Source organism: Oncorhynchus kisutch, linkage group LG11, assembly GCF_002021735.2.
Source record: "Oncorhynchus kisutch isolate 150728-3 linkage group LG11, Okis_V2, whole genome shotgun sequence".
NCBI classification, from domain to species: Eukaryota; Metazoa; Chordata; class Actinopteri; order Salmoniformes; family Salmonidae; genus Oncorhynchus; species Oncorhynchus kisutch.
In genome coordinates this window covers 66047754-66336111 of record NC_034184.2, presented here as the reverse complement: position 1 = coordinate 66336111, position 288358 = coordinate 66047754, and the positions used below count along the sequence as shown (strand labels likewise).

The window sequence follows — 288358 nt, the reverse complement described above, 5'->3', positions numbered from 1 at the left end:
GACAGGTGTGTGTCTTTCCAAATCATGTCCAATCAATTGAATTTACCACAGGTCGACTCCAATCAAGTTGTGGAATCATCTCAAGGTTGATTAATGGAAACAGGATGTGCCTGAACTCAGTTTAGAGTCTCATAGCAAAGGGTATGAATATTTATGTAAATAAGGTATTTCTGTTTTTTATTTGTAATAAATGTGCAAACATGACTAAAAACCTGTTTTTTCTTTGTCATTGTGGGGTAGTTTGTGTAGATTGATTAGGATTTGTTTAAATTAATCCATTTTAGAATAAGGTAACAAAATGTGGAAAAAGTCAAGAGGTCTGAATACTTTCCGAATGCACTTCTACTCCACCGGTAAATGTAACAGCCTACACCATGGGGAATGGTTATTTACAGGTGTGCCGTTAACATTGAGGTCCAGGGTATGGCAGAACGACCCACACTACTTCTACCTCATCGGCCTTTAACAGCAGCGATGGACTCAACTTCATTTGAGGGATGGACCTGTAAAGATGTGATTACATTTTATTTGTAGCTCACAGACTCACACCGATCACAGAGATGGCTATGTCATCTCTCCCAAACCCAGCAGAGAAAGTGGATTTAATTTCAAAGGCTCAGAAATGTATGACGGGGAAAATGTCTGCTTTTGGAGATCTTGTTGATGGGCTAGCCTTAAAGGTCGTAAAGGTGGCAAAGCACCTTGTCAGGAATTGACAATGAAACCATTACCAGAGGGTGGATGAGGTGATACATTGCAAAAAACATTGTCTGTGTGTGAAACAGTCACAAATGGAGGAACTGTCACATACTTTCGCAGAAATCAATCGGTTCAGGCCCTTAAATAACTTTTTCGGACCTTTTAGTTTCTGAAATAACCTGACTTTAAATAGCTTTTCAACTTAAACCAAATTCATTTGAACATCATGTGATGTTTGTGGTTATGGTCAACACAAATGACTTTCCCGTGCTTTCCATGACTGCAGAGTAGGCCCATCATCAATAATGCAATTGTTTAGCCTTAAATAGACTCTTATTCAACCAACCTTTTATTTATATATTTGAGCAACATCAGGGGCAGCCCCATTCATCTCTGTCACCAGCAGATAGGCAGGGGAGGCATCTGGTGTTAGCTGCAGACGGGTTCTGGGTTGGAGGATGCCACTTTCCATACGAGAGGCTGTTCCTCATCTGTCTGGAGATCACTGGGCCATGCCTAAAGGCTCCATCTCAGTCAAGCTCCACTTCTGTACGGATGACATTTCAATTATACACTGCTCTCCTGGCCACTTGACAACCAGATAGCAACCTTCGGCCCCATACTCCCATTCCGCATGGACACCATCCATGACTAAGTGGTGTAGTTGGCCACTACAGTACATTGGAAGGACCGGCTCTTCCAAATGTGATATAAACTCATGAAAAGAGTTCTCTCCGACCTCTTGTATTTTTGGGCTAGTGCCTCAGCCACCGATCCTCAATAAATCAAAGTATTTTTTCTTATGCTTCCCAGTGTCCTCTGTTATTTAGACTATGAGCTTAGACCGCTGTCAAGCCTGTTTTAACCCTGTGGCTTGTCAGAATGATGAAATATCTATATCAGTATTATGCCGCCAAACCTTTGATCAGCGGATTTGGGATTATCAAGGATTACAATGTGGAGTAAAACGTTGATGGCTTGAACTGTTGAAATGTTACGGCTGACAAAACAGATAATGCTCCGGAGCACTATATTTCCCAGATTCCATCGTATTAGTTTGTGCGTGCCTGTGTGCGCACGCGTGTGTGTGAAGGTTCATGTCAGTGCTGTGAGTGATGTCTGTAATAAGGAAGGTGATTCGATTAACAGGGTCCTGATTGAAAGCCCTTGATGTATTTCAGTTTCGCATCTAAGAAATATTGCTCCAGAGAAAACTCACTTAGCAAATCATTCTAATTGGGTAGCAACCCTTTGAAGAAACAGATGATATCTCTTTATTTCACTTATTGCTCATAAAGACTTCTCGCTGGGCTTATAAATACACACAGAGATCAAAGTAACCAGTGGAAGAGTGCACAGGAACATATGGTGTGAGCTCCTCGCTTTTAATGGCGCAGATTAAGGAAATGTGTGAATCCCGACATGTGTGCCCTCTGGGATCGCTGCATGAAAGCAAGTCATTTTATTTATTGAATGTCTTAAACAGTCATAATACTCAGTGGGTGAATGCTAATTGCTGAGGACAATAGTAGATACAGGCTCGCTAAGTATGTTTAATTGCACTATCTGGACCCTATTGAATGCATGTTTCCAGTTGGCATATGTTGGAGCAAACGTCTCAGGAGAGGGACGATCAGCTGGTCAGCATGTGTTGTGGCATGTGGCTCAGCTGTGGAATTGCCATAAGGATACGAGAAGAAATGTAAATGCATATGTTTTTTTCCTCCCCACCAGTGTAAGGGTAATCTGAATCTAAAATCTGAAATAACATTAGCAGACGGTAATACCAATTGAGCCTGCAAAATGCCTTCTCCCCCATCATCCATGCTTTAGGGGATGAGGAAGGTAGGTTTGTCAATGTGCTTTAGGAAGCAAATCAAACACATTACAAAAAACAACATAAAAACGCGGTGTCTTTTGGAGGGTATGAGACATCTGCCTGAAATGGTTCACAGGCTTGCCTGTCATCTTTAGGCGGTGCAGGCGGGGCAAGCTGGCCCCACTCTTCTCCCCCAGACAGTTCTGGTGTGGTGGTGCTCTGTTTCCACCCGCATTTCCTTGCCACCGTGGATTATACTGTAGCTCTCTCACAGCCATCATGATCTTACACAAACAACATTTGTCAGCTCATTTATCAGTGTTCCCTGGTTGTCCACTCTCGTTGCAGTGACTATTCCTGGATCCTTGCCTCAAGGCGAAAATGTATGTCACCTCTGATACTGAAAATAACCCACGACTCCCCTTTGATATTTACGCATATCTGCAAATGTCACTGGTGATCATTGTCGCTTCACTGCATCACATCTGGCATCTTTCTCTGCATAATTTGCATCAAACTACGGAATATGTTTATACTCCAATTATGATGGTGTTTGTACCTTTGGATAAAAAAGTAAGTGTGTACATTAAAGTAAATGTGTACATTAAAGATGGAATCCGCATTAGGGGAAACTGTTATCACTTTTGTTTTGTGGACGAAATAGAGGAGAAGTATGTTGAGCAGTGTTGTAAAAATAAAACTAGCATTACATATTCTGCTGTTGTATCGCGCTTGCAATTGAAAAAATGTTTTAATACATTTTTTTAACGCTTATTTTACCAATACACAATGGTGTCCAAGGGGGATAAAAAAATAAGTTTGTTGTTCATTGTTTGCAGTGACTTCTTTGTTGTTGTAATATTCCCAAACAGCATGGAAGTTTCATCATGAAGGACTCCAGCTTTAAAAGTATTGCAATAACCATGTAATACCAGTAATAGACCATAAGGAAACAATTTGACCGCAGTGGCATTTTCACTGGAAATGTGATGGAAGTCATTTTGGAAAGCTCATTTTTTTCTCCGCTTTCTAATTTGAGGTGTTTACTTCAAAAGAGGCAATAAAAAAAGGAAATTGGTTCAAGCAGTCATGGATCTCAGATGTATAAACTCAGACACATTCAGCTTTATTATTTTCCTAATTCACTGGATCTCTGCTCGATAACCATTTTTGGCTGGGTATACGGAAACATCAAATCAAAATCAATTAAAAAAAACACATTTTATTGGTCACGTACACATATTTCACACAGCAAAATGTTTGTGTTTCTAGCTCCAACAATGCAGTAATACCTAACAATACACACAAATTCAAAAATCTAAAAGAAAGGAATTAAGAAATATCAGAATGAGCAATGTCAAAGTCCGGAATATAAATATATACACTGAGTATACAAATCAAAATGCTATTTTCATGACATAGACTGACCAGGTGAATCCAGGTGAATGCTATGATCCGTTTTTGATTTCACTTGTTAAATCCAATTCAATCAGTGAGGAGGAAGGGGAGGAAACAGTTTAAACAAGGATTTAAGCCTTTAGACAAGCATTTTAGACAATTGAGACATGGATTGTGTATGTGTGCCATTCAGAGGGTAAATTGTAAAGATTTAAGTGCTTTTGAGCTGGGTAAGGTAGTAGGTGCCAGGCGCACCGGTTTGTGTGAAGAACTGCAGTGCTGCTGGTGTTTCCTGTGTGTATCCAGAATGGTCTACTATCCAAAGTACATCCAGCCAACTTGACGCAACTATAGGAAGCATTAGAGTCAACATGGGCCAGCATTCCTGTGGAATGCTTTTGACACCTTGTAGAGTCCATGCCTCGACGAATTGAGTCTGTTCTACAACTCAATGTCAGAAAGGTGTTCCTAATGTTTGGTGAACTCAGTGTATGTATATGATGGTGTGTAAAGACAATATGGACAGTACATGAATAGGAAAATGGTTGTACAGCAGTGACTAAGATCAGGGCAGGGAACTGGGCGAAGACCGGCTAGTGGTGACTGTTAAACTGTCTGATGGCCTGGAGATAGAAGCTTTTTTTCTGTCTCTTGGTCCCAGCTTTGATGCACCTGTACTGTCTCCGCCTTCTTGATGGTAGCGGGGTGAACAGGCTTTTGCTCGGGTGGCTGAAGTGACATGAGGACAGTAATGGCAGAAATGGAACAGTGCAGCATACTCTTATTTAGAAGAATGAATTATCGCCTTGCACGGTCCCATTATTGATTTGTCACTTTGTTCTCTGAGTTTCTGAGTTCATATCTCCCTAGTTCAGTTCTATGTGGTTGGGCCCGGGGTGTCATGAACACACGCCCTGTTGTGAGGATTTCTCAGATTTCAGGTTAGCGGCAATTGCCAGAATGCCAAGGGATTAATGTAGGGAAGGAGAGGGGAACACAAGGTGCATTCCAATTACTGCCCGATGCCATTGGCAAGAATATACTTATCGTTCTAAGCTCCTCGCCATATTAAAGAGGCACAAATGGAGTGAGCCTCTCTGATCCATTTCAATCATGGTGCTGGTCCAAATTCTCAAACCATTCATTCATAAAACACGAAATATCAGGACACTCGTTCAATCTCATGGAGATTAGGCTGAAGTGGCTATGGAAGTGAACTGGAAAATGACAATGGTTTTTTAATGTGTGCAAAACGCATGCTAAACTTCCTCAATTGACCCATAACGCCATTTATTACAGGCCTGGAGCCAGTAATGAGTAGTGCTATATATTAATGGTGTCACTCATCTCTTCATCCTCAGAATGTAGGGGTGCAGTTTATTAAAGAGCCAGTTCATGCTGTTTCTTGTAAAGGATTAACATGTAATGGACTAAATTCCCGCATTAGCTAAATGTGCCTTACATGCTGACCAGACCACACGCAAGTTGATTTTGTCCACCCACACCAAACGCTACCAGGACATGCAGGATGAAATCAAAACAGACTCTGAAACAATTACAGTTGAAGTCAGAAGTTTACATACACCTTAGCCAAATACATTTAAACTCAGATGTTCACAATTCCTGACATTTAATCAGAGTAAAAATTCCCTGTCTTCGGTCAGTTAGGATCACCACTTTATTTTAAGAATGTGACATGTCAGAATAATAGTAGAGAGAATGATTTATTTCAGCTCTTATTTATTTCATCACATTCCCAGTGGCTCAGAAGTTTACATACAAGTCCATTAGTATTTGGTAGCATTGCCTTAAAATTGTTTAACTTGGGTCAAATGTTTTGGGTAGCCTTCCTCCTGACAGAGCTTGTGTAACTCAGTCAGGTTTGTAGGCCTCCTTGCTCGCACATGCTTTTTCAGTTCTGCCCACATATTTTCTACAGGATTGAGGTCAGGGCTTTGTGATGGCCACTCCAATACCTTGACTTTTGTCACGCCCTGACCGTAGAGATCCTTTTATTCTCTATGTTTGTTTGGTCAGGGTGTGACTCGGGTGGGAAAGTCTATGCTTTCTGGTTCTTTGTTTTTGGCCGGGTATGATTCTCAATCAGGGACAGCTGTCTATCGTTGTCTCTGATTGGGAATCATACTTAGGCAGCATTTTTCCCACCTCTGTTTTGTGGGTGGTTATTTTCTGTTTAGTGTCTGCACCTGACAAAACTGTTTTGTTTTTTCACTTTGTTATTTTGGTTCGAGTGTTTTTATGTAATAAAGTATCATGAACACTTACCACACTGCGTTTTGGTCCATGCCTTCCGACGTAACAACTTTGTTGTCCTTAAGCCATTTTGCCACAACTTTGGAAGTATGCTTGGGGTCATTGTCCAAATGGGAAGACCCAATTGCGACCAAGCTTTAACTTCCTGACTGATGTCTAGAGATGTTGCTTCAATATATCCACATAATCTTCCTGCCTCATGATGCCATCTATTTTGTGAAGTGCATCAGTCCCTCCTGCAGCAAAGCACCCCTACAACATGATGCTGCCACGCCCGTGCTTCACGGTTGGGATGGTGTTCTTCGGCTTGCAAGCCTCCCCATTTTAATCCTCCAAACACAACGATGGTCATTATGGCCAAACAGTTCTATTTATGTTTCACCAGACCAGAGGACATTTCTCTAAAAAGTGCGATCTTTGTCGCCATGTGCAGTTGCAAACCGTAGTCTGGCTTTTTTATGGAGGTTTTGGAGCAGTGGCTTCTTCCTTTCTGAGCGGCCTTTCAGGTTATGTCCATATAGGACTCGTTTTACTGTGGATATAGATACTTTTGTACCCGTTCAGTTTACTTTTCTATCTGTGGATTAATTGTCGGAGTAGAGGACCTTGTGCATTTCAGGTAAAATAACAACCCAATGTTTATATCCCAGGACAAATTAGCTAGCAACAGCAAGCTAGCTAGCTAAATTGCCATAAATGTTTAATGCTTTTCGACCTGTCCGCAAAATAATATAATTGGTTCAGAGTTTGTTTTGATATTTCAACAAACATCCTGTTTGCCCCTGGTGTGTGGGGACAAAATCAACATGCGTGCGATGGCATGATTATGATTTTGATTTCAAAATCGAAATCAAATCAAATATATTCCTCACATGCCTAAATACAACAGGTGAAGACTTTACTGTGAAATGCTTACTTATGAGCCCTTTCCAACAATGCAGGGTTAAAAAGTAATTACAATTTGCCTATACAAAAGGAAATAGTAACACAATAAAATAACCAGTGTTGTACTACCACATGTTCAGTGTCTCGGTCTTGTCTCGGTGTCGAATACATTTGTACTCAGTCTTAGCCGCCCCCGAAAGTGAGTACCTCGTAATTTCTGAGACTAGCTGAAACCAGCGAAGTAAAAAACTCTGCATCCATTCAGTAAGGGCATAAACCGCTTCGCCAGGCCAAATATATACACTCCTTTGTTGAAACGTGAATACCTGAACAGTCTCAAAAGATAACTAGCTAGACTGTGGGAAAAATACTGCTCACTATTGCGAAGTGACCTGTTGTCCTTTGAGAAGGCAAAAGTTTCTATACATTTTTTGTAAAATTGGTCCCACCCATTACAAGTCAAAATGTGATTGGTTGATTCCACTGTCTCTCCAAAATGTTACCCTAACACAGCTGAATGGGAGATGCCTTCTTTCTAGCTTCTGATGGCCTAGCCAATGGCTGAATTTAGTAGCTAGATTTATCTTAATGTGAAGGGTTACGAGGTAATAGAGGTAATATGCACACTCATCTACTGTCAAATCTACAATTCCAGTGTTTTAATTGTTATATTGTATTTACTTCACCACCAGGGCCTATTTATTGCCTTTACCTCCCTTATCTCACCTCATTTGCTCACATTGTATATAGACTTATTTTTCTACTGTATTATTGACTGAGTGATTGTTTTACTCCATGTGTAACTCTGTGTTGTTTTATGTGTCGAACTGCTTTGCTTTATCTTGGCCAGGTCACAATTGTAAATGAGAACTTGTTCTCAACTTGCCTACCTGGTTAAAGAAACGTGAAATAAAAAAATATATGTACATGTACAGTACCAGTCAAAAGTTTGGACACACCTACTCATTCAAGGGTTTTTCTATATTTTTACTATTCTCTACATTGTAGAATAATAGTGAAAACATCAAAACTATGAAATAATACATATGGAATCATGTAGTAACAAAAAAAGGGTTTCAAAGTAGCCACCCTTTGCCTTGATGACAATTTTGTCGCTTTTACTATTATTCTACAATGTAGAAAATAGTAATCATAAAGAAAAACCATTGAATGAGAAGGTGTGTCCACACTTTTGACTGCTACTGTATATGGTTAAACTTGACGAGGCAATCAGGATAGACAAAGAGAGTAGCAGGAGCATATGTGAAGAGTGTGAAAGAGTGTGAAAGTGTGTTTGTGTGTGTACGTGTGCATATGTGTGTGTGTGTGTGTGTTTTGTGTGTGCGAACGTATATGGTTTGTTTGCGTGTGTGTGTGTTGGAGTGTCAGTGTAGTATGTGTGAGTGTGTGGATACACTTTTAGAAAATAACCTAAAAGGGTTCTTCGGCTGTCCCCATAGGAGAACCCTTTGAAGTACCTTTTTTGGTTCCATGTTAAACCCTTTCCACAGAGGGTTTCTACATGGAACCCAAAAGAGTTCTACCTAGAACCATAAAGAGATCTACCTGGAACAAAAAAGGGTTCTGCTATGGGGACAGTCAAAGAACACTTTTGGAACACTTCTTTCTAAGCGTAGAGTTCTGTGAGTGTCTATAGAGCCAGTGCAAAAAAAGGGAGTCAATGCTAATAGTCCTGGTAGCCATTTGATGAACTGTTCAGCCGTCTAATGGCTTGGGGGTAGAAGCTGTTCAGGAGCCTTTCATTACTGATCTTGGGCATATGGTTGCCTAGGGGATTATTTGATAAAGAAAAGTAAAAATATTTTTTGCATTATCTCAAGTCAGGACTCAGCCCTAAAAGCCCAACTTAAGTTACATTGACAATCCCTTACCATGCTATGTTGTTGTCTTAGGTCTCTCTTTATGTAGTGTTGTCTCTCTTGTCTGGATGTGTGTTTTGTCCTATATTTATAAACATATATATAATTATAAATCCCAGCCCCTGTTCCCTTAGGAGGCCGTCATTGTAAGAATTTGTTCTTAACTGACTTGCCTAGTTAAATAAAGGTTAAATAAGATACAAAAAATGTAAATGTAAATTATGTGAATGGGGTAAAAGGCATCCCTTCTTACAATGTGTATGATTCTCTCTCTCTCTCTGTCTCTCTCTCTCTCTCTCTCTCTCTCTCTCTCTCTCTCTCTCTCTCTCTCTCTCTCTCTCTCTCTCTCTCTCTCTCTCTCTCTCTCTCTCTCTCTCTCTCTCTCTCTCTCTCTCTCTCTTCAAATATTGGAAAACTGTATACACAGCCTTAATGCTTGTTTATGTGTTCAGTACAACATACGGTTAGATGTGATCTAGAGTTTCAGCAAGAGACTTTAATTATTACAAATGTGCCACTGTTAAGATTAATCACAAGAATACAGCATTCATACATAACACATTAAATGACACTATAAATAGGCCATTTATATTCAAAATGGAATGTGCCACCAATAATCTGAAGTGTTGCAATATAGATTGCCTTAATATTTAGTCTGCAGCAATTTATTTTATGAAGCAAGTCTGCAGCAACAGTCTGGCTGTACAGGAGAAAAAGTGATTAAAGTTGGCACATCAATATATAAATGTAGGAACATACTTAATCACAAACTTGAATAATGGGAGAGGCACTCTTACCTGTCTGTAAGTGAGAAATGTGTATTTCATGCTGGCTAATAGGTACTGCCAAGACAGTGTTGATTACTGAGAGCTCAGTACGAGAAGTAGCTATAAGTAACCCTGATTTAGCTGTGGCTATAAGATGCTATAGTCCCAGCCAATATTAAATAGAACAAAATTCAGAAAAAGCAAAACGGCAGAGTCATATCTTCAGTGTAAAACTAATAATGACTCAATAATTCATGCTTTCGGGCAATGCTATAAAGTCCAGAAGTTGTGGGCGGAGCTAGAAAGTTGCCTGTCAGAAGTATTACAATGTAAATGTACTTTTAATCTGTTTGTCCGCATATTTCAAAACAAAAATAACGCATGGTTGCCTTAGTTACCCCATTGGCTCACTGCAAAAACTTTACCTTAGGGCTTCCCTCATGCCCCTTTTCATGACGGCGCTAACATTAGCCACGAGAGTGAGTTCTAGCTACCTAACAACCAGAAAATCAAGCGAGCCAAGACCAACAACACAAACAAACAGACTGTACTGGCTAAACAAGTTAAATGTTTTACCTGGGATTAAATGTTTTCCACAGATAGCTACGTGTAGCCTACATGGACACTGGGTCCCCCCCAAATTACCATTCTTCCACACCGAACAGCCTGAAGCCACAGGGCTCTTCTCATAGGCCCCATTTCTCTATGTGGGAGCATTGCAAACCATAAATCAGGATATTTGACTAGGTTACATGAACATTGAACAACACAGCAGCTTTTCAGATTTTTAAAAAATATTTCTAAATAACACAATCAACAACTAAGAATGTTTGTTTTCTCCAATTTGTGGGCGTGGTCCATGATAATTCCTTCTTACGACACGAATACTGACTCAGAGTATAAGAGCAGCATTTTGCATCATATGTGGCTATATCTACAGTTGAAGTTGGAAGTTTACATACACTTAGGTTGGAGTCAATAAAACTTGTTTTATTGACAAATTTATTGTTAACAAAACATAGTTTTGGCAAGTCGGTTAGAACATCTACTTTGTGCATGACACAAGTCATTTTTCCAACAATTTTTTACAGACAGATTATTTCACATCTAATTAACTTTATCACAATTCCAGTGGGTCAGAAGTTTACATACACTAATTTGACTGTGCCTTCAAACAGCTTGGAAAATTCCAGAAAATGATGTCATGGCTTTAGAAGCTTCTGATAGGCTAATTGAAATAATTTCAGTCAAATGGACGTGTACATGTGGATGTATTTCAAGGCCTACCTTCAAACTCAGTGCCTCTTTGCTTGACATCATGGGAAAATCTAAAGAAATCAGCCAATACCTCAGAAAATAAATTGTAGACCTCCACAAGTCTGGTTCATCCTTGGGAGCAATGTCCAAACGCCTGAAGGTACCACGTTCATCTGTATAAACACCATGGGACCACACAGCCATCATACCGCTCAGGAAGGTGACACGTTCTGTCTCCTAGAGATTAACGTACTTTGGTGCGAAAAGTGTAAATCAATCCCAGAACAACAGCAAAGGACCTTGTGAAGATGCTGGAGGAAACAGGTACATAAGTATCTATATCCACTGTAAAACGGGTCCTATATCGACATAACCTGAAAAGCCGCTCAGCAAGGAAGAAGGCACTGCTCCAAAACCGCCATAAAAAAGTCAGACTACGGTTTGCAACTGCACATGGAGACAAAGATCGTACTTTTTGGAGAAATGTCCTCTGGTCTGATGAAACAAAAATAGAACTGTTTGGCCATAATTATCATCATTATGTTTGAAGGAAAAGGGGGAGGCTTGCAGGCTGAAGATCACCACCCCAACCATGAAGCACGGGGGTGGCAGCATCATGTTGTGAGGGTGCTTTGCTCCAGTAGGGACTGGAGCACTTCATAAAATAGTTGGCATCATGAGGCAGGAAAATTATGTGGATATATTGAAGCAACATCTCAAGACATCAGTCAGGAAGTTAAAGCTTGGTCACAAATGGGGTCTTCCAAATGGACAACGACCCAAAGCATACTTCCAAATCTGTGGCAAAATGGCTTAAGGACAACAAAGACGAGGTGGTGGAGTGGCCATCACAAAGCCCTGACCTCAATCCTATAGAAAATTTGTGGGCAGAAGTGAAAAAGGGTGTGCGAGCAAGGAGGCCTACAAACCTGACTCAGTTACACCAGCTCTGTCAGGAGGAATGGACCAAAATTCATTCAACTTATTGTAGGAAGCTTGTGGAAGGCTCCCAGAAATGTTTGACCCAAGTTAAACAATTTAAAGGCAATGCTACAAAATACGAATTGAGTGTATGTAAACTTCTGACCCACTGAGAATGTGATGAAAGAAATAAAAGCTGAAATAAATAATTCTCTCTACTATTATTCTGACATTTCACATTCTTAAAATAAAGTGGTGATCCTAACTGACCTAAGACAGGTAATTGTTACTAGGAGTAAATATCAGGAACTGTGAAAAACTGAGTTTAAATATGTTTGGCTAAGGTGTATGTAAACCTCCGACTTCAACTGTATGTACTGTACCTGAGTGGCTCCCTTGGAATGGTGATGTTTGATGATGCTGTGGTAGCCCAGACTACGATAGCATAAATACTGTTCAGTGTTCCACCACCATGCACAATGTAATTTAAGGTCCACACTTGATCGTTAGATAATAAGCCCACCTTCAATGGGTGCTGAATATGTAATTGACGGGTCTGTTATTTTTTTAAATATAATATAAAATTAAATAAAAATAAATCTACCTCCGTTGGTTTGATTCTGGAAGGGTTGGGGTCGATGAGCCACTGATAACTGATGCACTTGAGGTTTTAGTTCATCTTTTGTTTTGAATCAATGACCTTTAAAAAATGTGGATTTACTTTGAAGTAATGAAGTCAATGTATGATCAATTATTTGTCAAATCAGGTGCCTTTTTGTCTACTTTGCCATACAGAAAAGTCTGAGCATGTGTTATTTGCCCATATGACACAGTAAAGTAGGTTAAGTGGTTGAGGTCAGTAATATTAGTTAGTTAGATGTCTCTAAAGGTATCACATAAGACAGGTTTAACAATCAGTGATTCTGTAAATATATATTTTTTCTCTCAAACCAGAGTTATTCAACCTGCGGCTCACCGTGGCGACATCAGAAAACCCCTTGGTTGATGGGAATGGTGGCACAACATGTGTTCCAAACTTAAGACATTAATATGGCTGAATGGTTCGTTAAACAAGGAAAAGAGTGCTTTTCCATATTGTTACCTCAACCATGTTGCCTCATTTGGTCTGCATTTTCAAATGCCTTTGAGTGGAAGGACGTTCATCCCATGAACTGCAGTTTTTTTGCTTTATTCATTCTCACTCTCACTATGCAATGTCTGGAGAAAGTCTGTAGGGCCCAGGCCTTTCAAATGGAATCTCATTCGGAGGTCCACAGCCACCTGGGGATGGAGGGTTTTTGAAGGGAAAGGAATTATGACTTTAAATATGTGTGTTGCGTGCCACTGAGGAAAAATCTGTAAACATGATTCACCCAGTAGAAGCCTCACATTGCTTAAATTGTCTCGCTCCAGCATTTTCCAAGAGTGGTGCGCACAAGACCATTCCCAAATTGAATTGATTCATCACTCCATAATGCAATTAAAGCTGCAATATGTAACTGCTTGGGCGTCCTGACCAAATTCACATAGAAATGTGAGTTATATATCTGTCATTCTCATTGAAAGCAAGTCTAAGAAATGGTAGAGATGTTCTATGTGCACTATTTCTATGCTTCCCATTCTTACGTTTGTTTTTGCATCTTTTACTATCAGTTTTGTACAATGGCTTCAAACAACTGAAAATACAATATTTGTGGTTATGGAAAAGATATTACACAGGGTTTAGATGGTACAATGATTCTCTACACCAGGGTTTCCCAAACACAGTCCTTGAGTTGGTCATGTTGGTTGGTCTGGTCAATGGTATCCTCAAAATGTATCAAGTAGGAATCAGATGGCTATAAAATGGAATGAAAGCCCATTAAATGCATTATTAAAGTTACACTATTGCAAGAGTTAAATTGTACTTTTTTTGAGAGAGACAGCAAGTTCATTTAAAAAATCCCCTCCCCTCTGCGAAGAAGTTTTCCTTGAAAATATGAAAAAAATATTCATGAAAACAAATCACCTCAAGATCAATTATTGAGTTTAGATGAATATAAATGAAATTAACACATCATGTTCAAAACAAAAAGCAACTAAATGTTCTGTAAAACAGTTGACAGAGTCGTTAAAGGTGGTGTGTGACACACATGTCTATGTGTAGTAACAATTAGCATCAATCAATATTAAATCTCCATGTTCTCCACAGACCGGTCATAAAAGCAATTGCAACTTCAAACTGGTTTCTCAACCACTAGAGAATCTGCAAAGAAAATGTGTTGAAATGCTTTTAGACCCAATCAGGAAGTAGAGACTTAACAGCATCTTTAAACATGGATGAAATGGAATGTGACTAAGTGACTGTTCTGTCTCTGGAGACCGTGCTGTCGTATGTAACAAAGTTCAATTAAAACCTGACCAAATCACATTAAAAGATGAAAAACTATGCTCCCTGTTTTTTTGTTTTTTGGGGGGATAGATCAGCTTTAATATTTCAGAAAGATTGTGGTTTCCATCAATGTAATTGACTGCATCATTTCCAATCCCCCATATATTATTTTGTAAGTATATACAGTACCAGTCAAAAGTTTGGACACACCTACTCATTCAAGGGTTTTTCTTTATTTGTACTATTTTCTACATTGTAGAATAATAGTGAAGACATCAAAACTATGAAATGATCAGGTTTCAGGTAAGACCCAAGTGCAGACTGTGTTGAAGTAACAATGTTTATTGCAACAACAGGGGCAGGCAAACAACAGGTCAAGGCAGGGGTCAGGGGCAGGCAGAGTGGTCAAGCAGGCAGGCTCAGAGTCAGGACAGGCAAAGGTCAAAACCAGGAGGACAAGAAAAAGAGAGACTGGGGGAAACCAGTAGCTGAGCAAACGCTGGTTGACTTGAACAAACAAGACAAACTGGCACAGACAGTCAGAAAAGTCTCTTGACATTCTCTCAACCAGCTTCATGAGGAATGCTTTTCCAACAATCTTGAATGAGTTTCCACATATGCTGAGCACTTGTTTACTGCTTTTACTTCACTCTGTGGTACAACTCATCCCAAACCATCTCAATTGGGTTGAGGTCGGGTGATTGTGGAGGCCAGGTCATCTGCACTCCATCACTCTCATTCTTGGTCAAATAGCCCTTACACAGCCTGGAGGTATGTTTTGGGTCATTGTCCTGTTGAAAGAAAATGATGGAATGGCGTATCGCTGCAGAACAAATCACAGACGGTGTCACCAGCAAAGCACCAGCACACCTCCTCCTCCATGCTTCACAGTGGGAACCACACGTGCAGAGTTCATCCGTTCACCAACTCAAAATTTGGACTCATCAGACCAAAGGACAAATTTCCACCGGTCTAATGTCCATTGTTTGTGTTTCTTGGCCAAACAAGTCTCTTCTAATTATTGGTGTCCTTTAGTAATTGTTTCTTTGCATAAATTCGACCATGAAGGCCTTATTCACACAATTTCTTCTGAACAGTTGATGTTGAGATGTGTCGGACACTTGAACTCTGTGAAGCATTTATTTGGGCTAGGATCTGAGGTGCAGTTAACTCTAATGAACTTATCCTCTGCAGAAGAGGTAACTCTGGGTCTTCTTTTCCTGTGGCGGTCCTCATTAGAGCCAGTTTCATCATAGCGCTTGATGGTTTTTGTGATTGCACTTGAAGAAACTTTCAAAGTTCTTGTAATGTTCCAGATTGACAGACCTTCATGTCTTAAAGCAGGGGTGGGGACATCCGGCCTCCGGGCCATATATGGCCTATGAGACCGTTTGTTCAGGCCCACGAGCCAATTCATAAATACATTTAAAAAATAATACAAAATACACTCTAGACTTCGTTTCTCCACAAAAATAAAATGTATTAATTGAAGATGCCTCGTTTGGATGGGGAAAATGTTATGCAAGCAAGTTTTGTGGTGAGCGAGCTTATCGAAAAGAAACTGAAGCCTAATTTGGAAGTAGAATTTGTAAAAGAGACAAAGTTCAATTGTTTGAAAGTGTCAGTTTGTCTCAAAGAATCGTCACGGAGCAGATAACTGGCATGGCACGAGATATAAAAAAAAACATTGAAGGACTCCACAAGAAACGTCGGGTTTTTCTCTTTGGCATGCGATGAAACGACTGACAACAAATACGTCCCAATTCGCCATTTTTGTGCGTGGGATTACCACTGAGTTTGACAGGGAGGAATTGCTGTCTTTGGAAGCTGTGGCAAATCCAAATAGAAAGGGGTATCACAGTGCATTTTCCTACTCTGGAAGGACAAGAGCCTGAGATTAGGTCTGAATATGCCGGGAAAACATGGAAAGCTCGAGAAGACATTTTTTGAGCAGTTTAAGTTTGTGAAAAGTAAACAACTGGAGTAGAACATATTTGCAACCCCGTTTAACGTCGAACCAGCGGATGTGCCGGATGGCCTACAACAGGAAGTCATTGAGCTGCAAAGCAATAGTGAGCTCAAGCCAGGTACAACAACCTCCCTCTCTTTGAGTTCTACAAAATGTACGTTAGCACTGAGCATTTTCCTGTTCTGAGGAGACGTGCACTTATATTTGCGTCTGTGTTCGGGACGACCTCCTGCTGTGAGCAGTTCTTTTCCAAACTGACTCTTGCAAACACTCGATTCTGCTCAAAACTGACTGACACAAACCAGGAAAACCAGCTCCGAGTAGCGTCATCTTCACTGCCAGCTGAATTCAAACGCCTCGTCAAAGATAAGCAGTTTCAGCCATCGTATTAGAGGTGAGTTTGAACAAGCAATCATAATAACAACATTATTTACAATACTAATATTTATTTAAATAGGACTAGCACTTTTCTAAATACTCAAGGACACAAACATGATAAAAATCATATTTAAACTATAAAACCAATGTCAGTGATTAAAGTCACATTAAAACATGAATAAAGCAGAAAATAGCAAATTTGTGTAATATGGCTCCCGAATTAGTATATAAATATCCAAATGGCCCTTGATTGGAAAAAGGTTCCCCACCCCTGTCTTAAAGTAGTGATGGACTGTTGTTTCTCCTTGCTTATTTGAGCTGTTCTCGCCATAATATGGACTTGGTATTTTACTAAATAGGGCTATCTTCTGGATACCATCCCTACCTTGTCACAACACAACTGATTGGCTCAAATTTTAGAAAGAAAGAAACTTCCACAAATGAACTTTTAACAAGCTACACCTGTTAATTGAAATGCATTCCAAGTGACTACCTCATGAAGCTGATTGAGAGAATGCAAAGAGTATGCCAAGCTGTCATCAAAGCAAAGGGTGACTTTGAAGAATCTCAAATATAAAATATATTTTGATTTGTTTAACACTATTTTGGGTACACAACTCAGCAAAAAAATAAATGTTCCTTTTTCAGGACCCTGTCTTTCAAAGAAAATTCGTAAAAATTCAAATATTTTCACAGATCTTCATTGTAAAGGGTTTAATCACTGTTTCCCATGCTTGTTCAATGAACCATAAACAATTAATGAACATGCACTTGTGGAGCGGTCATTTAGAGCTTTCAGACGGTAGGCAATTAAGGTCACAGTTATGAACATTTTGGACACTAAAGAGGCCTTTCTACTGACTCTGAAAAACACCAAAAGAAAGATGCCCAGGGTCCCTGCTCATCTGTGTGAACGTGCCTTAGGCATGCTGCAAGGAGGCATGAGGACTGTAGATGTGGCCAGGGCAATAAATTGTAATGTCCGTACTGTGAGACGCCTAAGATAGCGCTACAGGGAGACAGGACGGACAGCTGATCATCCTCACAGTGGCAGACCACGTGTAACAACACCTGCACAAGATTGGTACATCCGAACATCACACCTGTAGGAAATGTACAGGATGGCAACAACAACTGCCCGAGGTACACCAGGAATGCACAATCCCTCCATCAGTGCTCAGACTGTCCGCAATAGGCTGAGAGAGGCTGGACTGAGGACTTGTAGGCCTGTTGTAAGGCAGGTCCTCACCAGACATCACCAGCAACAGCTTCGCCTATGGGCACAAACCCACAGTTGCTGGACAGGACAGGACTGGCAAAAAGTGCTCTTCACTGACGAGTCGCGGTTTTGTCTCACCAGGGGTGATGGTTGGATTCGCATTTAGCGTCGAAGGAATGAGCGTTACACCGAGGCCTGTACTCTGGAGCGGGATCGATTTGGAGGTGAAGGGTCCGTCATGGTCTGGGTCGTGTGTCACAGCGTCATCGGCCTGAGCTTGTTGTCATTGCAGGCAATCTCAACTCTGTGCGTTACAGGGAAGACATCCTCCTCCCTCATGTGGTACCCTTCCTGCAGGCTCATCCTGACATGACCCTCCAGCATGACAATGCCACCAGCCATACTGCTCATTCAGTGCGTGATTTCCTGCAAGACAGGAATGTCAGTGTTCTGCCATGGCCAGCGAAGAGCCTGGATCTCAATCCCATTTGCACGTCTAGGAACTGTTGGATCGGAGGGTGAGGGCTATCGCCATTCCCCCCAGAAATGTCCAAGAACTTGCAGGCGCCTTGGTGGAAGAGTGGGGTAACATCTCACAGCAAGAACTGGCAAATCTGTTGCAGTCCATGAGGAGGAGATGCACTGAAGTACTTAATGCAGCTGGTGGCCACACCAGATACTGACTGTTACTTTTGATTTTGACACCCCCTTTGTTCAGGGACACATTATTCCATTTCTGTTAGTCACATGTCTGTGGATCTTCAGTTCAGTTCATGTCTCAGTTGTTGAATCTTGTTATGTGCATACAAATATTTACATATGTTAAGTTTGCTGAAAATAAACGCAGTTGACAGTGAGAGGACGTTTTCTTTTTGCTGAGTTTACATGATTCCACATGTTATTTCATAGTTTTGATATCTTCATTATAATTCTGCAATGTAGAAAAGAGTACAAATAAAGAAAAACCCTTGAATGAGTAGGTGTGTCCAAACTTTTGACACCTGCTGTATATATTATTTTAAATATATTTTCCTTTATTATTTTCCCCTAACCATACCATCCCTCCCCTAATTGTAGTAACCCCCCCCCCCCCCAGTGTTGTTTCCTAAAAGTTCTGAACCTTTATACATTTTACGGACACAGTATATTTTACTCGTTATTTTTAGTCCCACCCTTCAGCTCCACTGAACTCAGCTATGCTCTCTTTAGCAATTCACCTTCTATCAGATTCAAAATTCAAAACACAACTTGGGAGTGCGATCTAAAGCACACCCACTGCTTGTGCCAATCAAATATGAATAATTTAGTAGTTTGTAAACCCATGCTAAGCACCACATACACTCTAATCTGACCTATTGCACAACCACATATGCCGTTTTTGTATAGCATTGTGTGTGAAAACAAAGGGAGAGCATTTACATTTTATGTGGCCACCTCACAAGGGTTGAAATTGTTTCGGCATAACCTAAAACTAGACATGTTTGCTGTGTGTTAGTAAGCTTGTCAGTATAATTCTTGAACAAAATGTTGGGTTATTTCTCAAGACAGGACAGAAACAATCAAGTAAGACATGAAACATACAATATACTAATGTAGGCCTGTATGGGACAAGTGAAGGAGTTGCCTTGGCCAAGGGCTTCTATCAAAAGAGATAATCATCATCTCCCATTTAAAATTCTATAAAATCCACAGCTTCACATTGAGAGCTGATTTTGGTATGAAAAACTAGCCAGGCCAACGTGATTTCCTTTTACCGTGCAAATAAAAGGGACGTTGAGCCGAAGCTAAGAAATTAATCCAAGGACTCAGCTTTCCATACTGTCAGTGATTAGATAAAATGCTAGAAATATAATCAACATCCAGGGTTTAATCATAAAAAGTTAAAAATCTGAAATTGAATCAGTCAAATGTCGTATTTGCTGTGAAACAACAAGCAAGTAAATGTAAACATAGGAAAGTCCTATCAATTACCTCAGACCATCCCATGTAGCCTATCAATAAACAGCAACCCAGCCAGCCTATGGCTAGCAGAGGGGTGGGACAAAACTCATAACTCACAGACATCTTCACATATGGACTTGGCCATATGCACAACACTCATAGGAATAGTTATCACACTCAGAAATCTAACACAACCGATTACCACACAAGATTAAAATGGTTAATTGTTAGAAACATATGTTTGAGAGTATGTTGTGGCAGCCTACCCAGAATTACAGTTAGTCCGAGCATCTGAGCTCCAGGCAACTGCATTTTGAGTTGAAAACATTGGGTTAGAGTCTGCACCATTTCTCAAGTCAGGATATTTATCAAAGGTTTGCAGGATAATTTATTCTATAATTACCCACTCACACCATGCATTGAGAGGATGTCTATACATTGTAGTTGCTCAAGTTTAAACCTGTCCTATGCAACCAAGACAACCGCAGGATAATAAACTCCCACGTTTCCCCCAAAACACTGCAGCCTGTCCAATGATCGCACTGTCTGTTAAAATTTGCCATTCATGTTAAAAAACAAGGAACACTTCAGGAGTTTTAATGAATAGGAAAATTGGCGGAGCCCTGTAGCTTGGCTTGTCTGGTTTCAAAGAGAGGCATGGATGCGGCCACAACCAGGTAGGATACAAATAGGAGTCCTATTCAAGTCCAAATAATTTGCTCTGTGTCTAGTTTCAGGACTAGAAGAAAGGTGAATTCCCAACTCCAAGGTCACAACACTTTGTTAGATGACCCATTCTGTGAGGTAGTACATTGACTGGAATGGTAAGAGTCTACACCTTAGCTGAAGTCCCAACAAGTTTTCACTATATGTCCTGTTTGTTTACAGTGAGTACATTGTTAAGTTTGCTGTTTAGGGATAACATACAGTACTTTGATGCAACGGAACATGCCTGGTTAGGATATCATGTCCTATAATCAATATTAGTGACCATATTACAATTCCTTGGAAGGTGTTATCTGCAGGACCCCCCCAAATCTAACGCTTTACTCAGGTGGGAGCTCTGTGGGCAATTTCACTTGGAATTGACAGCAAAAGTACTTACTATGCATTTTGCATTTCAAGACTATATGCATTGTACCGGGTCTTCACCTGTTTCTACCATGATGTGAATGGAGATTTCACTGGGAATGGTCCAATATCATTTAAGTAGGAGGTAGCCGCACTGCTTGTTAACCTGCGCGAAATGACCGACTGTGCCTGCATTGTTTGTCAATGTGCTAATGACTGAAACATGAGCTGCTACTTCCCTAAATGGACTTGCTGGTCTAAGAGGAGTCTGACAGCGGCTAGGAGCGTCACGATCATCATAATAACTGGACCAAAGCTCAGCATGATCTGGGTTCCACATCTTTATTGCTATGTGAACCTCAAAACAAAACAAAACAAAACAATAAATGAACAAACCGAAACGTGAAGCTACAATAGTGCTCACAGGCAACTATACATAGTCAAGATCCCACAAAGCACAATGGGGAAATGGCTGCCTAAATATGATCCCCAATCAGAGACAACGATAAACAGCTGCCTCTGATTGGGAACCATACCAGGCCAACATAAATCCTTAATCACCTAGATAACACACCCTAGTCACTGTCACACCCCAACCAACATAGAGAATTAACAGCTCTCTATGGTCAGGGCGTGACAAGGAGTTTGAATATGCGGGCGGCAAAGTGTGCTTTTGAAGTGCTGCTGCGCCCTTCACAGTCATCTGTAAAGCCAACACCACTATCGGTGTCTGAAACATCAACAGTGCCTGAATGGTCGGCCTCAAAGCAGAGCTGTGGGTCTGGCATCTTGTCAAAATGCATATACAGTATTTCCCTTCAAATCCCTGTTTTGATGTTTGCTGAGCAAATGCACACTAACCTCTAGCATTCGGTTCTTCTCTGCCTTCTTTTCTATGCCAGTTGTTTGCCAGTGTTCAATGATTTCATCGCTTGTCAAATTTTTCAGACTATTCTTATCTTTCTTGATAAGCTTTTGAGCCAACTAATGAATACAAGATTTACTTAATTCAAAAAGGTCAATAGCCTGCACATTATCCATTGCGAAGGCTACGTATTTGTTATACAGTATGTCAGGGAATCTAATGGAATAAATATTCAAAACTTCCTACGGATAGGCTGGGGGGTTGACAGGCTACACATGATGGTCTGAGGTAATTGATAGGGCTTTCTTATGTTTACATTTATTTGCTTGTTGTTTCACAGCACCTATGACATGTCTGACTGATTCAATTTCAGATTTAAACTTTTTATGATTCAACCCTGGATGTTAATTATTTTTCTATAATTTTAGCTAATCACTGACAGTATGGAAACTGAAGGAAATGACAACCCTCTACATAAACTCACCCTAACCGGACCTTCAAAGTAATCAAAAGTACTCCAGTCACCATTTACCCTACTACCAAAGTTATCAATATAATCCACAAGTTCCTAATGATATATCGCTAGGGGCCACCATTTACTGTAGTGGGCAGTAATATTTGATATGTGTATATACAGTATATTATATATACATCACATGCAAGTCATAATAAGTCTAAGCAACTAGCCTACTACAATGTTTATATGACTCCATGAAGATAATGAAAATATAGAAGCAAGCATTAGGCAATGAGTTGATGTTGACTAGCAAGAATTGGTCTGATAATTGTCTATGTCAAAGGCAGTTATTTATTTGATGTTGTACAATGAATGGATTCACATACAGGGCATAGAGCTTAAGTTACAAGCATTAACAAGCATTACCAAGCATACTTCTAGGCATATAGACCCTAAGGTTAACGTAGAAGACAAAGCATGAACAAAGAGATGCCTATTAGGCCAGGGTCCTAGAAGCCTAGGAAATTTGAATTGATCATACAACCTTCCTACATGGACTGGATACAGGATAAGAGAGAGAACAAAGGCATTTAATTAAGCAATAAGGCCCGCGGAGGTGTGATATATGGCCAATATACCACGGCTAAGGGCTGTTCTTACGCACAACGCAATGCAGAGTGCCTGCATACAGCCCTTAGCCAGTGATATATTAGCCATATGTCACAAACCCTCGAGGTGCCTTATTGCTATTATAAACTGGTTACCAACATAATTAGAGCATTAAAAATAATTGTTTTGTCATACCTGTGGTACAGAATACAGTCTGATATACCACGGCTGTCAGCCAATCAGCATTCAGGGCTCGAACCACCCAGTTTATAATTACATTTATAATCAAATCAAATCAAATGTATTTATATAGCCCTTCTTACATCAGCTGATATCTCAAAGTGCTGTACAGAAACCCAGCCTAAAACCCCAAACAGCAACCAATGCAGGTGTAGAAGCACGGTGGCTAGGAAAAACTCCCTAGAAAGGCCAAAACCTAGGAAGAAACCTAGAGAGGAACCAGGCTATGAGGGGTGGCCAGTCGTCTTCTGGCTGTTCCAGGTGGAGATTATAACAGAACATGGCCAAGATGTTCAAATGTTCATAAATGACCAGCATAGTCAAATAATAATAATCACAGTAGTTGTCGAGGGTGCAGCAAGTCAGCACTTCAGGAGTAAATGTCAGTTGGCTTTTCATAGCCGATCATTCAGAGAGAATTAGAGAGAGCATACTTAAATTCACACAGGACACCAGATAAGACAGGAGAAGCACTCCAGATATAACAGACTGACCCTAGCCCCCCCAACACATAAACTACTGCAGCATAAATACTGGAGGCTGAGACAGGAGGGGTCAGGAGACGATGATACCCCCGGACAGGGCCAAACAGGCAGGATATAACCCCACCCACTTTGCCAAAGCACAGCCCCACACCACTAGAGGGATATCTTCAACCACCAACTACCATCCTGAGACAAGGCCGAGTATAGCCCACAAAAATAACATCTGAAGGTTTCCTTACAACCAAAAACCAACCACCATTGACCAATCAAACAATGCCAAGTTTACAGTAACCTAAACACTCACAGGCCCAAACCCCCGAAGGGTGTCACGGCATTTAAAGGCTTGCGTAGGGGCTGAGACCAATGTTAATAAGACATAATAGAGTAATTCCGAGTTCACACTGTACAGATACAAGTAACCACAGAGATCATACATCCATATAGATATCATCACAATTTTCCTCAGTGAACAATGGCACGCCTGCTCTCGCTCTCCCTCTCTGGCGCTTGAGCGCGCCAGACTGCCTATCATTACACACGCCTGTCCCCTTCGTTATGCGCACCTGCACCTCATTGGACCCACCTGAACTCTATCATTATTTGATTGCCTCCCCTATATCTGTCTGTTTCCTCTGTTTGTTCCCTGTGTATGCATTGGTGTCGTTATTTTGTCCCCTGTCCAGAAGTTGTTCCTGTACTGTTTCATGTCCTTTATTTATTAAATGTTCTCCCTGTACCTGCTTCCTGTCTCCAGCATCGCTCCTCACAAACAAATAGATCGATACCAAACATGGATACTATAGTATTAATCCATCACTCATTCAATAGTCAGCCCTATGGATACTGTAACAGAGAGATGCATTTTGGCCTCTCAGAGGGGGAAGGAATAAATAGTCCTTGGGAATTGTCCTTTGGGCTTTCCTTGTGTTCCTGGACCATTTGCCATGCAACTCCAGGTGTCAGAGAGCTCATAAATTAGTGCCGAGGCAACTATTAGAATTTTAGCAACCAGGAAATGGAGGAGTGATTTCTGCATAGTTAACTTTAAGACGCGCAGTCACCGGCATTTTTAGACAGAGGTAAATATACAGGATGGAGTTACTGTTGGTCCATTTACACAAATCATTTTATAATACTTGTCTAATCCATTACCTTGTCAGTTATGTACATTTTGTAGAACATATTTCAGTGGAATCAAAAACATGCCTGCCACAGACATTTAATATTGATCAACTACATAATTTTTGCTCACAGTGTGCCAATTCTATACAAATGATAAATGTGCACTGGTATAAAACTCAATCATGTATAGTGTACTGTACCTACAATACTTCTCACTCTGTTTGCAGTCGAAAAATGGCTTATTCCTGAGACTTAATCTGAACTATGCAATCATGCAAAGAAGAAGTAATTGGCATTCAACGTGCAAGTTCAGAGAACCTTCTGTTTTCAGAATGATTAGCATAATTATTGCATTGTGGAAATCAAAGACTCTGCGGTCTTTAAAAGTTTAAAGGAACACCGTCCCATGAGTGATTCTCATGAAGAGGAGACTAAGAAACCTTTGTAATGAGCTGATGATAATTAGTGGAATTGTGTTGAATCAGGTAACGAAGGAGGAAAAGCAAATGATAGCTCCAGGCTTTAACGAAAGTCAAGGTGTGCCACACAGAGGTAATAGGATTAGTGAGATATCATCAGTGTTTGGGAAGCTACTATGAAAATATAGTTTACAAAGCTACCAATTAAGTCACACTGGAATAGGCTACACTAAAGCTACCCTTAAGAAAAATAAATAGTTTACTTAACTAAAGTTTATTTGAAAAAGTAGTTCACTACATCGAAATTACTGATCATATCTAAATCTGACATGTCACAGATTACAAATTGCAAGAACAGATCACTCTGGAGTCAGATGTTAACAGAAGCAGATGTTAAAACTCCTTTGGCTGGGGGCAGTATTGAGGAGTAGCTTGGATGAATAAGGTGCCTAGAGTAAACTGCCTGCTACTCAGTCCCAGTTGCTAATATATGCATATTATTAGTATATTTGGATAGAAAACGCTCTGAATTTTCTAACACTGTTTGAATGATGTCTGTGAGTATAACAGAACTCATATGGCAGGCAAAAACCTGAGAAAAAATCCAACCAGGAAGTGGGAAATCTGAGGTTGGTCGTTTATCAACTCATTCCCTATTGAAGATGCAGTGGAATATTGGTCATGTTGCACTTCCTAAGGCTTCCACTAGATGTCAACAGTCTTTAGAACCTTGTTTGATGCTTCTACTGTGAAGTGGGGGCGAATGAGAGGGGAATGAGTCAGAGGTCTGCCAGAGAGCCACAAGCTGGCCACGCTTGTTCACATGAGAGCGAGCTTTGTTCCATTGCATTTCTACAGACAACGGAATTCTCCGGTTGGAACATTATTGAAGATTTATGTTAAAAACTTCCTAAAGATTGATTCTATACTTCGTTTGACATGTTTCTATGGACTGTAACTGAACTTTTTGACTTTTCATCTGCTCCTAGTGAACGCGCTTCGTGAGTTTGGATAATTGATGTGGCTCTCAGCAAAATCACTGGATGTTTTTGGAACTACTGAACATAACGTGCCAATGTATACTGAGATTTTTTTTATAGAAATTTGAACTTTATCGAACAAAACATACATGTATTGTGTAACATGAAGTCCTATGAGTGTCATCTGATGAAGATCATCAAAGGTTAGTGATTCATTTTATCTCAATTTCTGATTTTTGTGACTCCTCTCTTTGGCTGGAAAAATGGCTGTGTTTTTCTGTGACTTGGCTCTGACCTAACATAATCATTTGTGTTGCTTTCGCCATAAAATCTATTTGAACTGTCGTGGGATTAACAAGAAGTGTATCTTTACAATGGTGTGAAATACTTGTATGTTTGAGGAATTTTAATTATGGGATTTCTGTTGTTTTGAATATGGCGCCCTGCACTTTCACTGGCTGTTGTCATATCGATCCCGTTAGCGGGAGCTAACAGAATTCGGAATTTAGTCTATTAAACACAAATCAATGTTTTAAGGGAGCGTTAGGCAGGTCTGATGCCGAAAAAGAAAGGAAATTCTTGCCTGCTTCACCTATATTTTATTTTGGAGGGGAAAGTAGTGTGTAGGTCTAGCTACACCCCTACACCACACAGAAAAGTAATTAACACTAGTTGAATTTAGTTACATAATTTTTTTTACAATTGCTAACAAGCATTTACATATACTTAAGATACTTTTCCTAAACTCTTAACACCTACATCACACAATTAGCCAAATAGTACATTTTATGCTAAGAACCACATTTTGTTCATTAAATACCAACACTGCATTTCAAAATGTAAAATAACTTTCTCTATCAAAACACGGCAAACACGACTCAATATCTAATCATTCTGTCAAAACACGGCAAACACGACTCAATATCTAATCATTCTGTCAAAACACGGCAAACACGACTCAATATCTAATCATTCTGTCAAAACACGGCAAACACGACTCAATATCTAATCATTCTGTCAAAACACGGCAAACACGACTCAATATCTAATCATTCTATCAAAACACGGCAAACACGACTCAATATCTAATCATTCTGTCAAAACACTAGCACATGTTTTCTATCCACGAGGAGCATATAGTCAATCATAGCACAACAACTTTCAAAATACTAACAGTTGATGGCATTACCAAAACTGTATTACGTTTCATGTTTCAGTTATAGCTGTAGACAATAGACAACATGAAATCCATAGTTTTTATAATTCAGTTTTCTTTTACTGTAAACCACTCTACATTTTTGGGGGGTTGAGTGTCGAATGTGTGCATTTTTGGCAACATACTATCTAAAAGTGAATGAGTCATCTTTACTTTAAAGAATGTACAGTAGAAAAAAATAGTAAGAGGCAGAATTGCTGCAGTAAAAGCTTTATTAGTAACATTAAATTGCTGCCAGTGATCAACAAAAAACCAAACATACATGGCCTTTTTTACCTAATGTCTAACAATAAAACACAATTACAGTACAAAAGACACAGAAGGGAAAAAACAGTAAAATGCCCAGTCCTGTTCTAATCTATACCATCTTCAGCATTTGACCACATGTTCTCGTCCACATCACATCTTATGTCGTCTCTCGCTATGCACCTTGGATAGAAACGCTTGGCCTGCCTTATCCACCCCTGGCAGTCTTCAGCTGAGATGTCTCTGCACCTTGGATAGAAACGCTTGGCCTGCCTTATCCACCCCTGGCAGTCTTCAGCTGAGATGTCTCTGCACCTTGGATAGAAACGCTTGGCCTGCCTTATCCACCCCTGGCAGTCTTCAGCTGAGATGTCTCTGCAGCCGGCATCCATGGCATCCAGGAGGGAGCTCAGTGTTGTAGGGACCAATCTGGCATTTCTGCAGGACCAAACCAGCACTCCAGATTGCAGCACACATTGTGATATTTGCTCCTCTCTGACCCGGCACATCTACAGTGGCCTTTTTCCAGATGACGTTTCTTCCCCGCCGATGTGTTTTTGCCAGGTTAAACCCTGCCTCGTCTACTTAAATGATTTCATGTGGGGTCTGATTAGCCTCCAACTCCATGACTCTCTGAAAGAAATCAAACATAGTATGTGTAAATGATTTTCAGTATGTCCTACTGTATGTACTTTAACCAATGTTTACATGTAGAGGAGCATAGTGTAAAATTCACTATAGAACAAGACATATTGGATAGACACCATACCTGGACGTATTGGTGCCGAAGTTCCTTGACCTGCTCACTGTTCCTTTCAAAAGGAACTGTGTACAACTGTTTCATTCAAACTCTGTGTTTGGTCAGAGCATTGGTAGTCAGGCTGATGCTTTCCACATTGTGAAATACCAGGTTGTCCTCTACAATTCTGCTCTGAATTTCTCTGTGTTATTGCATTGTCAGCAATGACCAATCCTACAATGGCATGCTCTAGGTCTTCACTTAGGAGCTTTCCTCTTCCCCCAGAGGGAGGAAGACGTTGCGTCCTTTAGAGGAACAAAAATACAACATATGTATTTGCATTGGGACTGGTGGCCTTCAGTTACAGTGGGACATAGCAACAGTAATGATAGAAGAAGCCCTTGTGAAATGCATTGCTTACATGTTGGTTTGTTGAAAATTCTGGATAATGGAAGCCACGATTGACTGTCTGAGATTAGGCTGGACTCTTTCACCAGCCTCTCTCAGTGATAGACCATGGTTTATCACATGGTCTATGATGGTGGCTCTTATGTCATCAGTGACAACAGCTCTTACTCTCCTTTGAACACCAACACGCATTCTTACTCCTCTCCCCCTACCTCTCCTTCTCCCTTGTCCTGGTCCAACTACTCTGCCTGGTCCAGCTACTCCTCTCCCAGTTGTCCAACTACTCCTCTCCCTGGTCCAACTACTCCTCTGCCTGGTCCAGCTACTCCTCTGCCTGGTCCAACTACTCCTCTGCCTGGTCCAACTACTCCTCTGCCTGGTCCAACTACTCCTCTCCCTGGCCCAAATACTCCTCTCCCTGGCCCAACTACTCCTCTCCCTGGTCCAACTACTCCTCTTCCTGGTCCAGCTACTCCTCTCCCTGGTCCAACTACTCCTCTCCCTGGTCCAGCTACTCCTCTCCCTAGTCCAGCTACTCCTCTCCCTGGTCCAACTACTCCTCTTCCCTGGTCCAGCTACGCCTCTGCCTGGTCCAGCTACGCCTCTCCCTGGTCCAACTACTCCTCTCCCAGGTCCAACTACTTCTCTCCCTTGTCCAGCTACTCCTCTCCCTGGTCCAACTATTCCTCTCCGTTGTCCAAACATCATTTTTCTCTCTCTACTCCTCTGTGTTGTTCTGTGTCCACATTGAACAAAATAAATCCAACGAGTCTCCTTTTTACTGTGTATGTCCATGTAATTGAAAGAACTTCAACACCTGGCTATGTCTCCGATTGAGATTGGAACCAGCTGTGGTTGGTCTATTTTACACAACTTACAGTAAATCAGCTATTTCTCAATGTTTCAATGATCCGTTTATTCAAAAATGCTTATCAGCTGTTTCAATATAGCTTTTGAGCTGCTGTTGTTGCAGAAGTAGGGGCTTAATACTATATTTAAGGTTTGGAACATTAGGTCTACATTTCTGGCATGCTGTGTACAAGTATTTGTAAATAAGATAAGAACGATCCATCATTTTGGCATTGGGTAAGCTTGTATGTAAAGAAAATGTGAGCATTTTAGAAACATGTTAATTGACTGCATATTCTGTGAAAACAGCATGAATTGTGTTAATGGTATGGTCCACAACAGATGGATTGGGTAATTATATTAGATAACCATGTGGTCATCACGTGTTGTGTGTAAACACCTTTGATCTGATTACGTTGGTATGGAAGACGTTGATGTAGGTTTTGCTGCACTGTGTGTGTGTGTGTGTGTGTGTGTGTGTGTGTGTGTGTGTGTGTGTGTGTATGTGTGTGTGTGTGTGTGTGTGTGTGTGTGTGTGTGTGTGTGTGTGTGTGTGTGTGTGTGTGTGTGTGTGTGTGTGTGTGTGTGTGTGTGTGTGTGTGTGTGTGTGTGTGTGTGTGCGCCCGTGCGTGTGTGTGTGTGCGTGTGTGTGTCTGTATGTATTTTTTAAATGTTGTGTTTATTATTAATTCAACCATTTAAAATAACAAGCACACATAAAACTTGAAAGCCATACATGCATATGAGTACAATCATGGAGGATAGATAACACAAAATAAAGTCTGGGACTTATTTGCATTGTGGTCATCTTGAAACAAGATGGCTAGGCAAGATCGAACACAGTTGAACACAGTATGACAGCGAGATGATAAAACATAAAAACAAAGAAGAAGAACATCTATCTCATCATTGCAGTTACATGTACAGTACATCGTAGGGTACCATCATATGGGCACAGAAGATATCAAACAGTTGTTTACTTTATTTTTTAAATCTGCACAGAGATGACGTTGTTTTTGTGGGCAGGGGCAATTCCAATCTGAGGCTCCAGTACCTTTCCCACCTTTCCCAGCATTACTCCTGAACCTGTATAAGCACACATTAACACCTGATCTGGTGATGTGATTGTGTGCTTCCCTAACATGGGGAAAGTATTCAGTTAAATATCTGCACGCAGAACCATAACTACTCCTGTAAACCAAACCCAGTCACACCCTTGCTACAACAGGCAGCCATTTGAGTTCCTGAAAGCAGCTCCTGCCTATGTGAGTATGTGGACTCACCTTCAATACTACCCTGATCAGCTTATTCTGGGCTATCTGGAGCTTCCCTTCATAAACTTAGATAAGCCCCCAAACCAGGAAGTACTAGCGTAGTCATAATGGCATTGAATGAGGGCAGTGGCTAGCACTCGTATGGAGTCCTTATCAAGCAGGTTGGACATTCTAGACAAAAACGTAGTCCTGGCATTAACCTTCCCTAGCACTTTAGTGGCAAAGCTCCACCTCCAAATCTTACATCAAGATGCATCCCAGGAAGCTAACAGAGGTTTTAGTAGTTAGCACCTCATAGCCTAACTCGACTCTGATTTCAGAGTACCTATACCAATTTTGGTCTGGACCCAAAAAGAATTGCCTCAGTTCTACCTAAATGCAGAGATAGCTTATTATCTCCAAGCCATTTGCTAATGTTAGTAAGCTCTGTGCTTAGAATGCTCTCCAACATAGTTTTACTTTTGTGAGACACCAGAAGATTAGAATCATCTGCATAAAGGAAAAGATGGCAAGAACAAGCATCTTTCATATTGTTATATACAGTAAAAACAGTAGAGGCCCAAGCATGCTACCCTGCGGAACTCATTTGTTTTGCCTGAGACAGTGAACCATTAACCTCTACTACTTGCTCCCAACTTGACAAATAGGACTTTACCCAGCCTAGAGGGATACTGCATAACCCCAGAGCCTCCAGTTTGGAGATTAGGAGACAGTTGTTAAACCTCTTATGGCTGCGATCCCTGTACAGGGATCAACATCAGGGGAAATTTCAGAGTGACAACTAAAAATACAACGTCGTAACATTAAACATTCTTGAAAATGCAAGTGTCTTACATCCTTCAAAAGAATAGAATCTTGGTAATCAAACTACGTTTTCCGATTTAAAATGGCTATTACAGAGAACAAATACCATGCTTTTGGTTGAGAAGAGCAAACAACAACAGAAACATTTTCCGGCATGACAGTTTTTACACATTCACATCTGAAGGTAAAATTATGACTTACATTCTGATATCTTGCTCTTATTTCTCTTCCTGAGGGACCCAGTGATCAAATGAAGTGCTGTTTTCTTTGATAAAATCAATTTTTATAGCCTAAATCGAAACATTTTGTAAACCATTTGTGCCGTGAATTCCATCTCTATCAATTTTTTACGGAGCATTCGACGTAATTACACACCGTAAACAATCGTTTATCTAGTCATGGTTGGTTTCAGTGCATTCCTCTGGATGTTTGCAACACAGCCAAACGTCATTGTTTTTTTGCGGGGAGTATTGACAGAAGTGAACTGATTTGAAGACAACGAGCAATTACTTCCTTGCGCACCAATAATTTTAGCGAAGCTTCATTGATTGACTGTATTTCTGCCCAATGACCACTGACCTTCTTGAAATCTAGCTGGGTAGATAGCCAATGAGCTGAGGTAAAAGCCAGTATGTAATGGTTTTGGGTTGGACCACCATTCCTTGTTTGTAAATGCACACGTAAGGAACTCCATTCTCGCCTTGACTATCAGAGGAGTTGCTGTGAGGCTTGTTACAGGCAGCAGTATTTCGGAAAGTTGTATTTTCAACGATTTCATTGAAGATATCATGGCGAATAAATCAGGAAAAGCGAAGTCAAAGTCTAAAGTGAAAGTGAAAAAGTGAAAGTGAGATTTTTTTGAATCTTTGAGTGTTATGATTCAAACAGGAACTGAGGAGCTGTTTCTGCAAGGACAGGACGTACTTCTGGACGGGTAAGTGCTAATGCCGTTTTATGAAATATAAATACATTTTTTTTGGGGGGGGGGGGAATTAATATATATATTTTGCAATTTGCAATGAAATGTGTGGTTTGTGTGTGTGTGTGTGTGTGTGTTGGTTTGTTTGGGTGTGTATATATATATATATATATATTTTTTTTTTTTCCCCCATGTCAGATTATATTTTCCATTTTTTTTATTCAAATGGAATGGAGTAGAACAGCAAACACACACATGGCCACTGCGCCTGCTACTCCTCTCCATTTCCATATGAAATAGCAATTGGGTGCTGTTCAGGGGAGGGCAGGCCCACAACAATGGCCGGAGGTGAATGGAACAGCACTTCACCTTAGTGACTGTTCCCTCTGCTCTATACAATACATATGTTTATTTTACGTCATGATAAAAGGCTCATACAATGCAAATATTTTTTAAATGTTTTCTTTCACAGTGATAGCGACTCCGACTGGGAGCCCCCGGTGCCAAGCTGCCTGCTCTACCTCTGCCCCCAGTGGTGTTCATATGCCACAGTTCATTACTGCAGGCATGACTGTGCCTCAGGACCAAAAGGGCACAGCATGGAGGTGTCGTTGTGTTCTGTGTCGCATGAACTGCACCACTTGTTCAGTTTGCCTCTGCTTTACATCAGAAAGAGACTGCTATGGGACATGGCACAGGCAGCAAAATATTGTGTAGAGGACTTCCAAAGGGTGTACTGTTTTTTTTAAATATTTATTTTCTAATATTTAAAAAAAATAATGTGTGTGTATGTGTGTGTGTGTTAGAATTGCTTTTTGATATGTTGTATATAGTTATTTGCACTGTTGTATATAGTTATAGGTCATTTCACCAATTCGGCCACTTGGGTACATTTGGGCAACTTGTGTGGGACACCTGGGTGACTTCATGCTAAATGTAATGTAGCTCACCCATTCCTGAAGTTATCAGTCTGAAATGTTGCACACCTACAGTTGCCCTCTTGTGTTATCCATTAAAATTATCTCCAGCATCCTATCAGACTGTGTGGCTATTCTAGTACATGTGAAATATGATGCTACAACAATAAAACAACTTTCTCTTTTCTTCCACCAGATCTACTGTGTTATATTCTCCTACATTCAATTAACATTTCCACAAACTTCAGAATGTTTCCATTCAAAATTTGAATTTAATGATACCAAGAATATGCATATCCTTGCCTCTGGGGCTGAGCTACAGGCAGTTAGATTAGGGTATGTCTTCAGGCGGAAATTGAGAACAAGGGATGCAGCCATTAGAGGTTAACTGTATCAAAGGCCTTCCGTAGGACAAGCAGCACCATTCCACAGAGATTTCCCTCATCAATCTCTTTCCAGATGAAGTCAGTCAAGTAAAGTAGGCATGAATCAGTGGAGTATGTTTTTCTAAAACCCGACTAAAAAGCATACATTAGACTTTGTTTGATGACATATTCGTAAAATTTGCTCGTTTACAATTCTCTCCAGTATCTTTGATCTTATATTGAGGATAGATACAGGCCTATAACTCCCAGGGTCAGACTTTATCCCCTTCTTATACAGAGGTATAACTTTAACTTGTTTCATGTCCCTGGGAAGGATGCCTTGTTCAAGAATGAGATTAATGATATGCATAATATAAGGGGCAATTTGCTCAGCAGAATCTCTAAGAAACCTTGCAGGAATATTATCCAGGCTTGTGGCTTTGGAGCATTTAAGCTCTGCTCGCATAATGACTATTTTGGCTGTTGCTACCTTTGCAAAAGAAAAGAGTTTGGCTGAACCTCTAACTCGGCATAATACTTATTGACTTGGTCATTTCCATACAAACCAGAACTGGTGATTTGCTTGCTAACCAGATTGCTGACAACATAAGTAAATAAATATTTGAATTCATTGGCAACCTCTGTTTTGTCAGATGTGACGCATTTCAGGAATCTAGGTGTATGTCGCAGGTTTTTTGCAGTAGTTTTTGGCAGAAATACCTTATGGAACAGGTGAACTTTCATGTGCCTTAATAACGAATACAATTGTTAAATTACGAGCCTAGTTCGTTTAGCCATGGAAAAAGGGAGGAACCTTCACACTAGCCATGATTGTCTGAGATAACATATGGGCTTGACATGCCGGGAGATGAGTTTGGATTGGTCTGCAATGGAGCACGCTTCTGTCTATAACGTGAGCTGTTCAGTATGTGTTGATAATCCTTTCTACCGCACCATTTTTGAAAGATATAACATTAGCCGTCGAGAAGTACAAAAGTTTAGCTTCTTTTCTCAACAACACGAGTGATGGGCTACTTTCTGTGCATGCCACAGTCAGTGTGAACCAGAGTAACTTGACACAAAGCTGGGCAAACATGATGTACTGTAGCTACATACAAAAAAAGAAGTTAAATGGTTCCAGTCTGCCATGAGGCATTCAATCCATGTATATGGGTAAGAGTCTAGCTACATTTTTCAGCTATAAGTTTCTAATTTAGTCAGAAAGTCATTTTTATTGCAAGTTAAAGCATACTGTTAGTTAGCTGGCAAAGCGTTATCTTGCTGGCTCGCTAGCTATCATTACGTGTATGATCTGTGTAATAATATTATTCAAATCAGCAGGCCATTTGCATTGCTAGTTATAGCCTAATGTTAGCTAGTTAACATTGAACCTAGTTTGTTAGTTTTAGCTACCTGCAGATTCATACTACAGCTATGACAACATTTGTATTGGCAGTAGAATGAGTTGGGGTTATGTCATTGTTTAGCTAGCTACCAAGCTAGATACATGTATAAACAAAAGAGATGTCTAAACAAAGGATTATTACATGACCCATCAAATTAGCAGCTATGTCTGGGGGGGATTATGCCCATCGATTGTATTTCATGAATATGTGTACATGTCTAGACAATAGTGACCAATGCACTTAGCTAGATGTGGGTGAGGGGTGTTGATAGCATTTCCTTCACATGACCCGGCGTCATCTATTTATAAAATATTTTTATCTGGACACATTCTGTTTTTGATATTGCTACTATGCAAGTATGCAAGTACTATCACTGTACCGTTTACACTTTCTGTATCCTGTGCATGTGCATGTAACAAATAAACGTAGATATTATGTGTTCACCACATTTGAATCCTTAAAAAGATGGGTGGGACTAAGGCTTTAAGAGGGTGTGAACGATGCTGAATATAGGTGTAGACAAAGAAGAGCTCTCCAGTAGGTGTACCAAAAATATTCAAGGGCCATTTTCTCAAAAGTGCGGTTACAAGTTTATCAACTTTCAAAGCAGAATTACTTTCCCATTGTTCCTCAACTGCAGTTTGTGATATACCATTTTCTAGCTCTATGATATACCATTTTCTAGCTCTTTACTTTTATCCAATGTAAAAACCACAATTTCAAATGTTGCTACATAAGACCTAATCGAGGAGGTCGGTCACATATACCAAGTCCAATACTGTTAAGTTTGTTTTTGGTAGAACTATTACAGCCAAGTTTCTAAATTATGCTTTTATCAGCAAAATAACCCCTCTTAGCTTCATCCATCCTGCTCTATGTTTAATTTCTGTAACGTTTATATAGGACAAAATCAGGCTTAAATACTTAAATACACTTAAATATATCTTTAAAAACCATCCTTGTGCAAAATGTTATAAAGTTATCACTGATTCCATAGACTATTACTCCACTCTGCAATATTTTGGATTTATCAGACACCAATATTAAGTGAATCGTACTTTGAACTGTTTCACATACCCTGGTGGGATGTTTTATATTTTGGGTCAGAGCAAGTGATCTACAGTAGTGCACAAATACATTGTGGATTAGGCTATCCTTTTTGAAAAAAAAAAACAGTATTGAAATCCCCATCCAAAATGATTTTCTTCACCAGGGAATCATTACAGTTCTACAACACAATTTTGAGACCTTCATAGAACGCATTCTGATTGGGCAGCCTGTAACACACCCCTAACAAAATTGGCTTTGTTTTGGGAAGGTAGAGCTGTCCAGCGGACAATCTCCAGATAATTTGTTAAATCTGATCTGACGTTATAAGCAAAGTCCGATCTTACAAAGGCACATATCCCCTAACGTTCCTACTCCGATCCTTCCTAACAACATAGTAATTGTCTATCTCAATTTCTGAGTCACAAACCGATGAATCCGACTATGTCTCTGTAAAACACAAGACACCCACCGCTGATTTGCGAACCAACAGGCGTAATTTATCAATCCTCGGTTGTAGGCTTTGGACGTTTACGTGCACGAAATGTAAACCTTTTTCCCAAAGACCTCACTAAATTCCCGATCCACATGTAACTCGCCTACCGCTGCATTACCATCCTCCCGCTGCATTACCATCCTCCCGATGCATTACCATCCTCTCGCTGCATTACCATCCTCCCGCTGCATTACCATCCTCTCGCTGCATTACCACCCTCCCGCTGCATTACCATCCTCTCGCTGCATTACCATCCTCCCGCTGCATTACCATCATCCCGCTGCATTACCATCCTCTCGCTGCATTACCGCACTCCCGCTGCATTACCATCCTCCCGCTGCATTACCATCCTCCCGCTGCATTACCATCCTCCCGCTGCATTACCGTCCTCCCGCTGCATTACCGTCCTCCCGCTGCATTACCATCCTCTCGCTGCATTACCATCCTCCCGCTGCATTACCATCCTCCCTCTGCATTACCATCCTCCCGCTGCACCGCCTCTGGTGGCCTTTCTGCCGACCATGGAGCAACCCTCCCCAGGTCTTGCTCCGTCACCCTCACCACCGTGTCCCCAGTCTCTCGCCTCAGGTGGCTTCCGCACCACTGTGGACTCACCCTCCTCTGGTGAGCTCTACATCCTAGGTAAGTCCTCTGGTCCCACTCCACCTCCAATGTTCTCACACCCCGTAGGTACAGCACACCGACAGCAAAGGTATGTTTCATTCACCCCATGGCCAAAGGTCGGATCGCTGCAGCATTTTATATGAATCTACTGTGCGCATTCCAAACATACCAGAGTTTTGCGGTTACTCTTAACCCAACATTTGCAGGAGGCGCATGGGTGCATAGGCCGTTTGTTGGTGTTCGTGATAATCTGAGGTCCAGGGCATTGATAAGAGAAGGCATAGAGTTATTATAAGATCTCCACCATTCATTTGAGTTTTCAGACTGGCCTTTGATGATCATTTTGGTTTGTGCCAAGGTGTAAGGAAAGTTTGGTACTTAACATTCATTCCAAATCCGAAGTGATGGATGCCACCAAAACTTTTGGCCCCTACTGAGAAGTTGCTGAGAATTTATCGTTCTTTCCTCTAGACTGCAGATGCAATTATTTCCAGTGATGTTTAAAACAAGCATATAAAATAATAAGTGCTGCCACCATGCTGAACTTGCGGGTCGCCGTCTTGTGTGTGTGTGTGGCCCAGGTGTGAGGGGTTTGTTGTGATCCTGGGTTTATTGTATTTGGCTATATGAGAGAAAAAAGACCTGGTGCCTTTGATCAAGTAGAGTCCTTGGTCAATTGTGGGACAAAGATGTGCTATGCCCTTGATCAGTGGTAGCGTATTAGGCTATTTGATGAGCCAAAGGTCTATTGTGCCTTTTGAACAAGTTTGTAGGGTAGAGAGGAAGGGGATTCGTTGAGCATGTTGAAACAGTTTTGGTGCTGAGGGTCTGGTTTTGGTTGGGGGGTGTACTCCTTTGGTTGTGGGTTTTAGTTATTTGAATCTGTTTCACCAGTTTAAGGTCAAAAAAGGGGGTGATTTATAAGGGGAGGAGGTGGGACACACACACACACAATTATATTCACTGATGCTGCAGACATCAGTTTTCTAGAATTAACCATTACATTTTACATCCTAGATATTAGTGATGGGTACAAATGTAGCTATTTCAATGTGATATTGATGTGAGCAAGGCATATCGTGATATCGAATTTCTCTGAGCTCTACACAGCGTTGGTAATTCAAACACATACAATTGTATTTATTGAATTCCCCATTCAATACTGTTCTTTCAAACACTAGCACTCGATCAAAACAGAAAGCTACGTATAGAAGAATGTTACGATCAATATAATTACTTCTCAATGTGTACATTTAAAAGGTGGGCTCCAATATCGCTATTTCAATACAGTGTTGATATCAACAAGGCATATTGTGATATCGGTATCCTTGCTGTTAACCTACACTATATATTACATGACTGTTCCTGTAAGCACAAATCTCTTTCACAGGCAGTTGTCTGGACATCACAGAGCCTTGGAATCAACAAGCAGTTGTCTGGACATCACAGAGCCTTGGAATCAACAAGCAGTTGTCTGGACATCACAGAGCCTTGGAATCAACAAGCAGTTGTCTGGACATCACAGAGCCTTGGAATCAACAAGCAGTTGTCTGGACATCACAGAGCCTTGGAAGTAACCTTCTTTTCTCTCACTTTGGTGCAATTGTCACAGGTACAGTATGTGGTACATTTTCACAACTCTAAAGCCCAAAAGTCTAAACAGATCTAAATGGTTCATGTTTCAAAACCTAATTGACTGAGTACAGAAAACACATTCACAAAGTCATTAGTTCACTGCACCAAATCAATCTTTCAAATCACTCTTTCAATTTGGATATCTGATTTTCAAAATCAGATATCTCTGTAATTCTCTGTAATTGCAAACAGAGGTTTCTGTACCAAATATTAAGATCTGCTTTTCTGATGTATCAAATACTTAGGTCATGCAATAAAATGCAAATTAATTACTTAAAAATCATACATTGTGATTTTCTGGATTTTTGTTTTAGATTCTGTCTCTCACAGTTGAAGTGTACCTATGATAAAAATTACAGACCTCTACATGCTTTGTAAGTAGGAAAACCTGCAAAATCGGCAGTGTATCAAATACTTGTTCTCCCCACTGTAGATGGATGTGTCTGTAAATACTACATAGGACAATGTGGGAAAAAGTCACTATGTGCTACCATGTGTAATTATAGTTTAAAATGGACTGCTGAAATACATGGGTTATACTGTATATAACAAGAGATTCCACTCATTATCTGAATGTCAATGATACACTTTTTCCTGTTTCTGCAGTGAGAGTGTATCAGTTGATACGTCCCAGTAAAAAAAGGTGATCTTATACCATGTTGGATAACACTTTACTTGACACCCAGTCATAACATGTTATCACACGGTCATAACCATGTCATAATATGCCATAACATCTGACATAACTTGTCATAACCTTCCATAATATGGTCATAACACTGTCATGACACATATATTCAGACCTCTTGTGTTATTTCGATATTTTGTTATTTTATAGCTGGTTATGATACCTACATATGATTGTCAAAACCCACCACGCTAATTATTTTATGGCTGGTTATGATGTTTACATAACCCCAAAAAACTACCACACAAGGCAAAACATTCCATTACACCATAGCCTACTTGTTAACAGTATTTTATGTTATATAACATTTTCAGAAATGTACCATATTAAATTATCATTGTAACTGTGCACACATTGATGTCAGACATGTATCTACCCCAATGCTCTGTTGCTGATGACTGGGATGAATGCATGAGCAGATTTCAGGAGCAGGACAAGACGTAATAGGTGTATCTGGCTTACATGATTCTGATGGTTATAATGCTTCTTGACGGTGTCATAATACAATTTATCTTAGTCCAAGTAAAGTGACACAGGATGGTCATAAGGCTTCATGACAGTGTCATGAAGTGTATTTTCTAGAAGTTCTTTAAAATAAGATGGGGAAAAAAACATGACTGTATATAATTCAACACAACAACAACAAAGGATATAAGAAGCAAACTTTCAAACGGAAGAGAACTTCTTGGCAGGGAAAAAACACATTTGAAAAATGTGGGTTTTGACACCATGGCACCATCATAGGATGCCACCACAAGTCAGTTTGTCAAATTTCTGCCCTGCTAGAGCTTCCCCCGGTCAACTGTAAGTGCTGTTATTGTGAAGGAGAAACATCTAAGAGCAACAATGGCTCAGCCGTGAAGTGGTAGGCCACACAAGCTGACAGAATGGGATAGCCGAGTACTGAAGGGCGTAACGCATAAAAAAACGTCTGTCCTCGGTTGCAACACTCACTACTGAGTTCCAAACTGCCTCTGGAAGCAACATCAGCACAAGAACTGCTTGTCGGGGGCTTCATGAAATGAAGCAGTCTAAGATCACCATGCACAATGCCAAGCGTCGGCTGGAGTGGTGTAAAGCGCGTCACCATTGGAGTGTAATGAATCACGCTTCACCATCTGGCAGTCCGATGGACGTATCTGTGTTTGGTGGATGCCAGGAGAACGCTACCTGCCCCAGTGCATAGTTCTAACTGTAAAGTTTGGTGGGGGAGTAATAATGGTCTGCGGCTGTTTTTCATGGTTTGGGCTAGGCCCCTTAGTTCCAGTCATACAATGACATTCTAGACAATTCTGTGCTTCCAACTTTGTGGCAACAGTTTGGGTAAGACCTTTTCCTGTTTCAGCATGACACTGCCCACTTCCACAAAGCTGGGTCCATACATAAGTGTGGAAGAACTGACCTGCACAGAGCCCTGACCTCAACCCCATCATACACCTTTGTAATGAATTGGAACTCTGACTGCGAGCCAGGCCTAATCGCCCAACATCAGTGCCCGACCTCATTAATGCTCTTGTGGCTGAATGGAAGCAAGTCTCCACAGCAATATTCCAACATCTAGTGGAAAGCCTTACCAGAAGAGTGGAGACTGGTATTTCAACAAAGGGGGGACCACCTCCATATAAATGCCCATGATTTGGAATGAGATTTTCGACGAGCAGGTGTCCACATACTTTTGGTCATATAGTGTATCTCTAGCTTAAACTGAGGGATTTTGATGGGGATTTTTGTTATGTAATTTAGATTGATGCACTGGTGAGTCAATAGACTCTAGGGGGTTGACACATGCACTGCCTCCTCTCCAATCCAAGCAGCGCTTCAATTTAGCCTAAATATTTAGAATTTAACTTTTTAAGTGTATTACTTTTTATATGTGGCATTAACACAATAAGTCACAATGTTTTAATATGATTAGGCTACTTCAAAAGTATTCTGTAGGCATGCACACGTTCATCCAAAATATAATTCCAACATCTTCAAAATGTCTTGACATTAAATCGGTCTCCATCCAACTTTTTATGAATGTAAAGTGGCCTACATGTCTGATGAAAGTCACCACATCATGGGAAAGCATGCAGTTTATTAGGCTACAGACAAGTTGTGATGAACGTTACAGAGTGGCCAAAGCGCAGAGTGATGAGGTTGATGCTCTTTTCAATAAATATTGAGGGTCTTATTCTGGTGACATGCAGTGGTGTAAAGTACTTAGTTAAGTAACAATACTTCAAAGTACTACTTAAGTCGTTTCTATGGGTGTCTGTACTTTACTATTTATAGTTTTGACAACTTTCACTTTTACTTCACTACATTCCTCAAGAAAATAATGTACTTTTTACTCCGTACATTTTTCCCTGACACGCAAATGTACTCATTGAATGCTTAGCAGGACAGGAAAATTCATGCACTTATCAAGAGAACACGTGGCCATCTCTACTGCCTCTGTTCTGGCGGACTCACTAAACACACATGCTTCATCTGTAAATTATGTCTGAGTGTCGGAGTGTGCTACTGGCTATCTGTAAATTGTGAAATATAAGACATTTTAAATAATTTAAACTTTTTCCTTTTCTTTTCATACTTTATATATATTATATATACATTTTATATTTTAGCAATTACATTTACTTTTGATACTTAAGTACACTACTGGTCAAAACTTTAGAACACCTACTCATTCAAGGGTTTTTCTTTACTTTTATTATTTTCTACATTGTAGAATAGTATTGAAAACATCAAAACTATGAAATAACACATATGGAATCAAAGTGTTAAACAAATCAAAATATATTTTATATTTGATGTTCTTCAAATAGCCACCCTTTGCCTTGATGACAGCTTTGCACACTCTTGGCATTCTCTCAACCAGGTAGTCACCTGAAATGCATTTCAATTAACAGGTGTGCCTTCTTAAAAGTTCATTTGTGGAATTGAGCCAATCAGTGACAAGGTAGGGGGGGTGTACAGAAGATGGCCCCATTTGGTGAAAGACCAAGTCCATATTATGGCAAGAACAGCTCAAATAAGCAAAGAGAAACGACAGTCCATCATTACTTTAAGATATGAAGGTCAGTCAATAAGGAACATTTCAAGAACTTTTAAAGTTTCTTCAAGTGCAGTCGCAAAAACCATCAAGCGCTATGATGAAACTGTCTCTTATGAGGACAGCCACAGGAATGGAAGACCCAGAGTTACCTCAACAGCAGAGAATAAGTTTATTAGAGTTACCAGCCAGTTCAATTAAGAGACACATCTCAACATCAACTGTTCAGAAGAGACTGTGTGAATCAGGCCTTCATGGTCGAATTGCTGCAAAGAAACCAATACTAATGGACACCAATAAGAAGAAGAGACCAGCTTGGGCCGAGAAACATGAACAATGGACATTAGACCGGTATAAATTTGTCCTTTGGTCTGGAGTCCAAATTAGAGAGTTTTGGTTCCAACCGCTGTGTATTTGTGAGATGCGGAGTAGGTGAATGGATGATCTCTGTATGTGTATTTCCCACTGTAAAGCATGGAGGAGGAGGTGTTATGGTGTGGGGGTGTGGGGGTGCTTTGCTGTTGACACTGTCTGTGATTTACTAAGAATTCAAGGCACACTTAACCAGCATGGCTACCACAGCATTCTGCTGGTTTGGGCTTAGTGAGACTATCATTTGTTTTTCAACAGGACAATGACCCAACACCCCTTCATGCTGTTTAAGGGCTATTTTACCAAGAAGGAGCGTGATGGAGTGCTGTATCTGTCACGCCCTGACCATAGAGAGCCTTTGTTTTCCTATGGTATAGTAGGTCAGGGCGTGACTGGGGGGTTTTCTAGTTATTATTTTCTATGTGGGGTTCTAGTTTAGTTTTTCTATGTTGGTGTTTGGTGTGATTCCCAATTAGAGACAGCTGGCTATCGTTGTCTCTAATTGGGGATCATATTTAAGTATCATTTTTTTCCAACTGTGTTTTATTATTGTTTTGAGTTAGTGCACGTAGCACTTCTGTAGTCACGGTTTGTTGTTAGTTTATTGTTTAGCTAATTTTCACTTTCTAATAAATTATGTGGAACTCAACATCCACCGCCTTGGTCCAATAATTATTCCAGCGAATGTGACAGTATCAGATTTTTTAAATATATATTTTTATTTTTTTAACCTTTATTTAACTAGGCAAGTCAGTTAAGAACAAATTCTTATTTTCAATGACGGCCTAGGAACAGTTAACTGCCTGTTCAGGGGCAGAACGACAGATTTGTAGAACCTTGTCAGCTCTGGGATTTGAACTTGCAACCTTTCGATTACTAGTCCAACACTCTAACCACTAGGCTACCCTGCCACCTGGCCTCCACAGTCCCCCGACCTCAATCAACTTGAGATGGTTTGGGATGAGTCAGACCGCATAGTGAAGGAAAAGCAGCCAACATGTGCACAGCATATGTGGGAACTCCTTCAAGAGTGTTGGAAAGGATTCCAGGTGAAGCTGGTTGAGAAAATGCCAAGAGTGTGCAAAGCTGTCATCAAGGTAAAGGGTGGCTACTTGAAGAATCTCAAATATAAAACCCTTGAATGAGCAGGTGTTCTAAAACTTGACATTGCTCGTCCTAATATTTATATATTTCTTCATTCCATTATTTTACTTTTAGGTATGTGTGTATTGTTGTGAATTGTTAGATAGTACTGCACTGTTGGAGCTAGGAACACAAGCATTTCGCTACACCCGCACTGACATCTGCTAAATATGTGTATGTGACCAATAACATTTTATTTTATTTGTTGGAAAACTAATTGCCATTGTATCAGAACTGTATTGACTGTTTTAATAAAAGTAGTCATAAGCTTGGTGCACATTTTGGCAAAAATGTAAAATAATTTAAACAAAAATTCCAAGTGTCCCACTGTAGTCCACATGCCTGCAGCTCTGTGCACTGACAGTATCACATGCAAAACTAGTAGCACGTTTGATTATAATGACCTTTGAGTATGTGTTTGTGGGTGATACATCAAGTGCATGTAGCCAAATATCTCCGTAATTTCACAAGATATCAAAAACTGTTTGGGGAAACTCCAATCATAGATAGATGTCAAAGGTTGGAACTCCCCTTAACTGTCTCTTAATCTGGGGTTGGTGTGGTAAAGTTAAGATTTTATATGAATTATATGAATATGCATGACTTGAGACTGCATTTGTTTACTGTGTTCTATTGGTTCTAGATGCACGGTTGAGAGTGCTTGCAGAGGGTGAGAGAGACATTTGGAGAGGAGTTAATGTGGACCTGAGAGCAATGAGGAGGATGGCCTGCCAAACGATAAACCAGTGTGGTTAGTCAAGCCCCTCAACTTCCGGATTGAAGTGCTCACTGCCCTTAGTCAAAAACTACAGAGCCGCTTGGAGAGAGATCAGAGCTACTTGGTGAGCCACACCACACGGATCAAATCTGCTGAGTTTTCATCAAGGCAACCTATATCCCACGGACCCCTCAACACTATAGCACCCGCAATGGAGGCTCACGCTGGGCCAAGCTGGATGACAACTGTCAGTACTGTACTTTATTCTTTTGTTGATCTTCAAATTTTTAATAGGCTTGTTCATATTCCTCCATAAGAGGTATACCCCCCACTCCCCTTTAACCCATGTTAGCAGGTAAGCACCAAATTCAAAATTCAAACATTTATGAAAGTGTTTTCAAAAGAATTGAGCTGAGTACTGGCAGGAGTCATCCTGCTTGGCCCAGGGCTAGACTCCATAGGGGTTACTTTAGTTTCAGGCCCTGTTTAGCCTAAATTAAGATGCTATTATATGCTTTCTCCTGATATACAGAAATGAATTGTCATCCTTCAATAAGTGTACTTGTGTGTTTTATTCAAGGAACTAAGAGTTGTTTTAGTAACCGATCGCTGCAGCTGTACATAGTCCATCGGTAAATAGCCCATCCAATTTACCTACCTCATCCCCATATTGTTTTTATTTATTTACTTTTCTGCTCTTTAGCACACCAGTATCTCTACCTGCACATGACCATCTGATCATTTATCACTCCAGTGTTAATCTGCTAAATTGTAATTATTCACTCCTCTGGCCTATTTATTACCTCCTCATGCCTTTTGCACACAATGCATATAGACAATTTTTTTCTACTGTGTTATTGACTTGTTTATTGTTTACTCCATGTGTAACTCTGTGTTGTCTGTTCACACCGCTGTGCTTTATCTTGGCCAGGTCGCAGTTGTAAATGAGAACTTGTTCTCAACTAGCCTACCTGGTTAAATAAAGGTGAAATAAATAAAATGGCGATGCTGTGAGGTGCTGGAAAAAAAACTTGATAGTGTTTGCTTGAATTGTATTTCTGAAAATCTGTAGGAACCCTGATCTATGATACTATTAATAATAAAAAATAATTTAATGAATATATTCCTAATTCACTGTATTTCATTCATTAATTTAATAATTAATTTTGTTTTTAATATACCAGTGACAACCACTAAGGCAAGCTAGCAATAACTAGCATTAGCATTCAGTAGGGCAAATAATTATGCACAACCTTGACAAAGTGCAATTTACTGACATTTATGGGCGAGATGTGGGCAAATGTGTTTTGTCCTGTATTTTTGATTTTTTTTTATCCCAGCCCCCGTCCCCGCAGGAGGCCTTTTGCCTTTTGGTAGGCCGTCATTGTAAATAAGAATTTGTTCTTAACTGACTTTCCTAGTTAAATAAAAATACATTGAAAACATGGATGGAGATGTATTGCAACCGATGTCAAAGTTTCATGATGTGTCCTGGTAAGTGGGTGGACGTTTACTGAACCGTTTTCGGACATATACATGTCCGTGCATGCCCGCACACAAAAGTGATCCGTTATCAAAGATTTATGGTATGTGTGCAGGGCCGAATATTACTGTACATGAGTGAGCAAATTTACAGAAACAGTAGGTTTTACGACTTGTGAACTGGAGTGTTTGACGTGGAGTGTTGTACCTTTTTATGCAGTGAATACTTGTTTTCAAATGCTATCCAAGATGATTAAAAGCATATTAATCTAGTACAAAGCTGTTTATAATCGCTCACTACCAATTCACTTTCACAAAATACACGGGCAAAAACTACATCATGATCACTTTCTTAATTGGTTAATCTTAGGGTGTTTTGTCACCAAAGCCCCATATACTACCCACCACTGCGACCTCTACCCTCTCGTTGGCTGGCCCTCGCTTCATACTCGTCACCAAACCCACTGGCTCCAGGTCATCGACAAATATCTGCTAGGTAAATCCCCACCTTATCTCAGCTCACTAGTCACCATAGCAGCACCCACCCATAGCACGCGCTCCAGCAGGGATATCTCACTGGTCACCCCCAAAGCCAATTATTAATTTGGCCGCCTTTCCTTCCAGTTCTCTGCTGCCAATGACTGGAATGAACTGCAAAAATCACTGAAGCTGGAGACTCATATCTCCCTCACTAGCTTTAAGCACCAGCTGTCAGAGCAGCTCACAGATCACTGCACCTGTACATAGCTCATCTGTAAATAGCTCATCCAACTACCTCATCCCCATACTGTATTTTCTATATATCTTTCTCCTTTGCACCCCAGTATCACTACTTGCACATTCATCTTCTGCACATGTACCATTCCAGTGTTTAATTGCTATATTGTAATTACTTCGCCACCATGGCCTATTTATTGCCTTACCTCTGTAAGGGAGTGCATAACTGGTGGCAGGGAAGTCAGGCGCAGGAGAGCAAAACTGGGTAATCAACGGAGCAGGTTTATTCATAAAACCACCGGAAACCAGAACAAACAAATGGGTACAAAACCCGTTGCGCACCAGAGAAAACGTGCATATGCACTTACAATCAACAATTACGCACAAAGACATGGGGGGAACAGAGGGTTAAATACACAACAAGTAATGAGGGAAATGAGACCAGGTGTGTGGGAAGACAAGACAAAACAAAAGGAAAATGAAAAGATGATCGATGATGGCTAGAAGACCAGCGACACCGCCCGCCTGACAACCTCCCCTATCCTACCTCATTTGCACATGCTGTATATATACTTTTTCTACTGTATTATTGACTGTATGTTTGTTTATTCCATGTGTAACTCTGTGAAGTTGTATGTGTCGAACTGCTTTGCTTTATCTTGGCCAGGTCACAGTTGGAAATGAGAACTTGTTCTCAACTAGCCTACCTGGTTAAATAAAGATGAAATAAAAAATTAAGATATGGATTTTGTTTGTAGCATGTGTTACAGTTTCATTCACAGGTTGAATGTCAATACCAAGTAATATAATTGTGTTGTATAACGTTACAATGTGCAGCTACATTAAACACCACATAGTTTGACAGTAATCAGTTCCTAATCTACTTCTTTATTTAAACATTCTAACTTACCCCCAGTGTCTTAGTACTAGGGTTTCCATACAACATCTTGGGAATACTTTTTACTCACCCTTGGATTTGGAGTTTATTTTTACAGTGATGTTAAAATGTAGAATTTGGCTATTTTGGAAGTTGGCTACTTTTGTTTTGAGATTAAATATGTCATACATAGCTCCTTTACCATTTAGAAATTAATGCACTTTGGGTATCTAGATCCACCATTTGAAAGTATTTGAACAAATTCATATCAAGTCCCATATTCCTAGCAAGCAATGTCTACACTGAGTGTACCAAACATTAGGAACACACCATAGAGAAGGTGATACTCGCAACTGGTGACTTGCAGGAGCTGTGGCCCAGCATGAGGATTTAATACATTGTTCGGATGGATAGCCAAATATTTGCATCTCACAGGAGAGAGTCGCACCTTATCTGTTGCAATCTCGGGGGTGAGACGTTCCCACAGAAGTCCTGGGGTCACTGACAGCAGTCGAGATGTGAAAACTGATGAAACTTGAATGGACTAAATTAGTGTTACTGTGAATTAAATTGTCATGTTTGGATTGTCTCAAGAGTTCATGAATATTGTAATTGTTATGGATTTACTGTTATAGGGAAACTGTTATTCTGTTCATCAGACAGCAGATAGTTCAAAGAGGAGCGACACGGTGCGCTCCTATCATTTAAATTGAGTTGATTAGATTAGAATCTGGGTGTGTTTTCCTGCCTATTGTTTTATCTGGCAAAGTGAACAGAAATGTTAATTCAGGTTGGGTGTGAGTTTCTGCTTGAATTTGGTTAATTTAAAAGGGCAGTGTATTCATTCATACTCGTTAGCAAGCTCCTGTGTATATCACAAAGATCGTTTTTCTCTTAGAGATTGTTCTGAACTGAAGACACGTGTAACCACCTCAACTCTTTGAGTTACAGTCATTAACTCTGTGTTATAATGTAATGTATCATGTATTTCATGTGCACTGTAATTGTTTGAGTGTTCATTCTTTCATGACTAATAAATCCTCTTAGTTGAGTTGAGTAAATGCATTTCTCGTATTACAGGGTAATGATTTGATTTACTATATGTTCATAATTTAGTATGTCTGTTGGTAAATATAATTAGCACTATACATAGTATATGCTTGGGTTCCAACTTGACATCCCTTTTCTACTTGCCTCAATAAATTATTGGTGGAACGTTTGTCACCAGGATTAGTCATTTGTTTCTAGCCTCTTAATAATTGCATAACAGATCAAGATAGACACATGTTCATTATAGTCATACTGAGAGGTGATGCAAGGCTCACTACCTTGACTAGATCCTCCAGAGACGTTCAGGGCCTGTTGCATTTATTCACATAATAATGAAGTCAGATTGTTGAATGTAGTTTCTTTTTTTATTCAATATAATTTTCATTCAACTACTGTACATATATAACCTAGGAATTTCAGAACAGCCTCAATTCTTTGGGGAATGTAATGTTGAAAAAATGTTGAAAGTGTTCCACAGGGATGCTGGCCCATGTTTACTCCAATGCTTCCCACAGTTGTCAAGTTGGCTGGATGTCCTTTGGGTGGTGGACCATTATTGATACACATGGGAAACTGCTAGGTGTTACAGTTCTGGACACAAACCAGAGCTCCTGGCAACTGCTATCATACCCAGTTCAAAGGCACTGACTCTGCTGATAGAAACTTTTACGTCCAACAATGAAAATAAAAAACATTTACAACTTATTTTAAACTTATTTTAAACTTGGGGGGCCAAATAAAACCACACACGGGCTAAATTCGGCCCGCGGGCCACCAGTTGGGGAACCCTGATATAGAGTATTAATTAATATAACTAAAACCCACAACCAAAGGTGTACACACCCCAAACAAAACCAGACCCTCAGCACCAAAAATGTTTCAACGTGCTCAACCAACCCCCTTCCTCTTCATCCCACAAATTTCACCAAATAGCCAAATAACTACCACTGATCAAGGGCATAGCACATATTTGTCGCACAATTGACCAAGGACTCAACTTGATTAAAAGCACCAAGCGTCTTTTGTCTCTCATATAGCCAAATACATTAAACCCAGGATCACTACAAACCCCTCACACGTGGGCCACACACACACACACACACACGCACACACACACACACACACACACACACACACACACACACACACACACACACATATATATATATACACACACACACACACACACACACACACACATATACACACACACACACACACTCGCCATGCAGCAAAACCTACATCAAAGCCCTCCATATCAAAGTAAGCAGATCAAAGGTGTTTACACACCACACGTGCCACGAGGTAATCAAATTTAACTAACTAATTTCATTACCTCCTCATCAAAATTATCTTTACTGTGTGATTCAGGCCACTGACATTCATCAATCACACTTGTTTTGTTGAGACACGTATAGTCTCTGCATGTGAAGAGGTTAAATCAATGTTCAGGAGTGTAGCCCTCTCACGACGACCAAACAGGGATTATCTGATAACACGGCGGTCTGAGTTGCTAAGAATGCATTACGGCTACTTGGGTAAACAATAGCTTCAAAAACCCAATTATTAACCAGAGCAAATATATTGCATCAGTTACCAAGGCCTAATGTCCCTGCTTTAGTACTGATGAGCCCACACTTTGAAAAATATTATCCCCAGCACACAGAGCATACAAAAAGGAGACACTGTTTGACAAACACTCCAAGTCCCAGTGTAATTCACATGGGGCGACTTCTTTGATGTTAATGCGGCTTGCATGTAAGCCTCCACGCAGAGAGGAAACAGAGCTGGGCATGTACTTTGGCACATCAATCACTTATTTCAACTGAAAACATTTTGGACGTTTTTCATAAGAATTTGGCACCCTGTGGTGGTATTCTGGTGAGTAGTAAAACATGATTATTTACATTGACAATACGCCCTGATTGACAATCATTCAGGGCGTATAATAACCTTTTACTCTGGTACCATGATGTTTCCTAATGGCAGAGATTGATAAAGCAACACTATATATACAAAAGTATGTGGACACCCCTTCAAATTAGTGGATTCGGCTATTTCAGCCACACCCGTTGCTCACAGGTGTATAAAATCGAGCACACAGCTATGCGATTACCATAGACAAACATTGGCAGTAGAATGGCCTTACTGAAGAGCTCAGTGACTTTCAACGTGGCACCGTCATAGGATGCCACCTTTCCAACAAGTCAGTTCATCAAATGTCTGCCCTTCTAGAGCTGCCCCGGTCAACTGTAAGTGTTGTTATTGTGAAGTCTAAACATCTAGGAGCAACAACGGCTCAGCCGTGAAGTGGTAGGAAACACAAGCTTACAGAACGATCTGAAGTGCGCCACGTGTAAAAAATAGTCTGTCCTCGATTGCAAACTGCCTAACATCATAAGAACTGCCTAACATCATAAGAACTGTTCGTCGGGAGCATCATGAAATAGGTTTCCATGGCCGAGCAGCCGCACAGAAGCCTAAGATCAGCATGCGCAATGCCAAGCGTCGGCTGGAGTGGTGTAAAGCTTGCCTCCATTGGACTCTGGAGCAGTGGAAACACGTTCTCTGGAGTGATGAATCACGCTTCACCATCTGGCAGCCCAACAGATGAATCTGGTTTTGGCGGATGACAGGATGTGCCAATTGTAAAGTTTGGTGGATGAGGAAGAATGGTCTGGGGCTGTTCTTCATGGTTCGGGCTTGGCCCCTTAGTTCCAGTGAATGGAAATCTTAACACTACAATGCTTCCAACTTTGTGACAACAGTTTGGGGACAGCCCTTTCTTATTTCAGCATGACAATGCCCCTGTGCACAAAGGGACTTCCATACAGAAATGTGTGGAAGAAATGTTTATTTATTATATTAAATAGGCAAGCCAGTTAAGAACAAATTATTATTTACAATGACGGGTTAACTGCCTTATTCAGGGGCAGAATGACAGATTCGATCTAGCACCCTTTCAGTTACTGGCCCAACGCTCTAACCACAAGGCTACCTGTCACCCCGAACTTAACTGGCCTACACAGAGCCCTGACCTCAATCCCATCAAACACCTTTGGGATGAATTGGAATTCCAACTGCGAGCCAGGCCTAATCGCCAAACATTAGTGCCCGACCTCACTAATTCTCTTGTGGCTGAATGGAAGCAAGGGATTCGATCTAGCAACCTTTCAGTTACTGACCCAACGCTCTAACCACTAGGCTACCTGTCGCCCCGAACTTAACTGGCCTACACAGAGCCCTGACCTCAACCCCATCAAACACCTTTGGGATGAATTGGAATGCCAACTGCGAGCCAGGCCTAATCGCCAAACATTAGTGCCTGACCTCACTAATTCTCTTGTGGCTGAATGGAAGCAAGTCCCTGCAGCAATGTTCCAGAATCTAGTGGAAAGCCTTCCCAGAAGAGTGGAGGCTGTTATACCAGCAAAGGGGGGGACCAACTCCATATTCATGTTCATGATTTTGGAATTAAATATTTGACGAGCAGGTGTCCATATACTTTTGGTCATGTAGTGTAGCAACGTTGATAGAGGTCATTGCTCATGGAGATTTACCTTGGTCCAATTACACCTCCTATAGCTAAACACTTGGAGCTGTCTTGGTATTGACACACAACTACAACCATTATTAACCAAACAGTTCATAAAGACTCACGTTGATAACTGATAATGAGAAACTGGAGTGTGTCAGTCCTGCCCAATATAGCTCATGTGCTTCTCTCAGTTTCTTTTTCTTTGAAATACAATGGACCAACAACCTAGAGTTCACTTTAATTAGATTAAACATGTGTTCCCTAAGAGAACAATACATATCCCAGCATTTGCATGACAATGCCCTCTAATTGTGTTTGGCTTAAGTCTTTTTTAATAGCCAAAGCGATGCTGCCTGTTTATATTCATAATGAATCAGGCTCGGAGTCCTCTCTTGGAAAACATTGTATCAAATTGCCCACTCTCACTGTTATTCAGGAGTGTCATTAACCCTCATGACTTTTATTGTGTCTTCTCTTTCCCTTAGGAATCAAATCCTAACACATTTGGATGAGGCATTACTGGGACTCTTTGTTTGGCCTAGATTGAAAGGAGTGCTGGCTGATTAAGTGGATGTGGCTCCCGCTGAGGTAAATGGGATTGTATAACTGGCAAGAGCTCCTCTGTAAGGTTGCTTACTTTGGCACGGCGTTATTGGACTTTAATAAGGATCCAGTCAGTCTGCTGGAAAGTAGTGAGGTCCTAGAATAACCTCCTGGCTGTGATGGTGATAGCCTGAACAATCTGCCTGACATTGGCAGCCTGAAAACAGCAGCTCGGGGCATGTTAAGGCCAAGTAAAGCCTCCACTGATTGCTTCTACTGGCGGCTACGCCCTGTCCTTCAAATACTCCTACCGGTTGATTTTGGTAACATGTAGTGTTCATCATCAAACCACCATAACTCAGGGCTAGGGCAGACTGACCTATCAAAAACGTAGTGTTTTGGAAGAAAAAAAGCATTATGTTAAGAACAAGATGGTCTCAGAAAAGGAAATAACATGTAGGGTATATGCTTCTGTGTCGTCGAAACAGAACATAATTTGTGCCTTTGTGAATTTGTCAACTGTAGAGCCTGACAGCTATCCCTTAAAGAGCCATGTTGTAGTGGTTTGGGGCATTGCCTGTTACTTCTGAGAATCCAACGCTTCCAAACGTCCTCCTATGATGGAGTTGGCTGGGAATTGTGAATGCATGTGCAAGTAGATTGGCAGGTAGCCTAGCGGTTAAGAGCGCTGGGCCAGTAACCGAAAGGTCACTGGTCAATGTGACCTTGAGCAAGGCACTTAACCCTAATTGCTCCTGTAAGTCGCTCTGGATAAGCACGTCTGCAAAATGTAAAATGTAACGTAAATGTACTTCTGATATGTCACATGTCCTTTTCAACCCAAACTACATTCTACAGCCCCACATTTACCATTAGGGTGCAGGACAGAATGATGGATTGTGCTGATCACTGACCTTTAGGAAAGGAGAGTCTTCAATCATTGCCATACTGTCATATTCTTATCTGAAGCCAGCCAAATAGAGATATGGTTGGTGACAACCACTTGCAAATGACAAGAATATGAAGCTCTCAAATATGTTTTTGCAAGCAAGTCAGACTTATGTTCAGAGATTAGCTCTCAAATAATGGTTTTAACCTACTTATACTGCTGGTACTACTACTACTACTACTACTACTACTACTGCTACTGCTACTGCTACTGCTACTGCTACTGCTACTGCTACTGCTACTGCTACTACTACCATTTGTCCCTGTCTGCAAACTTGATAATAGTGCTCTGTAATTAGACATTCTGAAAGTACAGCATATGCGTGTTGCACAAACATGTTGCATAATAGTGTGTGCAAGATAAATAGTTCATGAAGAATGTTATGCACATGCCTATGTTACAGCTACAGTGGATTCCCTCTACCAGGCCTAATTTGTTTATGTTGGTCTCTCCCTGAAGCTGTGAGCTTAGCTGGGGCAGGTCAGTGTGCACAAGTTGGTAGTAAATCGCTCAACACTGGCACACTAACCCTCACTGTCATCCAGTATTACGGTTCTGAACACGGCAGCCAGGCAAAGTTACAAGGCAGTGAAGTCAGCTCAGACATTGCACTGGCGATTAAGGTCAACGCTGTCCAACACACACACATCGCCCATGAAGATCTGCCATAGCCAGTTACTATGGGCTGTCTCATAGGCTCTGGCTTAATCGTGTAGAGCTGGGAGACCAAATTAATTATGAACCATTGTGGAGGCAGATGCCTGACATGGTGGATATCGCATCTTTGGAAATGCGTAAATACAGAGATTTACATTCTGCTCAGGGTAAATGGCTAACATGACCCTTCCTACATTTGACAGTCAAATGCGAGCTCAAGGTCGCTTATTTATGCTGTTTATGCTAACCCGTTTGCTATCCCTTTAGCTTTACTAGCTATCTATGCGGCATAGTCATCTTTTCCTTTTCCAACCGTTTGCTTAATCCTTACTGGCATTTGAATAGAGAATGTGTCAGGAAAAGGAAATCCATACACAAAGTGGACAGAGTACACATTTTAAATCCAGGTGTAGACAGACGCATTGTGTTCGGAACTCCATGAGAGGAACTCAATGATCTGAATACAAGAGCTGCATCAGCTGTCAGTTCTAGACACGCTAAAGGAATACAACGTGCTCAACTCTAAATCCTGTTGTGTAAACAAATAAAAAGGGTGCTTGGAATCAAAAATATAAAACATTGAAAAAGCTAGACACGGTCTATGAGACCAAATAAGCAATTCTGAACAGCAGATGTGAAAACGTTGGTGACATGATAAAGTGTCTTGGACTGTTATTGCATAAGGCACATTTTTTTTGAAGGGTCATCCTGCACCTGCAAAGTAGATCAAAAATTAAAATAAATGAGAAATTGTTGTAAAACTCATATTCCAGATTATCTGTAAATACAGTTGCTGTCTAACCAGTGATGATATTTGTCTCAGTTAAGTTAGCCTCTTTTCTGTTTAGTTTCTGGTATAAGAACCGTGGATGAGGTGAGGTTCTAAAGCCACATGTGTCAGAAGAAAAGCTTCACTCAGGATTCAATTGCGGATTTACCCTAATCTTCTTCCCTTGATATAGTGTGTCTGGGTCTTCACCTCAACTGTACTGCAGAAGGTATTGTTGCATTCAGGGGCAGCTCAATAGCTTTGTCAAGCTTTGGAGTGGAACAGGGGGAGGAGACATTCATTTTGATGCCATTCTGTTTTTTTTTTATCCGGTGACTCATTTGCGGTAATCACTTTGAATGTGCAGGAGTTGTGGTTGCAATGAATAAATCATTGCCCATATTTCTCACATGACTGACATTGAACTGGCATTGTTTTCCCACCGCGGTTAACATATTTGACAGGGCGGCAGATAATTAGAGTGACTACCTGTCGTTTCTCACCTCCTCTGGTGGAGAGATGAGCGATTAATCTTCACACAACCAAATTCTAAATTAGCCTCTAACTGAAACGATGACAAAACTGTCAGGATAGTCATCCGGAGGCCTCTAAATACCTTGACTGTGCAGGTGTCCTACTGAGTTAGAAGTAGAACCATCCTTTGGGTTTAAAACACATTATTGGCACAACCCGCTGGCCACAGATGCCAATTCAACGTCTATTCCACGTTGGTTCAATGTAATTTCATTGAAATGATGTGGAAGGAATGTTGATTCAACCAGTGTGCACCCAGTGGGAATGAGTTAATACAGGATGCCGGCACAGGTATGCTTTAAGATGACACATGTGGGGATGATATTGTTAATTAAAACACATTATTGATTCAAACTTTTTATTGGCACAAGATTACAGGAAGACAGAGAATAGTGAAATTTAAAACAATGTACCACATCTAGGAACAAATTGCTGTTGCTGCCTCTCTTATAGAGGGCATGCAGTGGGTAGCCAAGGCCACAGGGTACAAATGACTTTGATCGACAGGACTTTGCAGCATCATTTGACTCTGGGAGAAAAAAACCACCACTGCCCACATGCAGAGATGTGCAACACCTGTCGAAATGCTTTAAAAGTGTTCCTAATGTCAGTGCTCCAAACCACACAGCAAAAGACAAAAGATGTTCTGTCAAAAGGAGAGAGTGACGGCCTTATTGGGAGGTTCCCTTCCACTGTAGCTTCTGTGGGAGTCCTTGATTCTGTTCGTCTCAAAGCCCGTGACAATTAAATCATGAAAGTAGCAGATGAACACCATGCAGCAGTGCTGGGGTTTTTCATGCATAATTCTTTTGTCTTAACAATTTTCAAACCGTTTCTCAACAAATTGACTCGCTTTAAACTAAAAAAGAATCCCGCCGACATCGCTCGATAATTTTTATGTTTTTACATTTATCCAATCTCATAAGGCGTTTCAAGCCACTTGTCAAAAAAATCTTCTTTGTTTTTCGCTTTCAGAAGTTAAACATCCACGGCTGCCCCTGAAGACAGTGACAGCTGGAAAGTGTGCGACGAATGACTTAATGATGCATTTGAGCTTTCATTGTGGCAAAATATGATGAATTTTAAATGACTTTTGTTACATTTACAGTCACGCAACCAGACGTGTTTCATCGAAACGTGCTGAGAAGCTTCCGCAGGCTCTGTGGAGGGTGAACGGCTATGCTTTATTTGAAACGTAATGTCACACGCAGTGCACGCCAAGGCTGAGTTCATGGGGTAATTAGAAAAGCTGAGAGAACCTTAGGCAGTGGAAACATCACTCCAGAAAAGTCACCTTGGGACCTACATCTGTTAAACCATATGTTATTGTGCAAGTTGTTTTCATTGAGACAATATGCGGAGCACTGGTGCATTTTTCTGCACAGCTCTGTTTTATGAACTCTCTATAAATGCCAGGAACAAAGAATTTGGTCAGAGTAATGATTAACATCAATGTCGGAAGTTCCAGTGAGCTCGAGCACATTGGAGGCCAGCTACTTATGACTGTACTGCAAGGTTGTTCACAAAGGGCTGTTGAATAAATACAGTGACAGGCCAGGGATGTGAAAAGAACATGCCACGCACTCAAAGAAAACCTCAATGGGTTTTATTCTCGACATGATTCAAAAGATACGTTTACTGTGAAAATGCCTGGAGATAATTACAGATCCCTTGTCATTTCTACATTCATGGGTATCAATATTCTATGTGTTCTGTTCATTTTAAAGAGACACTCAAGGGGCCGACTGTACCAGATGTTCCTGAGATTCCTTCTTGGTCACTTTGTCAACACTCTCACTTTTTGTTCCAAAAACAACTTCATCTGTGTTATTGCATCCAGGTTGACATTTATTGTCATGAATCTTGTTCTGGGGGCTGCAGTAAGAGATTTCCCCTTAGATAGGCCAGCTGCAAAGTCAAAATTGTCTATATTGTAAAGATTCATGGAAACAAACATTAGCTTTTTGGTCATAATTTAAGGTTGGAGTTAGGAGTTAGGGCTAGCAGTGTGGTTAAGGTTAGGGTTAGGTTTAAAATCAGATTTTGTGATTTTGTGGCTCAAACAATAACTTTATGTATTGTAGTTAACTGGAGTTGTTTGTATATCAAATTTGGATGCATGCATTTGAAATGGTATCAACCAATCCTCCACAGAGAGGAAATAGAAATTATAATTGGACAATATTGCGTGTATCAGAGTGTGTGTGTGCAACTGTCTGTGTGTGTGTGCAACTACACATGCGTGCATGTGCACATTTGCATGCATGTGTGTGTGTGGAGGAGTTTTTTTTTACTGCTGTGTTATGTTGTGTGTAAAGAAACCGAGCCAAGCCTATAATTTAGTTCATACTATGTTTGAGGCTCATTAACTGGATTAGTGGAGTGGACGCATGATGACCTCTTGATATAGACCAAAAGATTCATGTTACTACCAACCCCTCTTGCCAGAATTAATATAATTTGCTAATGTTTTCCTTTCAGAATAATATATTACCCACTCTCTCTTGCTTGTATATGACCAGATGAAATTAATAGAATCGGGGAGGCAAGAGCACAGTGCAATGAATACCCACAAACACGTTTTATTGGTCTGCATGAGAGTGGGAAACCTTTACAGGAGACCCATTGAGATCCTACTGCTTGTATTAGATCACAAAGTGATTTAGAATGTTTAGCATAACGAAAATGTAGCATGTATGCTATTGTCAGCCAGTCATATACAATACCAGACATCAGTTTGCACACACCTACTCATTCAAGGGTTCTTCTTAATTATTTACTATTTTCTACATTGTAGAATAAAAGTGAAGACATCAAAACTAAAACTATGAAATACAACATATGGAATCATGTAGTAACAAAGAAAGTGTTAAACAAATCAAAATATATTTTAGATTTTAGATTCTTTAAAGTAGCCACACTTTGTCTTGATGACAGCTTTGCAAACGCTTGGCAATCTCTCAACCAGCTTCATGAGGTAGTCACCTGGAATGAATTTCAATTATCAGGTGTGTCTTGTTAAAAGTTCATTTGTGTAATTATTGAATTATGAATTCTTTCCTAGTTTTGATGTCCTCACTATTATTATACAATGTAGAAAAGAGTTACAAATAAATAAAAACCCTTGAATGAGTAACTCTTGACTGGTACTGTATGTAATTTAGCAGACGCTTTTATCCAAAGTGTCACGTTCGTCATAGGAATTATCAGACCAAGGTGCAGCGTGATATGGTTTCCACATGTTTATTAACTGAAAATGCACAAAAACAATAAAGAATGAACGAAACGTGAAGACAATGGAGTGCTCACAGGCAACTACACATAAACAAGATCCCACAAACACAGGTGGGAAAAATAACTACTTAAATATGATCCTCAATTAGAGACAACGATTACCAGCTGCCTCTTATTGGGAATCATACAAAACACCAACATAGAAAAAGAAACTAGAACACAACATAGACATAGATATACTAGATCACCCCCTAGTCACGCCCTGACCTACTACACCATAAAGAAACAATGGCTCTCTATGGTCAGGGAGTGACACAAAGTGACTTATGTCATCCGTGCATACATTTTACGTATGGGTGACAGCAGCAGAAATCGAACCGACGTCCCTTGGTGTTGCAGTAAAGATGAGCAAACAGGTAGATATACTAAGAGGGAGCTTGCATTACTAATGGATGTACGTCAACACCTGGACTCTTGTCTCTCCACACCCTTAACACAAATTTACTCGTTAGTTGTTGTTTCATATGATAGGGTCTCAACAGTTAGCCTTGCTGAAATATAGCTTTTCCCTCCCTCTTGAAAGACTTAGTGTCATCTTAGTGGCAAGAGCGCACGTCTTATGTTTTGCTGTGTTTAAGGAGCTACCTGTGAATATTTGTAACTTCTACTTTTACTTCTAAAATTGTTCTCTTGAATTACTTGGGGGATTGATGGGGATTTTTAGTCCATTTTTATTTAAAACACAAAAATATTGACTGTTCTGACAAGGCTAACCTCTTGGATCAAGTTAGGTGAAGCACTAGCGTCTAGAGCGTTGGGCCAGTAACTGGAATACCTGAGCCAACAAGGTGAAAAATCAGTCAATGTGCACTTAACCCTAATTTGTAGCACAATACAACTATGGTTGACCCTGTAAAACAACACATTTCACTGCATCTGTCTGGTGTATGTGATTAAAAAAACTAGGAACTACACTAAGACAAGACACACGCACTAAACGGATTGGCTACTGGAATATGTACAGAGTGGGAATGTAAGTATACTGTTCCTGCTGTGTCATTCTTTTTCCTAATCTACTGTAGGTTTTCCATTGATTCACTGTACAACAAACAACCATCTATTCACAGTGGTACTCAGAGTGCTCCACCCTTGATGCATACATCCATAGGCCTACAAGATAATAAATAATGCATGAAGTTTCTGTTCTCTTGTGAAAAACAGAACCAAAGTAACCGAGGCGATTCATTGTACTCTGGTTCGGCACATTACATTACTTTTACATTAATGGGGTGGCAGGTAGCCTAGTGGTTAAGAGGTCACTGGTTCGAATCCCCCAAGCCGACTAGGTGAAGAATCTGCCGTTGTGCCCTTGAGCAAGGCACTTAACTCTGATTGCTCCTGTAAGCCGCTCTGGATAAGAGTGTCTGCTAAATGACTAAAATGTCAATGTAAATGTATGTGAGGCTTCCGGTTCCTATACAGCTGCTATATCTGATTAGTAAAGTAGACGTTGAGAGATGTGTCAGAGCATTATATATAAATAGATCAATTTCTCTCAATAAATAAAGAGATGCATTAAAACATCCCTAAGAGCAAGCACTCAGAACTCCATGTGGGGGTTGTTTGTCTCTACATTACCTACCTGGGGAAAGAACATTTGCTTGATGTATTATAGAATACTGCTAGCTCGCCATGTGCTGTGAGTTTCACCCGGTCAGATAAGGAAAGAATTCTCTAAAGTCCCTATCGCTAAGGGTACAGTATCAGTACATTATCAGGTACTGTACATTTGGGTAGGAGGGAGATACTGAGTTAGATAAGTCGTCACCCTACTCAGTAAGCTACTGTACATGAGCTTTGCCTTTACTTTGCTATATTTTCTACCAATTCTTCTGGTGCCAAGGGATTCTCCTGATGGGCTGTGGCATGCCAGACCAGCTGTCCTCTCATCTCTCTTGATTTATGGCAACTACCTGTGACAGAAAAGCAAAGGCACCTTGCAACCCCTTATGAATTTGCAAAAGTGCACTAGAACAGCAATCTAATTGATCCACGAGACTCTGGAAAAGCCAAGCATGAAACCCTGAATCTCAAACAGGTTTTCAATCAAGACAGAAGCTTAGCTTGGGATATAAGCGCATAACTAAACGTTTTATTGACAATGATGCATCATTTACCCCCAAAAAGTTTAGAGTTACAGGCACGCATTTAAAATTGGGATTAGGCCCTTGGTAAGTCACAACTACTTATTAAGACACTAAAATGATGATGGACAAAAAGACAGCCTACCTGTACTAGCCATAGGAAATTGTGCCAGCTGCTGCAAATCAAGTTATGTTTACACACATAAAAAGAGAGATATGGCACTCCCCGGAGCTTGTTTGAGGGGCAGATTTACTGCAGCCCAGGTCAATAAACCAAAATCTTACTGGATATAATATTCAGGATTTACCAAGATAAATCCTGAGTCATTCAAACACAAAACAGTCTAGCTACACGCTACAGGCTTATGTGGAGTTAAAATTGAGATGACAGTTTACATCCAGAAGCAACGATATGTCGTCGTACTGTGCCAGGCTATGTTTAGAGCCTCTGTAATCAGCATCCTCTGGTCTCGGCAGGTCAGCAATAACACCAGTGGCACCTTAGTGCCTCCGCCGAGCAGCTTCTCAATCAGTCCCTGACACAAACATGGAGCCCTTCTCCAAATGGATCCTTCTGTACGTGCAGCTAGCTGGAATGAGCCACTCCCCTCCTCTTCCCTAACCATGTATTGGTGAATGGTGCGTCTTGCCATTGAGTTCCGTCATTAAAAAAATTAAATGTAAACAACTGAAATTCCAAACATGTTTCCTTCCAATCTGGGTATACAGTATTTCAAAGAGTTTCTGTAGGTGTGAATTACAAATTTTTTAAATGACTGACGAATATCAACTCTTGTGTGCCAGGCTTGTGTGTCTGAGTGAGAGAGCAAGGAAAGGAGAGATAGTGTTAGTGTGTCTGTGTGCAAAAGTGTTGATTAATTTATTTCTCCTGAAACAATCTAAATGCAAATTGGACCTCTCTATCTATATGTTCCAGCCTATAATGAGGCTAGAATTTAAATGACCTGGTTGCATTTGATTCATTCTGAGAACAAAGTTAAAAATAGAAGGAGAAAGACTTCAGCATAAACAAACTGAAATTATTGAGACTTCAGCATAAACAAACTGAAATTATTGCTATGAAGGAACACAGTACTCTTAGGACTGCCACAGATGGCTCTGAATACTACATTCTGAACCAATACCAATCTGGTTAGAGTAGGGCCTAGCATTTCTGATTAGCTCTCAGATGGATGGTACACTGCTATCCTCATGCTGTAGAGTTTCCCAACTTCAGTCCTCAACAACCCCAACAGTACACGTTTGTATTATATCCCTGGACAGGCACACCTGATTCAATTAGTCAACTAATCATCAAGCCCTAAATGAGTTGAATGAGGTAAGTTTGTCCCGGGCTACAACAGAAATGAATGCTGTTTGAGGTACCGGAGGACTGGAGTTGGGAAACACTGCTGTGGAACAATAGTGAAACGAATTGTGTGGAGTATTTGTTGCAGTCTGTCAGGAGGCATTCAAAAACTGCTCAGAGCCTTCTCACCTGCAGGAATGACTTCTCTCAGAAAGGCTTGACTGCACAGGTTTGTTGGTTGAGTGGATGCCTCGGCTGCACCTGGGGAGAGCACACCCCCGACCTGTCTCTCGGCTACAAATAAAAGTAAATGTCAAACAAATTGTTAATATGCACAGACAGATACACTGAGACTAACTACACTGATAGGATGACATTTCCTCATTTTAAATTGGGTGCAGGGGGAAAAAATAAATCTTGCAAGCTGTACAGAGCGATTTAATGTTTTCCATTTTTGTTATAGAGTACCTCTGACACATAGAGGTGTGCTTTGAATGCAAATGTGCGCTGGTTATATAACCAGTGACACATCTATTTCTTAATCTTTTAGAGTGTAAGTCAGCTTCACATGCAGACATTAAGTTACCAAACGATACTGTGTTTATAATGCTGCCTTCTAACCTTGAAACTTACTGCTGGGTGGATTCTATCTATTTGCTTTTTCCCTTCTCTCCCTCTGCGAATACAAATTCTGTAAGCCGCCAGATCATTTCCATTCGCCAGACAAGCATTGTATCCAATACCTTGAACGGAGTCTAGAATAAAGAAGTCTCAAGCAATAACAATCAATTCAGTTGTGGCGCCAAGCCATAACTCCTGGCCCCTGTGTTATTGCTGCAAAGATACAATACCTCTCCACACACGGAACCACAGGCCATTTCCAATGAGAGATAATAGCACATTGTGCTCCCATTATCAGATATATTAAACAGAACCTGATGCCATATCAGAGCTAAAATGTAATCACTGCTGTGGGATGTGGCACTGCATATCTCTAGATTGGAGAGTCCTTGGCCCGAGCTATGTTTCCCCATTAGGTTGATAGTGTTCTTCGGGGAACAAGACTTACTTAAAGCTGCTTTCAGTGCAGTAAAAACACTATCAAACACAGTGAAATGCTTAATTTGCAAGTTCTACCCAAAAGTGCAGTAATCAATATCAAAATACTATAACTAATTATTTTTTTAAATATATATATATATAAACTCAGCAACAAAAAAAAACATCCTCTCACTGTCAACTGCGTTTATTTTCAGCAAACTTAATGAACTATGAGTAAATTAATTATGAGCAAATATTTGTATGAACATAACAAGATGAGACAGATGAGGCATGAACTGAACAAGTTCCACAGACATGTGACTAACAGAATAATGTGTCCCTGAACAAAGGGGGGTCAAAATCAAAAGTAACAGTCAGTATCTGGTATGGCCACCAGCTGCATTAAGTACTGCAGTGCATCTCCTCCTCATGGACTGCACCAGATTTGCCAGTTCTTGCTGTGAGATGTTACCCCACTCTTCCACAAAGGCACCTGCAAGTTCCCGGACATTCCTGGGGGGAATGGCCCTAGCCCTCACCCTCCAATCCAACAGGTCCCAGAGGTGCTCAATGGGATTGAAATCCGGGCTCTTCGCTGGCCATGGCAGAACACTGACATTCCTGTCTTGTAGGAAATCACACACAGAACGAACAGTATGACTGGTGGCATTGTCATGCTGGAGGGTTATGTCAGGATGAGCCTGCAGGAAGGGTACCATATGAGGGAGGAGGATGTCTTCCCTGTAACACACAGTGTTGAGATTGCCTGCAATGACAACAAGCTCAGTCCGATGATGCTGTGACACACCGCCCCAGACCATGACGGACGCTCCACCTCCAAATCGATCCCGCTCCAGAGTACAGGCCTCGGTGTAACGCTCATTCTTTTGACTATAAGCGTGAATCCGACCATCACCCCTGGTGTGACAAAACCGCTACGTGTCAGTGAAGCTCACTTTTTGCCAGTCCTGTCTGGTCCAGCGATAGTGGGTTTGTGCCCATAGGCAACGCTGTTGCCGGTGATGTCTAGTGAGGATGTGATGTACCGATCCTGTGCAGGTGTTTTTACACGTGGTCTGCCTCTGCGAGTATGATCAGCTGTCTGTCTTGTCTCCCTGTAGCGCTATCTTAGGTGTCTCACAGTACAGGCATTGCAATTTATTGCCCTGGCCACATCTGCAGTCCTCATGCCTCCTTGCAGCATGCCTAAGGCATGGTCATGCAGATGAGCAGGGACCCTGGGCATCTTTCTTTTGGTGTTTTTCAGAGTCAGAAGAAAATCCTCTTTAGTGTCCGAAGTTTTCATAACTGTGACCTTAATTGCCTACCGTCTGTAAGCTGTTAGTGTCTTAACGACCGTTCCACAGTTGCATGTTCATTAATTGTTTGTGGTTCATTGAACAAGCATGGGAAACAGTGTTTAAATCCTTTACAATGAAGATCTGTGAAGTCATTTGGATTTTTACGAACTATCTTTGAAAGACAGGGTCCTGAAAAAGGAACATTTATTTTTTTTGGTGTGAAAAATAAAACTGAAAATAAACGCAGTTGACAGTGAGAGGACATTTCTTTTTACTGAGTTTATATACAGTTGAAGTCGGAGGTTTACATAAACTTGGTTGGAGTCCACTCCACAAAATGCTTGTTAACAAACTATAGTTTGGCAAGTCGGTTAGGACATCTACTTTGTGCATGACACAAGTAATCTTTCCAACAATTGTTTACAGACAGATTATTTCACATATATTTCACTGTATCACAATTCCAGTGGGTCAGAAGTTTACATACACTTAAGTTGACTGTGCCTTTAAACAGTTTGGAAAATTCCAGAAAATGATACAATGGCTTTAGAAGCTTCTGATAGGCTGATTGAGATCATTTGAGTCAATTGGAGGTGTACCTGCAGATGCATTTCAAGGCCTACCTTCAAACTCAGTGCCTATTTGATTGACATCATGGGAAAATCAAAAGAAATCATCTAAGACCTCAGAAAAAAAATTGTAGACCTCCACAAGTCTGGTTCGTCCTTGGGAGAAATTTCCAAACGCCTGAAGGTACCACGTTCATCTGTACAAACAATAGTACGCAAGCATAAACACCATGGGACCGCGCAGCCGTCATACCGCTCAGGAAGGAGAGGCGTTCTGTCTCCTATAGATTAATGTACTTTGGTGTGAAAAGTGCAAATCAATCCCAGAACAACAGCAAAGGACCTTGTGAAGATGCTGGAGGAACAAAAGTATCTATATCCACAGTAAAACGAGTCCAATATCGACATAACCTGAAAGGCCGCTCAGCCAGGAAGAAGCCACTGCTCCAAAACCGCCAAGAAAAAGCCAGACTACAGTTTGCAACTGCACATGGGGACAAAGATCGTACTTTTTGGAGAAATGTCCTCTGGTCTGACGAAACAAAAATAGAACTGTTTGGCCATATTGACCATCGTTATGTTTGGAGGAAAAAGGGGGAGGCTTGCAAGCCAAAGAACACCATTCCAACCATGAAGCACTGGGGTGGCAGCATCATGTTGTGGGGGTGCTTTTCTGCAGGAGGGACTGGTGCACTTCAAAAAAAGATGGTATCATGAGGCAAGAAAATTATGTGGATATATTGAAGAAACATCTCAAGACATCTGTCAGGAAGTTAAAGCTTGGTCGCAAATGGGTCTTCCAAATGGACAATGACCCCAAGCATACTTCCAAAGTTGTGGCAAAATGGCTTAAGGACAACAAAGTCAAGGTATTGGAGTGGCCATCACAAAGCCCTGACCTCAATCCCATAGAAAATGTGTGGGCAGAACTAAAAAAGCATGTGCGAGCAAAGAGGCCTACAAACCTGACTCAGTTACACAAGCTCTGACAGGAGGAATGGGCCAAAATTCACCCAACTTGTTGTGGGAAGCTTGCGGAAGGCTACCTGAAACATTTGACCCAAGTTAAACAATTTAAAGGCAATGCTACCAAATACTAATTGAGTGTATGTAAACTTCTGACCCACTGAGAATGTGATGAAAGAAACAAAAGCTGAAATAAATCATTCTCTTTATTCTCTATTATTTTGACATTTCACATTCTTAAAATAAAGTGGTGATCCTAACTGACCTAAAACAGGGAATATTTACTAGGATTAAATGTCAAGAATTGTGAAAAACTGAGTATCAATGTATTTGGCTAAGGTGTATGTAAACTTCCGACTTCAACTGTATATACAGTACCTGTCAAACGTTTGGACACACCTACTCATTCAGGCCTTGTAAGTTAAAATGTACCCATTGATTCTTGAAGAATATAACTTATAAAATCCTTAGTTCAACTGTCATACGCCATCAGAAGCCAAAAATATGTTTGCTTTATTCCAATGTTTTTAAACAAGGTAAATGTAAACAAACTCTATATAGCCCCAAAACATGGTTAAAACTATTATTTTGGTGTCTTTGCATACAATTTAATGTAAATTTTGGTCGAGAAGGAATTCCAGGAAAACTGTATCACTCAGTTTTGGATGTAGTGGGGCACGAACCTGTGGAAAGGGAATTGAAATGGCATTCATATCCTCCTGAGTCATTGGCTTTATTTCAACTCTGACCTAAAGGTAAGGAAAAATAAATTGGTTCACATCAGCTTTGATGTTAGACAAACATCTGCCCTTGTTTGGATTATAGCATTGTCACGTAACCACTGAGAGCGAGGGAGACATTTCTCCCTGATAGCTGTAGATGTACAGCTGTAGATGTACGGCTGATGTGTTCCACAAGTAAACTAATCCTAATCCTTAGTAGACCATTTGATGGATGAGCATCCCAAGTTCAGACGTTCCCCATCCCTGTAAACTTTAGCTGTAGTAACAGCAAGAAAGTTCTATACATATATCAGTGCATGTCAAATGTATTCTGGATGACGGTAGCAACCCACTGGGCACAGACGTCAGTTCAAAATCTAGATTTGGTTAAATTGTCAACTAATGTGAATTCAACGTGAAATCCCACCCAAAAATCATCATGTCATTGGATTTAGGTTAAAAGTTCGGTGAAAAAATTACGAAATGCCCTTAAGTTGATGACGTTTTGCAAATCCAATGAGTTGTCAACGTTCATTCAACATCATCACATTGATTGTCTGGGTTGAAATAACGTGGAAACAATGTTGATTCAACCAGTTTTTTTCCCAGTGGGAAGTCTAATTTTGTAAGGCCAAGAGAATGTCCTATGTACATGGTGACATTTTGTCTCGGTATCGATGATTTATGACAACAATTATGTGCCGCCCAGCATGGAAGAGTATGAATTCAATTCATTCAAATTCCAAGAGGAAGGATGATACCTTTTATTTAAGGTCTAGTACTTTTACGCTGTGGAGATTTCTTCCAATTTTAATTTGTCACCAATGTCATCTGGCTGTTTGCACAATAAGGTCAATAAGTTATTCTTCCATATCAGTATGCGGTGTAATGCAATAAATGCAAGCCAAACTCTTTCACATGTCTGAGGAATATGAGGAAGAGCTGTGCTGAAGCAGTAAAGGTATTTTCATTATTGACATCCTCCAACACATAGAAAATCCTTGGCTGCCACTATACTCTAGTTGTTTTTGTGTTATTTCCAGTAGGTAAAGTAGAGAAAAAATATCCACCATTTACTGATGAAAGACCTTGTAAATCTCGGCAGTGAAGTGTTGATTAAAAGAGACGGGGAAGGCTAAGCATGGGAGAACACATGGCAGACCCACTGATTACTGGCTTCATGAGGCCAGGCCGTCTCCCATCGATTTAGGAAAGTTTACTCCCATAGTCTCCCATGAGGTGTTACAGCAATTACACCATGGATGCACTAACCTTCAAAGCCAGCATTTTTCAGTCTTGATTTCTTGTAAATTGTAAATTTACACAAAAAGGTTTGGTTTTCAACTGTAAACTGTTAGCTACAATTGTTTGAAAGGCTTGGTTGATGAAAAAATGGATGCGACAAGGTGGTCCCCTTTAACCTTTTGTCTTGTTTATCAAAAGGATGTGGCAAAGCGAGCAATGAACAGGAGGACCTCCTGAACCTCAACTCGAGAACATTTTTAGTAAAGATGCAGGTTCTATCGGTTGTTTGTAGGAAGGCTGTCTGTCTGTTTGATGTCTGTGTCCATCTACACACTCCTTGGATTCTCTCAGCCACACGTTTGTTCTCTCCTCCCACTGAAGTCTGGATAAGATATTACTCTTTCCCTTTGAATGTGCCAATCATATTCTTGTGGGCCTGGTGTCCTACAGACTCACTCCATCCATTGAAGATTAGGCCTTCATTAAAAAATAATCTAAGGGATTTGCTATGAGAGGCCAACTGACTACTAAACTCATCTTGCCTTGTCATCTGAGGTTCCAGAAGGCAGAGAGAGAAATCTGATTTTCAGAGTATTTTCGATGGTGCTTATTATTCATATCTTCGACTTGAAAAAACTACTCTGACATTGAGTGTTTTGAACCTTCCATTAGAATAGGGCTGCACAGCACTGCACTTGTCTTTACAACAATCATTGTGAATTGTACAATTGTACTTCTCATAGTATATATATATATTTTTTAACAATAATACTTGTGTGGGGGGGTTGATCTGATTAGGATCCCCATTAGCCGACAGCAACAGCTAGTCTTACCGGGGTCCGACATAATGAAAAAGATATTACAGACAAAATACTTTACAAATGACAAACATTTAAAAACATTAGCGTGTGTGTGTGTGTGTGTGTGTGTGTGTGTGTGTGTGTGTGTGTGTGTGTGTGTGTGTGTGTATGTGCATCTATCAGTTACACATACTGTACATGTCAGTACATACACACAAGTAGGTCACACGTGGGAGAGGCGTTGTGCCGTGAGGTGTTGCTTAATTAGATTTTTGAAACTAGGTTCGCTGTTCACTTGCGCTATATGAGATGGAAGGGAGTTCCATGCAATCATGGCTCTGTATAATACTGTACATTTCCTTTAATTTGTTCTTGACCTGGGGACTGTGAAAAGTCTGGTGGGGTAAGTGCGTGTGCCAGTTATGTGTGTAAGTTGACTATGCAAACCATTTGGAATTTCCAACACATTAACGTTTATTGTAAAAACTAGAAGCAATGCAGTCAGTTTTTCCTCAACTCTTAGCCAAGAGAAACTGGGAGCATATTATCGATATTATTCCTCTGATTACAATGAAGAGCAAATCGTGTCACTCTGTTCTGGGCCAGCTGCAGCTTAACTAGGTCCTTTTTTGCAACACTTTAACCATATGACTGGACAGTAATCAAGATAAGATAAAAATCCACGATGAATCCACATTTTCACTGTTAGTCATGAAGGTTGCATTTTCTCTGCATGTTGAACAACTACACACTGTACTGCAACACATTTCGATACAGTTTCAAAATAGAACACAAATAGATAACTTGATACATCAACAATCTAATAGCCTGTGAATCAAGGGAAGCAAGGCGTGGCTTGATATTCTTCTGTGAGAGCGACACTGAGTACATATCCAAGTCATGTCTGCAGGAAGCAGAAACTGGTGAATAACCTTGCCACCAGCATTCTATGCCAAGGCTTCATTTAGTAGATGGGAATAATTTGTGCTGCATATCAATTGCCCTGATCCACTGTAAAGGCTATGGAGGTTTACCTTGCTGTCAGCGGAAAAAAAGAATGGTTCCTCCTGCTCAATAAAGCCTACGCTTGCCCTCACACTCTGAATATTTCAGCTGCGGGTGTCACATAAATCAATGCAACTCTTAAGTGAATCAATAGCGTTTGATTAGAAATGAAAATCAAGTGTTTTGGGGTTCACACACTGCACTCACTCAAATCCGGCATCCTGGTAAGGGGCACGACTGGATACAACCGCCCAGACAGTTCACTTCAATTCCACAGATCAAAGACAGTTTCATTTGAAATCACTGCATAATCATTTAAATCTCTTATTGGGGGAGTGAAAATTCAGAAAATAATGTTTAGTCGTTTTACGAGGGTGGAGACTTTGCAAACCGGAACTGCCCATTTCTAACACGCATAGATCCAGAACTTAATCACGCAGCTGACCAAATAGTTTAACCAAGATTAGACTGCTCTAAGGAGAGACTTCTATCACAAGTTAGTTTTGGTAGCTAAGTCACTGCCAAGAAATGCTTATGTTAGAATTTTCAGACTGTGTTTTGTCTAGGTTTTTTTTGTAGGTTACGGGATTGTGGTTTAGTGAAGTAGTCTAGGTAAGTCTATGGTTGCCTAGAGTGGTTCTCAATCAGAGGCAGGTGTTTATCGTTGTCTCTGATTTGGAACCATATTTAGGCAGCCATATTCTTTGAGTATTTCGTGGGTGATTGTTCCTGTCTCTGTGTTTGTTTGCACCAGATAGGGCTGTTTCGGTTTTTCACGGTTCTTGTGTTTTGTATATTGTTCATTGTTCATTGTTCATCTTTATTAAAGATGTATAAAGATAACCACACTGCATTTTGGTCCTCCTCTCTTCCGACAGAAGAAAACCGTAACATTATGTTAGAATTTTCAGACTAAAAACTCGATTTTTTTACTTTATTTTACTCTGAAGTTGTCTATCACTCTAGTTACATATCACACTAGTACATCAGTGTAACTGTTCTGTAATAAAATGTTCAATATATTTTCTTAAACATCCTGTAACGATTGTCGTCGGGAGAAGGAGAAGAGGACCAAGGTGCAGCGTGGTATGTAATCATAATACTTTTAATAAATACAAATACTTGAACCAAAAAACAACATGACAAATTAACAGTTCTGCAAGGTGCAATACACACAAAACAGAAAACAACTACCCACAACCCATAGTGGGAAAACAGGCTGCCTAAGTATGGTTCTCAATCAAAGACAATGACAGACAGCTGTCCCTGGTTGAGAACCATACCCGGCCAAAAACAAAGAAATACAAAAACATAGAAAAAATATCATAGAACGCCCACCCTAGTCACACCCTGGCCTAACCAAAATAGAGAATTAAAAGTCTCTCTATGGCCAGGGCGTGACACATCCTCTGCTTATTGTTTAACCATTGGTATGTTCTAGGGGGCATTTTGAGACCTTAAATGATGCACTATGCAGAAATAGCTTGCCATTTCCTGGTTGCTAAAATTCTAATAGTTCACCCAATTTCAGTTTATGTGAAAAAATAAGCAAGTGTAGTGTAGAGAATCATTGTACCATTCAAACCGCTGTGAAATATATTTTCCGTAAACAACACTATTGCATTTTCAGGTGTTTAAAGGTGGTGTACAAAACCCAAAGTAAAACCTAGAACAGATCTACCACTTCTTAGACCTCCTTTCAATGGGAATGACATATCTATAATACACAGTGCCTTGCCAAAGTATTCATATTTTGTATTTCCTATTTAATTGCATTACAACATATAATTTGAATGGATTTTTATTTGGATTTCATGTAATGGACATACACAAAATAGTTAAATGAAAAAATGTAATAAAAAATAAAAACGGAAAAGGGGTGCGTGCATATGTATTCACCCTCTTTGCTATGAAGCATCTAAATAAGATCTGGTGCAACCAATTACCTTCAGAAGTCACATAATAAGTTAAATGAAGTCCACCTGTGTGCAATCTAAGTGTCACATGATCTGTCACATGATCTCAGTATATATATATATATACACCTGTTCTGAAAGGCCCCAGAGTCTGCAACACCACTAAGCAAGGGGCACCAAGACCAAGAAGCTCTCCAAACGGGTCAGGGACAAAGTACAGATCAGGGTTGGTTTATAAAAAAATATCAGAAACTTTGAACATCCCATGGAGCACCATTAAATCCATTATTAATAAATGGAAAGAATATGGCACCACAACAAACCTACCAAGACTCACAGACCAGGCAAGGAGGGCATTAATCAGAGAGGCAATGAAGAGACCAAAGATAACCCTGAAGGAGCTGCAAAGCTCCACAGTGGAGATTGGAGTATCTGTCCATAGGACCACTTTAAGCCGTACACTCCACAGAGCTGGGCTTTACGGAAGAGTGACCAGAAAAAAGCCTTTGCTTAATGAAAAAAATAAGCAAATACGTTTGGTGTTTGCCAAAAGGCATGTGGGAGACTCCCCACACATATGGAAGAAGGTACTCTGGTCATATGAGACTAAACTTGAACTTTTTGGCCATCAAGGAAAATGCTATGTCTGGCTCAAACCCAACACCTCCCATTACCCCGAGAACACCATCCCCACAGTGAAGCATGGTGGTGGCAGCATCATGCTGTGGGGATGTTTTCATCGGCAGGGACTGGGAAACTGGTCTGAATTGAAGGAATGATGGATGGTGCTAAATACAGGGAAATTCTTGAGGGAAACCTGTTTCTGTTTCCCAGAGATTTGAGACTGGGACGGAGGTTCACCTTCCAGCAGGACAATGACCCTAAGAATACTGCTAAAGCAACACTCGAGTGGTTTAAGGGGAAACTGTCTTGGAATGGCCTAGTCAACGCCCAGACCTCAATACAATTGAGAATCTGTGGCATGACTTAAGGATTGCTGTACACCAGCGGAACCCATCCAACTTGAAGGAGCTGGAGCAGTTTTGCCTTGAAGAATGGGCAAAAATCCCAGTGGCTAGATATGCCAAGCTTATAGAGACATACCCCAAGAGACTTGAAGCTGTAATTGCTGCAAAAGGTGGCTCTACAAAGTATTGACTTTGGGGGTGGTGAATAGTTATGCAAGCTCAAGTTTTATTTATTTTTGTCTTATTTCTTGTTTGTGTCACAATAAAAAATCATTTGCATCTTCAAAGTGGTAGGCATGTTGTGTAAATCAAATAATACAAACTCCCCCAAAAATCTATTTTAATTCCAGGTTGTAAGGCAACAAAATAGGAAAAATGCTAAGGGGGTGAATACTCGCAAGCCACTGTATTTCTATGTGCATTTGGTCAGGTTGCCCAAAAAGTTACATATTGCAACTTTAAGGAGCATCAGATACTGTTGAAAGTTCTACCAATGGCATGTCCATGTTTTTGTGAGAAATTACACTGGTCACTCAACCTGTGCTGGGATTAGTTACATATTACTCGTTACACTTTACAATATTACTTTGCGTTACTTTTATGAACATTTAAAAAAAACACAGTTTGTTTGACTATCGGAGGAAGCAAGGAGAGCCTCGCACACTCTACCAAAGATAGGCTACTTGATCAGTAGTTTCTCCTTTCATCTGTGGCACTGCTTTCCTGTGCTATTCTGCAAGTGCTGCACTATCATATGGGCCGCTCAATTAGCCATATATACTGTAAGCCAAACATTGGTTTGGTTATAGACCGTACCTACACTGACCAATAGAGATGTGTAGAGGGCCCACTTTCCACTAGACTGGAAAAGCCTTCTATAGGCTTTGCTATCACAGAAGTGATCAATGGCAAAGATCAGAGGTGTGCCTTCTATATATTTTTATGGAGGCAGCTTTCAAGACATTTCTCCAAACAGCCGTTCTTCGCTCGCTCAATAACTAAATGAAGAAAGAGGTCGAGACCGGATCATGGAAACACAGGCCCAGTAGAGATATGATTCTGAAAGTAGCGCACATGTTAGTTGACCAAGTATCTCAAATAATATTACCCTATTTGAAAAATGAAAGTGTTATTTTGCTCCGCTGCTCATAAAAGTAATCTGTTTACATAACATAATGATTAGTAACTGCTTTATAAGGACCTATATTAAACATTTGATGAATGATCTTATGAGTCATTATTAAATACTTTAAAAGTTGATAATAAATGTGTGAATATCTAAGTTGCTAACCTTTACAAATGTGGTAGTAATGATTTAATAAATGATGAATAAACTATTTACTAATCCATTATAAATGCTTTATTACGTGGAGGTATTATAAAGTTGTACCATTGTATCTTAAGATTTGTAAGATTTAAAAAAATATTTATTAGATTCTATTATTATCAGACTTTCCCATTATCAGACTTTCCCATATATTATATTGTTGTATGCACTGATGGAATGGCCATAATCATTCAAGGCAGGCAGGGTTGACATGACAACCTTTTCTTGTGTGAGTGCAGAGAGTTCAGTGGGGCTGGCCCAGGGGGAGCATCCTAGGGCAGCCGTGCTGCTCAGGTTGATCTGGCACAACAATAAATCACACTGACAGCTAGGATAGCTATATGATAGGCTGCCAATGGGGTCTGTGAGGAAGCTGCTGATCCAACACATCCCTGGGCTAACCTAGCCACCGATGGGGGACATCCCAACACAGGAGCCACGGCCCCGGAAGCATGAACCTCTTCAGAAGCCTTCTCAGAATGGGATTCAGCACACAGGATAGCAAGAAAGGCATAGAAGGATAGATATATCAATATATTGCTATGCGTTTACATAAGAGCGTTCTGATATATGTCTGTGTGTGTGTGTGTATGTGTGTGTGTGTGTGTGTGTGTGTGTGTGTGTGTGTGTGTGTGTGGCAGTAATATCATTGCTTTAATTGGCTATAAGTACAAATAGAGAGTGAATCAATCAAATATAAGAATTCCATGTATATTGACAAAGCTCTATCAACCTTAATACTACAGAAGTCTTTTTCCAACGCCAAACCATGCCACCAAGAAATAATGATAAAATTCCCTCAGTCTTCAGTTACCTTGAGAGCGGTTGATTGGCCCAGAGAGTGAACAACCTACGATTTGGGTTTGTTTACTTAGAAACAGCCACCTACGGCTAGCATTAGCATTGCTGAATGAAAAAGAAGAGACAAAGGACCTTTTAAACTCATAAACAATTCACCCACCGGCTATTGTAAAGGTGTTGTTTTTCATCCTTTGCATTCATGGCCCTTTATCCATGTGACAGTTTTGAAGCTGGGCATAAAGGTTCGGCGGAAATAAATAAATACTTTCAGCTTTACAAACACTGCAAGTTTTTTTCTTTGCCACCACTGCCGTCCAGATGCTATTAACATGAATCTGTATTGTAAAGTGGAGCTCCAAGCCACTGTGCTGTGGCAGTGAAACAAGGAAATCCTTCACTACTGGTAAGGTATTGCTCTGAGAAGAAGGAACTAGAAAATGTCACAAAAGACTAGCCTTGGGAAGCAATTAAAACTAAGTGGGTTATGTTTTATATCTCTTTTATGCGGAGTCTAATAATTATCTTTAGCAAGTTATGACTTTCCACCTAACTCTGAATCAAATTACAGGAACACTTTCCATTAACACATAACTTTAATTTACAATAACAAAAAAAATGATACCTGTCACCCCTGCTCCCACTCTCTCACCCTGGCGCTCGGGGTGCCTGGCTGCCCAACACTGCGCACTCCTGCCACCATCATTACGCACACCTGCTTCCCTCGTCATGCGCACCAGCAAATTATTTGACTCACCTGGACTCAATCACCTGTTTTATTACCACCCCTATATTTGTCAGTTCCCCAGCTCTGTTCCCACGCTGCTGCATGAATTGTCATATGTCCTTATGTTACCCGGTGCTGACGCTGTTCCTGTCCTGTTCTACATCTGTTCCAAACTAAATGTTGACTCCCCGTACCTGCTTCTCGTCTCCAGCGTCAGTCCTTACAATATCCTCATCATGTTTACTAAGTACCTGGCTGTCATTTGAATAAAAATGTAAATACATTTGTAACTTGTTTAGTGCATTACAGCAAATGTGTATGTCCTAACATAGACGCATTGAAATTTCATTCTAATTTTACAACACTTATCATAGAAAGATTCCTCATTTGCAGCTCAGCATAAGAGTACTTCTTCAGAAGACTGATGTAGTGTCTTAACACTTAGTACTTATTTATGTAATAAGAAAGACTCTGAATACAAGCAATTGAACTGGAGCTTCACATTTACTCAAACTAGTCAGTACCAGAATAACATAGAACAATACTGCGCATGACCAAGGATGCTCCATCCTTAAAGGGGACATCAGTAATTAACCGAACATAACAACTGATATTTTCTAAATGAGATGCAGAGAAACTTCCAAAAAGATGGACAAAGAAACATGGGGATTTGCGGCAGCGGAATGCAACACACTGGTAGGGGGGTCTCTATACCTTGCCTACAAAGACTTGGAAATGACTCCAAGTTTGTTGAGGAGATGTGACCTTGGGTTCTATGTCCTCCATTATAAAGCTGTGTATGTAAGATGGCATGCAATTATCCGGAAGCATTCCATATTCAGATATGCATGGCAGCTGAACCATGAAGCTGACCCATGGCTGTTATATTTTCCATGGTTGCTGTTGCTCCATCTCCTTTCCTGATGCTTGTGATATCCCTTGGTGTATTTGTTTTGTTACTTATGAATACATTGCAAATGCTTATTCCAGCAGCGGTAGAATTCTTTGAATATTACTAAGCTGAGTAAAAGCTGTCTGACTTGATCAAATATACTGCCTACAGTCTTTTGTTTTCTCCTCCTCTCTGGGCTTCTCATGAAAGTGAGGTAGAGTAGGGCGACTGAGAAACCAACACAAAACAGGGTTTATCTTTCATCGGGCGCCTACATATTTTATATACAATGTATGTACATATGTAATGTATGTTTATTGTCACTATTATTTCACATTCTGTAGGCTAATGCTGAGGAAATTACTTGAAATTACCATTCACCATTTTTTTATTGATTGGATTTTCTCAAATTGTTTTGTTGATGTCTTCACAGAGCATTTCATAAGCTGGGTGATTCTCACGAACATGGTATTACTCTTGGCAAATGGTCAAATTTAGAAAATATATATATCTTTTTTTGTCATGTATAATATACCATCTCAAATCGTTGTCTATGTTAAATTAAACATCTCAAATATTTATATTTAATGATTTAAAAAACAAACATTTTCCAAGATCATGTACAAAAAAATTCTCATTACTATAACACTTGTAAAGTTAGAAAAAACATTGGTTAAAATGTGGCTAAATTGTTTAATTGCCTAAAATACACGACTTATTACAAGATATTTCATAAAAAATAACATTTATTAGAATTAGTATATTTTAATTTGAATCAGTTCTCATTATTATAGTATTACACAGTTAAGGTAATTATAATCTAAAATGGTTAAATGGGGTGTACGAGGACAATTATCAAATTTAATATGTACCATTTTAAACATTTCATTGGTTTCAATTAAGTACAGCATGTTAGTTATTTATATAACTTAAATGCATGTAAAGTCCTATAAACTTGACCACGACGCATTACGGTAATGAGATTTTGAGAAAACATTTTAAAGAAAAAACACAAAAATAAGATTCAAGCCCAAAACAAGTTAAAGAAGCAGAAGCCAAGCACAGTGAGTTTGGATTTCACATGTGATCACGTGATTTTATGTGAAGTTAATGTGAAAACATAATCTCATGCCAAATAAATGCAACATTTTAACCGGGCCCAGCTCCATGAGGGAGCAAAGGGGGCTTAGCCACCTCAGTTGAAACTTCTGCTTCCTCAGTTTTAGGGTGTGGTCAAGTTTACCATTGAAGATGCTTCACTCAACTCTGCCTCACGCCCCAACATTACAGAGTTTAGTTAGCTTCGTAGCTAGCTGTAAAAAGTGTTAGTGTTATTAGCTTTGGCCTATTTAGCTAGCTCAACCCAAATAATCTGCCACTGCCATGGTCAATATCAGAAATTGGCTTTGCCAAAGTACCCAAACAAATCCAAAAGGAGAAGGAGAGTGATGAGCAGCAGCAGCAGTATCAAACCAACGAGGCCGCCACCAAGCCCACCGATGAGGATGCTGCCGAGCTCTAGCTAGCTCTGCATGCAGAGCCTACCAACCCTACCTTCCACAAGTGCCGACAGGATAATGGCTCCACAGCCCCCTCCACTTCCGGCTGTTCCAGCCAAAGTTATCCTAATATCCTACCCTAGCTGCAGGTTTTCTGTCCAAAATCGTTAATTTAATAGCAACTGGTTCATCTGAAGAGAGTGGCTGGAATACTCGGTTACTGCAGGATGCGGCAATTTGTCCAGTGCTAACGCAGACAAGGCCTTCGCCCCACCTGCGTATTCAAACTGGAAGTATGCTATTGATAGTACCGAAGGATACGCTAGGTCAAAACGAAGAGCATTTGAAATGCATTGCACTGTGGAAAGAAGAACAAGTTTGAAGTGCTATGGGAACATCAGTGTCAACACTTGATGATGGGCAGTTGGCAAGAAACCACATGTATTTGTCGGCGATTGTGGACATCATTGAGTTCCTTGTTTCAAACCGGTAACCACTCTGGGGGACATTGGACATGAAATAGTCAAGAGGGGAGGGGGTCAGTAGACTTTTTCTGTCTATGATGGAATATACTCTCCGAAGAGATAAGAGTGGGGCATCCACAGCTACAAGTTACAACTCATTTTACACTTTGACAAACGATTTCAGTCACCACAGAAGAAGCATGCTACACCTGAGGAAAGCTCGACGAATCGCAGTTAAGGGGGACCTTACAAGAAGAATCTTACAAGAAGAATGGAATGATCAATTCCTCAGGAAGACCCACAGGCCATCAAGGAAGAAGTTCCACAGAGCATCTGAGGAGGTAAGTATCAATCTAGCAGGTTGGTATTCATCAAAATCTTGTGACATAAAAATCAAGGGTATGGAATGGAATCCAGCATACAGTGGATTCCGAAAGTATTCAGACCCCTTGATTTTTTCCCACATTTTGTTATGTTATAGCCTTATTCTAAAATGGATTAAATCGTTTTTTTCCTTTCATCAATCTACACAAAATACCCTGTGAAAATTCACCCCAGTCTGATATCCTGAGTGCTCTGGAGCATGTTTTCATCAAGGATCTCTCTGTACTTTGCTCCGTTCACCTTTGGAAGGAATCAGTGGCTAACTGCAAGCATTGCAAAAAAGTCACTAGCCTACTATTCAGTGGAGTGGGTGTATGGTCCCAAATCTGGGTTTAAGGGTCTCTTTTCCAAGCTTAAAATGATAAACATTCAACATTGGCCATGTTGTCAATCTATTATGATTTCTGCCGCGCTCAAACTGGAACTGGGAAATCTAACGTCAATGAGTTCAAGACCACTGGGAACTCAGAAAAAAAGAGCCCCCGACTGGGATAATACATTTGAACGGTCAACCAACTCGGAATTGTAAGTCGGAAACGCTGGCCTCTTTCTAGAGCTATGACCAGAAGATTTTCGTTATCATGAATTGACCTTGTTTTTTTCCGCGTTCCCCATTGTCTTGAAAGCATCATAAAGAGAATGCCAGACTTTGATGACAAAGTTTGATGACAAAATTTGCCCATGAAGGACTGCCACGCCAAAAGCTCTCAATCATTGAAGCGCAGCTCAGAGTAAATATTTATTGCATTTTCCTTTTCCAAATGGGCGGTAATTTAGGATGCATAAGATACTGTATTTACAATAGCACAGCTTCTTTCTTTGTTACTCAGTCTTCCCGCTCTTTCACTCAAACCCAGCCCCTTTTCTTTTGTGCTACAAGCTGTCATATCTGTTCCGCCCGCTAGGGACGTTTTCCTTTATGACGTAATTTGTAATCAAGTTATGATTTATTATGTGTATGTGTAATTCTGTGTGATTAGTTAGGTATTTCGTAAATAAATAATTAAACCCAATTGTGTATTGCTGATTCAACTTGTTAGCCAGGGTTCGTGAAGATAACCAAGAATTTACGACTTTCAGATGAGACTGAATTAAGGTGACGATTAATATTGCCTGCTATTGGTGTAAAATATGAATAGGTCGTTAAGAGTTTATTAGGGAGATAACAGCTTAATTACATTTACATGATTAGCTCAATCAGGTAATATTAATTACGGAGAAATTATTTTATAGAATAGCATGTCATATCACTTAATCCGGCATAGCCAAAGACACGACACCTCTTATCCGCTTGTTGTCCTCTTATGCCATAGTTTGTACATCTCAATTGTCATTAGAAACTACATTTGTTGAAGCAAGTCAGCCATATCAGCTATGTTTTTTTTATGCAGTAAATGTGGCTGAATGAACTGTTTTGCTGCCAGACAAGGCTCCGCTGATAGCCAGGTGTAGCAGTGGTAAGGTGTTGGGACTGCAGTTGGGACTCTGCTGTTGGGACAGCTTTATGTCGGGCCTAAATGTTTGTGAGCACCATTTGTCACCGTTATAGTGCAATGAATGTATTGTTCAGTGTTGTGTTGTATTGTGTTGCATAGAGCTTTGCTGGCATGCATCCCCAACATTGTTTTGTTGTTTGCACCCACAAAATGTATATGCTAAAATCGCCACTTTTGTCAAGACATCTGTGCATGGCTGCATCTCACTGTAGCAGGCTGTATGTTTTGGTTATTTGCAACACCATTCACCTTTGGTTTACTGTGTTTGTTTTCTGTTAATGTAACTAGCGTAAATATAGATTGAGTCATGCCTTTATTGATTTCATATTTAGTTTACTAGGCCTACTTGGTAGTGCTGTTTTGTTGTTCGCATTCATTAATTCGCATTCATAGTTGTGTTGGTATTCTAAGCCAAACTGATATAAAGTATTTTTGTGTGCATGCAGGCTACTAATTTTAGCATTTTGTTTGCATTATTTTGGTAAGACAGCTGTGTGTCTGGTTGCATTCACATAGGCTGTTTGAAATAGGTGAATTACCCTATCTATCTTGTCTATATTCATTACGAAAACGGCCTTGCTTTAGTGTGCAGGGCGATGTCCATTGTGCTGATACAATGCAGCCAAGACAGAGACAGGCTACAGATTTCGGCCAACCTGTCACTTCAAAAGCTCTCAATCATTGGTCTCTGAGTCTCAGCATTTGAACGTAATGTTTATTGTAATATAGCGTGATACACTTACATGCTGACCACACCTCCCGCGTCACATGCGCGAGCAAAGTAAATTTACACATACATGTTATTCAATTATTGCACTCACACTGCTCGCGCACGTCAACGAGCGTCTGCGTAGCCAGGCGCTAAAATAGATCTCGGTACTATTTGTGATGCTTAACGCACTGCAAGTCCCGTCTCTCCCATCTCCTCATTGGTTTTTAAGAGCATATACCCACATGGCTGATTGAAAGATGAACTGAGGTCCACACTGCAGTCCAGTTTGTGGTGGTAATGCACCTGTAACACGCTGACCACACCACTTGCGTTACGTGTGCGAGCGTTGCAAAATAAATGTACACGTTATTCAATCATTGTCTCCACACTGCTCATGCACGGAGGGGATGGCTGCCGTTTTACGGGCTCTCAACCAACTGTGCTATTTTGTTTGTTTTTCGCATTGTTCTTAACTCGTTTTTAACATAATGTTGCTGAACAGCTATTACTCACCTCGAACTGGATGAAGATTTTTTTCTTTATAGAGTTAGACGCGAAGGATATACTGCTTTTTCAAGACAAGGCCAGAATCCCTGTCATCAGCGTGAAGAAAAGATATTGGAAAATGGGGAGAGCAGGGTGCCTTGTAAGCATTCGCAGATGAGTAGGTAAACCACCACTTCCCTCCGTATTATTGGCCAACGTGCAATCCTTGGAAAACAAACTGGACGATCTACGATTAAGACTATCCTACCAACAGAACATTAAAAAATTTAACATCTTGTTTCACCGAGATGTGACTGAATGACAACACGGATAATATAGAGCAGGCTGGCTTCTCCGTGCATTGGCAGGACAGAGCAGCTACTTCTGGTAAGACCAGGGGCGTGTGACTTTTTGTCAATAATTGCTGGTGTGCGATGTCTAACATTAAAAGGTCTTGAGGTATTGCTCGCCTGATGATAAGCTGTAGACCACACTATCTACCAGAGAGTTCTAATCTATATTATTCGTAGCCATCTATTTACCACCACAAAGACTGCACTCAATGAGCTGTATAAGGCCATAAGCAAACAAGAAAATGCTCATCCAGAAGCGTTGCTCCTAGTGTCCGGGGACTTTAATGTAGGCAAGCTTAATCTTGACCCTACCTGTCCCGTTAGCGGGATAATTGTCATCAACAACCACTGAATGATAGAGCGCCACATTCAAATAATATTAATAAAAATACTTATATTCATGAAATTACAAGTGCAATATAGCAAAACACAGCTTAGCATTTTGTTAATCCACCTGTCGCGTCAGATTTTGAAAATCCAAGCGTTTGTGTAAGTTTAGCGATCGCTCGACAAAACATTATGAACACCTAGCATCAAAGTAGCTTGGTCATGAAAATCAGAAAAGCAATCAAATTAATCATTTAACTTTGATGATCTTCGGATGTTTTCACTCACGAGACTCCCAGTTACACAATAAATGTTCCTTTTGTTCCATAAAGATTATTTTTATATCCAAAATACCTCAGTTTGTTTGGCGCATTATGTTCAGAAATCCACAGGAAAGAGCAGTCACGACAACGCAGACGAAAATTCCAAATAGTATCCGTAATGTCCACAGAAACATGTCAAACGTTTTTTATAATCAATCCTCAGGTTGTTTTTAAATATATAATCGATAATATAGCAACCGCAACTGTCTTTTTCAGTAGGAGAGGGAAAGGCAATGCCTGCCCAAGCTCTGTTGTGCATACAAAATGCTGCTGGCACCCAGCCATACAATGACGCGACTATGTCTAAAGACTGTTGACACCGTGAGGAAGCGATAGGAAAAGGAATCTGGTTGATATCCCTATAAATGGAGCAAAGGCAGGCTAAGGAACATGGAGTTTTAAAAATAGAAGCCACTTCCTGGTTTGCTCAAGGTTTCGCCTGCAATATCAGTTCTGTTATACTCACAGAGAATATTTTGACAGTTTCGGAAACTTTAGAGTGTTTTCTATCCTAATCTGTCAATTATATGTATATTCTAGCATATGGGCCTGAGAAATAGGCCGTTTACAATGGGAACGTTATTTTTCCAAACACAAAAATAGTGCCCACTAGTTGAAAGAGGTTAAATCTGTTTTACCTAATTTCTACCAGCATGTCACATGTGCAACCAGAGGAAAATAACTCTACACCACCTTTACTCCACACACAGAGACACATAAAAAGCTCTCCCTCGCCCTCCATTTGGCAAATCTGACCATAATTCTATCCTCCTGATTCCTGCTTACAAGCAAAAACAAAATCAGGAAGTACCAGTGATTCGCTCAATATGGAAGTGGTGAGATGACGCGGATGCTATGCTACAAGACTGTTTGCTAGCACAGACTGGAATATGTTCTGTGATTCATCTAATGGCATTGAGGAGTATACCATCTCAGTCACCGGCGTCATCAATAAGTGCATCGATGTACATTTCCCAACCAGAACCCATGGATTACAGGCAACATCCACGCCGAGCTAAAGGTTAGAGCTGCCGCTTTCAAGGAACGGGACACTAATCCAGACTCTTATAAGAAATCCTGCTATGCCCTCAGACGAACCATCAAACAGGCAAAGTGTCAATACAGGACTAAGATTGAATCCTACTACACTGGCTCTGATGCTCATCGGATGTGGCAGGACTTGAAAAATATTACAAAGGCGGACTACAAAGGCAAACCCAACCGCGAGCTGACCAGTGACGCTGACCACTGACCAGTCAACTTCCGAGCCTTCCAGACAAGCTAAATGCCTTGGATGCTCGCTTCGAGGAAAGCAACACGGAAGCATGCATGGGAGCACCAGCTGTTCCGGACGATCACGCTCTCCGTAGCCGATGTGAGCAAGACCTCTTAAAGCTAGGGGGCAGAATTTTGACTTTTGGATAAATAGCGTGCCCAATTTCAACTTCCTGCTACTCATGCCAAGAATATAAGATATGCATATTTTTCATAGATTTGGATGGAAAACACTCTGAAGTTTCTAAAACTGTCATGTCTAAGAGTATAACATAACTTATGTAGCAGGTAAAACCCCGAGGACTAACTGTTCAAATTTTTTTCCCCTCTCTGTACACTACATTGTCTTTGCCATTGGATATTTAATAGAAACCCATTTTCAGTTCCTACCGCTTCCACACGATGTCGCCAGTCTTTGGGATATGGTTGAGGTTATTCCTTTGTTCTATGAAGAAGTAGGCCAACTCGAAACTGGGGACACTTTTGTGAGTTGCGCAAGACGTGAACAGCAGTGCTGGTTTGTTTTCGTTCCTGTATTGAATACAGATTGCCCCGTCTACAATTTGATCGATTATTAACATTTTAAAATACCTAACGTTGTATTACAAAAGTAGTTTGAAATATTTTGGCAAAGTTTAATGTATAGGCAACTTTTGAAATATTTTGTAGTGACGTTGCGTTTTCGTAAGCTGTCTTTTTCTGGATCAAACGCGCTTTATAAATGGACATTTTCGATGCTCGTCAAAGGTAATGCATATTTTATATTTATTTCAGCGTTTTGTGTAGCGCCTGCTATGCTAGCTCCTTTGTTTACTGCTGGTGCAGATGGGTGCAGGCTATCAGATAATAGCTTCTTATGCTTTCGCCGAAAAGCATTTTAAAAATCTGACATGTTGGCTGGATTCACAATGAGTGTAGCTTTAATTGAGTATCTTACATGTGTGATTTAACGAAAGTTTGAATTTTGTAGTATTTTATTTGAATCTCGCACTCTGCATTGAGAAGCTAACGTCTCCCCTATCCATAAGAGGTTTAAACAGTTCAACATTCACAAAGCCACAGGGCCAGACGGATTACCAGGACGTGTACTCAAAGCATGCACGGACCATCCTGGCAAGTGTCTTCACTGACATTTTCAACCTCTCCCTAACTGAGTCTGTAACACCTACATTTTTCAAACAGGCCACCATAGTCCCAGTGCCCAAGAAAGTGAAGGTAACTTGCCTAAATGATTACCGCCCTGTAGTACTCACGTCGGTAGCCATGAAGTGCTATGAAAGGTTGGTTATGACTCACATCAACACCATCATGCCGGAAACCCAAGACCCACTCCAATTCACATACCGCCCCAACAGATCCACCGATGACGCAATCTCAATTGCACTCCACACTGCCCCTTCCCACCTGGACAAAAACACCTACAGGGGGGAACAAGTATTTGAGACACTGCCGATTTTGCAGGTTTTCCTACTTACAAAGCATGTAGAGGTCTGTCATTTTTCATTTTAATCATAGGTACAATTCAACTGTGAGAGATGGAATCTAAAACAAAAATCCAGAAAATCACATTGTATGATTTTTAAGCAATTAATTTGCTAATTAATTTGCTAACTCGCTCACCGAATCAGAGTATTCGTCAATGTTGTTGTTGACGCAATGGGGAACATATCCCAATCCATATGATCGAAGCAAACTTGAAGCGTGGAATCAGATTGGTCGGACTAGCGTTGAACAGATCTGAGCGCGGGAGCTTCCTGTTTTAGTCTCTGTCTATAGGCAGGGAGCATCAAAATGGAGTCCGGGTCAGTTTTTCTGAAAGGAGGGCGGGGGAGGGCCTTATATGCGTCGCAGAAGTTAGAATAACAATGATCCAGGGTTTTACCAGCCCTGGTAGCACAATCGATATGCTGATAGAATTTAGGGAGTCTTGTTTTCAGATTAGCCTTGTTAAAATCCCCAGCTACATTGTATGCCACCTCAGGATATTTGGTTTCCAGATTACATAGAGTCAAATAAAGTTTGTTCAGGGCCATCGATGTGTCTGCTTGGGGGGGAATATATGCGGCTGTGATTATAACCGAAGAGAATTCTCTTGGTAGATAATGCGGTCGACATTTGTGAGGAATTCTAAGTCAGGTGAACAAAAGGACTTGAGTTCCTGTATGTTGTTATGATCACACCACGTCTCGTTAATCATAAGGCATACCCCCCCGCCCATCTTCTTACCAGAAAGATGCTTGTTTCTGTCGGAGCGATGCGTGAAGAAACCAGTTGGCTGTACCGACTCCGATAGCGTGTCTTGAGTGAGCCATGTTGCCGTGAAGCAAAGAACGTTACAGTCTCTTATGTCTCTTTGGAATGCTGCCCGTGCTCGGATTTCATCAACCTTGTTGTCAAGAGACTGGACATTGGCGAGTAGTATGCTCGCGAGCGGTGCGCGATATGCCCATCTCCGGAGCCTGACCAGAAGATCGCTTCGTCTTCCCCTTTTACGGCGTCGTTGTTTCGGTTCGCCGGCTGGGATCCGATCCATTGTCCTGGGTGGTGGGCAAAACAGAGGATCCGCTTCGGGAAAGTCGTATTCCTGATTGTAATGATTGTGAGCTGACGTTGCTCTTATATCCAATAGTTACTCCCGACTGTATGAAATAAAACCTAGATTACCTGGGGTACCAATGTAAGAAATAACACGTAAAAAAATAAAAAATACTGCATAGTTTCCTAGGAACCCGAAGCGAGGTGGCCATCTCTGTCGGCGCCGGAAGTGCCCGGAAGTGCCGTTTGTCATTGACAAACTATTGGCACAACAGTTAAGGGTCAAACTAATCTCTTTTAATCCTCCCTTTAGGATTAATGCGCTGGACGGACATCTCGGAAAACTGTGACTCGCATGACTGAAAGTATCGCCCTTCAGATTGGCCTCCTTCACTCTGAAGTCATTCAGTTAATGGTTTTGTCTTCACCTAAAGAATCCCTAATCCTTGGTCACCCCTGGCCAAGCATTCACGAGCCCTGCCATCTCCTGGTGGCGAGGGGAACTGCTGTCATGGTCTCCAGCCTGTTTTAAGGACTGCTTCAGTCTACTCTGTCAAGCCACCTCTATAGAAGGATCAGAGTCTGCCATGTATATGACCAGTTCCTGAGTTTCTTCAGCAAGAAAAAGGCGTCCATTCAACCTCTTCATCGCCAGGAGGACTGCGCAATCGACCTCCTTCCTGGGGCATCGCCCCCTAAGGGTCAGATCTACCCTTGTCCATCCCATAGAATGAGGCTATGGACACCTATATAGAAGAGGCTCTCGACATGGGATTCATCCGTCCATCCACGTCTCCGGCTGCATCCAGTTTCTTTTTTTGTAAAACAAAAGATGGTAGTCTCCGTCCCTGCATAGATTACCGACCTCTCAATGACCTTACCATCAAGAATCAATTCCCTCTTCCTCTGATTCTGGCTGCACTAGAACATGTTGGACAGGCTACCATCTACTCGAAACTGGACCTACGTAGTGCTTACAAGCTGGTCCGTATCCGAAGTGGAGATGAGTGGAAGACGGCGTTCATCACCACTAGGGGCCACTAGGAATACACAGTTATGCCCTACGGTCTCACCAATGCTCCCGCATTCTTCCAGTCCTTCATTAATGAAGTTTTCCAGGACATGATCAACCAGTTCCTCATTGTGTACTTTGACGATATCTTGATCTACTCTCCCTCCCTTGCAGAACACGTACAGCATGTGCAACAGGTCCTCCAATGGCTACAGGACCACCATCTTTATGTCAAGGCTAAGCATAGCGCCTTTCACGTTACTACGGTAACCTTCCTAGGGTTCGTGCTGACACCAGGAGGGTTCAACATGGACAAAGGCAAAGTCGCGGCGGTGCTTAACTTCTTATGGGCAGGTGGGACGGAAACGTCCCAACATCCCAACATCCGGTGAAATTGCAGAGCGTGAAATTCAAACTACAGATTTATAAATATTTAACTTTTAATAAAATCACAAGTGTAATAAATCAAAATAAAGCCTAACATCTTGTTAATCCAGCCGCTGTGTCTGATTTCAAAAAGGCTTTACGGCGAAAGCACACCATGCGATTATCTGAAAAACCATGAAAAACATATTTCAACCAGGCAGGTGCGACACAAACGTCAGAAATAGCGATATAATAAATGCCTTAACTTTGATGATCTTCTTCTGTAGGCACTCCAAAAGGTCCCAGTTACATCACAAATTGTCCTTTTGTTCGATAATGTCCTTCTTTAGATCCATAAAAACTCAGTTTAGCTGGCGCGCTTCAGTCAATAATCCACCCAGTTTCCCTCCATCAAATGCATAAAAGATGAATCCCAAACGTTACTAATAAACTTTTCCAAACAAGTCAAACAACATTTATAATCAAACCTTAGGTACCCTAATACGTAAATAAATGATAAAATTTAAGACGGAGAATCGTTATTGTCTTTACCGGAGGAAAATACCAAAGAACGCACTCTCATTCACGCGCTTGGAAACACTACAGCCAAAATGGGAGCCACGTAGGAAAACCAACCAGGTTGTACCATTTCTGTCTCATTTTTCCAAAAACCAGCCTGAAACTCTTTCTAAAGACTGTTGACATCTAGTGGAAGCCCTAGGAACTGCAAACTGGGAGGACTTTGCCTTATAATAAAATTGATAGCCATTGAAAATAGTGGTATGCTGAATTTTCATTTCTGAACTCACAGACATTATTTGAACAGTTTTAGAAACTTTAGAGTGTTATCTATCTAAATATACCATCATCTATTATATGCATATGCTAGCTTCTAGGCCTAAGTAACAGGCAGTATACTTTGGGCATGCTTTTCATCCGGACGTGAAAATACTGCCCCCTACCCGAGAGAGGTTAACTGGCCCAAACCTACCACCGTAAAGGAACTACATTTCCTAGGATTCTCCAACTACTACCGCCGGATGCCTCCGAGGTCGGCGTGTCATTCTCTCTCAGCGGGTCGGGACCCATGTGGCTTCTTTTCCAAGAAACTGTCACCCGCTGAGAGGAACTATGATGTTGGGAACCGAGAGCTCCTCGCCATTAAGCTGGCTATCGAAGAGTGGCGCCACTGGTTAGAGGGAGCTCATCACCCATTCCTTGTCCTTACCGACCACCGCAATTTGGAGTGCTTACGAAGTGCTAAGAAGCTCAACCCCAGACAGGCTCGCTGGGCACTCTTCTACACCCGCTTCAACTTTCAACGCTGCCCGGCAAAAAAACTGTGACGTCTGATTCCCGTCTTATCCCGTCTATTTGACGCCCCTTCCTCTAACCCAACTCCCGAGCACATCCTGCCTCCGTCTTGTGTCGTGGGACCCATACAGTGGGAAATCCAAGCAGCCATCCAAGAGGACAGAGCGAGCAGGTTTGGGAGACCGCACATCGGCACCTCCCTAATGCTTCCCTCTGTCACGCCTTGGTCTTAGTATTTTGTGTTTTCTTTAATTATTTGTTCAGGCCAGGGTGTGACATGGGTTTATTGTGTTGTCGTATTGGTTTTTTTGTAGGCATTGGGATTTTGGCTGATTAGGGGTGTGTCTAGCATAGGCTTGGCTGCCTGAGGCGGTTCTCAATCAGAGTCAGGTGATTCTCGTTGTCTCTGATTGGGAACCATATTTAGGTAGCCTGGGTTTCACTGTGTGTTTGTGGGTGATTGTTCCTGTCTCAGTGTAGTGTTCACCAGATAGGCTGTAATTAGGTTTTCACGTTTCGTGTGTTGTTTTTGTATTTATATAGTTATTTCATGTATTGCTATTCTTCATTAAAGAACATGAGTAACCACCACGCTGCATTTCGGTCCGACTCTCCTTCAACAGACGAACGCCGTTACACCCTCTCCCAGAAACGGTTTGCTGACCGGCGTCACCGACCTACTCCACTCTTCCACCCTGGGCAACGTGTGTGGCTCTCTACGCGGGACATCCGGCTTCGTGACCCCTGCAAAAAGTTCAGTCCCCGGTTCATTGTTCTCTTCAAAATAACATGCCGCATCAATCCTGTCACCTACCATCTCCAGTTGTCCCACCATTACCGGATCTCCTCATCCTTCCATGTGTCCATTCTCAAGCCTGTGAGGTACAGCCCTCTCCATCCTCATGTGGCACACCCCCTCCATTTGACGTTGACAGTGCACCGGCTTATTCCGTCCGAGCCCTCATTGACTCCAAGCAGCCTGGTGGTCGCATCCACTACCTGGTGGATTTGGAGGGGTACGGACCCGAAGAACGGTCCAGGGTCCCAGCCCATGGACATCTTTGACGCAGCCATGATCCTGGGTTTCCACCGAAACCGTCCTGACCACCCAGCTCCATGCCCCCGGGGGAGGTCCCCGCTCAGCTTCCTAGGCCGTCAAGAGCCGCCCGTGGAGGGGGGGTACTGTAACGTCTGCTTCCAACTCACACCCTCAAACACGTTGATCCCCTGAACGCAGCTCACTCTCCAGATTCCAATCACCTGAATTCTAAACACCCGTTCACACACATATGTTATTATCACACACTTTAGTTCAGTTCTTTGCACCCCATCACTGTAAGGTATTGTTTGTTTTGTGACACACGTCTTTCAGAGTTCTGTTTTTCCTGTTTTTCACACTTTGTTTAGTCACTTTGCCAATTACCTCGACTAACCTGCACCCCCGCACATTGACTCGGTATCAGTACCCCCTGTATATAGCCTTGTTATAGTTATGTAATTATATTATGTTTTTTTTCTTCACTTTAGTATATTTAGTCAATATTTTCTTAACTCAATGTCTTGAACTGCATTGTTGGTTAAGGGCATTTCACGGTAAGTAAGCATTTCACGGTAAGGTCTACACCTGTTGTATTTGGCGCATGTGACAAATGAAATTTGATTTGATTTCAACAAGCGTCTACGTAGCCAGTCGCTAAAATAGAACTTGGTTCTATTTGTATCGCTTGACGCACTGCAAGTCCCGCCTCTCCCATCTCCTCATTGGTGTTTAGGAGCATATACCCACGTGGGTTATTGAAAGATGAACTGAGGTCCACACTCCAGTCCAGTTGGTGGTGGTAATGCACCTCAAGTGGTTTCCAATCGCCATATAAAGTTCAAAGAAGAAGAAGTCTGAAGGAGGAGAGATTACTAGAACCAAACTTGGTTTACCTTTAATCTGTGGATTAATTGTCGGAGTAGAGGACCTTATGCATTTCAGGTAAAATATCAACCCAATGTTTATAGCCCAGGACAAATTAGCTAGCTAAATTGCCATAAATGTTTAATGCTTTTTGACCTGTCCCCAAATGAATATAGTTGGTTCAGAGTTTGTTTTGATATTTCAACCTGAGTGTCCTGATCGAGTCTGGTGTGGGTGGACAAAATTATCATTTGCGCAATGGCGAACGCAGACACATGCCCGGTGTATTCCGTTTGTAAGCACAATTCAATATAATTCCAATGCAAGAACCCCCCCAACATTGTGCCCCCTCACCGATTTCAAGTCACTTTTTTAATCAAATGTTGTATTTATTTAACCTTTATTTAACTCGGCAAGTCAGTTAAGAACAAATTCTTTTATTTAAAAAAAATTATAAATAGAAATAAAGGACAAAACACACATCACGACAAGAGTGACAACACAACACTACATAAAGAGAGACCTAAGGATGCAACACATGACAACACAGCACGGTAGCAACACAACGTGATGACAACATGGTAGCAACACAACATGGTAGCAGCACAAAACATGGTACAAACATTATTGCTCAAAGACAACAGCACAAAAGGGCAAGAAGGTAGAGACAACAATACATCACGCGAAGCCGCCACAACTGTCAGTAAGAGTGTCTATGATTGAGTCTTTGAATGAAGAGATTGAGATAACTGTCCAGTTTGAGTGTTTGAAAAGTTGAGCAACCCAGGGACGTGTGTGCCTTGGGGACCTTTAACAGAATGTGACTGACAGAATGGGTGTTGTATGTGGAGGATGAGGGCTGCAGTAGATATCTCAGATAGTCGGGAATGACTTTATCCTGCTGATTTCAACATGTGATAACATGAAACTACACGTGACAACACGTGAGTACGTGAAAACATGATCTCATGAAAACATGGGGATGCAACATTTCTACTTGATACCATAAAACTACACGTTACAACATTAAGCACATGTGAAAACCCTGTGTCAAATGTCATTGAGAATATTATAATTGACATGAATTCAATCAGTCATGGTCTCCTGCATGTTTGTTTAGTTCCCAGTTTGTTCCAGGGACATCCCCATTTCACATGAGAAAACATGTTTTTGGAACACTTCACATTTGACATTTTACAAAAAAACGGGGTAAACTAGAAAAATTGAGGAAATCCGACACCTGAAAAAAAAGAAGAAAAAAAAAGAAGTAGCCCAATTTTTATTTATTTACAGATTTTAAAAGGCCCTGCCAACATTTTTTGTTGTACACGACTGAGTGTGTGTCATCCGGCAGCACAGCAATTTGGGAGAAGTTGAGGTCAGGTTCAACATTGACTATGCACTCAATGCGGAAAGAAGTTGGACCATCGTAGAAATGTTTTAGTGAAATATAATATTATTTATATAGCATTTAGCATCCGCTTTTTCCAAAGCGACTTAGTCATGCGTAGATATATTTTTACATATCGTTGTTCCTGGGAATCGGCCCAATATCCTGGCATTGCAATGCTCTACCAAGATGCATGACAGGTTTCTAAATGCTTTGTGAAGCCTCAATTTAATATTATTTATAAGGCCTTTATTAAGGGGTGCTTATGCCACCCTTTATAAAGCATATTTTTATGTGATATTTGACCTAGTGGGTTATGTCACATTTGACATTGGTGATAATCTCACACCGTTATGAACCCTTTATAAGTGTGGCATACGGTTATAGATGATTTGTAACGCGTTTATGTAGCGTTTATGAAGGCTTTAGGAAGCCTTTATAAGCTGTAGTGTTCACATGTTCTTACATGTGAAATGCCACGTGAAGTGTTCCAAAACCACGTTTCCACGTTTCCACATGTAACATTTGTTCCAAAACCATGTTTTGGAACAAAACCAATTGAAATTTCCACATGTGAAATCATGTGGGTTTTCCATATGGGTTATTACGATAGTAAGTTATTGGATTTTTTTTAGAGGCTAGTGTCCTTCAGAAAGTACTCATATCCTTTGACTTTTTTCACATTTTGTTGTGATACAGCCTGAATTCAAAAAGGATTAACAAATGAAATCTCACCCATCTACACACAATACCCCATAATGACAAAGTGAAAACATATTTATAGAACTTGTTGCACATTTATCAAAAATGTAAATATCTCATTTGCGTAGTTATTCACACACGTGAGTCAATACATGTTAGAATCACCTTTGGCAGTGATTACAGCGGAGAGTCTTTAAGACCTTTGCACACCTGGATGGTACAATAGCGGCACATTATTATTGTTCAAATTCTTCAAGCTCTGTCAAGTTGGTTGTTAGACAGCCATTTCCAAGTCTTGCAATAGATTTCCATGCCGATTTAAGTCAAAACTGTAACTAGGCCACTCAGGAACATTCAACATCATCTTGGTAAGAAACTCTAGGTTATTGTTCTGCTAAAAGGTACATTTGTCTCCCAGTGTCTGTTGGAAAGCATACTGAACCTGGTTTTTTTTTCACACTGAGTGAGTCCATGCAACTTATTATGTGACTTATTTAGGCTTGCCATAACAAAGGGGTTGAATACTTACTGACTGAAGACATTTCAGCTTTTCATTTTTTATAAAAACATAATTCCACTTTGACATTATGGGGTATTATGTGTAGGCCAGTGACACAAAATCGATTTAAATTCAGGCTTAACACAACAAAATGTGGAAAAAGTCAAGCGTTGTGAATACATTCTGAAGGCACTGTAACTGAATTGGTTATGAGAATCACCCAGCTGAACAACAAGTCATTTGTGGTTGTTAACCACTGTATGTTGGTTTACTGTATATCGTAATTGTCTATGACACAAGTTGGTCATTCATTGGATGTCTTGGCATCATTAGGCAATGAGCAAGTCTTCAGTTCGATATTCCTCTTAACCTATTTCTTGCTGCAGTACATTGTCCTGTATAAGAGCATCACTCGCTAGATATATTCCCCCATTCAGAGTTAACACACTGCTGTAGACCACGCCAGCCATATTTCCCAGATTTGGGGGTCTGCACCCCTCTTGAAGTCCATCCCTGGCCACAACATCACAAGACACGCCTTGAGTCAGTACCACTCCGGCTTTCATCTGTCAGTGCAGCAGGACACACATTCAACTATGAAGGAATCTGAGACAGCTTCATTGCCCTCATCGAGGTTCCCCCGCAACAGACGGTACATGTAGCCAGACCCAGGGAAAGGATACTGATGAGCTAGCTGTCTCATTAGTTTCTGACCCCCGGGAAATTCACAGGTGGAACAAATCAACAGCAGCTTCCAACAACAAGTTCCACTCAACATTTATGTTTGTGGATGCTTCCTAGAGCCCTCTCCGGTCATTATGCACAAATGAACACAAACAACTCAGAGTAAATTAAACCAATGAGGGTTTTAATTAAGTGCTGAAATACGGATTTTGCCACAAGGCCACAAGGGATTGAATTATCCAGATGTGCCAATGTGCAAATATTGAGTGAGGACAACTGACACATTTGATGTCTTTTTGAGATGAATATCGGTTTTACTATGAAAATCTGCAGCATTCAGCTTTTCTTAATTCATTGGTTTTTGTTTATATCTCTGCACTGAGAAATCATCTATTTTCAATGATTTTCTTGTTAGAATAGACCTATGTAATTATTACCAACTTCCAGAGACATATTATGGCGTATTTGAACAACAGTCTGCTAGCATAAACCAGGAAAGGCCCTAATGAAATATTTAAGCTTTCAACAGAAAAATCTGCTCTATTGATGAATTCTGCACTATTTATCCTAAATAAATATATTATGGTTATTGGTTACATTGGTTGTTTTTCCCAGATAGAGATATAGGTCTTCTGATTTGAGGCATAATCAATGGCAGTCCCACATGGTCCGACTTGTTGTGCTGTTGTCAAGAGACAGAGCAAACTTCTCAAACTGAAGATGTGAGATCAATGGTCTAGTTCAAATCAAGTGGATTGTAGTCTGTTGGTCTAAAGTGTACTGGGCAATGTGAGAATTATGTCTGCAAGTTGCAAGACATCTTAAAGCCGACCTGATCAAACGATCACCACGAAATGAGCCAAAACATTTTGAAAGAACAGAATTGTGTTCTATAGTGCAGCTCAGAGTAAACATTGTGAACGCACGCTCTAGCTTAAGTGAGCTAGCTATAACCAGCTTTCTAGCTAACCAGATCCACCTCATTTACTGCTTGTGAACATTGTCAGTTAAGGTTATCCAGCTAGCTAGCAAGCTAATGGAATTGGTTGGATGAAACTGTCTCGTCTGTCAGTCTTTCGGTAAGGATTGACATGTTGAATCTTATAGCAGGCTGGCTGAGTTCTAAAGCTAGGTAGTTCAGCTCAATCAATCTTTGTTCTACAACTGTCTCATGGTATCTATTTGAACCATCATTTTATGCCTTCAACTACTTCTGCCAAATATTCTACGTAAACTGAAGTATTATCAAGGTCATATCCATTGACAGTTTTGTAATCACTTAAAATGAGGACTAAGACATAGTCACATAATTGTTTCTTGAAAGCCCTTTCTAAATAAAGGTTAAATAATAGTAAAATGAGGTAGCGGGTTTGTTTTTGTTTGTGGGTGCATTTTGATGTTTCTTTCCATTAGATTCATCAAAGTGGCTGTTCCACTAAGGCCCAGAAATAAATGAATTAAGAGATCATTTTGAATGCTGACTGTGATGTATAGCTCAGTAAGTAGAGATCACAGGTGGCTGCACATTTGAAACATGAAACTTCAGCTCTGTGAATGTGTTGTTTTGTGTCCACATCTGTTGTTCTGGAACTTCTGTGCTTGTTCTTCTTTCATGTTCTCCTTGTAGTTGATATTGTGCTTCAGATGAAAGAGGAGACAAAATGAGATTCTGACTCTGTGTGATCTATCTCAAGCTGGCGTATGAAAGCATGTGTTGTAGGCATTAAAGAAAGGCTGTGAAAGTCAAGTTTTTTTTTAATGGTATGTAGCTTTTCGCAAGATACTTTTTTTTTCTTTATGAAGTTTGCAATAGGTTACAATTGATTTTCTTTCTTGAAGAACTTTTAAATTTTATATCTGCTGATTCTGGTTTTGAATCCTGTTTTTCATCCATTTGTCTAAGCTGTGACTTGTGCAAAGGGGACAAGGAGCTGAGATTCAAAGACAACAATAACAGTCAGTGGCGAAGCACTAAGAAGTAGACTTTAACATTAACATTAATGATACTACAACTTCATGATGCTCCCAACAAGACGTGAGCGTGAAGTCTGATAAACTGGATGATTATGTACAGTGCACACAGTGGAGCCACTGGTTGTTCTGCAGTCAGCAACTTATACACTGTGCACCGTACAACTAAATAGAGACATCGCATGCAGGATGTTAAAAGTGGTTCCAACTGTGTTGTGATGCTCCACTTGATGGAATCAACACAAAATGGGGAAATCCTTCAGGCATGTTAATGCCAAAGTGTTTGTGGCATCTCATGGTTCAAAGAAAAATCTGCAACAAGGGCACAGTCACTGAGACTATTACCAATACTCTCGAAACACTTAAACTAAAAGCGTTTCTTTAAACATTTCATGCATAATTCATTGTTTTGTACCAGCGCCATAGTTGTTCCCCAATGCAAAGTTGCCCTCTTTCATGTAAGTTTGATGTGGGTGTCTCCATTTCAAAACAACTGTCTTCATAGTGTTACTAGCAATGAGCACCGTACGCATTTAAGTAAACAATTGACATGGGGAAAAGCTAAATGAAACAAGTAAACTATTTTATCAGCTGTTTCGAGTGCATGAAAAGAAACATCGCCCGAGAATCCCCAAAAGAAATCACTAAAACGCTAAATAGCACTGTGTGTTGTATTGGTTAGGCTTAAAAGTCTGTGCAATGGCACTGGAGGAGAAATTATTATGCATGCTGCCCTCAGCTCTGTCTACCAGCTATCAATATTCACTCTGTCACTGCTAAACTTCAGGCTAGGCCATTTTACCCAGTGAAAACAGCCCTTCAGACATTGCACCTTCTGTAGACAGTTCCTATTATGGTAAAATAAATACAGAACATTTAGATGAAACATGGTCTTCAGTTCTTTCAAGTAAAATTTATATTTCCATATCATGTTAGCAAAGCTGTCTTGGACATCTTCAACACAAGGGCATTGTACTGAGTCAAGCATTTTAACAACACATATTTTAACAACACATATACTGCAGTGTGTATCCAGTAGCAAGCATCTTCATTCATGTCCTAGCCATACGGTCAAAAACAGTTGCACCTATCTACTCATCCATGTACTGTCAATGAATACCATATTTTCCCTGTGTTCCCACAGTATGATTCACCACTCTAGTTCTTCCCCCCCCCCCAGTTCAGGATGAGAAGTCTGCTCTTCAGGGAGCTTCCTCTATCCCATGACAGAAAGGCCTGACATCGCACCACAGAAAAGCCTGACCCGTTATATTCAGCTTGCCTGATGGCTTACTACAAAGACATCCTCTCTCTGATGCTACAGGGGTTCACTGCACTTTCTCTGCAGCCAGAACCCAAAATACCCTCCGAAGTGTTTATAGTAAGAGTTCCCTTCCTAAAAAAAAAAAACACACCCACATTGATGAAAGCATATTGGGACGTTTTATCTCGCAGTGCCAAAGACGAGATGAAGCCAGGATTGGTGCCTCTCTAGAGTGAGAAGGGTGTTTTTATTTTTTCTCCAGCCAGCACCAATCTGATGAACGTCAAAACCATAGATCTATCTGCTTGTTTTTCCTTCTTTTGAGTTGTTCTGCGCATACTCACTTTGAAGATGGGGAATTCTTACTTCTTCTGAATATTGATATTGTGCGGTGAATAAAGGAGTCATGTGACAGTGATTATAGGGCACAACAGGTGCCGCGCGACACACGGTCGCCAATGCTTTATTGATTAATGCCTGTCATTGACCTCACAGTTAGGACATGCCTATGCATCTGTCTTCATCACATTGGAACATATAGAACTGTTACACATTTTTTTTAATCCTCTGCATTTTGAGGATGTAAACATTGATTGTGAGAATTAAAGTGTTTTTGGAGAATTAACTATTACAAGCATAATCTTGGTTACCCAGAAGTAAAATTTGTGCAAAGTTGCCATTTACATGTGAATTTATCCAGAAGAGATTATTACAAGCATGACTTACAGGAGCGTAATGCTACCTTACAGCGCAGCAAGTGCTAATAATTACAGATAATGACAGTCTATAATTGATCTATTAGCTAGAAACACTTCTCCTTCCCTATCTCTCATTCTCATTTGTGGAATCCTAGATGAATGGTATACTAGTTCTGGTCTTTCTTGGAAACCTCCTTCTTGCTCGGGTCCCAGGAAGCCTCTTGCTTGTCTGTGAAACGCTGGCAGGGTGGATAACCTTTACAGCTCTGTCATAAATGCCAAAGAGAGAGCAATAAAGGTCAGACACTATGCCAGATACACTAACCTGCCTGTCTTTTGAATAGACACCAGTACTCCCCTTATACCTTCTGCCTAAGTTCATCCAAGCAGGTCCGGGTAGAAATTGCCCCCTTAGGCACAGAACAGATCTAGGATCAGCTTACACACTCCAAATCCAAAGGGGACGTACAGGGGCAACTTCATCCTCCTCCATTCAAGCACCCAATAATAGGATTCCACCATGACGAAGCTATGACGAGGTCCTCTAAGGAGCAATGCTTTGTTCTTCATCAGTATCCCTTGATAATAAGAGCCTGTTAGACTGTACAATACAAATTTGTAGACACCCGCTACAGTACAGTAGATATCTTAGGCCAGTTGGTTTCAAACCTCTCCTCGGGGGACGCCCAGATGTTTCACAATTGCTGTTGTAGTCCTGAGCAAATTTATCAAGGTCTTGATAATTAGTTGACAAGTTGAGTCAGATGTGCTAGCTCTAAATAGATAAAATACATGGAACAGCTGGGTGTCCCCAAGGAGAGGTTTGAAAACCACTGTCTTAGGTAGGCCACACACAAGTACGAGGATTGCCATACTTATTGCTATTACATAGTGTTTCTCTGGACTACTTACTTACAGTAAATGTGGCCCGCTTAGAGCTGTAACCTCACAAAGAGGTATCAATTATTCAGCTAAAATGTTTAGCCAGCCCGCCACTTTTATTGAGGGATGTTCACCGGACACTTTTATGTCAAAGTCCTAGAAATATGATGATAATGATTGCACAATTCATAGGAAGATCCTTGAAAATATACATGTTAGATCTGGGGGGGATATTGAACGTGGGACATCAAAGGGGTGCTCCATTGAAGGTGAATGTGCTCGTCGCATCAAATAATACAGCAATAACGATCCAACTTTAATGGAATTTCAGTCGTCGGAGACTAATTTGTGATTCAAGGCACTTGGTGAGGAGCCTTAAATCACCCCCCCCCCAAAAAAAAAAAAATAATGCCCAGAAATGCAGGAGAAATGTCCAGATAGGCCTAGATTGTCAAGTGGAAGGGCAAAGTATTATGACATTCAAATTCTTTTAATGTCCTCCTCTCTGAGATAAATTAAGCTCATCAAAGCGAAAGTTTTATAGATGCATAACTTTTTACCCTCTAAAATTGAAAGTATTTGATCCTATACATGAAAGACAGAAGAAAGAACAGGGTCGCCATACGTATCACTTACAAGGGAATTCATAAATCTTATGAAGTCATGAAATCCTCCCTCTTAATATCCAGAAGACTTCTGCTAATGATTGACCGTGCATCTAATGCTACACCCAAATAGATGTACAACATACTGACTGTAGAAGAAACATGAACTCTTGACCATAAATGTACTTAATGTAGTAGATCTTAGGGCTATCTTAGACCTGACCAGACAGCTCCAGGCCCTAAGATTACATTCTAGTAAGATATCAAATGTCAATAGCAAAGGTTTAAAAATAAATACATAAAAACATGCATAAATGCAACAACAAAAAAACTGTTGAAATCATTCAATAATCTCCTTGATTGAGCTGAGTCTAAGGTACCTTTACCTCAATAAAACGTACAGATACAGGCAAACGCAATATTGGCAATTACAAATTGCTGAAATGATTGACCCACACTTTTGAAATGTCCTCACTGTATTCTATCTCGTCAAAGCTTTGAGCATTTATACATTCATGACAGTGGCTCTCCATGGCTTCCATGTAAGAACAAAATACAAAAACAAGTATTTTATGGCATTTGTATGAACTACTTGACGGCTGCTTTTGTCCAATTGTGACATTTCATACATGACTACAATTGCAGCACCACTATAGGCTTAGGTAAAGTCTTCATTGTGAAGTCCTTTTAACAGAATTCAATGTACAGTTCCACCACACTTATCCTTACATCAATAGCTCCAAAAGGGTCAGTGTCACAGTGTGTATTTTTGTGTCTTTTAAACAATTTTATGTAACATCCATTGTGAGATATGTTCAACTCAACCAACCCTGTGCTCTTTCATTCCAGATTACATCTATTAACCAGGGTCTGAGTTCGGACCATTCGTTCAAATGTAATTCCTCTGAGCCTCGAATGGCTCCAGAGCTATAATAATTCAAGATGAAGTCGAGTTGAGGGAGCGCTGACAGGTAAGCTGTATATGTAGTTGTTTGAAGATCTTATCTGCAGCGAAGCATGGAATGATGGTGGGGTTATCAGGGGATGAGCAGCATACATTTCTTCCATGTTACAGTGAGATTTATGCTCTTGCAACATTCCAAATATGATGATATGTGCCAGTACACATCATGCTGCATTTGATTCATATCTCTGGGCCATGCCTTTTTTTTTGTGATTCACACTTTGTTTCTTATTACATTTCTCCATGTAGTTTAGCCAGGGCATTTAAAATTAATTCATGAGGAGGGTTAGATAATGTGTGCACAAGGAAAAATGCATCCATTTTCCTGTGTTTACTCTGAGCGGTAAAAGGATATATTGAGACTCCTGCTGAGCAAACGCCAGAGCAGGGCATAAATTAAGGAAGTGAAGAAGAGAAGGAGCCAGAGATACGCTGAGACTGTCACCTTAAAAGACGACGTGTGGCACATACTGATGCCAGGCCCGGTGCTCACTCTGGCAGGAATGATCCATGCCATGCTGCTGGGGCTCACAGGGGCAGAACGGGCGACTGATGAGGTTACCCACTGAGGCAATTATGCTATGGAAATCGTGCTACAACGTTAAGTAGTAAAATATGATCAGGTCTGTTGAAATATGCCGCGGCGGTAAGCCCAAGGTCTGGGTTTTGGAGTAATGGGCGAGCAAGAGAAGCGGCTTATTCCCTGGTGAGAGAGAAAAGTCGATAAATGTTTGATCATAGAGCGCGGTAGTTCATCCCCCTCCGGCAGCACGTGGTATTAGTCAATGTTATCTATGGCAGAGTCTATTCATGTTATTTGTAACCTGTGTTCTCTTTTTCTGCAGGGGTTGCAGCCCTCATCAAAATGTGACCACCAACATATATTGTATGATTTAATCTTCCCACCTGGTTAGCCCTTTTCTCTGTGATTCCCCTCAATCACTACAATGGACCCCGGAAAATATACTGAAACTGATGCTTTATCAAGAGGAACATGTGTCCTCAAGTATCATGTGCACCAACAGGACTATTATATATTAAATGTTTTAAAACAAATAAATGGGTTCTACCATTGACTGACAGTGCATGCTGGATCAAGTCATAGCAGAGCTTATGAAGTTTGGGTCTCCCTTCACATCTATGTAGCAGCCTGGACTTGGAAACTAATTGATGCACTGCTTCATTAGGGGAAGCGTATAAAGCCGCTCCAAGTGTTCCCGCAATGAAACATCAGGCTAAAGAATCATTTGTCTTAATACTAATGACTTCCCCTTCTGGTGAGCAACTAAAACAGAATCTAATATTCTCTCTATTCTCTCTATCATTGCTATCGGAAGTTTGCTTTGCCTAACTCCTTCCCAAATGCAAAGTATATATCCACCGATGATGGATCTCTAATAATTACAGCTTCATGCCACAGTTCTGACCTGATCCCGATGTTTCACCGTGTCTATCGCTGTGGGATAAAAGCCAAGTGGAGACGACACACAAGGCCTACTGAAATACAAGGCACAAGGCCTACTGAAATACAAGGCACAAGGCCTACTGAAATACAAGGCACAAGGCCTACTGAAATACAAGGACAAGGCCTACTGCTATTTTCCCCCCGACGCTAAGGGGAAAATAGCACCATCAAGCCTTATGTGCATTTTTTTATGAGTTGTACTACCTTATCTGAGTGAGCACTCACATTACTTAGAATTGAAGAGGGCATATGAAAAGGATTGCAATATATGACACACAAATGGGGCCTTTTATTTACTATCAAATTGTACAAGGGTCTCTTGTAGCATAGATGAGACACGTAAAATTGAACTCCCAATCTTCAGATATGCTTGACAACTCCAGGTCTCTCACTGCTGGGATTAATTAAACCTTTTGCCTGGCATCAGGGATAGCATCGACAATTTTAATGACTCATATACACAGTGTGTTCTAGCATCTAGGACTGCCTCAGACGCAGAGGTGTCAGAGATTATTTCTCCCATCAGGTTAATCTCAAGCATACTACAGCCTTCAAATGACTGTGGATGCAACACAAACCCAGCATCTAACTTGGCAAATATGCCATATTTTACCATGTTCCAACATTAATTATGTATTGGTCATGGTTAATTGTGCGCTACGAGCTACACTCCAGTTCATTACACAGAGGCAAAGGGTCAGTTTCAATGTAATTAAAGTTGGATCAGAGCTAAGAGAACAGAGGCCATAACAAGCTTTCTCTGTCTGTTCTTTCAATGCTGCTCCATATGTACAAGGGTAGGTATTTTCAGTACATTTTCATCATATTTCATAACCCCATCATCCCCATGTTAGTATTGTACCCCAAGATGATAATCAGGCTCAAGCCAATGTATCTGGTCTGCTTCATTAATTGGCCAAGCATCGTCCGGGTTAGGGGAGGGTTTGGCCGGGGTAGGCCGTCATTGTAAATAAGAATTTGTTCTTAATTGTCTAGTTAAATAAAGCTTACATTTAAAAAATATATATATGTTTTACTCACAAGACATTCATACTGTTTTCAGTACACCTCTTTCACCTTTTCTGAACCCAATACTTCTGTACTGGTGTGTAGATGGGGCATAGATGCAGCTGCCACATACAGGAAGTAGCACCATGCACTCTTATTATTTGTTGAGTTTCCCTAAGACACTCTCCAGCTCCTCTTTATGCATCACTGGCTATAATGGTGTTTCCCACAGAGAAGGAGCCCCCTTTGCCAACATTCACTTAAGCCCAAAGGTTTACTTAGACATTTTGGGCTCTACCTTGCACATTAGGGAAATGGCGGCACGGCAGGGCAGAGTAAATACATTACCATCGCAGCAGTGGCCCACTGCAGCAGCTTTTACCTTCCACTATCCATGGTCCTCTGTGAATCCATCTTTTCTAAAGTGCCGCAAAAGTTAAAGGCACTTTTTTATGTGACAAACAAGGCCAGGTCTGACAGCAAAAAGCTTTTGAGGGGGAAATGATGAAAGCCAGGTTTTGTCATTTGAATCCTTTCAACACAGTGTTATCAGTTTTTTTTTTTCAACATGATTTTTGCTCTTTCTGAGCAATAGCCCAGAACCTGAAAAGACAGGACGGGTTTTGGCCAATGGTGTATATAAAGGTTGGATTGCTGATGCTATGTATTGGCCTATGAGAGGCTTTGAAACCATATTCAGTCACAGTCATATTGGCCATCCCCAGATGGAGCAGTCCTCCATTGAATGAATGGAACTCATTCATTCATTTGTGACTCATTCACTCATTCATTTGTGACTGACCAGCTCAAATCGGTCTTATGTAGCAAAAATTTGCATTTTTTTATTTATTTTTTACATTGGATAAAAGTAGAGACTCAGAGCTACAAAATGGTAGATCATACACTGCAATTGAGGAACCATGGGGAAGTCATTCTGCTTTGAAAGTTGATCAACTTGTAAACTCACTTTTGAGAAAAGGGCCTTTGAAAGTTTTGTTACCGACTGGAGTGCTCTCCTTTGTCTACACCCATTCAGCATGGTTCACACCCTCTTAAGTCTGCCCCACCCATCTCTTTAAGGATTCACATGTGAGGTCATGTGCTGAACTGTCATGTGCTGAACTGTCATGCCCTGACCGTAGAGAGCTTAATACGTCTCTATTTTGGTTTGGTCAGGGTGTGATTTGGGTGGGCATTCTATGTCCCTTTTTCTATGAATTGTATTTCTGTGTGTTTGGCCGGGTGTGGTTCTCAATCAGAGGCATCTGTCTATCGTTGTCTCTGATTAAGAACCATACTTAGGTAGCCTGTTTCCCACCTGTATTTGTGGGTAGTTGCCTGTATATACAGTGCATTGCGAAAGTATTCGGCCCCCTTGAACTTTGCGACCTTTTGCCTACATAAAGATATAAAACTGTATTTTTTTGTGAAGAATCAACAACAAGTGGGACACAATCATGAAGTGGAACGACATTTATTGGTTATTTAAAACTTTTTTAACAAATCAAAAACAGAAAAATTGGGCATGCAAAATTATTCAGCCCCCTTAAGTTAATACTTTGTAGCGCCACCTTTTGCTGCGATTACAGCTGTAAGTCGCTTGGGGTATGTCTCTATCAGTTTTGCACATCGTGAGACTGACATTTTTTCCCATTCCTCCTTGCAAAACAGCTCGAGCTCAGTGAGGTTGGATGGAGAGCATTTGTGAACAGCAGTTTTCAGTTCTTTCCACAGATTCTCGATTGGATTCAGGTCTGGACTTTGACTTGGCCATTCTAACACCTGGATATGTTTATTTTTGAACCATTCCATTGTAGATTTTGCTTTATGTTTTGGATCATTGTCTTGTTGGAAGACAAATCTCCGTCCCAGTCTCAGGTCTTTTGCAGACTCCATCAGGTTTTCTTCCAGAATGGTCCTGTATTTGGCTCCATCCATCTTCCCATCAATTTGAACCATCTTCCCTGTCCCTGCTGAAGAAAAGCAGGCCCAAACCATGATCCTGCCACCACCATGTTTGACAGTGGGGATGGTGTGTTCAGGGTGATGAGCTGTGTTGCTTTTACGCCAAACATAAGAGCACCTTCTTCCAAACATGCTTCCACATGTTTGGTGTGTGTCCCAGGTGGCTTGTGGCAAACTTTAAACTACACTTTTTATGGATATCTTTAAGAAATGGCTTTCTTCTTGCCACTCTTCCATAAAGGCCAGATTTGTGCAATATACGACTGATTGTTGTCCTATGGACAGAGTCTCCCACCTCAGCTGTAGATCTCTGCAGTTCATCCAGAGTGATCATGGGCCTCTTGGCTGCATCTCTGATCAGTCTTCTCCTTGAATGAGCTGAAAGTTTAGAGGGACGGCCAGGTCTTGGTAGATTTGCAGTGGTCTGATACTCCTTCCATTTCAATATTATCGCTTGCACAGTGTTCCTTGGGATGTTTAAAGCTTGGGAAATCTTTTTGTATCCAAATCCGGCTTTAAACTTCTTCACAACAGTATCTCGGACCTGCCTGGTGTGTTCCTTGTTCTTCATGATGCTCTCTGCGCTTTTAACGGACCTCTGAGACTATCACAATGCAGGTGCATTTATACGGAGACTTGATTACACACAGGTGGATTGTATTTATCATCATTAGTCATTTAGGTCAACATTGGATCATTCAGAGATCCTCACTGAACTTCTGGAGAGAGTTTGAAATATTAATTGAACTGTTTCAAGGATAAATTACATGCATTTAAGTATTTTTTGTTGTTGTAGTGGGGACAATAACAATAGTCCTTTCAAAATTAAAACAGTTTATATATTTGTTCATTTTTTAAATGTTTACCTCACATATACTCTAAAAGTATGCATTAATATAATAAATGTGTCAAAAACAAATGTGGACATTAATAGTGCCAAGATGGAGGTACCATGGCTTTAAAAAAGTGCCCCTGGTTAGTCATCTAGTGTAAATATAAATCATTGGTCTCAATCCACATTCACCTTCAACTCAACCTCTCTAGGTTAGCCAAGGCCTACGTGACCCTCAAGTGGCTTTACTCAGAGAGCTATAGAAAGAATAATTGCCTACATACCTGTGTTGCCTTTGTATTTTTCCAGTGCATTTTTCTGAAGTTTTCACCAAACCACTAACAAGTATGCCTTTTGTCTGTTCTTGTATCTATTTATATCAGAGCAGCTTTAATCTCAAATGATTATAGCTGTGGTCCTGGGGGCTTCTAGCTCAAGGGTTTCGAAAGGTTACACCCTTTAATCCACTTTTTGGTTATTGTATTCACCTTTTCGTCTTTTGGGGAATGTGCAGCTTGTATCTTCCATTAAGCTGAACAGATAAGCACTTGGCTATACCAATAGATCAGTAACTCAATGTGCCCTGCTCCTTTCCCTCCCAGGCTGATGTCAATAACTCCAAGTGAGAGCCAAGATCCGAAAGCTTTTCAGAAAATAGCTGTTATTCAACATGTATTTGTTTTGTTTCCCTAAATAATAGTATTTGGACTGCCTTCATCACCAACACTTCTACTAATGATGCAAGTAATGAGTAATCACCAGTGGTTTCATTTAGGCCTATAAACTCAATGATATACCGTATTTTCAGAAGACTCAATAATAAATCATATTAAACTGAGTAATTGTTATAACCCACAGAGATCTCTTTGAGGGGGGGCCTGACTTGTCATTGGGTGACATGTACCGAATGTAATTTTCATTAATAAGCCAGGTACTGTACACTGTCAGTGACTGAGAATATTCCACTTTACCATAAAATGTGAGGAAGGAATTGACATCAAAAGATCACCCTGAAGAAGTACTCTGTCCTTCACAGACATTGAGAGAATAATAACATTGAGGTTGATAACTCTATAAACCCTCTCGACAGATAATATTTCAGCAGTTGCAGGTCGCCTTTAGCGTAAGATAATGTTGCGGCACAATTTGGGTAGCGTGACAAAGTTTTTAAAGTGGAACTAATACTGTAATTGCATTATGAATTACGGAACATGAATTTGAGGTTTGCCATGCACTTAACTCATTTTAATGCTCCTGAATCATTGCTTACACTGCTCATTGACTTCTTACCTCTAGGATAACATTGTTAAATTGATTTCAGGCTAGATGTTCATTGCTTGACTCTGTCTCCTTTAAAAATGTTCTCTTCAAATGGTGTGCAGGAAGTACAATGTAGTAGAAAACAACTTTGTGAATTTGAGTGTCGGACTTAATGAGGCCAATTGAAAACATTGTGTGATCCAGAGTTGCTTGCTGATTCCACCCTCTGACGCATTGGGAGCCCTTCTCATTGTGTTATGAGAGAGAACGTTTTGAGCAGTGAGGGATTTGTGTCGGCATCATTAGCAATGTAAGGATTTATCGTTGAGTTCTCGACAATGTTCAAAATGATCATTGATAATTGGAAATACCAGCAACACAACCCCATGCCTTGCTCTCTTACCCTAACTTTGAAAATATAATTTCTCTAATCATAGGCTCAATCATTCCTGGAATGACAAGGGTTGTGTACAACACTGAAACTGAACTGAAACTGAACAAACAACCCCAGGCTTTCTTGATTCAGTTTAGTCTTTCTATCCCTCTGCTGTGCCCTGCAGTACTGAATACATCATGGCTTGCGATTTGGAAATGCTTCCGCTGAAATCCGGTAATGATATTTGGCAGACTGGTCGGTACCTATGGCCCTCAGGAAGAGATTTTGAACTCTGCTTGGTGGAGGGTTTTGTTCAAAGCTTACCATCTGTCTTTTCGGATTTTTCGGACAAATTATGTTTTAAACATTGTGGAGTGGCGACTGTACTGTGTGTTGAGTCACCAATGCACGTCGAGGTTGCTGCTCGGCTGTCCACGACCTTGATTAACCAATGTTAATCAAGGTTAACAGTTAAGGGTTGTAGATACAATTATCCACGTAGTAGCAATGCCCAGGCAAAATCGGTAGGATTTCCTGCTGTTCGGTGGTCTTTAATGATACATACTCACCAACCCCATCCTTAGCTTAACAAACCAAGTGGCAAGTTTGGGCAGCTGAAATGACATATTAGGCCTTTAAGGGCCTAGACCAGTGGTTCCCAAACTGTTATTTAAAAAATATTTTAACTTACTCTTGGAAGATGTAATAGTAGAATGCACAATGTGCAATTTTTAAACTGTCATGTAAGTCATTGCCTACTTTTGTCAGAAATGTCCAGATAAACTAGCCCATGTGAGCTAAAATTCTTTAGCTAGGTTTTTTTAGCCCATAGATTTAGTTGTAATGTTTGAGTCACTCAAATATCACATGAATACACATTACACATGGCAAAATGTGTAGAATTGCAGGAAATAATCTTTAAACCTGCTAAATTCTATCCACCAACAAGAGGGGTGTGAACGTGTCATGAACAGTTCTTAGATGCTGCGCATGTGAACGAGGGGGGGGGGGGGGGGGGGGGGCTTCAAAAAGCAATAACGCACAATTTAAACAACAATGTTCACAAACAATGTTCACAAAGGCCTGTTCTAGAGCACTTTAAGATGCTGGGAAAACAAATGCTGTCATTTCAGGAGGACTTGAGAGCATTTGATGCTCTCTGGACCCATTTCCCCATATGCCACTCACACTGGAAGGAATGAGCAAACAACAATGACTGCAGAGCTGCCACTACAGACCCCCCTTAACGCAACAGGGGAGCAAAGCACGGCCCAGTTACCCACAAAGACAAGACAAAGAGGAGTGTCAAACGTGTGATACATTACCTAGGGAAAAAACAGTACCTGAAGGAGATCAATCTCAACTTTAATTCAAAGCTGCGTACTTCATCATGGTGACAGAGATAGCGGCCAGGCAGAATTTCAGCTAAAGGGGACGGCGATAGGCGATCGCTAAGCCAAGCAAAAGTCAAAAGATGATTGATTGGGTGATTCTAGCAATGGTTCTTAGCCTTTGTTAGCACACTAATGATGACCTTGATTTGTAGTATTGGGTAATGTGGGGATAAGATGTCTCATACGTGAAATACAAGGGAACTGTATTCAATGATTTGGTTTTGTTTTCCCTTCTGTGCTTAAAGTCTCTGCCCCAGTCTCTGCCTTGTCACTTTACCCTGTATTCATGTACATATCTACCTCAAATACCTTGCACCTCTGCACATTGATCTGGTACTGGTACTTCCTGTATAGAGCTCCATTCTTGTGTTTTAATTTAATTTTATTCCTCTTGTGTTACTAGTTTTTTAATAGATTTTTTATTTTTATCTCTGCATCGTTGGGAAGGGCTCGTAAGCATGCATTTCACTGTAAAGTCTACACCAGTTGTATTTGGCTCGTGACAAATACTATTATTATTATTATTTTTTGATTTCAGTTTGCATTTCAATTAATTGAGATTCAGCAGTAACCTTTTGGAAAGTGGAACTTGCCGTGAAGTGACATTTACGTTTTTCATCGTCGGGATGTATGTTGCCGAAGAGAAAGGGCTTACCAGGTTCTATTCGATTTGCTGCTCGGTACACTCACGAGCGTGAGGAGATGGACTGAACTCGGCTTACTTGGTTACGCCGGTTTCACAAAGCAAAGAGAATTTCACAACACGCTCTTCAGCTCAGGTCGCCGATGGAAAAGTCAAGATCGTGCATCACGATGTCAATTTCCCCCAGTGCTGCACTCCCTCTATGAAGTTTGTGTAATAACTTAGATTTATGGGTGGGGCCATTAACAATATCCTCAGTTATTGCAAGAAGCAAATTAATAAATCAATGTCAGGATGCTTGCCCAGCTCCTAGACCAGCTCACACACACAGAGACATAAACACACAGACACACAATGTATATATATATATAAATTGTGTGTGTACGTGTGTGTTTGCCTGTGTCATGAATGCTGAGTGCAAACTGCTTCAATGTGCTCACACTTGATTTATTCATTCAATTACCTTTCATTTTCATTGGAATGATCATAGCGGTGCAATGCAAGTGCTCATAAAAACCGAATTGCAAAAAGCTAAATGTAATTCAGTTCAGATAAGCATAAAAGTTTTACTGTACCTCCTTTACTGAGTAAGAAATGGGGTTCACAGTCAGAGTCAATGCGTCCTTTACGTGTGGGCTTTCGTCAACCTCTAGAGTACTTCCTGTTTCGAAGTACAATTGGTAGTACATTTTTGCTGTTATGACTCTATCAAAGCAGGCAAAGTTCGAAGCAAGTCTGAATAGATGGTTACAGTAGCTCAAAAGAATTGTGCAATATGTACAAATGTACAATCAATTACAATAACTACATGTGAAACCAGCTGTCAATTTGTAAAAAGGACATATCATCTCGTCACCATCCACTCCGATGTAATTATAATGCAAATCAATCACATCAGTGGCCATGCAAAACAAACACAAAGCACCTACCATTTCTTCGAATGCGTATATATACATGGCCCATCAAACATGTCTGTCACAGCCTCACAGATAGGCAGGGAGAGGGCTGTATAGGAGAAGCGTGAGTGATGTCTCTGTACTAGCTGAGAACGAATATGTCACAGCTAAGATGAATGCACTCCCTCCTGTTAGAGAGTGATGGGTTAGCATCATAATGCGTGAGACTTTTGAGGAATTACAACACTGCTACATCTAGCACCCTTTTGGACACTGCGATCCATCCATTTCCTTGAATCATAATACTAATCAGGGCGTGAAAACAGAGGTAACCGATGTCTTCGGTCATAAAAGTCAAAAGGGGGCAGTGTAATTGGTAGAGCATCATAAAGCTTTGGACTCTACAAGGCTTCCTGTGACAGACTCTGCACCTCTTCTCTGAGTCCCACACCATCCTTCCCTTTTCTCTGGGAGTTTGACTGGCTACAGTGTGTGTGTGTGTGTGTGTGTGTGGGGGGGGGGGGGGGTCTGGAGGTATGGTGCCAGCAGGAGGGTGCAGTATAGCGCATTGCAGCGTGACTGATCTATCCATCAGAAAGGTGCTGTCTGGCAGAGAAAAGGGTAGTGGAGAAATGTGCTCCCCACAGCCCCACAGTGCACTGCTGCACTGCTCTTAACTGACCTTGAGAAGTTAGCACTTTAAACACTCCACCTGATTTATATGTATTTCTGTTGGATTGGCTTCTATTTTTGTACACAGATGTAATGCTTGTCTAAGGTATCTCCCAATGCAGTTGAAAGGACTATTGCCGCGTTCAAGACAGCTGGGAACTTGGAAATCTCAAGCTCCAACTGGGAAAAATTGTTCTGAACGGTCATCCAAGTCGGAATTCCAAGTCGGAAACTCCGGCATCATCCTTCCGACCTGAAGAGTTGCCATAGTGGCGAGGTAATTCATGACAGGGAGAGAATGAGACAATGAAAGACAGGTAGACTAGAACATGGCCAGCTGCATCTGCTGCACACACAACAACGTTCCTAAGGTGGAAGAGAATGATGAGGCTTATGCTGTATACAAACTGTAGAAAGAAGTCTCTGCACACTTAAAACAGACCAAACTTTTAATACAGTATTTAATGTGCCATGTTCTTGGTCAGAAATTACCTTCGTAATAGCGAAGTTGTTAAATGCTGAAACATTCACCAGCAGAGACTTTTTATCAGCAGATACGTTTTTCTACGGTTTACCATTGGTTATTAGCATGAACTTACAGTATGCTGGAGTGATGAATGGTTACAAAAAAGCCACATATTAAATCACAGAGCTAATTTGAAAAAGTGCAGGTGATTAACCTTTGACCTCTATTAATCCTACTGCGCAACAGTTGTCACGTCATTAAAGCAATGACACTGTCGGAATTTAATTAACAAATGTGCCACGAGACAAAATACAAACCAAACACACAAAAGCTAATGGCTAACAATAAGAAATGCAGTACGACATCGGAGTAAATTTTACCTAGACATACTGCTAAATCAATATGTCATTAAACATCCGGGGAGAAAAGGAAGTACATTCACAGTTTATTTTTCACTGTGGCAGTTTGCATAGACTTTTTACTCAACATGTTTAGCCATTCAGTTATTGACGTAGTGAGAATGACAGAGAGGCGCTGCCTGGAGCTGTGGAGACTAATTGCAGAATTTGAAATACATTTACAGAAAGTTTCAAAGGTTAATTGGACACAATGGCTTTCAATTTCAGTTTTGACAGAGGTGAGCACAAGAACGCCGAATTGTATTGGTATTTTAAGAAATCTTTGATGATTGATGTTTTCTAAGAGACGACCTGTTTTGTTATTTCACTATAAGTTATAAAATTTCCACATAAGTGCTACACCAAATAGTCAATACCACAGACTGACAACACAGACACCAAAATGACAAGGTACAGAAGGTACAGAAGTAAACAAAGTATCATGTTATCTAAAAGTCCTGATCCCAGACCAGCTCCCAACTATGTTATAGTGTATGGATTTGGGTGAATAAGGAATTGATGCATGGCTGTGTGGTGTTACAGGTGATGTAGTGAGCTAGTTGTCAACACGCCATCGTTGTATCTAATGTTGGGTGTAATACTATGCGAGTCTTAGGGAGCGTTATATGGGCATCTTAGTCATGAAGCCATGACAACAACATAAAATACAGGAAGTTAAACAACAGATCAATTAATATGATGTACCATTCGTGCCTTTGGTTAAAGGAACAAAAGGAAACGTATATTATTATTATTAAAAAAATATCGCCTGTGCGTAGAGATTTTATTTTGGGGCCGACACATTTTCATATGTAATTATACGCTCACAGTCCCCCTGCTGTGTCCTATCCATACACAACACTATTATGGCTCAATATTGATCCATCATTTAGTGTCTCCCACTGACTCCAGTCGAATCGGTCATGCAGTCAGGCCCGAGTTGCCACTTCTTGTTAAGACCAATGTTTAATGACGCAATTATTTCATAAGGGGATTATATGGACATGGGCGGTAATGACTCGTGTTTTATGACATATACTGATGAATTCCGGGTGCATATCACTCGGCGGCTCACACATCGTGTGCTGCACCACATGAGGCGTCTGTTGTGGAATCTTAAATCCCATCAACTCGTGCCATTTTGTACAAAGATGGGTGATGGTCCCCCCCCCCCCAACACTAGTTGATTGATTAAAAGGGGAATGGAAACACTAGGCTTTAGAACACCAGCTAACTGTAGCTGTAAACCAGCATCTTGGCATTGTTGCATCAATCAGTAGGAGAGTTTTGGAATTCCTGAATTTACTGAGACCATGACCTCTGCGTACATTAATGAGCATACTTTGCTGGTGTCAAAACCATGTATGAAAACATTGTGTGTATTTTGAAAGCTGAGAAACAGCCCTTTCAAATGATATGACATGCAATAGCACCACATCAATCAAATCAGTCATGAAAGAACACCTGTGAAAATATGTATCTTATACACTTTTGTCCCAAACAATTGCCATTAACACAACTTCCTAGTGAAGACAGTGAAACACTTAGAGTATATTGAGTCTTCCTTATTTGTAAGGATTGATCATTTGAAATCAGACTAGTAATACCTTTTACTATGAATGTGACCGGTGGTATTTTTCTAGAATTCTATGGAATGTTCTGTGATCAGACACTTTCTTATCTGATAATATATTAAACATATATATGCACCAAAACATATTACAAATGGCATTTGATAAGGAAAGACAAACAACTTCTATAATATTAATACAATTTGATCGTTATTGAAAGAATAAGGATAAGAGAATACGTTTTCTCATTCAAACCTGAAAAAAAGTGCAACTTACATTATTCTATCAAAATTATAACATTATATACAACGTTATTTCAGGGATATTGTCATTGAAATTGATCTGGAATGACAAAATATTATGAGAATAAGGCATATAATTACAATAATTGGCTTTTGCACTAGGCCACTAGCCTAATACACAGTATTTATGCTGCAGTAGTTTATGTGTCGGGGGGCTGGGGTCAGTTTGTTATATCTGGAGTACTTCTCCTGTCCTATTCGGTGTCCTGTGTGAATCTAAGTGTGCGTTCTCTAATTCTCTCTTTCTTTCTCTCTCTCGGAGGACCTGAGCCCTAGGACCATGCCCCAGGACTACCTGACATGATGACTCCTTGCTGTCCCCAGTCCACCTGGCCATGCTGCTGTTCCAGTTTCAACTGACCTGAGCCCTAGGACCATGCCCCAGGACTACCTGACATGATGACTCCTTGCTGTCCCCAGTCTACCTGGCCATGCTGCTGCTCCAGTTTCAACTTCCACCTGACTGTGCTGCTGCTCTAGTTTCAACTGTTCTGCCTTATTATTATTCGACCATGCTGGTCATTTATGAACATTGAACATCTTGACCATGTTCTGTTATAATCTCCACCCGGCACAGCCAGAAGAGGACTGGCCACCCCACATAGCCTGGTTCCTCTCTAGGTTTCTTCCTAGGTATTGGCCTTTCTAGGGAGTTTTTCCTAGCCACCGTGCTTCTCCACCTGCATTGCTTGCTGTTTGGGGTTTTAGGCTGGGTTTCTGTACAGCACTTTGAGATATCAGCTGATGTACGAAGGGCTATATAAATAAATTTGAAGATGAATGAATTTGAAGATTCAGAACTGACCAGGGGAAATGACCATTGACAATTTGCACTACTGGGTGAAGACTAGGAGTCCCTTCACTAGTACCTATGCACTATGTAATGCACTAAGTGTATTTGTTATTGTATTTTTTTTACACATGAATTAAAAAGGAAAAGCTGAAATGTCTGGAGTGCATAAGTATTGAACCCCTTTGTTACAGCAAGCCTAAATAAGTTCAGGAGTAAAAATGTGCTTAACAAGTCATATAACTTGCATGAGCAATAATAGTGTTTAACATGATTTTGGAATGACTACCTCATCTCTGTACTCCCCACATACAGTTATCATTAAGGTCCCTAAGCCGAGCAGTGAATTTCAAACACAGATTCAACCACAAAGACCAGGAAGGTTTTCCAATGCCTCTCAAAGTAGGGCACCAATTGGTAGATGGGTAAACATAAAAAAAACAGACATTGAACATCCCTTTAAGCATGGTGAAGTTATTAATTACACTTTGGGTGGTGTATCAATACATCCAGTCACTACAAAGATACAGGCCTCCTTCCTAACTCAGTTGCCGGAGAGGAAGGAAACCACTCAGGGATTTTACCATGAGGGCAATGGTGACTTTAAAACAGTTACAGAGTTTAATGACTGTGAAAGGAGAAAACAACATTGTAGTTACTCCACAATACTAACCTAATTGACAGTGAAAAGAAGGAAGCCTTTACAGAATAACAAATATTCCAAAACATGCATCTTGTTTGCAATAAGGCACTCAAGTAAAACAGCAAAACAATGTGGCAAAGAAATGTACTTTATGTCCTGAATACAAAGCGTTATGTTTGGGGAAAATCCAACACAAGACATACCTGAATACCACTCTTCATATTTTCAAGCATGATGGTGGCTGCATCATGTTATGTGTATGCTTGTTATTGGCAAGGGAGTTTTTTTGACACAGGCAAAATCCTAGAAGAAAATCTGGTTCAGTCTGCTTTCCAACAGACACTGTGCACCTTCTGGACTCTGACCTGGTTTATAAACTTCTGCCTGTCCTCGACCTGCCTCTTGCCTGCCCTGTTGTTCAATAAATATCGGAGACTCAAACCATCTGCCTCCGGTGTCTGCATCTGGGTCTCGCCCTGTGTCGTTATACACTGGGAGACAAATGTACCTTTCAGCAGGACAACAACCTAAAACACAAGGCTAATTAAACACTGGAGTTGCTCACCAAGATGACAATGAATGTTCCTGAGTGTCCTAGTTACAGTTTCGACCTAAATCGGCTTGAAAATCTATGGCAAGACTTGAAAATGGCTGTCCAGCTTGAAGAATTTTTAAAAGAATAATGGGCCAAATTGTACAACCCAAGTGTGCAAAGCTCTTCGAGACTTACCCAGAAAGACCACAGCAGTAATCATTGCCAAATGTGTTTCTAACATGTATTAACTCAGGGGGTTGAATACTCATGTAATCAAGATATATTAGTGTTTTATTTTACAAATGTTTGAGTACTTTGTGTAGCTCGTTGGACCCCTTTTGCCTCCAGAACAGCCTGAATTCTCTGGGCCATTGATTCTACAAGTCAAAAATGTTCCACAGGAGTGTTGGTCCATGCTGACGTGATAGCATCACATAGTTGCTGCAGATTTGACGGCGATACACCACCACCACCAGCCTGTACAGTTGACACCAGGCAGAATGTGTCCATGACGCAACAGGAATAGGGATTCGTAGGACCAAGCAATGTTTTTCCACTCCTCAATTGTCCAGTGTTGGTGATCTTCTTGTTTTAAATGAGGAACCTGGTGTGATCGTCTGCTGCAATAGCCTATCCGTGACAAGTATCGACGAGATGTGCATTCCGAGATGTAGTTCTGCACACCACTGTTGCACTGTGCCGTTATTTTTCTGTTTGTGGCCCGCCTGTTAGATTGCATGATTCTTGCTATTCTCATTTAACCTCTCTCATCAACAAGCTGTTTTTGCCCACAGGGCTGCTGCTGAACGGATGATTTTTGTTTGTCGCACCATTCTTGGTAAACCCTAGACAGTGTCGTGCGTGAAAAGCCCAAGAGGGCGGAGGTTTCTGAGATCCTGGATCCGCCGTGCCTGGCACCGACAATCATACCACACTCAAGTCACTTAGGTCACTCGTTTTGCCCATTCTAATGTTCACTCGAAAGAGTAACTGAATGCCTCAGTGCCTGTCAGCCTGCTTTATACTGTCTGTAGGAGCGATCCATTTTCGTGAACGGGTGGTGTGCCTAATAAACTGGCCGGTGAGTGTATATGTATGTGTCCTGTGAGGGCAAGGGTGTGATTGTCCCTCAGCCCTGTTTGCAGACTCAGCAGCATGTCCAGTCTCTCCAGCATCTGCCTATCCTTGTCACCGTGGGGGCAGCTATTGTCTTCCTGGTGCACAGGTGACATGTCTATAGTGTCGTCCTCCTGACAAAGGTCTGAGAGCTGACAGTCCACCAGTGTCCTACAGACAGGCAGACAGAGAGAAAGGGAGAGAGGGAGAAAACATAGATCTAATTTAAATTTAGGCCTAATAGTACATATCAATAATACATCATTGACCTTCCAGTCAAAAAGCTGAGGGGCAGCAGCATCACGTGGTGACTCCACCTTCCTCCATTTCAATCTCATCTTCTTTGTCCTTGTGTTTCCCAAGTAGCGATGACCCTTCAGCACATAATAAAAGGGAATCAGGAATGGAAGGGAATTGTACAAGTTATCAATCAGCTGGCAAGGTGAAAAAGTTACATTTTATCATCCAAAGGGTTTCACTCTAACATTTGAGAAAACATGTAACATAATTTCATATCCGATAGTCCATAACTGAAATAATATGATAATGTCTGCCTGTAAGTAGCAAAGTCATGAATCAGCTATTTGGTTTAGGCAACACACTGTTGTGCAAGAGTCATTTAAAAGCAAATGCAGAGAGGAGCTGAGAAAATGTGGGTTCTCCCTCTGGCCCTCTAGTAAATTGCTGAGGACAGAGTTTTATAGTAAGTGGGGCCAGACACCAATTCTCCCTATATAGTGGCACCTTAATTGGGGAGAACAAGTTTCCACGTGTTTGATACCATTCCATTTATTCCATTTCAGACATTATTATGAGCCATCTTCCACTCAGCAGCCGCCTGTGGTACAGCACTGAGCTCAGTGAGCTTTGACTGTGGTAGGGCTGGGGGGGGGGGGGTGAGTGGCTGCAAACAAAGTCTTTGCACTATCAGCCCAGACTGTCACCAGAGCAAAAGCCAAAATGAGAGCAAGTGCCACCTGTATTCCAGCAAAGTCTAAATGAACAAGGGAATATATTTACTGTGGGACACTCAACATGTCACACTTCAGGCCCAGATTCAGTCAGGGAAGTATTCTGCGCTGGAGCGAAATTGGCCTATATAGCCCCTGTGCTGCAAAATGCATCTATTCATCAATGTCTTGTTTCACACAGCAAACACTGGTTAGCCACATAACTTGAATTTGCTTTACTATGTCTTTTTTCCCACAGTGCAGGTTTCACGCAGCGAATGAATTCCTTACATAATCTACAATGAATATGAGCTAAATGATCTGTCTAGCAATTCAGTTCTATGATCAGCAAAATCCACAACGAAAGGCCGAACAAAATGATCATTAACTTCAATTCACTTGAGTGTCAGTCTCAGAATATCTTCTCATCCACTTTAGCAGAGGTGATTCTGAACAAAGTCAGAACAGAAGGTAAGACATTCCCAAGAAACTTTTTGAAAAAAAGATGTTCCACTCCCTTAGGTCCCAGTCAGCAGCACATTCAACAATGAAACAGACAGATAATTACTATGCCTGAGGAGCCGGCACGTCCCCTACCCCCCAGTGGTACCTAGCATTGGCTGCCTGCAGTCTTCATATGGTTAGGGAAGGAGGAGGCTGCTTGACAAACTAAAGGGATAGCAGTCAACATGGTAGTAATGAAACAGGTTTAGGCAATGTGCTTTCCAAAGCTTCGAAACTCTTAGAGCATGTTCATGTAAAGAAAATTATTATACAGAATTCTTGCAACCAACCGAATGTTATTTATATGGGGGATACAACCTTCCCAGCTCTGCAGATTTCGCTGCGAAGAGGCACAATCATTAGATAATTTGTTTTGGTACTGTCCATGTGTAGCTTGTTTTTGGTCACAGGTACAGGAATGGCTGAAGAATTACAATATTTACCTGGAGCTTAACCCTGCAGATAGCACTACTGGGTGATCTGAAAAGTCATAGTCAATCGATCAATAATATAATAATACTTTTAGCAAAAATGTTTATTTTCAATTTACAATCTGTGGGAACAATGAGAAGAGAAAGGTTCAGAACTTTTGTGAAACATCAAAGCACAATTGAAAAATATATGGCAAATAGAAATCTGTCCATAAAATGTATATAGTAATTTATGTATAAGCAGGAAATACAGGCCTAAGCGTTGTTGTTCAATAGTTTGCTCTAACTGAGGGAGGGCTGGTAGGGTTGGCAGGTAATAAAGGAAATATATTAAAACATAAAGATGTGTGTGTATATATATACACATATATATATATACATATACAATGGCAAGAAAAAATATGCGAACCCTTTGGAATTACCTGGATTTCTGCCTAAATGGGTGATCAAATTTGATCTGATCTTCATCTAAGTCACAACAATAGACAAACATAGTGTGCTTAAACTAATAATACACAAATTATTGTATTTTTCTTGTCTATATTGAATGTATCATTTAAACATTCACAGTTTAGGTTGGAAAAAGTATGTGAACCCCTAGGCTAAATACTTCTCCAAAAACTAATTGAAGTCAGCAGTCAACTAACCTGGAGTCCAATCAATGAGACGAGATTGGAGATGTTGGAGAAATTTGAGTTTGCTATTCACAAGAAGCATTGCCTGATGTGAACCATTCCTCGAACAAAAGAGATATCAGAAGATTAAGAATTGTTGAGAAAGCTGGAAAGGGTCACAAAAGTATCTCTAAAAGTCTTTATGCTCATCAATCCACAGTAAGACAAATTGTTTATAAATTGAGAAAGGTCAGCACTTTTGCCACTCTCCCTAGGAGTCGACGTCCTGCAAAGATGACTGCAAGAGCACAGCGCAGAATGCTTGATGAGGTTAAGAAGAATCCTAGAGTGTCAGCTAAAGACTTACAGAAATCTCTGGAACATGCTAACATCTCTGTTGACGAGTCTACGATATTAACACTAAACAAGAATGGTGTTCATGGGAGGACACCACGGAACAAGCCACTGCTTGTGAGTCTCTGATCCGTGCAGCAAAAAAAACATTGCTGCACGTCTGAAGTTTGCAAAAGTGCACCTGGACAGATAACTACAGTTGAGTTGTTTGGAAGGAACACACCACACAATGTGTAGAGAAAAAAAGGCACAGCACACCAACATCAACCTCATCTCAACTGTAAAGTATGGAGGAGGGAGCATCATGGTTTGTGGCTGTTTGCTGCCTCGGGGCCTGGACAGCTTGCTATCATTGACAGAAAAAATAATTCCCATTAATTCCCAAGATTGTTATGTTTCTGTGTTGTGGGTTTGTTTGTGTGTGTTTCAGGATGGCTTCCTGAAATCCAAAGCAGCTGATTCGTCGGCCCCATCGATGATTGGAGCTCTGACCCCGCCCTCTCGTCAGGAGATATAGCTGTTTTCAATTACCGACTCCTTCTGCAGATTTAAAAGCCAGTGTTCCTTTGTTAGGAGTAGAGCTTCTGGGTATGTCATGTATTGGTGGTTGCACAGAGAGGCCATACCAAGAAGCTCTATGTTTCGTTGTTGGGCTGTATGAATTTTTGAAAAGTATAATGTAGCCGGTCCTGTTGACATTTGTGTATGCCATAGGACTGTTTTTTGATTAGTGAAATTGTTCATTTTAATTTTGTTCTGTTTAATTTGTTCCCAGGGGGGAAGGGGGGGGCACATTGGGAGTGTTTAGGAAAGAGGCCTGCGGGCATACATATACCCGTAGTATTTCCTATGTCTATGCACACTAGGGAAGACCTGGGCGGACCATCCCCAGTATTTTGGTTAGCGCGCCAGGTGGTGTTAAGATACAGTTGAAGTCGGAAGTTTACATACACCTTAGCCAAATACATTTAAACTCAGTTTTTCACAATTCCTGACATTTAACAATTCCCTGTTTTACTTCAGTTAGGATCACCACTATATTTTAAGAATGTGAAATGTTAGAATAAGAGCAGAGAGAATTTATTTATTTCAGCTTTTATGTTTTTAATCACATTCCCAGTGGGTCAGAAGTTTACATGCACTCCATAATATTTGGCAGCATTGCCTTTAAATTGTTCATCTTGGGCCAAATGTTACGGGTAGTCTTCCACAAATCTCCCACAATAAGTTTGGCCCATTTCTCCTGACAGAGCTGTGTAACTGAGTCAGGTTTGTAGGCCTCCTTGCTCGCACATGCTTTTTCAGTTCCCCCAACACATTTTCTATAGGTTTGAGGTCAGGGCTTTCTGATGGCCACGCCAGAAATAGCATTATAAATATTCACTATACCTTGACTTTGTTGTCCTTAAGACATTTTGCCACAAATTTGGAAGTATGCTTGGGGTCATTGTCTGTTTGGAAGACTCATTTGTGACCAAGCTTTAACTTCCTGACTGATGTCTTGAGATGTCTTTGCTTCAATATATCCTCATCATTTCCCTCCTCATGTTGCCATCTATTTTGTGAAGTGCACCAGTCCCTCCTGCAGAAAAGCACCCCCACAACATGATGCTGCCACCCCTGTGCTTCACGGTTGGGATGATGATCTTCGGCTTGCAATCCTCCCCCTTTCCTCCAAACATAATGATGTTCATTATGGCCAAACAGTTCTTTTTTGTTTCATCAGACCAGAGGACATTTCTCCAAAAAGTACGATCTTTGTCCCCATGTGCAGTTGCAAACCGTAGTCTGGCTTTTTTATGCCGGTTTTGGAGCTGTGGCTTCTTCCTTGCTGAGCGGCCTTTCAGGTTATGTCGATACAGGACTCATTTTACTGTGTACCTGTTTCTTCCAGCATCTTCACAAGGTCCTTTGCTGTTGTTCTGGGATTGATTTTCACTTTTCGCCAAAGTACGTTCATCTCTAGGAGACAGAATGCTTCTCCTTCCTGTGCAGTATGACGGCAGCGTGGTCCCATGCTGTATATTGTTTGTACAGATAAACGTGGTTTTGGAAATGGCTCCCACGGATGAACCAGATTTGTGGAGGTCTATAATTTCTTGTGGAGGTCTTGGCTGATTTCTTTTGATTTTCCCATGATGTCAAGCAAAGAGGCACTGAGTTTGAAGGTAGGCCTTGAAATACATCCACAGGTACACCTACATTGGTCTCAAATTATGTCAATTAGCCTATCAGAAGCTTCTAAAGACATGGCATAATTTTCTGTAATTTTCCAAGCTGTTAAAAACCTCTTTGGGCTGAGATCCTGCTAACGGGATCGATATGACAACAGCCAGTGAAAGTGCAGTGCACCAAATTCAAAACAACAAAAATCCCATAATTAAAATTCCTTAAACATACAAGTATTTCACACCCTTTTAACTTCTTATGGCTGGGGGCAGTATTGAGTAGCTTGGATGAATAAGGTGCCTAGAGTAAACTGCCTGCTACTCAGTCCCAGTTGCTAATATATGCATATTATTAGCAGATTTGGATAGAAAACACTGAAGTTTCTAAAACTGTTTGAATGATGTGAGTATAACATAACTCATATGGCAGGTAAAAACCTGAGAAAAAAATCCAACCAGGAAGTGGGAAATCTGAGGTGTCATTTTTCCAACTCATTCCCTATTGAAGATACAGTGGGATATTGGTCATGTTGCACTTCCTAAGGCTTCCACTAGATGTCAGTCTTTAGAACCTTGTTTGATGCTTCTACTGTGAAGTAGGGCTGGTTGAGCCAGGTGTCTGGCAGATTGCCATGAGCTCGTGACGCTCGTTCACGTGAGAGCGAGCTCTGATCCATTGCATTTCTACAGACAAAGGAATTCTCCGGTTGGAACATTATTGAAGATGTATGTTAAAAACATCCTAAAGATTGATTCTATACTTCGTTTGACATGTTTCTCATGAATTTGGATTACTGGGCTGAACACGCTAACAACCAGGAGGTAATTGGACATAAAGATGAACTGCATCAAACAAATCAAACATTTGTGGAACTGGGATTCCTGGGAGTGCATTCTGATGAAGATAATCAAAGGTAAGTGAATATTTATAATGCTATTTCTGACTTCTGTTGACTACACATGGCGGATATCTGTTTGGGTTGTTTTGGTCTCTGAGCGCCTTACTCAGATTATTGCATGGTTTGCTTTTTTCGTAAAGTTATTTTTTTTTAAATCTTACACAGCGGTTGCATTAAGGAGAAGTGTATCTAAAGTTCCATGTATAACACTTGTATTTTCATCAACATTTATGAGTATTCCTGTAAATTGATGTGGCTGCCTGCAAAATCACCGGATGTTTTTGGAACTACTGAACATAACGCGCCAATGTATACTGAGATTTGTTTTATATAAATATGAACTTTATCGAACAAAACATACATGTATTGTGTAACATGAAGACCTATGAGTGTCATCTGATAAAGATCAAAGGTTAGTGATTAATTCTTCCTCTCTTTGGCTGGAAAAATGGCTGTGTTTTTCTGTAACTTGGCTCTGACCTAACATAATCGTTTGTGGTGCTTTCGCCGTAAAGCCTATTTGAAATCGGACACTGTGGTGGGATTAACAAGAAGTGTATCTTTAAAGGCACAGTCAACTTAGTGTATGCAAACTTCTGACCCACTGGAATTGTGTTACAGTGAAATCTGTCTGTAAATAATTGTTGGAAAAATTACCTGTGTCATGTACAATGTAGATCTAACTTACTTGCCAAAACTATAGTTTGTGGACTGGTTGAAAAATGAGTTTAATGACTCCAACTTAAGTATATGTAAACTTCCGACTTCAACTGTAGGTAGGAGAGGGGGCTTTAACTTAAACTTTTTTTGCATCCAGCCCCTTTTCCCCAAATTACCGTGTGAAGGAAATAAATTCCCTACTAATGGTAAAATTCTCTGCCTTTGTCATCCTTACCCGCAACTGCAATCCCATACCTCTTCACTCTATGTTGAGTTGTAGCAGGGTGTTGCGTTCCCTCCTCCAAGAGGCGTGCGTAACAAAGACATTTTGCAGGAGAATGTTAGGCTATCTATCCGCCAATTGACGCTCAACAGAAGTTGGTAGATGCAACAAGACAATGACCCAAAGCACAGAAGTAAATCAACAACTGAAGAAAATACGCCTTCTGGAGTGGCCCAATCAGAGTCCTGACCTCAACCCGATTGAGATGCTGTGACATGACCTCAAGAGAGCAGTTTACACCAGACATCCCAAGAATATTGCTGAACTGAAACATTTTTGTAAAGAGGAATGGTCTAAAATTCCCCCTGACCGTTGTGCAAGTCTGATCCGCAACTACAGAAAACGTTTGGTTGAGGTTTTTGCTGACAAAGGAGGGTCAACCAGTTATTAAATCCAAGGGTTCACCTACTTTTTCCACCCTACACTGTGAATGTTTACATGGTGTGTTCGACAAAGACATGAAAACATATTGTTCATTAGTTTAAGCAGACTGTTTGTCTATTGTTGTGACCTAGATGAAGATCAGATCACATTTGATGACCAATTTATGCAGAAATCTATGTTTTGAAAAAAGGGTTCACATACTGTTTCTTGCCTATGTATGTGTATATATCGGCAAAAAATATATGGTGGGGATTGGAAGTGGTGCAGGCAATTACATTGATGGAAGCTACAATCTATCTGAAATATTAAAGCTGATCTACCCCCTAAAAAAAAAAATGCACAGCCCCATGTGTCTGTGTATTGTGTAGAGTACCCAGAGGGGGCTAGCTGGGAGTGTATGTCTTGTTCTCTGTGCCTTTGTATTATAGCAGGCAACATCAATATGATGTCATGCATGGAGATGTGCTTTGAATGGTAATACCATTATACTATGCACTGGAGGGATAGAGGACCTCTGTATCTGTATGCTGGGTAAATGGGGTCCTGAGACCAGATCAAAGGGAGAGGCTGTAATGACAGCAATAGACATTTGATGCCCAACACGAAGAGGATGAAGGTAAAGATGTAGACATCTTGGTTTCATGAGGAGAGAGAGAGAAGAAAAGAGAGGGGCTGACTGTGTAATTTCAATTGAATGTGGATGTGCACAGGCATACTACATACAGTGGAAGAGATGTCCGAATAGGAAAGAACAAAGTATTCCAGACTGTGCAAACCCCCATCTGTAAACACAAGGAAATATCAACACTCGGCAATGTGCAGCAATGCAGCACACTTCTTATTTACTTTGATTTTGCTGTCTGCCATATTACTGGTGACTAAAATACCAGAGAGGAGAAAAGTAAACCATGGCAGGAGTCGAAGTAGTTGTCGTAGTAGAAAAGTTTATTGTCCCCAAGGGGTAATGGGTTTTGTATGGGTTTTCCTTTGGAGTTTTGGGCTTGTGCTGGTGCCGTCTGACGCATCATCCGGTGATGGTGTCGTTTGAATTTGGTCGTGGCAAAGTAAAGTCTTATAACAGTCAACCTACTATACTGCTCCGTCAGTGAGAAGTAGCAGTCAGGAAATTGCTTTAACAACCCTTAGGTGTATGCTTATTTCTCAGTCGCCTTGCTTAAAAAGACCAGCCCAATCTAAAGCCTCAGACCCCAAACAGCTTAGAGGAGAGACACAGCAAAAGCTGCAGCCAACCTGGATATACACCGTCTAAAAAAGAAGGGTATTACAGACCCCTGGGGTATCATAAGTCAGGGCATTGTACACGCACCCCTAACCCCATAATTAAGTCACATTCCTCACAAGTGTAGGAAACCAGACGCTTGACAGTTCGATTAAAAAGTAAGGATGAAATACCACATGAACGTGAATCGAGATCTCCTTTTGCGTATTCACCGGTGAGAAAAGTTATGACCTTGTAGGAAAATGTTATATTCCTGGCCAAGAGGAATAGGTTTTAATCAAACTCGATGGATGGGCCTTTTGTTTGCATCTGTTGTTGTTTACACCTCCACTTATTTACTTATATTCTGTGGGAAGTGTGGTTGAACGGTAGTTCTGTTCCGAAAGGTATATTAACAACAATGCAGAGTGATGGGCGCTGAGGTCAGAGTGTAAATATCCCTATTGCAATCCTTCTCTTACAGACACTGTAAGTGTAAGCAATGAATAAACAAATGCATAGAGTTAGCAACGACATGGCAATGTGAATAGTGGAGGCTACTAGCATGTTGCATTAGCAGGCCAAAGCTAAAACAGACCCAATTGGCTATATAGCACAGCACTCGCGGCAAACAAAACACAAGACATAAAGCTCATAGGAGCTAGTAGGATGACAGGCATCAGCAATTGATGAGCATGGCTTAATTTGTAGAACATAAACAAATGCCTGTTTTATAGGGATACATGGAGATTGATAGATCTGCCACAAACTCTCTCTCATCACCTTCATGTCTCAAAACTTGGGAATTCTGAACAGTAAGAATTGCAGTTGATTTCAGTGAAATTGGTGTATTGTGTACAGGATGAACTTCAAATCAATCTCTAGCCCTCTCTTATGCACCTCTGAAGATCAAAAAGGATTAGACCAGTTCATCCAATATGTCAGAGAAATCTATCCAGCCTATCAGAGGGAAGGATAAGGCTATTGCTACTTTGGCATGCCTAATTCTAATGCAATGTTTTCAGATCTAGGCATTCATGAAGTGCCTGTATTAGGTGCAAGGGGTTGCTTTAGAATTCAGAAATCATGTCCTCTACCTCTATTGTAGATACATGTTAAAAATGTTCTAATTGTCATCATTTAAAAGGCCCTTTCATGTTAACTTCACCACTAGATGTCCTCTTCCTCCCAGACTGAAGACTGCATACAGACAGCTGCAATGTAGACCTGAGACATTACTAAGCCATGTCATGCACACGTCTCATGCACATACGCATGAGTTGTCTTTCCACTGAAGAACCCCAACAGACCGTATAATCTCCCCACTGAAAATTCTCTCTGTTATTATATTGAATATGCTCTCTACCTATATGAACTATGCCTGCCTGAAGTGACGTCTGAGAAAAAGGTTATTTCGACTAAAATGTTGACCAAATAAATGGTATCTACAGTAAACTTGTGTATAGGAGTATCTCATGAGGAACTATATGGCTTTTATTCACAGCACAATAAGGAACGAAAGCATAATGGTGTGTTGTGTAGACTGTAGCATTCATTTAACCAAAACAAAACTTTAAAGGGAAGAAGTACCAACCTTTTATTGCAGTGGACTTCTTGGTAGTCTTAAACAAATCTACTTTGGAACAAAAGTATATCTCACACACATGGTTATGGGCTTAACAAAAGAAGACAACTGTACCATGTCAGATATAGAGTTGAAATGTATTCCATTTTGAGTTTGCATCTCAATATTGCACTTTATGTACATCACAGAAGACTGAAATATAACAACCATTTGACATAGAAATAATGTTTATTAATTATGCAATTATGACACATACAGTATTAATACAATTCCACTCATGAAGCCACTAAAGGGAAATTTGGTCAGTTGACTGCAGGAAAGGACTACCTAAACATATAGAATGTGCAGGAATGCTATTTTTACTTTTCTGATGAAAACACAATGTAATTTCAATGACACTATGTTGAATCAACGTGGACTATATGTTGAATTGACGTCTGTGCCTCGTGGGCAGCTATCAAATCAAATCAAATACCATTTTTATTTGTCACATGCGCCGAACAGAACTGGTGTAGACTTTACTATGAAATGCTTGCTTACATACCATTCCCAATGATGCAGAGTTTACAAATAATTCTTCTTCTCTGGCTTCCTCTTTGCTCAACTTCCTCCCTGGTTGTAAGAGTGATTTGATACTGTAGTTTAAGGGTTCTTTATATGGTGGATTGAAGACTCTCTTCAAATTGTATTTGTCACATGCGCCGAATACAACAGGTAGACCTTACCGTGAAATGCTTACTTACAAGCACTTGAAACTTCGTCAGGATTAGTGGGTCCCCTGTGGGACAGTTGAGCATAAAGACAATATGTGCATTTTCCCACCAGAGATGTGTTTTCATCAACTTGACCTGTTGCGGTTAGATGGCTGTGCGTGATGATGTAGTGCATGTAAAAATAACTTTTATATTTCCATGTCCCGGAAAAAAATACAAGTTAATTGGGTTTCCATTGCAAGTCTACTGACGGTTGCGTCAGAATATTGTTTTTGCGAATGTGTCCACTCTGGTCTTGGCACCTGCACAGATACAATCCGGGTATAGCCTACATAAGGTTATTATGGACAAAAAGCAAGATTATTTTGGTTTGTCAAACGGCAGCCAAGCGTAGACCATCATGTCACCAGAATAAGACGCCCCAAAAAACGTTTCCACTGCTTTGTCTCGCAAAAGTGTTTTTTCAGACACAAAAAGATCCCACCTTTTTTTAGCGTATTTTATTTTGTCGACATTTGGAAAGGTTACGACAAATTGGCTGTTTTCATCAGGCCTATTTTTCATCCGACATGTACTTTACTCGTTTAGAAACTGTCGCGCCCTGATATGTTTCACCTGTCCTTGTGCTTGTCTCCACCCCCGCCAGGTGTCGCCCATCTTCCCCACTTATCCTTTGGGTATTTATACCTGTGTTCTCAGTTTGTCTGTTGCCAGTTCGTCTTGTTTGTCAAGCTTACCAGCGTTCGTTCTGTCAGCTCCTGTCTTTTCCCAGACTCTCTTTTTCTCATCCTCCTGGCTTTGACCTTTCCCTGTCCTGACCCTGTACTGCCCGCCTGACCAGTCTGCCCATCCCTGACCCTGCCTGCTGTCCTGTACCTTTACTCCTACTCTGGACTATCGACCCCTGCCTGCCTTGACCCGTCGTTTGTCTGCCCCTGTGGTTACAATAAACATTGTTACTTCACACAGTCTGCACTTGGGTCTTACCTTGATTCCTGAAATAAACTTGGTTTGTGTAGACAAACAATGGATGGAGACCAATTACTCTTTTGCAGATTTAATGACGAACTGATCACATCTACAGCCATGCATCAACTCAACTACTTCCTGTTCTCTCCCAATGATTAACCAACATATAACCAATCAGAAGAGAGCACAGTAGTTAACTACTGTAGCAATTGCTAGCTAGATAATCAGAATTACACAACATTCCCTTAGAAAATAATAATATCTCTTTAAATAATTCTACAGTACCATAGAATTCTAAAGCCATCACAATGGAGGACATACAATTTGAAACAAACTATTCAATTCAAGTCAATACACTTTATTTATCCTCCAAGGGACAATTATTTTGGGGGTTAAAAAGTGTCAGGGAGACAACACATAACCAACATCATACTATACTCTATATAATGTATGTTGCTTTGGCATTCATGGAAGATACATTTTGACCCCAAAGTCGTGGTTCGCTTCTCTGTTGCAGAGCTGAGCGTCCATCTCTGAGCTGTAGTCCGGGTAGCCCGCTGTTGTCTCCCCAAACGAGGAGTTCATGTCCATTTCCATTGCTTGGTGTGTTTACTGAAAACCTGTCAAAACATTGCCAGCTCTTACAGTAAACAACTTATTTAAATCAGCAGTAATTCAGAGAGGAAAAGATCCATTTTAGCTGACTTACCCAAAACTTTTGGCTGGCTTGTTTGCTTGCTTGCAGCAAGTAAATGTAAAAGTTTCTTTGTCTTCAAGTAAGACTCAGGCCAAGGTTAGGAAATACACAGGGGAGGTAAGTGTGTGTGCGCATGTGTGTCAGCCGGGTGTGATGCATAACACCCTCTGAATCAGACCTTTGTCATCTCGCCTTTAGATATTATCTTTCTATTCTGTCCTAATTTTTTGCACAATCTCCCCCAAAAGGTTGAAACTAATTGTAGCATCAGATAAATTAAACCGACAGTGTAGAGGTCCTCTCTAGCTCAGTTGGTAGAGCACGTGCGCTTGCAATGCCAAGATGGTGAGTTTGGTTCCCAGGACAACCAATATGTCAAAAATGTATGCATGCATGACTATGTTGCTTTGGAGGAAAGTGTCTGTTAACTGGTATATATTATTACAGAATTAGTGAAACATGGTATGCTCGCTCCATTTTTCAAACATGTAGGTGTGAATGGAAGAAGGAAGTTAGCTACTCACCCTGCATATTGAGTCAGGAGTAATGTTTATTTCCAAACAGCAACGCTTTACATTGCCAGATAATGTTAGCCAGAGGCTAAATGTAAAAATTTGACTAAGAGTAAATATAGAAAAGAATGACTTGCACATTGTTATGACACATTAAGTCATGTCTTAATTTGTCCTGTCACAACTTGTCTCCAAGTTCTTGACAACATTTTATTGAAATTGTACAATAATGGAGCATTGATGATGGATTGGATTTATAGAGTGCCTTTCTACCAACCGAAGCATTCAAACACTTTACATAGTAAGGGGGTAACTCACATCTACAACTAACATTGTATAAACACATTTATTTTCAATCAATCAACCAAATGTATTTTAGGAAGCCCTTTTTACATCAGCAGTTGCCACAAAGTGCTTTACAGATATCCAGCCTAAAACCCCAAAGAGCAAGCAATGCAGAGGCAGAGGCACAGTGGTGAATAGCAACATACATTTTTCAAGGTTCATTAACTAATATGAGACTCCTAGACATGAATTAATGTGCATTCCTGTGCCACAGGGCTCCTATATCATACCAGAACATCTGTTTGACTAGTTATGCCCACTTGAGGGTTTCTAATATGTGACAGTGTCCGGCTACCATTGATTGAGACATGGTTCTTTAAACACGGCATATGTTTCTGCAGCAGAATCCGGAAGTGGTTCTGGAATTTTCTCCCCACAAAGGTGTAGAAGGCAGGATTGATACAGAAGTACAGATATGTGACCATACGAGTAACATGCAGCGCATAATCAAGCTTACGGAGTTTCACACAGTCGACTTCAGCTGCTTGAAGCATCACCACCACATTATAAGGAGTCCAGCATGCAAAGAACAGCAGTACTATGACAAATATGAGTCTCACCGTCCTGTACTTGTTGGTCATCCTGGAGGAGATGACCGTCACGGCAATCCTAACGTAGCAGTAAAAAACAACAATGAGAGGAAATAGGAAAAATAAACCTAACTGGAGGTATGGCCCCGACAGCTCCAATTCCTCAGAGACAATCGATTCTGGGGTACCAACCTCCTCACACACCAACCCCTGGTAGTAATGCTCGGCCTGGTCGTAGAGTACAAACGGCTTGATGCACGCCAGGAGGCTGATACCCCACACAGCGGCGGATGAGGCGAGGGCGTAGCTCCTCCGACGTAGCCTGGTGGACGGCACGGCGTAGACCACTGCCAGGTACCGGTCAAAGGTCATGAGGGTGAGGAACAGGATCGAGCTGTAGAAACCTAGGAAGTAGGCGCTGCCCACAATCTTACACCAGACCCGGCCGAAGATCCAGCTGGACTTGTGGTGGTATACGGCCCAGAAGGGCAGACTGGACATGAAGACCAGGTCCGACACCACCAGGTTGAGGAGGAAGATGTTCCCCACCGTGTTGAGTTTCTCGAACTTGCAAATGATATAGAGGACCAAGCTGTTTCCCACCACACTCAGTGTGAAAATCAGCAGGTAGAAGGTGGAGAGTTTGACCCCAAAGTTGTGGTTTGTTTCTCTGTTGCAGAGCGGAGCGTCCGTCTCTGAGCTGTAGTCCGCGTAGCCCGCTGTTGTCTCCCCAAACGAGGAGTTCATGTCCATTTCCATTGCTTGGTGTGTTTACTCTCAACCTGTCAAAACATTGCCAGCTCTTACAGTAAACAACTTATTTAAATCAGCAGTAATTGAGAGAGGAAAAGATCAATTTTAGCTGACTTACCCAAAACTTTTGGCTGGCTTATTTGCTTGCTTGCAGCAAGTAAATGTAAAAGTTTCTTTGTCTTCAAGTAAGACTCAGCCTAGGTTAGGAAATACACAGGGGAGGTAAGTGTGTGTGTGTATGCAAGTGTGTCAGCCGGGTGTGATGCATAACACCCTATGAATCAGACCTTTGTCATCTCGCCTTTAGATTTTATCTTTCTATTCTACAGAAGTGGCGCATATTGGGGGTTGGGAAAAAAAATCGTTGTGTGTGTCCCATGTATCCTACTTTCAGCACACGTCTTCCAACATATGTCAGGTGGATATATATATATACCCTACAAATATATTTGCACCCTTGCACTTTACTAAAAAAGTTCTCTATTTCTTCTAAAATCAGTTGAAATTGAAGAAAACATTTGGTATCCACACCTTGTTAATGAATTTTTAACATTGCAGAACCAACTTTAAGCTTAAGCTTACAATTTATATTAAGAAAATAAAGGCAAATGGCATGGACAAAATTATTGCCAACCTTTGGCCAAGATAACTCCCTACAAATGCTTATTTTAGCCATCAATGAGCTTGCTGCACATCTGTAGATAGTAATTTGGCCCACTTTTCAGCAGCAAACTGCTCTAATTCTTCAATGTTTGAGGGGTGCCCTCTACCAACTGCTGTTTTCAGTTCTTGCCATAGGTTATGGATGTGATTCAGATCTGGACTCTTCGCTGGCCACTCTAGAACAGTCCAGTGCTTCTTCTTGAACCATTCCAGGGTGCTTTTGACGTGTGTATGGGGTTGTTGTCCTGCTGGAAGACCAACAACCTTCAACAGAGACCCAATTTTTGGACATTGGGTTGAACATTATATCCCCCAAAAACTTGATTATCTGCTGATTTCATGATGACTTGCACACATTCAAGGCCCCCAGTACCAGAGACAGCAAAGCAACCCCACAGCATTACCGACGACCAAACTAATCATTCAGTGAAAAGAACACCCTTTTGCTGCCTGGTACTTGTGGAACACATCATGAAATGGGGGGGGGGGGAATCATATTTAAATTAAATCAGCAGATTATCAAGGTGTTTTGAAGTCAATGTGTCCAAAACCTGTGTCTCCATCAAAGGAGGTTGGTGGCACCTTAATTGGGGAGAACGTGCTAGAGTGAAATCTAGGAGCTAAAAAAGAACACAAAATACACTACATATACAAAACCATATGGACACCCCTTAAAATGATTGGATTCGGCTATTGCAGACAAACCCATTGCTGACGGGTGTATAAAATTGAGCTCACAGCCATGCAAACTCCGTAGACAAACATTGGTTGTAGAACGGCTTTACTGAAGAGCTCAGTGACTTTCAACGTGGCACCGTCATAGGATGCCACCTTTCCAACAAGTCAGTTCATCAACTTTCTGCCCTGCTAGAGCTGCCCCGGTCAACTGTAAGTGCTGTTATTGTGAAGTGGAAACGTCTAGGAGCAACAACGGCTCAGCCGCAAAGTGGTAGGCAACACAAGCTCAAGAACGGGACCACCGAGTGCTGAAGCGCCTAGTGTGTAAAAATCATCTGTCTACGGTTGCAATACTGACTACAGAGTTCTAAACTTCCTCAGGAAGCAACATCAGCACAAGAACTGTTCGTCGGGAGCTACATGAAATTAGTTTCCATGGCCGAGCAGCCGCACACAAGCCTAAGATCACCATCTACGAGTGTCAATCAGTGTCTGACGTGTGTGAACGTGTGTGAACGTCTGACGTCATTTCCGGTCACAACTTGCAGGCTTGTTTTCGAGTTGCTGTGCGTTTTGTTGCCAACCTGTTTTGCTACCTGACAACTTTACGGTTTTCACTTTTTAATTACCGTTCATATATTTATTTATTTTTTCCTAAACTTTTTCACTCCGGACGCTTTATCTGGACACGATTCGTCAGGACCTCCAACAGCCGAAGCTAAGTAGTAACATTAACATGATGCCTTCTAGTTGCAGCCGCTGTACTCGCCTTACGGCGAGGATAGCTGTGCTGCAAGCCTAGCTTCAGACGCAATCGTTAGGCAAGGGTAATTTCAGTGTAGGAAAGGATGAAACAGCGTCTGTGGCACCAGTAAGTACAGATAGTAGTGTAAATCCCCTGGCACAGTCCCCGCAGCCGGACAACTTTCTCACGGTTTCTGGAAGGAAATGCTGTAGGAACGCTCAACCGGTGTCGCTCATTCAGCCGACAGAAACTTTCAACCGGTTTTCCCCATTAAGCAGCGGGTCGGAGTCAGAGGCCGATTCTTCTCTGGTCTCTACTCCTCCCGTTACGGGGTCTGAGACGCCGAAGCTTCCCACCATTAGCTCTGACAAATTGAAAACTCTAGTCATTGGCGACTCCATTACCCGCAGTATTAGACTTAAAGCGAATCATCCAGCGATCATACACTGTTTACCCGGGGGCAGGGCTACCGACGTTAAGGCTAATCTGAAGATGGTGCTGGCTAAAGCTAAAACTGGCGAGTGTAGAGAGTATAGAGATATTGTTATCCACGTCGGCACCAACGATGTTAGGATGAAACAGTCAGAAATCACCAAGCGCAACATAGCTTCTGCGTGCATATCAGCTAGAAAGATGTGTCGGCATCGAGTAATTGTCTCTGGCCCCCTCCCAGTTAGGGGGAGTGATGAGCTCTACAGCAGAGTCTCACAACTCAATCGCTGGTTGAAAACTGTTTTCTGCCCCTCCCAAAAGTTAGAATTTGTAGATAATTGGCCCTCTTTCTGGGACTCACCCACAAACAGGACCAAGCCTGACCTGCTGAGGAGTGACGGACTCCATCCTAGCTGGAGGGGTGCTCTCATCTTATCTACCAACATAGACAGGGCTCTAACTCCTCTAGCTCCACAATGAAATAGGGTGCAGGCCAGGCAGCAGGCTGTTAGCCAGCCTGCCAGCATAGTGGAGTCTGCCATTAGCACAGTCAGTGTAGTCAGCTCAGCTATCACCATTGAGACCGTGTCTGTGCCTCGACCTAGGTTGGGCAAAACTAAACATGGCGGTGTTCGCCTTAGCAATCTCACTAGGATAAAGACCACCTCCATTCCTGTCATTACTGAAAGAGATCATGATACCTCACATCTCAAAATAGGGCTACTTAATGTCAGATCCCTTACTTCAAAGGCAATTATAGTCAATGAACTAATCACTGATCATAATCTTGATGTGATTGGCCTGACTGAAACATGGCTTAAGCCTGATGAATTTACTGTTTTAAATGAGGCCTCACCTCCTGGCTACACTAGTGACCATATCCCCCGTGCATCCCGCAAAGGCGGAGGTGTTGCTAACATTTACGATAGCAAATTTCAATTTACCAAAAAAAAAATGACATTTTCGTCTTTTGAGCTTCTAGTCATGAAATCTATGCAGCCTACTCAATCACTTTTTATAGCTACTGTTTACAGGCCTCCTGGGCCATATACAGAGTTTCCTGAATTCCTATCGGACCTTGTAGTCATAGCAGATAATATTCTAATCTTTGGTGACTTTAATATTCACATGGAAAAGTCCACAGACCCACTCCAAAAGGCTTTCGGAGCCATCATCGACTCAGTGGGTTTTGTCCAACATGTCTCTGGACCCACTCACTGTCACAGTCATACGCTGGACCTAGTTTTGTCCCATGGAATAAATGTGGTGGATCTTAATGTTTTTCCTCATAATCCTGGACTATCGGACCACCATTTTATTACGTTTGCAATTGCAACAAATAATCTGCTTAGACCCCAACCAAGGAACATCAAAAGTCGTGCTATAAATTCACAGACAACACAAAGATTCCTTGATGCCCTTCCAGACTCCCTCTGTCTACCCAAGGACGCCAGAGGACAAAAATCAGTTAACCACCTAACTGAGGATCTCAATTTAACCTTGCGCAATACCCTAGATGCAGTTGCACCCCTAAAAACAAAAAAAATGTCTCATAAGAAACTAGCTCCCTGGTACACACAAAATACCCGAGCTCTGAAGCAAGCTTCCAGAAAATTGGAACGGAAATGGCGCCACACCAAACTGGAAGTCTTCCGACTAGCTTGGAAGGACGGTACCGTGCAGTACCGTAGAGCCCTTACTGCTGCTCGATCATCCTATTTTTCTAACTTAATTGAGGAAAATAAGAACAATCCGAAATTCCTTTTTAATACTGTCGCAAAGCTAACTAAAAAGCAGCATTCCCCAAGAGAGGATGACTTTCACTTTAGCAGTGATAAATTCATGAACTTCTTTGAGGAAAAGATTATGATTATTAGAAAGCAAATTACGGACTCCTCTTTAAACCTGCGTATTCCTCCAAACCTCAGTTGTCCTGAGTCTGCACAACTCTGCCAGGACCTAGGATCAAGAGAGACGCTCAAGTGTTTTAGTAATATATCTCTTGACACAATGATGAAAATAATCATGGCCTCTAAACCTTCAAGCTGCATACTGGACCCTATTCCAACTAAACTACTGAAAGAGCTGCTTCCTGTGCTTGGCCCTCCTATGTTGAACATAATAAACGGCTCTCTATCCTCTGGCTGTGTACCAAACTCACTAAAAGTGGCAGTAATAAAGCCTCTCTTGAAAAAGCCAAACCTTGACCCAGAAAATATACAAAACTATCGGCCTATATCGAATCTTCCATTCCTCTCAAAAATTTTAGAGAAGGCTGTAGCGCAGCAACTCACTGCCTTCCTGAAGACAAACAATGTATACGAAATGCTTCAGTCTGGTTTTAGACCCCATCATAGCACTGAGACGGCACTTGTGAAGGTGGTAAATGACATTTTAATGGCATCGGACCGAGGCTCTGCATCTGTCCTCGTGCTCCTAGACCTTAGTGCTGCTTTTGATACCATCGATCACCACATTCTTTTGGAGAGATTGGAAACCCAAACTGGTCTACACGGACATGTTCTGGACTGGTTTAGATCTTATCTGTCGGAAAGATATCAGTTTGTCTCTGTGAATGGTTTGTCCTCTGACAAATCAACTGTAAATTTCGGTGTTCCTCAAGGTTCCGTTTTAGGATCACTATTGTTTTCACTATATATTTTACCTCTTGGGGATGTTATTCGAAAACATAATGTAAACTTTCACTGCTATGCGGATGACACACAGCTGTACATTTCAATGAAACATGGTGAAGCCCCAAAATTGCCCTCGCTAGAAGCATGTGTTTCAGACATAAGGAAGTGGATGGCTGCAAACTTTCTACTATTAAACTCGGACAAAACAGAGATGCTTGTTCTAGGTCCCAAGAAACAAAGAGATCTTCTGTTGAATCTGACAATTAATCTTAATGGTTGTACAGTCGTCTCAAATAAAACTGTGAAGGACCTCGGCGTTACTCTGGACCCTGATCTCTCTTTTGAAGAACATATCAAGACCATTTCGAGGACAGCTTTTTTCCATCTACGTAACATTGCAAAAATCATAAACTTTCTGTCCAAAAATGATGCAGAAAAATTTATCCATGCTTTTGTCACTTCTAGGTTAGACTACTGCAATGCTCTATTTTCCGGCTACCCGGATAAAGCACTAAATAAACTTCAGTTAGTGCTAAATACGGCTGCTAGAATCCTGACTAGAACCAAAAAATTTGATCATATTACTCCAGTGCTAGCCTCTCTACACTGGCTTCCTGTCAAAGCAAGGGCTGATTTCAAGGTTTTACTGCTAACCTACAAAGCATTACATGGGCTTGCTCCTACCTATCTCTCTGATTTGGTCCTGCCGTACATACCTACACGTACGCTACGGTCACAAGACGCAGGCCTCCTAATTGTCCCTAGAATTTCTAAGCAAACAGCTGGAGGCAGGGCTTTCTCCTATAGAGCTCCATTTTTATGGAACGGTCTGCCTACCCATGTCAGAGACGCAAACTCGGTCTCAACCTTTAAGTCTTTACTGAAGACTCATCTCTTCAGTGGGTCATATGATTGAGTGTAGTCTGGCCCAGGAGTGGGAAGGTGAACGGAAAGGCTCTGGAGCAACGAACCGCCCTTGCTTTCTCTGCCTGGCCGGTTCCCCTCTTTCCACTGGGATTCTCTGCCTCTAACCCTATTACAGGGGCTGAGTCACTGGCTTGCTGGGGCTCTCTCATGCCGTCCCTGGAGGGGGTGCGTCACCTGAGTGGGTTGATTCACTGTTGTGGTCATCCTGTCTGGGTTGGCGCCCCCCCCCCCTTGGGTTGTGCCGTGGCGGAGATCTTTGTGGGCTATACTCAGCCTTGTCTCAGGATGGTAAGTTGGTGGTTGAAGATATCCCTCTAGTGGTGTGGGGGCTGTGCTTTGGCAAAGTGGGTGGGGTTATATCCTTCCTGTTTGGCCCTGTCCGGGGGTGTCCTCGGATGGGGCCACAGTGTCTCCTGACCCCTCCTGTCTCAGCCTCCAGTATTTATGCTGCAGTAGTTTATGTGTCGGGGGGCTGGGGTCAGTTTGTTATATCTGGAGTACTTCTCCTGTCCTATTCGGTGTCCTGTGTGAATCTAAGTGTGCGTTCTCTAATTCTCTCCTTCTCTCTTTCTTTCTCTCTCTCGGAGGACCTGAGCCCTAGGACCATGCCCCAGGACTACCTGACATGATGACTCCTTGCTGTCCCCAGTCCACCTGGCCATGCTGCTGTTCCAGTTTCAACTGACCTGAGCCCTAGGACCATTTATCTGGAGTACTTCTCCTGTCCTATTCGGTGTCCTGTGTGAATCTAAGTGTGCGTTCTCTAATTCTCTCCTTCTCTCTTTCTTTCTCTCTCTCGGAGGACCTGAGCCCTAGGACCATGCCCCAGGACTACCTGACATGATGATTCCTTGCTGTCCCCAGTCCACCTGGCCATGCTGCTGCTCCAGTTTCAACTTCCACCTGACTGTGCTGCTGCTCCAGTTTCAACTGTTCTGCCTTATTATTATTCGACCATGCTGGTCATCTATGAACATTTGAACATCTTGGCCATGTTCTGTTATAATCGCCACCCGGCACAGCCAGAAGAGGACTGGCCACCCCTCATAGCCCCTCTCTAGGTTTCTTCCTAGGTTCTGGCCTTTCTGGGGAGTATTTCCTAGCCACCGTGCATCTACATCTGCATTGCTTGCTGTTTGGGGTTTTAGGATGGGTTTCTGTACAGCACTTTGTGACATCAGCTGATGTAAAAGGGCTTTATAAATACATTTGATTGATTTATTGATTGGTAATGACTGGAACGGTATCAATGGAATGGTATCAAATACATCAAACACATGGTTTCCAGGTGTTTGACGACATTCCATTTGCTCCGTTCCGGCCATTATTATGAGCCGTTCGACCCTCAGCAGCCTCCACTGGTCTCCATTCAAGGTTGTGGGTCTTCCAGCAGGAAAATAACCCCAAACACAAATCAAAAAGCACCCAGAAATAGTGCAAGAAGAAACGCTGGACTGTTCTGGAGTGGCCAAAGAAGAGTCCAGATCTGAATCACATCCACCCCTCAAAGGGTTTGCTGCTGAAGAGTGGGCCAAATTGCCAGTAAAAAAGGTGCAGCAAGCTCATTAATGCTACATAAAGCATTTGTCAGAAGTTATCTTGGCCAAAGGCTGTGCAACCAAGTACTAGCTCTGGGGTGCCCAAAAAATTATGTCCATGTCATTTGTCTTTATTTTCTAGATTAAACTTGTTCTGCAATGTTGAAAATCCAATAACATAGTGTGGAGACCAAAGGCTTTCAATTTCAACTTATTTTAGAAGAAATTTGGAAGTATTTAATAAAAGTGCAAGTGTGGCAATATATTTTGTCCACAACTGTATTTACCTGAATTCCTTATCTCGTGACGTTGTATTAGTTAATGTGATGACTGTTGCTCATCGAATGATTACAAGTTTCTAATTGCGTGATTAACTGAATCAAGCTCATTAACCTGGGGCACCATGGGAAAACTAGTTTTTATTGAGTTTCTATTTCCCAAATTTACTCAAAGAATATCAGAATATCTATTTTACAACAGCCGCTAGTTGCCTCTACCAATCTCGTTCTGAACGTCGTATAGCCAGTGAATCTGCACGGACCCGGGTCTCACCAATAAATTCGTACCACACCAATCTTAGTTGAATATTTATTTACTAAAAAGCTAAAATGATGATAAGATACACATAGACAAAACACATTATAGGCTATTGATTAGAACTTAGTATAATGGGCCAACACATTGTGTTACCCGCAATGGGGATTTCAAAAGAGAGAGAAAAAAAGAAAGTACACAAGAGAAATATACATTTGGGTGAATTTGTCAGCTATGCTATTCTAACCCTAGCCTTGCCCCAAACTGCCGCTCTTATGGGTCAGAATATAATGATGTAATTACGTGGGGATGATCTCCGAGGATTCTCTGCATGGACCGTTCAGCTGTTCGATGACGCAATTCTCCTGCGCACCTCCCTGCTCGTCCTCCCGATGTCAGTGTCCTTTTGGCTTAGGAGTCTGTTCCCTCACCGTTTGCTCTTCTGAGGACAGACAGCTCTGTAGCTCAGAGCTCACAGCATATGAATGAAACCCTTTAGATACCTCGATTCGATGGGAGATGGAGGCTAGGTGGTTCGACTTGAATTCACTCGCTTAGACACAGCTACTCATCCGTAGCTTGGGTAGAAAAGGATTTCTTTGTCCTCAAACTTGCGTTGCGTTCTGGGTTCGTTTACTTTTTAGACCTTGCTGCAGCTTGGGTCACGTAGTCTTGTCTGTAAATTCTATACTCACAAGTTTCATACCCTTGGGTCAGAAGTGGGCGTAACCGCCTTTAGGGCAATTCTCTGGGCGTACCAAGTTAATGAGGCAAGGTCTAGATAATATTCAAATCCAATTTTAGACAACTAACTTAACATTTAATCTTCCCCAAAACATTCTCTTTGATTTGGATATTTTCCATACAACGTACAATGTATAAACATCAAACATCTACGAGGAAAACTCTTCCCGTTACAATGTTTTCGTAATAACGTCATCTATTAACCTTTAATAACAAAACAAAAATGACATACATTTTCATAATCCATCTATCGTCATGACCACCATTGTGGCTGACGGAAACCATTGTTCCAAAGTCCCTTTATTTCATGTTTAATGTTCTGAGGCTGGTTCTCCATAGTAACAGGACAAAGGAATTTGTCTGTGGCCTTTATGTCTGCAAACTTTGGCAGCTGGGATGAAAGAGGAGCGATTACGATAGAGGGAACCAAGTCTAGATGACCTATGTTTTGAAGGTGTTCAAAACAAGGTTAAGGGCAGAGAAAGCTTGTTGGACACTAAGAAACAAAATCCGGGGAGGAGCCAATTAAGTATAAGACTGTATTATCTGCATATAAATTGATGAGAGCTTCCCACTGCCTGAGCTATGTTGTTGATGTCAATTGAGAAGAGTGTGGAGCCCAGGATCGAGCCTTGGGGTACACCCTTGGTGACAGCCAGTGGCTGAGACAGCAAATGTTCTGACTTTATATACTGACTTTATACACCTCAGAGACACCAACACTCCTTAGCCCACAAGAATGGAATGGTCTACAGTATCAAAAGCTTTGGCCAAGTCAATAAAAATAGCAGCACAACATTGCTTAGAATCAAGGGCAATGGTGAAATCATTGAGGACCTTTAAGGTTGCAGTGACACATCCATAACCTGAGCGGAAACCAGATTGCATACCAAGGCAAAGGGTTGCTACTTTGAAAAATCTCAAATATATTTTGATTTGTTTGACACTTTTTTGGTTACTACATGATTCCATGTGTTCCATATTATTCTACCATATAGAAAATTGTTTTTTTTTAATAAAGAAAAACCCTTGCTTCACATATTTATTGATATTTCGGTTGTGAGACCTTGTAAAAAATACATGAAGATTTACCAACTTGCTAACTAATTTTCTTCAAAATGTTTGCAGACATACTACTCACCATGTGGCTATGAAAGAGGGGTGCAATCCCATCACCTGGTGATATTTGTAGGGTTGTGGCTTAAGGCAGTGTTTCCCAAACTCAAACCTGGGATTTAGTTTTTCGTTTTTTGCTCTAGCACTACACAGCTGATTCAAATAACCAACTCATCATCAGGCTTTGATTATTTGAATCAGATGTGTAGTGCTAGGGTAAAAAAAAAAAAAGTGCACCCAGGGGGGGCCCCAGGACCAAGTTTGGGAAACCCTGGCTTAAGACAAATTAATTCTAGTCTTTTATTGTGAGTGTTTCAGTAGTGACATCAAAAGCATTTCTTTTTTTAAAGACGTTTAAAAATAAACAAAACTACTAATTAAATCACTATCTTTGAATGTAGTAATAGAACAACTCAAGATGTTCTATTGAAAAAATTACAAAAATCACAATTTGCTTTATTTTCAAACATGAAGTTTAGGAGTCAAGATTTGGGACAGCCACCTCTGAATATGATTAGCTGTATAAACAATGACTTTGTACTATATTACATGTAACTGTATGTTTGTTATTGCCTTGGATTGTATGAGAACATATCATGAAGTAAATATATGTCCTAAGTTTGGATACTTAGATGTTTTTTTGCACCAATCATGCAGAATCACCCATATACAGTACAGTCCAACCATATAAACACATAAAAGTTGATGTAAAAGATGGAAACTTGGATATCATAAAATACATAAAAGCATCTGAAAATATATTACAATATTTTAAATGTGAAAAAACAACAACACCAAAACAGCTTAACCATTCATACACATGTCATCTCCCATGGCACATCATGTAGCCCCTGTAGTTACATCAGGAGGTATAGCACATCATGTAGCCCCTGTAGTTACATCAGGAGGTATACTGCAGTATTTTAATAAAGTATAGTATGATATTTAAAGTAAAATTTAAAAAATGGACATGAAGTATGGACAATGCAGTATGAATCATTTGGCTATATCAAACAAAGAACATGTTTTAACAAAGATATGCAAAACACATTTGAAGCAGTTCCTGAGGTTTAATTTCAATTATGGTATGGGTTTATAAAGGCACAAGGTGAATTAATATATTATCTACAGTACAGTTTTCGTAGTTGGGATAAATTTTAAGCCGAAATTCTCACAATGTTGTCTTGTAAAAATGCACCTGGCACTTACTATATTAGCACATTCTGTGGTTGAATCCAGGTAGCCTGTTATTGTACTAATTAGCAGTTACTGTGTGTTTACCTCAGCCCGCAACATATTTACATTTTGACATGTTGTAAAATATTTACATATGGGAGGGCTTGACAAAAACATCTTATGGTATAACATTTTTAAAACATGTTTCATATCCTGGTTTTACAAAACATTTTTCACTGGTGTACTTATATGTAATGCCTTGTGTCCAGCAAGGAGGTAGTGTTACAGTACCAAGGACTATGATGATTCTCTTTGGACAATCACCATTAAAAGTCCAAAACATATGGTTTCTATCATTTATCCTGAAACCTACAAACATACAGTATATGAAACCAAGAATATGTCTCAATATACGTAGACCTAGTTTCAGTTAATCGGGACAAATATTTCTACTGAACAGCAACGTGGACTCCCATATGCCTTAAAACAGGGTTTCCCAACCCTCTCCTCAGGGACCATAGGTCTTTTTACATATTTGTTGTATCCCTAAACTGGCACACCTGATTCAATTTGTCAATTATCACCAAGCCCTTTACTAACGGAATCAGGTCTGCCAGTTCAGTGCTAGAACAAATATGTGAAATGTCTGGGTGTCCACGAGGAGATGGCTTTTAAGCATTGGTGTCCAATCTTATCTGCAAAGAGCCAGTGTGGGTGCAGACCTTTATTCCATTTTCAGGTGTGTTAGTGTATGTCTGGAGCAAAAGCCTGCAGCTAAACACTCCCCTTTGCCGAAAAGATTGATATCACTGTCTTAAAGTACGTTGCTTCTTGACCCCCACATTGAAGCCCGTCCTCCCCTTTCAGGGCCCCTTCCTCTCAGAAGTTGGGTCCTTTGCTGTAGGGGTCATTCCTGAGGTTGTAGGCCTGGTAGCAAGAAGACATGTCACACACTCCTGGTAGTCCTGATGACCCTTGTTTCCCTGGCATTCCGGGACTTCCTGACTTCCCAGGCATCCCCTGAGTGCCCGGGCGTCCGATGCCATCCGATCCGCGAGGCCCCTGAACTCCTGCCCGTCATTAAGAAGAAACACTGTAAGGGGATATGACTCCACAGAACGAGCAGTGTGTTTTCATGTTTCAGAATAATCAATGGTGATGGTTTCATATGGAGTGATGGGATATGAGGCTCTAGAAGAACATTTATGTCAGTATAGCAAGCGAGCTAGCATTTTATGCTCTCTGGATGATACCTTTTTAGAAGACTCCAATTGCTGATAGAAGGGGCAAATTAGTCATGATTAACAGCTAACTAGCCACTTTAGCCTCTTCAATCTCTGAATCCATAGGTGCTAATCCCTGGGTGTACGGCTAATCAAAAGCTAGCATGCCGTTAGCAGCTTACCTGACTGTCCAGTAGGGCCTGGTGACCCTGGACGGCCCTCTCCTTTGGTGCCTTTGAGTCCTCTTGGTCCAGTGTCACCTAAAGACGATTTCTAATCATTATACTGTGTATAGAACCAACATGACTCTAGCTCACCTGCTAACATAACATACTCCACTGTTACTTCAAGTGGGTAACACTTTCTATGAAGCTGTAAATACATTGAACTGCAATATATTTACAGTAGTGTATTGTATTTAATTCAATTGTCGGGCCGACTCTTCTCTCTGTATATATCAACGATGTCGGTCTTGCTGATTCCCTGATTCACCTCTATGCAGACAACACCATTCTGTATACATCTGTCTCTTCTTTGGGCACTGTGTTAACAAACCTCCAAACAATCTTCAATGCCATACAACACTCCTTCCGTGGCTGCTCTTAAATGCTAGTAAAACTAAATGCATGCTTTTCAACCGATTGCTGCCCGCACCCGCCCGCCCGAATAGCATCACTGCTCTGGATGGTTCTAACTTAGAATATGTGGACAACTACAAATACCTAGGTGTCTGGCTAGACACCTTCACTCACGGTGCCAAACATACCCTCGTAAAACTGACTATCCTACCGATCCTCGACTTCGGCGATGTCATTTACAAAATAGCCTCCAACACTCTACTCAGCAAACTGGATGCAGTCTATCACAGTGCCATCCGTTTTGTCACCAAAGCCCCATATACCACCCACCACTGCAACCTCTATGCTCTCGTCGGCTGGCAGTCTCTACATATTCGTCGCCAGACTCACTGACTCCAGGTCATCTATAACTCTTTGATAAGGTAAAGCTCCGCCTTATCTCAGCTCACTGGTCACGATAACAACACCCACCCATAGCACGCGCTCCAGCAGGTATATCTCACTGGTCATCCCCAAAGCCAACACCTCCTTTGGCCGCCTTTCCTTCCAGTTCTCTGCTGCCAATGACTGGAACGAATTGCAAAAATCGCTGAAGTTGGAGACTTATATCTTCCTCACTAACTTTAAACATCAGCTATCTGAGCAGCTAACCAATCTCTGCAGCTGTACACAGCCCTTCCAATCTACCTACCTCATCCCCATATTGTTTTAATGAACTTTTTTGCTCTTTTGCACACCAGTATTTCTACTTGCACATCATCATCTGCACATCGATCGCTCCAGTGTTCATTTGCTAAATTGTAATTACTTCGCTACTATGGCCTATTTATTGCCTTACCTCCTCACGCCATTTGCACACATTGTATATAGACTTTTTTTCTATTGTGTTATTGACTGTACGCTTGTTTATTCCATGTGTAACTTTGTGTTGTTGTTTGTGTCGCACCGCTTTGCTTTATCTTGGCCAGGTCGCAGTTGTAAATGAGAACTTGTTCTCAACTGGCCTCCCTGGTTAAATAAAGGTGAAATAAAAGAATTAGCAGCAAAGTGCTTTACAAGACTAGCTATGGTGTTCAGCTATTGCTCCTTATAACCAATTATATAAATGTAGTCATCTTTATAATTCTGGAAACGTACGTGGTTCATAGGTGAATTATAGGGGAGTAATGTTGTATTTCCATATGTGTTACCATGTCATAATTCCTTTATCTGAACCTGTAGATTAATGCGTTACCAAACACTCAGAGTCTTTGGGGTTTCTGTACAGGTGTGTTACCTTTGACTCCCTGGGGCCCCTGCATGCCGGGGGTTCCTGGATATCCTGGTGAGCCGATTCTACCGGGATAGCCCGGGGTTCCTGAGGAACCATTGAGTCCTGGTGCTCCAGGCTGTCCCGGGGGTCCCTTCACCGTCTCACACGGCTCACATCTGCTGAGAGGGGATAGTGTCTGCAGCAGCTGGGGGAGCTGATCTGGGAGGGCCCAAGCACAATTTGGTTCAATCAAATCAATGTTAATCAGTCAATCAATCAAGGTATTAAGGGAACCATTGTTTACAGTCATTCATATGTCTCATGATTTAAACTTCTTTATTTGAGTACACCTGGAAAAATAGCCCACGTATTACCGCAGCTAAAATATTAATAGCACCAGATAAACATATTGCTATTAACTGTAATATGATGCTGTAAGGATGTTACCATTTTACCTTCCTTCTCTAACCAATACATATTCATATTGAACATGGATTCTAAGGCATAGTCAGATCCCTACACTCAATTTACATTTCAATATGTGTATTGTTTAATCCCTACAGTCTTAAGCTGCTGAGTCAACAACGAGCTGCACGCTTTCCAGCTTACTTCAATTTGCACTTTAGTTATTGACACTGCATAGCTACCACTGGGCGGGTGGTGACAGGTACTTACTCCGCAACACATCGCCGCAGAGCTTCATCATGTGGTCGTCAGAGGGAGGCTTCCCCTGTAAGACACAGATAAGGCCAAATGGTTAAGACGGTTGATGTCTGGATGGCGAAGGTATGGAGAAACAGACAGGGTGCTTTTAGAGAAAGGCCAGGATTTCAAGAGAACTCACAGGCTTCCCAGGGTAGCCCGGCGTTCCCGGTTGCCCAGGCAACCCGTCCTCGCCGGGAGATCCCCGTGGGCCAGCGGCCCCCACGTGTCCCATGCCCCCTTTCTTCCCATCGGTGCCTCTGACACCGATATCCCCCGTGATGCCTTTCTGATGATCGTGAGGAGAAATATGGTCACAAACTGTATATAACTAAACACAGTATATAGGACCTTTGCATACAGAGCTCGATTGCATTTAAAATGTCTGTTATAGCCTACAATATATCTGCCTTGAGACTAGAAAATGAATAAGCGTTCCAGAAAAGGTGTTCAAAGAAATCATAGTGTAAATATGCCGGCATGCATCTTTTAAAATGTGAATGTTGAACTTGGTGTTCAAGGGCCTGATGTGATATGGATTTCACAGTAGGTTTACTGTCATGTCTACCTATCTAGACCCTGCGGGTGTGATGTTGGAGGCTTCATGGTATGATGTGTTCAGTAGTGTTCCTCAGAGAGGATCTGGTCTCTGGTGTAGAATGAGGCAGAATGGATTATAGCTAATGCAGCAGTGTAATTCTACAAACCTGTCCTTTGCCTCCCCTGGGTCCAGCTTCACCCTGGCAGAGAAGGGAGAGGAAAATGAGAGAAAGAGCCTGTTAAAAAAGTTCTGCTTGAATATCAAAGAAACGCTCTCTTTCAGAAGCTCTTCATTCAGTCCGCTCTGATAAAAGTACAAATATTTTTTCTTGCTGCTGTCTTACTTACTACAGTTGATGCAGAGGTACATTTTTTTATAAACCGACATACTGTTGGCCTAATGCTGTTGTATATCAAGCACGAGTCACAGCCAGTGCAATGGCCACAGGGAAAGTTATGACTACAAATTGTTTACCCATAAATAGTGTTATGTAAAAGTGACAGGCAAATCCACTGTGCCTGATATTGGCCGAGGCGCCATCTGTGGAGGGGGGTGGGGGGTGGGGGGCTCTGTGAAGACCGAGGAATAAAAACGTTTTGTAGTTCAAGTTGATTTGATATCCACTGCCACCCAGTGCCCTGGTCATGTAACTGCACTCACTGGTAAGCCGGGGTTCCCAAGGGCCCCATCGGTGCCTCGTTCGCCCTGGAACAAGATACAGGGTTGGGGGGATGGATGATGGGAGAGGGGAGGAAGATGGGAGGCATCATAGGAGGGTATAGGAGAGCACTCACCACTAAAAGGTCATCATTAGTATTCACAGCCAAGGAGAGACGCAAGGGTCTCATTGACCTTTAAAAAACACATCACCTGAGTTTCCCCTACCTCCCCTCTCTTCCCTCCCTTCCAACCACTCTGCTCTGAAGTCTGCCTTTATCACGGTCACCCTGCTGTGATTGTAAGGCTATAGGAAGCACAAATCAAAGCACAGAGCCAAAAACACTACACTCTAGTCACAGCACAGGGTCCTTAAGGGAGGACTGACTTCGGTGCAGGAAAGCTTTGTTCCTCGTGATTAAGACATGACTAACACTCATTATTTTCTTGTCAGTGTCCTGGAGAGATATGAGTATGTACAGTACAGTGCTCTAAATATAGTGTAGGACTCTATGTGTAGTATAGGGTTCTAAGGAGCCTACAGGGTAAAGAAAGTAGCCTTACCTAAGCACATAGGAGCAGGATTCAATCTCCTGTTTCTGTAGCGTAAGGCAGCTTTATGTAGTACACAACCTGGACAGGACTCTAGTCTATCGCAGAGCCCTAGCCCCAATCTACTTCATCTCCTTAATGCTGAGTGCCAAGCAGAGACGCATTGGGTACCATTTTTTTATCTTTGGTATGACTCGGCCGGGGATTGAACTCCCAACCACAGCGCCACTAAGGAGTGTTGTAAATGCAGTATAGGGTTCTAAGTACAGTAGAGTACATGGTTCTAAGTATGAACTTGATTGTTTGGATAATAAGACAATCACTTGTCCTTATTTTATGTGCTGTGTATGGCGAGCTCTATAGGTCACTGCAAACAACCATCCACCAACCCAATAACTAAATGTCACTATGACAAGAATAAATGACAATGAACTGAACCACCCCCTGTGTCAGAGACAGACAAGAGAGAAGATGACAATACCTGACTTCCTCTGGGACCCGCCTCTCCAGTTTCTCCCTGAAAAACAGTGTATAACATATGGCTGTAATAACCAACGAGTAGGCGTCTGGGCGTGCCTGCATACAGTCTGAAGGACAAGCTCTCAGTGCGTGTGAATGACAACACGTAAGAGGAATGAAATATGCATTATGCAAAAAGACATCAGCGCTTACTGCAAAACAGGCAAATGAACAAGCTCCCTGATACCGAGAACCATAAATCATTCATAAATCATGTCTTTAGAGCCGCACACTGCCTCATTAAGCCAAAAGGCCCCCCTACAGGCAATAACACTGTTATGTTAGCTGAGATTTGGGCTCAATCTCAATTCGTCTTTCTGTGATTCTTTGCATCCTATCTCCTTGTCTCCTTCTCAACCGTATTGGAGGAAGTCAAAGGCCCCTCCCCTCAGACCTTCTTGTCTAATGCTTTTTGAGAAAGAAGCAAGGAAAGAGGGTGCAAAGAATCAAGGAAAGATTCATTGAGACCTGAAGTCTTTGGTGGTGCATGCTGATGCCCTTACCTTGGGACCTTTGAACCCAGGTAGGCCATTAGTGCCCGGGGACCCAAGGAAGCCTGCCTCTCCTGGTGTGCCCTAAAGAGTGAAAAAAGCATGATAAATAGCTGGGGTAAGTCTTCTTAGCGCAGGCTCTGGGTGGAAGTAGTCTGTAGGCAGAGAGCTAGGGTCAGCTTACCCTGCCCCAATACTAACTTTAACCATTAACAGGTCAATCTGCAGTTGCTACATACATTTTTGTACTTATAACATGATATGTACCTATTGATTCTTGAAGAATATAACTTCTAAATGCCTCATGAGTTCAGTTCAACAGTCATACCCCATCAGAACCCAAAATAGATGCTCGTTTTACTCCAATGTTTGTAAACAAAGTAAATGTAAAGACACACTCTACAGCCTCAAGACATGGTTAAAACTATCATTTTGATATCATGGCTGGTCAGTCCTTGGATCCATAGCTCTGTCTATGAATTTGAGAGTGGTTGCATTTCTCTAGCCCCATCCCTCAGCTTTTTACTGACCCATGGATGTATGTTGTCTGTCCATAGTCTAATCGATCACGGAGTGCGTCTCTGGTGCCTTTCTCACCTTTTGGCCTGGCATTCCTGGAGAGCCATCGGAACCTCGCTCCCCCTCGCTTCCCTGAATACAGACACATAGGAATTAAACACTGACACACACACACACACGTTCGCACGCACACATTCACACACACAAACACATGCACGCACTCAAACACATGCGCACACACAGCATTGCCAACAAACACAGAGCTGATGAAGCTTCCTTTGTAAAAACAGAAGGCTATTTGAAATTCAAGACAATAGTCTATTTACTCAACAATGAAAGACTAGAATTACTTTTACACCCTAAACGCACTTTGGTAAAGAAATATCACATTGGGAGAGATAATTCTAGTATTATCAGTAAACCATTCGGAGAGTAGAGCCCACACACTGGGGATGAAAAGCTGCAGCATTAGCATAATCACTAATTAAAATGGGTGATGGACAAACCTTTGGGCCATCGCGTCCACTGGCTCCAGGGTCTCCCTGGGGGCCTTGAATTCCCTGGGCATATAAAAACACAGACAGTTGGCCTGCAGGCAGTGTGACAGGATGCGTGACAGCTTAGTCACCAACCACTGAGAGGGAATTAGATGGCAGATGCCCCATTCTGGTTCATTTTTAAAAAAAGGGGATGTGCAAAGAGGCTTTAACCCTACCCATCTGCAAACACACTGAGCTATTGTTCCTCTTTGTTCATGTTAGGATGACTACTGTTATTATTCACTGCGACCGGTCTATTTGCACGTTAATCTCTGATATACAGTAATGTAATGTGTTCAAAACCATATCCCAGACCACAAGTGTGTGTGAGTAATTGTACGAGGGTCAATAATGTGAAGTTAAAAACTGCACTGAACAAAAATATAAACACGACATGTGAAGTGTTGGTCCCATGTTTCATGAGCTGAAATAAAAGATCCCAGAATGTTCCATACACACTAAAAGCTTATTTCTCGCACATTTTGTGCACAAATGTGTTTCCATCCCTGTTGGTGAGCATTTATCCTTTGCCAAGATAATCCAATCACCTCACAGTTGTGGCACATCAAGAAGCTGATTAAACAGCATTACCATTACACAGGTGAACATTGTGCTGGGGACAATAATCGTAACCAACATCAGTGGGCAAATGCTCGCCTTCGATGGCCACTGGCACGCTGGAGAAGTGTCCTCTTCACAGATTAATCCCAGTTTCAACTGTACCAGGCAGATGGCATTGGATTGGCGTGTATGACAGCATGTTCCAGTTCCTGCCAATATCCAGCAACTTCGCACAGCCATTGAAGAGGAGTGGGACAACATTCCACAGGCCACAATCAACAGCCTGATCAACTCTATGGGAATGAGATGTGTTGCACTGCATGAGGCAAATTATGGTCACACTAGATACTGGCTGGTTTTCTGATCCACACCCCTGCCTTTTTTAAGATCTGGGACCAACATGCATATCTGTATTCCCAGTCATGTGAGATCCAAAGATTAGGACCTAATGAGTTTATTTCAATTGACTGATTTCCTCACATGAACTGCAACTCAGTGTAGATACCATGTCTTTACTAAACAGTACAATTCATTCAAATTTGAGGGAAGAAAACCTTCAATTCAAATGTAGATGATTGCTCTAACTTAGTAACACGTGTAGTTATGCAGCTTCACTGAACCAGAAGAGGGCAGCAATGGAACACCATATGATGCACAGCTCGATGGCTCTGCTTGAATAGGGACAAGCTGTTACTTACTCACCAGTGGAGGGTGCCCAATCACCTCGTCTAATCATAGTCCCTTTATGGAACACTGTCAGAGCTCTCTTAATGCATAATGGATAATTAATTAAGAGAGAATTACATTTCAGCGACAATTAAATAGACATGTTACAGTACGTGATGTGTATTGTAATTCCTCCCGTGGAGAAAATGACTGCAATTGAAATAAAGTCATAAACATACTCGTTCATTACTACATTTACATTTGAGTCATTTCGCAGACACTCTTATCCAGAGCGACTTACAGGGTGAAGTGCTTTGCTCAAGGGTACATTTTGCACCTAGTCGGCTCAGGGATTCGAAGCAGAGACCTTTCAGCTACTGGCACAACGCTCTTAGCCACTAGGCTACCTGCCACCCTAGTATGTGTGCAATCGGTTAAATCATTGAACTGGGATTGCTTGTCATTGTACAGATGTTGACACCCACCTGTGGACCTTTTGGACCTGTTGATCCCTTCTGCCCAAGTGCTCCACTCTCTCCCTGTTGGATGAGAAGAGATGAATGCACTGCCTCGCCTGCAAGGTAGTCCATCTAATTACTTCTGTGCCTCAGAAATCCTCCTTGTATTGACTTGAGGCCGGGGACTTTTCTTACTCTAATATGGTCTCAGGTTTCAATCTATCTCTGATCCCCTATTATTACAGTTATTGACTGGATATTAGTAGCAGTGTTCTTTTTTATTCTGTTCTTACATGTGGCTTAAAGACTGTCCTTGCATCCATAGCTCTGTCTATGAATTTAAGTGTTTACATTTCTCCAGCCCCATACATCAGCTTTACCAAACAAAGTGACAGTGCTTCTGCATCTGCATTGCTTGCTGTTTGGGGTTTTAGGCTGGGTTTCAATACAGCACTTTGTGACATCGGCTGATGTAAAAAGGGCTTTATAAATACATTTGATTGACAGTACCAGGCTGCCTTTAAATACTTTCTTATTTACTCACATGCAAATAGGAAAGTCTTACCTGAGGTCCTGTTGGCCCCGCCCCTCCAGGAAGCCCCCGGATCCCCTGGAGATGACACACACAGCAGGTCAGCTGACACAGCAGTGGCATAATGAGTGACAAGAAAAGCGGGCCCCAGTTTAATTGCTTAGTAGTCAATTCATAATTTCCCCCTCCTCTAGTTACAGTACCGCCATTAAGGCATTTCTAGAATGGCACATCGGACAGGATGAATAAAACAATCTGGCATGGCAAACCACTTGTTGCAGTGTGGAGTGCTTGCCTTGCATACAGTACATGCCAGTCATCCATTCCAATGAGGCCATGATGAGCCACAGTGGAGGGCATTGGGAGACCTTTGGAACACATGCCCAGATGCGCTGTGATGATTGTTTTCCTTGCATTCTAAATTGGTTTAATGGATCCCGCGTCTCTTCCCCCTGGTTTCCGCTGGGGGTCCGATACGCTGTATTCACCTCATTTACAGCCAGCGGGGCCTTCATGCACTTTGCTAAGTAATTACACACAGGAGAGGAGAACAGAGTGCCAATACACCACGTGCTTAGAATTTCAGAGAGGGCCATTGTAAAGACATGCCCTCGCCACCCACTGGCTTCGATGGAATCAATCTAACCACTGAGGTAGTAGAGGTGATAGACTGTATGTTCACCTGTTTAAATAGTCATATGGTGTTAAACTCTATTGTAATACTGCTGAAATAAATAAGCAGGGGTGAAAGTAAGGCGGTACAGTCCGGTACGGGGGGGGGGGTACGACCAGTAAAACATGCGCTTATCAAAACAATTCAAAGGTTTATTACACCACTTTTCATAATCTATGCTCCAAAATGCGATGTGGTTTGATGAGAACACAGAAAGTTTGCCAAGGAAGAGATGAGTGGCTGACACTGAGACTCACACGGACAGCAGTGGATTCTGGCCTAATGACAATCGTAAACTCTTGTCATGACACTTTGTGATGTTGTGTAACGGATGTTTCTTTCCTTTCATCACTGCTTGGTGTCAAGGCTTTCTTCTGTTGAAGAAAAGGCGGACCAAAACGCGACGTGGTTTGTGTTCATCTTGATATTTAATTAAAGAAAGTACTGAACACAAAAACAATAAACAAATGACGACCGTGAAGCTAAATGAGAACTGTGATGACACAAGCAATCAAACATAGACAATCACCCACCAGCAACCCAGGCTACCTAAGTATGATTCTCAATCAGAGACAACTAATGACACCTGCCTCTGATTGAGAACCATACTAGGCCGAAACATACAAATCCCCAAATCATAGAAAAACAAACAGACTGCCCACCCAACTCACGCCCTGACCATACTAAATAAATACAAAACAAAGGAAATAAAGGTCAGAACGTGACATTTGGAGGGTGGAAATACAAGTATACAAAGCATACTCTGTGTATTTCCAGCCTGCTCTTTCCATGACAGACTGACCAGGTGAAAGCTATGATCCCTTATTGATGTCACTTGTTAAATCCACTTCAATTGGGTAGATGATGGGGAGGAGGCAGGTTAAAGAAGGATTTTAAAGCCTGGAGACAATTGATACATGGATTCAGACAGTGAATGGGCAAGACAAAATATTTAATTTCCTTTGAACGGGGTATGGTAGTAGGTGCCAGGCGCACAGGTTTCTGTAGAGAACTGCAATTCTGCTGGGTTTTTCACGTTCAGTTTCCCATGTGTATCAAGAATCGTCCACCAACCATGGGCCATCATCCCTGTGGAACGCTTTCGACAGCTTGTAGAGTCCATGTCCCGACGAATGAGAAAAAAAGGGGGGGGGGGGTTCAATATTAGGAAGGTGTTCCTAATGTTTGTTATCTCATTGTATGTTGCGAGTGGGAAGCGGGACCAGGTGTGACACTATGTAATTCTATGATTAGACCCATACCATTTTTTGGTAGGTCCCGTACCGGGGAAGAAATGTATTCTACTTTCACCCCTGGAGATAAATTCTGTTCTTAGTACTGCAAAGCCACAGCGCAAAAGTGATAACCAATGTAGAGGGGCTAAGGTTAGAAGTGAATGACAATAGAATACCTTAGTGACTGCTTCCTGTGTCTGAGGTGTGACTTATTGATAGATTCATGTAATAATGTATTTACAAGGCAGATACATATACCGGTTCCCACTTTAGATAAAGAGTTCTACAGCAAACAATGGAGCTGTCTGGGTGGGATACTGTTTTTACAGACCTGCTGAAAATACATATCCATTTTCCCTGGAGGACTTTCAAATACCACATGGAAAGATAAAAAGCTGAGCTCTGACCACGTTCTCCATTTTCCCTGGAGGACTTTACAATTATACCACATGGAAAGATAAAAAGCTGAGCTCTGACCGCGTACTCTAGCATCAAACAGGTAAAATCGAGTTTCACAATTTTTTATAGCAAACACAAGAAACAGAGGGGTGTAGCCGTTGTTTGCATTAATCAAAACATACCTGGGTAAATATGGGCAATATCATTCTGAAAAGAAACCAGCATCTGTTATATCAAACATTTCCCAAAACAACCCTAAGAAAACACTGATAAGATATGGCCCCGTCCCAACTGAAGGTGTGTTTTATTTTGAAGCGGGTCCTGGATTGAGCGGCTCTATTACTCTGCAATCTCTCAGCACCACACCTGCGTGCGCGCACACACACAAACACAAGAACCTGCTTCCGTAGCACAGTAAATAAAATCCCAATGAATGGGGTTGGAAGAAAGCGCCATCTGACACTGCTGGACCTTTCCCTGCCCCTAGTGTCTTCTGTCTCCATTGTAATTAACCTGCTAGAGCACAACCACTTCCACCCACAGTGGAATGCATCCAGATCATCAAGGGGTTGGCTGCTGGAGTGCCCACACTCTTAGGAAAAGGTGGAGAGGAGGAGAGAGGGATACGAGAGGGAGAAGAGGAGAAGAGAGGAAACAGGAACACGAGAGTCCCTTTGACATCCCCCACTGCTGCATGCTGTTTAGCATTAATGACACATTTGATCAGAAGAGGCCCACATTGATGAAAAAGTGCTTCAGTTTGTTTTAATGCCTTAGCATGCAAAGAGAAAGCTTGGTGAGAAAAGATTGGGATGAGCTGACTACTTTGTTTTCGAGGTGCGGAGAGTGCCTCAGCACGCAAGGGCGTATGCTTTGATGAATTTAAAGGCAATGGGGCCCCTGCCAATCTCCCTTCCAAAATGGCAATCTAGACCTACTTCTGTATGTTTTAGCGAGTCTAGGGACTTGCTAAAAGCAGGCTAATTTAGTCAGACAAGCAGAACATATTACACTCTTAGAAAAAAGGGTTCCAAAAGGGTTCTTCTGCTGTCCCCATAGGATAACCATTTTTGGTTACAGGTAAAACCCTGTTTTGTTCCAGGTAGAACCCTTTTGGGTTCCATCTACAACCGTCTGTGAAAGGGTTCTACATGAAACCCAAAAGGGTTATACCTCGAACCAAAAATGGTTCTCAAAACGGTTCCCCTATGGGGAGGGCCAAATAACTATTTTAGGATCTAGAGAGCACCTTTTTCTCTAAGAGTGGACAGTCTATAAAGTGGGTGACAATGACGACCAAACCAGACTTTTATCCTGGTTTATTGAATGTAGGCCTATGGCTGGAAGCGTTTGCACCAAATAAATGGAGACCTCAGCAGCAGTGTGACTTAACATTTTAGGGTAGCGTACAGGCCTCCTCCTATCCCCAAAAAACTAGAATAGTGTAGGCCGGCGGATAGTGATATTTAGACATTTCATCTTACCGTCCAAACGCATTGTATGCAGCTGGCAATACACTTGTATCTCCCATGGACCGGTTCGTTCCTAAAACATTCTCCATTCCGGCTACAACGGCATCAATTTCCTCCTTAACTAGATTTAGTGGTGAGAAGGAGGGAAAAATATGCATACTTTCTTTACATAACACCATTTTCCACCACCATGCTAGAGTGGCTAATGCTAATTCCTGATGTTGCACCCTGCTTTTAGCCAGGGGTAAACATAAGACTGCTGCAACCTGATAGGCTTAACGCGATAGCAACATCCAGGACTAGCATTCCTAGGCATTAGCCACTCTAGCATGGTGGTGGAAAATGGTGTTTCATAAAAATGTATTTCCTCCATATTTTTTTTTACACCTTCTCGCCATTAAATCTAGTTAAGGAGGAAATTGATGTGTTTGCAGCCTGAATGGAGAATGTTTTAAGTACGAACCGGTCCACGGAGAATATGAGTGTATTGCTGGCTGCATACAATGTGTTTGAACAGTAAGATGAAATGACTCAATATCACCATCTGCTGGCCTTTGGGCTAATCTATGTTGTACCGTTTGTAAAACAGGCAGTTGCATTGGATTTATTAGCCTAGTCCTGATTTCAGACCAAGGCTTAAGACTAATCATTTTGTATCTGCATATCAGCTATCCACATGAGTTATTTTGAGCCTATTTGAAATGAGAATCAATGTGTTTACACAGTAGGTATTTCTTCTTCGCTATGATCAGCTTGTCAAAAGTCGACGAATAGGCCTACAGTTGAAATCACTGACTCCTGACAATTCAGCTCACAGAGGGGAACTCCCGGAACGCAGTCGCAAGTAGCCTAATTTCAGTCTATATTGTCCATTTTATTTGTACCTGGCCTGTTTTTAGAATATGGTGTTTGTTAACATGTCATATTCAAATCGAAGCACATTTTTATTTGATAGGAAGTCATTTAGTCTATTTGATCGGAGACACATTTGGATGTAAAAACAACAATGTCTCATAACATTGTCATAAATATGGTCTCCAGTCTGTAGGCTACTGGAAAACCACATAGGCTCCTACTCTTTCTACTACTGGCTACATGATTTATGTTACATTACTTGAGTCTTGGTGGAGTGCAGCAGCGCTGCATCTCTCCAACAGCACCCTGGAGAAGTGCGCTGGGCATGGACAAGATACATTTTGCCCCCTGACTTGTGACCACTGCTTAACATGGGGCGGCATTGGCACTCACCTAAATAGCCCATATGCCACTGGGTGAGAGAAGTTTCCATTGTTTTTGTGCAGAATTATGTTTTATTTTATTTTTATTTGACCTTTATTTAACTAGGCAAGTCAGTTAAGAACAAATTCTTATTTTCAATGACGGCCTAGGAACAGTGGGTTAACTGCCTGTTCAGGGGCAGAACGACAGATTTGTTAAGATGTGAGGTGTGAGGTGTTATGTGTTGTTGGGGGTACATCTTGTTCAGTTTAGCTCGGAAAATGCTGCCCTCGTCAATCTGGTCCGCCTAATCCTGTCCAAGGGGCGGGTCGGCCCTAGCGTAGCCAATCCCAGGTTCTGTTCTTTGCAGCAAACAAGGATGAAGCTCAATGGAGACAGATGGTCGTGATCCCACATCAAGACCACTGTGGATTTACTCACGATGGCCATTACCATTGTGGCAAACAAGCCTGGAGATGGCCCAAACCCCTGAGTGGCCCAATACATCTGGTAGAACCGTTCAAAGCCATCCTCTCTCATTCGAGATTAGCTTCACTCTCTAAGGGACACATTTGAGCTTGAGATCCATGATGCTCATCACTTGAATCTACTCCATTGACACCAATGCATGATGTAAGCGAGGATTCGAGGTACTTGACTTAGGATTCAAATGTGCTCAGAAAGCATAAACACTACAGTGGTAAGACTGCAGTGTATCCCCCAGGATGATTTTGATGCTGCAATCCAGCCCCAGCATCAACAAGACTCATTACATGCAAAAAGGGAAGCCTGTTAGGCTGTTATATTCCACTGTTGTTATGGCAACTCCTCTCAAGAGGTACACTAGTTGGAGAACTCTGTGATTTGGTGGGTGGAGCTATATTGCATGCACTGAGGTCAGCAAACATTGTGGCCAAGCGCTTGGTGTGGCACCAATACGAGGTTGCGTGCCTAAGTCCTAATGTCCTTTTTTCATGGATCTTTACGAAGTCACTTGTAAAGCAGCTGCTGGTTATAGGTTTTTCTGCTGAGTTGATATGAAATGTGTTTGTTTGGAGGCACTACGTTTGTTGCTACATTCAGTTTGGGTGACAACCACCATTGCCATTGGTTATAACTACAATACATGTGTGTATTATACAGTACGTGAGACATAGCCAATGGATATACAGGTAGAATAATGGAAACTAAGTGCATTGAAAGCAGGTGCATTCTGAGTAAGCAATTAATATTCCATATTATGGTCACGTATTAAAAAAATACCATGGCTGTCTCAGTCACCAGATCTCAACCCAATTGAACACTTATTGGAGATTCTGGAGCGGCGCCTGAAACAGCGTTTTCCACCACCATCAACAAAACACCAAATTATGGAATTTCTCATGGAAGAATGGTGTCTCATCCTTCCAATAGAATTCCAGTCACTTGCCAAGGTGCATTGAAGCTGTTCTGGCTCGTGATGCCCAACGCCCTATTAAGACACTGTATGTTGGTGTTTCCTTTATTTTGGCAGTTACCTGCATCTATACTGTATGTGCCTAAAACTTTGCAAATAGCCAGTAGTATCTACTTCATATGTGCATTCAATGTTACGAATCACCAATGTTAATGTGTGCATTACAAATTCTGCCCAACAGATTACACATTTCTTTACAGATTAAAACAAACTTCGAAAACAATGTATTCTTGACTTATTGATGAAAGTCGTGTCCAGCAAATGTAATGAATAATGTCGGGACTTCTACTTGGTGAGAGTCAGAGAAGTGCATCTGTAAGCAGTATCCGATCTCTTTGGTCTCATGCAGAGAGGAGGTTGCAGCACACACACACACATACACACACACACTTCAGCTACTAAAGTGCTGACTGACTCACCGGTACCCCCTGTTGTCCATCAGCACCAGACATTCCAATATCTCCTTTGTCTCCCTGTGAAAGAAAGGAAGAGAGAGATTGAAAGTAAGATTGAAACAGCGTTAGATCGCCTTCATTGTTCGGCACCTTTGTATACAGCTCACGTGCACACCTGGTAATCAGAATTCTTATATAGTTACAGCACGTAAACCTCAGCGCAAAATTGTGACATGTTGCCAATTCATTTGGATCCCACATGCAGCTCAAAGGGAATGTAAGTTAGTGAGTCGCATTGCATGAAGCAGTGGGAGATGAGGTCAATCATTAGAATAATATCAGTATTCCTGTGAGCTCTGTTGTCCGGCAGTTAAAGCCACAGACCTGGGCACACATGTACAGCCTAGGTTACTTCGAGTGGACCCACGGCCTTCTGACTGGTAAACTCTTCTACCTTTCCTGTCTCCTCTTCACTGTCCTATCTCAGGAAAAACTCAAAACCTTTAAAACAAAACAAGGGTTATTTATGCAAATATATATAAAGAATAATATAAGTAATCCTTCCTTATTATTTATTATTTCTGAGCCAAGAGGTGGATCTGGTTTAGACTGTAGGTGGTAAGGTGAGACTGAAATACATGAACCATGAATCACCTCTTGGTAAGTTACACATGTTAGCAGTTGTGGCGGGGACCTTCTATTCTTGTTCCCTTGTCCAGTCTCAATATGGTTCCACTGTACAAAGGCAGTTAGCATCCCATGTGCATGTCCCAGTCAACCGGTGGGCTGACCACAGCTCATGCTTCTATCTTAGTTATCTTTATTTTACCTGGAAAGAAAGAGAAGAGCCCTTATTCTCATCTAAGTGCGAGAGCAGTCCTTGTGGTACTATATTTATAATGTGCTCAAATAGAGAGCTAGCCACGTGGTTGGTTACTGTTACAGCAGTATTGTAGACATACAATGTCTCTCATGAATATGACTTTGCACTAAGTATACTGGCTGATGGAACATGTATTTAAACAATACTGGTAGGGTGGTGAGGGTGAGGAAAGTGGTGAATAAGCTTTGCCTCTGTTATGTTTTTTCTTTTGAAGTGTCCTGCCACGCTGCGCACATAAAAACATACATGCCACCAAACCCTGTAATTACAACAAGAAGACGCCCTGATGTACCAATAAACGGGGTTAGAGACATACATCTTTGTATGCTATAACTGTTAGAAAAAAGACAAGTGCAGAGTTTCTGGTTCAAAAGACAAGGAGGACCCCATGTAAAACTCTAGCGACCAGAATTGTCTTTACAAACGGGGACATAAATAATGGCTAGTGGCTGGGTTTTGTGAATTGAGAGTTGTAAAGAACTAATGTTTTACTGCCATTCAGTTCAAATGAGGATACAGTTGCTCTGAAAAACTAAGCTTACTGTGCTCCCTGTTTTACAAATGAAACAACTGAAAATGAACACAACCTTCTGTTTTGGCACAATGGGCATCTGGAATAGGTTTGTTGTATCCATTTTTGTATCCTTCTTGGGGAGCCAATTTTACTTGTTATTGTTGTTTTCTGAATATTATCTGATCGCAACCAGTTCTAAAATATTAGAGAACATTCCAAACCAGCAATTTGTCAACAAGCGCCAGCCACTTGGGAAAAATGCAATGTGACACAAATTACACACACATATGTCAAACATACAGTAGTACCCTGTATATAGTCTATTTTAATTGGAAGCAAGAGAACAGAAAAGAAAGGTCCAAATTGGTTGAAAAATATAAAGTAGTCACAGGAAATGGGAAAATATGAAATGGGAATATGAGTTCCAAAAGAAGGTAAGCCTAAATATAGCACTGTAAATGTAACTGATATGTACTTTTCAATGGAAGTTGTTTTTTCCTTCAGCAAAAACTCCATAGTCGTGTTCTGTATCCTCTCCAAAGTAATGAAGGGAACCAGATTGACTGTACTCATTAAAAAGTTGCATACATTAGCAAGGGTGAGAAACTTTGAAGTCATAACCTTGAATACACTCCCCATTCTCCTCTCCCTTCAAACAGCACAGCACTTAAATGACTAAGCCGGAAAATAAAACCCACACAGAGGGCCTTGATTTACAATTAAATCAGGATGAAATTTCGGTTCGTATTTGCTAGTTGTGTTTGTGTTTTCACTGAGCTCCCTGATGTAAAACACTGCTTTGCACCGCAGTTATTGATGGAAGGTATTATTCCAGAAGTTCCTACAGAAAGTCTGTCTCATGAAGCCTGCTGTTTGTTTTCGTAATCCCAAGCAGCTACACTGTTTGACTGTGCAGTGTGTTCAGTGGTGGCTACGGCACGAAGCCAGCTTCCCATTATTAGGCTTCTGCTTGTCAATGCCTTTTAATTATGAGGGCTCAAACATTGATTTTGGCAGCTAAATGCTGCATCACAATCATATTAGGGTGGCATTACAAGATATTAGAAAGGGCTCTCTGTGTAGCGACTAGCTAGCCTCTTCATGGGTTTTTTGACGTACTGGACCTGGAACGTGGTTTATATGGGCAATTTTTCAAAAATGGCTGCCTCCTACTGTTGCCTGTATGTACGGAGACTGGACAGACATCGTAAGAGCTGAAACTGCATGTGTTGTCTCGACGCTCAACAACACAAAAAGCGCTTTCTATCCCAGTGTAGGTGTGTGACAACTTCACTCAACACAAACCAACTAAAGCTGGGACTAGGAGTGACAGCACCACTCCCCGGAGCACTCGGCTACACACATTACAGGACTTTTTCCTAATTGCTAGAGGTTCAGGAAACTGAGGCTAGTTGCCCATTTGTGGAATGGTAAAGAGTTTTGAAAAAGCAGGTGGATAACAAGAATGGGAGATGAGTATTCCGTTTTAGAAAAGTGCTGTGTATGTATGCCAAGTTATTAGACAAACATTTCCTGATTTTAAAAAAGCATTTCCTTTCTTCCAGAACCTCTTCCACAAGTCTTCTATGTGAATAGGGCAACAACCACAAAGAATATATAATGCACGTGTTCCATATGTAATTGTATGGCAATAACACTAACAAATCATCAAAACCATGTAAACAGATCATGCTTAGGGATAATACCCTATAATTAAAAGCCAAATTACATTCAGCAGATATTTATTGTGATATGCAACTGGAATCTCAACAAAGGAGTAACATAGGGAGTTACCAAATTACAAGCCTGTTTTTAGAGACTCTGTGTGTCATATTGCCAAAGTAATTAACACCCTCAGTTTTGTTGAGGTATCATGTGGTAAAATTTTCTAGAACATTTACGTTTGAATCAATTAGCAGACACTTATCCAGAGTGGCGTACAGTTAGTGCAGTCATCTGAAGGTAGCTAGGTTAGACAACCACCTAACCCATTATATATAGGCCATCTACTTATAGATATAATGCCCTCCATTGTCTGCCAAGAGTATTAGTAAGAGCTTGTGGTTCCACACAACAACCTCATAGATACATAAGCATCTGTAAATGCATTCAAAGCAATGCTCATAGAATGTCCTCCTTCAGCTAGCAACAATGAACCAGGGAGTTTCATTTGAGGCACCTTTTCCTGAATGACGTCAGAATCCCATTGTAGTGTTACTGAGCTTCCTCGAGTGCTAATCTAATTGGCACTAGTCCTGTAGGGAGGCTTAGCCTAAAACAGAGTGGGCTACAGCTTGGCTTACATTCTGCCAACTTGTTTAATTCAAGGATCAAATCTGGGGTCCTGTTATTGTACGTGTGGGCTACTGAAGCAGCGGGGGAAGGAATCTTGATGTTGGGGCTTTAGCCAGTGATGGTGTTTGTGTGTGTGTGTGTGTGGTGCTGAGAGTAGACATATACACATGTATTACCCATCTGCTACACTACACATCCCCTGGTTAAAGATCCTAACAGATTCATCCCCTGGTTAAAGACCGTAACAGATTCATCCCCTGGTTAAAGATCCTAACAGATTCATCCCCTGGTTAAAGATCCTAACAGATTCATCCCCTGGTTAAAGACCGTAACAGATTCATCCCCTGGTTAAAGACCGTAACAGATTCATCCCCTGGTTAAAGATCCTAACAGATTCATCCCCTGGTTAAAGACCGTAACAGATTCATCCCCTGGTTAAAGATCCTAACAGATTCATCCCCTGGTTAAAGACCGCAACAGATTCATCCCCTGGTTAAAGACCGCAACAGATTCATCCCCTGGTTAAAGACCGCAACAGATTCATCCCCTGGTTAAAGACCGTAACAGATTCATCCCCTGGTTAAAGACCGTAACAGATTCATCCCCTGGTTAAAGATCCTAACAGATTCCTCCCCTGGTTAAAGACCGCAACAGATTCATCCCTGGTTAAAGACCGCAACAGATTCATCCCCTGGTTAAAGACCGCAACAGATTCATCCCCTGGTTAAAGACCGTAACAGATTAATTCCCTGGTTAAAGACCGCAACAGATTAATTCCCTGGTTAAAGACCGTAACAGATTCATCCCCTGGTTAAAGACCGTAACAGATTAATTCCCTGGTTAAAGACCGTAACAGATTAATTCCCTGGTTAAAGGGATACCTCAGGATTTAGGGTAATGAAGCCCTTTATCTACTTCCCCCAAGTGAGATGAACTCATGGATACCATTTTATGTCTCTGCATCCAGTATGAAGGAAGTTAGAGGTACTGTAGTTCTGCGAGCCAATGCTAACGAGCATGCTAGCAGTTACCATAAACTTCCAGTCATTGTACTAACACTAGTTAGCAATTTCGCTAAAGCTAGTTAGCAACTTCCTTCAAACTGCATGCAGAGACATAAAAATGGTAACCACAAGTTCATCTGACTCTGGGGAAGTAGATAAAGGGATTCATTGCCAAAATCCTGAAGTATCCCTGAAGGACCCAAACAGATTCATCCAATATGTGCACACAGACAGACAATCCTTCATGAAATACTAGAGTCTGCCTTTTTAATAATGTATGCATTGAGCATGCATACAAGTACAAAAAAACATGCTCAATGGCTTCAACATGAGGGCCTCAATAAGACATTGTTGAAATTAGACCAGGGATAGTGTAATCGTATATTTTATCCCCAACTATGAAAATGTTTTTGTGGGAGGAATTGCCCTGGTCTATACTTCAGTAAAGTCGTATAAGTCTATAGTATAGGCCTCATTGACATTAATTGGAATAGGCAGCCCGGGTTTCAGTATTGTTTAAAGGACAACTCTGTGTAAATCAACAATATTTACAACACATTTTAGTTTTATATGTCTGTGAAAGTGTGGATAGTGTCGAGATTAAAATGTGCTTGTCTAATTGTGTGTGTGTGTGTGTGTGTGTGTGTGTGCATGTGCGTGTATGTGTGCATGTGTTTTCCTAGGGCAAAAACCTCTCCAATGAAACTGACAGGCCACGTCATAACAGCTAATCACACAACCTAATGATGTGTGCGTTGGATGAAAGAAATTGGGCGAAGGATTTGGCCTGGAATCTGTTTTACTAGCTCATGTGGCATTGTGATATGTTACTGTCCTCTAATCTCAATAGTCATGCATGGGTCATCTTTCTCAGGGATTTTGAAAGAGATGGAAGAAGATAAAGAGGGGAGAGAGATGTCGTGATGAGATGGAGAGATACATAAGGCACTGTGAGTATTAGGTTGGGTAACTGGTGTCCTGGTAAGAGGTCATCCCCCTCCTGATGGTCCAGTGCTCATGGATTTAAGATCTGGGTAAAAACCCACCTTTACCCCTAGCTAAAGGTATCTGCTTAATGACATATTTTTGTTTTATATTTGCATTATATTTAAACACTTCTGTTATTGTATAATTTTTTCATCTCAGACCAACTTTCCTGGAGGCTTCTAAACCAGTAAACTAGACAGAGAAACTACTTCTACTAAATGATAATACATAGAATTTATTTTGCGCTTTTGTTTCAGGCCCTAAGATATTTTGGGTCTGCCAACTGTCATAATTTAGAGATGAGAGATGCAGGGCACATTTAGTCTGGGTACAGTCATTTTTTGTTGTTATTCCTCTGTAATACTACTAGCCACCTAGCAATTTTATGAAGTTGGCCTATAGCTGTGCCCCATCGGATTTGTGCGGTCCATTTTGCCTCTGTGACATGGCGTACAAGGAGTGGAATGTTAGCTAAACATACTGGTACCTAGGCTATGGCAGTTCCATAGAGCAGGCTAAACTGTTTGTTGGAATTCAGAGACCCTGACCTGAGAAGGGATGGGACAAAAGAGGGAGTAAATCTGCCATCCTGGTCGATAAGGGGAAGATATACGTCTGCTGAAGCTAGGTCTAGAGGTGCCCTCTGTAAACATTGTTCTAGCGGAAATCTCCAATAAAAAGGAGAAGATAGTAAAAACCAGGCCAATATCTTGAATGTCTTCTACCGTTTTCCTCCTGAGGTATGTTGGAGTAGCGGAGGTAGTTCAGTGTACCATGATTAGTAACCTTGCCTGAGGGCTTGTTTTAACTCCCAGATGGGACGCAGAGACTTTAGCTCATAGGGTTAACACGATGTTAAAGCACAAAGACCACCTGCGTTCAATACCAAGTCATCACATTGGCATAGGTTAAGTTTCGCTACCGGGTGAAGACTAACATCCTTCACCAAAGCCTAGGTACCCTACAACAATTGCCTGCCATCTAGATGTTATGGAATTAGGCATAACAATAGGTTGCCCAGTCAAGTTTGCTTGTGTGATGCTCCAATGCTGTGGCACCAGTGTCCTGGGATCTCACCTGGCCCTGTCAGTGTCTCTTCTGTCTCTTAGCTCAGTGATAATCACACCATAACCAAAATCAATACACTCCCTGCCCCAGGATACCGTGTTGCTAACTCACCCACCTTGGTATATTTCGACTACCTTGCCTTGTTTTTACCCAAAGAACACAACACAGTGTAACACACAGCAAACACACTCCTAATGTGTGCTCCCAGAGCAAATATTTTGCTAGGTTTGTGAGTCCACTGGAAAAATGGTTGGAGTGAAAATATTTCACCTTGTCCTGCAAAAACCTTGAGAACGAGCCAGCCGCCATGAAACATATCACACAATGCAACCCAAGCAGACTCGTGGACATATCCCATTCATGAGATGTTTGTGGTGATTGATTTCACTTCCCTCCTGTGGGTATAATTATAGTACAATTTCAGTATTGGGTATAATTCCTAATATCAGCAGAAAAGATAGATTTGGGCTAATAGTAAAATGAAAACTAACCCATGGAGATTCTTAAAAACATAAACTCACAAATAAAAGTCTAATAATGGTTGCATTTATACTTGATATACACATGGATATTGACTTTATACATTCATTTAGAAGGTGTGCGTGCTCTCTGTCAGTGAGCAAGCAGGTGTTTGGGTAACAGCCAGGCTAATGGTAAAGCCATGACCTCACAGGCATGCAGTGTGTTACAGTGCAGCAGCTAGACATGTTGTTAACAGGAGGTTGTGAGTATAGTACAGGTACAGGCCTATAGCTTGGCATGGACTGGGTGCTGAGTGGGGGGGTGGCCCTCTGCCAGTAATGTGAAACACCCCCATGACAGGACCCAGGACCCAAGCCACCTGAACTGTCAATGGGGGTGAGTGCATGTCTCATTCAAACTGCCTGAGACTGGAAAGACACGCACGTGCACGCGCGCACACACACACTATTCTATATGCACCATCAGTGTTTCAAATTCACCAGTGGATCTCAGTGTAAAGCAACACTAACTGATTGAATCACGCCATTGGTTTGTTACAATAGTTCTCCAACATGTGTCACAAAAAATAAATAATCACACACACAGTTATACATAATTACACTGACTTCCAGGATCACTAAATCATAATTTCAATGTGATGACTTACTGCAAGTCAAGATTGTGCACTGATTGTGTCCAGATGGGTTGAAGTGAATGAATCTGTACAACAAGTGAATTAATCAATCTGTACAACCCAGTTCAACAATGTCTCTCTCTTTCATTAGAAAAGCAAACTGTATAAGATCCGGTAGCACAAATAACATTACGTAGATGTGTCTCACTGAGTCTGCACTGCCTTGTGATTTGTTCATTTTACCAACTATTACAATGGGCTGAAAGGTAGAGGGGAAAACACTTTCTGACTTTTCCATCCAAACATAATCTTTGTTAGGAGTCACTAATCCAATAAACAGATTTGAATTTCCATGTTGGAGTCAACTGTATGAGAATAGCCCTTTCTGTCCGTCTGTATATACAGATGGACTGATTCCTGTAAATCATTAGGCTGTGCAATGGTCCCTGCAACAGTATCAAGGGAAATGCACTTTATTTATTTTTCTTGCAGTATCTGAGAAAATGCCACTAGTGAACGTTCGCTTGGTCCCAGGACCAGGGAAATCACAGGCTTCTAGCTTGGTCCCAGGACAATCACAGGCTTCTAGCTTGGTCCCAGGACCAGGACAATCACAGGCTTCTAGCTTGGTCCCAGGACCAGGGCAATCACAGGCTTCTAGCTTGGTCCCAGGACCAGGGAAATCACAGGCTTCTAGCTTGGTCCCAGGACCAGGGAAATCACAGGCTTCTAGCTTGGTCCCAGGACCAGGGCAATCACAGGCTTCTAGCTTGGTCCCAGGACCGGGGCAATCACAGGCTTCTAGCTTGGTCCCAGGACCAGGGAAATCACAGGCTTCTAGCTTGGTCCCAGGACCATCACAGGCTTCTAGCTTGGTCCCAGGACCACCACAGGCTTCTAGCTTGGTCCCAGGACCATCACAGGCTTCTAGCTTGGTCCCAGGACCAGGGCAATCACAGGCTTCTAGCTTGGTCCCAGGATCAGGGCAATCACAGGCTTCTAGCTTGGTCCCAGGACCAGGGCAATCACAGGCTTCTAGCTTGGTCCCAGGACCAGGGCAATCACAGGCTTCTAGCTTGGTCCCAGGACCAGGGCAATCACAGACTTCTAGCTTGGTCCCAGGACCAGGGCAATCACAGACTTCTAGCTTGGTCCCAGGACCAGGGCAATCACAGGCTTCTAGCTTGTTGGTTACAAATCCCTCACTCACTTTTCAAGGTGCTTTTCAGGATGAAACACATCCCTGACATGGGTCTTTAACCACTGTGTTCTGGTCCTTTAGTTCTGATGAAAGGCCTCATTTGGGTCTAATAGGACATGTTTAACAATATGACCGGACTGCAATTCTGTTTTGTGTCAATGGAACTGTGCAGTAGCACCCGACATGTGGTTCACATTAGAAACTCAAAGTGTGAACACAACCTTTTGTTATTACTGAGGCAGTGCTCAACCCACACACAGACCGATGGGCCTGTTGGAATTACAGTGTTTCTTGGGTCGCAATTGCATTATAATAACAGGAAAACTGCCAAATTGCTTTGTGGCTGGAATTCAATTGGTATAACATGCACATAACTTCCTTTCCTAGAATGGTCGAAAGTGAATCTCCACAGCGAGCCTTCATGCTTTCTTGTTTGCAAGTTCACAGTGTTGTATTTAACTTATTTCACAACTTGACATACTTCAGATGTGGTCAATCCTGTGTCCTTCGCTTAATTGAATCAAATGATGCCAAGAGAGGCTTGATGGGATTGAATTTCAATCAAAGTAGCAGCATTCCCAGCCATCCATCGAAGGCCAAAGAAGGCATTAGAATATGATTCACTTGGCATCTGGTGCAGAGCACATTATCCTATATGATTCTACTGTACCTCATATTTTCACACGGTACATCATAGAAAAACCACCATGTAGTGAATGTAGTTGCTTGGATAGTATGTTTCATGTAATGTAATGACACAGGAACTACACTGTTAACTAACAAGAAACAGAATGAGTCTTGCTTCCTTTCATTACTGCCTATGCCTCTATAAACAAAAATCAGGTTAAGATCCGCCCATTGTTAATGGAGCAGGAAGTAAAGGATAGGAATCACCTTTGGTCCCACCGGCCCAATCATTCCATCTTTGCCCTGCACTCCTGGTCCCCCCTGTCAGGAAAATAAAAGAAGAAACGGAGCAGAACAGGTCAATACCAAATTCCCCCTCTTCACGTCCCAAATCAAACACAATTACAGAAATTAGCCCCTCCACTCCCACTTCAAACAGGCTGTCTGGTGTATAGACATACAGAGAGGACTGAGGAAGCAGCAAACCCACTCTGCTGTAACCTACACTTTCTCCCATATCTGAGAGAATTACAAAAGAACTGTGGTGTCTCCACTGTGAAGGTAAGAACGGCTAGCCTGGGAATCAAAACGGTTTCAGAGTCAAAGACCTGCTGTGGGTTATGCAGTCAGGTGCATCTCAGAACCACTGCAGTGAGAGAGAATTAGAAGTACTGAAATTTGGATGACAGTTTACTAGCCCCCTTAAACCTACCCAAACCAGAAACCTTGGATAGATGGCAAACCATCGAATTTAACCATGGCAAGGTGACTGGGAATTTGGCTGAATACAAGGCAATCAAACAGGCAAAACGTCAGTATAGAGACAGAGTGGAGTCGCAATTCAACAGCTCAGACACAAGACATATGTGGCAGAGTCTACAGACAATCGACTACAAAGGAAAAACCAGCCACGTCGCGGACACCGATGTCTTGCTTCCAGGTAAGCTAAACCCCTTTTTCTCCCGCTTTGAGGATAACACAGCGAAACCGACCAGCTACCAAAGACTGTGGGCTCTCATTCTCCGTGGTCGACGTAAGACATTTAACCGCGTTAACCCTCGCAAGGCTGCCGGATGAGACGGCATCCCTATCCACGTCCTCAGAGCATATTCAGACCAGCTGGCTGGAGTGTTTACAGACATATTCACTTCGCTGATCCTCAATACAGGGGCCCCACAAGGATACGTGCTCAGCCCCCTCCTGAACACCCTGTTCATCCATGACTGTGTGGCCACACACGCCTCCAACTCAATCATCACGTTTGCAGACAACACAAGTAGTAGTAGTAGGCTTGATTACCAACAAAGACTAGACAGCCTACAGGGAGGAGATGAGGGCCCTGGGAGTGTGGTGCCAGAAAAATAACCTCTCATCCAATGTCAACAAAACAAAGGAGCTGATCGTAGACTTCAGGACACAGCAGAGGGAGCACCCCACTATCCACATCGACGGGACCGCAGTGGAGAAGGTGGAAAGCTTCAAGTTCCTCGGTGTACACATCACTGACAAACTGAAATGGTCCACCCACACAGACAGTGTGGTGAAGAAGGTGCAACAGCGCCTCGTCAACCACAGGAGGCTGAAGAAATGTTGCTTGGCACCTAAAAGCCTCAAACTTTTACAGATGCACAACAGCAACTGCACCGCCCACAACTGCAGGGCTCTCCATAGGGTTGTGCGGTCTGCCCAACACATCATCGGGGGCAAACTCCCTGCCCTACAGGACACCTACAGCACCGGATGTCACAGGAAGGCTAAAAAGATCATCAAGGACAACAACTACCCGAGCCACTGCCTGTTCACCCCGCTATCATCCAGAAGGCGAGGTCAGTACAGGTGCATCAAAGCTGAGACCGAGAGACTGAAAATCAGCTTCTATCTCAAGGCCATCAGAATGTTAAATAGCCATAACTAGCACCTTAGAGGCTGCTGCCCTATATACATAGACTTGAAATCACTGGCCACTTTAATAATTAATAATGGAACACTAATCACTTTAATAATGTTTACATATTTTGCATTACTCATCTCATATGTATATACTGCTTTCTATTCTATTCTATTGTATTTCAGTCTATGCTGCTCCGACATTGCTCATCCAAATATTTATATATTCTTAATTCCATTCCATTCGTTTTACTTTAGATGTGTGTGTATTGTGAAATTGTTAGATATTACTTGTTAGATATTACTGCACTGTTGGAGCTGAAAACACAAGCATTTTCCTACACCCGCAATAACATCTGCTAAACATGTGTATGTGACCAATACAATTTTATTTTATTTTATTTATTCATGCAGTGCATGGTAGTTATTAGTTCTGTCAGTTTGAGCATCTTATGAGATGAGACGTACACTGGAAGCCCTCACCTGTTAGTAATGGGGATTGAGTTGAAGGTTTGCATTTTTTGTGAAGGACTTAAATAAGAATCATTGTAATCGTCTAGGGTGTAGAAGCAGGCAACACATACTATTTTATCAGCAGCTATGTAGACATGGGAGCTTTAAACAAGATCTAACTAAGAAGCCAGGTTCCCGAAACTGACAGACTGCCAAAGATTATGACAAACGACCATATTGGTCAGATGATGATCATAGATAAACAAAGAGTCAAAACCATAACGTACCATTGGTCCAATCTCACCCGGAGGTCCGGTTTGTCCCCTCTCACCCGGAAGTCCCTATATGGACAATGGAGAAGACATGTTGTTACAGGCAAAGTTTCGGTTCATGAAATATTATAGATCTATTGTTATGAAAAGGTCTGGAGACCCAGGCCCAAACTCTTCCTCCCTTACCTTTTTCCCTGGCATTCCAACAGAGCCTAGGTTTAATTGTGAAGTGGCAGGACCCTTGAATTACAAAAGACAATATTTAACAACGCACAGTGAGGCATTGATGAAAAATCTAACTACTCTTGGCATCTGTAGTGTATTACAGTGTTGACTTTTTTTGCTCTGCCCATTTTCTGAAGGTTTTGATATGCTACATGTGAAAATAAATCCCTCCATTTCCTCCCCATCTGGTCTCAAAGGGCCTGCACTTCAACGCAGTTAGACTGTGTTGTTTCCATTGAACCTGACCATCTGTTTAAACCCTCTTAAAACACTAGTCCAGAACAGACAGAACAAGACTGGTATACAGAGCACCATTGTGGTGCTTCAGACAGGGCTGTGGTGGTGGTGTGGGCCGGTTGGCTCCTCTCGTCCCCTGGCACAGTGGGTGAAAGTCGGGTTGGGAGTCTCACCTTTGGTCCTGGCGGGCCCGGTTTCCCCGGCAGTCCTGGATCCCCTCTCTCGCCCTTCATGGACACAAAGTTGGAGCATGTTAGAGTGTTATGCAAAACTCAAACCCTAATATATAAATCCAAATCATGCACATCTACACAGAGGAGGAGGAGCTTACTTTGCCACCTGTCAGGCCTGGAGCTCCGCTGGGTCCTAGTTGGCCCAATTCACCCTGTGTGGGTCAGGAATAAATAAGAAACAAACACTTCTATTGTATGTCTCTCAGATTTAATAGATGTATCATGCTATTAAACATATATTAATGGCACTGCAGCGGTTGCTAATAAAAGAGACAGTCGCACGCTGCTCTTCCTAGCATCATATTTTAGGTGTTGGTCTCTGGGCTTTCCTCAGAGCTTTCAGAACAGTGGTTGCTGCAATGGTGTTGGTAATACTGGCTACTATTGTGGTGGGTTTGATTCCTGCACAGACAACATTAAACTGAATGGATATGCAAACTGTTAGCATAACAACCATAACGGTTTGATTAAAAAAACGGTACTATTGATATTTAATAATACATTATTCCTGAGTGTTACAAGTGTTACAGTTAGCAGTGTTGGACTGTCAAGAAATGCTCACCGTCTCGCCAGGAAACCCAGGTTCTCCAGACCCACCAGGCTCACCCTGGGTTCCCTAGACAAAACAAAAGGCAAGCATGGAGGAAAATAAGCAATCACAGGGTCAGTATAATGTAGTCTATGTCTTGCCTAAGTGGGAAGGCTATCTGTGATTCTCTGTTCCGTTATGTCAAATGATAGGTCAAAAACTCCCCCAAAACTTCTCCCAACATCTGTGGGAGGTAGGTGTGATGGGAGATGGGTACTGTTGTTTTCACGCAATATAAAGAAGATATGAGACGTTGATGTGTACTCACAGGCTTACCGTCAGGGCCTGGTGGTCCTGCTCTTCCTATCTCGCCTCGGAGACCCTGTACAGCCAGTCACAATGGCATTAAAAACTTTACGGGCTCCACAACAAATGGGAATGCGTGATTGATCATGCTACGCAAGTGGGATATACTCAGGAGGATCAGAAAAAAACATTGTTGGAGTGATTTCTCCCTTTCTTTTCTAACTTGTATTGTTTTGAATGAAAGATTGTCCAAATAAATACTGCAGTAATAACGGATGGCCCGTCTAATGATTAATGATCGACAGTGATTCCTGCCGACACACTTCTAGAATGGACCCAATGTAATAAATCACACAGGATGCAGTTGCAGTGCCTGTCGCTGATAACTGAAACGTTTTAAGCTCTGGTGTCAAAAGCTACCTGAGGGGAGGAGACTAACCAATCTATCAGATGTCATTTTCTTTTACAACGAAGCCCAGGAAGCAGACAGACAGAATGAGATGGAGAGAGCGGCAGAGAGAGTGTGTGTCTTGGTATACTGTATGTGTGTGGGAGAGGGTAACCCCCGGAGCGGGTGATGCTATACTGTACCATAGGTCCAGGAGGGCCAGGTGGTCCTGGGCTGCCATTAGCACAGTCACACTCCACTTCCTCCACTGTGGGCTCACGATCCAGGGGACACTGGGACAGATACACACTGAAGTGTGACACTCTAATGCAGACACTAAATGGTTAAAAAGAGCAGAGACAACAAGTCCTCACTCACCCTCTCATCATCCTGTGAAAGAAAAAAAGAGAGAAAAATATATATCACTATACCCTTATACCCAGTTTATGTAAACTGCACTTCAAACTGCACTTTACAACTTCTTTGTCGAGATGCTATTACATTTTCTCTGTCGGTCATAATAACATTAAATAAGTAAGGAGTTGAGAGTAGTTGGGGAAATGAACAGATTTTCCCCACATTGTAATGTGTGCCTCACCACAGAGTAGATTTCACAGGCTGTCTCTCTCTCGCTTTGATGAGGGTCACAATAAAGGCGCAGTTTCTGTATCTCCACCTAAAAAAGGCGGTTAAAAAAAGAAAGGAAAACAAGTCAGGCAACACTGAAATTATGAAAGAGACTACACAAACAATTTCACCCATTGTTCATCCAAATGCAATGGTCCTATTTCACTTTAGTCCAACATAGAAAACCACATCTGCTAAATGCTTTCGTCAAATGCTTTGTGAGAGCCGTGCACGCCCCACGTAAGGCCCCAGTAAATATACAGTGCCAACCTAAGTAATTATACTGGAGCAGTAGTAAGCCTATAGTCACATCCCTTGCCAATTTGCCGTAGGGAAAACAGTGTTCCTTCTACTCACAGGGACTGTGGTCTCCGCCCCAAACTTCTTGGCGACCTGCGTCTTGCCGTTGATGTAGATTGGCTCCACCGGCTCCAGTAGCGCCACTTCCTGGATCTCCTCATCGTCCAGGAAACCGGTTACTTGCCGGGGCCTCACGAGCAGCTTCAGCTGGTGCCAGCCTTCATCAAAGAAACTCTGTAATGGATGGTGGCACAAAAGGGTCAATCAGAACGATAGGGACATGGATGTGACGTCCATAATACCATAGGGCTCTAATTCACTTGCGGTTGCATCCATACCACAAATTGTGGGCCTAAATCACGTTTCTCACTAGTGGCCATGAAACTGAACATATGTGTCCACATTGCCAGTGTAATTGTTAAAGTGTACTCTTAGTTATAATAGCTACATCTAGGCGTGGGAGTACTTGTGGCACCCAAGCTTCTAGACAGGTTGTCAATGTTGCCAATCAGAGTGGTGAGCAGTGCCATTGAGGTACTTATGGCACTATCCCGCTTTTCCGTGGCACGCTCTCCTTGAACACAAAGCTGCCAAAAGGAAAACAGAAAAATCAACTGTTCCGTGATCTTTAGACATGGCATCCACATGAATTAACTTTGCATGTTGTTCTGAGTGGACAACGCATTGGAGTCTAAACTGCAATCCAGTCCATTAAAAGTATCAGAAATAGGAGGGTCATATTCATGATCATTGACAGACTACATTCCGACGCCAGCAGAATGTATGCCTACCATCACCTCTGTACAAGATCACAGTTAGGATCCGGTGTGTTTTCCTGATAATGTCACCTGACCAGGAAAAAGTCCTGGCTTTGAAAAGTCTGATATAGTGTTTTCAGCATACTGTGGTATCAGTGGAGACTACTGAGAGGAGAGCGGTTCATAATAATGGCTGGAACGGAGAAAATGGAATGGCATCAAACACCTGGAAACCATGTGTTTGATACCATTCCGCTGTCATTACCACGAGCCCGTTCCCCCCAATTAAGGTGTCACCAACCTCCTGTGTGTGGTATACAGTACGCTCTTTAAAAAAACATGTTCCATTCTGGCTATGACAGTACTAGAGGTCTACGTTGTTCATGTGCAAATATGTATACATGTATACAGAAATGTACACAAGTACACAAAGATACCAACCCCAATGCCATGCACATTAAAGGTGACCAGCTGCTCCTCATTGGTGGTGCTGGTGGTCGTGAAAGTGACAGACTTGTAAGCTCCGTTCAGTGTCACTGCTGCCTGGGTGACGCCATCTTTAGAAAGGATCCTCAACAGGTCAAACTTGTCCTGTTTGGCTGAACCCTTGAGGCGGACCGTGGCCACAAACACATAGGATGGAGGCAGACCCTCGGGGAAGATCTCCCTGAGAAAATAGTCAAATAACAAATAGAAAACTGAATCATGAATACAGTACTTGTCAACATCTGTATGGTGACTTGTAAGTAACCTTTGAAAAATGAGGGGAAATCATAAGCCTGCAAAGTATGACGAGTACAAAATGTGTTATTATCAAGTGACCAGTCTATGGATTCAGAGATTTTCCTGGTCAGTTCATATTCCACTGTTTTCCTTCAGGCTGCCAAGAAAGGATTTAGAATATTCCACTATTGCCGATGATGTTGTGCACTTTTTACCACCACAAACATGTGTCAGAGAGGTTTGAAGTGCCACTGGACGGAACATCATCTGGATGTTTTCAAAAACTCACCCAGGCTTCTAGTGTCTGTGGCTGAAGGTCGTCCAAGTGACTCACCCAGGCTTCTAGTGTCTGTGGCTGAAGGTCGTCCAAGTGACTCACCCAGGCTTCTAGTGTCTGTGGCTGAAGGTCGTCCAAGTGACTCACCCAGGCTTCTAGTGTCTGTGGCTGAAGGTCGTCCAAGTGACTCACCCAGGCTTCTAGTGTCTGTAGCTGAAGGTAGTCCAAGTGACTCACCCAGGCTTCTAGTGTCTGTAGCTGAAGATAGTCCATGTGACTTACCCAGGTGTAGACATTAGTCAGATTTCGAATTCAAGCTTGTCTTGTCACGTCTTTAGCAGAAATAACAATGCCCCGTAACTGAGTTGATAATAATAATAATATTATATTTTGTTGATTTTATTCAGATCCTCATTATCCAATGGCAACAGCTAGTCTTACTGGGGTCCTAAATTACGAAAAATACATTATAAACTAAATACTTTACAATTGACATACGTTTTAAAAACATTAACATGTAGTGTGTGTGTTTGTTACACATCCATGTCAGTACATACGCACAACAAGTAGGTCACATGTGGGAGAGGCGTTGTGTCGTGAGGTGTTGCTTTATTTGTTTATTGAAAGCAGGTTTGCGGTTCACTTGTGCTATATGAGATGTAAGGGAGTTCTATGCATTCATGGCTCTGTATAATACTGTACGTTTCCTTAAATTTGTTCATGACCTGGGGAAAATACCCTTGGTGGCATGTCTGGTGGGGTAAGTGTGTGTGTCAGAGCCGTGTGTAAGTTGACTATGCAAACTATTTGGAATTTCCAAGACATTAATGTTTCTTATAAAAACAAGAATCAATGCAGTCAGTCTTTCCTTAACTCATAGCCATGAGACACTCGCATGCATATTATTGATATTAGCCCTCTGATTACAATGAAGAGCAAGACGTGCCACTCTATTCTGGGCCAGCTGCAGCTTAATAAGGTCTTTCTTTGCAGCACTTGACCATATAACTGGACAATAATCAAGGTAAGATGAATCTAGAGCCTGCAGGACTTACTTTGTGGAGTGTGGTGTCAAAAAGTAGAGCATTTCTTTACCACAGACAGACCTCCCCATCTTTACAACCATTGAATCAATATTTTTTGACCATAACAGTTTACAATCTAAGGTAACACCAAGTAATTTAGTCTTCTCAACTTGCTCAACAGCCACACCATTCATTACCAGATTCAGCTGAGGTCTAGAACTTAGGGAATTATTTGTACCAAATACAATGCTCTTAGTTTTAGAGTTCAGGAACAGTTTATTATTGGCCACCCATTCTAAAACGGACTGCAACTCATTGTTTAGTTTGGAAATGATTTCACTAGCTGTGGTTGCTGACAGGTATAGGGTTGAATCATCAGCATGGACTCACAGGCTTTGTTTAATACCAGTGGTAGGTCATTGGTAAAAATAGAAAAGAGTGGAGGTCCAAGAGAGCTGCCCTGGGATACACCATACTTCACATGTTTAACATAAAAAAAGCTTCCATTAAAGAGTTCTATTGGATAGATAGCTTTGAATCTACGTATGTGTTATGGTTGAAAAGCCATAACACATACGTTTTCAACATGATAATTATGGTCAATAATATTAAAAGCTGTACTGAAGTCTAACAATACAGCTCCCACAATCTTCTTATTATACCATTTTCTAACCACTCATCAGTCATTTGTGTCAGTGGAGTCCATGTTGAGTGCCCTTCTCTATAAGCATGCTGAAAGTCTGTTGTTAATTTGTGACAGAGAAATAGCATTGTATCTGGTCAAACACCATTTTTTCCAACAGTTTTCTAAGAGCTGGCAGCTAGCTGATAGGTCATTCTGATAGAACCAGTAAAGGCAGCTTTACCATTCTGGGGGCAGCGGAATGACTTTGGCTTCCCACCAAGCCTGAGGACAAACACTTTGCTCTAGGTTCAGACTAAAGATATGGCATATAGGAGTTGCTATAGAGTCATCGACCATCCTCAGTAGCTTTCCATCTAAGTTGTCAATGCCAGGAGGTTTGTCATTATTGATCGTAACAATAATATGAGATAAGTATGAGTTCAAAATAGCTAAGCAAAGGAATTGAGGACCATGGTTGATGTGGAGGTTGAAGGGGAGACCCACCTTGTGTTCTCTGTGATGTCTGTTGAGGTGGTCAAGGAGAAGGCTGTCTCAGACACCAGAGAGCCTTGGATCTTCTTGGTCTTCTGGTGGATATTCATGCCCAGAATCAACTCAAAGCCCTTCTCATCCCTGGAGGCCACTGGGATACGCGTAGGACACACAGACTCTTTGGACAGGAAATGACATCACATACGTCTCAGTGTGTTGTGGCATATCTACCGTAGATACAACCTAGATTGTATTTGAACATGCATGCCAAACATTATAATTAACCCATTTTGACTAGCTTCTCTTTGTAAGTAGTGAACGGGCTCCTATGGCTTCGTAAACGTTGTTGACAAATTTCCCTGCAGTTTATGGTCAAACAATGCCTCCAGCTGCAGTGTGGTTGGCAACAGCGAGCGTATCACATCTGTTTCCTGCCACCATCTTTTCTAATGCCCTTTCTTTACGCCGCCACATGTCCCTGGTTTGGCTCCAGTGCCTGCGGCTTCCCACTTCACAAAGCGTGAGTGGTGTGCAGCCTGCTTTCAGGGCAAACCTCCAGTCTCTTAAATAGGCATAGTAGCCGAGGCCCCGCACGAGATGTGACCCAATTAATGCTTTCTGTACTCTTGCAAGCCAAAAAGTGAAAGAAGTTCAGGTGAAAGAAAATGAACGAAATCAAGGAAAAGGAATAGAGGCAACCCACCCTCGAGTCCTAAACCCACTGTTTGGGGAACTCTATCCTAGCACACCTCCAGGTAGCAGTACACCTCCTATCTTACACTCACTCACCCTCACACAGTCTCTGCTCCATGGAGTCTCGGATTCGGTCTATGTTGGCGTAGTCCTCGGCATACAACACGTAGGTCCCCCCCGGCTTGTTGGCGATGGACATCAGCTCTGAGGTGGTGATCTCGGTGCCCACTCCCACGGCGAACACAATGACGCCTTGCGCCCGCGCCTCCACGCTAGCGTCCACCACATCATCCTGGGACTTTCCGTCCGTCACCACCACCGCAATGCGGTTCTTGACGGTGCTGGTGCGCTGCGAGGACGGGAACACGTGATCTACGGCGAACTTGATGGCACGGCCCGTCTGAGTGTTCCCGCCTAGATAGCTGATGCCCTCGATGGCCTGGATGAGGTCCGGGCCACCGTGGTGCTTCCCCAGGGGGATCTCCAGACGAGGGGTGTCACTGTACTGCACCACGGCCACCTAGTTCAATATAGTCTTATTTGAATATGTAAAAAACTTTCAATTTAACCATTGTAGTTATATGTCAACTATGCTGTCATATGTCACTTTCGGTGACATATTACAGTAACACTGTACCGGGTAACTTAAGGTGCAGTGTTACACATATTCGTTCTAAGTCTGACCTGTGAGTAGTGGGAGCTGATGTCGAAGCCGCTGGTGATGTTGACGAGCCAGCTCTTGGCCTTTTTGAAGTCACTTTGGCCCACGCTCCACGAGCCATCTATGATGTAGACTAGGTCATTCACCGCAGTGCTGCAGCCTAGGAGGGGTGGTCACAGGTGTACACACACACGCACACAGTCATAGATACATTAATGTACATGCACACACACACATACACACCTCAAAAATAAGATATGATCATGTACAATGTCAATGTACAATGTCAAAGCTTTCCATATTTAGCTCCAAACATGTCCTTCGTAATCAGGGCCGTAATCAGGGCCTGATCGGCTACTACAACGCCCGCGGCACCCCAGCCACCAGCTCATAGTGTTGCTGCAGTTCCCGCCCCCACCCCATTCCTGCTTCTCCCGAAGTTCACTCCCACTATCCTTGGTAGCTCTGGTGATGTGTGTGTTTATATGGGAGTATCCAATTGTGAAACATTAATAAAAATTACTCTGCCAATTAGATTATTGTATTTTTTTAATGTTTGTGTGTGTGTGACAAAAATGATTAGTGATTAAGGCAGTAGCCTAACCTAGCCTGTTAACATTAGCTAGCTACTACTAGTGGATATAATTTTAGCTTAAAGTAATCTATAGAGATTTGAAGTGAACATTTAAAAAGTCAATGAGAAAAGAAGCACAATCTCTAACCAAAGAAATTCGCTGGTGAAATGTATCAGCATGCAGCAAAGTCCATCAGCCATGTGGAGAATGACAAGTTTTCGTTGGCCCACAACAATAGGAGGAAGGCGAACGGGGAGATAGTGGAGAGACCAAGGTTAGCCTATTCCAAGCCTATTTGCCTATTCCAAGTTTTGCTGCAAACTTTTTGCTGCACACGAGTGCAAATATGCGCTGGTCAGGGATGGAACAAGGGACTGGAAGAATCTGTGCCACCTACACAGCTCGCATGAGAAGTCACATGACCACCTAGATAGCTTCCAGATATGGAAGGAGCTGGAGATCAGGCTGGTGTCCAAGCAAACTTAGATGGTTTGATTTCAGGACCATGGACAGCTACCGAGAGAAAACATCGCTGACTGCAATGCAGCACCACAGCAGATGAAAGAAGCCACTAGGTGGAGACAAAATAAATAAATTGTTGAAACTGATGTCGGACAATCAAATTCAATATGTAAATAAACTACATTTGTTAAGGCTGGGTCATTGACATAAAGCGTATTTTACACTGCTCCAGCGAAACGAGGCCCGCCCTGCATTTATGAAAGCAGTTGTTTCCAAAGTTCAAATGATCTTACTCTGTCTTACAGTCCTAACAGAAATATTAAAATATATGTTAAATGTGTTATATAAAAGCGATATTTTAATTTTAATTGTAATAATTATGGAGCCGCGCTGTGTGATAACAGGTGTTATATACAAGAAACTTGTTTTCCTACTATAGGTAGTAGGTTGCATAGTGATAGCAACATTGTAACTCTCCGATGCAGGGGTTAAAGATAATTGGAGCTTATTTCTCCATCTTCCAATGAACAAGTGGTAAACCTACCTGTTTGACAGACACAATTATCCTATCCATATATGTCGGTATAGCCAAGTACTCCAATACTGTTGCATGCACTGATTAAATACCTTTGTGTCTGGGAAGGGCGTGGTGTGACTTAAACCAGGGCTCAAATTGAGTGAGGGTATCACATACCCTTTGTTAAAGAGAGGGCAAAAAGGATATATATTGTTTGCTTTATATTTTGAAATAAATACATGAATGTATCCAGATTATATCAAGCGTTCTATAACAATGCTTAACTCGGTGATGCCTTATGGTAGAAACAAGCTCTGAAATGCCTGGGAAAGACGCGACTCCAATGCATATGGGGATATATTGATTCCTCTATGACAATCTCAAGCTGAGCTGCAAGGAGATGAAAACACTTGACTTTGCTATTCTGTCCCTACTAATTAAGCTTTTCTCTTTCTGAAAAGAAAACGCGTTTGTTTAAACCCAGGCAGCTTTAAGGAACCACTTCTGTTGTTTGGTTATACAACGGACGAGTAGCCATTCATCAGGATGTCTACGATGTCATTATTTTTGTCTCGCCTACGGCGCAGAACGTCCAGGGCATTGCTGATTTTATCAGCGTAATCAGATTGAAAATATTAGACTACGTTATTGACATTGAACTGATTATATAGCCTACTAACCAGGTGTGTTAAAAATGGTGTTTATTCGTAGCATAGGCCTATTAATTGGGCTGCTATTATGTTCTGTTCCTCCAACTTTTAGCTAAGAAAAAAAATTGGCCCAAGGCCAAACCTATGGGGGGGCGGCAGATTTTTGTCTCGCCTAGGGCGACAGAACGTCCAGGACCGGCCCTGTTCGTATTTTGAGATGCAAGGTTTAACCTGCATGTTTTCTACAGAACAGATTAGACATACCATACCAAATGTAGACATACTGTACATACCAGCTCTGATATCCTCCTCCTCTATTGCCTGTAGATATGCCAGAAACAGCAGCATAGTCAGTGACCTTAATGTCCATGCCATTGTTCTTTAAGAGGTGTCCCGGTCCAGTCTTCACAGTCTGAAATGAATACTTTCACAGTTGAGAAATGCATGTTTATAATTTACAGTATGTAAATCAACAGATTGGATTTTGGATCAGAGAATGTCAAGGAGATGTGAAACGTCAAGAACAAACAGCAGTTTGATATGTGCAGATGTTGAAGTAAGCTGTTCTGAGATTTCATGTCAACTCTCATTTCAGACCTGAATGTCACATTTTCCAAACGTAATCACATGTAAAAACCCTCTATACGCTATCAAAATACAAAACAGCATTCACCACGTACTGTGAATTTAATTGGACTGTCACCGAAATGCCTAACACCATTCCTGTTTAGAACAGGCCTGTGGTACACCCACTCATTCATATGCCTGTTCTTCCGAGAGTCTGCTGTCTCTTTTTACAAGAGAGAATGTTATGCTTCTCAGCTCTGTTTTGTTTCATGCAACGTAATGGGACAGATGCGTCAGATGAGCAACCAGGCAAACTCTAAATAATGTACATAAAAAGGGCATGAATAAAACAGCATGTGTCAGGAAATTGTACTTGTACGCCCATGGGCTGAAAACAAGAACCTCTCTCCCTCTCCTCCTAAAATCTGTTTTTTCTTCCCCCACTCTTAAAAAATATCTTGGTAAGGGAGGCATTTTGCATTATGCCATAAGACGTGTGGTCTGTTTTTTTGTGGGGGCCAGCCCACTTTCATTTAGCCTAAAAACATTGCCCCACCGACCACAGGCCTCAGCCAAAGAAAATAACAATGTAGGCAGAACGCTAGAGAACACAACACGAAAATAAATATGGCATGCTGCAGTGTGTTGGCAGGCAGTCTGAAGACAGGGGTGGGACGGCACACAGACACACGTCTCTCTATGCGGCGGATGTCAGTCGTGGCCAGACTGCTTCCTCCCTCCACTTCAAATCCTTCTCCACTACGATGTCATTTGAATGTCAATAGACATTCTTTTCTTTTTTTTAAAGTCTGATCCAACAAGCATTGAGTTGTTCTGCTTCAAGTCATGGTACTGAGCCATGCATTTCAGCAAACAGCCTTGAGACCAAGTGAATAACATGTTTGTTAACATGGGGGTTCTGAGTCACAGGGATATGTAACTCTCAGGCTGTCAAGACGGTAAGTTCTTTTGAGGTAAAGGAGTGGCCTGAGTTCAAGTATCAGACACAGGGGTAAAGAGAGAAAAAAAAAGAGACAAATGTGTCCAATGCTGGCCTCCATTCACTACTTCTCCAAGCGGTCTTGTAAAATGGTAGTACAGGTAGTAAAATGTTACAGCCTGGCTGTAACTGCAGGTCCTAGGAGAGGGCACTCAGGACATTCCCAGGGACATGGGAAGTCAATTCCCTCGTAAATCATCTGTGTGCAGCGTTTCCCTCCATCTCACGACAGTGATGGTTCCACTAAACCTGCAAATGATCCATCAGTGGTAAACAGAGCACCAGAACTGTGAATCAGGCATTAAAACAAAACCAAAAATATATATACACATTGTGGCTCGTTTATGAATGAATCACTGAGAAGCGACGTTACATTCATCACCAAGAACATTTCATCATTTCCCTGGCTTTATGTCCTACACAGCAAATTTGTGGCTGTTGGGTTGAGGTAAAAAACGTTGTGAGTGTTATGTCTACCCGAGTGTCGATTATAGTGGTGTTAACACCAGTGGGATTTAAATTGACGCCACCTGCAGTGAAAAAAATGAAGTGTTTCACAGTGGAATCGACACCGCATGGTGTTGTTGTTACTCAACTGTGTTGAGTTAATTTATGTTAATCCTCTTGGGAGTGAAAAAGGCCTGGGAGGGGCCTCTATCATATTTCGCAGCATGCTTTGTTGTAGGTTTATTTTGAGAACAGTTTTTTTTGTTTTAATATACAGTACCAGTCAAAAGTTTGGACACACCAACTAATTCAAGGATTTTTCTTTATTTTAACTATTTTCTACATTGTAGAATAATAGTGAAGACATCAAAACTATGAAATAACACATATAGAATCATGTAGTGACCAAACAAGTTTTCAACAAATCAAAACATAGTTTATATTTTAGATTCTTCAAAGTAGCCACCCTTTGCCCTGATGACAGCTTTGCAATGCAATCTAATACAATATAAGTGGTTGGAATTATTGCTCCCGTTACTGAAATGGTTGTTCCAATTTAGATGGTTTAGGTAGTCTTTTATGACAAGTTCATCACCATAGCACTCATTCTGAATTTAAATTGTGGGTGATAAAAGTTAAAATTATTATAATGTGGCGGTTTGCCTGGCAGGTAGGAGCGTTAATTACTGGCCCAATGCTCCTACCCGCCAGGCTAACTGCTGCCGCATTATAATAATCATAACCGAAAGGTTGCTGGATCAAAACCCGAGCTAGCAAGCTAAAAATCTGTCATTCTGCCCCTGAGCAAGGCAATTAACCCACTGTTCCCCAGGTGCCGATGCTGTCGATTAAGGCACCTCTCTGATTCAGAGGGGTTGGATTAAATACAGAAGACACATTTCAGTTGAATGCATGACTAGGTATCCCCCTTTCCCTTCCCTAATTGTTGAAAATCCTCCCTATGGCTGGATTCCAGCATAGTGACCTGCAGGGGGCACAACTAAAGGCCTTATGAAATGTATAATGTAAGGTCATGAAGGGTACTGAAGCCTTCAACAAGTGACAGTCTAAGATTAATGAATGCAACAACCATGTCTCTGTAACTAACAAACAGTCATGGGCGGGTAACTCGTAATGTTCACTCGAAATGCACCCTGGGAAATATGCAAATAAGGCTTTACACCCTACTGTGTTAAAACAGCCCCCCCCCCCCCCCCCCCCCCCCCCAAGTGTTAGTTTAACACAATTTGAGATGGTCACCTATCATTTCAAAGAAAGTGTTACATTTAACACTGTGGGTGTTAAAATTCTGATCGCAAATTTGTGTCTCCTGTCTTGATCCAATATCTTCTGACTGACATCCTAATCTTTGCACTTGATTATAAAACTTTCCACATTAGTCCTGTTTTGCAAGGACAATCAATGAACAATGCTAGGGATTATGCACACTCGCTGTTGATCAATCCTCACTTCACTGGCACAGTATACATGACATACTGCCATGCCACTTCTCTCTCTCCACAGCCACATGTGTCTGTTTGCTTGCATTGCATGATGTAATAAGCTCCAAATAACCATCTGGTTTCAATGGTGGGAGCAGCTGATATGTTTCTCCATTGAGTGTGAGGGTGTTGGGTATTTGGCTGGCTAAATAGTGGGGAACCCTGAGATTTTCCTCCAGATGTGTAATGGTTGTGGTATAATGGTACTTTTCAACCGAAGGCCATCTGTGTGTTTTGTTATGTACCAAATCCACAAGTTCCCTACCATAGCTTGTGGAAATTCCTCATCACACATGAAAATGAAAGAATCTGTCCATCGACTGAGGTTTCCTGTTTCCTCTGAGCTTACACATTTTGTGCCAAAAGCGATCAGTAAAAGCGAGCTAGACAGGTCAATGGTAAATGCGTTAACATCTCAGCATTCATCTGTTGTGAAGAAAGATGCATTCTGTTCAGGCTCCATAACATTGGTTGAATGTGGCAAGATGGCCTCAAGATGTTCACAGTTATGGATTGGCCTCCATTATGGTTTAAGAAATAATGTTGTGTTTGAATGATGTTGTAACCAGTCAAACTCAATAGCTCTTCTTGTCTTCTTCTCTTCATTTACACTGATGTGAAAGAACTGAACTGGTCAAATTGCATTCCTTGTAGGCACCCATAACATGGAAAGGAAATGAGAAGAAGAAGCTGAGATACTCCCATTGACCTGCTCACCATTCAATGAGAACTAACTGGAACATATCCTATGAACGCCCTTTTCATAATACATTAAACGTGTGTTTATAATGCCTTATGAGCTATGCATAAAAAACGTCCCTCTGAGACAGGCCGAAGCATTCGAGCAGACTCTTTCTTTCCTTGCTGCGTCCATCCAGGCGGGCACAACAACATCAGCAGCTATAAATTCCCCATGGGCCTCTCCTAGTGAAACACATCAGTCATTACACAGATGATTTACACACGCATGGCATAGCGGCAAGCCTCGAACCTGAATTGCTTGGAGCCTCACGGAACATTTGGGAATCACTGGTGCGGTCAGTGCAACCATTCCCATTACAATCAATTACATCATCTTATTAACACGTACAGTATGTCTTTATTCAGCATTCTCCTTCCACTCATCTCAATGTGGATGAATAAACATGAAGGTAGCTAAACCGCACTGGGGCACCATTGTGAATACAAAAATGCTAATTGATTCTATCAAGGATGTAATGAACTACATTAATGATGTGTGTGTGTGTGTGTGTGTGTGTGTGTGTGTGTGTGTGAGAGAGAGAGAGTGACTGAGTGCATAAAGAGATCTCTGGGAATTGATGCAGCAAAACCCATTGTCAATTGAACAAGGGAGTTCTAGGGGAGAGCTGGCTTTTAGTCCTTCTAAAATGATTGCAGATTGCTGCAATTCCTCAGGGACTTGGCACAGTACAATGGGCTACATGGAGGACCTACATTAAAAATACAGATAAACCGAGATTGCCGTGTTTATAATTCAAGCCGATTTTCCCCATGACTTCATATATATTCTTGTGATGCACTGTTCATTGTTGTTGAGTGAATTCACTAGGAATGACAATACACTTTATGAAGGGGTTCCTTGACTGGCGCAGTGGTCTAAGGCACTGCATCACCGTGCTAGAGGCGTCACTATAGACCAGGGTTCGATCCCAGGCTGTATCACAAATGGCCGTGATCGGGAATCCCATATGGCGGCGACACAATTGGCCCAGCATAGTCCGGGTTAGGGGAGGGTTTGGCCGGGGTAGGCTGTCATTGTAAACAAGAATTTGTTCTTAACTCACTTGCCTCATTAAATAAAGGTTAAATAAATAGGTAGGTTGTTGTCAGCTTTTGAAGAACATATCCATGTTCATATGGTCCCTGAAATATCATGCAGGAATATCTTGCGTTTTAGGTGCTATATTTGTCCATCTGTATCCACTCGACTCCTAACGTCATATTTAGTCCCTACACTGCCAGAAAATGTGGCTTCTTCAGTTTACAGAACAGCCTTCTTCAGATTTCGGATATGTAATCATTTCAGTTGCAAGACACATTGGCCATGGTTGGAGGAAGGCATACTACTGTATATTCTCCTTAGCAATGTGTAATGTGCTTCTTATCAAAACCAGTATTTGGATGCAAGGCCACACAGGCATAATCAGATATATGGCATTTATATTTGCAGCATGTCTGCCCTTTTCTGCTCAGCGACAGTTGAATTTGCAACGTTTATTTTCTGCCTCACCAACAGTTGCAGAATACAGATTCTGGGGGTACAAGACATGCTTATTCTGAAAGGCCCACTTTAAGGACAACTTAATATCATTACCATGAGGATAATCATGGTTAACCCAGAAGTAAAATCTCAGAATTTGGTCAGCTACAGAATCTGTCCACGAGAGATTACCATGAAGGCCAAAGTACTGTACGTGATAAGCAATAAACCAATACACCACAAAATGTGACTTTTATTTTCTTTAACTGTCTCAGGTGTCTCCCCTTTGCCCCGAATATGAGGTCAGTTCATCATTGCCATTGCCACTGGGCAAGCATATGTTACCCTTTCAGTGCGGAGCCACCAATCTCCTTGAGGCAAGCCATGATGTAATACTGAGTAGCAAGCAAGTCAGTATCAGGCTAACTAAAAGTCAAGAATAGGCTGTTGTTACAGTACATAGCCTATAATTTCCTGCACCCAACAGGGGATTACATACTTCATGGCTTCCCCATTAAATGTAGCCCATGCACTGACAATACTTGCTCCAGAATAGGAACAATGTAAAGAAAGGTAGCTCCAGTCATCAGCTACTCAGATAGTCTACTACAACAGTAGCCTACCATTGCAATTCAACCCGTCACCTGAATCAGATGATACATTGTAGGCCGCATGAACCTTGCATCAGAAAAGACATTAAACCAAATGAAAACGTGCCTGTGGGATATCAGGCTACATTCCCATCACCACATTCCTCAAAAGCATGTAGCCTATCTTTGCATCAGTTAGAATGTCTGAAAACGCAAATAAAGATCTGTAAAATGGGTTCGGAGGAATCTGCAATCTGATTGGCTGAGATGGGGTTCCAAGCCATTGACAATTCACTGTTATCTGCACTGTCTATGTCTAAGTAGTGTTAAGTTTCAAAGTATCAATACTTCAATTCAATTACAAATAATAATCAATCAAGACAATAGTTAATTACTTTGTTAGTAATTAACTATAATGTTAAGTAATCAAAGTCGTTTTTGGAATAGCCATTAATAATTTCAGTATGAAAAAGATCTGAAAAGAAAAGCTTACCTTTTCAATTCCAGGAGACTAGTACAGTAAAAACGGTCCCTCTCCAGAGACAAACTTAAGACAAAATGATTTATTGTACAAATAGAAATTCTCTGTATCGTCACTAGAGGGAGACTTCGCCATTGGTCCACAAGTGAAAGTGTCGCACTCGCAGGTCTTTATACCCGGGGAGCCTGTGACGTCTCATGGAACGCTCCACATGTTGCTGCTGTCACTCCCGACTGCAGGCTTTGTGAAATGAGTGGGATAACCTTTAAATTCATTCATTAGACCGACACGCAGACAGAGACACACACACACAGAGATCTTCATTGGTGATTTGTTGGTTGAAAGATGTTTGATTGAAAATGTCTGTGTAGACTCCTATATTCAGTAGTAGCCTATTTTAACTTGTCTAACTGTAAATCAAATTTTAGTTTTGTTGTTGTTACGTAAATGGTTGGATACAGAACAAGCACACATTTACCTTTACTAGCCCAAATGTGTATGGAAAATGTAACAGTAGGTAAAATATTTGTCCCCTGCACAGTTTCAACCTAAATGTATCTCAAAAACGCTCATTAGTGACTGAAAACCTTCATGAGAGAAAGTGGCATCGAGTTGATCCTTAAAATCTACCAACTACACTGTGCATGAAAAAACTTTTTAGAGTTTTAATATAGGTTACGCTTTACCAAATAGATACCCATTACAGTGTTTGAAGCAGACCAAATCCATAGATCCAGAGCCATGCTGTTGAAATACCATAGACTCCACCCTACATTCAGCCCCCTAAATTAACTATTTTCGTTCAAAACAACGACAAGAAATGTTTAACCCTTCAGACTCAGACTTTGACTATGTGGAAGGTGATGAAGACAAAATGATCTATGTCAGAGGTCACTGGATGAGTTTGGCATTTGTCAGTGGGTGGGAGGTGTCGTAGTAATTGTAGTGTATTTGAGAGTTCAAATATGTATTTAAAAATGTTTCTAGTGGCTGGAGAATGTTCCATATGCATAAATGCGGTGTCTTCTAATGGTGTTATTTTTGAGATTCTAAAAACAACATCTCAAAAGCATTTCGGCCACCCAAACGTTTTCTTCTCATTTGATTAAGTTAAATGTTATGCTGCACATATCTTTAGGGATTTGGGTTTTGTTGGTTGTCTAACCTCTTTAAATGTCAGTTGAAAGGACATACTTAACCAGCTCATTTTATCAATAAACAAACCAAAGTAAATGTCACTGGATCCATTATCAGTGAGAGTATATTAGTACAATTGAAAATACTGTAAATGTTGCTGTATCGTATGCAAATGATTTCAAATACCAGCTTTTATTTTTTCTATAGTGTTCATATAAAGTGGAAGAGCTACCTTCATTCTACTTCATTACAGTAATAGCCTAGATACATGCCATAGCTGCATAATGCTTATACATCGCACATTTCAGCAATTTAACCTTTAGGACTACCAAAAGGGATGGATGATGAACCCTGATCAAATGTTGCCCCCTGTTGCTTGCCTTCAATTACTGCTCAACATAATGCAAGGCTTCAAGCTGTTTTGAACAACACCAGCTACAAAAGCTATGTGGATGGTCAAAATGTCATGTCAAAATACCATTCCCATTCTTTTTCTTTTTCTTATGTATTTTTAAAAAATGTATTTAACTAGGCAAGTCAGTTAAGAACAAATTATTATTTACAATGACGGCCAAACCTGGATCAATTGTGCGCCGCCCTATGGGACTCCCAATCACAGCCGGATGTGATACAGCCTGGATTCGAACCAGGCTGAAACGCAACATGTGAAGTGTTGGTCGCATGTGACGCCTCTGGCACTGAGATGCAGTGCCTTAGACCGCTGCGCCACTCAGTAGCCCTGTTAATGTATACAGGGATTATCAAGGATATATGATTAATCTGACATACAGTCGTGGCCAAACATTTTGAGAATGACACAAATATTAATTTCCACAAAGTTTGCTGCTTCAGTGTCTTTAGATATTTTTTTCAGATGTTACTATGTTACTATGGAATACTGAAGTACAATTTCGTAAGTGTCAAAGGCTTTCATTGACAATTACATGAAGTTGATGCAAAGAGTCAATATTTGCAGTGTTGACCCTTCTTTTTCAAGACCTCTGCAATCCGCCCTGGCATGCTATCAATTAACTTCTGGTGGCAGCACATTCTTGCATAATCAATGCTTGGAGTTTGTCAGAATTTGTGTGTTTTTGCTTGTCCACCCGCCTCTTGAGGATTGACCACAAATTCTCAATGGGATTAAAGTCTGGGGAGTTTCCTGGCCATGGACCCAAAATATCAATGTTTTGTTCCCAGAGCCACTTTGTTATCACTTTGCCTTATGGCAAGGTGCTCCATCATGCTGGAAAAGGCATTGTTTGTCACCAAACTGTTCCTGGATGGTTGGGAGAAGTTGCTCTCAGAGGATGTGTTGGTACCGTTCTTTATTCATGGCTGTGTTCTTAGGCAAAATTGTGAGTGAGCCCACTCCCTTGGCTGAGAAGCAACCCCACACATGAATGGTCTCAGGATGCTTTACTGTTGGCATGACACAGGACTGATGGTGGCGCTCAACTTGTCTTCTCTGGACAAGCTTTTTTCCGGATGCCCCAAACATTCGGAAAGGGGATTCATCAGAAAATTACTTTACCCCAGTCCTCAGCAGTGCAATCCCTGTACCTTTTGCAGAATATCAGTCTGTCCCTGATGTTTTTCCTGGAGAGAAGTGGCTTCTTTGCTGCCCTTCTTGACACCAGGCCATCCTCCAAAAGTCTTCGCCTCACTGTGCATGAAGATGCACTCACAACTGCCTGCTGCCATTCCTGAGCAAGCTCTGTACTGGTGGTGCCCCGATCCCGCAGCTGAATCAACTTTAGGAGACGGTCCTGGCGCTTGTTGGACATTCTTGGGCGCCCTGAAGCCTTCTTCACAACAATTGAATTGCTCTCCTTGAAGTTCTTGATGATCCGATAAATGGTTGACTTAGGTGCAATCTTACTTGCAGCAATATCCTTGCCTCTGAAGCCCTTTTTGTGCAAAGCAATGATGACGGCACATGTTTCCTTGCAGGTAACCATGATTGACAGAGGAAGAACAATGATTCCAAGCACCGCCAATCCTTTTGAAACTTCCAGTCTGTTATTCGAACTCAATCAGCATGAAAGAGTGATCTCCAGCCTTGTCCTCGTCAACACTCACACCTGTGTTAACGAGAGAATCACTGACATGATGTCAGCTGGTCCTTTTGTGGCATGGCTGAAATGCAGTGGAAATGTTTTGGGGGGATTCAGTTCATTTGCATGGCAAAGAGGGACTTTGCAATTCATTGCAATTCATCTGATCACTCTTCATAACATTCTGGAGTATATGCAAATTGCCATCATACAAACTGAGGCAGCAGACTTTGTGAAAATTCATATTTGTGTCACTCAAAACTTCTGGCCACAACTGTATACACAATACCATGTTTCATGAGCTGAAATAAATGATCCCAGAAATGTTCCATACACACAAAAAGCTTGTTTCTCTCAAATTCTGTGCACAAATTTGTTTTCATACCTGTTAGTGAAATTTCTGTTTTGTCAAGATAATCTATCCACCTGACAGGTGTGGCATATCAAGAATCTGATTAAACAGCATGATCATTACACAGGTGGCACTTATGCTGGGGACAATATGTTCACTTGGCTATGCATGCCTCTCTCTAATATCAATATGCCTCGTCCATTACTGTCCTGGTTAGTGATTACTGTCTTATTTCACTGTAGAGCCTCTAGCCCTGCTCAATATGCCTTAACCAACCATGTTGTTCCACCTCCTACATATGCGATGACGTCACCTGGTTTAAACGTCTCTAGAGACTATATCCCTCTCATCATTACTCAATGCCTAGGTTTACCTCCAATGTACTCACATCCTATCTTACCTTTGTCTGTAGACTATGCCTTGAATCTATGCTATCGTGCCCAGAAACCTGCATCCTTTTACTCTCTATTCCAAACGTGCTAGACGGCCAGTTCGTATAGCATTTAGCCGTACCCTTATCCTACTTCTCCTCTGTTCTTCTGGTGATGTAGAGGTTAATCCAGGCCCAGCAGAGCCTAGCCCCACTCCCCAGGTGCTCTCATTTGTTGACTTCTGGAACCGTAAAAGCCTTGGTTTCATGCATGTTAACATTAGAAGCCTCCTCCCTAAGTTTGTTTTACTCACTGCTTTAGCACACTCTGCCAACCCGGATGTCTTAGTCGTGTCTGAATCCTGGCTTAGGAAAACCACCAAAAACCTTGAAATCTCCATTGCTAACTATAGCATTTTCCGTCAAGATAGAACTGCCAAAGGGGGCGGTGTTGCAATCTACTGCAAAGATAGCCTGCAGAGTTCTGTATTACTATCCAAGTCTGTACCCAAACAATTCGAGCTTCTACTTCTAAAAATTCACCTTTCCAGAAACAAGTCTCTCACTGTTGCCGCTTGCTATAGACCTCCCTCTGCCCCCAGCTGTGCCCTCGGTACCATGTGAATTGATTGCCCCCCATCTATCTTCTGAGCTCGTGCTACTAGGTGACCTAAACTGGGACATGCTTAACACCCCAGCCATCCTACAATCCAAGCTTGATGCCCTCAATCTCACACAAATTATCAATGAACCTACCAGGTACAACTCCAAATCCATAAACACGGGCACCCTCATAGATGTCATCCTAACTAACTCACCCTCCAAATACACCTCTGCTGTTTTCAATCAAGATCTCAGCGATCACTGCCTCATTGCCTGCATCCGTTATGGGTCAGCGGTCAAACGGCCTCCACTCATCACTGTCAAATGCTCCTTAAAACACTTCTGCTAGCAGGCCTTTCTCATTGACCTGGCCGGGGTATCCTAGAATGACATTGACTTCATCCCGTCAGTAGATGATGCCTTGCTATTCTTTAAAAGTGCCTTCCTCACCATCTTAAATAAGCATGCCCCATTCAAAAAATGTAGAACTATGAATAGATATAGTCCTTGGTTCACTCCAGACCTGTCTGCCCTTGACCAGCACAAAAACATCCTGTGGCGTTCTAGCATCGAATAGCCCCCGTGATATGCAACTTTTCAGGGAAGTTAGGAACAAATATACACAGGCAGTTAGGAAAGCTATGGCTAGATTTTTCAAACAGAAATTTGCATCCTGTAGTACTAACTCAAAAAAGTTCTGGGACACTGTAAAGTCCATGGAGAATAAGAGCACCTCCTCCCAGCTTCCCTCTGCTCTGAGGCTAGGAAACACTGTCACCACCGATAAATCCACTATAATTGAGAATTTCAATAAGCATTTCTCTACGGCCGGCCATGCCTTCCACCTGGCTACCCCTACCCCTACATTTGGTCATCTTTCCTTCCAGTTCTCTGCTGCCAATGACTGGAACAAACTGCAAAAATCTCTGAAGCTGGAGACTCATATCTCCCTCACTAGCTTTAAGCACCAGCTGTCAGAGCAGCTCACAGATCACTGCACCTGTACATAGCTCATCTGTAAACAGCCCATCTACCTACCTCATCCCCATACTTTATTTATTTATCTTGCTCCTTTGCACCCCAGTATCTCCACTTGCACATTCATCTTCCGCACATCTACCATTCCAGTGTTTAATTGCTATATTGTAATTACTTCGCCACCGTGGCCTATTTATTGCCTTAACTCCCTTATCTTACCTCATTTGCACTCACTGTACATAGACTTTTTGTTCTCTTTTGTTCTACTGTATTATTGACTATGTTTTGTTTATTCCATGTGTAACTCTGTGTTGTGTCGAATTGCTATGCTTTATCTTGGCCAGGTCACAGTTCCAAATGAGAACTTGTTCTCAACTAGCCTACCTGGTTAAATAAAGGTTAAATAAAAATAAATAAAAGGCCACTCTAAAATGTGCAGTTTTGTCACACAACACAATGCCACAATTGTCTCAAGTTTTGAGGGAGCATGCAATTGAGCATGCTGATTTCAGGAATGCCCAGCAAGTGTAAAGAACTTATGAAAAAATCCTTTAAAGTACTACCGACATACAAAAGCAGTCGTTACATTTTTAATTATTAACAGGACAGGAACATTTTCAAATTCACTCACTTATCAAGAGAACATCCCTACTGCCTCTGATTTGGCGGACTCACTAAACACAAATGCTTCATTTGTAAATTATGTCTGAGTGTTGGAGTGTGCCCCTGACTATCGGTAAATTAAAAAACAAGAAAAATTGTGCCGTCTGGTTTGCCATACATAAGGACTTTGAAATGATTTCTACTTTTACTTTTGATACTTAAGTATATTTTTGAAATTACATTTACTTTTGATACTCAAGTATATTTAAATTCAAATAATTGTATGACTTTCCCTTTTACTTGAGTAATTTCCTGTTAAGGTATCTTTACTTTTACTCAAGTATGACAATTGGGTACTTTTTCCACCACTGGCTATGCCCCTGCCCAGTCATGTGAAATCCAAAGATTAGGGCCTAATGAATTTCTTTAAATTGACTGATTTCTGTAACTCAGTAAAACTCAGTAAAATAATTGAAATTGTTACATGTTGCATTTGTCTTTGTTCAGTATATTTCACATACAGTGGTCTACTGTAAAGCAGTGTTGTTGTTTATCCTGGTCCTGGGAACCCAAATGGGTGCACATTATTGTTTTTACCTTAGGACTACACTCAATAACCAAGGCTTGATGATGAGTTGATCACTTGAATCAGCTGTGTAGTGCTAGGGCAAGGATAAAGACACTACTGTAAACTACTGTAAATTTGAACATAATTCAGGCCTTGGTGGTATGCAATGTGCACTACTTATGCAATGTTATTTTTGAGCCACTAAGGGTCAGTGATGTCTAGAGGAAGGCTTATCTCGGGATAGGCCAATAGGAATAACACACTGTAATGTAAAGTGGTACCAACACATGCTTTCCATGCTTAAATAGCTAAATCAAGAGAAAAGCATATATTTTAATACACATATATAATTTTAACCTTCACTTTAGGCCCAAGCATTTGAGTGGATACATGAAACTGTAGTGTGTACTGTAATAAATTGAGTACTGAAAACATGGGCCATTGATAAAACATTTTTAGACTACCTTTGTACTTCGTAAACACATTACTCATGATGATGAGTTGCACATATAGAAGCCCATCAAATAATATAGGCCTGCCATTTAATAAGATTCTACAGATTCAAAATGACATCTCTAAAATGTAACTTTCTCTACAAATTTGAGTTCTACCCTAGATTGTAGATAAATAAACTAAAACGATAAACTCAAGTTATGACACTTGTATAACAATAATTTTTTAGGACCCAGAACGCTTCTATGGAAAGGAGGAGGAGTTTGTGAATGATTGACATGTCACCAGAGTGCGATCTACAGTGGAGAAAACTACAGCTTGTCGCCGAGTCACTGTGATTATTACAAAACACAGAAAATGTTATTTGCTTCCGTTGATTCTGCTTTAAAAAACGTTTAGACGATCAAAGGATGAATATTTACCGGTAATTTACGCCTTGAAACCTTTCTAGTCGAGCTGATAATGCTTAAAATGAAGCTGCCCATGAGAACGGCGGAGGCAGGAGGAGACGACACGGCCGAGGAACAGCCTGATCTCCATATTCCAAGATCGGTCTCCGACAAGCTCGAAGGTTCCTCCAGACACCCAGGATATCCATCTCAATTGGATAAAGAGGACGTTTTCGAATGGTTTGGTTTGCATTTAAATCCTGCCAAGCGGATCGAGTTTATGTGCGGACTGCTGCATATGTGCCAGCCACTTGAGCTCCGGTTTTTGGGCTCCTGTCTGGAAGACCTGGCTCGGAAAGATAACCACGTTCTACGGGATGTCGAGATAAGGGCCAACAATCCGAATGATCTGGCCATTTTATCAGATGTTATCGACCCTGTCGTGCGCTCCAAACTGCTGGTCTGCTTGTCTCTTCTGGGATCTGACAGCAGGGAGTGTGCGGGAATACTATTTAGGATATTGAGCCATGTGGATCCCTCCTTGTTATTCAAAAACTATGGCTATTCTGTTTCGCCCTTCAAGGACTCTCAACATCACCCGTTCTATTCTCCGTGTGTGGACGGGAAAGCGTTCGGGAGAACAGAACAGAATTGCGGGCTTCCAATGGAGGCAGTGATCGGACCCTTGGAACAGTTGGCGCTGCTTTTTACTATGGCCTCCTTGCATCCAGCGTTCCCTTTTCATCAAAGAGAAAAAGTTCTAGAACAGCTGGACAAAATTCAACTTGCTATAGAGGACGAGAGACAGCAGAATCAGCGCAGAATAAACGCCCAGGTAACATTGATTAGCAGTTAGATAACGTTAACTGGGGTTGTCACTAGTTACCACACAGCCACAAAGACTATAATAAACATGAATTTAAAAAAAAAATCGAAAGCTTTTTGGGCTAAATTTAAGGTTAGTCGTGTGGTAAGGTTAGGTTTAAAATCAGATTTTAAAAATATACATTTTAGAAATAGGCGGGGTTTAGCCATAATTATGACTGGTTGTAGTAACTAGTGACGACCGTTGGCTGGTTGCGAAATGAGTGGTTAACTAACTTTATCTCTAAAGAGTTTGGGCCCACCTGGGTACACGTTTTTGTTTGCCTTAGCACAAATACAAATAATCAAAGTACGATTATGATTATTTGAATCAGCTGTGTACTAGTAGTTCTACTCCAAAAAACAAAATGTGCACTTGGGAGGGGGGCATGGCCGAGTTTGGGAAACCCCTGAGCCAGATCACGTGATATCTAGGGTTCTGACTAGGAGTACAGATTCGACCGGTTCGTATCTTAAACATTCTACATAGGCTTCAATTTCCGCCTTAACTTTATTTAATGGTAAGAAGGCAGGAAAAATATGCATACTTCCCTCATGAAATTGGGAGAATATGCGTACTTTCCTTATGAAACACCATTTTCCACAACCATTCTAGAGTGGCTAACTGGTAATCCCGGATGTTGTGTATCAGGTTGAATCTCAGACCAGGGTTTCCGTTTCTTTTATGTATGCTGCGTTAAAGGCTCTGCATGGTCACTCTGGCACCTGCAGTGGCAGTACAGTATTTACTGCTATACGGCCTTTTCCTGCTATACGGCCTTTTACTGCTATACGGCCTCTGTAGAAGTCGGGGCATTCATACTTCTTGCGCTTCTCAGAGGCGTTGTCAAGGAAGTGAGTTTGTGTTTATACAGGACCTCCCACCCCCACCTACCCCAAACCAATCATGTCAATGCGCAGCTATTGGCATCGGCTAATGGGTATCCTAATAAATCAAATCTAAAGGGAGCCCTCTGCATTGTTACACAATTTGGGAGGTGCACAGCGATCTGGTGCGGAGCTCGATTTGGCCTCCACAAGCTTCTGGATGCTTCTTCACACTCTCCATACAGAGCCTTCAGACAGCATTGACAGATCAAGCATAAATCAGTTATTAGGTTGCAGCAGTCTGGTTTTTTCACCCCAAAAAGCCCATTTGTGACCCATCATCTCTTTTTAGTCTTCTGTTCCAAATGTTTGAAATTGTGTTTTTTACATTGGATAAAAGTACAGACTCAGAGCTCCAAATGGCATATCGTACATTGTAGTTGGAGGAAATATGGGGATGTAATGCTGCTTTAAAATGTGATAAACATATAATCCAGTTTAGGTTAAAAGGCATTGACATTTTTACTTTGATTGTCACACTTGCTCTACATTAATCTGTTGGAAACATATTTAGAAAATGAATACTTATACCAAATTGCCAAAATGGATTCTCTGAACATTATCCCACCAAGTTACTCCATTAGGCAAACCATTTACAGTATCAAATTGCCTACTGTATAATAAAGGTAACCATTCACATTGAACAGCTACAGTGCTGTTCTTTGTTTACGCCCATTTCACATCGTTCACAACCACTAAAGCCGTAGATCCACCCATCTCTTAAATAATTCACATTGGAACACATGCAAATGTGGCCATCTGATAAAGCAGACAATGGTTAATATTTCAAAAATAAAATACTTTATTCACTTCAAGTGCTAACGGTAGTAGCCTACAATTAGGAAACGTAATACACAAAGGCTTAGGTAGAAACAATATCTAGGCCTATATCATAAAATCCTTTTGAGGGACTTTGGTTTAGGTCATGTTATGATATCTTTGGAGCAATATTGGTATTTTCATTGCAAAACTCCTGATCTTCTCAACTTAGCAGTTGTCCCTTTAATGTAACTTGGGTTTGGTTAGCATGCTAATCTATTAGCATTCACACCACAGTGGCTGATTTCAGTAGCTAGCTAGTTAAACATGACAAACATGAAAAAGATTATTGTCATGCATGCCATAGCACATCAGCAATCAACATTAACATCAGAATACAACTGTCTAGCTCAGCTAGCTGGCTTAACATTGCTTCGTCCCGCAACGAGCCATCCTGCAAACAATGGCTCGTTGCGGGATGAAGCAAGCTATAGTGGTACCTGTATGAAACTGTCCAGCTAGCTAGCTATATAGCTAGCAATGAAAACTACTTTTTGATACAGTTGAGACAGTAAAGCGCCTCCCAAATAATATGGTCAAATCCGGGAACTATCATTTCGAAAAACAAAACGTTTATTGACCAAAACGTTTATTCTTTTAGTGAAATACGGAACCGTTCCATACCTCCTCGAACGGGTGGCATCCCATATTGCTGTTACATTGCACAACCTTCAAAGTTATGCCATAATTATGTAAAATATGTAAAATTCTGGTAAATTAATTACGGTCTTTGTTAGTAAGAAATGGTCTTCACACAGTTCGCAATGAGCCAGGTGACCCAAACTGCTGCATATTAGAGTTCGACTGATTATGATTTTTCAACGCCGATAAAGATTATTGGAGGACCCAAAAAAAGCCAATACCGACTAATCGGACGATTTTTTGTTATTCATTTGTAATAATGACAATTACAACAAAACTGAATGAACACTTATTTTAACTTAATATAATACATCAATAAAATCAATTAACCTCAAATAAATAATGAAACATGTTCAATTTGGTTTAAATAATGCAAAAACAAAGTGTTGGAGAAGAAAGTAAAAGTGCAATATGTGCCATGTAAGAAAGCTAACGTTTAAGTTCCTTGCTCAGAATATGAGAACATATGAAAGCTGGTGGTTCCTTTTAACATGAGTCTTCAATATTCCCAGGTAAGAAGTTTTAGGTTGCAGTTATTATAGGAATTATTGGACTATTTCTCTCTATACCATTTGTATTTCATGAACCTTTGACTATTGGATGTTCTTATAGGCACTTCAGTATAGCTTCTGTCCCTTTTCTCGCTCCTACCTGGGCTCGAACCAGGAACACAACGACAACAGCCACCCTCAAAGCAGCGTTACCCATCGCTCCACAAAAGCCGCAGCCCTTGCAGAGCAAGGGGAACAACCACTCCAAGTCTCAGAGCAAGTGACGTTTGAAACGTTATAAGTGCGCACCCTGCTAACCAATTCTAGCCATTTCACATCGGTTACACCAGCCTAATCTCAGGAGTTGATAGGCTTGAAGTCATAAACAGCTGCTGGCAAACGCACGAAAGTGCTGTTTGAATGAATGCTTGTGAGCCTGCTGCTGCCTACCATCGCTCAGTCAGACTGCTCAATCAAATCATAGACTTAGTTATACCATGATAACACACAGAAATACGAGCCGTAGGTCATTAATATGGTCGAATCCGGAAACTATCATCTCGAAAACAAGACGTTTATTCTTTCAGTGAAATACGGAACCGTTCCGTATTTCATCTAACGGGTGGCATCCCTAAGTCTAAATATTCCTGTTACATTGCACAACCTTCAATGTTATGTCATAATTCCGTAAAATTCTGGCAAATTAGCCGGCCCAAACTGTTGCATATACACTGACTCTACGTGCAATGAACGCAAGAGAAGTGACACAATTTCCCTAGTTAAAATAAATTCATGTTAGCAGGCAATATTAATGAAATATGCAGGTTACTTGTGTATCGATTTTAAGAAAGGCATTGATGTTTATGGTTAGGTGCACATTGGTGCAACGACAGTGCTTTTTTTTTCCACGAATGTGCTTGTTAAATCATCACCCGTTTGGTGAAGTAAGCTGCGATTCGATGATAAATTAACATGCACTGCATTGATTATATGCAACGCAGGACAAGCTAGATAAACTAGTAATATCATCAACCATGTGTAGTTAACTAGTAATTATGTTAAGATTGTTTTTTATAAGTTAAGTTTAATGCTAGCTAGCAACTTACCTTGGCTCCTTGCTGCACTTGCGTAACAAGTGGTCCGCCTGCCACGCAGTCTCCTCGTGGAGTGCAATGTAATCGGCGTCCAAAAATGCCGATTACCGATTGTTATGAAAACTTGAAATCGGCCCACCTCTAGTAGGTGACCAACATAACACTAGGTGGTGGTGTGTTGGACACAGTCACTCATATAGAGCCTGTCTACAGTCCTGATATCTGTAACTCCTGGCTTACCTGTGTAATATTGACATAAGTTCAGAGAAACTTGTTTTGCGAACATGGGCCTGTTTTATCAATTGCTGGGCTGATAATTGGACAGTTTACCTCTGTCAAATGAATATGTAGTTTAAAGTTGTGTGTATTTGATGTTCTTTTTGCAATAAAGATGGTGATGCTACAATAATACACATTTACAATAGGTCTATATCTGAAAATATATACAGCCTGATGATATACATACATTATTTTAAGAACAGGATAGTGTAAAGTCCTTTATTCAACTGAAGAGTATGAATTAGGCTTTGAGAATGTTTGAATCCTTAGAACCCTGCATACTCTTTGTTTTAATTACAATAGACCAACATAGATAGCTACTGTAGTAGGTCAAAGCTGTGGGCTGGAAAACCTTGGTAGAGCATGGGTAGAGTAGGCATTGTGGTGCTCAGGCTTCAGACCAATATATATATACACTTCTCACTTAAAACATTCGTTTTTTTATATTTAATTTCCATGGTTTTTACACCGGAAGGTGATTATGCAACATTATTATAATACAGCACAACACAGAAATCCAAGTAAAGTAAAAATACACAATAATGGCAACATAAATAATGTAGTTATTAGTATGCATTTAATATTAACATCTGATATTCCAGTGGGGAAGCGAAAAACCAGAAGCCAATATGGAGTAAACTGGAAAATGTCCCTGATCTCTTTTAAAACCTCTTAAGGATTTGGTATGTCGCCTAAAATGGCATAACCAAATCTAACGGCATGTAGCTCAGGACCTGAAGCAAGGATATGCATTTTCTTGATACCAGTTGAAAGGAAACACTTTAATGTGTGTGGAAATGTGAAATTAATGTCGGAGAATATAACACATTAGATCTGGTAAAAGATAATACAAAGAAAATACATGAGTCTTCTATCAAAAAAACACACTCGTCTTTGAAATGCAAGAGAAAGGCCATTATATCACCATTATACCCAGTTCCTACATTTTAATATAAAAATTGATTTTATCAAACAAAACTATTCTACATTTTTATCTCTGGGACCCTCGGGATGACAAATCAGAGCAAGATTACTGAATGTAAGTACATTATTTACCTTCAGAGGTGTCACGATCGTTATAAGGAGTGGGCCAAGATGCAGCGTGGTATGTTTCCATCCTTTTATTTAGAAGAGAAACTTAAAGCACAAAAACAATCAAGCGAATAAACAAAACGTGCCGCTACTATAATGCTCACAGGCAACTATACATAGACAAGATCCCACAAAACAAAATGGGAAAAATCTAAATATGATCCCCAATCAGAGACAACGATAAACAGCTGCCTCTGATTGGGAACCATATCAGGCCATCATAGAAATACAATTCCCCTAGATAACCCACCCTAAATCACACCCGACCCAACCAACATAGAGAATAAACAGCTCTCTATGGTCAGGGCGTGACAAGAGGTGAATGTATCAGTTGCCATGATAAAAGTTTTGTTGTTGTGCACTCTCCTCAAACAATAGCATGGCATTTGTTCACAGTAATAGCTACTGTAAATTGGGCAGTGCAGTTAGATCAACAAACATTTAAGCTTTCTGCCCATATAAGACATGTCTATCTCCTGGGAAATGTTCTTGTTACTTACAATGTAATGCGAATCACATTAGCGCACGTTATCTCAACCGTCCCGTGGGGGGCACACTGACCCCGTAGAGATTTTAACAAAACAATCTCGCAATCTCGCTCCTGGAGAATACACACATAATCAACATGACTAGGGTATGTATGGAGTAATGTTAGCTAAAGTTATTGTTAGATGAGCAATGCCCATTGCATGTATTATACATTAGCAGTTTCCCAAAGTTTGTTGGTGATTATGAACTGTATTTAGCTAGCTGTGCATTGTGGAAGGATGTGGGGGATATTGTCAACATTGAGTTGTGCCAGTGCACGATCTGTCCATGCAGCTAATGTTTCAGCCTTGTTGGCTTGTAGCTAGCTAGCTAAGTTACTGGCTAATGTTAGTTGGCTAGCTAACTGGCAATAGTGAATGTCCTTGGTTGCTATCTTATTTCTGCTTATTTGTTTGTGCTTTGATGACACGAACATGTCAACGCCAACAGTTTACACCGATGACTTCAGCCATGTGAAAAACCTTCCATAGCAAAATATAGCTAGCTTCCTTTGCTTGTAGCTCTCATCCGACTGTTGTTTAGCTAGCTGCTGTTGCTGGGGCAACCCATGTGCTTTGGTCCAGTTTTAGAAATCGTTGAGATTCGACTGAAAATATGTCAGCATTGTCATAAATTCGACAAAAAGGTAGCAAAACGTTTTGAGCACTTGGGAGCGATACATTTTATTCAAACTGTTGCTCCTACAAAGTTATTCTGACTGGAAGGTGGCAAGTCTAGTGGTCACTTTGTGGATGCTGTAGGCTCTTTCTTATCCAACGACTAGATATTGAGCTAGGTCAAGGCAAGAAATTGTGTTTCTTCCCCAATGCTTATGAACGTGTTAAAAATATGGTACATAGTTCTCTGTATCAGCCGGACAGCTCATGACGAGAGTGTTTACCTCCAAGTTGATTTGCGAATTTTCATTGACATTGGTGTCATATTGGCTTAGATATGATGGTGGAAGATTTTAATTTAAAATTGAACTTCAACCAATGCCATACTTTTGGGAGGGGTGACTATCACCCCCACGATAATGAGTATTATATCCCAATGTCTTACAAAAGGCTGAAAGAGTATGGCTAGTTCTCAATGGTTGACATTTGACAGATGGGGGAAGATGCCGTATTTGTTCAAATGAATCAGCTTTTGCACCAACAAGCACTCTTCCTTTTGAAATACAGTATTTTTTTTGTGGCTTATGAATTGATCCATCCATTGATGGCCCTAAGTAAGGCTGCACATCTCATTTTGTCTTTTAGTGTGTGCCATATTCATGGAAATATCCAGAATTCTCGCTAGGTGTGGAAAATCCCCACTCGAGAGTGCTTGAACATACTTGTGGAATAGACACTGGCTGGAATGCACTTTTAACCAATCAGCATTCAGGATTAGACCCACCCGTTGTATAACAGCCGCTATGCCCTACGCTAGGAATTTAATAGTGTTACAGGGGACTGGTTGTCATCTCTTCCAATACAAAACGCCACCATGGAATCAACCCCCCGAAATACACTTGCTCGTCTTTACGGGCATTTCACAAAGAGTTATGTGCTGTGCTGCGTGCAAGGTATTTGGCCTTGTGGCCTACTGCACTGCAGGCCTGGCGACTCTACAGGGAGAAGGAAGTTATGTCCGAGTGTGGGGCTCAAAACCATGCTGGAAGCCAAGGGCTTGAAACCAACTGAGCATTAGGTGACTGACTGCAGAATATAGGATACGGGGAGGCCAGCCAGGGTCTCAGTTTGTTGACAGAGAGGGATTTCCTTCTTGGGGTGCTGCATCTTAACAGGGTGTCCTCTCTTTCTCCTTGTCTACTCGCCTTTACTGATTTTAAACAAGCTATTTGGCCAAGTGAAAGCAAATTCCTTTTGACTTTATACAGATTGCAGGCCTATATTTGTATTGGAGTGGTACTTGTCACTGTGTAGGCTATAAAAATAACAGACACATCCATGATTTTATTTTCTCCGTACTTTGAATAGGCTATATACTGAACATTTCTGTGACAACCCGTGGTCACGTCCTATTTCCACTTGTGTTTCTAGTATAGTTTTAATACAGTTCTGTGTTGGGCAATCATCCATGTTGACTGTAGTGTTGTTGACCCACTTGTCCACTGAAATAGTTACATCTCTATGTGTGCCTGATGTCATATTTAGCCACTTGGAGAAAGATGTTGAAGCCAGCAGCACACAACCTCACAACTCAGATTTACTTACACTCTCATAGCCAGCAATTATGATCTGAAGAACAGCTACTAGCGCTCAAGTGAAATGGCGTGAGGTTTTAATGTGTTGTTATAGCAAACACTGTCCCAATCCACCCTCTCCACCCCCGCAGTTTACCAGCAAAGAAGAGAGTTCAGTCACTCTGAGCCTAGAGTGACCACAATTGGACCTCTCAATTCCTAGGAGTTTACTAATGAGGTACTTGCTCAAGTACTGGCCTTTTTTGTTGTTGTTGCCTAGGCTACACCAGGTGGAATTGCTTGGGTAAGAGGGTGAATCTCCAACATGTGTTGCTGTGTCCAATGTATAGGACAGGTAGGATAGTGTAAACAGGAAAGTTGCAAATCTGATGTCGAAGAGACGAAAATCTTACTTCACATACTTGGGTTATTTTCTAACTTTGAATTTGAATTCATTTACTTTTTTTTACAGCGTCCCGCTTTGATTGAAACAAATCTTCCCATATATCTTTGCCCAGGGAAGAAGTGGTCAGAAACTTTTTGGACCAGAATGTCAATACATTTAGGATATGCTCAGCTCAATGCTGATCCATTTAGCATACCCTACCATACCATGAGACATCCATGTCTTCATCATTGAAAAATATAAATAGTTTGATATAATTTAAAAGCCTACAAACAGGGTTGTCAAACTATTTTATAATGAAAGTAAATAAATAATAGCTTTTTGTAAAAACCTTTTAATGTCAATAATCTATCACATCAGTTATCTTTTTTTCATATTTACATGTTGTAGCTTAGACCCTACTTTCCATCACCTGAGGTTTTTGTGGTGTGCCCGCCATTGGTTGAGAGACAACATTCTCTTGAATACAGGGTGGGTGTCATTTCAATAATAGAAATAGAATGGACCTATCCCTTCAGACCACTGTAATTTAGCTGGTACACCATTGACATTTAACTTGAATTTACATTTTTATTTCTAATTACTACCACAAAGATGGAGGCCGGTCCACCCACTGTTGAATGTGATCTTAAATGGTCATGTCTAGTCTATGATCTATATTTATATGATTTCAATAGGAAATTGTTGATGGGTTGACAGTATATAATTTAAACAACGGATATTCCCTCCTATTCAATTCAACACTCTCTGACGTGTGGTCCAGAGGAGGCTGGTTGGAGGAGCTAAAGGAGGACGGGGGTCATTGGAATGGCGTAAATGGAACGGAGTCAGACGGGGTTTCCATATGTTTGTGTTTGATTCCGTTCCAATGAGTCCATACAATGAGCCCGTCCTCCTATAGCTCCTCCTACCAACCTCCACTGGTGTGGACCTCCAACCGTCTTTGTGGCACCATTTGAAAGTAGAAATTTCTATGTTATTCCCATTTTAGTCCATTTATCAGCAAAAACATGACACTCGCCCTGTATTCAAGAGCATGTTGTCTCAACCGATTGCGGTCACAACACTAAAACCTCAGATGTAAGTAGGGTCTAAGCTACAGCATATGTGAATATTAAAAAAATATGAGCTTATGCATTTTTTTTATTTTTTTTTAACCTTAAATGTGAATTATGAAATAGTTTGACAACCCAGTTTGTAAGCTTTTAAATGTTATCAATCTCAACCATTTATTTTCTACTGATGAAGACATTGGTATCTCATGTTATGGTGGCGTATGCAAAATAGGTAAACTTTGAGCACCTTTATCTCTTGAATGTTTTGGCATCTAGGTCCAAAAAGTCACTTTGAGTACTTCTACAATGGGCAAACATTTATGGAAAGTTTTGTTCATATCAAAAGCGGTGCTGTCAAAAAGTTATAGAATTCAAGTGGATTTACCCAACTGTAAGCAGGCTCATAGAGAGACTCCCTCTGCAGTTCAACATGCAGTTCATTACATCAATCTCCACTGAACCATGTTGGATGAAAAAGAGTGATGTCCACTGACTAACCCGTTCCAGAAATAGACCTTGATGGCCTCATGGTGAATCACCTCTCTCCACTGCAGCAGCAGCAGATGTCCAGTTAATGCCAAATTAAATCAGAGCTCCCATTTGTAAGGCCAGTTGTTGTTCCTGGACCATGTCAAATGTAAAGAGGGAGGAAACGCTTCAAGCCAGCAGAAGCTGATGTGGTCGCTGTGTTTTGTGTTTGGCATCATTCAAGTGCCACTGATATAGGACTAAGGCTATCCATCTATTGAATGCTATGGTTGGTTTTCCCCTGGTATATTTGAAGCATACAGGACTAGGCTTTTGCTATTATCATATAAGCCCTAGTACCAGTTCTCCAATAGCATTACTGTATCTGTCCCCTCTCTCTCCTCTGGCTTGTGTTGGGGCTTGTGTTGCGCTGATATGCCAGGGCTGAACTGTGTTCTGTTCTCCCATGACCTTCAGCGGAGGCATAACTGTCAGTCTGTTTGTCAGCTCTGCCTCCTAGCTGATAGCCAGGGACCAAAGCCCTGACCCCTTCTCATGGGCTGCAAGCAGGGCATGTGTGCGTGCAAAAAGAGATCTCTGGGAATTGATGCAGCAAAACCCATGATCAATTATGAATATGTAAATGCTAATTGATTCTATCAAGGATGTACTGAAGTACATTAATACTGTGTTTAGGGTTGCACTTTTTGGGGAATATTCAGAGGTGGAAACTTTCCGTGGGAATATATGCAAATTAATATTAATACCATTTAAATGTAGATTTTTTTTTTGCATTGGATATATTTACCATATCATATGGAGACAGAAACATAAACCTTTTACCTTATCATAAGTAGACATATTTGCAAATGATTAAAAAAAAAAAATTCAACAATTTACTTACAAATTGAACTGTTAATTAAATTAGTTGACTTCACATGTGATGATTTCACTGAACAACAAGAAAGGGAATATTGAATGATCCCCAGTGATCCATCGCATCTCCCAAAAATATTTTCAGCGTACATCTGTAAAATGATACCCAAAGCTTTAGTTTCTAGGCTGTCTTCCTCTCATGCTTCCATGTCTTCTCCCTGGACCTCCTGTCATGAGAATGTTCAATCCCAATGATAATAACTGATAATCAATAGCTCTGACCAATCCCGAGATCTGTAAGACCATGGGTTTAATAATAATTAGTCAAAGAATCAGCCTATGCCAAAAGATAGTACAGTTTATTCACGAGAATGTTCTGAAGTCCATTATACAAAGACATCCATTTTATAGCTGCGCACATACTTCCACACAAACAGTACATATCCTACGCACATACATACACACCAACAGTAGGTATCCTATGCACATACATACCACCAAACAGTAGGTGAGTTTTATCCTTCTCCATAGTTCTCACCACTGTGTATCACTACCCAGCCGACAGTTCCATTCCCCCGAGATTAGGGGAACCTTGAGAAGTACTCCCTATGCTATCATAAATTTCTCAGAGTCCTAGACAGATCGGTCCAAACACAGTTGAATTGTTCTCGGGTTTTTTTCGGCACACACATACAAGTTCAAATCCTAAACTACGCCTTGCTCAGACAGTGTGTTTTTCTACTATACAGATACATTGTTAATTCGGACTAAAACCACACGCGTCATCAGATTATAATTGTATGATTCTAATCAATTTCATACATTATAAGGTTTCAGAGTGGAATTATGTAATCATTATCTTTCAACATTTAAATTATTTTATCACCTCCTCAATGTCCTGTCACTTTCCAACCTTGTTGAGGATGGCTGGTCAAAAAGCCTAAAATGGATGGCCACCAATTTTTCAACCCTTGTATTGGTCCGTCTGTTGCGTGCTTTGGTGTGTTTGTTCCCAAACAAGGACCAGTTGTGCTCTGAGGCGGCTGATGTTGGTGGGATTTGGAGGATGATTGAGGGAACGGGAAAGAACCTCAGATCCACCAAGTCCCTTCCACCAAGTGGCTGATGCGATATGTTGGCACGACTGCCATATTGCATCTCCATCCCAAAGCCCTTGCTTGGAAGTGTACTTTGCCAGACTGCCAAGAACCTTGCCCTCATCCAGACCAAGGTGGCAAGACACGGTAGTGATGACACCATAGGCCTTGTTGATCTCTGCACCAGACAGGATGCTCTTGCCAGCATACTTGGGGTCCAAGTACACTGTGGCATGTAAGGGTTTCAGGCAGAAGTCTTCATGCTTTTGATGCATTTCAGAACTGTAGTTTCCTCTTCTTGGAGCAACAATGAAGTGGGCAAGGCAGTACGGATTTCTTCTCTTACATTTGCAAGCAGAGACTGAACATCAGACAGGATGGCATTGTCTCCATCAATCCGTACAATGTCTACTGCTGTAGGTTTCGGGAGTTTCAGGTTTACCACTCTCTCCCAAAATATATCATCCAGGAGGATCCTCTCGACAGACTGTGATATGGCCATTTCTTGGAGAGACTCCTTCCCCTCCAGGAGACTGTCAAACATGATGACAACACCACCCCGACAGGTGTTGCTGGGAAGCTTCAATGTGGTGCTCTTATTCTTCTCACTTTGCTTGGTGAGGTAGATTGCTGCTATAACTTGATGACCCTTCGCATACCTAAGCATTTCCTTGGCTCTCTTGTAGAGGGTATCCATTGTTTTTGTGCCATGATGTCCTTGAGGAGCAGATTCAATGCATGAGCAGCACAGCCAATGGATGTGATGTGAGGGTAGGACTCCTCCACTTTAGACCAAGCAGCCTTCATGTTCGCAGCATTGTCTTTCACCAGTGCAAATACCTGCTGTGGTCCAAGGTCATTGATGACTGCCTTCAGCTCACCTGAAATGTAGAGACCGTGTCTGTTGTCCCTTGTGTCTGTGCTCTTGTAGAATACTGGTTGAGGGGTGGAGATTATGAATTTAATTATTCTTTGCCCACGAACATTTGACCACCCATTAAAGATGATTGCAATACACTCTGCTTTCTCTATGATTTGCTTGACCTTCACTTGAACTCTGTTGAACTCTGCATCCAGAAAATTAGTAGATTAAGCATGTCTGGTTGGAGGGGTGTATGCTGGGCGAAGAGTACTCCGAAATCTCTTCCAATACACATTGCCTTTGAGCACCAGAGGTGAACCAGTTACATATACAGCTCGAGCAAGACATTCATCAGCATTTCTCTATGTTCCTCCATTGAGTCAAAAAACTTCTGATTCCAGAAGGACCATGAGCTGTTGCTATCGATAAGGTGTCTGATTCATCATTTTCACCTTGAGTAGAAGTGGAGAGGAGAGACTTTTGTCAGAGGTTGCTTGTTGTGAGCGCTGAGGGAACTTTATGTACTTGGCCAGATGATTCTGCATCTTTGTTGCATTCTTCACATTTTGGGATTTGGGACAGTATTTGCAAATGTGCACAGCTTCGCTGCAGTGAAATGTCTCCACACATCAGATAGTGCCCGTGGCATTTTCCTGTAAAGATTAAGGGGGGGAAAAAATTAATAATTCCATGTACAGATAAATAGTTAAGCAGTTAGATTAAACAACTCCTTTGTAAGATAAATGTTTTAAAATGAAACCTGTATGGAAACAGGTGAATTAACACTCCTCAGTTAGCAGGCTCAAGCTAGCTAAAACTAGCAGAAGTTAGAAAGTTAGAAATGATTTAAAAACAATTTGCTGTAGGATACTATTTACTAGTTAACAAAAAATATATATATATATTCACCCCACTCAGTATTGTAATCAAAACTTACCAGAAAGCGTGTAGTCCTTGGCTCAGACAGTGTAGTGGTGTGGGCTCAATAGCATCTCATTAGTGTGCAAGATCTTGAGAATCAGCTGCACATGTGATGGAAGCATGCACTGTGCATGCAGAGAGTTGCAATTCCATTGAATTGGGGACAGTTCAACCAAAATATGCCACAAGACCTAGAATTGCCTTGTGTATCCCACAAAAAGCGTTCATTGTTATAAGCTAACTTTTTTAGATGAATTTAAGCAAAATTCCCCAAATTCCCGGGCTTAACTTCCCATGGAAACATTCCGGAAAGTTTCCAACCCTTTGCAACCCAAGCTGTGTGAGTGTGTGGTGGAGGGCTGGCTGCTGTATGTCTCATCCCCTATGCAAGTGTTCAAAGACCAATTTATGAACAACAACATGGGTCCCTGACGGACAAAAGCACCACTGCAACAATGGCACAGGCGGCAACATTTTGGTATTCGACCAGATAGCCGTTCGCTCACACCTGACAGATGTTCTGGGAGCTTGGTAGTTTGATTAATCTTGGTGACCTTGCTGTGTGGGATGTCATCTTTTAAATGCCCGAGTACAGCTGTGATGTTGAAAGCTTTCTACTCACTAGTCCCTTTGTGTTCCGACAGCACAACAAGGCCCAGAAAGCAGAGGAGCATGGCCCAGCAGCAGTCACCATCGAGGCCAGTCTGGGTGAGAGGACGCAGGCACAGGCTCGCCACGCCAGCCAGACACCCCCCAGCAGAAGGGCCCAAAGGGAAGGTAAGCCAGTGAAGAACACACAAGTGTATACACACACACCCACCCCCACAGTGTTACAAATCCCTCACAGTCAATTGGGAAGAAAATTACAACTGTATGCACAGCCCCATATATTTAAACTATTATTACTGTGAAGCAGTTCCAATAAGACTGTACAGTATGTGCTAATCCTCTTCCTTCTCTCCTCACAGCCGTGCATGTAGAGAAGATCGTGTTGAAGGGGATCTTACGGAGGAGGACAGACAGGGAATACAATTTTGTGGTATGTTCCCAGTCATTGCAGTGTATTAAACGTACCTTTTCCACTGGTCCCACTGATGCTACCAATGATTTGGTCGCACCAATTGTCTCATATAAAAAAAACATGATCATTGATAATGACCTGGCCTGTGTCCCATAATGTGCCTGCATTCCATACAGAACCAGGCTAATCATGACTAGACATTTTTTTTATTAGCATGCCCTTGTGTTCTTACGCTGATTTTGATAGATTTACAGCAAAGAAAAGAAAGTGAAAAATGTATTTATTGCAGATTTCAAAGTGCCATGTGTTATTTTCTGCTAAATCCTCTAGACGGTAGAATTTTAGAAAACAATATTTTTTTCATCTATGTCTACAACAATGCTTAAACCACATCAGGGAACAATTTGAGGTCTGGAAAAAACCTGAGAAATGTACATTTTGTTTTCTGTAGTTACCCTTTAACCTTTCTGGCGCAGGCGTTCCACTAGCGACCCACCTCGACAATATCCTGTGAAATTGCAGAGCGCGAAATTCAAATTACAGAGAAATAAATATTTAACATTCATGAAAATACAAGTGTCATACATCAAAATAAAGCTTAACTTCTTGTTAATCCTGCCGCTGTGTCAGATTTCAAAAAGGATTTACGGCAAAAGCACACCATGCGATTATCTGAGGACAGCGTCCCGCATACAAAAGCATGAAAAACATTTTAACCAGGCAGGTGCGCCACAAAAGTCAGAAATAGCGATATAATAAATGCCCTACCTTTGAAGATCTTCTTCTGTTGGCCCTCCAAAAGGTCCTAGCTACATCACAAATGGACATTATCGAACAAAATGACTTTCTTTATATCCCCAAAAACTCAGTTTAGCTGGCGCGCTTCATTCAATAATCCACCAAAATGCGGATTCAAAATGCATACAAAATGAATCCCAAACGTTACCAATAAACTTATCCAAACAAGTCAAACAACATTTATAATCAAACCTAAGGTGCCATAATACGTAAATAATTGATACAATTTAAGACAGAGAATAGTATGTTCATTACCGGAGATAAACAACAAAGAACGTGCTCTCATCCACACGCATGAAAACACTACAGCCAAAATGTGAGCCACTTAGAAAAACTACAAATTCTAGACTAAAATGAAAGACTGTTGACATCTAGTGGAAGCCCTAGGAACTGTAATCTGGGAGGATTTCGCCTCATAATAAACATGACAGCCATTGGAAACAGTGGTAGGCTGAACTTTTTTTTTTTTAATGGTTTATCCTCAGGGTTTTGCCTGCCATATCAGTTATGTTATACTCAGACATTATTTTAACAGTTTTAGAAACTAGAGTGTTTTCTATCCAAATCTACCAATTATATGCATATCCTAGCTTGAGTAACACGCAGTTTACTTTGGGTTTGCTTTGGGCACACTTTTCATCCGGACGTCAAAGTACTGCCCCCTAGCCCAAAGAGGTTTTCAGGTGTACCCTTTAACAGCCATACTGTTGTTTGACTAGCTGTGTTTCTGTAGCCATAGGTGGCGCGTGAGTTTCAAGTTTGGAGAAGAACATTTTCACCATAAAAATTCACCTTTTATAATAAAGGATCACCACATTTGCATCACATTTGCATTAGCGCATTTGCAGACTTCTGTAAGATTTCCTAATGTGATGACTATATTGGATAGTCATAATTTAGGCTAATAATATAACTCAATCACTGTTCGCAAAAAAAGACTGTTCAATGCATGCTTGAGCATGTAGTTATGTTTCTTGGCCTTTGATAAACACATTTCATTCAATTCTACTACACTATATGACTGGAGACATTAGCAGAATCTTTTTTAATATGACTAAATTACAGGGTAGCCTATTCTGCTGATACTGACAAACAGATCAATAAAAACGACATTGTCTGATCCATTTAAGTAAGTACTACTTAAGTAGTTTTTTGGGGTATCTGTACTTTACTATTTATATTTTTTTCCTTTTACTTCCTAAAGAACTACATTCCTAAAGAAAATAATGTACTTTTTACTCCATACATTTTCCCTGACACCCAAAAGTACTCGTTACATTTTGAATGCTTAGCAGGACAAGAAAACGGTCCAATTCACACACATTTTCTATTAAGGTATCTATACTTTTACTCAAGTATGACAATTACGTACTTTTTCCACCACTGTGTTTCTGCCAGGTAGGCATAGGCTACTTTGTAGTTCACTTTTAATTGCATTTCCATTGACCCAAAGATGGTTAGGCTATCATTAGCATTGCTAACAACTACACAAAGTGGTAAACATTACAGTCAGGTCCATAAGTATTTGGACAGTCACACAATTTGCATCATTTTGGCTCTGTATGCCGCCACAATGGATTTGAAAGGAAACAATCAAGATGTGCTTTAAGTGTAGACTTTCATCTTTAATTTAAGGGTTGTGTCAATTTTTGTATGAGCCGTGTAGGAATTAAAACCATTTTTTGTACATAGCCCCCACCACCACCATTTTTAGGGGCTCAAAGTAATTGGAAAAACTAACAATCGTAAATTAAATTGTGAATTTTTATACTTGGTTACAAATCATTTGCAGTCGATGGCTGCCTGAAGTCTGGAACCCATAGACATCACCAGATGCTGCGTTTCTTCCCTAGTGATGCTCTGCCAGGCCTTTACTGCAGCTGTCTTCAGTTCCTGCTTGTTGGATTCAAGTCAGGTGATTGACTTGGTCATTGCAGAACATTCCACTTTGCCTTAAAAAGTATTGCATTGCTTTAGCAGTATGCTTCGGGTCATTGTCCATCTGCACTGTGAAGCGCCGTCCAATGAGTTTTGAAGCATTTGGCTGAATCTAAAGGAGATAAAATAGCCCTAAACACTTCAGAATTCATCCTGCTGCTTTTGTCAGCAGTCCCATCATCAATAAATACAAGGGAAGTAGTTCCATTGGCAGCCATACACTCCCAAGCCATAACGCTACCTCCACCATGCTTCACAGAGGAGGTGGTATGCTTCGGATAATTTATTTATTTCACCTTTATTTAACCAGGTAGGCCAGTTGAGAACAAGTTCTCATTTATAACTGCAACCTGGCCAGGATAAAGCAAAGCAGTGCAACAAAAACAACAACACAGAGTTACACATGGGATAAACAAACGTTCAGTCAATAACACAATAGAAAAATCTGTATACAGTGTGTGCAAATGAAGTAAGGAGGTAAGGCAATAAATAGGCCAATAGCGGTGAAGTAATTACAATTGAGCAATTTACACTGGAGTGATATGTGTCGACAGGGATGTGCAAGTAGAAATACTGGTGTGCAAAAGAGCAGAAAAACAAATATGGGGATGAGGTAGGTAGATGGTTGGATGGGCTATTTACAGATGGGCTGTGTACAGCTGTGGCGTTAGGTAAGCTGCTCTGACCGCTAATTAGTGAGGGAGATAAGTCTCCAACTTCAGTGATTATTGCAATTCGTTCCAGTCATTGGCAGCAGCAGAGAACTGGAAGGAAAGGCGGACAAAAGAGGTGTTGGCTTTGGGGATGACCAGTGAAATATACCTGCTGGAGCGTGTGCTACGAGTGGGTGTTGCTATGGTGACCAGTGAGCTGAGATAAGGCGGAGATATACCTAGCAAAGACTTATAGATGACCTGGAGCCAGTGGGTTTGGCAACGAATATGTAGTGAGGACCAGCCAAGGAGAGCATACAGGTCGCAGTGTTGGGTAGTGTATATGGGGCTTTGGTGACAAAACAGATGGCACTGTGATAGACTGCATCCAATTTGCTGAGTAGAGTGTTGGAGGCTAATTTGTAAATTACATCTCTGAAGTCAAGGATCGGTAGGATAGTCCGTTTTACGAGAGTAAGTTTGGCAGCATGAGTGAAGGAGGCTTTGTTGCGAAATAGGAATCTGATTCAAGATTTAACTTGGGATTGGAGATGCTTAATGTGAGCTTGGAAGGAGAGTTTACAGTCTAGCCAGACACCTAGGTATTTATAGTTGTCCACATATTCTACGCGTCCAGAGTATTGATGCTAGTTGGGCGGGCGGGTGCGGGCAGCTATCGGTTGAAGAGCATGCATTTTGTTTTCCTAGCATTTAAGAGCAGTTGGAGGCCACGGAAGGAGTGTTGTATGGCGTTGATCCTCCTCATCTGGAGGTTAGTTAATACAGTGTCCAAAAAATGGCCAGATGTATACAGAATGGTGTCATCTGCGTAGAGGTGGATCAAAGAATCACCCGCAGCAAGAGCGACATCACTGATATATACAGAGAAAAGAGTCGGCCTGAGAATTGAACCCTGTGGCACCCCTGTAGAGACTGCCAGAGGTCCGGACAACAGGCCCTCCGATTTTACATACTGACCTCTATCTGAGAAGTACTTAGTGAACCAGGAGAAGGAGTCGTTAGAGAAACCAAGGCTATTGAGTCTGCCGATTTAAGAATACGGTGAGCAGTTCCTTCCCTTCTCCATACTCTTCTCTTCCCATCATTCTGGTACAAGTTCATCTTTGTCTCATTTGTCCATAGGATGTTGTTCCAGAACTGTACAGGCTTTGTTTTTTGGCAAACTCTAACCTGGTCTTCCTGTTTGTGAGGCTTATCAATGGTTTACATCTTGTGGTAAACCCTATGTATTTACTCTGGTGAAGTCTTCTCTTGATTGTTGACTTTGACACAGATACGCCTACCTCCTGGAGGGTGTTCTTGATCTGGCCCAACTGTTGTGAAGGGGTTTTTCCTTCACGAGGGAAAGAATTCTTCTGTCATCCACCACAGTTGTTTTCCATGGTCTCCCGGGCCTTTTGGTGTTCCTGAGCTCACCAGTGCATTATTTTTAAGAACGTACCAAATAGTTGATTTGGCCACACCAAATGTTTTTGCTAGCTCTAATGATGGCTTGCTTCATTGGCAGTTACAGCTCTTTGGACTTCATTTTGAGGGTTAACAGCAACAGATTCCAAATGCAAATGTCATGCTTGAAATCAACTCTAGACCTTTTATCTGCTTACTTGTAAAATAACTAATGAGGGAATAACACACACCTGGCCATGGACCAGCTGCCAATTGTCCAATTACTTTTGGTTCCTTTAAAAGGGGGGACCACTGTGCTTGTAATTTCTACACCGTTCCCCCGATTTGGAATGTAAATACCATCAAATGTTTTTAATTTCAACTCTAACATGCTATCTAGCTTTGCTAGATAGCTAAAATAATAGCTAAAATAATAACTTTGTCAATGTCCAAATATTTATGGACCGGACTGTATAGGCCCTATTCGCACTGCACACACACACACAGGCAATCCCGTGCCATTGTTTCCTCTTCAGAAAGTTGGTTTATTTTCGGCCAATTGCACATTACTGTTTGAATAAATCATGAAAAGGAACAAATGTAAAAAAGTTTTTGGTTCACAATTAACGTGTCTAGGTAGAAAAAAAATCACTCTGTGTCGCATTGCCAAGTCAAACGGTCGCAAATACTACTGTTTTGGTCACAGTATCGAACCTTGCGTTGCTTGTGGAACAGCCAGTGCAGTGCAGTGGAGTTTCCTGTGAGTGTGTCCTGTGCCAGTGGCATTTGATAGCATGATTCTAGAAGCATTGGCCATAGAGGTCACTACTCCAGGAAAAAGAAGAACGGAGGAAGGAGAGGAGAGGAGAGGGGAGGGGAAGGGAAGGGAGTGTTACAGGATATATTTTCTCCAACGCTTCCCTTCGGCTCCTGAAATATTGAAAGAAATGTATATCCCTTTTTATTTCCATATTGACTTTCCCCCTCTGACTCGCTCACCCTCCTGTGTAGATAAAAAATAAAAGTGGTGCGATCTCTTGGGTTAAACATCCTGTAGTGTGACTTAAAGAGAGCAAAACATACTCTACACCGGGGAGAGAGGGGAGAGGTCATGCATGAGCAGATGAGCTCCCACATTTTCCAGCATTTTCCAGCAAAAAAAAAAAAGCGAGATTTAGAGTAGACAAACTTGGATTTCTTTGGCAGGGACATATACAGTATGCTACCATAAACAACAACATCTTCACTCCAAATCAAAACTCAAAACCTACAACCTGATTTTGGATGGAATTACCTGGAATGCTTCCTACACCCAAGGATTATTATTCTCAAACTATACAGCAAACAAACAGAAACCTGAAAACACCATCCAACCTGGAACTGAGAAACCTGAAAACACCATCCAACCTGGAACTGAGAAACCTGAAAACGCTCAGTGAAACCACCTGTCCTGATTTGTCATAGACGCTTGCTAAAAAAAACTTTCATGAGCACGCCTTCCTTCATGAACTGGCTTCTGTAAAATGGTATAGAATCCGCTTGATCCTTCCTCTCTGTGGAAGACGCTTGGACCTTCTTTTTTTATATTTTCAGTGGGATTGTTAACAAACACACCCCCATTAAAAAAATGAGAAATAAACAGGTTCAGCCCCTGGTTCGACTGTGATCTTGCAGAGTTACTCCACCTCAAGAATTGGATTTGGTGAAAGGCTTGGCACACGCATACTCAGGTTGACTGGCTCTCGTTTAGGCAAATGAGAAATAAGTGGACTCAGGCTATCCAGATGGACAAAGTTAGTTACTTTAGGGAGCAGTTCTCTCTCTGTGGGTCGAACCCCAAGACGTTCTGGAAAACGGTTAAAGACCTGGAGAATAAACCCTCCTCCTCACAGCCGCCCATGTACCTTAAGGTTGATGGTGTGGTTGTTACTGACAAGAAGCTCGTTAATCACCACTTCATTAAGTCAGGATTCCTATTTGACTCAGCCATGGCTCGTTGCCCGTCCAACATTTCCTCATCTCCCACCCCTTCTAATGCAACTGTCCCCTATGCTTCTCCCTCTTTTTCCCCTGCCCCGCTACAAAGTTTCTGCCTGCAGGCAGTCACTGAGTCCGAGGTGCTAAAGGAGCTCCTGAAACTTAACCCCAAAAATCCATCTGGGTCAGGACAGCCACGGGTTGTCCTTTATTTAAAGGGGGAGATCAAGCTGATCCTAACTGTTATAGGCCTATTTCTATTTTGTCCTGTGTATCAAAAGTGTTGGAAAAACCTTTCAATAATCAATTGATTGGCTTTCTTGATGTCTATAGTATTCTATCTGGTATGCAATCTGGTTCCCGCTCAGATTATGGATGTGTCACTTCAAATTTAAAGGTTCTCAAGGATGTCACCATTGACCTTGATTCTAAGCAATGTTGTCCTGCTATTTTTATTGACTTGGCCAACTATTTTGATACGGTAGACCATTCCATTCTTGTGGGCCGGTGTCTCTGAAGGTTGTTTGGCCTGGTTTGCTAACTACCCCTCTCAAAGAGTGCAGTGTATAAAGTCAGAAAATCTGCTGTCTCAGCCACTGCCTGTCACCAAGAGAGTACCCCAAGGCTTGATCCTAGGCCACACGCTCTTCTCAATTTACATCAACAACATAGCTCAGGCAGTAGGAAGCTCTCTCATCCATTTATATGCAGATGATACAGTCTTATATTCAGCTGTCCCTTCCCCGAATTTTGTGTTAAATGCTCAATAACAAAGCTTCCTTAGTGTCTAACCAGCTTTCTCTACCCTTAACGTTGTTCTGAACACCTCCAAAACAAAGCTCATGTGTTTTGGTAAGAAGTATACCCCTCTCCCCACAGGTGTGATTACTACCTCTGTGGGTTTAGAGCTTGAGGTAGTCACCTCATATAAGTACTTGGGAGTATGACTAGACTGTACACTGTCCTTCTCTCAGCACATATCAAAGCTGCAGGCTAAAGTTAAATCTAGACTTGGTTTCCTCTATCGTAATCGCTCCTCTTTCACCCCAGCTGCCAAACTAACCCTGGTTCAGATGACCATCCTGCCCATGCTAGATTACGGAGACATAATTTATAGATTGGAAGGTAAGGGTGCTCTCGAGCGGCTAGGTGTTCTTTACCATTCGGCCATCAGATTTGCCACCAATGCTCCTTATAGTACACATCACTGCACTCTGTACGAGCTGCAACAAACACTCAAACTGGACAGTTTTATGACACTCTTCATTCAAAGACTCAATCATGGACACACTTGCTGATAGTTGTAGCTGCTTTGCGTGATGTATTGTTGTCTCTACCTTGCCCTTTGTGCTGTTGTCGGTGCCCAATGTTTGTACAATGTTATGTGTTGCTACCATGTTGTTGTGTGATGTCATGTGCTGCTGCCTTGCTATGTTGTTGTCTTAGGTCTCTCTTAATGTAGTGTTGTCTCTTGTCGTGATGTGGGTTTTTGTCCTATATTTTATTTAGTTATTTATTTGTAATCCCAGCCCTTGTCCCCGCAGGAGGCCTTTTGGTAGGCCGTCATTGTAAATAAGAATTTGTTCTTAACTGACTTGCCTCGTTAAATAAAGGTTCAATAAATAAATAAAAGCAAGCGGGAAAGGGAGAGTGAGAGCACAGCCCTGTGTCAAAGACACCACTCAACAGCTGTGTCTGGGCCCAAGGCTGTCTTCTTTCAGCTCTGCTCTGAGGGGAGTGGGCCAGCCAGTTGGCTCTGGTGCTGGGTGTGATTTCACCATGCCTGGCTCCCCCGCCAGGCTCCAAATTAAACCGAGCTGCAAACCTCCCTCTTTATCTGTTAGCACTAGTAGAAAGCCCCTTATGTAGATCTGTTTGGAGAGACTGTTGTGTTCATGTCTTTCAGCTTATTGGGAATCACGTTTTAGGCCATTGCTTTTATGATCACACATCCAAAATACTACAGTTCTTAGTATATAATTATTTAGATTTTTATTCATCTTTATTTAACCAGGTAGGCTAGTTGAGAACAATTTCTCATTTACAATTGCGACCTGGCCAAGATCAAGCACATCAGTTCGGCACATACAACAACACAGAGTTACACATGGAATAAACAAACATACAGTCAATAATACAGTAGAAAAAAGACAAATCTATATACAGTGAGTGCAAATGAGGTAGGATAAGGGAGGTAAGGCAATAAATAGGCCATGGTGGCGAAGTAATTACAATATAGCAATTAGACACTGGAATGGTAGATGTGCAGAAGATGAATGTGCAAGTAGAGATACTGGGGTGCAAAGAGCAAAATAAATAAATACAGTATGGGAATGAGGTAATTGGATGGGCTATGTTATAGGTACAGTGATCTGTGAGCTGCTCTGACAGCTGGTGCTTAAAGCTAGTGAGGGAGATATGGGTCTCCAGCTTCAATGATTTTTGCAGTTCGTTCCAGTCATTGGCAGCAGTGAACTGGAAGGAAAGGCGGGCAAAGGATGAATTGGCTTTGGGAGTGATCAGTGAGATATACCTGCTAGAGCGGGTGCTACAGGTGGGTGCTGCTATGGTGACCAGTGAGCTGAGATAAGGCAGGGCTTTACCTAGCAGAGACTTGTAGATGACCTGGAGCCAGTGGGTTTGGCGACGAGTATGAAGCGAGGGCCAGCCAACAAGAGCATACAGGTCGCAATGGGGGGTGGTATATGGGTGACGAAACGAATGGCACTGTGGTAGACTGCATCCGATTTGTTGAGTAGAGTGTTGGAGGCTATTTTATAGATGACATCGCCAAATTCGACTATCCGTAGGATGGTCAATTTTACGAGGGTATGTTTGGCAGCATGCGTGAAGGATGCTTTGTTGTGAAATAGGAAGCCGATTCTAGATATAATTTTGGATTGGAGATGCTTAATGTGAGTCTGGAAGGAGAGTTTACAGTCTAGCCAGACACCAAGGTATTTGTAGTTGTCACAATGATGTAGTATACTGTAGAATACTATACTACACACTGTAGTATCCCACGAGCATGTGTAGTACTTAGTATAGAATGTTGTAGAATACTACACCAAAAAAATCACTGTGGTAAATACTACAGAAATGTCCTCACAAATACTACAGTCTGCAAAAACACAGCATTTAAAAAAAAATGTTTTAAACGATAATAAATACTGCAGTATTTAATTTGCATGTACCGTGCCCATTCCCATCTCCCATATCCCAATTTGTGCCACCTATAAGTGAGAAGCCTACATGCCAAGTATAGACCATATATTGTGTTCTCTACAGGTTATAGAAAAGAGCAGAAGCTCTAAACTCTCTGTTTACAACCCAGTTCTACCAACCTATAGATTATGGAACATTTGCTCTTTTAGTATTTCTCCTCGAGGGGAAAACCCCACTTACATGACAAAGATAATAAAACAAAAGCAGTTTAGTAAATACTACAGTATTTTCCCCAAAAACACTACAGTAAATACAAAAGTCTGCAGAAACACCACACTAATTACCTGTATAAATACTGTAGTAAAAAAAAGTTATATATTCTATAGTAAACTGTAAAGACTACATTATAAACTGGGTGGTTCAAGCCCTGAATGCTGATTGGCAGACAGCCGTGGCATATCAGACCGTATACCACGGGTATGACAAAACATGTATTTTTATTGCTCTAATTACGTTGATAACCAGTTTATAATAGCTATAAGGCACCTCGGGGTTTGTGGTATATGGCCAATATACCACTGCTAAGGCCTGTTTCCAGACACTCCGTTGTCGTGCCTGAAGAACAGCCCTTAGCCGTGTTATATTGGTCATATACCACACCCCCTCTGGCCTTATTGCTTAAGTATAATACAGTAAAAAAACACTACAGTGAATGCTTTAGTATTCCTACCATAGTATACACTATAGTATTTATTTATTTTTTATGTGGGAGGGCGCCTGTTTCTTATACAATGCAGAAAAACAAAATGATTGAGGACACTGCTAGCCTATCAAAACCCAGATAGAGTGGGTCTGTATTCTATCTCCTAGCGGACATCTCGTCTTGGTCACAACCTTCCTTCATGGTCTGGTGGGAACGATTTAGCAGGTTTTAAACAGACACCACAGCCTGGCCTCAGGAAGACCACAAAGTTAAGCTCTACCGCCAGTTTCCTTTTCAGATTATTTTGGGCTGGTTTGCTGAACGCTGGCATGGCCACAACAGTCAGAGACTATAATCCTGAATCGGTCTGAAGCCGACGCTGTGTAAACCATATACCTGTAGAGGAGGAATTCATTGTGTGTGACTGTGTGTTTTGTTAGTGCGGGGGCATGTTGGTTTACTCATCAACTAAGCCTATGTTGATACATGTGAAGATATTATTTGAGGGTAATGACTGTCCTGCTTTTGCCTTGGTTTTAGTTTTACGTGAGCTACAGCTCAACTGCTTTTGATGACGGACGATTTGTTGACTTGTCATCAGGGGCGATGGGCCAGGCTAGCATTGAAAACGCCACCGTGTATCCCTCCTGATCTTTTGCCATGGGCTCGTGTGTAAATAGTTACCCCGCAGTCGCCACTCACGCAATGGAACAAGGGCAACGACCTTGGAGCTGACTGGAATTCGACAAATTCCTATAAATGTGTGTGTGTTTGTTTGTGTGTGTGTGACACACCTCCTCGCGCCAGTACTGTCACATGTTTCTACCAAACAAGGAAACCAGCTAGGGTTCATACTGGCTTGTTTTTGTCAATGTGTTGTTTGTGATACGTTGTAGCTAGATAGGAGCCCCCCCCCCCTCCCCATGTTGGGTGTTTGTCTCGTAAAAATGCACAGGGGCTGCTCAAACTAAGGGAGGAAACATTGACAAGCCCTTCCCTCCTTCCATGTTATGTATGGAGGGGGATGACTTGCATTTTCCTCAATGTTGATATGGTTGAGTGTCCTTTGTGCCAGTCAGCTCTCTTGCTAGTGTCCCTGTCATATGGCCTCTGTATGTCCACAAAGTATTTATCCTGGCACAGCAGAGGTTATGTCCCTTAAAGCTAGGTCATACTGACCCTCATAATACAGTATGTCACTTTAGTCTTTGTTGTCAGTATATTGACTCCATTACCTCAGCAGGTGGTGCCATGGTAGGGCAGGGACAGACGGCAGGGTTTGCCAGAGAGAGGGGAGCAGCAGGAGAGAGGTGTTCCGCTGGGGGATTCCCTTTGTCTAGCCTGCCTGCCTGCCTGAGCCTAACCAAGCCAGGCCCCATGCCAAGCCCCCGTCAGCCCACCACCCCTCTTTCACCGCTCTGATCATGTGATTTAGCCTCTAATGAGGGATGAGGAAACACTGCTGCTGTGCTAGACACACACACACACACACACACACACACACTATCTCTCTCACTCACTCTGTGTCATAACTTCCCAGCCTGTCTCTGATGCTGTCCTCACCTTACGGCAGAGTGATGGGTGTTTGCAGAGATGAGTGACTAACGGACGGCTGAAGACTCCCGGACAGTCGGGCAGACGATGGTGTTAGGATTTTGCCTGTGGTATCAGCCCGGCTGTTGTTGTTAACATTCGCCAGATATTAATCTTTTTCTTCCTCATCCTTTGCCTCTTTTTGCCTGAGCAAGCAAATGTTGTGCAAATGTTGCTGTTGTGCTTAAATGCCCCCACCACACGTATCCTGTCTCGTTTTCCGCCAACAGCCATGTTTTTCTCTTTTCGCTCCAGTGTTGACTTGTCTGCCTGCCAAAGTTAACTGACAATTAGGAGTTTCATTTGGTTGCTGATTTGTCCGACCCTAACAGTGTAATTTTAAATGTAGCCTGGCTTCCTTAGTAGAACTAGTAAAAGGCTAGTAATGCTCAGTGTGTAATGTTGCTGTGTGAGATGGTTTAGGCTTACTATCTGGAGCATACTAGCAGAACCTAGACCAAGGTAAGCCTGCCACTCCCATTATTTTGCACATGCTAATGGAATTGCTAAACTGTACTGTAGCTAAGTAGAAAGAACATGGGGTTGCTGTCTGTTTTGGACTACTTTACTTTTTATTTTTTTTATGTAAATGGTGGACGCTCTTATCCAGAGCGACTTACAGGTACAATTATGGTTAAGTGCCTTGCTCAAGGGTACATGGGCAGATTTCTTTTTTTTACCTAGTCGGCGCAGGGATTCAAACCAGAAACCTTTTGGTTACTGGCCGAACACTAGGCTACCTGCCGCCCTTACTTTCAGGTATCCAAACAACGAGACTATTTGTATTGTGAGTAGTACTGGTATCTCTTTTAATATGGACTTCAGTAGCCTGTGATCATCCCCACAAAATTACAAAATATGTTTCTCTGGCCGACTCTGAATTGTTATAAAAAATATAAAAAAATTGCCTAGCGGTGTGGTAGTGAAGGCATCACTGCACCCTGAACTTGGCTTGGCATGGTACTAGCTAGCCAGACCTGCCTGCCTGCTGTGGCTACCGCCTGCCTGGAGACCAGAGGGTTTGCTTGCATCATCAACCCGCGTCACTTCAGTACACAGCCAGGTGCAGGAGAAACATTTGTGGCATGTCCCATCAATGAAATTGAATAGTCCTTCATTACAACCGATAGGGGAACATCCAAGTGTTTTATACAATCTATGGTCAAAGTCGTTTTAAGAGTGTTTGGATGTAACCCGGCCAGACAGTTTGTGCCATGCCGAGTGGAGAGAGATGTCATGGTGGTTTTAATCATCTCCTTTTCTAACCCACCCAGCCATCTCTGCGCTGCCAAGCACCTGTGTGTTCAAGTTTGAACCCATCCTTTTCCCCGTGCTCTATAACAGGCAGACTTACTCCTGTCATTTCTCCCCAGAGGTACATTTGGAGTGATATTATGGGTCTGGTTCTGGACTTGCTGGTAAACTGAGCCGACTCAGTCAGAATAGCCAGAACGGGCCGGGAAGCAAGGCAGTAAAAACTCATGGCTGGCTGGCAAAACCTGGCACCCTGTAAGCCTGTGTACACACACACACACACACACACCAAGAGACAGACCGGCACACGTACACACTCATTCACGCAGGAAAAGACACGAGCACACAGACACACCACACATCCTTGCTTTGTCACTCTCGTTTTGTATGTGAGAAGCAGAGTGATGTGACAGTACGGGTGTAGCCATCAGTTCCTCTGGGCAAAGAGTAGCATAGAGAGAGCAGGGCATCCACTGACTGCATTAGCAGCCAAGCCAGTCAGACCAAGAGAGAGGGGGACAACAGGCCTCTGCAACACTACACAGCCCAGGGCCCATATAGGCTCCTAGTGTTTCCCCTATATTAATTTAGCAGCTGTGGCCCACCGCTGCTAAATTGTTGCCAATATGTATATTTATGGCGGGCCGCGCTTTTAAATTGATAGTCGTTGGCTCAACGACTGGAAGTCTGCGGGAACAGCTAGCATGTCATTGCACTGACGCTAGTAGCAATGCACCCCCTGTACTTCACACACACACACACAAGTCAACAGGGAATGAAAGCGCGAGAGAAAGAGGACTAAAAGCTTCAGTTTGGCCACTTTGGTTTTAAATAAGGCAGTTTTATTCAGTGTGTAGTGATTTTTGTCCGTTCACTCCACACCACTGCCCTTTCAACATATAGCTTTGTAAAATAAGCCATTTTAATCCATGGCTTGTCACACAAAGCTTGGGTCAGTAAGTGGGGTTTTATGTGTTTAGTGAAACTGCCTTGTGAAAGGTAGGAAAAACAACTGATTGTCCCTCTGTGGACTTTACCCCTGGGACAGCACAGGACAGCCATGTGAGCAAGGCTCGCTTCTAGAGAAACCAGTCACTTTTACACTCCTATATTGACATTAACGGTTGCCCGATTTGCCCCGGGAAGGTAATCTAAGCAGTCGGGCTGGGGAAATTGTGTCCAAAAGATGACCGTTAATTCACTCGCGTTGACTCTAGTGTTCTATTTGTTAGTGTGCATTAGCGACTCAAAACAAAAAAGAAACCAAGCCACGGTCTTTTCCCTTCACTCACTCCATTTAGTTTCCGACCGCTCCATCACACACAAGTTCCCATTGCTGGGAAGCGGCATCGCGCTGGGAAACATCGGAAGCCATTTACTTTCAATGGAGGGAGAGCGAGAGAAGTGGAGTGGGCGGGGGGACCGTTGAGCGACACGAGCATGGTTTATGCCTTGTTCTTAAGGCATCTGAGTGACTCAAACATTATAACCAAATCAACAGGGGCCCTATGCCATGACATTTTTGGAATTTTAGATTCTCCCTGACTGTTTAGTTTTTATTTTGGTGATTGATAGTTCTCAAAGATGATCTCATTTCAAATATATTGCTCCATTATCTTTTCTGCACACTTTAAATATGGTTTGTCATTTTAAGTTTATACTACTAAATGCATAGGGGCTCATGCTTAAAAAAGGGAAGCAATTTAGCTTTCAAATGCTGCTAACTGTATGTCTCAACTACCACTATTAAGCAAATTACACCCTGTTAAAGCAGGAGTAAACGGTGAACAGTGATATTGATGAGAGACGCAGCTGTTTCCGTAACACAAAGTCGCGGCTTAAATGGTGCTTGTCATCCTTCACTTAGCAACTGAAGTGTTTTTCAGTTTAGACGAGAATATAGGCCTAAACATTTTGATTTCGTCGTCCATTGTGAACAGTGATACTCGGGGGTGCTCCCGAGTGGCGAAGCGGTCTAAGGCAATGCATCAGTGCTGAGGCGTCACTACAGACACCCTGGTTCGAATCCAGGCTGTATCACACCCAGCCGTGATTGGGAGTCCCATAGGGCGGCGCAATATAAAATAGATTTGGATTTATTTAACACTTTTTTGGATACTTAATTATTTCATGTGTTCTTTCGTAGTTTCGATGTAGAAAATAGTAAAAAATAAACAAAAACCCTTGAATGAGTAGTTGTTTCCAAACTTTTGACTGGTACAGTATGAATGGCAGATTTTTCTAAAGCCAGGCACATTTAACAGTTAGGCTATTGATTATAGACCTAAACCAAATTGGGGTTTCCTCTCCTCGATTTTCTTAGACAATTAGGCCTCCGCCGCATTGTTCTCAATCACAATATGCTGGTTAACTTTGCTATTGTGCACATAGCAACATAGGGAAGGCGCCAATTCTACGGTACACTGAAGATTGTTTCAGAACTGAGGACAGCGACCGTATCCAACAGGGGAAAAATCACAACTGTTATAAAAATATGAGATTTATTATTGTTTCACCATTATTTTAACATAATATAACCATATACAATGTCTTAGAGTGATGAACTGTGCCATCTCCGTGGTCTCCACAATGGATTAGTCCACTGAGACAGGCGTGAAACAGACAGGTGTCTTGTGCACCATGAAAAAAATGCCTACTCGTCTAAAGAAATCTCAGTTGACCAACAGCCTATCGACCAAACAATCGACTAAATGGGGTCAGTCCTAATGTAAGTTGTGATATTATGTCAAAGCTATACGTTCTTACTACTGTCCGTAATTGAGACAAATACATTTGACCTGAAACTAAACAAAACATTTTGGGGTATTAGGGCACCTCACTCTTCCTCTTCTTTTGATCTGGTCTCCCTCCATTCTCCAAAAAGTGTTTTGGCAATTTACTACAAATCAAACTTTCCCTAATGATTGTGACTGTATAGGCCTATTGGTGAGGGACTGGGACTGAGCTAGTTTAGGTCTATATAGGGCTCTGGTCTAGGCTAGGTAGGGCCAGGGTATGGGTGTTTGGCTGTTTGGTATGGGTACTGTTGCCTGGCAGTGGCAGGAGAATGCAGCCTGCCTCCCTGGTAGTGCCCTCCAGATAAGGCTGAACGAATGAGCATGGAATGCAGGCATCGGCACAGCATCCATTGTGTCGCCTCAGAGTGAAGTGATAGAATCTGACAGGGCGTTCATCTTCTCAGCCATAGAGCAAAACACACACCACATTCACAAACATCAAATCAGGCACATGCACAAGACTATTTCCACTCGTCTTTGTGTTGATATTGGTTCTGTGGTAACCACTGAGGATGCAGAGTGGTTGTCAATAGAGATAGCAATGGACTCTCACACATTCTATTACATGACTCATCTGTAACAGCAGAGGTAAAAGCAAGCTGCATAGTCTTCTATAGACTTGGAATGATGATCATGTTCTTGGCAACAACAACTACTTGTTTGTCAACATAACTGCAGCTGATTTTATAACCAGCTGTGGTGGAGGAATTCCTTCAACATCTTGATAGGGTGTGTCATTACTTCAAGGTGACTGTATTGAAGTTTGTATACTTCCTGTCTCACTTGTGTTATTCAAATATCAATACATATCATTGCATAGGACAGGCAATGTTGCTCTGTATATCCATGTTTCTTCTATATGCACGTTCAATTGGTTTAGCCACCAAGGGCTGTTCTTTGCCTCCCACAATAGGGGTGGTAACATAACTTCCCCGAGGGACATATCTCTCCACGCACCCAAACCAGATGACCCCCCCCCCCCACCCGCTGTGATGCTGTGAGAAAATCTGCACCCCCTTCACTTCTTGTTTCTTACTGATGTTGTTCCTGTGGTCATGTCATCCACACTTTTTGAAGTATTAGATCATGTACATACATGATCCCAGTCTGAGATATTATTTTTTCATCATTATTTATGACATGGGCCTACACTCAGAGCTTTTGATACTAGTCTAGACACAATCGTGTCCAAGGCTAGTAATCTAGCTTACTTCCTTCCCTTGGCAACTCCTTTGGCAATGCCCTTTCTTAGCGAACACAGTCAGCTAAACAGAAGGCTAATGTAACTCTTAGCCTTTTTTTCTCCCCCAAACTTTTTTTTATGCACTCCCACTTGGGTTGACCTGGCCAGCACCTTTCCATCACATGTAGATCATAAAGTGAGGAGTGAGAGGAAAGAGGAGCAGAGAAGCAGGGGGACTCCCTCTAAATAAATAGCGGTGGGGAAATGGGTCTGACTCAGAGGTATCGTGTGCACTTATCTTTAGCCGGCCTCTGCTTGCTCATAGGCTAAGCAGCTATAGCCCTCTCTTTCCCCCCTCTCTCTCGCTCTCTCTGTTACTCTTTCTAGGCCTAAAGAGCTCAACACCAGAACTCGCTGTGTGCTCTTGCTCACCTTCTCGCAACCCGTATGCCCTCTTGTACAGCCACAGCCCTTCTCCCTAATGACATGATTTAATAATTGGGGCTATGAAAGAGGCGCTTGTTTGACCCTCCTCCCACACTCCAATCCTTCAGTGGAGCAGATTACCGGGCCTGCCTGGACCCCCGCCCCCTTCTCTGTAACCTCCCTCCCACCCCCGGGCCTGTGTGCGAAACGGGATGTCCTGGCTGCGTTCCAAGTTAGGGGGATGTGTTCTTTCCTGCCCCAGCTTAGCCAGAACCCAGGGCTCAAGGTTTTGAAGGCCTCCACGTTGAGTAAGTCACTGCAGGAGTTTGAATGTGTCTGGGTTATGTTAGATATGTAATACAGCTCAGTTATGTTCTAATTCTTCTATTAAATCAAGGTTGTCTCACATACCCAGACATGCCATGGTCAAGGTTGTGATCAGTGATGGTTGTCCACATGGAAGACAGTGATCTCAGACTGGCATGGAAGGCACTTGTGCCAGGGAAACAGCTAGCCAACCAGCCAGTCTCCTTGACCATGCCTTTCTGGTGTGGCATGCCAGGGCTGATGAGTGACGGGCGATGGCCCCCTCTTCCTGTTTCTAAACTCACACAGGATGGCCTGGCCAACCAGGTGTCTCTCTTACACCTTTTACCCCTTATTGGACCAAGCAGAGTTCCAACTCACCATTGGTTTATATTGCCCCCACAATAGTACGGCATTTGTTGAAGCTCAGTGTGAATTAAAATCTCTCTTTTCTAAGCCAATATAAAACATCAATCTCTATGAAACTTTGCAAATCAATTTGATTGGCGGTACACAACTCACTCCCCATCTCTAGTCACTCTCCGCCTCCAGTTCTAAAACGGGGACCAGCAACTCGGTTGCTGCACAACATCAGCAGCTAGCTGGTAGCAGGCTCTCAGCTGTAGCTAGCTTGCTGACACCAGTCAGATGAGAAGCAAGCTACAAGCAAAATAAGCTAGCTAGGTATATTTGGATGTGGAAGGTTTTTCATATGGCTGAAGTCATCTGTGTAAACTAAATCAAACAAATAAGCTAGTGAACGTCCTTGGCTGCTATTATAGCCAGTTAGCTAGCCAACTAGCCAGTAACTACAAGTCAACAAGACAATACCATAGCTGTGCACCACAACTCAATATTGACAATATATCCTAGCTAGCTAAGTAACATTCTTCCATAAAGCATAGCTAGCTAGCTAAGTAAAGTTAATAGTCAACACCAAACTTCTGGAAACTGCCACGTTGCTAACTTATAATACATGCAATGGGCATTGCTCATCTAGCTACTCCGGTATGATAGTCAAACTGGCTAGATAGCTTAGTGTGCAGCACAATGTCAGTTTCAGCACAAACACTGCTAGCTAGCCTACATTTCTTCAACACAAACTGTAGATGATCAAGTGAATTGTCATGCTAAGAAACAGTTGGCTATATTGAATCTAATCTAGAAAAAAAATAACCGCACACCTATTTAGGCAAGGTGCTGGCTAGCAGAGTAGAAAACTTGAAAATTAAAGAGAGCCACACACTCTAGGAGCTCAGATGCAAAAATTGAATTACCAACGTTTCGACAGCCAAACTCTCTTCATCAGGGTATAATTACAAACACTGCGGGATTACTCGTTTATATAGTGTCAAAAGACACAGGTGTCTAATCATGGCCAAGAGTGACCTAATATCAGTGGTTAATTCTCAAATATTAAAATGGCATATAAAGAACAGCATACAAACAACAAATGGATAGCATACGATCATAGATTCATTTTAGACTACACAAGCTTACAAACAACTACAATGGCAAAGTCACAATAATCACAAGAATGGCTTCAGATCATAGTTTACGTTGAGACCGAAGGGAGCAAGGGTCTTTAAGTTAAAGATCCAGGCAGCCTCTCCTTTTAACAATAAATTATCAAGATCACCCCCTCTCCTAGGGAGGGTGACATGTTCGATGCCAATATAGCGCAGAGACTAAATCGAGTGGCCTGCCGCCAAAATGTGGGCCGCAACTGGATAAGTAAAGTTTTTGCACCTAATGGTGCTATGATGCTCTGAGATACATACTTTTAATTCGTGCTTTGTTTTACCCACATAATTTTTACAAGGACAAGTTATAAGATAAATAACTGCCTTAGTGGATCAAATAACACCTTTGATTGGGATCGATTTCCCTGTTTGTGGGTGTTTGAAGGATCTACATTTATAAGTGCCATTGCATTGAGCACAGCCATTACATTTGTAATTTCCATCCAGTAGGGGCACAAATAGACGTTGTTCAGGAATATTTTGGGGTGGTAAATCAGAGTGTACCAATTGGTCTCTGAGATTTCTGTCCCGCGAGAATACGACCAAGGGAAGGTCCAACACAAACTGTAGATGATCAAGTGAATTGTCTTGCTAAGAAACAGTTGGCTATATTGAATCTAAACCTGGCCAATGCACATGCAAGTAGTGCATTAGCTGTGCATTTTAGTGAATGTACACATGTACAATTTAGCTAGATCAACACTCGAGAAAGACACTTTGCTGTTTAGGATGCATTAATTCAGTACACCCTTTCAATTACATTTTCTTCAAGTCATTTTAATCTAAATCTGCGCTGACTAATCAACAGTGTCAAGTTACTTTTCAGTGTGTTCCCACAAATCTGAACCCAGTAATGGTTTCATTTGGTTTATAATCCATTGATGTTGGGTTAATTTTAGGTTCTGAATTAAAGGTGAAAAGAACTTTCCGGTAGTTGAAAATAAGTATTTTCCGGATGTTGAAATCCGGTTCATTTTCAGTTCTGAATGAATGTTTTAAAATACTTTCTTTACTTTTTATTTTACTGTACTGTAATGTACTGCACTCTGCTGTGCTCTACTGCACTGGTCCTCAAACCTTTCCTCAGGGACCCCAGAAATTTCACAATTTTGCTGTAGCTCTGAGCTAGCTATTCAAGAGCTTGAGGATTACTTGACACGGTGTGCTAGCTCTGGAATAGATCAAATACAGTGGGGAGAACAAGTATTTGATACACTGCCGATTTTGCAGGTTTTCCTACTTACAAAGCATGTAGAGGTCTGTAATTTTTATCATAGGTATACTTCAACTGTGAGAGACAGAATCTAAAACAAAAATCCAGAAAATCACATTGTATGATTTTTAAGTAATTAATTTGCATTTTATTGCATGACATAAGTATTTGATCACCTACCAACCAGTAACAATTCCGGCTCTCACAGATCTGTTAGTTTTTCTTTAAGAAGCCCTCCTGTTCTCCACCCATTACCTGTATTAACTGCACCTGTTTGAACTCATTACCTGTATAAAAGACACCTGTCCACACACTCAATCAAACAGACTCCAACCTCTCCACAATGGCCAAGACCTGAGAGCTGTGTAAGGACATCAGGGATAAAATTGTAGACCTGCACAAGGCTGGGATGGGCTACAGGACAATAGGCAAGCAGCTTGGTGAGAAGGCAACAACTGTTGGCACAATCATTAGAAAATGGAAGAAGTTCAAGATGACGGTCAATCACCCTCGGTCTGGGGCTCCATGCAAGATCTCACCTCGTGGTGCATCAATGATCATGAGGAAGGTGAGGGATCAGCCCAGACCGACACGGCAGGACCTGGTCAATGACCTGAAGAGAGCTGGGACCACAGTCTCAAAGAAAACCATTAGTAACACACTATGCCGTCATGGATTAAAATCCTGCAGCGCACGCAAGGATGGACAGCAAGCTCAACAAAATGCCCTCAACTAGCCTAGTTAGCCAAATCTTAGCTAGGTAGCTATCTTAGCTAGCTTCTTTACATCGATTGTGAGGCAGTAAAGACGCACTGCCAGATGGGATGATAGATAATCTATGGCATTTACAAGTTTGTCTAACTAGTGCACACACCCCACCGTGCCCTGCTGCAGCGTGCACCTTCTCTCCCGAGTCACGCAGGCTGCGCAGCAAACAAGTGTCCAAGTTTAAACAAAGTACATTTAAAAAAATTCGCGATTTTTTTTTTCAAAATGTTATGTTATTTGAGTAGTTAAACTATTTTAAATGCTCATTCCTAGTGGGTAGAATATCGTTTCTTATTATCAGTCAAATTAACTAATGTATAAAATATTGTTTACTATGTATAGCTTTAAGACTATAAATTACCAACCACCCAGCATTGGAGTAGTTAGGTGTATTTCCCTGCTTTTGAGAGGAGCTGGCTCGTAGTTCCTGGAGACTTCCAGTAATTGCGCTAAGCTAACGATATGCTAGCTTCAAATTCCTTCAAATTACACACCGAGAAATACATTTGGTATCCATAAGTTCGTCTGACTCTGGGTAAGTAGAAAATAAGGCTTAATTGTCGTAAGTCCCTTTTATTGCTTACTTATGAGAGGTAGAAGTCCCGTGTGCTCAGTTGGTTGAGCATGGCGCTTGCTCCGCTACGGTTGTGGGTTTGATTCCCATGAGGGACCAGTACAAAATGCACTCACTACTGTAAGTCGCTCTGGATAAGAGTGTCTGCTAAATGACAATTGTCAAATTGTAAATGTAGAAGCACCACTTGAGTAATGAGCCCTTAAGGTAAATTCGCACAGTACGGAGAGGGAAAGTACGGAGCGTAGCGCAGTGTTGTAATGACGTTTTTTGTCACAAAAGGGGTGTCTCCTGGTAATACTCTCCGGCATTCGTTGTACTACCTGAACATTTAGATGAGCGTGATCACTCCTTCCGTAGCTGTGGGGACAATGTTGTCGCTTGGTTCCTTGATCTGATTTATTGGCTGTATAGGCTATTAATCCAAGTAGCCTATTTTGCATTGTTAACCAAATATAATCTAAGCAACTGTTCAAACAGTAAACCAAACAACAAGAATCCACCCAAAAAGGTGCTTTGTTTAAAGTAATAACTAGTGATTCCAGGCTATTGTGAAATGGTAAAACCTGCTGTAGCAACTAGCAGGCCATGTGCTTTTTTTTGTTGTTGACCAAAACATGACGTTCTATTTTTAGCTGATATCGGAATGAATACACAAGCAGCATATCAAACTGGGATAATGCTTTAGGTTACGCGGCAGGGTAGCCTAGTGGTTAGAGTGTTGGACTAGTAACCGGAAGGTTGCAAGTTCAAACTCCCGAGCTGACAAGGTACAAATCTGTCGTTCTGCCCCTGAACAGGCAGTTAACCCACTGTTCCTAGGCTGTCATTGAAAATAAGAATTTGTTCTTAACTGACTTGCCTAGTTAAATAAAGGTAAAATAAATTTAAAAAATACACCGGCAAGTACAAGGGCATATATTTTTTATTTATTAATCTGATTATTTCACATGGGAATTTTGGAAGCTAAGAAGGCTAGCTCTACTAGCAAGGGGAAGACGACTCTTACTTGTTTCACAAAATTAAATGACAAAAAGAGAAAAAAGCAGTGCTATTGCCCCCTTGTAAATGGGTGTGGGAACGGTAAGGATATCATGTCCCACTCCACTCACGTAGATGAGACCATCTATAGGGAGGAGGTCAGAGACCTGGGCATGTGGTGCCAGGACAACCTCTCCCTCAACGTGATCAAGACAAAGGAGATGATTGTGGACTACAGGAAAAGGAGGACCGAGCACTCCCCCATTCTCAGCGACAGGGCTGTAGTGGAACAGGTTGAGAAATCCACATCACCAATAAACTATCGTGGTCAAAACACACTGACAGTCGTGAAGAGGGCACGACAAAGCCTATTCCCCCTCAGGAGACTGAAAAGATTTGGCATGGGTCCTCAGATCCTCAAAATGTTCTACAGCTGCACCATCGAGAGCGTCACTGGTTGCATCACTGCCTTGTATGGCAACTGCTCCTCCTCCGACCGCAAGGCACTACAGATGGTAGTGTGTAGGGCCCAGTACATCACTGGGGCCAAGCTTCCTGCCATCCAGGACCTCTATATCAGGCGGTGTCAGAGGAAGGCCCTAAAAATTGTCAAGACTCCAGCCACCCATAGTCATAGACTGTTCTCTCTGCTACCGCACGGCAAGCGGTACCGAGCACCAAGTCGAGGTCCAAAAGGCTTCTTAACAGCTTCTACCTCCAAGCCATAAGACTCCTGAACAGCTAATCAAAGGGCTACCAAGACCCTTATGCTGCTGCTACTCCCTGTTTTTATCACTTTAACTCTACCTACATATACATATTACCTCGACTAACCGGTGCCCCCTGCACATTGACTCTGTACCGGTACCCCCTGTATATCGCCTCGCTTGTTATTTTACTGCTGCTGTTTAGTTGTTACTTTATTTTCTATTTTTTACTTAACACTTGTTTTTAAAGCATTGTTGGTTAAGGGCTTGTAAGTAAGCATTTCACTGTAAGGTCTACACCTGTTGTATTCTGCGCATGTGACAAATAACATTTGATTTGATCAACGGAGTGAAGCTTATAGTAACCTTTTTAAGCTATGCTGACTAGGTCTGTCAAAGTCTCCCAATGGGCGATATCTGTCTGTCAGTCTCCACCTCATTAGGACATGGGAATCATTCTGAAAAGACAAGATATGCCCAGGGTCCTATTCATTTGGACGTGCAATAGATAATGTTTAGCAAATTTATGCTACAGCTTTTTTGTTGTTGAGATACTTATTGGAGAAGTCCAGGTACTCTCTCCCTCCTTGTTTCAGTCTGTTTTCTTCTGTTTCATTCCTAATGAACATGACCCAAGTTGGAACAGGCGACCCAAATCAAGCCATTGCGCTCTCGTTTGTTTTTCCAAACTAGTAATCCGATTGGTGTTATGTTTTATTTTGCGTTCCCATAAATGTCTTGAGGGCAGAAGCTGTGTGTGTTTTCTGTTCAGAGCATGAATACGTTGCCTAATTGACTAGATCAATTTGTCAAAAGAACAAATGGTTCCCAGATGAGATTTCGCGAACATGAATATCCTTGTTGCATAACAAATAGCCGACTGTATAAAGAAACAGACCTAGTCATGAATCGTGACAGAATAAAAGTATCACCTACTATTTCAGACATTTTATTTCAGAAATAATACACAGCTTCTGAAATGAATGACTAAAATAGCCCCTACGACAACATAATCATATTTTGCCAGACAACATCAATTAGGAAGCAGTGATTTGAAAAGAATCTGCTCTCTCTATCGCTCCCTCTCCTTTCTCGCTATCTCCTCTCTCTCTCTCTCTCCTCACCCCCTCCGCCCATGCTACTTGTTTATTTGTTCTCTTGCTCTCCTTTCCTGCTTGTTGTCACCCTGGGGGTTTGCTCTAGCAGCTCTATTGTTGTAGTGCTGGTGATTAGCCAAACGGTTAGCACAGCCCAGAGCGTGTACGTGCGTGCGTGTATGTTTATCATAGCAGGTGTGACTGTCAGCAGTGTGTTTCTATAGGTGCCCCAAAAGCAGATTCATACATTGGCTAGCGTTTGAATTAGCCTATTTTCTATTGTTATTACAATTTACGTGCTAACATGGCCTCCAACGATTTTATACATGCAACATTAACTGCTATTTAAACCTCAATGGCCAAACTCTCCATAGTGCTTTTCCCAAGAGAGTTTAGCATAAGTTAATTGAACTAATTGAATTGTAGTCCTCTTCAATTGTTCACAGAAAATAGAGATCAAAATTACTTGGTGTTGTCACTGCTCTTGGCACTTTCTTCAAATTGCTCTTTTTTTTTCAGTGTAGCTCGGCGGGGGACAACAGGTAGGTCCATATGTTGACCATGTCAACTCTTTCCACACTGGAAAAGCAAACCACGGCACGGTTTGCCTTCTTGGCGTATCTGTCTGGTTGCACTTGACTGTTCTGTTGGAATATGCCCAATGTGAAGTGAACATCTGCTTGCAGTTGGGTGGTAGTTCACTCAGTAAGGTTGGTTAGACCAATCACTTTGGTTTGCGCTGGGAGTTTTTAAAAGACCAACATTTGGTCAGAAAACGTCCAACATGTCAATCCAAAAAGTATACAAATGGCAATCACATTTTTTTTGCGCTATAAACTGCCCTATAAATCAAGTTTAGCGTGCTATGGCTTGTCGTGACGTTAGTTAGAGATCTGTAACATCTCAATCTACTTTACAACATGTCATTACTAGCATCTAATTAGACAGGCGGTGAGAACATTAACCTATCATTGCAAAAAGTTGATTTTTAAGTGGGAAAGTGGTTGGGGCTTTTAGGCTATGTCTTCGTCTGGTTGTAAACCTGTCATTGTTGATGGTTACAGTAATAGTGGTGCATGATCTCATTTAAAGTGATGCAGTAGGAGCCTAAACACCTTCATAGCCATTTGGGTCAAGTCAATCCTATTAGGGGGAACCATGTGGATCATTAAAAATCTAGGCCTCGAATTTCCAAACGTCAACCAAAGTCTTGCCCTACCTGAAGTTCAAAACAACCATTGCAAATTATGGTAATATCACCAATCTCCAGAGATTAAAAAAATATGCTTAAACAATTCATATTCCATGATGGGAAATATCAGTCGTTAATTGAACCGAGAACCTGAGGCTGTATGGGAGAGTCCAGAGCCCATTTTATAATAGTAGGAGCACCAGCAGCGCAGTAATGACCCGAAATGTCACTTCCATGGCAGCCCGTCACCCTCTTTTATGTCCTCATCAGAGCCAGTCTGGTTATGGTGCCGGAGCACTGCTAATGTTTTGTGCTTTACGAGGTGCTTATTGTTATATCTGGAGAAAATTCCCCAGCACTTCGCTTGTGCTGTAGCTGCCACCGGGCACAAGGCTGTGAGCGGTTGCTAAATGACCACAGATGTTGTCCTTACCCCTTATGACCCAGTTACATCCTGTTGTAGGCCAAATAACTGTTGAACTGACTTTACAGTTGAGGAAAAGTCCCTGAAACCCGACCAAGAATACCAATGTGAGTCCAAGTCATTAGGTTCGGAAAGCAGCAAAGCACAAACGCAGGGCTGTAGAAACACAAACGAGACTTTACTGAAGATTTGATCAAACCAAACAGTTTTTTATAGCAGTGGTGTTGTAGCGCTTGGGTGACAGTGTTTATTATTGTCTTCTAGCTGTTATCTTGATCATCTCTACTACCACCAATGGTGTCAGCAGGAAAGCCAAAATGGTAGATTTGTAGATTTTGTTTGTTTGAGGAAAAACATGCCTATGATGTGATTTTTTTTTTTCTTCATTCCCTAGTGTCCTTACCCAATGTGTCTGCATTTCCTTACAAATATCTGTCAATGTACATCCCTTGAATAATAATGTAACCATTTTTTCACTTCTCATTCAGGTAACGTGGTCCGACTCCTCATCCAGCAATGTCACCAAAACACATCTTGAACTGGAAAGCTTCTTGCTGAAGGTATAAATCACTAACTTATGTTTTAGAAATCCAATGAAGCTATGATCAGCCTTGCAATCGGTACTGTTAGCATCGACTGGATTTTCATCCACTCATAATGAGCAGGGATAATGAATGAGTTACTTAATTAGCTTATATAGTTACTTAATTAAGAGTTAATTACTTATTAAAATGAACTAAGTCTCACTCTTGTTTTGAAGGTATCTGTTTGAATGGTACTGTACATGACTTGTTAAACCTTGACTCACTTGTCCTCCCCCCGTCAAGCAGCTTCCGAAGGAGCAGTCCACCGAGTCGTTTGAAAAGGGCATCCTCCGGCTACTCAACCAGGGAGACCAGTACGAGATCAGGGAAGTGGAGGGGAACCTCAAGTGAGTTCTGCTTGCCTGCCTGTCTTGCATTGCATTGTTTTTGGGGGGGTTTTGCTTTTCGCCGTCATTAGATTGTCGGCTACATTTCATGTCAGCACTCAAAAGTGTACAAACTACTAGTAGGCACCCCAGGTTGTCCCGACTTCTGCATGACAGACGACTCAGATTGTGAATTAAAACAGGTGTTGATGTAATGGAGGCCTACTCTTAACAGACCAGAAGAGCAGTATCAATACTCGCACGTAAAAGGCTTGTAGTCCTCTGTGTCTCAGTTGGTAGAGCATGGTGCTTGCAACGCCAGGATAGTGGGATCGATTCCTGGGTTCACCCATGCATAAACAATGTATGCACGCATGACTGTAAGCCATTTGGGATAAAAGCGTCTGCTAAATGGAAAACAATATAGAATAGTGTGTGCTGTACCTACTGCAGTGATGCCATATACTCAGCCTAGGCTATGCTTACACCCAAGGGATTCTCCTTGGCCATTTCTCGTCAGTTCCTTTGAACCATTTGTTGGTGAAATGAGAAACAGTCTCCAAGGAGAGTGTCTCAATTGTTCCCTCTCACTGATGTTGATCTAATTAGACGTTTATCCCCTCTGCTCTTCTGTAACAACATGACTGCATGATTACTTGAACAAAATGTCCTCCTCTGTGTTCTCAGTCAGAGGAATGCAGGCAGACTAGTTCCCTTTTGATTTTTTTTTGACCAAAACCCTTTGCAATAAGCAGACTGGCTTACAGTCTCCACTGACTGTGTGTGCGTGCGTGCGTGTGCATGGCACATCATCTTGGTTACTTTGAGTTGCGGTGTCTTGTTGTGAGGACAACAATGCCCCCTCCTGGAAACCACTTCTAGTAAGTTTCGTTTTAATGGAAAATGAAAGCTTAGAGGGCTATTAACTCAACTGATGGATAACAATGAACAAACAACACAAGTTTGAAGCATTTATCCTTTGCTATATAAGCCTATTCAAGAGTACCTGATGATTGGATTAAAGAAATGACAAAGTGTATGTTGGCCTGGTCAGTGAAGCGTTGAAACACACACAGGTTCAGCTTTGGTTTCATATCCAGAGGGCAGGGCCACTTCTCGTCAATCAGCTGGGTAAGGCTGGTGTTCCTTCCAGATCATCCAGTCACACCCCTTGTGTCCAATATCTGACCACATTACTGTAACCTGACAACACAGCCACGCAACCGATGAAACAGGTCTACTGTGCCATAAAATTACACATCCATAATTCTAAAAACATATTGAGTTATATGATCTCTATCTACTTGGCCCACTCTCAGGCGCTAGCAAACAGTGGAATGAATTCAGCATTTCTTTCATCAATTGTCCTTATTGCACTGATATTGCAAAGTTAATGGAATTTGTACTCTGATGCATTTTTGAAGCGGATAGAATTTCCGTTTGACATTTGGGATCCCGCTGTGTTGTGACGGCACGGATCTCACAATCTGGCTGGCAATTTTACCTTCAGAGAGGTTGCGTGGCAACAAACTATATGCCTAAGTTATGAGGTAAACTGAGGAGCAGACCCTGAGGAATGGAATGGATCCTGTTGAAAAGAGCAGAGCCCACATTCATAAAGTCTGAGTAGGAGTGATCTAGGATCAGATCCTCCCTGTCCATATAATCTTATGCATTATGATCTAAAAGGCAAAACTGATCCTTGATCCTTTTGAGTATGGTCCCAAATTAGAACTCCATCCAGCTTTAAAATGTAGGTCAACACTGACAGTACAGTCAAGTTATTACTAGTCAACGCATCAGATTCATCCAGTGTATTGGTTCAACGTTTTACCCCACAGCTTTGAGTTCAAATTTGGGCCTCGGCTAACTTGTAATTTGATATTTTTCACCCATATACAAAGGTCTCTTTTTCAAAGAAGTAAAATTACAAAAGTGTTTTTTTTCTCTTGCCAGGGAGAAGTTTCTGTCGGCTCCACAAGCTTTCCGACAGACAAGCAAGGTCTGTGGCTTCTTCCTGTGTGAGTCCTCCTCCTCCAGCCCCAGCTGCGGCAGATGTAAGCTGTGTGTGCGTGTGTGTGCCAGGGCATTTGACCGGCAGCATTTTAAATTACCGGACCCATATGCATTGGGTGCGTAACCTGATTAGGTCATCCACCCTCGGTGCTCAGAATGACAGAAATCACATTTAGTTTATGGTTATTCATCTTAACAAAACATGCAGCTCGAGGAGACAATGGTGTGCATTCCATCTTACCAAATTCCGATGCGCAATTTGAAGACGTTAAAATAACTGTCCAAACGGTCTAAGGCATTGCAGTGCTAGAGGCGTCACTACAGACACCCTGGTTCGAATCCAGACTCGGGCCTAAGGCACTGGGGTATAAATAAATAGAATAATTGTCCACATTTACTTTTTCTCAACCAGCAAGACGAGTAACGAACAGCAAAATCACTAGCCTATGTGAATCTACTATCCCCCATAGTAGAAAAGTCGACCTATTCTATTGGTCAGCTTGTCGTTCTGTGCGAGAAAGAAATATCCTACTCCGAACAGACTCTGGGACAGTTGTGGGACGATAGATCCCAAATTCATACAACCAGTAGATCTAGGCTACTTACCTCAAAAGAAACATTCAAAAGCAAATGAGGCTCATGCAACAGATCAGAACGTTTAGCTTAAAATATTACTTCACAGGCCTCCCGGGTGGCGCAGTGGTCTAAGGCACTGCAGTGCTAGCTGTGCCACCAGAGATTCTGGGTTCGAGAGGCTCATGGGGCGACGCACAATTGGCCCAGCGTCGTCCGGGTTAGGGAGGGTTTGGTCTCCCTGTGGCTGACCGGGCGCAATGCACGCTAATCAGGTCGCTAGGTGTACAGTGTTTCCTCCGACACATTGGTGCAGCTGGCTTCCGGGTTGGATGTGTGTTGTGTCAAGAAGCAGTGCGGCTTGGTTGGGTTGTGTTTCGGGGGACGCATGGCTCTCGACCTTCGAATCTCCCGAGTCCGTACGGGAGTTGCAGCGATGAGACAAGATAGTAACTACTACTAATTAGATACCATGAAATTGGGGAGAAAAAAAATATTCAAAAATTACTTCACATTATTGCGCACATGCGAGATGAATAAAGAAGAGATCTAAAGATGCAGCAATTGGCCTGCACCAGATGCTTATATGACTAGGTTTGTGCCTTGTGGACAATGAAATAAAGTTGAGAGAAATAGGCGACTAGTTATAATAATTGCCTGCACGTTTGGTTGGATTTTGGCTAGGCTACTTTGAAGCAAGGTAAGACATGCCTCAAACAGGTTCCAAATATGTTTTCAAAATGCATGCTGCCCCCAGCTCCTTGCAAAGTGGTGTGTGACATTCTGAAGTCTGCCTTGTTGCCTATGCAATTGAATAGCGAATGGGAAGCGCGCTTCAATTACCAGTTGGCCAATGTTTTTAACATGTGATTGCATTTACAATTGTTCCGCAATGATTGGGCTTATAAAAGCAAATGTTTCACTCCAGCAGCAACAAACAGCTGTTTCATGAGCTGTAGCAGCAGCTCTCACGCTACATCAACTGATATTTTGATCACTGAATAGGATAAAAATGCATTATTTCTCAATGGGATTTAAAAAATTCGCCCAGACAATTGGCCGGCACCAATTTATGGGCTTTTCATTTTTTTTGGGGGGGGGGGGGGGGCTATTACCGGCTAACAGAAAGTGTGTGTGTTTATACATATGTTGGGATACAGGCTCAGAGACGTGCCATAGAGCAGTGCTAAAAGGCCATAATAAAATGGGTTGTTTCTAAACAGCGATAAAATAGTAGAGTTGGAAAATACCAAATAAATTCTGCCATTTCTTTAAAGTGTGTGCATGTGGTGGTGGTAGGGACTAGCCTATTTCAGGTGTGAATTAGGGCTGGGAATTGCAAGGGACCTCACGATACAATATCGTCGGGGCAATTCGTCGGTGCATGGACTCTACAGGGTGTCGCAAGCATTCCACAGGGTTGCTTGCACATGTTGACATCAATGCTACCCACAGTTGTGTCTAGTTGGCTACATGTACTTAGGGTGGTGGACCATTCTTGATACACACGGGAAACTATCGAGCATGGAAAAACTCAGCAGCGGCGCAGTTTTTCTCCCAAACGGTGCACCTGGCACCTGTTACCATACCCCGTTCAAAAGCACTTAAATCTTTTGTGTTGCCCATTCACCCTCTGAATGGCACACAAACTCAATCTAAGTCTCAATTGTGTCAAGGCTTAAAAATCCTTCTTTAACCTGTCTCCTCCCCTTCATCTACAATGATTTGAAGTGGATTTAACAAGTGACATCAATAAGTAATCATAGCTTCCATCTGGTCAATGTATGACATGGAAAGAGCTGGTGTTTATAATGTTTTGTACACTCAGTGCATGTTTGCTGCAGAGAGACAAAAGAGAACATTAGGATAAAAGTGCTGAAAACCTCTTGACTCGCTATTTAGTAATTTAGCAGACGCTCTTATCCGGAGCGACTTACAATTAGTGCATTCATCTTAATTAAGATAGCTGGTGAGACAACATATCACAGTTGTATTGTATTTTCCCTCAATAAAGTAGTTATCAGTAATCAAAGTGTGTGCTAGATTGACCAAGCAAGACATTAACAGAAACAAGTTATTGAAACAAAATAGTCTGCTATTATTATGGAAACAAGATGGAGAACAAGCCATAGGGTGAAAAACACAGGGGTTTTGGCGCAGATACATCCGACTAGCGCTACATACAGTTGAAGTCGGAAGTTTACATACACCTTAACCAAATACATTTAAACTCAGTTTCACAATTCCTGATATTTAATCCTAGTAAAAAGTCTTAGGTCAGTTAGAATCACCACTTTATTTTAAGAATGTGAATGTCAGAATAATAGTAGAGAGAATGATTTATTTCAGCTCTTATTTCTTTCATCACATTCCCAGTGGGTCAGAAGTTTACATACACTTAATCAGTATTTGGTAGCATTGCCTTTAAATTGTTTCACTTGGGCCAAACGTTTTGGGTAGACTTCCACCAGCTTCCCACAATAAGTTGGGTGAATTTTGGACCATTCCTCCTGACAGAGCTGGTGTAACTGAGTCCGGTCTGTAGTCCTCCTTGCTCGCACATGCTTTTTCAGGTCTGCTCACACATTTTCTATAGGCTGGAGGTCAGGGCTTTGTGATGGCCACTCCAATACCTTGACTTTGTTGTCCTTAAGCCATTTTGCCACAACGTTGGTAGTATGCTTGGGGTCATTGTCCATTTGGAAGACCCATTTGTGACCAAGCTTTAACTTCCTGACTGATGTCTTGAGATGTTGCTTCAATACATCCACATAATTTTCCTGCCTCATGATGCCATCTATTTTGTGAAGTGCACCAGTCCTTCCTGCAGCAAAGCACCCCACAACAAGATGCTGTCACCCCCGTGCTTCACAGTTGGGATGGTCTTCTTTGGCTTGCAAGCCTCCCCCCTTTTCCTCCAAACATAACGATGGTCATTATGGCCAAACAGTTCTATTTTTGTTTCATCAGACCAGAGGACATTTCTCCAAAAAGTACGATCTTTGTCCCCATGTGCAGTTGCAAACCGTAGTCTTTTTTTATGGTGGTTTTGGACTAGTGGCTTCTTCCTTGCTGAGCGGCATTTCAGGTTATGACGATATAGGACAAGTTTTACTGTGGATATAGATACTTTTGTACCCGTTTCCTCTAGCATCTTCAAGGTCCTTTGCTGTTCTGGGATTGATTTGCACTTTTCGCACCAAAGTACGTTCATCTCTAGGAGACAGAGTATGTCTCCTTCCTGAGCGGTATGACGGCTGCGTGGTCCCATGGTGTTTACACTTGCGTACTATTGTTTGTACAGATGAACGTGGTACCTTCACGCGTTTGGAAATTGCTCCAGACTTGTGGAGGTCTACATTTTTTTTTCTGAGGTCTTGGCTGATTTCTTTTGATTTTCCCATGATGTCAAGCAAAGAGGCACTGAGTTTGAAGGTAGCCCATGAAATACATCAACAGGTACACCTCCAATTTACTCAAATTATGTCAATTAGCCTATTAGAAGCTTCTAAAGCCATGACATCATTTTCTGGAATTGTTCAAGCTTTTTAAAGGCACAGGCAAGTTAGGGTATGTAAACTTCTGACCCACTGGAATTTTGATACGATGAATTATAAGTGAAATAATCTGTCTGTAAACAATTGTTGGAAAAATTACTTGTGTCATGCACAAAGTAGATGTCCTAACCGACTTGCCAAAACTATAGTTTGTTAATAAGAAATTTGTGGAATGGTTGAAAAACGAGTTTTAATGACTCCACCTTAAGTGTATGTAAACTTCCGACTTCAACTGTAAATTACTAAAACCAGATATGAAGTATTTAGAAAAGATAATGGAGCAATATATTTTCATCTTTGAGAACTATCAATCACCAAAATAAAAATGAAACATTCAGGGAGAATCTAAAATTCAAAGAATGTCATGGCATTGATTTTGCTATAATGTTTGAGTCACTCAGAAAGCACAAGAACATGCCATGGCAAAATGTGTAGAATTCCAGGAAATTAGCTTTAAAACTGAAAATGTTGTCGTCGGGTAAGAGGATGGCCTATAAAAGCATGGTATGGCCTATAAAAGCATGCCATTGGCCACACCCACTACCAAGCCCCCACTTTGCCACCGCTGCTGAAATAAGTCCTAGGGGAAACACTGCAAGCAACACAGTGAAAATTGTGAAGGCTACCTGTATGTTTTTTATGGGGCGCGCTCATAAAAAATCTAAACTATTGTTTTATTAACGTTCCGAATGTCATTATCTATCCTTGTATTTAGCAAATTTTAGACAAAGCCTTTTAAAATATGCCTATTTGTTATTTTGATTAATGCTCTTGCAAGTAATCAAATACTAACATCTGTTCGGATATTCAAATAGCCATGCTCATCCCTAACTTGGAGTCAAAGTAGCGATTTAATATCGTCCCCTCACCCATAATCACATGGCCATAAGGCATTCAGATGACATACAGTACCATCCATGGCCATGCCGTCATTCTTCTAACTCATGTCATGGATCACGATACATCATGGCACATTTGCCGTCCTCCTCAAGCTCAGCTCATCCATACGTTGCTCCATCCCTCTCTCCATGGCTGAGGCTGAGCAGCAGGATGATAAATAGGTCCCCCAGGCACCTGTTCGAGGAGAAGCTCTCTCGGAAGGCCCCTAAATCATCCAAAATCAACAGACTGGGGCTGCTATGGAGTGGAGGGGGGTTGAGAAGGCCCTGTGGATACAGAGCATGAGGACATTTGTGTGTGTGTGTGTGTGTGCGTGCGTGCATACTCTAATCATACTGTTTGTATACATGAACGTATACAAACACATGCCTTGAGGTGGGCTCTAGGCTGTGTGTGTGTGCGCGACTCACCCACAGCTCCCTAGCCTTCCCGCAGAGCAGCTGTACATTGACACCCAGGTGAGGTGAGCGCTGCGGGCAGCACGATGCCCTGGCAGGCCCAACAACAGGATGTACTGTTCAGAACTGGGCCACGTCACCATGGATGTGTCCCAAATGGCAGCCCATAAGTCAGCCTCAGGACTACTGTACTGGCACTACAGAGGAATACCACTGACCAATGGCTATCAATCCACCTCTTTTTTACCCATCCTCTTTCTCTCTGCCACTCTATGGATGCATCTCGAATAGCACCCTATTCACTATGTAGTGTACTACTTTTGACAAGAGTAGTGTTTTATTGGGGAATAGGCTGCCATTTGTGACTCCATCTTCGTCATATTCTCAGTTGGATGAATTGTGCAACCCCATAACAGGAAGCATTAGATCAGAGGAGGCACTCAAAGCTCTTAATGTGGCTCAATTTGACGCTAACTTTTCCCCTTTTTGGTTAATCCTGTAAATGTCAGTCCCTTTACCCCTCTCCAACCTTTTGTATTTTAAACCTAGCTGTTTTTGGAACGTCCTTTGAGCAGCCGAATCTTTAACAGCGCTGTAAAAATGGATTAGGCGCAAATGTTCCACAACCTAAATGAAATGGGTTCCATTTCGTACCCTCAGAGCAGGATAGAGGGGAAACAAGAAGGGAGAATTAGATTTGTGGTAACAAAACACATCAGTGACTCTGGACATTTTATTAGAGGGTCCAGCTAGCCCTAGATTTATGGATGAAGGGAGAGCGGAAGGGAGGGAGGAAAGGAGATATGGAGGGAGTGTGGAGGTGTTGATAGACCATTGGCCAACAGCACCAGTTACTGCCAATAATATGTTTTATTTCACTAGGCAAGTCAGTTAAGAACAAATTCTTATTTGCATTGACGGCCTAGGAACTGCCTTGCTCAGGGACAGAACGACAGATTTGTACCTTGTCAGCTCAGGGATTCGATCTAGCAACCTTTCGGTAACTGGCCCAACGCTCTAACCACTAGGCTACCTGCCACTTAGTAAAGTGTTGCCTGGATGTCTTAGTGACCTTACTGCAATGCAATTACTGTCTATGAAGGATAGGATATGTTAATGATTATGCATCATGTAGCTGCATGGGAAACAAGCATATCTCCCCATACTTCCCCTTTAATATCAGAGACATCAGACTGACTTGTCAATGCTACTTCGTTTCCAATACCTACACTCCCTACTGTGTCTCCTACTGAAGCCATCTGTCATCAGATGCTACGTCCCAAATGACTCCCCTTTCCCTATGGGCTCTGATCAAAAGTAATGCCCTATATAGGGTTACCCTGCCCTACCTGAGAGACGGTGGCAGGTGACAGCAGATGGCTGACAACCTAGGTGGGAGAGGCAGGTGTAGGGGACCCGATCGAGTGTCCGTGTCACCGCAGAGTGATCCACACAGAGGGGCTGAGTGATCAACAAGGCCCAGATGGTGAAGGAGAGGGTGACACATCCCATAGAGAGACAGCTCCGATCAGGTGCTCCATGATTAACAGCAGTGTTTCCCCTAGCTCGACTTCCACTACTTGTGATGGCAGTCCGCCTGACTATGTTGTCTAAAAGACTTGACTTGATGTGTCATTGTACTAGTTCACATTAAACTAATAGCAGTTTTCGACTGGGCAAGTCATGACATTTTTCCCCCCAATTTCGTGATATCCAAGTGGTAGTTAGTCTCGTCCCATCACTGCAACTACCGTACGGATTCGGGAGAGGCAAAGGTCGAGAGCCATGCATCCTCCGAAACATGACCCCGCTAAGCCGCACTGCTTCTTGACACACTGCTCGCTTAACCCGGAAGCCAGCCGCACTAATGTGTCGGAGGAAACACCGTACAACTGGCGACAGAAGTCGGCGTGCGCCGCCCAGCCCATTACAACGAGTCGCTGGAGCGCAAAGGGACAAGGACATCCCGGCCTGCCAAACCCTTCCCTACCCCAGCCGCCTCATGGGTCTCCCGGTTGCGGCCGGCTGTGACACAGCCTGTGATCGAACACGGGCCTGTAGTGACGCCTCAAGCTTTAGACCGCTGCGCCACTCGGGAGGCCAAGTCATAACATTGTTGTTAGAAGTGGAATTCGACTGTGTGTGTGTGTGCTTCTCTTTCCAGTTAACCCTGTGGCCCTAGGGAAGCCATACAAAGAGGACTGCTCAGAGGCATCCAGCCAGGAGGAAGGTGTGTGTGAGTACCCCATACCCAACCTGCTTCACCCCCAAACCCTGTTCACCCCACACCCTACTCATTCCAACATGGTTAACCCCTTAACCCAGGTCAACCTGAAGCCCACTCCCCTCATCCCAACCCTGTTTACTCCCCAGTTCAGAGGCGGAATCTAGAAGAAGTGTATTCTGGGAGACTAAGAAGTTTTGACAGTTAGCCAACACCTTAACTGGTGGGAAGAGAAGTGAGAGTTGTTGATTTGAAGAAGGGTTGTTGCAGATACCTTTAGCCTAGACTATTCCTCGCAAGGGTTTGCCTAAACTCCAGTGAAAAAGCTCGCCAGCTAACCATGTGTGAACTAGAAATATAAGGCACTTATACTGCGTCACATCTCTGTTTTAGGTGTCTATTAATTTAGTTTCAACTGAGCAAGGGGAGGGGAAGGGAGGAATGCACAGGATTCTTTCTCTGGCTCGGCAGGGCAGGAGAGGAAGTCCTGTACTCCAGGACAAACAAGTAGCGCTATGTTGCTAACTTCTGTTTATTTTGGTCGGGTGTTCGGAAAGCCTGGGCTCTCTTTCTTTCTCTCTCTGACTATCTATCTCTCTGTCTCTCTTTCTCACCCTCTGGCTCATCTCTCTGTTGCTCTCCCTCTCTTACTCTCTCTCTCCCTCTCTTACTCTCTCTCTCTTTCTCTCTCTCTCCCATCCCTTGCATTTCGAGGCTATATATTGCCTGTTGTCCATGCACTGGGCTCACAGGCTAATCACAGGCCACAGTGCATACACTCACTGCAGGCTTAGCTAAACCAATTAATGTCCTATTAGTATAATAACTGATGTCATAAAGCATTACAACGTTCCTCACTGAGGACAGCACAGAAAAACCTGTTGCTACTGACTGATAAATAAAGATGGAAATTAGTTTTGATGTGAACTGAAAAGTTGATTTAAAATCGTATTGTTCTTGTCAACTAAAGATGAATGAATAAATAAATGTCTCTACCCTTCAGATTTGGAGCCGTACGTTCAGGGGCACCGGAAGAAACATGGCAGCAAGAGCCCCAGCCTTAAGTAAGCACCCTATTGTCTTAATGTAACAGACGTCACGTAGCTTCCTTAACAAGTACTGCTTTCCTCACACCGAGGCTCGAAACCAAGACCTCCACCTTGCAAACACACGTGACTGCTCTCCTGAAGTGTTTTACCAGTCACTAGTCAGATGTCCATCTCCCCACCTAATGAATGAGGGTAGTGTAACCTGATCCTAGATCTGTGGTTAGGAGTGACTCCTCCTTCAAATGAGTAGCCCCTACCACCCCAGTGCAGATCTAAACAAGTGCCAATAGTTTTGTTTCTGAAGACATGAAAATGATTCACTCATTCCGCCTCTCCTTTTCCCAGCATTCCCAATGCCAAAAGTTCCCAGGGGGAGAGCAGTCAGAGGGGGCCCCACGGCTCGGAGCACAACGGCCTGCCAGACTGGAGGAGGAAGAGCTGTACGCTCAAACCCAACCAAGACACCTCTGGGGGGCTGGGCCCAGAGCAGGTGAGACAGATGGAAAACAAGGCTACATCCCAAATGGCACCCTATTCCCTTTATAGTGCACTACTTTTGACCAAAAAACAATGAATTTACAGTTAACGCTAAGCGATTGAGGCATTGTTATTTAGATAGTTTTGTATCATTGTTTACAATGTATAAACATACAGTACATTCTGATTGGTTGTTTTTGTTGTTGACTTTGAAAATGGCTCCTCGGGAACATTGACTGACAACCCTGGATTACACAGACAAAGTAGTTCATTTAGACCAGGCAGACATGTTACATTTCAAGATGGCTGACACATTGCTCCACTGCTCCACTTTAGCCTGTAATGAGCATCATTGTTCCTCAAATGCAGTGTATGATATACCATTTTGTAGTTCTGTGTCTCTGCTTTTATCCAATGGGCTCCCGAGTGGCACAGTGGTCTAAGGCACTGCATCTCAGTGCAAGAGTCACTACAGTCCCTGGTTCGAATCCAGGCTGTATCACATCCAGCCATGATTGGGATTCCCATAGGGCGGTGCACAATTGGCCCAGCATCTTTCAGGTTTAGCCGGGGTAGGCTGTCATTGTAAATAAGAATTTGTTCTTAACTGACTTGCCTAGTTAAATAACAAAATTTAGAAATATTTCACATTTTGCTTCTTGAATCATGGCGATCGGTCATGTAGTGTGTGTGTGTGTGGACATGTTTAACTATACTTTTGGGGACCAGAAGTCCCCACAAGAATAGTAAGCAAACAAATATTTGACCAACTGGGGACATTTTGTTAGTCCCCACAAGGTCAAATGCTATTTCTAGGGGATTTAGGGTTGGGAGCTAGAGTTAGTTTTAGGGTTAGCAGCTAGGGTTAGGTTTATGGTTTAGGGAAAATGGGATTTAGTATGGGACTGAATTGTGTGTCCCCACAAGGTTAGTTATACAAGGGTGTGTGTGTGTGCGAGGTCACACCCCTCAGCAGCAGTAATAACATGTCTAGCTCAGCAGCAATAGGATTGCTATCAGCGTTAGCCAGGGTGAAGCGCTGTGCCCTTTGACCCCTCCCACTATAGCTCTGGGTCGGTGTCCAGCACCGCCTCATTCATGTGCCCCTCATCATGTGACAGGGGTTGTGTAACAGGCAGCAGCACTATGGCATTCCTGCTCTGGCATATGGTATTGTTGGAGCTATAGGTTTTAAAGACACAGTCTGTAGATTTATTTTCTCCTGTGGTTGTATGAGGAATATAACATGATATAGCAACCCACCTCCTTGAGAGCTAACTGAGTATACAGGCTTGTATCATTGAATGTTCCGTTGTCTGAATATATATTTTTCCTCTGTCTGCAGAATCAGGACAGTGAGAAGAGGAGCAGCCACCCTGCCACCAAGAGCAAGCCACGAGCACTGGGACCAGACAGGTGATCACTATTCCCTATATAGTGCATTATTTGCATTATTTATGCCCAGGTCCCATAGGGCTTTGGTCAAAAGTAGTGCTCTATATAGGGAAAAGGGTGCCATTTGGGATGCATCCTGTATCAATATTCAAACCTGACTTACGGTTGAATCTGCTCATAATCTATCATTGCAAGACAGTCAGTCACCATCACTCGCCTTCTAAAAGGGTCCTAACATTGACTGACATTTAAGAGACTTCCCGATTCAGGCATACTGCCTCAACACTGAGCCGGCTGACCATACAGTTGCTAGGTTGTGATAAGTGCCGAGCACGCACTGAACACTCAGACAAACATGGCCATGACAGGTAACGACAGGCTCGGGAAACGAACGCTAAAACAGTGTGACTGAGTTCAGGAACCCCCACCATGGGGCCTGACAGAGAAGGCATAGCATTTTGCTAGCTAGCATGCTAACAGCCAAGCCAGAGATAGTTTAATATGTAAGCTGTTTTCCTTTTTTTTGTCACAGTTCTGGTTCTGCATAAGGGGTGGTTGCCAAGCGCCCAGGCAGACAACTGCTACAGGCGCTTTTGAGAACTAGTAGAGACTTAAAATAAAGGACTTTTCCTCCCTATCTACTTATTAGAAACATTTCTATTTGGGCTATAGGGTTTAGCATTGCGCTAGCTAGCATTCTAGAAACAGAGCTGTCTCCTCCTGCTACCAACTAATGTGACAAGCCACAGGCCTCAATTTCTCTTATCCTCCCTCCTTTATCTTTTGTGACTAACCGCTCTGTCTCTCTCTCTCCTCCAGGGAAAAGGGGAAGAAAGGAGAAGGAAGAGTGGCCTACTTGACGAACGGGAGCATAGTGCCTCTGGCTTCTCAGCGAACGCGACAATCGTCAGGGAAAGGTGGGAATCGATGGAAATTAATTTGCCCCTGCAGTCTTTTTCCTGTCCCAGTCGACTCTGAAATGTTATCAAATGCTATTTGGAGAAAAAATATTATTTTGTTTTCTGGGTGAAATGAAGGCTTGTAGTAACTTAATTTTACCAACAGAAAGCAGTGTTGTACAAGTTTACTGGGCATAGCTTTTTAGTCTTTTGAGCTGCTTATTTGAATGCCTTAGCACACATATGCCTTCAAATGTTTTATTTGATCTAAATCAAAGGATATTGAATTAAATCTAGTGTCATTAATCTTCAGGTTGTGTGTGTCCAGACGGTCATCTAGTCGGAGGCTCCAGTCAGGACGTGTACGGAGACACTTCGTCTGAGAGCTACAGCTCCCCCTCCAGCCCCCAGCACGATGGACCAGAGAGCCTGGACAGCGAGGATGAGAAGGACAAAGGTGACACGCGCTCACACACACACACCATTATTAGAGTTTGTGCTTGTGTAGGTTTTTGGATAGGAGCACTAAGACTTGTTCTCCTCTCTCTCTCTCTCTCTCTCTCTCTCTCTCTCTCTCACGCAGATACAGATAGTCACTCAGACAACTCCAGCAGCCAGGGTAGAGGGGACACCTTCTTCCCCTGCCAGGAGGTTGCAGGGGGGGGCTTGCCCACCATCCACCCCCTGGCCTCTGCCAAGCCTGCTGGGGAGCCCCTCTGCCCCGAGACCATCTCCAACTTTCCCCCCATCACCTTTATGCAACCCCTGCCCTACATACTGCCCAACGGAGCACTGCCCGCCGATGCCTCTCTGCCAGTCCTGCCTCCTCCTCAGGTGGCAGCGGCCCTGGTAGACAACAAGGTTGTGGGAGGACTGATCATGCAGGTGCCCTTGGTCCTCCGAGAGCCCATGCCCACCCCAGTGCCAGTTCCTGTGCCAGGGGACACAGAAAAGAGGGATGCCCTTGCTGCAGTGCCCGTGCTGCTTCCAGGGTTTGGCTCCCCCACCCTGGGATTACACCCCCCTGGCAGCCCTGCCCTGCAGCCCCTGATCCAGCGCTTCAAAACGGCCCCTCATAAGGCAACTGTCACTTCCGAGGGTGTCACGGCCTCCTCTGCCCACCACCCCCTGGTTGGAGCCATCAGCGTTATCGCCCCCGGCCCACCCTACGCCTCACCCCTGCAGCCAGCCTACCCCGACCCTGCCGCAAACCCCCTAACACCCTCTGTACCCACCCCCTCTGTACCCCTAGGGGAGCCTAGCATCCCTCACGCCAAGCACCCGGGCATGGCTCTTCCCTCAGGCTTGCCTTCTCCATACACCATGCCCCCCATCCCCACCTCCATCATGGCAACGCTGGGGGCAGGGGTAGCCGGAATAGGGGTAGTGCCCACAGCTGGACAGGTTCAAGCGGTGGTGCCCCCATCCGTGCCTACCCACAACCCCGGTCCTGTGCCCAGCCCCAGCCCTGCCCTCACCCACAGCACGGCACAGAGCGACTCCACCTCCTACATCAACAGCACCAGCTGTGCCAGTAACCTCGTCTCCCAGCAACAAGTGCAACCACCACAACAACAACAGCAGCAACAACAGCAGCAGCAGCAGACTCCCCAGCAACAGCCCATGTGCTGCGGGGCATGCGGTTGCCGGGGAGGCTGCGGCACCAGCAACAACAGCCACACAGCGCCTTCATTCTTCTTCCCCCACCAGATGCCGCCGCGGCAGGTGTTCGGTGTGCCGCCCATCTTCCAGCTGACATCCCTGTGTAACAGCAGCTACCTCAGTCAGCCTCCCCTACAGAGCAACGGCCAGGCCCAGCTACCCTTCTTTCCATCCGCCCCGGCCCCCTATGCCAGCCAGACCCTGCTGCACACGCACCCCCACTCTCACTCTGACCACCTACTGGGCACACAGCAAGGCTACAGCCTCCAGCAGATGGCACCCTACAACCGCTTCTACCCGCACATTTACCCCTCCAGTGTAGGCATGGTGCCCGGGGCGGGAGGCGGAGGTGCACTGGGGGTAGCAGTCGGCGTCAACAAGAAGAACGCCAACGTCTCGTGCTACAACTGTGGGGTCAGTGGCCACTACGCACAGGACTGCATACAGCCCTCCATTGACTCGACACAGCAAGGTAATAACGCCACCGCCAGGGGCAGGGTGGAGCGGGGAGGGGCGGCCGCTGGCCTCTTCGGACGGCCCCCTCCGCCCCCCCTGCAGCACTTCACCCCCAAGTAGAGGTCAGCCCTCAGGACTGATCCCACCCCTCTTGATCTCTCTCTTACACACCAGTGCCCTACACCCACCCACACAGAGGGCACCCTTGATCAAGCATGGGAAGGCACACCTTTGCAGTAACCTTCCTCACCCCCTATCCCCCAAAAACAGACTATTAGCCACCTTCATTTCCATTTTCAGGACTTATTTAGAGCCAGGAGCTGCTGTAAAGGGCTCTCTCATCTCAGGAGACCTGTGGACATTTCTCCCAAACTCTCTGTTAGCAGGGCAAAGACAAAACACAGCAGAACAGTTAAAAATGAAAAACACAGACCAAATGACATGACACATGTCACGCAGAGGATACGATTAGGTGCAGGTTGGGAATTTGTAGACATCTCAGTGGAACCTTGTCTTTTTGCTTACTTTCTCTGAGTTTATTTTCATCGTTTCCCGTTTCTTATTTGTTCGACTGACGCCCACCTCTCTGTTTTTCAGGTGGCTTTCGGCTGAAGTACGCCGCCTCCCACTCTTCCGAAGCACTAGACAACGCCGACTGAAGAAGTCTTCTCGTTCCGCCATCTTGTTTGTCACGAGCGGTCAAAGAGACCCCTCCATTTCAAGAGAGCATCACTCGATGTTTCCCTGTCATTAACCAGGTTTCCATCCAACTTTTTTAGGCGAGTAAAGTACATGTCGGATAAAAAGTTAAGGACAGGCCTGATGGAAACAGAAAATGTGTCGGTAAACTTTCCAAATGATGACAAAACAAAATACGCTAGACAAGGTGGGATCTTTTTGTGTCGGTAAAATGCGATGGTAAATGCTTTTGTGTGCAAATATTGATATAATAACCATCATATTGAAGTAAACTTGGAGTCACGCTATGATATGGTGTGGTCCTCCCACTATGACTCGGGGAAACAATGCAGTTTATTAGGCTACAGATGAAATCATTTATATTGAACTTCACAGGGTGGTGAAAGTGCACGGTGATCTTGATGCTCCTTTCCAATAAATGTCAAGGGTCAGATTCTGGTGACAGGAATATCGATGTTTGACTGCCGTTTAACAAATAAAAAGATTCTCGCTCTTATCCATAATAATCTCTTCATGTAGACTAGCCTACCCGCGCTGTATCTGCGAGCTGTTGGCTAGAGCACACGTGCCAAGACCGGAGTAGTCCCATTTTCTATTTAACGCAACAGTTTGTGACAACTATCAGTGGAGTTGAAAACACGATGGAAACACATTGAACTTTAGATTTATATTTGGTACATGAAAACTTAAGTGAAAAAGTGTACTGCGTCATCATGCACTGATGTGGGAAAATGTGCATATTTTCTTTATGCAGAATTTTTGAATATTCGCATGAATATATGTCGACAATTTGATTGAAAAATTTAGCTATTCTCATTTTTAGTTTGACCTTTTTAACGAGCGTGTGCGAAGAGGGTCCTAAGTACTTGTGCCTGAGACATCACCAACATCCCCATCACAGCTGAGGGTGAAGCTGTCTCGTTTCCAGAGACGCATACCCTCCCCCCGCCTTCACCAATCCCCCAGTGGCTTTTGGTATTTTGCACTGAAGACTGGCACAGGACAGCAGCTCATGTTTACTAACTTATTTCTTATATTATTAGAAAACCTTTTTTTTTTTTTTAAGACACCATGTGTATGGGAGCTTCGTAAAATTATTTTGTTCTCAGAATACATGGGGATCCTGCGTGATCTCGATTAGAGTTTCATATACTTTGTCTTTTATAACGGTATATTTATACCTCATTGTTATTCGACTAGGATTTGTATTGTTTAACTGTACAGCTACAAAAGATGAATGCAAACCAACAAAAAAGTAAATGTAAAAAAAAGATAATTTTTCTCTTTCGCTGCAGTGTTTTTGAATGTACATGTTTAATTTGTTAATGTTAAGGAATCTGGCAGTATCGGGGGGAAATCTTAAAGCATTTGCCTCTTGATATAATGTGAAACGCATATTAAGACGTTCTTAATCATCATGTCTGTCATGTAGAAGTTAAATGCTGCTGTGTTTTTTTATTTTTGGTAACATGCACTATAGCTACCAGGAATTCTGAAGTCTCTCACGTGCACTGAAACAGTCCTAAATCAAACCTAGAGACAGATGTTATTGCAGCAGTGAAGCTCTATACCTTGCTACACTGCTGTCCCTCCATCCAGTATTCTCTTGGAAATGTTGCACTGCAGAGTCGAGCCACAAGGTGGTGCCATGTGAAGCATCAGTGGTTAGGAGGGATAATACTATCATTGATAACTCTGAAAATAACTTTTTTTCTTTAGCCATTTCTACAAGACTGGTGGCAAAGGCAGATGTCATGTAGCCTACCTAGACAGTCAATATGTTTATTCTTCCTTCAATGCAGCAGTGAGATCTAACTGTAAGGCATCTTGTTTGTACATTGGTAAATGTACTCAAATCGATGCACATACACACTATAAATTGATGTTTTCATGTGGAGTATGAAAATGAAAAGTGTGAACACTAAAGGAAGTGTCTGACTGGAGTTTATTGGATATCAGGATTGGTAGCCTTCCAGGGATTGACATTAAGGGTTGCCATATTGCCTGGGGAAAGTGAACTGATCATTCAAGCTACTTGAGCCTGCTGAGGTTGCCCCATGGGGCTGGTTATTTTTGTCTGTTTGTGTGCATGTGTGTGTGTGTGAGAAAACAACCAAACAGCAAAGAATTCCAGTAGGCAAAAGCTGATCTTTCCATTTCCTCCCCATTGTCTGTCTTTCACTTATTAAACAATGTATTTTGTAACTGATGTACGAAATAGAATAATTATTCCAAAATAGAAAGAATTCAATCAATCTTTCTGATTCCTATGTGTAGGTGAAAGGCAGGCAATATGTGGCACTTACTTACTGCCTGTAAATATATCATTTACATTTTCGGGCAAGTGATCATAATGTTTGGGCAACCAAAAAAATACTCCTGACTTGCCCAATGGGCAAGTGCGTTTCATGCCTCAATGTCAATCCCTGGCCTTCTCAGACAGCATATCCCTTGAAATAATTGTCAATCATTTAGAGCTCTTTCGTGTCTGTTTAAGCTTTGTGGTCTACACATTAAAATTACATATAGGGATATTACAGTACACACTTGTTTGTTTATATGAGAAGTTATGTCCATTTTTATGAATAGTCACACTTAGTACAGTTTGTCTCCAAACATTTTGTGAAAGCTTTCCACCAACTGGTGAAGTACTTTAAATCTCTTCTGCTTGATTTGATGTAAGCAGAAATTTCTTACAATTAGTTAAAATATTGAGGCAAACTTGGACGTGAACACAGGAAAGAAAATGTGTGGACCACTTTACATTAATCGGCTGGATGATTTGAAGAACCATGTGAGCTCGGAGGACAATTGTATATATGAACCTGCCAGTTGTACATGTTGAACATATATGGTTAAAAATGCTGTACTGTAGAGGGTACACTCACTGTTACCTTAAGGTGTATGTTTACTGTATTCTTTGATATCTACATTTTAGTGTACTGGAAAGGTCAAATATATTTCTAGAACGAATTTGGATTTTATGCAAATTGTTGATATGTTTTCCTGGAAATAACAGCAATAAATACAAAATGCCCCAACATTCTTGTTTATTTGTCTGTTGTAATTAGGTCCTACACTGCTTTTATGTACTTTGTTTGTACTTTGAACTTCAGGACAGTTTTATCCACTTGCATTGCCGTAGTAGTCAGCTGATGCGGAAGAGTGCGGAATGCGGAAGAGCACTTTTACAGCCCACCAGGGGGTTTACACTATGTACCACAGCTATAAAGTCAGAATTAGCTATATTGTAAAAATTCGTGAAAACAAAAATGTGCTTTTTGGTATTCATTTAAGGTCTGGCATAAGGATATCAAGTGTGGTTATCGTTGAGGTTAGGGTTAGGTTTAAAATCCGTTTTTAAGAAGAGTAATGGGAGAAATAGGTGGGGTTAATTACTGTGGCTGTGGTAACTAGTGACTACCCCCCCCCCCCCCACACACACACACACACACACACAGGGCGTGTCTGTCTTGTATATTACATATTTCAGATGGTTAGCTGAAACTTGTCTGTAGCAAACCACCCACTGAAGTCACCTGGCTGTAGAGGGAAAGAGAACTACCTGACATTGACAAATAACCATTCATTGGTGAGTAGCTGCGATACAATATTTTCTCAATCTAAAGACACTGACTAATTTATTGTTAACCCTGTTGCCATTCTGATAAACGAATTTGCAGGTTGGTAGCGATTACTATACTCTTTTTTTTTTAAATTTATTGGTGATCCTTATTTAGCATAAGAACTATAGTTTGATTGGCTATCACCATAAATGTAACATCAAAGAGGACAGGACATTGATCATTCTAATCAATGTAGCGCCTAACTAGATAGCTGATTAATCTTGCCTGGCTAGTGGCAACTCAAACTCCTTAAACCAGCCCTCCACAATGATGTACTGTTATGTTGACTCTACCCACAGTCCCTGAGCTTATATTCACTCCGCGGCCGGGTTGAATAAAGACAAAACATTAGCCTACCTTATAAAATCCATAAATGTATAATTATTGTGCAATTTATATCTACTGGAATAAGTGCGTAAGAGCAAATTTATGCTTGATCCGAAAATGTGGTCGGAGACTCGGTATGAGGGTGTGACGCTTGACGAGCCTCCAGAGGCCAAATTTTATGGAACACGGATATGGGTCTTTGCGTGGCAAATAAGCTTGTTGACCAATCAGGACCTGAATATGACTGTACGTCACATAATTTAACGCGTCATGGTTGAAGAAGGATTTGTATGCCTTGATACAATTGAGACATGGACTCAATTGAGACGTGTGCCATTCAGAGGGTGAATGGGCAAGACAAAAGATTTAAGTGCCTTTCAACGGGGTATGGTAGTAGGTGCCAGGCACACCGGTTTGAGTGTTTCAAGAACTGCAACGCTGCTGGGTTTTTCCATGTTCAACAGTTTCCTGTGTATATCAAGAATGGTCCACTGCCCAAAGGGCATCCAGCCAACTTGACACTGTGGGAAGCATTGGAGTCAACATCATTCCACAGCATCCCTGTGGAACTCTTGACACCTTGTTGTCCATGCCCCAATGAATTGAGGCTGTTCTGAGGGGAAAAAGGGGGGTGCAAGTCAATATTAGGAAAGTGTTCCTATTGTTTTGTACACTGTGTGTAGTCGGGCTGTTGCGGATGGGTTATTAGCAATTGCGGGCGAACAAAACAACCGCACACCACTGATGTACATATTCATTCAAGATTTAATCAGGCTGTAATACACAAGTAATTGTTAAGAGTACGTTTAAATGTAACTTTATTCAACATTCTGGCTTGTAAGGTACATTTACAACATTTTGCAGGCATTAGTTTCAGGATGTATATACCAATTAATTGTGTATTACACAGCCTGATTAATCAGACTGCTAGCTAGACTACATTAATTCTATGTTCTTTAGCCTACTTAGTCTTTCGCATCAGCCCAAGATAGCTCTCGCGATAATTGCATGTCATTGTATATAGGCTACTGTATATGACTGCTCTGTTACAATGAAGTTTAAAACCCAGTGCCCACGGACACTAACTTCTTAAACCTTTCTTCCAAAGCTCTGCCAGCCTGCCTTTCCCACCTGTTACAATGGCATCAGTGTCTGTGGCCAACACCAATTTCTCTCTGGAGCTATTCAAGAAGATCACAGAGGTCAACAAAACAGGCAATGTCTTCTACTCCCCTCTCAGCATCTCCTCTGCCCTGGCCATGGTGTCCCTGGGAGCCAGAGGGAACACTGCTACCCAGATGTCAGAGGTGAGTCAGTGTAAACCATTTTCGGGGATCCCGTCCATCCAAAAACAGATACACTCAAACATAATCATCTTACTCTCACACATTAATCTCTTATGCAACTATACTTATGTTGATTAGCCTGTTTAGTATGCACGGACAGCACAGTGGTACCGGAATGAATACAGATATATTTCATAAAATAGTTTGATGGACTAGTCACTATCGACAAAGGTTGGATAATGTAGCCTTTACTTTTTGTCATAACCCTGTCTAATGTAAACTTGCATCAAGGCTAGATTGGATTTTTTATATGTAGTCACATGCACAGGGTCATTTATTTAACAGTGCAGTTCTCCACCTAAATTGACTATAGCTTCTCCCTTACACTGGAAAGGTTTTTCACGGGGGTTTTCTGAGATTAATAGGAAAGGGTGTGGCTGACAAATTGGTAGCCTGTCCATGACAATTCACAGAAGGCTTCCTTTTAGTCAGCAGATGAGGCTTTATTTGAGTACAGCCCTACTGTTGGAGAGCAATAAAGTAATCCCTCTTATCAGTCTCTCGGTTCCCATTATCTGTGTACAGCTAGTAGACATGTAGGTGCCAGATAAGAGTTTATGGTGTCATGGGATTTTTTAAAAATATTTTTATTTTATTTAACCAGGTAGGCCAGTTGAGAACAAGTTCTCATTTACAACTATTGACCTGCCAAGCAGTGTGACAACACAGAGTTACACATGGGATAAACAAACGTACAGTCAATAATCAGGGGGCGAGGCCCTGACAGTTTAGATAATACATAAGAGTGGACTAAGTCTAATTTGTACAACCTCCATTTAGCTGTCAGCCAGCAGATTTATTCTAATAACCATGGAATGTATTGTCCAATGTGATAAAGCCTTTCTGCAATATACTGAACATGTAGGTAGTGATGAAATAGCAGCAATGTCGAGTTGAAGTCATAAAAAGGGCGAGTCTAGGGTGGGACAAGAATGCATACCTTCCTATTGAGCAATCCAGCTCGCCTAGTTAAATAAAGGATATTTTAAAAAATTGAGCAATCTTCACAGAACAAATACGATAGGGGGTAGTCTCAATGTCTTTACCTGTTAAGGACTCAACAGCCTTCATTTACCACCCTACATTACGCTTTGAAGGATTCTTTCTGGAACCTACACAGCTCGCCAGCCACACGCGCACACAGTGTTGTATTCCACCCACTCCCCACATCTATGCTGTTCAAAAATGATAACCAATTGTCATACTGACGTCCACTAGGTCCTCTGCTTTGTCAAAGCAGACAAATCTAAAAAGGCTGACCCAGGACTACTCCAGCAAGTACAAAAGCCCCAGCTTCCGCTGGCTCTGAAGGTGCTAATATAAGTATATAATAAGGAATGGGTAACCCAGGGGGTTCAAAGAGCGCTTGTTTTCAGATAACATTGGGCTGTTGGTGAGGTAGCCATTTGGTGGGAACAAGGTACTACTATTGGTGTGGGGCAGGGCTCTTCAACCCTGTTCCTGGAGTGCTACTCTCTAGTAGGTTGTCGCTCTATCCCCAGATGTATCTAACTTGATTAAGCTCATCTTTAGTTGAAGCGAAAACCTACAGCACGTTGCTCTCCAGGAAAAGGTTTGGATAGCCTTGTTGTGGGGTCTGTGTTTTCTGTCGTCTATGTGGTTTATTTACAGTACATCTGTGAAGGGATATAAGGATACAATGTAGTAGTCACATTTGGGACTTGAGGGAACACAAGCATATTCTTTCTTTTCTTTTATCTATATTCTTCATAACCCTCGATAAGCTGCCGTCTGAAAACGGAAATATAAACAGGAAAGTCTGGTCACACTCACACACAAACAAAGAATTCCTTATCCGCTTTACGAGCAACATGAACGTAATCTGTGCTGGTCATGTCCAACCACCAAATGTCAAAATGACAAGTTATGCTGTTTGGATGCATTTTAATGTTGGCACTTTTTCCTGAAAACATTTCTTTATTTGGTGATGTGGTAGATGAATACAGTAAACAATGGCAGGTTTGTTTGCTAGCCGAACAACGTATGAGTGGTGTTTCGGCTCGGGGTTTACATGTCATGGATGCCACAGGAAGATGCTACCACAATGTCACATTTTGTAAATGTTATTTTTTTAATCCTGTCTGCAGTCCCTGCACCTCCACAAAGCTACAGGTAGCGTCCATGTTGGCTTCAACAAACTCATGAGTGAACTGAACAAGAAGGGAGCCCCGTACGCACTGAGCGTGGCCAATCGCCTGTACGGCGAGCAGTCTTACCAGTTTGTTGAGGTAAAGCCCCATTGTTTACACAGTGGGTGGAGAAAGTGTGTGTCTAAGATTTAGATATTTTTGCTCAATCTGAATTGACACTAATGAATCACAGTGTGTTAGGTTAAAGGTCATTATGCATTTCATTACACGTTGGAACATAGCCTTATGACGAAGAGAGTTGTCAACAAAAAGATAATGGATAGAGTATCCTGAAAAATGCTATCATTATACTGTACAAACAATTATACTGTACATCATTGTAGACTATACACTATTAATTTAGGTACTTAGGGTTTGATAAAGCAAGGATATTGACTGTTGATTTTTGTGTCTCTGGTAAATGTGACAGACGTTCCTCGGCGACACCAAGAAGCACTACAATGCCGAACTGGAGGCTGTGGACTTCAAGTCCAATGCGGAGGCTGCCCGGCAGAACATTAACGCCTGGGTGGAGAAGCAGACCGCAGGTGGTTAGATGCCGCAAGCTTGCTCCATGTGCACAATAGTATTAATATTCTCAAATTCGGTGTAAAAATCAAAGGGGACTGGATTGAGAATGAATTGATCACTTACATTGTGTTCATATGGATTTTAAATCCTTTAGGTGTCCATGATGTATCCGTTTGTTATGTAACTACACCTTATTACAATGTTACCATCACCTCTGTCATTTCTATGGCCTCTGTATTTTGTAGAGAAAATCAAGAACCTATTGGCGGAGGGGGTTGTCGACCAACTGACCAGACTAGTGTTGGTGAACGCCATCTACTTCAAGGGCAACTGGGAGAAGAAGTTCAAAGAGAGCAGCACCAGTGATGCCCTGTTCAAATTAAACAAGGTAGTGTTTACCCAACTGGCTTGACGTATAGAACGAATTCCCGACAAGATCTGAGGAGTGGCTTTTCACTTATTTTTCTCTGATGTGTCCGTTTGCACAATGAATGTGTAGTTACACCACTTTAGAGTAGCGCTTCTAAAGAAAAGATCTGACTTCCACTGAACTGTTGCTGTAGTCGGTTCCAGTCATCCCTTCTCTGAGTCTGTTGTGAGAGTAATGTTCTAGCTTGCTTCACTTTCATGAGTGACGGTGAGTAACCTTTGCTACAATGGTGAAAATGCCTTGTAGTCACAAATTACACACAAGAAGGCAACTGTTAACAAAATATTTGGTGACTCCCTACCTTCCTTTCATTGACTACAGAAGGAGAGTAAGCCAGTGAAAATGATGCATCAGAAGGCCAAGTTCCCCCTGACCTTCATCCCAGAGGCCAACTGCCAGATTCTGGAGCTGCCCTACGTAGGAAACGAACTGAGCATGCTCATCATGCTACCTAATGAGATGGAGGATGACACCACTGGCCTGAAGAAGGTAGAACTCAGCTTTACATTCAACAAGATTGGTTTTGTGGCCAACACAATACACATGGAGTATAAAGTTAACTTCAATTAGAAAGCTTGTTTTAGGGTTAGCTCACACTGAAATACATGTCAATGTCTTGACTTTGTCTCCTGCCCCCCCCCCCACACACACACACACACACACACACACAACGCAGCTGGAGAAGGAGCTGACTTACAAGAACCTTGTGGAGTGGACCAGGCCTGACATGATGGACACAGTGGAGGTTCAGGTGGGTCTGCCTAAGTTCAAGCTGGAGGAGAGCCTGGACCTGAAGGACTTGCTGGCCAGCATGGGCATGACGGATGCCTTCGACCACTGCAAAAGCGACTTCTCGGGCATGTCGCCCGACAACGACCTGGTGCTGTCCAAGGTGATTCACAAGGCCTTCGTGGAGGTCAACGAGGAGGGAACAGAGGCAGCGGGCGCCACGGCCGCCATCATGATGATGCGCTGTGCCATGAGGACGCCCACATTTGTCGCCGACCACCCCTTCCTCTTCTTCATCCGCCACAACCCCACCCAGAGCATTCTGTTCTATGGTCGCTACTGCTCCCCTTAGGGGCTATATAGGAAATGGAACATTCCATGTGGAGGGAGGAAGGGCTTTTAATAGTATATACTGCAGTAGCTACATCAATACCCCATCTGTGTGCTTGATTATATGATTTGAGGTCAATGCCTTACCAAAGAATTGAAGAGTCAAGTGTATTTGTGATGAAATTAGGTTTAATACATTTCTTCCTGGCCTGATGTTACGAACAACACATTGTGCCTTATCATGATCAATGTTTCTCTACTTTCCACCTACTTCAACACACTGAAGTGCAATTATCCTTAAGCATATTTTTATTTTGTGTTCTGATAATGAACTCTCCTAGTCTTCTGATACTATACTGGGTTTTTTTTTTTTCAAATTAAGCAACTATATGAAAGTTTACAGGAAATAAAGATATGATAAGTGTGTGGGTGTGTGTCATTTCCTGTGTGTGCACATGCACTGGTGTCTTAACCAATGATGTATATAAACTCTGGATTGCTAATGCTATGTATTGACCAATGAGAGGCTTTGGAGCCACTGGTTGGCTATATTGGCACTCCCCAGAAGAAACAGTCCTCTAGGAATGAATGGAATTCTAAAGCATTTCAATTAAATGTTTAGAGGACAAAATTACATTTATTTTTAAGTATTTTTGTTGTAGTGGGGACAGTAACTAATTTTTTAAAAATTATACTACATTTTTGTATGTTTAGCTCACATTTTAAAATGTAGGAATGAAGAAGTCTGTAATATAATAAATGTGGCAAAAACAAATATATACATGAAATGCATTTTTATATCTTCCAAAATTTGTTTTACAACAGTGGGGGAGTAGCTTCAAAACAGCCCCTCTATGTCAGTTATCTCTGTATCTCACACATACAATTATCTTTAAGGTCCCTCAGTCGAGCAGTGAATTTCAAACACAGATTTAACCACAAAGACCAGGGAGGTTTTCCAATGCCTCGCAAAGAAGGTCACCTATTGCTAAAAAAAAAATATTAAAAAGCTAACACTGAATGTCCCTTTGAGCATGGTGAAGTTATTCATTAAACTTTGGATGGTGTATCAATACACCCAGTCATTACAAAGATACAGGTGTCCTTCCTAACTCAGTTACCGGAGAGGAAGGAAACCACTCAGGGATTTCACCATGAGGCCAACGGTGATTTAAAACCATTACTGAGTTTAATGGCTGTGATAGGAGAAAACAGGAACAATCAATGACGTAGTTACTCCACAATACTAACCGAATTGACAGAACGGAATACAAATATTTCAAAACATGCATCCTGTTTGCAACAAGGCACTAAAGTAATACTGCAAAACATGTGGCAAAGCAATTCACTTTTTTGTTCTGAATACAAAGTGTTATGTGTTGTATTTGCCCCAAACATTACTGAGTACCACTGCATATTTTCATGGTATTTAGTTTAGTTTATTAGGATCCCCATTAGCTACTGCTCATGCAGCCGCTAGTCTTCTTGGGGTCCACATAAAACGTACAAATATATGACAAAATACGGATAAGCTTGTAATTGTTAATGACTGGGGAATTGTTTAGGATAAAAATAAAACGGAATGGAGCCAAGCATAGACAGAATTCCAGTGGGAATGAGATTTTTGGAAAGAGTGGATTCCTGCTTTTTGGCTGACACATAAATTATCCTTTACCCATTGTCCTTTACCCAGCTTGACACAAACTGAGAATGGTTACATCTGTGAAAGTTTCGAGAAGTAGAATTGTTTAGATTTTTTGTTCATCCTCCGCCTAGATGAATCGGGCTCTTCGAGTCACACGGCAAACCTGTGGCGTGGTTTGCTCTCCGGAACAGGGCACCGCTCAAATCGGTGATTAGTGGGGTAGAATTGATTGTGGAGGTTAATCAAATTATAAATAATGTTCCTGGTGTTTGTGACACCCGCCGTTTGGTGAGACGTAAACGGGGTGGCAATGGAAAGAATGAGAATACCGTCTGTCTTGTTAAGCTTTGACACAGAGTTTCTAGCTGATAAAGTCATATTAGGTTATATTTGCTATACTGCTATATTTCTATGCTGAGGGACTATGTCCCGAAAACGCTACGGAGTTTTAGATGCCAAGGATTCGGACATGTTGCAGCAGTGTGTAGAATGGAGATCCCGTGATGTGATAAATATGCAGATGGGCATAGACAGAGGGGGTATACAGTTGGGGGTAGAGAAAACACTGTGTCTGTACCCATGCAGTTGGGGATCCGAAGTGCCCTGTGAGACAGGTTGAGATGGCCAAAATTCGAGTGGGGCTGAAAGTTTCTATGCTGAGGCAGTGAAGAGATTAGAGGATAGCGCAAGGGTGAGCCGGGAGTCCCCCAGTGAGTAGGCCTGACGAGAGAGATCCAGAGAGGATGTGTTTTAGTAAGGTTGGATTTATTGCGTTTATAGCTATGGTGATCAACTGCACTGCACTGATGCAGCGGAAATCACATAAAATAGATGTGGTAGTTGCAGCAGCAGAGAAATATTTTGGGGTGAGAGATTTTACTGTAGATCTACAGGGCGTTTTGAGAGGTGGTGCCATCCTCCCAGGCCGACAGCCTAGTGTAGGATCGTTTAGGGCCAAAGTAGCGGGATGGGGTGCTGGGTTTTTGGGGATAGTGTATAGGTGCAGGATTAGATGGTGGTACAATTTAGGATTTCCCATTCTCCTTTTCTTTTTGTGACCAAAATTTGCAATCTGCACTCCAAACTACGAAAGGCAGCAACACAGCGTCTAGTCTGCCGGGAAAGCCACACGAAGAAGAAAACACTTCCTAGTTAACAACAGGAGCAGCAGCAACTTGTATTGCTAGTCAAATCGTGAAAAGTGTTATACAATTGATAAAATGGGCAAGCGATCTAGTAAGATGTGAATGTATCTAACGTCAGCTTGCTAGCTACATGATAAGAAAATGACACGGCATGGCTTTATCTCTTGCATTACCTACTTAGGAATATGAATACAGTAACGTTAATTACAGTAGCTAGCTTAGCTGCTAGCTGACTTATTGTCGAACAGGTTGGACAACTAACGCTATGGCTTCTATCATGGAACGTGTCCTGTCCAAGCTTATGAATAAAAATGTACTTTTCACTGTGTCGTTTCTCGTACGACTTGTTATGGTCAGTTTTGGCGTCTATCAGGACAGAACTATGGTAGTGAAATACACTGATGTTGATTATCACGTGTTTACAGATGCGTCGAAGTTCATCACGCAGGTAAGTTACCATTTCCTTAAATATTATAAATATATACATGCCTGTCAGACAGTTCTGCCATGAGATGTGTTGATTCCAATGTGTTTGTTCCTTGCCAGAAGATACCGAACCTACCGTTAGGCTTGTTTACACTGAGCTGCACTGGGGTCAGAACGCAATCAAAGTCCCAAACTGTTTTTTGTGACATCCATATTTCAGAGAGTCCTAGCTTTCAGGAATGGGGTCATAATAGTGTATAGCCAAAATGGTTCAAACGATAGAGCAAAATTCATAGGAAGAAAATAAATTCAAAATGCCACTTTGGCTTCTCTTAACAACTGTGAATATTTAATTAGATCTGTTTTCTACTTTTCCTGTCTTGCAAAGTACCAGGATGTCTCTGATTTTGAATCTGAATTTAGAGAACAACCCTTTTCGTCCTCATGCTAGCTAGCAGTAGCCACCGCAGCCATTTGGAATGGCAGTGTCAGCCAATCAAATTGTATTTGTCACATGTGCCGAATACAACCTTACAGTGAAATGCTTACTTACAAGCCCTTAACCAACAATGCCGTTTTAAGAAAAATAAGTGTTAAAGAAAAAATAGAAAATAAGTGTGAACTAAAAAAGAACAAATAACAAATAATTAAAGAGCAGCAGTAAAATGACAGTAGAGTGGCTATATACAGGGGGTACCGGTACAGAATCAATGTGCCATTTGATTAGATGTTCAGGAGTCTTATGGCTTGGGGGTAGAAGCTGTTAAGAAGCCTTTTGGACCTAGACTTGGCGCTCGGGTACCGCTTGCCGTGCTGTAGCAGAGAGAACAGTCTATGACTAGAGGGGCTGGAGTCCTTGACAATTTTTAGGGCCTTACACTGACACCGCCTGGTATAGAGGTCCTGGATGGCAGGAAGCTTGGCCCAGGTGATGTACTGGGCCATACACACAACCCTATGTAGTGCCTTGCGGTCGGAGGCCGAGCTGTTGCCATACCAGGCAGTGACGCAACCAGTCAGGATGCACTCGATGGTGCAACTGTAGAACCTTTTGAGGATCTGAGGACCCATGACAAATCTTTTCAGGGCCTTCCTCTGACACCAATCAGCTCCTTTGTTGTTCATCGTGACGTTGCCATTCCATAATGGCTACTGTGGCTACAGCTGGCTAGCATGAGTTCAAAATAGGGCAGTGTTCCAGAAACTAGCAGTATTTCAATCTTCTCGATGGAGCAGTGTGGATAAAGGTCAAATTTGGAGTACAGTTGCATATCCCATCCCTGTATTGATGTACGTTTTCTGACCCAAATCTCGCGCCAGCTCCACGGTGTCTTAATGTAACCATGATTGCGTTGCGAGCACAATGCAGTTCAGTGTAAACAAACGTAACGGTAGGGTCGGTATCTTCTGGATAGTTTTATCCTTGATCCACTGGCTTGAGAATCAATGGGATAACTTTTTGGTTGGATCTGTCAATGTTACATTACTCATGCCCAAATCTTTATTTGAGAGAATTTTGCTTTATTTGGGAGAATTTTGAGAGAATTTTGCTTTGTTTGAGAGAATCAAATCAAATTTATTTATATAGCCCTTCGTACATCAGCTGATATCTCAAAGTGCTGTACAGAAACCCAGCCTAAAACCCCAAACAGCAAGCAATGCAGGTGTAGAAGCACGGTGGCTAGGAAAAACTCCCTAGAAAGGCCAAAACCTAGGAAGAAACCTAGAGAGGAACCAGGCTATGTGGGGTGGCCAGTCCTCTTCTGGCTGTGCCGGGTGGAGATTATAACAGAACATGGCCAAGATGTTCATAAATGACCAGCATGGTCGTATAATAATAAGGCAGAACAGTTGAACCTACCAGCTGTGAGTCCCTGCTGGTGATAAGTTTGCGTTCCTGCAAAGCTACACTTTAGCAAACAGTGCTTTTTACATGTGTTGTGTAACCTGCATCATTCTGTCCTCCTGTCATTGCAGGGCCAGTCTCCATACCACAGATCCACCTACCGCTACACCCCTCTACTAGCATGGATCCTGACCCCTAACGTCTTCCTCAGCCATGTCTTCGGGAAGCTTCTCTTCATCACATGCGACGTGCTCTCAGGCCACCTGATCTACCTTATCCTTCGCCAGCGGGGACTTAGCTGCGAGGCTGCCTGCCGTGTCTGCTCCCTGTGGCTACTCAACCCGTTACCGGCCGGTGTGTCCAGCCGAGGCAACGCCGAGTCGGTCTTAACAGCCCTGGTTCTGGCCACACTGCTCTGCCTGGAGCTGAGGCAGCTCCCCATGGCAGCCATATTGTACGGCCTGGCCGTCCACATGAAAATTTACCCGGTGACTTATGCCCTGCCTATTGCCCTATCCCTACAGAGAAAGGAGAATGTGGAGGAGAGGGGAGTGGGGTGGTGGAGGAGAGCTCTTGGGTTTCCCCTCAGGCTATTGAATAAGGAGCTGTTTCTGTTTGCCGGTGTGGCCGGAGTGGTGTTCTGTGGATTGACTGTCCTGTTTTATAACATGTAAGTTTGGGCTAGCTCAGTGGGCTAATGCATACTTGAGTTGTTGTCGATGCTCCTAGTAAAGATCGGTTGGTCATTGACCATGAAAAGCTTTTCATTGTCAGTTGTGAAATCTGTTATGTCATGTGTTTGATGCTTGTTTGCTAATGGTAAATCATGTTACCAATACAATTGTCCTTATTGTACCAATAACTGTTCTCTACCCATTTGACCGTATCTAATCAGGTACGGCTGGGACTTCCTCCAGGAAACCTACCTGTACCACCTGACGCGGAGGGACATCCGCCACAACTTCTCCCCTTACTTCTACATGCTGTACCTGACTGCAGACAGCCCCTGGAGCCTGGCCCTGGGTCTGGCTGCCTTCCTGCCCCAGGCCCTGCTGCTGTTCCTGGTCTCCCTGGCCTTCCACACAGACCTGGCCCTCTGCTGCTTCCTCCACACCGCCATCTTTGTCTCCTTCAACAAAGTTTGCACTTCCCAGGTGAACATGGCACTCCTCCATCTGTATCATGTTTGAAAGTGTTGCTATGTGTTAAGTAACGTTAAACCCATTAACATGGTATTGTGACACTGATATGATATGGATGGTAGGATATGTTAGGTTAAATGTTATGACACTTGTGTTGTGTTATCTGTTGTGTTGAATGTGACCTTTCCCCCAATCTGTATCATGCTGGTGCAGTGTTTTTTTGTTTTTTTGCATTATATTGGTTGAAAACCAAGGGCGTGCATACTGTAACATCAAATCCATGGAATGCAGCTTGTGGGAATGTTATGATGCTGATAGTATGTTTTGTGTCTTTTTTTTTTTGTAGTACTTCCTGTGGTATCTATGTCTGTTTCCTCTCGTCCTACCTCGACTGACCCTGTCACCAAAACAAGGAGTAAAACTCTTGGCTCTCTGGTTTGCTGGACAGGTAGGTGCAGCATCATTGGTTGATTGTATCTAGATTTCTGTCCAACTGGTGACAGATTTTCATGTGAATATTCTAAAATCCAAATAAAAAAACTATGTACATTTTCCCACCAGATATGTTTCCATCAAATTGACATGTTGCAGATAAAAGGCTGTGCGTGTTGACGTGGTGCACATAAAGCATTCATTTCACATTAAATTCCCATGTACCAAATAAAATAAAATAAATCCAAGTTAAATGGGTTTTCCTCACATTTTCAACTCTGAGGGTTTTGTCACCAAAAATGTTACGTAATATAGCGAATGTTCCCTCTGGTATTGGGACGTGCGTCCTAGCCAACAGCTCGTAGATACAGTGCGGGTATAGCCTGCCCTACACAATGAGATGAGGCTATTATGGAAAAATGGGGGGGGGGGACATGAATTCAGATGTATTAAGGTCGGAAAGTTCTCTACAGAGATGACAGAGTTTCTGACTTAATTCCGTTCACTAACATTTTTCCCAGTCAGAGCTAGTTTACTTCGATATGACGGCTATTATATCAATATTTGCACATAAAAGTCTTTCCACTGCCATTTCTCACACAATTAATTTTACCAGTGGTGGAAAAAGTACCCAATTGTTATACTTGAGTAAAAGTAAAGATACCTTTTAATAGAAAATGACTCAAGTAAAGTAAAAGTCACCCAGTAAAATTCTACTTGAGTAAAAGTCTAAAAGTATTTGGTTTAAAATATACTTAAGTATCAAAAGTAAATGTAATTGTAAAAAATACTTAAGTATTCAAAGTAACAGTATAAATAATTACATTCCTTATTTTAAGCAAACCAGAGAGCACCATTTAAAAAAAATATATATATATAATTTTTACGGCTAGCCAGGGGCACACTCCAATATTCAGACATCATTTACAAACGAAGCATGTGTGTTTAAAGTACGCCAGATCAGAGGCAGTAGGGATGACCAGGGATGTTCTGTTGATAAGTGTGTGAATTGGACCATTTTCCTGTACTGGTAAGCATTCAACATGTAACGAGTACTTTTGGGTGTCAGGGAAAATGTATGGATTAAAAATACAATATTTTCTTAAGGAATGCAGTGAAGTAAAAGTAGTCAAATTTAAATAGTAAAGTACAGATTCCCCTAAAAAACTACCTATATAGTACTTTCAATTATTTTTACTTAAGTACTTTACACAACTGAATTTTACAGACACAAATAAAGATCCCACTTTCTCTAGCGTATTTTGTTTTGTCGACAAAATTAGCTGTTTCCATCAAGTCTGTAGTGACATTTCTTATCCGACGTACTTTACTTGCATAAAAAGGTTGGATGGAAACCTGGTTATAGTCCCATTATATGAACATAAAGGGCTTCAAAAAGAGACCCAATCTAACTTACTCTATACAGTATTACCAGACTAACCAACATGGCTCCAATATTATCAAATGAAACAGTGGCTCAAAAATTCCCCCAAAGTTAGTCATTATAATATTTATAAAAAGAATACATAATGTGTCAGATTATAGCTTGCATCACATAAAATGACTTGTCATTGAAGTTGTATAGGCAATATACTTAGGAAAATGTATTTAGGGAATGTTTTCTTCTTTTGTCTCAGGGTATATGGTTGGCCCCTGCATACTACCTGGAGTTTGAGGGATACAACACCTTTCTGCTCATTTGGCTGGCTGGACTGATGTTCTTGATCATTAACTCATTCATAATGGTACAGATTATAACCCATTACAAACCATCAGACACTAAGCAGAGATTGAAAGCAGAGTGATATCTGGACAACTACTTGAACACTTAATTCTACGCTCCTTGGATGTAAGGGATCAGGTGAAGACATTTCACTAGTAGACAACTTAGTTGCTGATAATTGCAATGCAATTGTTATTTTGTCTATATGGGAATTTTGTATATATAAAAACAAAAATACCTGGCATGGGATGTCTATTCAATGGATGATATTGTATATTGGTCGTTGATGTTTCAGTTTGGTAAAACATTTATATATATATTTTGAAGCGGGACATACACCATTTTGCAGAATTTATACAGGCTTAACAGCTTTTTCTACCCAGTAGTGAACTAAGTGAATATAGTACATAGAAATAAAGCAGGGTGCCTTTTAAATAAAACGTATCAGAAGGTGGCAGCATTTAGCTGATAACGGCACTAAAAGAGGCTCTATCCTCAAATGCCCCCATCATAGTCAAGGAATTCAGCCATGAACACAACTTGAAGACAAAGAATAATGTCTGCTGTTATTTGTTACTTTAAGATCATGGAGATTCTTACTTTATAATTCTGCTCTATCTTTGCCTTCTACATATTGTTTAAAGAGAGACTGTGAGATTCTGTTATTTCAGCCCATTTCAATTCTACTTACCCAGAGTCAGATGAACTCGTATATGTCATTTATGTCTCTGCTGGCTTAGCGTTAGTTTCATGAGCAATGCTACTGTACCTGTAGACTTCCAGTCATTTGCATTGGCTCGTGAAATGACCACAAACTTCCTTCGTACTGCACACAGATGCATAAAAATGGTATCCACGAGTTCATCTTACTCTAAGTAGAACAAGGGCCAAAATGCCAGAAGGTCATGAATGAGGCACAAGCAAGGGTGAGTTGACACTCCGTCCCTTGGGTTATGACCGCTGACTTAGTGACCCCTAACAGAGTTGTGTGTGTGTGTGTTCATGCTTGTGCGTGACTTGGCTGTGAGTTTGCATTCCCACGTCATGAGTCACACCTATTGCACTCAGTGCCCTCTCTCCAGCTCCACACCCACCCACCAGCCAAACCTAACCCGCACCCAATACGTCTCCAATGCTGTTTCATTTAGCCGCCTCGCCTAGTTGAACCTCCTCCTCAACGCACAAAACATCCTGCTCAATAGGGAAACACTAAGTTTGGTTCCTTTAATCTACCGTGTTTACCTGGTAATGAGGGCTCTCTTTAAGCACTGACACATTTACTCCAGGCCCTTGGGTGGGTTGCGTGACTAGCTCCCATCTGCTGGAGTCTGGGGTTGTGACATCATCCCCAAGGTCCTTGCTCATCAAGACCAACGACAAGACGGGAGGGGCGGTGGGTGTGACCAATTAGAGCCAATGGTGTAGGGAGTAATGACTAGTGGGGGCGAACCGGTCACGCAACCCTCGCTGGAAAAGGATTAAGGTCTCATTGGTCTCCATGGATCAACCTCCTCATCCTCCTCCCCCTCCTCTATACAGCTGTCAATGCACATCAAAGGTTCTCCTTTGCGTCATTGTTGCCCCGAGCCCCATGCCTTTCTCTCTGCTGTATTGAATTGCACAGCCTCCTCTGCGCAGTCAGTCATGCGCAGTCAGTCAGATGTCGTGTCACAAGGTCGCCTGTGTGCTGACAAGGTTTAGGATTAAACATGTTAACTTCTATACAGCGCATTTACACTCGTATCACCGCAAAAGGGTGTGTCTCTGACAGACTTGGATCTTTTATATCCTTGAATGCTAAGTGACTGATGCTATTGTCACAGATAGTGATGTATTATTGTAGCTGGAGGGATGATGTGTAGCACACAACTCATTCTCTCATATAGTCCCTTTGTTTCTCAGTGACAGCTAGCTAATGGTGCAACTGCATACTACTTGCTGTATGTGCCACCATTACATGCTAATTAATGTCATGGTAGCTTATTATACTGAACAAAAATATGAATGCAACAATTTCAGCCCCAGCCAATAAGAATGAGATTTTACCCACAAAAGGGCTTTATTACAGGCAGAAATACCCCTCAACCACAGCTGAAGCCGGATGTGGAGGTCCTGGGCTGGCGTGTTACACGTGGTCTGCGGTTGTGAGGCCAGTTGAACTTACTGACAAATTCTCTAAAACAACATTGGGAGGCGGTTTATGGTACAGAAATGAACATTCAATTCACTGGCAACCTCTCTAGTGGACATTCCTAGTCAGCATGCCAATTGCACACTCCCTCAACTTGAGAGATCTGTGGCATTGTGTTGTGTGACAAAACTGCATGTTTTAGTGGCCTTTTATGATCCTCAGCACAAGGTGCACCTGTGTAATGATCATGCTGTTTAATCAGCTTCATGATATGCGACACCTGTCAGGTGGATGGACTATCTTGGCAAAGGAGAAATGTTCACTAACAGGGATGTAAACAAATTTCTGAACAACATTTCAGAGAAATAACCTTTTTGTGTGTATGGAACATTTCTGCGATCTTTTATTTCCGTTCATGAAACATGGGACCAACACTTTACATGTTGCGTTTATATTTTTGTTCAGCATACTGTGACATGTTAAGTTTGGTATGGTTACATAATACAGAAGGTTACATAACGCTAATATGAAAGGAATGTGGTTGGTCGGGGTGGGAGCATAATGCAAACGTCTAACAACCCAAGATTGTGTTTTCGAATCTCATCACGGATAACTTTATTATTTGCAACTACTTACTACTTTTTGGCTACTTTGCAACTACTTACCATGTTAGCTAACCCTTCCCCTAACCTTAACCCCTAGCCTAGCTAACATTAGTGTTAGCCACCTAGCTAATGTTAACAACAACACATTGTATTTCGTAACATCATACGTTTTACAAATTCGTAATCTATCGTACAAAATGGATGACGGACATCCGCAAATGAATACATATCATATGAAGCGTAACGTCATACTAAATGGAGTGCCTCGGATTTGCGTACAGAATCAGTGGTGGAAGAAGTACCCAATTATCATACTTGAGTAAAAGTAATGATACCTTAATAGAAAATTACTCAAGTAAAATTTAAAGTCACCCAGTAAAATACTACTTGAGTAATACTATTTGTTTTAAATGTTTTTAAGTAACAAAAGTAAATGTAATTGCAAAAATATTCTTGAGTATCAAAAGTAAATGTAGAAATCATTCCTTATACTTAAGCAAACCAGACGGCACAATTATCTTGTTTTTATTTACGGATAGGGCAACACTCCGACATAATTTACAAACAAAGCATTTGTGTTTAGTGAGTCCACCATATCAGAGGCGGGACTAATGACCAGGGATGTTCGCTTGATAAGTGCGTGAATTGGAACATATTCCTATCCTGCGCATCATTGAAAATGTAACGACTACTTTTGGGTGTCAGGGAAAATGAGTACAATCATTTCTTTAGGAATGTAATAAAGTAACAGTTTTCAAAAATATAAATAGTTTAGTACAGATACCCCCAAAAACGACTTAACTTAACTAAAAATACTTTAAAGTACTATTTAAGTACTTTACACCACTGTACAGAATAATATAAAATGCTCTGACACCAGGTTGAGGGGAAACTTCACCCCAGAGCATATTAGGCATCCAGTATGTTAGGGTGTTCTGTTTTTCACTCTTACTTTGACTTATTTACGCCATGTAGCCTTTTTAGTTTTCTATTTTTGTTTGGACGACAACAACAACATAAATGAAGAGCTGACAATCTGGCACTTGTGATATTGGGCTGGGAGTCTGTATTGTTGCAGCGTACACAGAGTGTATTGTTGGGGACCTTTGAGCATATTGAGCATTTATCATCCTGTCTTTGCCCACTGTGTGTCATGAAAGAAGGTGATGCTTTTATCTCAACTGTGTCTGGAATTCAAATGAAACCCACCATAGTGATGTTTATTGTAGTGTCTTTGTATATGAACTAAACTACTGGCTTAGCTCGAAAGTTCCTTCTCGGGTTCATCAGAAAAAAAATTAAGTTGACGTGAATCTCTGTCTAAGTCAGGTGGTTACCTCAACACAACATCTGACACCACCAACGCTTAAAAGCCTGGATGCAGTTATCACTGATTTTACTTTAATATTTTTGTCATTTAGCAGACGTTCTTATCCAGAGCGACTTACTTAACCCTAATTGCTCCTGTATCTTGCCCCAGGGGACATCGACAGATTTCGCACCTTGTCGTTTTAGGGATTTGAACCAGCAACCTCTTGGTTACTGGCCCAATGCTCTTAACCGCTACGCTACCTACTTTCAAACAGTGGCTTACATTTACCCCCCATTCAGCATCCCCTGCTGTCCCAACGTAGTCCTGGCCACCTCCCTTTAGGCACAGTGGGCAGGAGCCACTGATCCCTGGTGTGTGGGGGGGATTTACCTGAGAGTGGCATGGGACTCACTGTGAAGGCCTGGACCGGCTTGCTGAGCAGATCCCAGATCTTCTGTGGAAGGTGGGGGCTATTGGCATAGCACTGAGATGGAGGGCACAGCGGTGCCATACAGAGGCACATGGTTTGCAGGTGTTTGATGCCATTCCATTTGCTCCCTTCCAGACATTATTATGAGACGTTCTCCCCTCAGCAGCCTCCACTGCATCCAGTGCCATGGAACATTTAGTGCCATAGTTTATCTTTCTAGACTCATGGTGCTCCACACAGCCGCCGTGGGAGAAGACTATGGCTTAAACGCGCGAACACACACACACACACACACTCTAATCCGCTACAGTCACATTGCCACTGATACAGACAACACCTGTCCTGGAACCGTGATATAGCCTGCTGAGCTAAAGCCGTGCTTAATAACTTGGCTAGTCTGTCCCAGGCTCTGGAGGATAAACCCATTCTTCTGAGACCACCACGTCTACTAGTGTAATTTAAGCCCTAAACGGTGAACGAATCCTGGTACACCTTTGGAAGCTAGTTCAGGAGGGTTGCCACGATACATTGCAGAAGGAGAGGTCAGGAATGACTGTCAAAAGACCATGTTATGGATCATCGAGAGGATGGAATGTAGAAAGTCAGTAAACCGCACTATATTCTACTGCCTGGGACAGCACTTCCTTTTCTATCCTTAGGCTCTATGTGTGTTCTTGTTCACTTCCCTTCATGGATTCAAGTACAAAAGAGTGGTATAAGAACTATGGTGGAAACTCCCTCTAGTCTAGACCATGCCCACGGCAATCCAATGCTTTTGAAGACGAGTGCACTTCAGGTGAAAGTTAGAGAATTGTGAGGCAAAGCAATATCATAAACTTTTCACTATCCCAGACTAGAATTGACATGAGTGAAAGGGCAGAGGGATGTAGGATACATTGTCATCTGAGCTAGTATGAAAACGATCACATTAGGCAGAGTTAGAGGCAAGCTGAGGCATAAGGAACAAGCTGCTCTGTTGCTTTTCATTTTGTTCTATAATGGCAATGTCCATTTATTGAGTTTTGGGCCATACGTGTGTTCTGAATAATGTAGCTTTGAGTTATATGTTGGAGGAATGATAATGCATTATGACACGCTGGTCATCCTTTAAAGATGATCACTTGCAGGAGGACTCTGAGAGATAGTAATATTAATATAATATATGCCATTTAGCAGATCCAAAGAGACTTGTAGTCATGCGTGCATACATTTTTTTATGTTTAAGTGTGTTTTGCTGTTGTTGATCAATTAATTGGCTATGTATACAGCTGGTCAACAAGCTAACCTACAGCCAACACCAGTATGATTGGTCAGCCGACACCAGTGTGATTGGTCAGCTGATCTAACAGTATAGCTTCCGTCCCTCTCCTTGCAACTGCCTGGACTCCAGCCAGGGACCCTCTGCACACATCAACAACTGCCTCCCATGAAGCATCGTTACCCATCGCTCCACATAAGCTGCGGGAACAAGGGGAACAACGACTTCAAGGTCTCAGAGTGAATGAGTCACCGATTGAAACACTATTAGTGCGCACCCCGCTAACTAGCTAGCCATTTCACATCGGTTACACCGACACCAGTATGTTTGGTCAGCCGATACCAGTATGATTGGTCAGCCCACACCAGTATGATTGGTCAGCCCACACCAGTATGATTGGTCAGCCAACACCAGTATGATTGGTCAGCCAACACCAGTATGATTGGTCAGTCAACACCAGTATGATTGGTCAGCCAACACCAGTATGATTGGTCAGTCAACACCAGTATGATTGGTCAGCCCACACCAGTATGATTGGTCAGCCAACCCCAGTATGATTGGTCAGCTGACACCAGCTGGCATGGCTGTTTAGGACATCTTTACAATATGATAATCCCAGGCTTTATTAGACCATGTAGAAAGACTTTCATTCAGATTATGCGGTGAGATGAACACAAATGTCCTTCAAGGATATCTTAGAAGTGGTCATTTACAGAAATGTGATACAGTGTAGATTTGATATACCAATTATGTCATTACCATACATCGGAATAGGCCTAATAAATAACCAGTATTCAAGAAGTTGTGGTTTTGAGCTGCGCGTTTCCACAGGTAGCCTAGTGGTTAGCGTGTTAGGCCGGAAACAGAAAGGTTGCTAGATCAAATCCCCGAGCTGTTGTTCTGCCCCTGAACAAGGCAGTTAACCCACTGTTCCTAGGCCGTCATTGTAAAGAAGAATTTGTTCTTAACTGACTTGCCTAGATAAATAGGTAAAGGGAAAAAATATATATATATTTTTAAATGTGATGAAAACAAATGACCTCTCAGCGGTGGCCCATCATGTTTTGATGATTACCTTATAGGATATGTGGTAGATTAATATGTTTTTCAGATGGTTTTGCCCCATGTAAGATGAGGTCAGAGGTCATCCAATGTAGTGGGGCAATTTTTATCATATAGTGTATTATCATATACAGTATCTCACATGCAACCCATAATAAGACTATGCCATTTGTATGCTAACAAAGTCTATTCAACTGAATATCTGACTCAATATAGATGATTTAGCAATATGCAAGAGACTATATTTGAGTTAAAGTAATAGGATAATCAAGAAAGGTCTGAGAATTGTCTATATCAAAGACGGATATTTAATATTATTGTAAAATGAATGGCATAAACTTAAATGACAATTCCTGATTCCTGCTTACAAGCAAAAATAAAAGCAGGAAGCACCAGTGACTTGGTTAATAAAGTGGTCAGATGAAGCAGATGCTAAACTACAGGACTGTTTTGCTAGCACAGACTGGAATATGTTCCGGGATTCTTCCAATGGCATTGACGTTGTCCCCACAGTGACCGTACGTACATACCCCAACCAGAAGCCATGGATTACAGGCAACATCCGCACTGAGCTAAAGGCTAGAGCTGTAACCCAGAAGCTTATAATAAATCCCGCTATGCCCTCCGATGAACCATCAAACAGGCAAAGCATCAATACAGGACTAGGATCGAATCGTACGGATGTGGTAGGGCTTGTAAAACATTACAGACTACAAAGGGAAGCACAGCCGAGAGCTGCCAAGTGACACGAGCCTACCAGATGAGCTAAACTACTTCTATGTTCGCTTCGAGGCAAATAACAGTGAAACATGCATGAGAGCACTAACTGTTCCGGACGACTGTGTGATCACGCTGTTCGCAGCCGATGTGCGGCCTTGTCAACATTCACAAGGCTGCGGGGCCATATGGATTACCAGGACGTGTACTGCGACCATGCGCTGACCAACTGGCAAGTGTCTTCACTGACATTTTCAACCTCTCCCTGTCCGTGTCTGTAATACCAACATGTTTTAAGCAGACCACGATAGTCCCTGTGCCCAAGAACACTAAGGTAACCTGCCTAAATGACTACCGACCCGTAGCACTCACGTCTGTAGCCATGAAGTGCTTTGAAAGGCTGTTCATGGCTCATATCAACACCATTGCCCCAGAAACCTTAGACCCACTCCAATTTTCATACCGCCCTAACAGATCCACAGATGATGCAATCTGTGTTGCCCTCAACACTGCCCTTTCCCACCTTGATTAAAGGAACACCTATGTGAGAATGCTATTCATTGACTACAGCTCAGCATTCAACACCATAGTGCCCTCAAAGCTCATCAATAAGCTAAAGACCCTGGGACTAAACACCTCCCTCTGCAACTGGATCCTGGGCTTCCTGATGGGCCGCCCCCAGGTGGTAAGGGTAGGTAACAACACAATCACCACGCGGATCCTCAATACAGGGGTGCTTGCTCAGTCCCCTCGTGTACACCCTGTTCACTCATGACTGCACGGCCAGTCACGACTCCAACACCATCATTAAGATGGCCGATGACACAAAAGTGGTAGGCCTGATCACCGACAACGACGAGACAGCCTATAGGGAGGAGGTCAGAGACCTGGCCGTGTGGTGCCAGGGCAACAACCTCTCCCTCAACGTGATCAAGACAAAGGAGATGATTGTGGACTACAGGAAAAGGAGGACCGAGCACGCCCCCATTCTCATCGACAGGGCTGTAGTGGAGCAGGTTGAGAGCTTCAAGTTCCTTGGTGTCCACATCCCCAACAAACTAACATGGTCTAACATGGTCCATGCACAGTCGTGAAGAGGGCACAACAAAACCTATTCCCCCTCAGGAGACTGAAAAGATTTGGCATGGGTCCTCAGATCCTCAAAAGGTTCTACAGTTGCACCATCGAGAGCATCCTGACTGGTTGCGTCACTGCCTGGTATGACAACTGCTCGGCCTCCGACCACAAGGCACTACAGAGGGTTGTGGGTACGGCCCAGTACATCACCTGGGCCAAGCTTCCTGCCATCCAGGACCTCTATACCAGGCGGTGTCAGAGGAAGGCCCTAAAAATGGTCAAGGACTCCAGTCACCTTAGTCATAGACTGTTCTCTCTGCTACCACACGGCAAGCAGTACCGGAGCGCCAAGTCTAGGTCGAAGAGGCTTCTAAACAGCTTCTATCCCCAAGCCATAAGACTCCTGAACATCTAATCAAATGGCTATCTAGACTATTTGCATTGCCCCCCCCCCCCTATTTTACACCGCTGTTACTCTTTGTCATTATCTATGCATAGTCACATTAATAACTCTACTTACATGTACATAAACTCAGCAAAAAAAGAAAAGTCCTCTCACTGTCAACTGTGTTTATTTTCAGCAAACTTAACATGTGTATATATTTGTATGAACATAACCAGATTCAACAACTGTGACATAAACTGAACCAGTTCCACAGACATGTGACTAACAGAAATGTAATAATGTGTCCCTGAACAAATGGGGTGTCAAAATCAAAAGTAACATTCAGTATCTGGTGTGGCCACCAGCTGCATTAAGTACTGCAGTGCATCTACTCCTCATGAACTGCACCAGATTTGCCAGTTCTTGCTGTGAGATGTTACCCCACTCTTCCACCAAGGCACCTGCAAGTTCCCGGACCTTTCTGGGGGGAATGGTCCTAGCCCTCACCCTCCGATCCAACAGGTCCCAGAGGTGCTCAATGGGATTGAGATCCGGGCTCTTCGCAGGCCATGGCAGAACACTGACATTCCTGTCTTGCAGGAAATCACGCACAGAATGAGCAGTGTGGCATTGTCATGCTGGAGGGTCATGTCAGGATGAGCCTGCAGGAAGGGTACCACATGAGGGAGGAGGATGTCTTCCCTGTAACGCACAGCGTTGAGATTGCCTGCAATGACAATAAGCTCAGTCCGATGATGCTGTGACACACCGCCCCAGACCATGACGGACGCTCCACCTCCAAATCGATCCCGCTCCAGAGTACAGGCCTCAGTATAACGTTCATTCCTTCGATGATAAACACGAATCCGACCATCACCCCTGGTGAGACAAAACCGCGACTCGTCAGTGAAGAGCACTTTTTGCCAGTCCTGTCTGGTACAGCGACAATGGGTTTGTGCCAATAGGCGACGTTGTTGCCGGTGATGTCTGGTGAGGACCTGCCTTACAACAGGCCTACAAGCCCTCAGTCCAGCTTCTCTCAGCCTATTGCGGACAGTCTGAGCACTGATGGAGGGATTGTGCGTTCCTGGTTTAACTCGGGCAGTTGTTGTTGCCATCCTGTACCTGTCACGCAGGTGTGATGTTCAGATATACCGATTCTGTGCAGGTGTTGTTACACGTGGTCTGCCACTGCGAGGATGATCAGCTGTCTGTCCTGTCTCCGTGTAGCGCTGTCTTAGGCATCTAACAGTACGGATATTGCGATTTATTGCCCTGTTCACATCTGCAGTCCTCATGCCTCCTTGCAGCATGCCTAAGGCACGTACATGCAGATGGGTAGGAAGCCTGGGCACCTTTCTTTTGGTATTTTTCAGAGTCAGTAGAAAGGCCTCTTTAATGTCCTAAGTTTTCATAACTGTGACCTTAATTGCCTATCGTCTGTAAGCTGTTAGTGTCTTAACGACCATTCCACAGGTGCGTGTTCATTAATTGTTTATGGTTTATTGAACAAGCATGGAAAACAGTGTTTTTAAACCCTTTACACTGAAGATCTGTGAAATTATTTGGATTTTTACAAATTATCTTTGAAAGACAGGGTCCTGAAAAATGTATGTTTCTTTTTTTAGGCTCGTTATTAGGCTCGTTATTGTTATTTTATGAGTTTAGGCTCGTTATTGTTATTTTAATACTGCTCTTTAATTACTTGTTCCTTTTATTTGCTATAAGTATTTTTTAACTGCATTGTTAGTTAGGGGCTTGTAAAGTAAGCATTTCACTGTAAGGTCTACAGCTGTTGTATTCGGCGCATGTGACTAATACAATTTGATTTGATTGATTTGAACACTGACATTAACAAAACAGTATCTACTATCTAGGCATGATCAGAGAGAGACAGACAAAGAAACCATGGCTTGTGCCATGGCCCATAGTTCTTGGGGTAGAGGGAGAAGGAAGTCATAGCCTGAAAGGTCATGCCCCAAGAGTCCCTGGGGTAGAGAGAGAAAGAAAGAGAACCCTTTATTTGACCAAGAAGGAGAGTGATTGAGTGCTGCGTCAGATGACCTGGCCTCCACAATCGCCCGACCTCAACCCAATTGAGATGTTTTGGGATGAGTTGGACCGCAGAGTGAAGGAAAAGCAGCTAACAAGTGCTCAGCATGTGTGGGAACTCCTTCAAGACTGTTGGAAAAGCATTCCAGGTGAAGCTGGTTCCGAGACTGCCAAGAGTGTGTAAAGCTGTCATCAAGTCAAAGGGTGGCTATTTTGAAGAATCTCAAATATAAAATATATTTTGATTTGTTGAACACTTTTTTTGGGTTACTACATTATTCCATATGTGTTATTTCACAGTTTTGATGTCTTCACTATTATTCAACAATGTAGAAAATAGTACAAATGAAGAAAAACCCTTGAATTGGTAGGTGTGTCCAACGCTTTAACTGGTACTGTACATTTGAAGATGATCCCTGGGCTTCGATGAACAGTAACAGGGTTGCAGGAGAGGTGGAGCTGATCTAGCATAGTGCCAATTCCCAGCCACCGTACATGATCACATACAGCAAGTTCTACCATCCTAAGGTGCCTCTTGTTTGCCATAAATGGCATATGTCCTTGTTGGGATTACTGCGGTTTCCCAAACCAATGCATGAGACATCACAAAATGAAAGCTAATTCTTCACATGCGAGTCCAGTTCAGGTGAGCTGGCCAGCCATAGTTGGTAGCCAAATAGGTACGTATGGGAACAATGCACTCCAGCAATTTCCAGGTGGCATTTTGGCTGTTGAATGGCCTCCTGACACGTGGCAGTCTAGTTCCATAGTGTCTCTGTCTCTAGTAACTGCTTAAGGGGAGGACTGATGGTGCAGTGGACCTATCAAGGACAGTTCTGGGAGATTCAGGATGGCATTAACATTGGAGAGGTGCAATTCCTGTGACATGTGAAGGCCCATTAAGGTGATGACAATTCTTGTTAATGGGTGTCAGGTTGTGTTGGTTGATTGAAGTGAACACCTGCCTTATACACTTCTCATGTATGGTTGCATCCTCCCCGTACCATAACTGTCACCAAGTCAACAAATACGGTGACTCCAGGGCAGACAGCCAGGATGGTGGACATGATTGTCCTGAAGAAGCAATGTGCCAGCTCAACCCAGACAGGATAAGAGTGCACCGGAACATCCAAATGTGCATCACAAATGCAGTGAGCCAGCAGAAGGTCATGTTGGGATTCAGGCAGACGTATTAGACTAGCAATGAATCAAAGCTCACTTCTCAGTGATCCTCAAAGAGGTTTGTGACTTGGAATACTTGGTGTTGCCAAGCAGTCTGTTGCCTTTTTATATATCCAGACAAAGGTGTTTGAGTGTATATGGTGGGATTATTGGATTCCTAACATAAATTAAGTACACAAATATAGTATTGAGTATAGTTCATAAGTAGAATACCAAAATATGAAACATTTCTAGCCCACTTGCCGTACACACAAAATGTAAAGAAGAATTGAACTGTATGCATTCTTGTCAGGCAGGACCATACACATTTGACTTGAATATTAACCACAAAGTTAAGTTTACATTCATCAAAAAATATTCATATTTGATATTTCCAACGATTAAATCTGTGTGTTTACAGGTCTATATTCCCAAGATGCATTAAGATATCCTAATGTTGTTTGTTTGTGTATGTAGGGCTGACAACTGACTACTTGAGTTCCAAATTTGAGCAATATCAGAGCTTGCAATGTTGGGTTACATGAGTTTAGGAAAGCAGTATTCTGCACTTTCTGAGTTTAGGGTGTGTTTTCCTAAGAGAGAATGACATTAGCCACAACATCAAAAAAACATGTAACTCTATGTATGACTATACAGCACTGAATGAGAGCAAATTTGACTTCAAATTGTCTTTTGAATAGCTAGCAAAATGTGACGTTGACATTCATCATAAATATTAATAGTGGATTGTATCTATGTTCTTCCAAGTCGATATTCCAAAATGCCCCGCCCTGAAGATTGCCACCGCAAACGTGTGTTTGAGTCTTGTGATAGCCGACATATGGTCAGCCATTCATACAATAAATTGAGATTGACTCATTACGCTGGGCGTCGGCGCCTGCAAGTCGCTACACGAGAGTATCACCCTCTCTCATTCTCCCACTACACCAACATATTCTGCTAAAATAACACGTGACTGCAGACCTGCACGAGCGCTTATCCTTCTATCCCTCTTTGACTTTTGACGTGGAATGTAATGGCCCTTGTAGGACACACAAGGTTGTTATGGGGGAATTAGGGCGCAGATATAGCAAGATGGAAGGAAGAAGGTAATCCTCTTCTGAGGATTGGTTTTCCTCCTAAACCAATGAGGACAGCCCTCCAGCTGGCTAGTCGGCTTAGGGTCAATCATAGCATCACATGACCATTTTGTAAAGTACCCAGTCTACTGTGTCTGGTGCTGTCATATCCAGCTTTTTATTGGATCTTCAATTCAGACTTTGTCCTGTATTTCACATAGCGACAAGTAAAATATGAGTTGTATTGCACAGTTACAAAGTAGGTAAATGAGTTGTGTACAGACGATGAGACCAAGGGTCATCGCTATCCTATCCAAGCTCATTAGGTCTACCACATGGCACTGAGTCAGTTATATATATATCTGGTTCGTTTTTAGCATTGATCTGAGGCTCGGTACAGCAAAGGTGTTGAGCTCTGGCCCGTCCTGAACTACATGTCAAACGTATATAATTGGGGGCCCTTGTGATCTTTCCACTGGTGTGATTGCACTGCAGATAGTCAGTGAGAATGACTAAGCTAATGGTTGTTAATTGACATCACTGATTAGGATACTGTAAATCAAAAGTGACAGATTTGCTAGCCTGTTTTGGACACGCACACGGAGGGATCCCATCTATCCATTATCATGTTGTTACTTGTATCTGCTCAAAGGTGTGGTGTTGAAATATACAGTACATGTCAGAGTTTTGTTATGTTTTTGGTCTTTTGAATCATAAGGTTAATCAAGGTTCTTGCCTCATTCCGAGCAGTGAGAACCCTCCTCCACTTGCCTGGCTCCCTATATCATATAATTTACTACAATGTGTCATGACATTAACGGTTTTGACTTAATATAGGAAGGTACAGTATTTCCCCTGTTTCCAGCTCTTCCCAGACTGTGGTAAGTGGTCCGTGTTCCATTCTCCTAGTCGTGCAAAGGAACTGTCACGTAGCATTTACACCGCATTCATCATAAAGTGGGCAGTGCTCCTGCATATCTGTTTTTCCTCTCATCTATTTCTAATGGAGAAAGAC

The 288358-nt window shown here is 41.9% G+C and overlaps 5 protein-coding genes across 11 annotated transcripts; 3 read left to right on the top strand and 2 right to left on the bottom strand.

Annotated features, from left to right (window-relative positions):
• Positions 1 to 130521: 130521 nt before the first annotated feature.
• On the bottom strand, positions 130522 to 132230 carry LOC109900178 (C-C chemokine receptor type 3-like). Its single transcript, XM_020495886.2, has 2 exons — positions 132141 to 132230; positions 130522 to 132051 (listed from the first exon to the last, which is right to left on the bottom strand). The coding sequence occupies exon 2, from the start codon at positions 132026 to 132028 to the stop codon at positions 130964 to 130966; it is 1065 nt and encodes a 354-aa protein (XP_020351475.1). The 5' UTR covers positions 132029 to 132051; positions 132141 to 132230; the 3' UTR covers positions 130522 to 130963.
• Positions 132231 to 142266: 10036 nt separating this feature from the next.
• On the bottom strand, positions 142267 to 189374 carry si:dkey-225n22.4 (collagen alpha-1(XXI) chain). Of its 2 annotated transcripts, XM_031836137.1 has the most exons (31): positions 189260 to 189374; positions 182733 to 182851; positions 180259 to 180395; positions 179671 to 180094; positions 178894 to 179059; positions 176181 to 176406; positions 175039 to 175215; positions 174653 to 174730; positions 174433 to 174444; positions 174258 to 174347; positions 173689 to 173742; positions 173394 to 173447; positions 172930 to 172983; positions 172772 to 172825; positions 172323 to 172376; positions 172152 to 172205; positions 169792 to 169845; positions 159874 to 159927; positions 153035 to 153079; positions 152497 to 152550; positions 150752 to 150805; positions 150324 to 150377; positions 149739 to 149810; positions 149198 to 149233; positions 148168 to 148212; positions 147674 to 147706; positions 147109 to 147255; positions 146940 to 146994; positions 146289 to 146483; positions 144617 to 144694; positions 142268 to 144281 (listed from the first exon to the last, which is right to left on the bottom strand). In XM_031836137.1, exons 2-31 carry the CDS (start codon positions 182812 to 182814, stop codon positions 144091 to 144093), a joined length of 2883 nt encoding a protein of 960 aa, XP_031691997.1. In that variant the 5' UTR covers positions 182815 to 182851; positions 189260 to 189374; the 3' UTR covers positions 142268 to 144090. The 2 variants fall into 2 exon arrangements, with proteins under 2 accessions (XP_031691998.1, XP_031691997.1); XM_031836138.1 differs by lacking the exon at positions 169792 to 169845 and having other exon boundaries at positions 142267 to 144281.
• A 7272-nt stretch (positions 189375 to 196646) lies between these two features.
• LOC109899375 (zinc finger CCHC domain-containing protein 2) lies at positions 196647 to 259289 on the top strand. 5 transcript variants are annotated; one of them, XM_020494557.2, is made up of 14 exons: positions 196647 to 197592; positions 211975 to 212107; positions 212299 to 212369; positions 239520 to 239591; positions 239862 to 239962; positions 241898 to 241998; positions 249550 to 249621; positions 250613 to 250673; positions 251004 to 251148; positions 252481 to 252551; positions 253350 to 253447; positions 253743 to 253886; positions 254013 to 255563; positions 256145 to 259289. In XM_020494557.2, exons 1-14 carry the CDS (start codon positions 196831 to 196833, stop codon positions 256204 to 256206), a joined length of 3444 nt encoding a protein of 1147 aa, XP_020350146.1. In that variant the 5' UTR covers positions 196647 to 196830; the 3' UTR covers positions 256207 to 259289. The 5 variants fall into 5 exon arrangements, with proteins under 5 accessions (XP_020350146.1, XP_031691996.1, XP_031691994.1 ...); XM_031836136.1 differs by having other exon boundaries at positions 196657 to 197592; positions 254013 to 255505; XM_031836134.1 differs by having other exon boundaries at positions 196657 to 197592; positions 249550 to 249615; positions 254013 to 259289.
• A 111-nt stretch (positions 259290 to 259400) lies between these two features.
• On the top strand, positions 259401 to 266141 carry LOC109899376 (leukocyte elastase inhibitor). Of its 2 annotated transcripts, XM_020494562.2 has the most exons (8): positions 259401 to 259838; positions 261308 to 261506; positions 262764 to 262856; positions 263654 to 263794; positions 264126 to 264243; positions 264472 to 264614; positions 264978 to 265145; positions 265333 to 266141. In XM_020494562.2, exons 2-8 carry the CDS (start codon positions 261339 to 261341, stop codon positions 265735 to 265737), a joined length of 1236 nt encoding a protein of 411 aa, XP_020350151.1. In that variant the 5' UTR covers positions 259401 to 259838; positions 261308 to 261338; the 3' UTR covers positions 265738 to 266141. The 2 variants fall into 2 exon arrangements, with proteins under 2 accessions (XP_020350151.1, XP_020350152.1); XM_020494563.2 differs by lacking the exon at positions 262764 to 262856 and having other exon boundaries at positions 259409 to 259838.
• A 1522-nt stretch (positions 266142 to 267663) lies between these two features.
• pigm (phosphatidylinositol glycan anchor biosynthesis, class M) lies at positions 267664 to 274318 on the top strand. Its single transcript, XM_020494564.2, has 5 exons — positions 267664 to 268953; positions 270909 to 271447; positions 271673 to 271931; positions 272266 to 272367; positions 273989 to 274318. Exons 1-5 carry the CDS (start codon positions 268771 to 268773, stop codon positions 274154 to 274156), a joined length of 1251 nt encoding a protein of 416 aa, XP_020350153.1. The 5' UTR covers positions 267664 to 268770; the 3' UTR covers positions 274157 to 274318.
• Positions 274319 to 288358: the final 14040 nt, after the last annotated feature.

Bases quoted from the DNA above. Each gene is read 5' to 3' on its own strand.
- LOC109900178 (XM_020495886.2), bottom strand. From the start codon at position 132,028: ATGGAAATGGACATGAACTCCTCGTTTGGGGAGACAACAGCGGGCTAC.
- si:dkey-225n22.4 (XM_031836137.1), bottom strand. From the start codon at position 182,814: ATGGCATGGACATTAAGGTCACTGACTATGCTGCTGTTTCTGGCATAT. The intron at 174,731-175,038 runs GTGAGTAGAAGG...CGCCTTTTTTAG, and splicing joins GGGCGGAGACCACAGTCCCT to GTGGAGATACAGAAACTGCG. The intron at 144,282-144,616 runs GTAAGCTGCTAA...AATGACGGGCAG, and splicing joins AGGCCCTACTGGACAGTCAG to GAGTTCAGGGGCCTCGCGGA.
- LOC109899375 (XM_031836133.1), top strand. From the start codon at position 196,831: ATGCTTAAAATGAAGCTGCCCATGAGAACGGCGGAGGCAGGAGGAGAC. The intron at 241,999-249,549 runs GTAAGCTGTGTG...TTCTCTTTCCAG, and splicing joins CAGCCCCAGCTGCGGCAGAT to TTAACCCTGTGGCCCTAGGG. The intron at 252,552-253,349 runs GTGATCACTATT...TCTCTCCTCCAG, and splicing joins CGAGCACTGGGACCAGACAG to GGAAAAGGGGAAGAAAGGAG.
- LOC109899376 (XM_020494562.2), top strand. From the start codon at position 261,339: ATGGCATCAGTGTCTGTGGCCAACACCAATTTCTCTCTGGAGCTATTC. The intron at 264,244-264,471 runs GTGGTTAGATGC...TGTATTTTGTAG, and splicing joins GGTGGAGAAGCAGACCGCAG to AGAAAATCAAGAACCTATTG. The intron at 265,146-265,332 runs GTAGAACTCAGC...CACACAACGCAG, and splicing joins ACACCACTGGCCTGAAGAAG to CTGGAGAAGGAGCTGACTTA.
- pigm (XM_020494564.2), top strand. From the start codon at position 268,771: ATGGCTTCTATCATGGAACGTGTCCTGTCCAAGCTTATGAATAAAAAT. The intron at 268,954-270,908 runs GTAAGTTACCAT...CTGTCATTGCAG, and splicing joins CGTCGAAGTTCATCACGCAG to GGCCAGTCTCCATACCACAG. The intron at 271,448-271,672 runs GTAAGTTTGGGC...GTATCTAATCAG, and splicing joins ACTGTCCTGTTTTATAACAT to GTACGGCTGGGACTTCCTCC.